The sequence below is a fragment of the Thermobia domestica genome, chromosome 17, assembly GCF_964235325.1.
Source record: "Thermobia domestica chromosome 17, izTheDome1.hap1.1, whole genome shotgun sequence".
Lineage (NCBI taxonomy): Eukaryota > Metazoa > Arthropoda > Insecta > Zygentoma > Lepismatidae > Thermobia > Thermobia domestica.
Genome location: NC_137470.1, coordinates 175,357,521 through 175,645,878, shown reverse-complemented (window position 1 = coordinate 175,645,878; position 288,358 = coordinate 175,357,521). Strand labels below are relative to the sequence as shown.

Here is a 288,358-nt window from a genome sequence, read left to right as displayed (position 1 = left end):
TGAATACCTATACGATTTCTTGAATATTTTGTTATACGAACAACATCATTTAAGAAAATCTATAATATTTGCACCGTGTATTTTTTTTCAATGAATAGTACTATACCAGACTTATGCCACTGAATTTTATCAGAACTTGTCAGCTGTTTTAATAATGCATCTGTTTTCTTACGAAATGTTTTGGGTACTGATTGTAAAATGTTTGATACAAATGGTAAAATAGAAGTATTGTTATATTTTAAGGCTTTTTATTCTTCTTGAATGACAGGTAAAGTAATAGGTTTATGTGAAAATGAAGTATACTGTAAATAACGATGCAAAGCTTTTTGATATAATTTCAAATTTTTTGTACACTAAGATAACGACGTTTTAAAATGTTATTCATTTCTTCATCTAAACATGACTCATGTGAATTTATGGATTTACGATTCGATTGAATTTCATGTTCAGCATTTTCACGAACTAAAATCATGTCACGTAATTCTGACATTCTTAACGATTAAAGATACTACTTTCTACTGCTGAAAGAAGTGGTCCCAAGATGAACGGTAGAAGCGCACCACCTTTTTGTAGTAGAAACTTCTACTTTTTCTTCAATGCAGTACGCTCCTGACATAGAGCACATAGGATCTTTTTATGTCTACGTAAACGTTGCTTCTGACGAGAATTCAAAGGGATGTTCCCTTTATTGTGTTTTAGCTACTTGAGAAATTGTTCTTATTCCCTGAAGCATTTTGTAAAATTTGTTTTCATTTTGTATTCTTGCATTTGCACAGAGCACGGGGCATGTTGTAGTGTTGTTTCGCATTCAACATCTGGATGCAGACTAATAAACATTTCCGTATGCATGTCTTTTACTTTAGCGTACACATACATTATTTCATTGGGAAATACATTCGTACGTATTACCAATGCATCATTTGTTTTCTGTATCAAGTCAAATAATAAATAAATGTGAGGCTCGCCTGTTACTTGTTCAAACACACTCACGATTTCCTTACTATACCGAGGCATAATCTGCCTTGCTAGATATTTTATTTGTAATATATCACGTGAATTTTAAATACTATAATATAATGTGCAGTTACAGTAATTTCACGTGCATGTTTTCCTTTTGGAAATAAATCTTGAATAATAAATATGACAGTCATCTTATTATGATGTGCATACTTTGTAAATAAATAAGCAACATCACCATTAGTTTAGCTAAATCATCAAATATTAATAATGAATTTTCTTTAATTAAAATTATTTGTTAGTTATTCCCTCTACAAAACGTATTTTTGCATTTACATCTAATTTTGGTTTTATTGCACCATAACACAATACATTATCATTAAACTTGATGCTAAACATTTGATCACGTTCATTAAGTAAACGATTTACATAACAAGATTTACCACCCCTTGAAGGACCAGCGATTAAAATAGTAGAGGGATGTTGAAACTTTAACATCTTGTACTCAAATGAATTAATACAATAAAGAATTTGCATTGTATACACACACTCTCACACTCATCGGGATATAAGGATATTAAATCTTGAATTTTTAAAGCTCTTGAGTTTGCTCAGCAACCGAAAATATAAGATGAGCTTCTACAAGAACCGTACCAACTAAAATTGCACAACAAACGATCCAATAAAAAAGAATTAATTAAAATTAAATTAAGAGTAAATTAACAATAAATAAATTAAATTTTAATATTTTCACAATAGACGATTATTCGACAGTTCACAGCAGGAAAAAGACATTCATACAAGTCACATTCACTCATTCGCGGGCCTATAACCATAAGTTACACTTGCACGTTTTCCTATAGCTTCATCGTCAGTCACGTCAAGTTCGTCAATACGTTTTCGTTTTTTGTTGAACTCACGATGTGTCTTTTTCTCTCTACAGCTATTTTGATTTTCTATTACTATGGACTCCAGATACTAACTTATAGAAACTCTCAAAATTAATTTCCTGAGAGGTCCTTTCATTTAGTGTTATCCCTCTAATTTTGAATATATGTCGAACATCTCCTTGGGTATTTGTTTGCCTCATTGCGTAATTTTTGGAGCCTAAACCGATAAAGGTTATAAATTCCGAACCTTCTGGAATTTCATTTGTCAGATCACCCAAATAGTTTCCGAGCAGTAGCAAGGGTTCCTCATCTTTTCCTCTAGGTACATGATGCTGTCAGTATCTTAGTTAGAGATGCAAGGGCTCGGAAAAAACGTTTTTTTGGGAAAAACTCGGTTATTTCTGCTTCGCATTTTTGCTTGGGAAATTTTTGGCCTTTTTCTAAATTCAGCTTTAAATTGATAAATCAGATTTTGTTTCGCTTCTCTATAACACAAAATGTCATTTAGTTAGTGGTTGATGCCTCGAAAATAAACCATAAAGCCTCGAAAATAAATCATGAATTTCGAAAATATATTTCAAACAATTTTACTTCTCAACATATTTACATTATGAATTCCAAAGGATTAACCAATGCATATAATAAGATTTTTTAACCTCCTATATACAAAACTAAGCAGGGTTGGGAAGAACCATGTTTTTTTTGAAAATGCAAAAGACTCGTTTTTTGGGGGGAAGTTTAAACTAGGCTTTTTTGGCTTAAACCAGGTTTTTTGGATTTAGATATTTTTCTTTATGTATTTATATTACATATTGACAGAAATAAGTTTCTTTCGCCTTGGTGTTGTTATGCAACAACGGGGTTATTCTGGAAGAGGTCACATAAGCTTAAAGAAGTCGGGTCAGTAAATTTCCTAAATTGTGAAACTCCGGCCCTAGCCATCGGGAAAATCCCGTCATTACTCTAAATGTAAAACAATAACGGAAAAATCCTGTTATTGGTTTGCATGTAAAATTTAAAGGTTAACGTATCATAATAAGTACGCTAAAACTGAGGTATTAAATTAGAAATTTAGTATCTAGATATAATTGAAAGTCCAATCCAAGCTAAGGTTGGAAGCTACGTAGGCAATCGATAAATTATGCCAATTTCTATCAATATATTTAGGCAACCTTGGCTTCTTTATAAAACAATAGGCATTCATTCAAGTAGAAATATACAATTTGGTTTCATTTCGTATTTTTAGACTTTAAAATCCTTATGAAATACCAAGGTTTTCACGGAGAGGACTATCGCTTAGAGGAACACCTCGAATCGCTACTTGGTTTACACTTGAAAGATGAGTTGTGGTTCGACCGAGAACTGAACACGTGATCCTTTGATTAAAAGATGAAAAGTAGATAAACGTAATGCGGATGGTATGATATGTGAAAACGTCACCATGAAATCTGGAGCGTCATTTCAGATTTTGAATGGGGGCAAAACCCCTTGATATAAGTAACATTTTGCGTATATCACCGATTTACTACTATTTTATTGATAAAATCTATAGAAATCTCAATCTCAGGGGGACAATTACCTCTCCTTGCCCCCCTAAATGACGCCGCTGCATGAAATTCACACGATTTAAAGCATTTTTCGTTCTTTTTTGTTGTTGTTTAAACAAGTTTTTTAAACAGCCGGTTTAAACCAGCCAACCCTGCTTCATATCATTACCCAACTCTCCCCACCCCACCATCACCAAAAAAGGACTACGGAATATATTTAAGTTAAGATAAATGCAACTGCACAACAAACATGACTGAGTGGGAATATTGCGCTTCTATCGGGAAGTTCGGGATTCAACCCAGCATGCGACCATTCTGACAAAGCTTTTCTTCATTCCATCTGTGAAGTAGAAGAAGTGCGTTTACTGTGAGTTGGCCGACTTCCTTTCTTATAGTTTTTAAATCGTTATTATTACTAATTACCAGCAGTGACGGTTTTGCGGAGGTTAGAGGGGCGGTCTTTCGGACTGAAGCCTGTTCCCCAAAATTACGAAATGTCTAAAACAAACGAAATATCTATTAGTTATGCCTTTACTCATAAACTTTAAGATCCCGTCAAACAAAAATTACGAATGTTTAGAAAAACTAAACATTAGTAAGAAAAACCCCTCCCAAAGTATTCTTCTAAATCCGCCACTGATTCTCAGTATAAAATGATTTTCAAGGTTGTATTCGGAAGATTATTGCTAAATATATAAACGAAACGAAATATTATGCCTGTACTCATAAACTTCAAGATCCTCCCAAATAAAATTAGGACATTTTAGAAAACAAAACAATCAGAGATACCCCTACCAAAGTACTTTTCACAATCCGCTGCTGATTGTTTGTGTAAAGTAGTATTCAAGATTGTATCCGGAAAATTATTGCTAAATCGTTGCACAGCTACAGTATAACAGAAATGTGGAAGTACTGTTTGACGGATATATTGAAAAACGTACTCTTTGACGGATATATAGAAAAACGTGTTTAACTTTTGCGCTAGAAGCTAGAGTACTAAGCTCTTAGAAATGAAACACGACTGACAAACTATAATAATCTAGGGAAGAAAAAAATGTCGATAACTCAAAAGTTAAATAGCCTCTAAAATTGCCCTCAAATACTACATTCTTCATGTTAGCTTTAATTCGTAAAACATGTGCTCCATCCATCTTGATAGTGAATTTCAGAGCGAAATATGGCATTTAAGTCACGCAATTCTTAACTAACTATAGAATATACCATAAGAAAGCTATTTAGATAAAAAAAATCATGAAAATGAAAAAATCCAAAATTTCCAAAATTTTCCTCTTTTCCCAAAAATCCGGCTTTTTATGTGAAAAAACCATCGGTTCAAAAAAGCCAACTTTTTTGCATCTCTATTCATAGTAGATTGCTCTGTTAGATACTACAGTCGTCAGTAGTTCGTAAAGTCTAAGTCTAGCCCACGAATGAATAAATGCAGCTAGTATCACATTGGAAAACTCTAAGGGGACATTTTCATTTTCTATGTCTCTGTATGTGAGAATGAGATGGTCATCATCAATTGGGATCACACTTTGAATTTCATATCTTGCCGTAGATAAATACCTAAGAAACGTGGACTCATCACTAACGATTACACTCTGACATATCTGTGCGTTGCACCCACTTTCCATACGATAAATTGAGGTATAGTTTCGAACATTACCTCAATCTCGGGTTCATCCTAATGTTATCGTAATTTAATCGTATGCTTTCATAGGCTTAATATTTATCGATATATTTCTGTTTGTCTTCTTCAGTGGTACAGCAAGCGGAAAAACCAGAGGCTTCCTGCTTCATCTGAAGGAAGGAATTCACATAAGTCTCAAGCAGCTCACCTGAATTCCCCTCTTGAGGATCTAAGAGCTCAAATTCCCATATCTCATGTATATCTTATTTTATAACCTTTTTGAAGAGAAAGGTGTAACTTTAGAGTACAAAATGTTACTGTGAGAGCACACTCAGTGTCAGTATGGGTTGAATTGTTAGTGTATTCTTCTTCCATGCATGTGCGGCAAAGTCGGAAAATAGAGGTCTTTTGGAGGCAAGATGGTGCATTTAACTACACCGTGAATACTTCCCATATCTGGAAAGTCAGGCCCCGTATGAATCTTAGGTGATTTAACCGGCATAGGTTTACGTGCCATCACCCATAGGTATAGGCTTGTTATATCGGCATAGGCAATTCGCTCATCACTCGCACAATTGACATAGGAACGAAAGATACCCGTGCGTCCAGCATTGTTACAGTTCTTAGGAACCAGAAAATTAGGCAGATTAAAACAACGTTCTTGAACAAACTTTTTTATTGCCTTATCCGTCTTTACCTTATTGTCCCAAGAATATTCCCATATTTCCTAGAGGTTTACACCTATACTTTTCAGGTACCTACGGCGCTGCATGTCGTTTCTCCATCGTATAGTACCAGTCTTGAGCGTCGTGCAGAACAGCGTCACGGTTAAAAGAGTAACATAGCCTACAGACATGGAAATAGCACCCTTAAAATTCGAAGGCAGCGTTGAGTCTTCGTGCCATCCATCGACCTTGTACCTAACAATATACTTTTCCCCACCTCTCCTAGCATTCTGGATTTCTATCCCTAATTGGTCTTCCATATACATAAGCCATTGCATAGCTTTAGTACTATACTTGGTCTTATGATAAAAACGCAACGCGGGAATAACAGGAATAATATTCTCCGGTAAGTGCAAGGTACGATATGTCTGCATCATAAGTCTTGCAATGGTGGATGAAGTGATGAAACATTGCAAACCCTCCGTTTTCTCTTCGATGATATCGCGAAATTTGACGACCGCTTCTGTTACAATTCTAACGTCATTCTCACAATAAGCCAGCAAATCCTTCCGCAGGTTAAACTCCTCGCCACTTACTGCACGTTCTTTGTGCCGGGCTTCCAGTTGCTTTCTATCTTCTCTCCTTCGAGCCTTACGATCATAGTATTCAAGCAGAGGGTAGAGACCATTATAATTTTGATTCTCTAAAGTATTAAAGAAATTTAGGAAATCTCTCTTCTTTAAATTTTGATTAAGGCCTAACGTTTTCGGTAATTTGGATAATTTCACGCCGAGGAAAATTAAAGGATCACGGAAGAAGATACGATTACCTATGTTGATATTAAAATCTTCTGACCTTGGATAAGAACACTTTGAACAATATGCTAATCTTCTATTAGAGTGCTACGGCAGAAGAGAACATCGTAGCGACTACCGTTATGGACAATCGCTACTATCTTCTGAAAGACAGGACGCTCTACTAACACATGGTTAATAAAATCCGTCATTGTCTTAAAACGAACGATTTCAATAATTACACCGCACGTTTTGCAAGGATCATTGAAACCTTCTTTTATACAGGTGTGACAAACGTGATAACAACACATCAGAACAACTTTGTTCCCTTTCACCGCGCTCATTCCCTTTCCCTTTCACCCACACGCCAAATGCATTTTATATCATGACCCATCATGTATTGCGCCACCACTACTACCAGTGACACCTAGTGGCAGAATTATAAATTAAGGTTAGTTGAGCAAAGAATGTTTGGTAGTGCACACGCATGTGTAATAATGCTCCGTATATTTCTATATATCTATTTCAAGGTGAGTATAGTATATGTGTATTATATGTCTTTAATGTGTAATAAAGAACTAGCACATATTCACTATTTCAATCTTAATGTCATACACTAGTAAATACTAACAGAAGCAAAATATGCGTTAAGTCTTCCATGCGTTAAGTTTGCTCTCACCCATTCGATTCAAACATTTTCAATAGTCCCAATACATATTTGTGTATGCTCTTGTGATATAAATATTCTGTTAAAGTATTGGGTCAGTACCTGAATAAATAAACTACATTAAGTTAGTCTATTGGGAAGAATAAGGGGACATAAAGCCAAGTCTTTCAGTAATGCAATGAGTATTTAGTTAGGGGGACCTACCCACTTCATTTGCGGTGAATATTTCCCTCTACCAGTATTGCTATAAACGTTAACTTTTAAATCCTAAGCAAAAGGACGGAGTAAATGGTTTTCGGTGAAGCAAAATCTAGGGGCTACTATCTAAAAAATAGGGGTACCTCTTTTCTCAGTGTAAAACAAAAAAGTGTTCGCTTTGGCGGAAACCAAGTATAAAACAAATAGCGTTCAGTGATGGAAAAGTCATGGGGAGAATAAACTCTTAAACACGGGCATAGTCCCCTGTTCTCAGTGCGTAAGAGGCCGTTTACTTTGGTGGAACCCATCTAGCAAATAAATAGCCTTCAGTAAAGGAAAAGTCTAGAGGAGAATACATTCTTAACCCTGGGAGTCCCAAATGGATCCAATGGACCCATATGAGTCTTCGTTTATTAATTACAGAGTAAGTTTTATGAGTGGTCGCTAATATTCCGTGACTTTCTCTTTATGGTGTTCCTCTCCCATGTTGTGTCTGAAATACTTTGTTCCTTTATGTCAGGTGCTATATATAAAAATTATAGCATTGTGTACTAGGTGGTTCCAGTGGACCCACTGTATACTTTAAATACGAATACTGGTTCAACTTTGGTTTTGATTTACATTGTGGATCATAGACGGCAGAATTAACGTCGGCGTGTTCTTTATTCTTTGTTATCAGTATTATGTTTAAAAGTGTTTTACTTATAAAGGAATTTTATGCAGTTTTAGTAAGTTGTTCTAACTAATTATTCCTTTTGTACGTAATATCTAGTGGTTTATGGTGTTTTCTCCCTGACTACTTCTCAGGGGCATATTATAAATTTCTACCCATAATATATTCTAAACCAGCCAGTGCACGTTTCACTTTACTCATTAGATTTAGTTTGTGAGGATAATGGCACTTGGCGGACTTTCCGATAACGATATACGCCTATGTCTGTTGGCAGAAGAGGTTTCCTGGTGATTCGACATAATGGAGAAGTGGACTGTGAATTCTGAGTTATCTGCAAGTGAGAGTGATTTTTCTTATGTTAGTGACAGTAACGTGCATGGCGAACCAATTTTCCGCTCAAAAAGTGGCTTAGAACATTGGAATTCAGCACGCTTCATTACCAGTCACGGGCGTCATTGGTGCTGCCAATATAACTAGAAAGGACCGTGGTCCTACACGGTGAGCTAACAGGGAATTGGATGATGAGAAATCTGCTTTTTGTCTATTTTTAGTAGGAACATTCTGGAAACAATTTGCAAGTGGACTAACAAAGAAGATATGATAAAATTTCCTCGTGTGTGGAAACCTGTTAGTGTTGAGGAACTTCAGAAATATATCGATGTGCTAATACTTATTGGGGTATACAAATCAAAAAATTAAGAAACTAGGCAGCTCTTGAGTAAGGAAAACTGTCGACCTATTTTCAATTCCATTATGAGCAGGAATCGTTTTCAACAAATCAATTCTGCTCTACGTTTTGATGATGCAGAGCTCAGGTGCCTGAGAAGACCTGATGATAAACCATTTCCAATTCGTGCAGTGTTTGAAGACTAGATTAAAACTCTACAGGACGCTTATATTTCCAGAGATAACATGAGGGTGGACGAACAGTTTTGATTTCGTGGACGTTGTACTTTTGGCAATACATGCCAAGTAAACCGGGTAAATATGGAATAAAATTCTGGGTTATTTGTGATACCACCACAACCTATGTGTGGAAGATGCAAATATAGCGGAAAACGTCCAGAACAAGGAAGAGAAGTCAATCAAGGGGAAAGAATCGTTCTTCCACTGAAAGAAGAAATTGCTGGAAGTAGTAGAAATATTACTGGGGATAACTTCTTTACAAGTCTTTCTCTTGCACGTAAATTGAAGGAACGAAAACTCACCTACGTCCGAACTATATGGAAGAGTAAGTCAGAACTCCCAACTTCATTTACCAACGCGGATAGAAGTAGTTTGTTGGGATTCCAACAGGATGGTATGATAGTTTCGTACTTTCCAAAGAAGTATAAAACTGTTACTCCTCTCAGTACAATGCATAACCAACCAGAAGTTGACACTTCTACAGCAGAGAAAAAGCCAGAAGTAATCCTTTACTATAACAAAAAGTCTGGCATGGACACTATGGACCAGATGACCCGCTGTTACAACACAAAGCGAACGACAAGGAGATGGCCTCTGGTAGTATTCTTCAACATGATTGATATAAGCGCACTCAACGCTTATATTATATTCTTGTCACTACAAAAGAAAGACAAGAGGCAGAGATTGAAACGCCGTAACTTTAGAAGACTTTCTACAGAAGAGAAGCCACACAGAAACTGATCAGCTCACGGAAAAAGAGTCATCTAAAAAGAAAGCTCGTTGCGGGATCTGCCGATCAAAACGGGATAGCAAGACAAGAACCTTCTGAACCAAATAAAGAAAAATGTGTGTTCTGAGCACAGCAGAGTTGTTTATCGAAAATGTTTCGTATACTAACCTTAACAAATGCAAAAGAAAAGGTCAAGGGATCGTAATTTTAAGTTTTTTTTGAAGCAAATATTTGCGACTTGTAATCTAATGTTGTTATAACTTGTATGTAAAAGGTTGACTATTCATTATGCTTAAAAATTAAAATTTCTATTTGAGTTCATGTAAAGAAATAGTAATACTGCTAAGTTACCACATTTCTAGTGTACGGTATAACTACGACAACTATGATGTGTATTTTATTAATTCGTCATAAATACATTGCAAAAATAACATTGTTTAGTATTTCATTGTTCATTTTCTCCCAAAAAGTTAATTAAATGGCCAGAGAGTCTCAATATATTACTGTGGGCCCATTGGACCCGACTGGTACACAGAAGTATAAAAATATGTCTGGAGTTCCAGGGTTAAACACGGGCATAGTCTCCTCGTCTCACTGCGAAAGGAACCTTCGCTTTGGGGAACCCATCTAGCAAAAAAAAACAGCGTTCAGTAATAGAAAATTCTAGGGGATTTACTCTTAAACACAGGGGTAAATTCTCCTTTCTCACTCGATGCATTGGGGATAATCATGCTCAAATCAGCTATTTAGTTGTACTCTTGTTTAGTAGACTCAGAATACCAAACACTGAACTTTCCTTAGTATAGAGCTAGTCAAGAGCAAGTCTATGACTAACCCGCGATTAACATAATCTCTACGAATACGGCCCCAAATGTTTATCCAAAGACAATCAAGCCATAAAACAATATCTATCATCAGTTTTTCTCTCACTAAATTGCACACCATTATTTCATACGTCTTGGAAAACATTAAGGTATTCATTACATTTTGCAAAACTCGCGATGGCTATGCTATTCTAACGCAAATTCGAAGGGGAAGTCTACCGTACAGCTCTATGATCAAAAATAAACGAACGTGGTTCTTTCTTTCAAGTCTAACTGTGGGAAAGTCCCACACATCTACAGGAAAGCCTGCACATCTACGTAAACGCAAACGCAACGCAAAATTTGCAATAATACAATCTTCCCGGGAAACTGCCCCACTGCAACTAAAAATTGTTTATATTCAAATTTAAACACTTAGTAAATCATATTTTTTTAAAAAAAATGCCCATTGAATAATTACGAAAAACAAACAAAACGATAATTATCATCCAGAGCAAAAATGTTACCAAACAAACTCAATTAAGAATTAAAAAGTAAAATATATGGACACTACGCAATTCTGTTTAATCTCGCTTTCAGTTAAAAAGATTCAGACAAATTTCACACTTGTTTCCTGCCGTAAACTATAAACTCCGTCATTGGCGGCTCTTACGGGACGTCACCAACCAATTTCAGTTTGCTGCTTAAGTTGTCCACGTGACGAGACTAAGACATAGTGTTCAAACAATATAAAATTTGAAATACCCATAAGACAATACGAAACTAAGACATACTGTTCAAACAATAGTTTAATTAAATGTGAAACAATTCAGGGGTAACGCTATGGGGGCGCTAGCACAGTCAACTATTCTTTTCAAAAGCAAATATATCTCGTTTGTGGGATCCCCTCTCGTTCAGGGCTGGTTTCCCGCGATTTAAAACATAATGGTTAACCCTAGAAAGGTAAACTACGTAAATTTTACGTGTACGAGTTGGAAATACTGATGTGACGTAGCAGGAACTGTGTGTAGAAATACAAACCTCTAGATATTCTATCGCGGGTTAGTTGGCGTGAAGTTCCGACGTTAATTACTTCGGTAGGTGTTATGTTGTCTGTACCAAACGATTGAGTGTGGAACCTTATACGTAAATTTGGCGTATGTTTACCTTTTAGCGTAAAATACTACACGTAAGTTTAGCGTGTGTTTACCTTTAGCGTTAGTTTTCTTACACGCATTTTTTACGTATGTTTACCATCAATGTATCATTATCATTCGTATATATTTAATTATTACTACAAAAATGGAGGAGTGTGGTGCAGTAAATTTAGAGGAAGCTATTTTACGGATATTAGAGGAACCTCAGATTGAGAAATGGAGGAAGATAACGCTGAACTTGATGTGAGATGAGAAGAAGAAGCAGACGACTCCGACAAAGATCCAGATTACTACGCAAGTGAAAATGATATTCAGCATTTTGTGTCAGCAATTTGAACTGTTCAATGTGAAACCTCAAAGGCAACCAAACACGTGCATAGTTTCCACATGTAGTAAAAACGGCATCAGTTTCGCCACGCATTCAAGAGAAGAATCTGGATAAAATTAGACAGAGAGGGAAGTATATTTTAGAGATGAGAAGACAAATGAACTTCCAGTTGACGAAAGGCAAGTGAAAGTTAGTGGTGTTACTGAATTCGTAGGAAAGAATGGTCCCTGGAACACAAATCCAATGACAGATTCAAGTGGTAAGATCCCAAGAAGGAACACTGTTATAACTGCAATAAGCCAGTATGTGGTGAACATCAGATCAAAATGTGTTATAACTGTGTGTGATTTGCGAACCAATCTGACATATAATGTGAAAGAACTATTCAATATGAATTCAACATTTCCTAGTAACAAAAATAATCAATGATATATCTAGGCTTTCTCAGAGGTTTGTTCTTAAGTGTTAGTAATCTTTATTTTGCTTTTTTTTTCTATGTACTTCTAAAAGATTTAGAATAATAGCAGCAGCGTAACTTAGGTTTTTTCTGAGGGGGAGCAAGCATTAATATGTGTATTTGGGCCCCCTAAAAAAGTTTTTTATAATTCTTGTACCCCGTCTTTTTCCATTTTCTCTTCCTCTTTATGGGCCCTGGAGCCTGTGGGCCTTCCCAACGGCAAGATCTGCGGGGCCGTTACTTGCGCCCCTGGGCCCGTTCCATACGTGACAAATTAATTAGGGGACAATATTGACAAATCTCAAAGCCATGCGAATAAATATTATTTCTAGGGCCACTAATAGTAAATATTTGTTTACTGAAATGAGCTCACGACTCATTTTTGTTTATTTACCTTTTGTGTGCTGTTTTGTTTATGTAATGTAGCGAACCTGTTTGATGCTTCATTTATAATTTCATGTTCGTACCGTATCTGAGGTTAGAAAATTTTGTCTTAAAATGGGGCCTCTCAAACGGCGGGGAGCATCCCTAGGTTGCAGTTGTCACCCCTGCCCCCATAAATTACGGCCCTGGATAATAGTTGTGCTGTAATACTATCTAAACAATAAAACTTCAATTTTGGAACCTTGAGCAAAGCAACAATAATAGTTGCTATATGAATCGTATATTTATAGATCATTATTTAGTGTGTACGTAAATATTACGTATGTTTACCTTTAATGGGTTGATAGTGAAGTTTGCCTTTCTAGGGTTAAGTGGTAGAGCGTATACCCGCCCTGGTGGTGAGAATTCTTGGTTCAGTCTTTGTGCAAATCAATTAGCATTCTCATGAGAAAACAAGTTTTTGATTTTTGAATGAACTGGAGTGGGCAGACACTGTGCCTGAGTTTTCTAGGGTGTTCGCGCTTAGATCCTTGTGCAAATAAGTTTGTGGCGGACAAACAAATGTATGTAAATTTCCTGGGGGCCCCTACCACTCTCAATACAAATATATATCAAAACAACAACAACAATAATTATTATAAAGTAAAAAATTTACTTGAATATAATATCTTCTTTTGATAGCACAGAAAAATATCCAAAAAGAAACACAAGCTTTGAAATTGCGAGAAACACCCACTAGTTAAACGTGTCGCAAGACCGAACTTAGTTTAGAATTGTCCCAGTGGGTTTATATAGTATATTTATTCATCAAAGATATGAGGGATAAATGGGAAATAAGGTAAATGAATTTTCCTTTGTAATACCGCTTGGGTTCAGCCTACAAGAAAGGAAACATTTTGTCGGATCAAAGAATACATTTCTTCTTTTCTATGGAGGTACCTGGTCATTAAATCTCAATTTCTTCAAAGTATTAATGGTTATCAGACTGTTCAATAAACTTTGTAATCGCCAAATTTTATTTTGTAGTCCCCCCAGTACGTCTGGAATCGTGGGTAGCATAGCAACCAACGGAAGACAGTTTGACGGAGTTTTAATAACATATGACGCGTCACCAAACAAGCGAGCTAAGTACAAAAGTAGTGAAAGGTCATTTAGCTTTAGTTGGCTCATGGAGGAAATTCTTGAGGCGGGTTCAACCAGCAATTTTCATAGAAATTTGATTTTAATGAGTTATACGTTTGAACGAAAAATGAAAACCGATGTCAGTTTTTATACTCTTGAAATATATGGCCTTCATTTCGAGGTATAACTTAATAAGTGTTGCATTCTTGCCACAAAGAATATAGCGACCATTGTTTTCTCTAAATACACAAAAGCAATAAACCATTCAACAAGGGATAATGTTGTCTGAGACACTGTTTATGAGCGCCAATTGGTCGCCCAACGGAATATTGGTATTGGAAGCAAACAAACGGTATTCAATAAATTCAACTTCCACCAGGGTTTCAGTTGTTTGCAAAGACAAAGCCAAGCACTCATTGGGTGCTGGGCTGAGTAACCTACAAATGCAGCTCGTCAACCACGGGAGAAGAGAGGGGGAAGAAATGAAATGCCGGCAGACCGAAAAGTGGTCAAAGAGTGGGGGAAAAAGCATTTATCCATTCGCGACAAGAAATGTGTGTTCACTCAGTGGTAAAGAAAGAGAGGGAAACAATATAGAAAAACAATCATCGCGAGGGAAGGTGTGAAGTTACCTGTGCAAACAAGAAACTATAAGCATTAACGGGCCAAAAAGGAGAGAAAAAATGAAATCTTCCGTTCGCTAACAACTGAAGGAAATGATTGACAGGTATGCATCTCCCCTGTTTCAAGCAATGAGAGGTGTAACTAAACAGGACTTGGCTTGCCAATGAGATTGCAAGGATAATTCTGTAGCGGAGGAGAGAGCTAAACAGCGGATAGATGTATCTTCGATTCTGTAGTGGACATAGTTGGGAAACAGCATGGGTAAAGAACGCATGGATGTAACATGATTGCTGCAGCGGAGGAGTCTCATTTCAGAGGGGTGCTAAAAGGAAAACGGAGTTCGCTTCGCAGCGAAAAATGAAAAATTAATATATAAATATGTATTCATTCTTTCCTTTCCCCGTTCCTACATTTCTATTTTTTATGTTCTGCTCTGTTAATATTTTCAGAAAAAAAAACAGTTTTCGAAGTTATCGTAGCTCATCTTAAGATTTTACGTAGTAAAACGAACCAAAAACAATCCATTAAAAATCACTTTTTAAATATTTTCGAAACATTTTCTTGCAGGGAGTTCTTAATACGTTCACATATATTAGTATTTTTTTCAGAGCTTATACAACCGATCCGTAAAAAGGAGGGAAATAATTTTAATGAAAACAAATTAAATTAAAATAAATGACATGGTTTTGATGGCTCAATTTAAACATTTTAGTAATATCATAATTAAATTAAAGGGAAAAAGCTTTTAGGAGCTAGGGATCGCGTTTCAAACCATATAGTGAAGTTCTAATGATCTGAAACATATTTTAATTCGAATTTGATTATAATTTTTAAAATTTCCATTAAGGAATCATGTAGGATCATGTTTCAACAGTAAAAGAGGTCATTCCACTTTCCAAACCCACCTCATCCCCTTCTATTGCTCAGATAATAAATCTTCCTCCCCAGGGACCTACACAGGTCCGGTGCGGCCCCACAGACAAATATGTCGTTAAGTACCGGTTCAAACAGACCCTCTGCTGTTCTATTGTCTACGACAAAGCGCTCCCATACTAGTAACGAATAATTTGAAAACGAAAATCGTCATATAACTGTTGTCGACTTGCATGACTGTTCTTAAAAGCATGGTATAGTCATGTCGTTGTATGAACTCTCATTCAATCTCATAGTATCACCGTCTGAAGTAGAAGATTACATTACTGTCGTTGGATGCTGATGACTTAGTGTACTTAAAAGCATTCAGCTTGTTGCCGTGTGTAGTAAACAAATTTGTACGCCGTAAGCTATAACTGATTGGAGTTCAGAGATGAGAGATAATTTGCAACATCCAAGTCAGCGGTTCTAAAGAAGTGGGTAGGACCAGGTCAAGTGTATATAAGTGACTCTGCGCACAATTATGTTTAATTTTGTCTATTTTGTGTAACAATTAGGTAAGTGGCTTGTTTGTTTATGGTTTGTTTGTTTATAATATTTTCCTCTCTGATTTCAGATTATTTGAAGACATTTTCCACTTTGCCTGTATATTGTAAAAAGCAGCCTGTAAGATCGTCTCATTTAAATATTTGGATCAGTTATCCTTCACAGGATACGAAGGATTATTGATCACTGTCAAGTGTTCAGTATTAGTCAGTAAGTATTTCAAGCAAACTAATATATATGGACATCTTTTGCCTATAATTTATATTGCTCGTTATAGGATGTGCATTAAACTTTTAAGTTCTTTTCTTATTATTCACAAACTACTTACCTCAGCAAGTTAATGCTTGTGTCACTTCTCAACGCAATCTCCCTTCAGGCGCACACATTTTCTCAAAGTTAACGCCAGGATTCCATGACCGTCAAGAACTCTTTTAATTGTTTTTAAGAGCGGCCTGACTGGAAAATGAACTTCCACGAAGAATGTGCTTCGCTATTCGAAATCAGAAGAGTTGACCTCTGGTCAGTACGGAAATGAAATACCACTTCACAGTTGTTACGAATAAAGTCCTGAATTAGGGATGCCAATAAGCAGGAGAACTGTCTTGAAAGAAAGATATATGAGAAACTTTCTCTGGTCAATTTTACTTGAATTACTGGAATGAGGCTAGTCTTTAAAATATTACAGTAAGACTCATTTATTACTATATAAGCACTGGTAATAACCAGAAATTTGGTAATAATGTCTTATTTCTTGTGACAATTGACGATAAGGTATCCGCGCATAATTGTGATCAACGGTCAGCATTCGGGAAACGCACCTTATATATATATATATATATATATATATATATATACTTGATCAAAAAGTTCCTAGAATTCACTCACAAAATTAAAAATACAAGTTTATTAATGAAAATTGAAGTTATCTTCTTCGAAGTAATCTTCGAAGTGAGCTTTAGTTGGCTCATGGAGGAAATTCTTGAGGCGGGTTCAACCAGCAATTTTCATAGAAATTTGATTTTAATGAGTTATACGTTTGAACGAAAAACGAAAACCGATGTCAGTTTTTATACTCTTGAAATATATGGCCTTCATTTCGAGGTATAACTTAATAAGTGTTGCATTCTTGCCACAAAGAATATAGCGACCATTGTTTTCTCTAAATACACAAAAGCAATAAACCATTCAACAAGGGATAATGTTGTCTGAGACACTGTTTATGAGCGCCAATTGGTCGCCCAACGGAATATTGGTATTGGAAGCAAACAAACGGTATTCAATAAATTCAACTTCCACCAGGGTATCAGTTGTTTGCAAAGACAAAGCCAAGCACTCATTGGGTGCTGGGCTGAGTAACCTACAAATGCAGCTCGTCAACCACGGGAGAAGAGAGGGGGAAGAAATGAAATGCCGGCAGACCGAAAAGTGGTCAAAGAGTGGGGGAAAAAGCATTTATCCATTCGCGACAAGAAATGTGTGTTCACTCAGTGGTAAAGAAAGAGAGGGAAACAATATAGAAAAACAATCATCGCGAGGGAAGGTGTGAAGTTACCTGTGCAAACAAGAAACTATAAGCATTAACGGGCCAAAAAGGAGAGAAAAAATGAAATCTTCCGTTCGCTAACAACTGAAGGAAATGATTGACAGGTATGCATCTCCCCTGTTTCAAGCAATGAGAGGTGTAACTAAACAGGACTTGGCTTGCCAATGAGATTGCAAGGATAATTCTGTAGCGGAGGAGAGAGCTAAACAGCGGATAGATGTATCTTCGATTCTGTAGTGGACATAGTTGGGAAACAGCATGGGTAAAGAACGCATGGATGTAACATGATTGCTGCAGCGGAGGAGTCTCATTTCAGAGGGGTGCTAAAAGGAAAACGGAGTTCGCTTCGCAGCGAAAAATGAAAAATTAATATATAAATATGTATTCATTCTTTCCTTTCCCCGTTCCTACATTTCTATTTTTTATGTTCTGCTCTGTTAATATTTTCAGAAAAAAAAACAGTTTTCGAAGTTATCGTAGCTCATCTTAAGATTTTACGTAGTAAAACGAACCAAAAACAATCCATTAAAAATCACTTTTTAAATATTTTCGAAACATTTTCTTGCAGGGAGTTCTTAATACGTTCACATATATTAGTATTTTTTTCAGAGCTTATACAACCGATCCGTAAAAAGGAGGGAAATAATTTTAATGAAAACAAATTAAATTAAAATAAATGACATGGTTTTGATGGCTCAATTTAAACATTTTAGTAATATCATAATTAAATTAAAGGGAAAGAGCTTTTAGGAGCTAGGGATCGCGTTTCAAACCATATAGTGAAGTTCTAATGATCTGAAACATATTTTAATTCGAATTTGATTATAATTTTTAAAATTTCCATTAAGGAATCATGTAGGATCATGTTTCAACAGTAAAAGAGGTCATTCCACTTTCCAAACCCACCTCATCCCCTTCTATTGCTCAGATAATAAATCTTCCTCCCCAGGGACCTACACAGGTCCGGTGCGGCCCCACAGACAAATATGTCGTTAAGTACCGGTTCAAACAGACCCTCTGCTGTTCTATTGTCTACGACAAAGCGCTCCCATACTAGTAACGAATAATTTGAAAACGAAAATCGTCATATAACTGTTGTCGACTTGCATGACTGTTCTTAAAAGCATGGTATAGTCATGTCGTTGTATGAACTCTCATTCAATCTCATAGTATCACCGTCTGAAGTAGAAGATTACATTACTGTCGTTGGATGCTGATGACTTAGTGTACTTAAAAGCATTCAGCTTGTTGCCGTGTGTAGTAAACAAATTTGTACGCCGTAAGCTATAACTGATTGGAGTTCAGAGATGAGAGATAATTTGCAACATCCAAGTCAGCGGTTCTAAAGAAGTGGGTAGGACCAGGTCAAGTGTATATAAGTGACTCTGCGCACAATTATGTTTAATTTTGTCTATTTTGTGTAACAATTAGGTAAGTGGCTTGTTTGTTTATGGTTTGTTTGTTTATAATATTTTCCTCTCTGATTTCAGATTATTTGAAGACATTTTCCACTTTGCCTGTATATTGTAAAAAGCAGCCTGTAAGATCGTCTCATTTAAATATTTGGATCAGTTATCCTTCACAGGATACGAAGGATTATTGATCACTGTCAAGTGTTCAGTATTAGTCAGTAAGTATTTCAAGCAAACTAATATATATGGACATCTTTTGCCTATAATTTATATTGCTCGTTATAGGATGTGCATTAAACTTTTAAGTTCTTTTCTTATTATTCACAAACTACTTACCTCAGCAAGTTAATGCTTGTGTCACTTCTCAACGCAATCTCCCTTCAGGCGCACACATTTTCTCAAAGTTAACGCCAGGATTCCATGACCGTCAAGAACTCTTTTAATTGTTTTTAAGAGCGGCCTGACTGGAAAATGAACTTCCACGAAGAATGTGCTTCGCTATTCGAAATCAGAAGAGTTGACCTCTGGTCAGTACGGAAATGAAATACCACTTCACAGTTGTTACGAATAAAGTCCTGAATTAGGGATGCCAATAAGCAGGAGAACTGTCTTGAAAGAAAGATATATGAGAAACTTTCTCTGGTCAATTTTACTTGAATTACTGGAATGAGGCTAGTCTTTAAAATATTACAGTAAGATTCATTTATTACTATATAAGCACTGGTAATAACCAGAAATTTGGTAATAATGTCTTATTTCTTGTGACAATTGACGATAAGGTATCCGCGCATAATTGTGATCAACGGTCAGGATTCGGGAAACGCACCTTATATATATATATATATATATATATATATATATATATATATATATATAGCCTTGATCAAAAAGTTCCTAGAATTCACTCACAAAATTAAAAATACAAGTTTATTAATGAAAATTGAAGTTATCTTCTTCGAAGTAATCTTCGAAGTGAGCTTTAGTTGGCTCATGGAGGAAATTCTTGAGGCGGGTTCAACCAGCAATTTTCATAGAAATTTGATTTTAATGAGTTATACGTTTGAACGAAAAACGAAAACCGATGTCAGTTTTTATACTCTTGAAATATATGGCCTTCATTTCGAGGTATAACTTAATAAGTGTTGCATTCTTGCCACAAAGAATATAGCGACCATTGTTTTCTCTAAATACACAAAAGCAATAAACCATTCAACAAGGGATAATGTTGTCTGAGACACTGTTTATGAGCGCCAATTGGTCGCCCAACGGAATATTGGTATTGGAAGCAAACAAACGGTATTCAATAAATTCAACTTCCACCAGGGTTTCAGTTGTTTGCAAAGACAAAGCCAAGCACTCATTGGGTGCTGGGCTGAGTAACCTACAAATGCAGCTCGTCAACCACGGGAGAAGAGAGGGGGAAGAAATGAAATGCCGGCAGACCGAAAAGTGGTCAAAGAGTGGGGGAAAAAGCATTTATCCATTCGCGACAAGAAATGTGTGTTCACTCAGTGGTAAAGAAAGAGAGGGAAACAATATAGAAAAACAATCATCGCGAGGGAAGGTGTGAAGTTACCTGTGCAAACAAGAAACTATAAGCATTAACGGGCCAAAAAGGAGAGAAAAAATGAAATCTTCCGTTCGCTAACAACTGAAGGAAATGATTGACAGGTATGCATCTCCCCTGTTTCAAGCAATGAGAGGTGTAACTAAACAGGACTTGGCTTGCCAATGAGATTGCAAGGATAATTCTGTAGCGGAGGAGAGAGCTAAACAGCGGATAGATGTATCTTCGATTCTGTAGTGGACATAGTTGGGAAACAGCATGGGTAAAGAACGCATGGATGTAACATGATTGCTGCAGCGGAGGAGTCTCATTTCAGAGGGGTGCTAAAAGGAAAACGGAGTTCGCTTCGCAGCGAAAAATGAAAAATTAATATATAAATATGTATTCATTCTTTCCTTTCCCCGTTCCTACATTTCTATTTTTTATGTTCTGCTCTGTTAATATTTTCAGAAAAAAAAAACAGTTTTCGAAGTTATCGTAGCTCATCTTAAGATTTTACGTAGTAAAACGAACCAAAAACAATCCATTAAAAATCACTTTTTAAATATTTTCGAAACATTTTCTTGCAGGGAGTTCTTAATACGTTCACATATATTAGTATTTTTTTCAGAGCTTATACAACCGATCCGTAAAAAGGAGGGAAATAATTTTAATAAAAAAAAAATTAAATTAAAATAAATGACATGGTTTTGATGGCTCAATTTAAACATTTTAGTAATATCATAATTAAATTAAAGGGAAAAAGCTTTTAGGAGCTAGGGATCGCGTTTCAAACCATATAGTGAAGTTCTAATGATCTGAAACATATTTTAATTCGAATTTGATTATAATTTTTAAAATTTCCATTAAGGAATCATGTAGGATCATGTTTCAACAGTAAAAGAGGTCATTCCACTTTCCAAACCCACCTCATCCCCTTCTATTGCTCAGATAATAAATCGTCCTCCCCAGGGACCTACACAGGTCCGGTGCGGCCCCACAGACAAATATGTCGTTAAGTACCGGTTCAAACAGACCCTCTGCTGTTCTATTGTCTACGACAAAGCGCTCCCATACTAGTAACGAATAATTTGAAAACGAAAATCGTCATATAACTGTTGTCGACTTGCATGACTGTTCTTAAAAGCATGGTATAGTCATGTCGTTGTATGAACTCTCATTCAATCTCATAGTATCACCGTCTGAAGTAGAAGATTACATTACTGTCGTTGGATGCTGATGACTTAGTGTACTTAAAAGCATTCAGCTTGTTGCCGTGTGTAGTAAACAAATTTGTACGCCGTAAGCTATAACTGATTGGAGTTCAGAGATGAGAGATAATTTGCAACATCCAAGTCAGCGGTTCTAAAGAAGTGGGTAGGACCAGGTCAAGTGTATATAAGTGACTCTGCGCACAATTATGTTTAATTTTGTCTATTTTGTGTAACAATTAGGTAAGTGGCTTGTTTGTTTATGGTTTGTTTGTTTATAATATTTTCCTCTCTGATTTCAGATTATTTGAAGACATTTTCCACTTTGCCTGTATATTGTAAAAAGCAGCCTGTAAGATCGTCTCATTTAAATATTTGGATCAGTTATCCTTCACAGGATACGAAGGATTATTGATCACTGTCAAGTGTTCAGTATTAGTCAGTAAGTATTTCAAGCAAACTAATATATATGGACATCTTTTGCCTATAATTTATATTGCTCGTTATAGGATGTGCATTAAACTTTTAAGTTCTTTTCTTATTATTCACAAACTACTTACCTCAGCAAGTTAATGCTTGTGTCACTTCTCAACGCAATCTCCCTTCAGGCGCACACATTTTCTCAAAGTTAACGCCAGGATTCCATGACCGTCAAGAACTCTTTTAATTGTTTTTAAGAGCGGCCTGACTGGAAAATGAACTTCCACGAAGAATGTGCTTCGCTATTCGAAATCAGAAGAGTTGACCTCTGGTCAGTACGGAAATGAAATACCACTTCACAGTTGTTACGAATAAAGTCCTGAATTAGGGATGCCAATAAGCAGGAGAACTGTCTTGAAAGAAAGATATATGAGAAACTTTCTCTGGTCGATTTTACTTGAATTACTGGAATGAGGCTAGTCTTTAAAATATTACAGTAAGATTCATTTATTACTATATAAGCACTGGTAATAACCAGAAATTTGGTAATAATGTCTTATTTCTTGTGACAATTGACGATAAGGTATCCGCGCATAATTGTGATCAACGGTCAGCATTCGGGAAACGCACCTTATATATATATATATATATATATATATATATATATATATAGCCTTGATCAAAAAGTTCCTAGAATTCACTCACAAAATTAAAAATACAAGTTTATTAATGAAAATTGAAGTTATCTTCTTCGAAGTAATCTTCGAAGTGAGCTTTAGTTGGCTCATGGAGGAAATTCTTGAGGCGGGTTCAACCAGCAATTTTCATAGAAATTTGATTTTAATGAGTTATACGTTTGAACGAAAAATGAAAACCGATGTCAGTTTTTATACTCTTGAAATATATGGCCTTCATTTCGAGGTATAACTTAATAAGTGTTGCATTCTTGCCACAAAGAATATAGCGACCATTGTTTTCTCTAAATACACAAAAGCAATAAACCATTCAACAAGGGATAATGTTGTTTGAGACACTGTTTATGAGCGCCAATTGGTCGCCCAACGGAATATTGGTATTGGAAGCAAACAAACGGTATTCAATAAATTCAACTTCCACCAGGGTTTCAGTTGTTTGCAAAGACAAAGCCAAGCACTCATTGGGTGCTGGGCTGAGTAACCTACAAATGCAGCTCGTCAACCACGGGAGAAGAGAGGGGGAAGAAATGAAATGCCGGCAGACCGAAAAGTGGTCAAAGAGTGGGGGAAAAAGCATTTATCCATTCGCGACAAGAAATGTGTGTTCACTCAGTGGTAAAGAAAGAGAGGGAAACAATATAGAAAAACAATCATCGCGAGGGAAGGTGTGAAGTTACCTGTGCAAACAAGAAACTATAAGCATTAACGGGCCAAAAAGGAGAGAAAAAATGAAATCTTCCGTTCGCTAACAACTGAAGGAAATGATTGACAGGTATGCATCTCCCCTGTTTCAAGCAATGAGAGGTGTAACTAAACAGGACTTGGCTTGCCAATGAGATTGCAAGGATAATTCTGTAGCGGAGGAGAGAGCTAAACAGCGGATAGATGTATCTTCGATTCTGTAGTGGACATAGTTGGGAAACAGCATGGGTAAAGAACGCATGGATGTAACATGATTGCTGCAGCGGAGGAGTCTCATTTCAGAGGGGTGCTAAAAGGAAAACGGAGTTCGCTTCGCAGCGAAAAATGAAAAATTAATATATAAATATGTATTCATTCCTTTCCTATCCCCGTTCCTACATTTCTATTTTTTATGTTCTGCTCTGTTAATATTTTCAGAAAAAAAAACAGTTTTCGAAGTTATCGTAGCTCATCTTAAGATTTTACGTAGTAAAACGAACCAAAAACAATCCATTAAAAATCACTTTTTAAATATTTTCGAAACATTTTCTTGCAGGGAGTTCTTAATACGTTCACATATATTAGTATTTTTTTCAGAGCTTATACAACCGATCCGTATAAAAGGAGGGAAATAATTTTAATGAAAACAAATTAAATTAAAATAAATGACATGGTTTTGATGGCTCAATTTAAACATTTTAGTAATATCATAATTAAATTAAAGGGAAAAAGCTTTTAGGAGCTAGGGATCGCGTTTCAAACCATATAGTGAAGTTCTAATGATCTGAAACATATTTTAATTCGAATTTGATTATAATTTTTAAAATTTCCATTAAGGAATCATGTAGGATCATGTTTCAACAGTAAAAGAGGTCATTCCACTTTCCAAACCCACCTCATCCCCTTCTATTGCTCAGATAATAAATCTTCCTCCCCAGGGACCTACACAGGTCCGGTGCGGCCCCACAGACAAATATGTCGTTAAGTACCGGTTCAAATAGACCCTCTGCTGTTCTATTGTCTACGATAAAGCGCTCCCATACTAGTAACGAATAATTTGAAAACGAAAATCGTCATATAACTGTTGTCGACTTGCATGACTGTTCTTAAAAGCATGGTATAGTCATGTCGTTGTATGAACTCTCATTCAATCTCATAGTATCACCGTCTGAAGTAGAAGATTACATTACTGTCGTTGGATGCTGATGACTTAGTGTACTTAAAAGCATTCAGCTTGTTGCCGTGTGTAGTAAACAAATTTGTACGCCGTAAGCTATAACTGATTGGAGTTCAGAGATGAGAGATAATTTGCAACATCCAAGTCAGCGGTTCTAAAGAAGTGGGTAGGACCAGGTCAAGTGTATATAAGTGACTCTGCGCACAATTATGTTTAATTTTGTCTATTTTGTGTAACAATTAGGTAAGTGGCTTGTTTGTTTATTGTTTGTTTGTTCATAATATTTTCCTCTCTGTTTTCAGATTATTTGAAGGCATTTTCTACTTTGCATCTATGTTTTAAAACGCACCTTGTAAGATCATCTCGTTTGTATCTGTGGATCAATTATCCTTCACAGGATACGAAGGATCAGTTATCACTGTCAAGTGTTAATTATTAGACAGTAAGTATTTCAAACAAACTAATATATATGGACATCTTTTGCCTATAATTTATATTGCTCGTTATAGGATGTGCGTTAAACTTTTAAGTTCTTTTTTTTATTATTGACAAACTACTTACCTCTGCAAATTAAAGCTTGTGTCACTTCTCAACGCAATCTCCCTTCAGGCGCGCACATTTTCTCAAAGTTAACGCCAGGATTCCATGACCGTCAAGAACTCTTTTAATTGTTTTTAAGAGCGGCCTGACTGAAAAATGAACGTCCACGAAGAATGTGCTTCGTTATTCGAAATCAGAAGAGTTGACCTCTGGTCAGTACGGAAATGAAATACCACTTCACAGTTGTTACGAATAAAGTCCTGAATTAGGGATGCTAATAAGGAGGAGGACTGTCTTGAAAGAAAGATATATGAGAAACTTTCTCTGGTCGTTTTGCTTGAATTGCTGGAATGAGGCCTAAAATATAACTGTAAGATTCATTTATTACTATATGAGCACTGGTGATAACCAGAAATTTGGTAATAATGTCTTATTTTTTGTGACAATTGACGATAAGGTATCCGCGCATAATTATGATCAACAGTCAGCATTTGGGAAACGCACCTTTTATATATATATATAGTCTTGATCAAAAAGTTCCTAGAATTCACTCACAAAATAAAAAAATACAAGTTTATTAATGAAAATTAATGTTATCCTCTTCGAAGTAATCTCCATAGACTGCAACACACTTATGCCAGCGCTTAATCCAGTTCTCAAAACGTTTCTTCTACTCCATTTTCAGTATGTTCATCAGAGCCGTCGTCGATTGTTGTATTATCTCCTCTCGGCTGCAGAAACGCGTTCCTGGTAGTGGTCTCTTGAGTCTATCAAACAGCAGAAAGCCGCACAACCTAAATCCGTTAGATTCGATGGCCGCTGACTGCTATTGGTTAGATTTTGGTCAGAAACTCGCGGATAATGATAGCATTGAGCGACACTGCGTTGTCATGGTGAAAAATCCAGGAGTTGCTTGCCCAGAAATCTTTTCTTTTTAGGCGAATTTCTTTATGCAAACGCTTCATAGCGCCCATATAATACTCCTTGTTGACTGTCTGACTGTCTGGCAGAAACTCATGATGTACAACACCGTTGCAATCCATGAAAACTGTGAGCATCAGCTTCTTTTTCGACTAAAACGACGTGGTTTCTTCGGTTTTGACTCATTGCGTACTCACCGCTCGTAAACCGCTTTTTTTTTTGTTTTTTTTTTTGAGCCGAAACACTTTTTTCAATATTTCACCCAAACAGTTGTACTCAGCACTGCGTCTTTTCACAAATGAAGAACTAGGATGTTCAAATTGAGAGAGAATATCGCTGACAGGTGTAGCAACCCAACAAAAAAAGAAAAAGTCAAATCAGGTGACAAAGCGTCACACGGGAACTTTTTGATCAAGGTAGTATATATATATATTGCATTTTCCTATCTTCATTTAGAATGATCTTGATAGATACTAAGGAAATGCTAAGTAGAAGCAATATCATTTACACTTAATTCCCGTTTCTCCATAAATACATCCTCTACTCGCTCAATTATTTCAGTCAGGCCTGTAAGGGTTATCACACAACGTTCGACATTTTCTAAAGTTCTCCACACACGCACGCATACTTTCCACTTCTATTATACCGTCAACACCTATTCCACTGAGTTATACATTAATCTATATATAGGTGTCATGCCATTAATACAGGGTTAGCCTAAAAGAAATAGACAACTTTGCTGGTCCCCCAAATGAAGAGTTTTAATGACATGGTGACATAACTTACGTGAGTTGTGGGGTACATCTGGAAGTTTTTGTGGTACAACTACAGATGTTCTATGTGTGATCCTTTGGTTACACGGGAAACATCTATTCTGTGGTCCGATTGTTCCCAAACACGAATCTAAGTCTGACTGTCCACCAATGTAATAGCAGCTCTGATTCGTTCTTTCAGTTGCGTCAGCCTCTGAGGGAGGGGGAGGAACATACACATTATCTTTTATGAAACCCCACAAAAGTAATCACACGGTGTGATGTCTGGACTTCGTTGTGGTCATTGAGTCATAGCCATGTTCCTATCAGTGGAACGGCCAATCCACCGCCTAGGAAGAACTTCGTAACCCCTTACATCGGAATGCCAGTGTGGGGGGGCTCCATCCTACACATGTCACTATTTTCTTCAAGTTGTGGCATCAACCAAAGTTGCAACATGTCCAGGTACTTTCTTCCAGTAACGGTTTCTTCTTGGAAGAAGAACGGTCCATACACCTTTTGGGCGATACAGCACAAAACACGTTAACCATTGTGGAGTCCCTAATCTGCTCCACAATCTCATGAGGGTTTTCACTTCCCCATATATGCACGATATGTTTGTTTGCGACACCACTAATGTGAAAGGTTGATTCGTCTCCAAATGCAAGTAGCTGAAGGAAGCCATCCTTTTCTTCACAAAGATTTTGTATGAACACACAAAACTTTAAACATTGTTGTTTGTCACTTTCACTGAGACTTTGCAGTAATTGCAATCGATATGGACAGAACTTGAGATGTTTGCTTAGAATGTTCCAGACAGTCTTTTGAGGGATACCAAGTTCCTCTCCTGCACGTGTCGTTGATTTCCTCGGGCTGCGAGCGTAGCTCGCATGAACGCGCCCAACTGTTTCATTTGACACTGGAGGTCTTCCCGTGGATTTGTTCTTACACAGACAACCTGTTTCTTCAATTTTATGCACCCAGTCATAAATGGACTGCCGTGTGGGTGGTTGTTTCCCATATTTTGGCCTAAAATGACGTTGCACTACAGTAACTGAATTTGTCTTGGCATATTCCAGAACACAGAACGCCTTCTCAACTTGACTCGCCATATTCCTCCAAGCCACGTCAAGGTCAAGTTTGAAGGCAATGCCGATTACCTCACACACCCGTCACTGAAACAAAGAAAGTCTGTCAGCCGCAAAACTTCAAGTATGCACGCATGTATAATACAACAGGTAAAATCGTTTTGCCAAAAATACGTAACATTTTATACATAGTACAACTTGTCTATTTCTTTTAGGCTAACACTATACATAGCTGTCATACAATAAGTAAGTGGTATAAATAATAAAAAAAAAAATATTGATCGCATGGTAGAAAAAGGCCGACGGAACTTGTAACCGCCAATGTTATCTTTGCCCCAACAACCTTGTTTGGAAACATATATAGCAAAGGTACTGAGAAATCGGCGCCACAGATTCACTACACGCGGTTCTTACACATTGAGCGTCGCGTTTTGTAGTTTCGGAAACGCTGCTCACTGCATATGCAGCTTCAGGAAGCACGAGAGCTGCACGTTGTCTTCTATATCATGAACTCACAGAGTGTCAGCTATTAAAAAATGAACTGTATCCTTCCGTCTGCTCACATTATCTTTAAATTATAATAATAAACTTAGAACTTGAATCATCGTCCAGAGTGAAATATATTTTATCCAAAATTGTCATTACATAACGAAACTATAAAAAAAATTGTGTGTAACTATGCGCATTAAATTCTGCGCGTATACTGTAGTTCACGACGTGTCACATTTACTAGATTTTTCTTTCCACCTTTTTTTGAAGTTGAGTGCTCAGCTGAAATGAGAAAAAGCATTCCTTGTATGAAAACGATCCCAAAAAATCTAATATAAGTAAAATAAAAAGTTTGTTTGTGTGTCTGTCTGTCTGTGTGTTTGTGTGCAGCCTGGGGACCAGACGAGTGAACCGAGAGTTACCAAATTTTGGTCATGGGTACCTCGGTCGGGGCTCCAGACCAAAACGAAGCGTTTTCTTTTCAAAATTCGAACCAGGGGGTCTCAGGGAGGGGGGCGTTTACTGGAACATGTAAAAGTAGTAGAAAACGACCGATATTAGCATCAAATTCATAGTTTTCGCGGTCGCTGAGATCAATGGTGAAACTCCGATCGCATTAACTTCCAGATTCACCCCATTCGGCTGTGCGCCGGGGTCAACGTTGATACCGAGACGTAAAAATAATCCAAAATGACCGATATTAGTGACAAATCCATAGTTTTCGCGGTCGCTATAATGAATGGTGATACTCTCACAGCCGCTGACTTCCAGACACAACCCATCGGCTAGGAGCCAGAGGTGTTTTTTTATTTTAATTCGAACCATAGGGTCTCAGGGGGCTTTCACCAGGATATGTAAAAGTAGAAAATGATCGATTTCTTTTCTTGTGTTGTTCAGTTTGTTTACATAGATATTTTATTTGATCCATGCAAAGAATGGGTATTTCAGTTAGTATATATATAAAAATAAAATTATAACCAGAAATATATATATTAAAAAATAGCTCAGTTAAGTGAATCTTGGCAATCGTGCTTTCGAGACAATTTTGTAGTATTGAAGGGAAATTCAGAATTTGTAGCAGAGGAGCTGCGCAAGTGTGGAAGAGATTGATAGAAGAAAGTAAAATATTGAATCTCTTATTTCAAACGCAGTGTTAGATTGTCTGGCAAACATATATTCAGTTATGTAATCAATAATATCGGTCGTTTCCAATCATTTTTAAATAACGCCCCTTTTTCACTTACCTCGGGGTGGCATGGGGATCTGTAAGCAATATGTGTATCAAGTTTGTATTCAACACTAAAATCGGCCGTTTTCGATCATTTTTATATGTCACACCCTCACCCTGCACTTTATGTATACTAAGAGACATTATTGCTACTGGAGACTTAAGTTGGAATTAAATGTATTTGAAACTATCACCAATCAACTTAGGAAGTTCGAAATCTGTAGATTCGACACTAATATAGGTAATTTTCCATCATTTTTTCGGTCACATTTTTCTCAGTCTTTTTAATGGCGGTATGGGGTCTATAAGTAATATGTGTATTAGGTTGGGTTAAAATTGCTCCAGGCGTTCCACAGTTATGCTAAAACACTTTTATGCGTGCATTTTCTTATCAAGACTAGCTAAAATACCCGTGCTTGAATGCACGGGGAGAATAGGTTCATAGTACGAGGAAGGATCAGAAACTAAGGTTACTGGAGTTTCGTCTGTTAGAGAGGAATGATGAGTGAGCAGTAATTTTAATACATATTGGAGTTGACAACTGTGCAGAGTTTCAGCCATCCTCCATCTACGGCACTAGTTGTAGGTAAACACAAATGGCGGTTCGTTTGGAAAACTGGTCTCGCGAAGAAGGCCGCTAAGTTATTCGATTTTTGTGGGCGAAACATGTAACCGCGGCTGAAATTTACCTGCAACTGGTAGAGGTTTACGGAGAGGCTGTAATAACTCGTCAGCATGTTGCAGAATGGTGTCGAAAGTTTGCGACTGCTAGAGAAAACGTCACCAATGAGGAGCGCATACAGTCCAGTAGACAACCTCGCTGTTAAAATTTGTTTCGTTGGGACTCCAAGCGACTTTCACCTATTCCCGTGCTTGAAGGAGCACCTAGGAGGCGGTGGCTTCGCTTCAGACGTGGAGGTGAAACACTTCGTGACAACGTCGCTGAACACGCAAACACAAGACTTTTACTATAAAGGAATCTTCAAACTCATCCCACGATGCGATAAGTTCTTCAGCCGATATGGAGACTGTCTAAAAATAACCTAATGTATGTACTGTCTGTTGCCTGTATTGGTTCTATGAAATAATATATCACGCTTCACTGCAGGCTTTGCAGCTTTACTTTCTGATCATCCCTCGTAAATATGTGAACTCAGTTCCTCTTAGAATTTTTAATTCAATAATAGTGTAACGATAACAATACACAAGACACTTTACTTTTAGCACAAATATTGAAACAACCTATGCCCACAAAATACGATTTTAAAATATTGGTATGATTAAAACCTCAGCTTGAGGTGCGTAGTAACTATCTTCAAAAAGTCATTTGAAACAGATCAACCGTTCTCCCGACCCCAAAAACTATGAATTAGACATAAATCTTAGTTATTTCTGAGATGGACAGAGATTGGACTTAAACAGCATTGGGAGTGTCACTATTCATTTCAGTGACCCCGAAAACTATGGATTGCACATTAACATCAGTCGTTTTGCATTATTTTTGCATGTTATTCCTTCCAACTCCACACTTTACTCGCACTGTTTTTTTTAAAAAAAAAAAGATTATAAGTAATATGTCTACCAACTTTGGTTAAAATTTCTCCGGACGTTCCGGAGTTACGGTAAGATACACACATACATGTAAATATATATATATAGATGTACGTTTCAATGGCGTTATCCCTGTAATTTCCTCTAATTTCCCAATCCGACTGGCATGCCCGTTCATGCCTAAACTTCATGTTAAATGTAATTTAATAGCTTAGCGTCCCCGAATACTCTGCATTCGACATTAATCTCGCTCATTTGAGTCATTTATATATATATATATATATATATATATATATATATATATATATATATATATATATATATATATATATATATATATATATATATATATATATATATATATTCTCACCCTTCATGGAAATAGAGGCTGAGCTTGGACTTTAATGCTATCGGGAATGTGACAATTAGCTTCAGCGACACCGAGAACTATGCATTAGACACTAACATAGGCCATTCTTTGATTATGCCCTAAGGCTGCTAATGAGGTGGTCTTCAACGGTATAGAAAGTGTCACTATTCATGTCAGTATCCCGCAAACTATGAATTACATACTAATGTAGGTCATTTTTTGTTATTTTTACACGTTCCTTACTTCCAACGCACCCTATGACGCTAGGAGATCTTACCCCTACTGGGAGTTGAATGTGAACTTAAATGGTATTGGAACTGACATAAATGAACTTATGACCCCGAAAACTATGGATTCGACTCTGATACCGGTCATTTTTCAATGATTGTTACATTTTAACTTTCCCCCTCAAGGTAAATAGTACTAATTTTTAACGGCATCGGAAGTGTCACTATTCATCTCAGTTAATACGAAAATTATGGATTGTACACTAATATCGGACGTTTTTGATCATTTTATATGTCATTTCGTCCCACTTCTCTCTCGCTATGCTAGTTATCTCCACATAGTAATGTATTGCCAAGTTTGATTAAAAATACGATGGGCATCTTAAGTTATGCACACATACATACACACACACACACACACACACACACACACACACACATTAATTGATAGATTGTTTTCTTTAAGTATATAATATGCGTAATTTTAAGTAATGTGAAGTAATTGTTTGTATTTATATTATTTGTTATAGAAATGAGTTTACCAGAAGAAATAGTAATATCTTCTGATGAAGATGAACTGAGCATAGTGTATGACTCACAGACAGTGGCAAGTGCTACAGACGAAGCCCGTCCTGGCACATCAGGGCAAAGCTTACTGATAAACCGAAGTGCATCATCTTCGTCCGATGATAATTCTTTCGATTATGATGAATACTTAAGGTTATCATATGGAGGTAGTGACGATGGAATTTGGGGTAACCTTAGATTCTATAATGAAAGAATGGAGGACTCAGAATCAAGTTCGGAAGAAGAGGTTGATGTTCCTGCAGCTAATGAAAGAATGGAGGACTCAGAATCAAGTTCGGAAGAAGAGGTTGATGTTCCTGCAGCAGAAGAGTCAACGATTCCGACATCACCAGTTTGCTGTGGATGTAAAAACAGCCTAAAGGTATTAGTGAAATCAGGAACAAAGATAATTTCTACCACTTGTGGACATGTCTATTGTGAGAGTTGTGTAAAAGAAATACTTGCAAGTTCAAGAAAGTGTATGTGTGGAAAAACAATCACTGAGAAGAAGACTCACAGGCTGTTTCTCTTCTGAAGGTAAGAAAACATTAAATAGTTGCGTTATTTACGCTACAAAATATCTGTAAATAGTTGTATGGATATTATGAATAACTGCAAATACATCTTTTGTAGATATTGTTTACCCTTAACCCTTGCACTACCTAGGTATTTTTTGTAACGCGGACTACCAGGGGGGGGAGAGGTCATTTGTGCTCAACTGTTAAGACTAAATATATCTTGCAAAATAAATAAGAAATTCTCACAAACATCTACAGGGACTAAAGTCAACAGCACACAGGATAAGAGTAACAGATTTTGTTATGCTGCCATCTAGGAGTTACATCTCTAAATGTCATTCACATGTCTTACCAACAGGGGTACTTTATGCCCACCAACTTAAAATAGCAAATTTATGAGACACACTAGCGTGAAACTCTCGAAATGAACAGTACACCGGATAAGACTAACCGCCATATTCAGAAAAGGCGGGATACAGCTATTTATTGTGCTGCCATCTAGGAGAGAGACTATTAAATGTCAGTAACATATCCTACCAATTGGCGGGGGATACTTTATGCCCACCAACTTAAAATAGCAAATTTATGAGACACACTAGCGTGAAACTCTCAAAATGAACAGTACACGGAATAAGACTAACCGCCATATTCAGAAAAGGCGGGATACAGCTATTTATTGTGCTGCCATTTAGGAGAGAGACTACTAAGTGTCAGTAACATCTCCAACCAACGGGCGGGGGATACTTTATGCCCACCAACTTAAAATAGCAAATTTATGAGACACACTAGCGTGAAACTCTCAAAATAAACAGTACACGGAATAAGACTAACGCCATATTCAGAAAAGGCGGGATAAAGCTATTTATTGTGTTGCCATCTAGGAGAGAGACTACTAAATGTCATTCACATGTCTTACCAACAGAGGTACTTTGTGTCCACCAACTTAAAATAGCAAATTTATGAGACACACTAGCGTGAAACTCTCAAAATGAACAGTACACCGGATAAGACTAACCGCCATATTCAGAAAAGGCGGGATACAGCTATTTATCGTGCTGCCATCTAGGAGAGAGACTACTAAATGTCATTCACATGTCTTACCAACGGGAGTACTTTGTGCCCACCAACTTAATTTATGAGACACACATACGTTCAATTCGAACGACCGTAAGTTATACGCTTTAGCGAAACATATTGAGCAATAACATATTTTCCTACAATTTTAAAGAAACGATTAGAAGAGTATACTGAGGTGGGCAAAAAGTACCAACCTCCCATTGGTAGTCCGAGGGTTAAAATTTGCAGAATTATAATTATTAATTCTTGAAACTACTTGTCTTCTGTAATTATTACATCTAAATTATGCACTGCTACAGTTTGTAAACTATACAATTTGCATGGGTGTACTCAGCCAATTTCGTTTGCATAACTTTTTCAAGGGAGCCAGACCTTTACATAATAAAAGCGAATCGAAAGTATTTTCTCAGGACGTTCAATCGTTAACCCCAGGAATCTCAATGTATTTTAGTTGAGTTGATTTTGAGTTGAATGTCCCTTTCAACAGCGAGGCTATATAAGACGGGACTTTCTGATTAACGTGGAATTCTAACCACATGAGCTCCCACCGAGAATCGAACCGGGCTCTCCCACGCCAAAAGGCGCGTATGCTAACCTCTCAGACACGAAGGAGCTCTCCAATGTATATTAGGTTACTGGTCATTCCAAGGGAGGGCTTCTCGAACCCACTAAACACTATACATATTAGGAAAAAAATGAAATGAAATCTTTCAGTTTTACGTCCCACGATTATGCCAGCTAGGCTAAAGGAGACGGTGATGATGAATAATGAATGAAATGGTGGAATGAAGAAAGTGGGAAGAAACGGGAGAACCCCGAGAAAACCCACGCACACGGTGTTTGTCCACCACAAAGTTCACTTGGCGGGGGTTGGGATAGAACCCGGGACCCCAAGCACCAGAGGTGAACGCTCTACCACTATACATATTAGGATTGATGATTTATAATGTCCAACCATGATAACGGAGAAACCACTATAGGAAGAAAAACGAGACTTTGAATTAAGCAAATATAAGGTGGAGGACATCTTTGCAAGTATTAAACAGAAATACATAATATACAGTGTTGCCAAACCAATATAAAATTACGTTTTTTTTAAAAAAAAAGTGGCAATACGTCACACTATTACATATTTTAAATCAACATGTCGAACAAAAATTTAAAATATTACATTTATTATTCAGTGTTGCAAATTTAAAGATGTTATTGTATCACAAATATCCAAAGTTTGGAAGCCTCTACCACACATACAGCACAACGAAGTTGGACAGGACAACGCACTTTGAAAGCACCTTAGCGTTGGATACCACGGTCATGGTATGAATTATTTCGAATAAATAGGAACGAAATTACAAGGGCTTGAAAATTTGTGGGCGATTACAGTTAATTTTTTCACATATAACGATGAAACTATGCACTTCTGACCACATGTCAATATGAACATTTTTTCTTATTTTGATGTGAGGAATTCTGTTCCCAAAACATTGTGACAAAATTTTTGTAACACCCTGTATAAGAATTTCAGTATTTATGCATGCCATAATTTAGAAATTTAATAACTTTTCCCTAACTGGCAACCTTGATCTCTTACAGTCAGAATTATTTACTATCCATTTCGTTTCTTCTCTTTGTTTCCTGGCGGTCCTATTTCTCAAACTTTTTCTCCTAACATTAAAGGAATGAGAGAGACAGAGTTTGAGCGAGAGAAAGAGAAAATGTCATCTTTGCAGGTTTTCGATTTATCTACCTCGGAGTTTCCCTAACGAAAACTCTTGCATTTCAATCTATCTGTGACGAAAAAAAAAAAAAAAAACTTCCAAAATAAAACTCGTACAAAAACTTGAGAATATCTATCTTTTGGCAATGACGTCACGGAGTCATCCATATCCCGAGTTCTCTCTTCCAACAGCACAACATAATGAACTTTGTTCTTTCTATTTTCTAAGAAAAGTTCTTCCACGTACCCCTTCAACCCGCCCCTGTTCATTCCATTTTCCTCTCTAATTCTCGGATTTATATATACTTTTTTTTTCATTCCATCTCTATTTCTTTTATGATTTTCTTCTGTTTCTTTTCGGAAACTTTTCATTTCCGACTGTTACATTTTATTTTTTTCTTTATATTCAAGATTCCTAGCTTCGCTTCATCTAGGCAGAAACAAAAGATAGACCAGTTCCTCCCTTTATTATTTTTCAATGCATAATAATATATTCCAGAATTGTCTCCAGATATTACTAGTATATATATATATATATATATATATATATATATATATATATATATATATATATCGGGTGTTCTAAAAATGGCGGAACACAGAGAACCATTCTAAGTCATAGTAAAGCAATATATATATACAGGGTGTTAATGAACAATACCTACAAACTTTAAGAGGTGATTCCTCACATCAAAATAAGATAAAAAGTTCATATGAACCTATGGCGAAAAGTGCATAGTTTCAAAGCTAGATCTGTCCAAAATCGTAAAAAAGTCAAATTTCAAGATCCCTTATTTCGAATTCGAAAGACTGTGGATGGTGGTCCTTATCACCTTAAAGGAAGTCACGCATACGCAATCCAGAAATGCATGTTTCATTAATGTTCAATGAGTGTACTGATTATTCCCAGCAGGGTGAAATTCCTAGACAGGCCATCAACCGAATTTTGAGATATGCTCTGACTTTATGATTGGTCCAAATTAGGAAAACGATAAGCCTTGATAGCAGTGAACACAGAATCCTTTGGCGCGAGGTGAGAAGGGTTTCTGAAAGTTTCCGAAAGTTTCGAGGGGTGGCTAAATCTTTCATAACTATATTATTTAAAATAAATATTTCTTGTTGAAAACAGACTTCATGATTGATGATGGTAGTTAAATTTACTAACAAGGGACATAACCCAAATGTCTGGCTCCGATTTCAATTTTTTTTTCTGATAGAGGATATGTACAGGTATGCATTATTTGTGATTAGAATTTTTTTGCCACGGTGCATGTTTTCTTTCTTAAAAAAAAAGAGTTGTGATGTGGTTATTAGAGATTACTGCAGAAGTCCCTTACTATCCTTTGTAGACGGAGTGTTAATGAAAGAACAACCATGTAGATACATATAAGGCGTAGGAGGAAGTCGTATGGTAGGTATGACCTTGACGACAGCCATCTCGAAATCCGCCGTTTTGAATTAAAGTGAAGTTTTGAAAAATGAAGACCATAGCATGTGACACCTCATTTTAATAGCAAATTCTCCAAAAAAAAAAAAAAAGCCAATGGTATGCTTATTTTTGTTGTATAGTTAACCAGTATGAATTTAGGACTGCTTCTAATATGCACCAAACGTCCATTATTCGATCTTTCAAATTAGCAACACTCCTAATTTTCACAGTATGTTTTAAGATTCCAAGTGGCACTTTGCAGTTGTTGCCATGGCTCATGTCTTCTAAATTTATTACATTTTCTTTTTTCTTTTTCTTTCTTTCTTTTTTTTTAGAGTTGCGATTTGTCAATTCATGAATAGTGTTGGGATAAGCATCCAGCAATCTTTCTGAATTTTGAAGACTTGCAATGTAGTATTTATTTCCTATACCTGCCCTGCAAAAACTCGTTTACTGACATGAATAGTCGCACAACGAAACAACTCCGACTTTGCATTCAGGTAAAACGAAGACGTAGCTTGTAATGGATAGTAGATGAGACGAGAAACCAAATGAAAATTCATTTCGTAAAGGAAAACAAAATATGAATGTTATGTAAATCAATGGTCTTTTGTTTTGTTGTATATTTATTTCTTTATTATTTATTTTCTATGGCAATTTTTTTAACTAGTCAGACAAAAATGTCATTCGTTTCCTAGCGATTGTTGTCGAAGGTTCATATTTGTAAGATTTATAATCAGTTTTGATCGGGAACTCGAAACCTCTTTATAAACATATTACCTGTTTTCATATTATGTTCATGGTACAAACAGTGTGCTGTGAACAGTCATATTATGCATCTTTGATATTTTCTATCATTCTATCTTTAAAGTTGTATTCATTAAAAAATATTTTATTGTTTGTAGTTTCCGCAATATGAAAATATGTATGCTACATTTCCTGATAATTTTGTGTTCATAAAACAACAATTAGTTATAATTTCATTTGCATATCTTTACATCACATAGGTCTATAGGTTTCTCATGTATTCTGGTTTGAAATAAATAATTACATTGCAAGTCTTCCAGAATTCAGAAAGATTGCTGGATTCTTATCCCAACACGATTCATGAACTAACATATCGCAACTCTCAAAAAATGTAATAAATTTAGAAAATACGAGTCATGGAAACAATTGCAAAGTGCCTGTTTGAATTTTGAAACATGCGGTGAAAATTAGGAGTGTTGCCAATTTGAAAGATCGAATAACGGACGTTTGGTGCACATTAGAAGTAGTCCTAAATTCATACTAGTTAACTATAGAAGAAAAATAAGCATACCATTGGCTTTTGGGGGAAATTTGCTATTAAAATGAGATGTCACATGCTATGGTTTTCATTTTTCAAAACCTTACTTTAATTCAAAATGGCGTATTTCAAGATGGCTGCCGTCAAGGTTACCCTTACTGTGCCACTTGCCTCTAGGCATAATATGTATTACCGAAGCTTTTACCCACTTATTTTCATTAACACGCGGAGGTAAGGAACTTACGCACATTGTAAATATAAACAATTAATATAACAGTAACTTTTCCCCAAATGTTCGTATCTTAAAACTAATTTCACCATTGTTTTTCTGATTAAATTCTAACCCAAAATTATGTATCATATTACCCTATTCCCATTTGAAAATTTTCAACTAAATTCAAAATGGCGGATTTTTAATATGGCTGCCGTCAAGGTCATACCTACCATACGACTTTCCCCTAGGTCTTATATATATCTACATGGTTGTTCTTACATTAACACCCCGTTTGCAAAGAGTACTAAGGGACATCTGCAGTAATCTCTACCCTTACAGCACAATCACATAGCAGGCATATGCTTATAATGTTCTCTCAGGTACATTGGAATGTGTCCAGTATGTATCTTATGTACCTATGAGAGAGAAATCACATGAATGGCAAGTGATAGTCACAGTCTATGTCCGCCCCTAGGCACACTCAAGTCCAAAATTATTGTCGCATGTCTATAAATGTGTTGTTGTATAAGGCATGCCAAATGAAAGTGGGACTGATACATTTAAGCAAATGTTTATTTAGTTTTAATGCATAGGTATATTATAAATTGAAAAGTGACACATAGGGGACAAGATTTGTGTAGCAATGCTCTCTATTCATAGGCCGTGTCCAAAAGATACAAGTGCACATTTGAAGTACGCTTATTTCCGGAAGTGACGTCACCTAGTGTGCGTCAAAAGGTCCAAGTTCACAAGTGTGCGAGTGCATAGTGCGTAGTGTGCGAGGATGTACACTACGTTAGTATACTTGTGTGCTTAATATGGCGATTTCTCGTAGAATGACCTAATAAAATTTTAATAGGCATATTCTTAATATTTTTGTTTAAGTAAATATATTTGTGGACTGATTTTATAATAATTTACTTGATAAACATACAAGTTAGTGATTTTACAAGTCGAATATAAAAATATTACGCAAATAACAAATGTATTTACGTTATGTTCTTTGAGTATGCAATAGAATTCAAAATAGTATAGGGAAAACAAATAAATAGTTTCTTTAATAATGCTATAAAGACATTTGTGCTTAAATATTACATGGTTTATGTAGCTTAATTGAAATAGTTGCACTATCGGTAATGCGGCTATTTGTACGTAAATGACAAATTTTAATGGTGTATGAATATATTAAGTTCTAGCATAGTATACATAGATTATTCATTTCTCTATAGCTACAGCTACAGCCGCAGCCGCAAATGTTAATTCATAGACACATAAGCCTAATTTTATAGTTTTGATTCTAAACGAATTCCTTTCAAGGATACCATATTTCCTTGCACTTGAGAGAGACTGTAATATACCAATTACCATACATTGTGTATTTTTGACAGGTACCGAAAAGTGAAATACAGATCAAAAATTCCTTTCTCCACATTTATCAAAGATTTCACAAATTACTCCTGGTAAGTCTTTACTATGGCCATTTCATTTCTTTTTATTCTTCGATTTAGCGATTTGATCTCTTGGTTTCGGTTTTAACAACTTGCCTCTTCACCCTATACTGTATATAAGGTAGTAGGTAGGTTGGTTCCTTTTTGTACCAAAGTATAATATTTAATTCACATAATATTGACGAGCGAGTGTTAGCGAGTGAAGGCTGGTTGGAACCCCGCAGAGCACTTTCTTTTCCGTCTTCGTTACGAATCGGTTCATTGAACGATTCATTGAAAGAAATGTCCAAAGTAAAGACTTGCCTTCCTCTTAATTCATATAATCCCATTACTGTACCCAGTATTAAAAGATTATGAACAATAATGTCTTCCGTATAGTTGAACAATGAGAGCCATTACAACACATACTGTATTTTTTCATAAAACCGTCTCTTAATTTTCATAAAATTCTTATTATATTTTTAGTAGTTTATTTTACGTTTATATTTGGACGAGGGGATTTGCTTCGTTACTGAATAACCATTTTCGCAGTGGGAAGCATGTAGGAGAGTATATTTCAAGAGAGATGTAGGGCGCCGAAAGCGTAGTAAAATGCACGTAAATGTTGAAGTGTATACAATATACAGAACTCCATTCAAGCAGGCTTATAAGATAGTAATCTCACTTTTTTTTTTGTTATTTTTACCATACTACTTTCATTAGGGTTATTCGCCTTGAGTATGCATTATCCTTATAAATTGGTATTTCATAGCGACATAATAGCTTTTTTCTGTAATTTTGGTCCTCATGTTGTTCAACTTTACCATTTCTTTCCTTGTCATCCTTCTATGTGTTAACTTTTGCTGTAGATTAAGAATACGGAGACACTATTTCGATGATTTCCAGGTAAAATCAATAAATTTACAGTGAAAGAATAACATCTAAGGAACTTCAATATTAGCGCAATATGGTAGAAAGAGTTTAATCAGTATGCCTGAACTCAAAGAATACAGTAGAACTACAACAATTATACTGTCATTGTTGTGAAATCTACCGTACAGGAAGCAATTATACTCAGTATCAACCCTCTCCCAAAGTTGTTTTGTGCCTCATTATTGTAAATACCGCTCCCCTCGGTGTCCTAACGCTCTTGCACGTTGCCTACTTTCAGTTGCAATAAAATTCCTAAACTAATTCGCAAAAGTGTCTTCAGCGCCCTAATCACCAGTGCTACTCTTCTTTCGGGAGATTATTAAATATTCCCTCCGCAAGCATGCCTAATAAAGTAGAATATCGCCAATAGTTTAGTGTTTTTTATGCTGTTACGAGTTTATTGTGCACATAAGACAATGCACACATATATTATATATGTATTGCATTTATGCTCCGCTCTTGTTAATCTGCGCGTGAAATACCCAAAATGACAAATATTTGCAGGCACGGCAAAGCTGAAGCTGTTGGCATACATGAAAAAAACTCTTAAATCATTTTATGGTTACCCCATATAGTCAATCTGTACGGCTTATTTATCTTTAATATAATTGGAAAGTCATTCATCTAAAGAAAAAAAAGCATGCTAATTTTTTCTAGTACGCGAAATTCTCCCTTCTTTTGTCATCAATGTTCCATATTCCACCACAACGAGGCGCTGTAAGCAAGTGCTGATCAAAAGCTAATTTTACGAAGTGTACACTATTTAGTGTGCACTCCATTTGTAGACTTCGAGTGTGCATCCTCGAAGTGTGCACTATGCACTTTTGGACACGGCCATAATTACCTAGGTGGTTGAGACAGGTGTCTCTTGGTCCACGAGACGATGGATACAGTCAGCGAAGAAAGTCATGGGTTGCGTTCGGAAGCATTCTTCAACTGTTTCTCGGACCTCATCGGTTCTCTTGCTCACAGACAGGTTGTCTTCAATCTTCCATGTGGTAATTCTACGATTCTCCCTTACAAGGGTGTCCACTGCAGCAATTGATTCATCCGTGATGAGCACATGTGCTTGACCTGGTCGTGGCATGTCCGTTGTATTCACACGTCCATGACAAAATTCACTACACCATTTGAACACTGCAGTACGTGACATACATTCAGTGCCATAGACATCCTTCATTCGACGGTAAATGCCAGTTCCACTAACACCTTCTCCCGACAAAAGTTGGATTACTGCGCGCTGAATCTGTTCGGAGGAATCCATGGCACGCTCGTTACCTGTTATCTCGCTTTTGTTGAAGTCAACAAGACAGAGACCCTATCCACTGTATGCCAAATTTCTCTTGACATACAGCGATATCTACCAGGGAAATCGCAAAGTTCTATCACTGGGAATAATGGTGCTCCAATCTCACTTCCTCTTTCAGTTGGGCATGCCTTATAGGAATATAATTTGATAACGAATTCGCCCGGTATTTCTTATAACGTTAGAATGTGTATAATCGGCAAAGACATGCATGTGGCAAATTTCATGTCAAAAGAGCAGTAAGTAAGAACAATAAAACGAAATTAAAACTTTCTTTTTCATTTAGCAACATTTTGTTTTACTTACTCTATTTTCCTATTTATAATTCTTTTCCTATGAAATTTACCACAAATATACATTTCCCGATTATACACATAGTATCAGTATTAAAAGTACCATACAAAATCGAGATTTAGTGTAGCATTTCACAACTTTGACAATTTTGCTCTCAAACTATAAAGGTTTTTTTTTTTTTTTTTTTTTTTTTTTTTTTTTTTAAGACCAGCTCTCAAATCCGGGACTTCATGAATTCAAAGTCTATCAGGTAGCAGTTTCAAAGGATTTCAATACTGGTTTATTGTCAAAATTATTATTATCTTGCATCTACTGTCTCATTCTTCAACGTTGTTTTTTTCTGTTTCTATTGTAGAAAGTACTTAATCCACATATACAGGGTGGACATAAAGTCTCTCCCTTGCAACAAACATTAATAACAAGGAAACTAAGAATGATAGAAGCATGCCGTTTGCGGCAAATAATAGGGAAATAATAGGAAATAATAGGGAAATAATAGGCAAATAATAGGAAAATCAAGAAGTTTTTTTTTACCTGATTTAAAGAATATACACATGTGCTCCATTAGTTGACCTCAAGACATCCATGCGAAACTTGCGCGTCAGGCACGGTCTTCTTCTCTTAACGCGTGAACAATCTGCACCTTATATGCGTATCACCCAAGGATGTTATAAAATAGAGGATCTGCCCATACAACAAAATCGTGAAGCCATACGTCACACCTTTGCCACACCTACTCTGCCCACTCCGCGCCACTAAGATCGCAATGTTTCGAGCCAGCAATCATGGCGAAAACGAGAGTAATCAATCAGACGTGCCGGCTCAGACGATGCTCAGTTGTTTTTTGGCTTCACTGAGCTCATATGATAAAGATACGTATGGGCAGATCTTCTATTTTATAACATCCTTGGTGTCACCAAGTGTCTGAAAAATTTTTAACACAGTTGACTTCGGGATGTCCAGTTCACGTGATGGGCAACGCAAGTATTTCCATGGGCTTCGGGTTAAAGCAACACGAACAACTTCCACACGTTTCTCACAACACTCAGTCTACCGCTTCTATCACGATCTAAAAGACTTCCTGTTACAATAAACTTGCTATATTATTCATGTTCTCTTCACATGTGGTGGCTGCAGTCCATACTATTTCCTGAATGATCGATGAACTGTGACGGGAGATTTTGTTTCATGATACCACAACATACATTTCGCTTTCTGCTGTGCTGACGCCATTTTTAAACAAATGACTGTCGCACTATGGTGAGGTGCAGTAGATGGCAGCACAGGCTATGGAAAAATTTTGAAATATCAAACAAGCGATGTTTTCAGACCGCATGCTTCTACTATTCTCTTTATTCTTGTTATTAATGTTTGTTATTAAGGAGAGGAGACTTTATGTCCACCCTGTGTATACGTAAACAATGAAAGCCTGAACCCATGCCTTCGAACCAAATTCTATATTCCAGGATACATGTTTCTTTCTTTGCGTGCATAAATGAACAAGAGTGTGCATGCTTTATTCGGAAAAGACAATGTTTTATTTGTTTCATAAGTAATGCATTTATATAATACTACAAAATACTCCTCAAATAACTGTAATATTCATATCCTATTAGCACAACTTGTAGTAACTCAAATTTTGAGTTAAGAAGGCATGGCGCGGCTTGAATTCAAATTACTTCTTCTTCTTCTTTTTTTTTTTGTTATGTTATACGTAAGATGTGAGTAGCTTTATTCCATAGAGATGACGACATTATTTTCTAATTTGTGCTCTGAGGTCTGAGAGAAAATAGATGCAAAATAATAATAATTAGTTGCATTGCTATGTATATACTCTATGACACCTATTTATAGAATGCATGGGGACGCCAGTAACAGGAACTTTTGTCAGGATATGAAGTTTTTTTTCGTAAGGAAAAACTGAATTGTCTTTAATTGCTGATAGTTTTTTATATGTTAACCTAGTAGAGTCTTGTTATTAGGTTTTTAAGCTAATCTTTTCTTTTATTTTCTGAAATGACAAGTTCAAATTGTCAGGCAAGCGTGTGAATTAAAAAAGAATGTCCAAGTAAGATGTTCCGTTCCTTTGTATCAGGGAACGTTCGTCGTAATCCATAGGGACATTGGAAGTAGTATCCCTATTTTACCACTTGCTAGTTATAACCTTCTGAGGAATATAGCATACATAACGATAACTTATATATCACTCAAGTGGAAGTGTACCAAGTGGAAATGACTATACGTAATACATGTTTATTTAACGAGAGGAAACAGTGCAGCTCTTATTCATCATAAGGGTATATATATATATATATATATATATATATATATATATATATATATATATATATATATATATATATATATATATATATATATATATATATATATATAGATTATTTCAAAACAACAACCGACAAATTTTGGGAGCTGATTCCTGACACCAAGATAAGACAAAAAATATAGACCAACCTGGGTGTAGAAATCCGTCATTTTGGAGTATTAGGCTGCCGAAAATATAAAAAAAAATTAACTTTAAAGTTCCATAGCTTCAAAACTGTGGGACCTACTGCAGTCGAATCCAGACTTCACTTAGAAACTAATATGTGCACTATCCAAAAGTGCATGTCTCTGAATCCTAAGGTACTAACGCAAGAATTTTCGGCTACCGGCATATAACTTGAAGTACTCACCAACTACCTCTATAAAATTTGTTCCAGAAGCACTGCAAGATTCTGAAACCTGGATATTTGGATAGCACACATATTAGTTCGTTAGTGAAGTCTTGATCCAACTACGGTAGGTCTTATAGCTTTGGAGCTATGTACCTTTAAAGTTCATTTTTTTTAATGCTTTTGACAGCTTATAACTCCGAAAGGAAGTATTTGTACACACAGGTTGGTCTATACTTTTCGTCTTATCTTGTCAGGAATTATTTCCCCCAAACGTTGTCAGTGTTGTTTTGAAACACCCTATATATATATATATATATATATATATATATATATATATATATATATATATATATATATATTGTAATATTGTACAAGATACCACTCTTACACTGTTTACTCTTCAACGGTGGTTTTGGCATTTAAAATTTTCAGTTAATTTTCTTAACCAAAGACAGACATTTTTACTGGAATTTATTGATGTTTCATTCCGATTCTTTCCAAAAAATTTGCCTTGTAAACACATATGATGCCCGTTACTTTTCCCATCATATGATACGTTAATTAAGAAACCGTTATTAAATTGAAAGACTAAGGCGGTCAAGATATATATACTTTGATATATTCGACTAGGGAAATATAAATTAGGATTCGGCTTTAAAATACAACACGAAACTTTCCGAATTATTGGTGAAATCATTAAACTCGAAACATTATTGTTTAAATTGACAAATTCAATATTAGACGCTGGTTGGTACGGACTTTATCATATCCTTGAATTTCGAATTTCAAAACGTAACGAATTCCGAGCCTTCATCGGTTTCAGAGTCTTTTCCAATAGCATTATAGAAATCTTACTGGTGTTCCCATAGATAGTACAATAAGTTTTGTAGTTGTCTTTTTATAAGATTAACTGAAGCAATATTTAATTGAAAATGGAGTAACGTGCAGTAGAATTAGCGTGGTACTATTAACTTTGACTGCCACAACGAACAGAGCAGAACTCTTTTAAATTTATTAATGGAAGCTTCACTTAATTATATTCAAATTTCTTGAGATAAGTATTTATGCACCCAATCTCTTAATAAATATGTATTTATCCGATATTTTACATTAGTACATTTTACTAGATACGTTACATTATGACATATTGTACATTATTACATATTTTACATACTACTATATCTTACAACACTTAATAGTTTCAAAATATAATTTTAGTGAATGATTTATTAAACAGTAGCTTTTGTGTATGTATAAATAGGTGTCATATAGATTAAAAGATAATTGTTACTTGTTGAATTTTCTGGCATATAAAGTACGAGGGTCAATCAAAAAGAGAGTTGCACTGCTTAAGAAAATAAAACAATTTTACAATAACTTTATTTGTATCGTAAAGTTCCATCCACAGTCTACTTTTCAACGTAATTACCTCCGCTATTTAAGCATTTGTCGAGGCGTAGTACGAAGTGTTCTATGTCCTCTGTAAATAAATCCCGTCCAATGCCCGATAACTACACTACCACGAGAAATGTCTAGTTCATTTGCAATTTTGCCTATTGTTATGCGTCTGTTTGCAAGGATTGCATTCATTCCCGCGAGCAACGATTTCTGGATTTTTCACAGTTGATGGTCTTCCCTCGCACTCAGTATCGTCTATATCTGTACGTCCGTTCTCAAACAAGATGCACCATTTCGCGATAGCTTGACGTGAGATTGCATTCTCACCATACACTTCATACAACTGCCAATAAATTTCAGTGCAGTACACTTTTTCACCCACGAAAAAACGAATCACTGCACGCTTTTCCAATTTGGACACCACTTGCAGCTGTCGAGACATGTTTACGACTGATTGTCAGCACTCCTCCACTTGCCTCGTGAAATACACTACGTCACATGATATAGCTACATGTCTGCAGTGTTGCCACACAGTTTCATCAAAGTAACATTTGACAGAAAATATTTACGAAGGAGTGCAACTAACATTCTGATTGACCCTCTTAATGTGTAATTTATTGTACCGTTGTGTTTTTAAAAGATACAAAGAAATCGATAAATAAGAATTGTCCCGAAGTTAATGTCCAGACTCAATTAGTATCATCAGACGTGTTTCTCTTAGTTTTGTTTCATAATGATTAATGTATGGTGTTATTTAAAATCCTATACATTCAACCATCTTCTGCATGAACTTTTGACACCGTTTGGAGGAACAATTTTGTTGGTGTTGTGTGTTGAAACACCATAGAGGCATCCCAAGCTAACGGAATGATATATATTGACACTGTCCGCAGTTGCTGATCGTTTGCTTATCGAAGCACGATAGACAGCAAAATATATTAATTGTTGGAGACGATAATTTAATTTAGAAATGTAACCAAAGCAATTCGGAGGAAGATGTATTATGTCCTTCTGGTACATTCTAGGAAGATGCTTTTATCTGAACTACGTTATTTCTCGGAATAAGTAAGTTTTTGTGTGAAAAAAAGTGTTTTATATATAAACCAATTTACCGACTGGGTACGGTAAAATTTTATGGAGTCCAGTAAGAAAAATATTACATATAGTAGTAGTGATGTTACCTATGATAAAATTAATGTGTATGTGGCATTTAGTTGTCGCAAAAGGAACAAGAACATAATTGCTGATTTGTTAATTAAGAACTTCCTTTTTGCTGTCAGCAGTATTTTAACTTTGCTAGATGTCCATGAGTATAACTAGAAAAAAATACAGTCTTTAACTTTCAGTTTTTGTGTGGAATCTGTAAACTTATGATGAAACGTTGTCAGGTCAACTTGTATGTATAAGAATATGCAAATATTGTCAAAAATGTGCTTTTGTTTCTTCGTAATACATTATAAATGTATAATCAATTGATTCACCAGATATTAAGACTGTTTAAGGTGTGATCGAAGTCTGTAAAAATTCAACAATGATTTTGGTGCTATTACTAAGAATCATTGAATGTATGATATGTGCGCAATTAAAATTTTATTATAAAATGAATTGTCTAATAATTGATTCTTTATGTATGCGTGATATATTAACAGTTTTTCTTTGTAGCATATGTATTACTTTGTAAAAAAATGCGCATGTACGATATTGTTTTAAAAGCAAAATTTTTTCTATTCAAAGTTAAAGAAAATAATAAAATCTATTTTCTCTGTTTCTTTGTGGTAGTTAGTGTAACTCGGAATAAATTCATCTAATGAATTTATAATTGTATAATCAATAATAAAATTGTTGTATACTCTATGAATGAAATGCCTTTTCACACCTTTTTTTTTTAAAAAAAATTCCAGTGTTTAATTTCCAGTTTGTAGTAATTCTTTAAGTTGTAACGTGCCTCGTTGGACGCCGTTCTGGGCCGCTGGATTTAATATCCAGGACAACTATATAAAGTATTTGAGGGGTTAGAGTTGTTAAACATATATTTTCTTTCTTTATCAAATATACTGGTATATTATCACTGATATAGAGCTAAAGAATATGGATCCGAAAAAATTTAGCATTAAATCTATATATACTAATAATGCTCTTACGAACTTCCCTAGTCTTATACAGTTTATAGGTTATACAATAGGAGGTTCTTTATAACGGAAAATTCAGTAATTATCTTTTCTATTTTATTTTGAAAAAACAAATATCAACTATCATAAATGTATCGAAAAAAAATGTTTAAATATTATAACTATTGAAGAATATTAACAAATTATGAAATATCTTTGAGTATATTCTCCTTTTATACAAGACAACACGTGTTCAAGTAGGTCAAAAAGGTACATTAACTGACTCTACTTAATTACTTCAATATTATAATAAATCGTTGAAAAACTAATTCCTTTTAGAATTCCTCCTTAATTTCATATAGATTTTAGAACAATTAAATATATCTCACAATGTTATATAATTTGAACAAATTACTAGTATTTAAATGAAAAAGTATAACACTCACCATTATACAAGGACAACATTATGCCCATTAAATACCAGCCAGGAAAACAATTTCTCGATATTGCCTCTGAATTTTCGAATATAATAACACACCAAATATATATATATTTAAATGATAATATATATGACACTATAACAACTTCGTGAGAACTTTTACACTTTTAACTATTACACCAATTAGATCATTCAAACTATAAGTGCAATAACGGTATTCCGATATATTTAATACTTGAAATAGAACCAGTATAAATTCGATGTGCCCAGTTCTACATTTCGTTCCGAATGGCCGCTTAGGTAACTTGCAGCTCATTCAAAACTCAGTAGTTCTTAAGTTTTCCTCTAGAGGCGCTGCATATGCCGCGTGTTCGGATGTTTAGCATAACCTATAGGATAACATGGTTTCTCTTTCTTTTTTTTCTAACCAAAATAAAGTGTGATAAAAGTTATCACACGCAACAAATATCACCCTCCCGGCATATAAAAAGTTGAGGCAACTTTTTATTTAATTAATTTAACCATATTTAGATATTCCATTTCAACCTTAATTATGAATAGATAGCATAAGTTATTCTTAGTAGGTTAAGCTTATAACTACTTTTACACAACACTACTAACTACTAATTCTAACTAACCATCACTGAAACTAAATTCACTACATACAAAATAAAAATTAAACGAAACTAAAGAAAAAAAAATTTCCCCCCAAAATTTCTAACACACTACTAACAACCTATCAACCACTCTAAGTTAGTTAAAATCTAATAGCTATTACTAAAGTTGTATATCTATTCATAAATTTTACCATATAACTCATAAGTTTTTTAAAAAATATTCATTAATACCTTATATTCTACTATGAAGTTCAGGAGGTTACAATATTCTATGTTTTCTTACATATACATTTACAAAAAAATTTATCATCCATTATACTCATCCAATATAGCACCATTATTTTCCATCAATCTTTGGAACAATCTTTGGAATTATGTTTGGAACAATGTTTTGGAAGCTTCCATATATCCGTTTTTCCTTGATTTCCATTAAAAACTCCATATTGGACATTGGACAATGACAATTTTTACAAACAATTCTCAATACATAAACATAAGGACATCCAGATCTGGAATACTGATAAAAAACATGCATTAGTAACACATTAAAAACCTTTTTTATGTAAATAAATAATTTTATATAGCATTACATTTGACTAAGTAGCTGACTAGATGGAATTATTTCGAATGAGATTTTAATAAACTGACTAGATTTTTTTTTGTTTTAGGCTGACTAGACCAATACCCATTTTCTATTTACCAATATTCACGATGCATTATTCCTGGGCTCTCGGTATTTTTTCGTTAAACTTACATGGCTTTTTCTCATGTCCCTTAGATTATTCACGTTTACAACTCTTATAGTATTTCTACCTAAGAAACTTTCGATTTGATATGGCCCAAGCCATTTTGCACATAATGATTTAGTTCTCTTTTCTTTCAACGAAGACAAAATTTGAGACTTAATTAATACTTTATCTCCTACCCTATAATCTGTTTCTATTCGTCTCCGATCATACAATTTCTTTTTACGTTTCCAGGCTTTATCTAGACTTTCCAAAGCTCTATTCCACAAATTCGGATCCTTTTTATTTAAATTCATAGTACTTATTTTCCATTTTACATCTAGAGGATTGCAAACGTTATAATCGAAAACTAAGTCCATGGGACTACATTTAGTTTCTTCGTGGACCGCATTATTAACGGAAAATTCTATTTCCCATAAACCTTTGTCCCAAGAACTCTGTTTATTACCAAAATAAATTCTCAAAGAATTCTTAATTGTAGCCACGTATCTTTCACTGGGATTAGATGCCGCGTGATATGGCGAGATACTAATATCTTTAATCCCGTTATCATATACAAAATCTTTAAACTTCGCAGAGGTAAAGATTGAATGATTGTCGTGACATATACTGAATATGAAACCATTTCTACACATTAATTTATACAGTTTGTTTATTACACTTTGTGTAGATAAGACCTTTATCGGTTCTAAGAATACTCTTTTTGAAAAAGAGTCTACTACAATTAGACAGTATCGTCCCGACTTACTCTCTACCAAAGGACCTAGCAAGTCTACAGCCCAGAGTCCGTTTACAATGTTCTCATACTGAGATATTAATTTAAAAGATTGTTTTCTGTTATCACTTTTGTTTAATTGACAATCTACACAAGTAGATACGTATTCTCTTATATCTTCTAGAATACCTCTCCAAGTAAATCTAGCACAGATCTTAGCTATTGTCTTATTAATGCTAGCATGAGAGCCTGGTAAAATTTGTGTATGGAAGAATTCAATAATGGTGGGAACTAACTCCTTCGGTAAGCAAACCATATATGGATTCCTAATTGCCTTGGTCTTTTTACAAAATATTCCTTGAATTATTTTATATCCTTCAACCTGTTTCCTAGCTCTTATATCTTTTATAATATTAGCTAACTCTGGATCTTTGAGTTGATGTTCTTTTATGGAAATATTAGCGTAAGGCATATTCCAGATGTTAATTAAGCAATAATTATTAACCTGTTCTGCATGGAATGGCTCGGTTTCCATTTCTTCAAAATTGTTTTGATCATATAATCTAGATATGAAATCGGCTGAAATATTCATATTTGAGGTTATAGATTTCACTTCAAAGTTAAGGGCAAAGAGTCTATACAATAGCGATCCATATCGCTTGACCCTCCTCATATTTCTCATAGCATATACTAAACCAGAATGATGCATCCTAAGTTCGAAAGGATTATGTAAATATGTACTGAAACGTTCCATTGTTTCTATACAGCTAACATTTCCAATAAATATATAGGTTTATTAAAGTCGTGTTTCTTTAAACGCCGACTGTAAAATGCAACGGGAACTAAGTTATTATTCTCGTCGTACTGTTGGAGGACCCCGCCTAAACTCTTAAGAGAGCTGTCAGTATTAACTATAAATTTCTTGCTTAAATCTGGAAGTTTTAACATAACATGGTTGGCAAATAACGCTTTTACATCATCTAGAGTTTTCTGCTGTTCTGCTCCCCATACAAATTCTGCTGAAGCCCCACGTAAACGTTCAATTGGTTCCATGACTTCATGGAATTGTGGTACAAACTTAGCATAATATTGTAAGAAACAACATAAAGATATTAAACCCTTTTTAGTTTTTGGTGCAGGTAGCTTCCTTATAACCTCTAATCTTGAAGGATCCATATACATTTTCCCATTTTCTATTATATAACCTAAATATGAAATCTTATTGGAAAAGAAAGTACATTTCTTAGTTGACAAGATTAATCCTTTTTCTTCAAGTAATCTTAACACTTTTTTCCAATAGTTTCTTATGGGATTCAACATCAGGACTTTTACATATGAGGTCATCTATGTACCATTGAACCCCTTCGTCTTTCAATGGATATAACAACTCAGTCAAAATTTTAGACAAGACATGGCTACCTGCAGCCAAACCAAAAGGTAAAACCTTAAATTCATACAATCCCCTATACGTGAGAAAGGCAGTAAGGTGTCTACTTTCATTTGCTAAAGGGATTGTTAAATAAGCCTTTAAAATATCTAAATGACTAAAGACTTTTCCATCTGATAACTCAGCCAATATATCTTCAATTCTAGGAGTGAACTGTGTGTTTAAATACAAATGACGATTCAGATCCGAATAATTAACAATTAACCTCTTGGATCCGTCATTATTGTTCACTAGGAAGCATGGAAAAGCATAGTCGCTATTACTAGGCTGAATTAAATCTGCCTCTAACATTTCATCCAAAATTTTATCCATTTCTCGTTGCGAACTCCGAGATAATGGATAAGCTTTCTTACGTATAGGAGTGTAGTCGTTAAGCTGTATTTTATACTCAAAATCTTTTATTTTTCCAACCTGCGATGCAAAAACTTTAGGATACTTATTATAAATCTCATCAACGTACCCTTGTAAGTCTGGGTTGGCCTCAAGTACATCTGGATCCACCCTCAGCGGACAAGACATTTGCTCCATATGGATATTGGAACTGCTATCATTAGAAGGAACAACTGCACTGGCAATACTGCAAATCCCATGAACTGGACCTTTGAGATGCCCCTCTCTCTCCGACACCATTGTCTGAATAGATGACTTTCCATCATTGTCTGACCCACGCAAGAATAGCTTGGAAGTGTTTCGGGCCGCTTCACTGCAAAATAAATCACACGCACGAGTTTATGTTTTCAAATCAGGGGAGGGTATGTTTAAAGTAAAGTTTAATGGTACATGTGCACCTTCCAACGGGAGAAACAACTTATTGTTCACTAAGTCGATGTTCGCTTTTAAAGTTTTAAGTTCATTTATACCCACTATGAACACTGGTTCTAAGTCACTCACTAAGAAAAACTTCATTCGATAAACACGGTGTTTGAACTTAATTGGAATGATCACACACTGATCTAACGTTAACTTTTGTTTATCAACCCCAATTCCTATAAATTTTTCATTAATTATCTTAATTGGGTATTTTAACTGTTTATTCCAATTAATAAACCTTCGCTTGTTAATTAGTGATGCCGTAGAACATGTGTCCAAACCACCTCTTATATTTTGTCCCAACACATAAGCATCCACCAATGCTGCAGTCAAAGTTCCACTGGAACTGGCATTTTCATTTTCTATTTTATTTTTATTATCACTATCTTTAGTTTCAGAATACGAAAATCTTCTATCTCCTATCTCTCCTTGTTGAGAATCACGACAAAATATATTTTCACTTCTTCTAAATAGCGATTTTTTACTATTATAGCTGTTCCCTCCAGAACCGCCACTGAAACCAAAGTCTCCGCGCTGTTGGTCACGCGTATTACTATCTTTCACTTTCGTATTAACTGGTATTGCTTTTGGAACCACTACTTGTTGTTCTAAAGGCACTCCATAATGTCCATCACTTCTACCTCCCCCAGGGGATCGAATCCCGGACCCCTTCATATGAGTCAACACTTCGTCATTTCTTTTTTTTTCTCGCACCACCTCAACTTCGACCGATTACCTGCAAAGCGTCTTTCATTATTATTTATTCTACAGGGTAATTGTTTATTGGAGGTACTAACACCATTAGAAAAACTCCGGATTTGATCTTCCGACCCACTCATCTGAGTAGTACCCTCTAACCGGTCACTAAGATCTGCAAAGCGTCCGTCCGAGTTTAAGTTCATATTCATTTTCACTAACTGCTTATTCACTAGAATTTGTTTATTAGCCCTACAGTTAGCAACACGATACTGTCCGCTACAAAAATAGCACTCAATTTTGTTTTTCCGGGTTTCACTCGTATCGGAGTTTCTCACCAGTGCATTATACGATTCTAAGTTCCGCTGATGTTTCTCATACTCAATAATTTCTCCCATAAGATCTTCCATAGACACTGGGTATCGGTACTTCTAAATATCGAACCTAATTTGCGGCTGCATTCCATCCATTATTAAACTAATTAATTCACTAGAGTTTTCCCCATTTACAGTACCATAACATATTTCATATACATCGCATATATTGTTTACAAAGTCTAGTATATTTTCTCTAGGCTTCTGTATTACTCTTACATAGCGATTTAAGAGCTCTCGCTTTCTTAAAGGTGTAACTAATTTAGTATACAGATAATTAGATATGATCCTCCAGTATAAACTTGATTGTGTAACTTAGAGTAGGTTACTCAGTAAGATTTTTATAATAAAATAATTAAATATAGAGTATGTACATACGTATATATATAGGCCTACAGATTGAGTATATATAAGAGAAGTGTATATATGTATAATATATTTGAGCTACTGTTGCTAAGAACATTACCTTACTGTACTTGAAAGCCAAATTGTGTAACTTTAACTGTTGCTTGAAACTCTCTTTGTCATTCGAAAACCTTTTATTGTACAGAAAGTGATAACAATGTACCGTTTTTCTTTAGTAACAACGTGAAAATAATAAGAGCTTCTATCATATTCTATGAATTTTATTGTTTTTTTTTCTTTTTACGAGGTGTGATCAAAAAGTAAGATTACAAAGTCTGCAGTGAAACATGTATATATTATTTCATACAACTAATACAGCCAACAGGTAGTAAATACATTAGGTTATTTTTCGACATAGTCACCATATCGGTTGAGGCACTTGTCGCATTGTGGCATGAGTTTGAAGATTCCTTTCTGGTAAAAATCATGTTCTTGTGTGTTCAGCCATGACGTCATGAACTGTTTCACCTCTTCGCCTGAAGTGAAGCGACAGCCTCCGAGGTGTTTCTTCCAGTGTGGAACACAGACTAGAATATACAGACCGCAAACTCAGCGAAAAACTGGAAACTTGGCGATAGTAGCGCCTCTAACACGCGACGACGGAACTAACCAGTCGAATTGACGTCATCTGCGTTGAAATTTCGAAAGTAACCGCCTTTCTGGCACGTGGTGAACAACGATAGCGTGGTGCGTGGCTCTAGTACTGTCGTGTCCTGTCCAAATTTAATTTTTGTTTCACACATTAATTTTGACAGGACAAGAAAAAGTGAACATTAGCTTATCTGATCTTTCTGCACTACATCTAACACTGAGATGCGAAGCAGACGAAAACAATCCGCCGGTTACTATGACAACTCATGACGTCACGTTCCAAGACGATGGCAGCGCCATCCACACAAGACGACACTGATCCCGCCCACCGAGAGCATTGATTGGTTCTTTCACTGTGCAGACGATCCAAACTGATTTCAATAGCGCATATAGGAAGTTGCTCGTCTGTATGTATTCTAGTCTGTGGTGTGGAATATTTTCAATTCTGCTTCAGATGCTGTAACGTGAACCTCCTGTTGTCCTGAATCTTTGTTGCCATGCTGGGTGGGCCACTGCGTTCCTCGTTGGTGACGTTTTCTCTACCAGTCGCAAACTGCGACATGCTGACAAGACATTACAGTCTTTCCGTAAACCTCTACCAGCTGCCGGTGAATTTCAGCCTCGGACACATGTTTCGCCCACAGAAATCGTATAACTGAGCGGACTCCTTCGAGTGACCAGTTTTTGAAACCAGTCGCCATTTGTGTTTACCTACAACTAACGACGTACGTGGTGGCTGGCTGAAACTCTACACAGTTGCCAACTCTATTTATTAAAATTACCACACGCTGCTCATTCCTCTGTAACAGACGAAACTCCAGAAATATTGGCCTTATAACCTTAGTTTCCGATTCTTCTTCTTATATGAATACTGTAAATTAGAACAGACTGCATAGTGACATTGACGGGGACAAGACGACCCCATCTTCAGGTGATTTCAAAGATCGTATATTTATTTTTAACCGTCACTTCCAGAGTAAAATTTTCTTAATTGTGCCTGTACCAGGGGCGGATCCAGGACGACTTCTGGGGGGGCTTTGAGTTGTCATACTGCTACTTTGAGCTACTTTTAAGAGCTTCAAACTCTGGGATGGGTTTTATTTATATATATAAAATAAGAGTTTCCTCTTCTGTGGTGGTGGGGGGCGATCGCCCCGATCGCCCCCTGGATGCGTCACTGGCCTATACAACTTATACTTAACCTAAATGGGCTCACGAGAAGAGCTGATTGATGTAATCGTCCTCATTTGTTTCATATTTTTTATAAATGGTAAAATTATCATATATTTGTTGACACAAGTCCCTGCAGAATGGGTATCAATAAGTTGCATGTGCAAATGTCGTCGGTCTATTTTAACCCTTAAAGGAGCAGTTCGAGTTAAAAACAAGTTTGGTGCAATAGAAAGAGAAACAAAAAATAAGAGACACGTATTTTTTATATCTTGATAGGCCGTCTCGTTCAGCTCCTACAGACATTTGTTTTTGATGAATCGTAAATGGTGACGTTACTGGTGGGAGCGAGAAACTCAATGTGAGTCAGCAACCACTCCCATGTACGCAGCTGATAAACCTTTAATAGTGCATTGGATTTAATAGATTGTGTTTTGGATTTGTTAGCATTCTTGTTCTGTGTTGAATTTTTGAGGGAAGTTTTTTTTAGTTGTTTTTCCTATAGCATTAGTATAAAAAAGAGTAGAGAGAGAGCAGTAATTACGTTTTTTGTGCGAAACAGTGTTTCTTCCAGACATGTTTTTAGGGTGGCACTGAGTCCCGGAGCTCTGAGAGATTCCCCCGGAGGAAACCAAATTAATACGTCTATAATGTAATAAATATAATAGTACTGTGTAAAAATAATGTGCCCCTCCGAATACTAAGTGTCCCTCCCCCCTGGATTTTTTTTCTGAAAGAAACACTAGTGTGAAGTAGAAAACACGTGTTAGTACAGCGCGTGCTGTGTCTGTGAAGTGAAGTAGAAATGCCTAACACCTACTGTGTTTTCGGTTGTAATTCTTGTGCAATTGAAGCTGAGGACTAAAGTATCTTTTCTTAATTTTCTAAGTCGTGAGAAATCACCAGATCGATATAAATTATGGCCCAAGAAAATCAATGGGAAAAAAATGTACCAAATAAAATCACTCGTGTTCCAAACATCTTGAAGAGCCTGCCTTCGAGAAGTCAAGTTTACTGAAAGAAAAGTTACTGCCAGTGGCGGATCTAGGCTGGGGCCGGGGGCCTAGGCCCCCCAGTTTTTGAGTGACAAAATTGATTTAAGCTATTATTTAGATATTTTTGAAAGTTTTTAGTAAACATGATATACATATCATAGTCTGGGTTCTGACTCCCCCCCCCCTGAGTTTTTACCGTCTAGATCCACTTTTGGCTAATGCCAGGAGAATTATTTACACGCAAACAGAGAAAGAATGCTGCAAACTGAGAAAGAATGCTAAGTATATTATTGAAAGGTTTAAAATCCAAGCCATTGAACAAGCACCAGTCTATGTCCAGTTACCAGCGTACAAATATCGTACAAGACGCAATTGATGGTTGTAGTCAGGAGAGGCATTAGAGGGTAATAGACACGATGTCACTCATGATCCTGAAGATACTGCTTTAGAAATAAGCTATACAATGTGAATTAGAGAGTGAAATATACCGGCTTGTAGAAGGAATCAGTGACGATGAGTGTTCCTCAAGACATTGATCCATCGTTTAATTTCTCTGTATCATGTGACAATGATGATGAAACGGGTGATGCGAGTTGTTTCGCGGACAGCTATGAGAATAAAAGAAATTTAACCGGTGAAGTGTTTTTCGTATTCTTGCAAACTTTACAGATGTTATTTCATTTTTGCCTGATATGTTACGCTCCTGTACATACCTTGAAGCACAAAATTACAGGGTCAGCGTTAAAAATTGCAACAAAACGTGAAAATGAACATACTTATGTTTGGGAATCGGAAGAATGATTAAAGAAAAGGTACTTAGGTGTTGCAGCAATCTCGTCCGCCATCTATTTACATATTGGTTTCGATTTTTTTTTTGAAACGCTGAACTCATGCTTTATAGGATACGTTTTATAATATAAAAACGTTTGTACAGCACACCATCAGATATAATTTTCTACATGCAGATATTTGTAAGTCTTTGCAATCAGTTCTGGAAAAGGAAACCGCACTTAGAACGTGCCACCGCACCTCTCACAAACGAAACGCTTGGCACTGTGTAGTATGTAAGCCTGCTCTCGCTCCTTGCCCACCTATGACGTCATCACAAAATCTTTCTTCCTCTGTTACTCGCTAACGACTGAACGTATCGCGATCAAACAAACACCATTCCTTTTAGAATTTTCAACTCTACAAATGGAAATAAATTGTAAAAAATGCATTTCTAAGTCGAACTGCTCCTTTAAGAGAAAATGGCATTTTTAATATCTTTTACGGGAAATGTGTGTCTGTGAAACACGGAAAAACCGTAATAAAGCAGACTGCCTTTACAAATTACGTATCTAATGAACAATCATTTTACGAATGATCGAAAAATGGATCGAAAGATTGCGATCCTGGCCAAGGATTTTTAGGAATGATCGAAAACAATGCATCAAAATATGGCAATCTTGGCCAATAACTAGTTTTTGGATTAGGGTCCACAAAATTTTTGAGCGGCTCCTAGATCGAGTTTTCGTTTTTTTTTTTTAAATGTAATATGCACATCATACTGAATTAAGTGATAATTTGGGTTTGGCTACACCATATGTATTTCTACATATATAAGGCGTAAAAGAAAATTTTTGATTGAAATATATTGGATCTTATGATGCATCTTTGGATCAGAGGGCCACAAAATTTTTGAACGGCCCTTAAATCGAGTTTTTGCAATGTTTACGGAATAATCACATCACACTGAGCTAAATGATAGTTCGAGTTTGGCTACACTATGTGCAGTTTCCCAAATATAAGACCAACACACAGAGGTGGACTGGGCCGTTCAGATATTTGGAAATTTCCGGGTGGGCCCTGCCCTCTGCCAAATCACTTAACATATTGTTCGATTAGTTATAACTAATTCAAAACTCCGTTCTTGTTCATAATAACCAGTGGCGTAACTAACGGGCCAGCAGTGCTAGCGAAGGAAGGGGAGGCACTGGAGAAAGGGGATTCCTGTCCAACTCGTAGCCTTGTTTGTTCAAAAATCAATATCTCGATAAGAATAAATCTCAAAAATATCTAAAAAAAATACTTGTAAGTTATTAACTCGAAAATGTAATCTTGTCCATAACTTATATATTCAATAATGTGATGTCAGAAAACGGGCCCGAAGCAACAAAAATCTGTCCCCAAAATTTCGAGTTTGGGTCCCTTCCAGAGATGGAGTGGGTCAGTGGGTCAAGCGGATCAAGTTTTCTGAGTGGGTCAGTGGGTCGTGGGTCAACAGCATGTAACCCACCACCCACCGTGACCCACTGCGACCCATCACACACCATGACCCACTGTGACCCACCACCCACCGTGACTCACTGCGACCCACCACCCACCATGACCCACTGCGACTCACCGACTCAGTATGATCTACCGACCCACTCTGTTCACTGCATTGTAGACAGTATCTTCTGAAGACTGGTAAATTTGTCTGCGTTTTACTTTCAAGACCTTCATTTCCCTTCCTTTTCCATTTGTTTCCGTCTACTTACCTGAGGTGAGTAGGCTATATCTAAATGAAAAAAGAACTTCAGGCACTTTTTGATATTGATATTTTTAATTGTAATAATAGCAATAGGACTTATACTACTACTTGGCTTTCGAGGCCTGTCAGTTTTTAGAGAAGCTAACTACTGGAAAAATACATTTTTGAATCACAGTAATGTATAAATTACTATTTTAAAAAAATGAATGTAACTATGTGTGCCTGATCATAACGGCCAAATTGCAAAGTCAAATGAAATGAGTTTCGGTATATAGTTAGGCTTTAATCCAAACTGGGATGTTATATTGCTTTCCTTATAATAAATAATATCCTAAGGAGGTAGTGAGGATCCGAATTTTTGCGAAAAAAAATGATTATCTCGCAAGCCGTTAAACTTACAGGGCTAAAATGCAGTGTATTAACTCTAATTGAAAATAAACAGAATGTGTCCTAACATTTTTTTAAATTCTCCTTTATGGGGGGGGGGGCACTTTCTATATATAGAAAATTGGTAGTGAGTTGGGTTGTAAAAATGATCGAAAACGATCGATGTTATTTTTTTAAAAACAAAAATCAGAAACAAAAAATACAGTGCTTGGTTTCATATATCCACTGCTTTCTACTATAATAATTGCTGAAGCTTATGTTTATTATATGGAGCGCTTACAGCACAGGGCAATCAACCCATAAAGTTGTGAGAAAAATAGGCATAAAATTTGTACTGTAAGCTTAATTACACGGAAATTTTAAGTTTGGATTGTACGCATAATTATATGGAAAATTTTACACTTCTTCCCTTTACGTTGGTCTACTTACCTTGATTTGGAACTTTCAAATTTCATCCTTTTTTCCACTGAAAAGTATTGATAATTCAACAAGGATATAATTATATTATGATAATTTAATTGAAATTCATCGTAATTTGGCACATGGCAAACAGCAATGTGGTAATTGAAGGGGGAGGAGGAGGGTAATTCCCATTCACCTCTGAACACTTTCCAGGAACCTCGTTCCCTTTCGCTTTCTAGAGGGGGAAGGGAACTTGTTAATGGTATCAAACCTTAATGTGTAATTACCAAAGTTAAATTTATTAACAAATAAGAAATCATCAGTTTATCAGGCTTTAATTGATAATTTATTCACAAGATTCCCTATCGAAGGCGTGGTAGATGAAGTTTCCGTTCTCCATGAGTCGACATTGCCAACTGACATGGTTGATATGGAAAAGATGTTGTATGGTGCTAGAGAGATGATACTTCTTGCTGAGTATTTCAAAACTGATCAAGAAAATTGTTATCAGACTTAAGTCTAAAAAGCAGATTGTCGATGAGGAGTTGCAGAAATTGGAGAAAAATATTATCAAGTTCCACGACAGAGTGCGAACGGAGATTTCCCCTTATGAATTTACAGATGACTGATATTAGAAATAGACTAAGTGCTCAAACATTGTCTAACTTGTTATTTACCAATGTTAATAGCCCACCGCTAGACAAGCTCAAGGTAGACGAGCTAGTTATTTGTTGGCTGAAGGATGGACATCATTCCCTCCGGATGATTTACCACGAAAAGTTACCAACAGGAAATAAATCTGATTTCAGATTTGTTTTAAGGTGGAAAATTACGAGTTATTGAAAATGTATTACTAATGGCTTATTTGTGTTATTTAACTTTGTACCTAATTTTTAGCAAGTCCCTTCTTTGCTTTAGATAAAATACTCTGAGTAAATATTCATAATAATTGCAATTATGCATAGTTGTAACTTAAATTTAACGTGGTATTTTAGTGATTACACAGATTACAATTATGAGCATACTTTATGGAGATGCTCTCACATAGGGTACCCGAGCATCTTTATACGCTATGAAGAGTTGATTTTTCAAGTCTTTTGTGAGAACAATACTATGAACTGAGAAATCATAACCTTTTCCATATTGTACAGGGGTATTTTCCTGCGAATAGAAGTTTCTTTTGGAATGCGTTCAGAAATTAACACTTGCAAGAATACTCTCTTAGTACAAGTATATTTTAGGCACATACTAATTTCCCTCGCCTCGAAGTACTTCAATTTCCTCACTGATAAATACTTTACCATTTGATATTGTAAAGGTCAGATTCAACGTTATTGTAACAGAGTGGTGCTTGAGCGATTAACTAGAATTCAAACTCCGATTAGTGACAATTTCACAGTCTTGTTTTATTACAAGTGTAAACACTTTAGTAAGTACAGAAGGGGCCGTGGATCGTGTTCAGAGTTGATGACGATGGATTTTGGTGAGTCAGAGTAGGTCACAGTGGATGAGAGTGGTTCATGGTGGGTGGTGGGTCACGGTGGGTGCTGGGTCACGGTGGGTGTTGGGTCACAGTGGGTCATGGTGGATGGTGGGTCAGAGTGGGTCACGGTGGGTGGTGGGTCACAGCGGGTCATGGTGGATGGTGGGTCAGAGTGGGTCACGGTGGGTGTTGGGTCACAGTGGGTCATGGTGGATGGTGTGTCAGAGTGGGTCACCGTGGGTCATGGTGGGTAGTGGGTCATGGTGGGTGGTGGGTCAGTGGGTCGTGGGTCACGGTGGGTGGTGGGCCAATGGGTCGTGGGTCAAGTTTTTATTGACCCACGCCAACTCTGGTCCCTTCTATTCACCAATGAAATATGTAGTTATTGGACGTGGGAGGTCGCAATAGAAAGGTCGTGGTCCCCTAAGCACAGCAGTGATGTCACAAATCGGGGTCTGGGCTGAGAGTTACCAAATTTTGGTGACGGGTATCTTGGTCCAGGCCTCAAACCAAAACGAAGCGTTTTTTTAAAAAAAAATCGAACCACGGGGTTCTCAGGGAGGAGTTTACCGAAACATGAAAAAGTAGTAGAAAATGACCGATATTAGTGTCGAATTCATAGTTTTCGCGATCGCTGAGATCAACGATGAAACTCCGTTCGCATTAAATTCTAAATTCACCCTATTCGGCTGCGGGCCGGGGTTCACCAGGAGTTGAGAATACCGTGACATGTAAAAATAATCCTAAATGACCGATATTAGTGCCAACTCCATAGTTTTCGCGGTCGATGAGACGAATGGTAATATTCCCATAGCCGTTGACTTTCAAATACAGCCCCCATCGGCTGGGGGCCAGAGGTTGTTTTTTTTTTAATTCGAACCAGGGATTCTCAGGGGGCGTTTACCGGGATATATATAAGCAGTAGAAAATGACCGATATTTTTTTCGTTGTTCAGTTTGTTTACATAGATATTTTATCTGACCCATGCGAAGAATTGGTATATTCAGCTAGTATCCAATAGAAGCAAAACATCTATAAAATTAATGTTGACATTCACAACAAGTCGTTGTGTTCTTTTTAATATAATTGTTAATAGGATGTGTAATTTCAGCAATTTAGACGTTTCAGCATCGTTAATACCAAAGTACTTTAAGGAAGGCGTCAACTGGGGGAATTTTAGAAACAGTTAAATAGAGCAATTAAGCGTAAACAAAAGAGTCTATTGTGTTGAAACATTTAAGGCTGGACGTTGAACATTCTGTCTTCCTATTCATGCTGTATTTCACACTGCATCTAAATAGCCGCTGGCAAATAAGGCACGTTCCATTTGCTTCTCCTTTTGACAGCACTTCAATCTGTAGAAACTGCAAGAACACCATCTGGTGTGTTTCTCGAAAACAACAAAAAAAAAAAGCACGTTCATCTTTAAAATGTTTTCCACATCTCATTTTGTAGAAATCAACAAACCTTAAGGGCTGTGTAATTCTACTTGGAAGAACGTATACCTTACTGGATTACCAAGCCGTTATTATAACAATATATAATATCTAGTCTATATATTAAAATGCTATGTTTGTATATTTATCTCCAAAGAAAAGTTTATATGTTTGTCTCAAATTCTTTAAACAATGACATCTCGAAAACCACAAGTGCTAGAAACATGCCCTTTTCGCTGATCGATTCCAAATTTTGTGTAGATTGTCGAGTTCTAATTGAACGTTTAAAAACGTGGCCGTTATTTCTTTATTACACTTTTAGGGGTACACTGTTAGTGTTGAAATTATAAAATAAAACATCCTATGAATTATACACCCCAACACAACATAAGTATACAGGGGTTGCATATTTATCAGGCGTTTAATTCAGAGCGAAATGAAAATGAAAAACGAAGTATAACCATTTCTTCAGGCTAAGATGAATCTTTAATGTTTGGAGTGTTTTTCTCAATGAACACCATGTATCACTGACATTATAATTAACTCTGTATGCAATGTATTAGTTCATTGCGTACTGCATTCAAGAAGAAAGAAAACACTGATCATACGTGAATTAGAAACTCCAACCGGAAGTAGACTGAATCTTGCAAACGGTGAGGGATATTGGAAAAAGTAATCGAAGATTTCTCCCCTTTATGGTAACCCTTGCCAATTTTTATCAAGATGTTTTTCATTTGTGTCTGTAAAGGGATACGTATAGATGGATTTTCTCGTCATTTGGCTTAATTCCCATTTCGCCTAACACTTTATCAGCTATTAATCACAGATAAAAATCACTTACGTCATTTTAGGTAAAATACAAATTCCCATTTGCCCTAATTCCCATTACGCCTAACGATCATCAAATGTTCTCGATCTCGATCTCGATCAAATGTTCAACATATATGAGATTCAGGCCTCGGAAAATTTTTTATCATTTCACTTTGACGGTGCAACTTGGAGATAGAGGTCTGCCCGCGGGCCAGACTCGAGCCTACAAAGGACATATTAGTTCGGGCTCGAACCAGACTCGGGCCCTAAACTTTTAAATATACAACCATATTTTCGGGCTTTTAGGGTCGAACTTTGTAAATACACTGTACAACGATATTTATTAGACCGTTCTTTCTGGAGAACTTTGAAAGCACAACTGAAAATTAAACCTGTAATTGCTGTAAATAAAAATAATAAAAATCAAAGTAAGGTAAAAATATTGAGTCCTTAATAATTTTGCGTTAATGATTAAGTTTATGTACTTCGGGCTTATTTCGGGCTCATTTGATTATCACACAAGCTCGGGCCGGACTCAAGCCTAAATGCTAAAACATACTTCGGGCTCGGTTTGGGCATCAGAGTATGAAGTACTCGTAGTTACCTCAGCCCCCCTCATGGGGAATTTTTCTTATCAGCATAATGTTGTCTTTTATGTCCCGTCCCTGGTTCAAACCCTGCTCCCACCACGTGAACTTTGTGGTGGACAAACACAGTATGCGTGGATTTTCTTGCGGTTCTCTCGTTTCCTCCCACTTTCTTCATTCTACCATTTCATTCATTCCCATCATCACCGTCTCCTTTAGCCTAACTGGCATAACCGTGGGACGTAAAACTAAAAGATTTCATTTCGTTGTTTTTCTTTTATATCCCTTTAAGGTTACAAAAGCTTTCATGCTTCGATTTCTTCAGGAGACGGGCCTTAGTGTTATGCCTGGAACGTACTTCGACAGTATTTACGGATAGCTGCCATGTTGGATAGGGACACGCTAGCGACATGTAGTTTCCAAAACTGGTCTCTACGCTTTATTATCTTTCAAACGAGATAGCATACGGTGGAGGTTGCTATTTAAAATTTTGTAGTTACCACCCGTAACTCCATTAGGCGCCCTTTTTGGGGGATTCTCCTTATCAGAATAATGTATTTTATGTTCCTTGAAGGTTACAAAATATTTCATGTCTCTATCTACCTTGGTATGTTCAGGACACGGGCCTTAGTGTAATTCTTGGAACGCACTGTATAGGCGGAAATGATCCCACATACAGATGAACGTATATAACATACAGCTGACATGTGTAACATACGAATATATATGTAATATACTTAAGAGTGTTAAATGTCGATACCCTGCAGCGGCATGATGTAACATCTTAGCGAGAAAAAGACAGTACATACGTAGTATATGAATAACGTATTCTCCACATAATTTCCGTAGTAAACATATATATCCCGTATATTTGTACAATATACCGCTGTCTGGATAACGGATTTTTCTCAATGTAGCAGCAAATGAAGTAAGCGGAAGTGATACTACACCAACTAAAAGGAAGTGGCAACCATTATGGCTATCTTAGTTACCGCCAATCGGTGTTGTTGAGTGCTTTAAATATTTGCTTACTAACCAGAAAGCTATATGTTAAATTTTTGACACTTTTCTGGACTTGTGACTTTAATAACATTGTGGTCTGGGACTTGTTTTAGGCAGACGTTTCAATATGAGTGATATTTGCGGTCTTATAGGGGAAAGTCGGATAAAACCGCGACCTGGGTTTTCTGGCTGCATTAGTGTCACTATCTGTCGGCCAACACATGGAATTAGTTGTAAACAGTCTCCATGTCATTCTTAGTTTACGAGAAAGTGAGTAAGTGGCTGATTTGTCGTTGGCGATGTGTTGAAGAATGTGTGTAGAAAAGTTTTGATTTGTCTCCCATCGATAATATTCTGCGGTTCCTAACCATTGGAAGATTGACTTATGTAAGTGTACAACATATAATAATAACTATTCCTGCTGTTATTTCATGTCTTGAATCAGGATTTTTGTGCTCTTTGAGAGGTGCTGGGCCTGTAGCTCTGAATAATGACGTAGTAGGATAAAACCGGGACATCAAAAGTCGGACAAAACCGGATAGTAAAGTATAAATATGAGAAGGTTAGATACAATGTCTTAACTGTGAAGGGTGGGCACACAATGCTTGTAGCAATGTGCACGAATATGATGAAACTTTTATTTGTGACTTTTGTTCTTAGATTTAACAAAATCGTTACCTAAAGTTATTTTTTCTATGTTATTGGTCTAATATAGTCTAGCCTTCTATATTTTCCCCACTTTTTAAGCTCACATATTTTTTTCAGTTGTATTGATTCCTAATGTACTAGTTTTTAGAGTAATTACACATTTTTCTTGTAAGAGAAAAAAAATATAATTATTTTATAAGTACCCGGTTTTGTCCGACCTGGTCGGACAAAACCGGGTTTTCGCCTTTCGCATGGGAGACCCAGGTTCGACTCCCGGCGGGAGCTCATGTGGTTTGGATTCCACGTTAATCAGTAGGTCCACGTCTCATATAGCCTCGCTGCTGAAAGGGACGCTAAACTAAAATCAAATCAAAATTTAAAAAAAAAAAACGTTTTTTTGCATACCCTTTAAAAAGGGTTTTTGCTCTCGAAATTTACCAGCGTTTTCCACTGAAATAAACATTCTTGTGTCAGTAACAAATCTATTAAGCACTTCAAAACTAATTCAAGCTACACTATCCATATTGATGCTGAGGAACAAACAAACAAAAAAAATTGTGTCCCGGTTTTGTCCGACTTTCCCCTAAATTATGTAGTAAGTGTTGGTGTTTTTTAAAATGAATATATTATATTTCAAATTTGAACCTATTTTTGCTAAAGTACATGGAAAATTTAAAAGTTTTATTTTTTACATTATACGAGGGATGATCGAAAAAGGGTTTACAAAGCATAAAAATTTTCTGTTATTCACTGTAACTTAACGAAAATGTATTTGTATATTAATAACAGGTTTGCCTTGATTCAGGTTTGAAGACCTTGGATTCTGATCATGTATACCCGAGAAGTGGACTTTAAAAATGGTGACTCTTCTGGAAAATTGGTGAAGAGTAGAAGTGGTGCGGTTCCAGTGAACCAGAAATAATGCACTTGATGATATTGGTAGACAGATTGTGAAGGTGTATCGGAAGGACTAAATTTCAAAGGAACATGTAGGGAATGGTTGTGGTGTCTTCAAAGAAAGCTGAACCAATATCGTTAATGACAACCCTGGACCAAGTTGTGGACACAGTACTTCAACCACTGAAGTCTACGCTTGGAACGACTATAACACCCCTTCTATAGCCCTGACTTTGCCCCAGTCACTTTCACCTTTTTCCTGTTCTAAAGCAAAAAATGGCTGGCCACCATTATCTGGCATGAAATTATGCCAAAACCACTGTCTCATGGTGCAAATGGTATGGTAAACTTTATCTACCGTCGTGATAAGTGATTGAATAAAAATTGTAGTTACGTAGAGGACTATTGTTGAATGCCTTCTATCATTAGGCGTGTTGATAATTTAGCAATGTTTTACACATATGCCAAAATAATTCTTTGTAATTTCTTTCCTATCACTCCTCGTTAGACTTACTGACAACATGTGGACATGAATTTATTAAGCTCTGAAAGGCGCTACAGATAGAGATCTTAAATATAAAAAATGTTCAAAACGATGAAGCGTGTACCTGACTCCTCTGTTCACTGAACTCACGAGATATATAGTGTAGATTTTCCACAACACTAATTAAAAAAAAAAAGCTGAACGAGTTCACCGTTGTGGGGGAATGTTAACGCACAATGAAAACCTCCACACAAACAATATTCATGCAATGAATGTTAGATACGAAAATTCTTGATTGACCGGTTCTCGATATTGATTAAATATTGACACATGGAGAGGGGTAGGTACTAGTTTTAATCACTCTCCGCAATTAATTTCCACAAACAGTAATTTCTCTTCGTTTCGTTTAGTTTATCAAACATTCTGGGTTTGTTGTTAATTGTACCTACATGCTTCATTATAGCATAATTTCTCGTAGGTGCATGTTTCGTCTACCTGTATTTTTCCTAAATTAAAAAAAAAACTTACAAGGGAAATATATGGACTGTAACAGAAGTGTCATAATGAAATTTTGCTAGAAATTTCTGGCTATTGAGTAGAAAAATAAATTATATGAAAAATATATTTCTAATTCTAAATATTTTGTTTTAAAACTGCCCTAAAACCTTAAATATCTGGCATAAAGGCGTGGGATCCGCTTTTTTTTTTTTGCGTCTTTCCTAAGTCAAATCTAGTTTCATGTCTTAAAGTTAGCTTTCTTTTTGCCATCCACCACTTTATAAAGGCGTTGTGAATTTTAAAAAGTAAATATCTTTTAATTGCTAAGACCATTTTTGAATTAAAGCAATATGATTTTGAAAATGAAATGAAATCTTTCAGTTTAAAGTCCCACTTTATCCCTGTTAGGCTAAGGGATATGGATGATTAAGGCAAGTAAATGATGATGGAAGAATTGGGGGATGAGAATGTGAGAGGAAACAGGAGTATTAAGAGGAAACACAAGATATGTTGTACACTACAAATTTATTGAGGTAACATTAGCTCAGTCTTACAGCACTTACCTCTGATATGTGGGGTCACTGGTTCAATCCCCAGACAAGTAAGTTTTGCGCTGATACGGTTCGTAGGCAGTCATGATCCTCGTGACTGTGCCTCTTGATATACCAAACATTCCCGCTACTTTCGTCACGAAAGCTCTCACCATACGTGCACCCACAATTTGCCCTCTTTAAACTCTGTCAGCTCAGACATGATTCACGATAACCTTCATGGACCGGTTGCTGAACTGTACATGGACCATCTCTTTGATTGACAGGTTGTATACCTCACAGAATGTGCTGGTGACCACAGCGACATCTACCATTGAGACGCAAATATATATACCCACAACTCCGTATCTCATAGGTTAAGTACAATTGAAATACGATGTTTTAATTTCTAGTGGCATCGACTTAAACGGCATCGGAAAGGTCACTGTTCATGTCAGCGATCTCAAAAACTATGGATAGACACTAATATCGGCCACTTTCGATCAGTTTTTAAATATATGTTGCAGGGCACGGCATCAGAAGTATCACGATTCATCTCAGCGACTCCGAAAACTGTGGATTCAACACTAATACGGGCTATTTTTGAGCAGTTTTATGTATTTCCTTCTTCACCTTCCCCAGGTTGCCGTGCTCAATTTGGATGTAAATGGTATTGGAAGTGTCACTGTTCATCTCAGAGACCCCGGAAACCATCGGTTCGACAATGATATTGGTCATTTTCGATAATTTTTATATATCTCCTTCATCCCTCCGCCAAGTTAAAGTGCCGAACTTGGATTTAATCATCATCAGAAGTGTCACTGTGTATCTCAGAAAACTAAGATTCGAGACTAATATCGGTCATTTTCGATTATTTATAAATATTCCTTCCCTCCTTCCTCCCCTAAGTTGCACCGTCAAAGTAATATGACAAAACCATCTCAGATCTGAACCTCATCTATGATGAAAATTTTATCGATATCGTACGTGTGGTTGAAGAGTGATGAAGTCACGAAGACGGTCACTTTCATTTTAATTTCTTTTTATATATATAGATCCCTCCACCTCCTCCCCTAAGTTGCACCGTCAAAGTAAAATGATAAAAGTCATCTCAGGCCCGAACATCATCAATGTTGAAAGTTTAATCGAGATCGGTTGGGTGTTTCAAGAGTTATTATGTTTTATTTATTTTTAAGTGTTTACTTCCCCTTTTCCTTCCCCGCTCCTAGGTTCTGCCGTCAAACAGAAATATATTTAGAAAGCTTTCCGGTCCTGGATCTCATCTATGTTGAAAATTTGATCGAGATCGATCTGGTGATTCAAGAGTTATTAGGTTTTATTTATTTTTATTTAGCTCAAGAACAGCGATGGAAGTAGCAATATCCTGCTTATATGCCTGTTAATTTGAATTTGCTGACCAGCTTAAACTTTTTGAATCTTCGTGGACGGGAGTTATAGTTTTGCTTATTATTTTGACACTATATATTGCTTAGTCTGCTTCAACCAATAACCTTCACATCGCAGGCAACTCTATAACATTGTAAGCTCTGGTATTAACATATAAGCGAATGTTCCAGGAAGAGCTAGGCAACCGATCTGAATGCCTGTGCAAGCTCACTAGAACAATGTATACCTCTGGTGCTGTCATACCTATTCGAAGTCTAAGTCAAGTGTTCGACCAAACGGATTGCCAGTGTAAGTGACAGTTGGTCATATACGTAGTTTAAGGTTAATATTTCCTGAACCAAAGTATCCAGGAACAGATAGACGACTAATCAGATTACACATGTATGCTGACTGGAGCAGTGTTTATCTATGGAAAATGTAATTTGAAATAATGTCCTATGGAGCATGTGTCCAGGCAACAGGTATATGACCAATTAGATACTCCATGCCTGCTTGGAGCATAGGTTGTCTATGGAAAATGTAAATAATTTGGAATAACACTCTTTGAACCAAATGCTCAGTAAACACAAAGACGACGAATCAGGTAGGTCATGCATGTAGAATATGTAGTTTAAGGTCAATAATCTGTGAGCTAAGCGTCCAGGAAAGAGGTAGACTAACCAGGTTGCTCGTGCGTGTTGCTCTGGTGACGTAGTTTGATGTCAACACCACATGAGTTATAAAGGTAGCCAAGAAAGTTCTGTAGCTTTTTCACTCACTACCTTCGAACATCGATATGTCACCTAAATCGTACCTGGAAAATGAAAAATACTAACCATCAGCATTGACGACCTTCTGCCAACGTTCTGGATGACCATGGATTCCATGATAGTAGAACTAGGTGGGCCGTGACGCGAAGAAGGTATCAAGTGCATTTTGTACCTCTAGTAGGGATTTGAACTAACGTCCTCTAAGGTGATTGTCCAAGGAATGGAACAGGTGATAATCGTACGATGAAATGTCCGAGGAGTATGACGGATGCAATATGTGAGCGTGTGTCCTCCCTCACTCCCATTCCGTTCGTTTAAATTCCCCACTCAACTCCATCTGAAGTGGAATAAGGCTCTATACACTACACGTTGACGCAAACCTTATATTATGGTCTTGTCTTTTTCAACGTGTTGGCAACGCTTTGCAGTAGTGACTTGCATTACGTGCTCAGAAGACAATGAGCTGTGAAGTGGCTGTGATTCTTTAAAAAACTAGTTCAGTGAAAGTAAATGTCATCGATGTTTATTTTTAGTTTTTAATATTTTAATTGCTCTATTTAAACGATAAGTAGGTATAAAACTCAATAATACACATATTAACTATAAGTAAATGTTTTCCAATAACATTGTAATACTACGCACTATCATGAATAGGCGTAGGAACATGAACATTGTGTGTGGAAGGCGCGAAAGATGGAACAAGGGAAGCCAACACGAACTCAACGAACGACTAGGCAAATCGAATGCGACGGAAATCTACGACGAAATTGGAAATCTCTTGTAGTGTTGCGGAATTAATATATAAAAGGTTTCAAGAGTAAACGTAGTTTCAAGACATAAATGGTTTAGTGAAAATTAGTGAACAAATGCCAAATTTATGCAAATTATCTAAAATGAGGTGAACGCACGTTGTAAAAACCGGTTACATTCATGTTTGATCAATAAGAAAATTTAATCTTCGCAGTTGCTTACGGCAATATTCATCGTAAGATGGTATAAGTTATCTGAAAGAAACAATCCATTTGTTGTACCATCAATTTATCGAATATTTAGTGATTTTACCATAAACTTCCAAATGGGAAGATTCAAGCAAAAGTAACCAGGATAGAGCCTTGAGATCGTCGTCAGAATAAGAAGACGAAATTAGATTCCTTTTCAATGGAATAACACCAAAATCTCCGCCCCTAAATCCTCTGTAATTAAAGTGTAGTGTAGAGAAGTGTTTAGTGAACCAACGTGTGCTAAGTGGTCATGTTCCGTCAAGCTCAAAATAAGCCGGCAATAATGATATAGTACCATCTTTAAATTAATCCTTCGTCCTTTTTTAAATTTTTTTGGTATATAATAAAATGGGCTAAAAGGTTTTGAAAGTATATCGAAACAAGTTTACCAATAGAAATATATTTAAAAACGGGGCACGTAAGTAAATATAATATGTGAATTACTTTTGATCAAATAAAATTTGTCTTATGTATTTGTTTTGTTTTCAGTTGTCTTTTCTTCGTCTCTTGCATGAATCGCTACAGGAGTTGTTAGTATTATGTGCAGATATTTGTGTACACCCTGTAAATATAAAGCGGGCGTACCAAGGATGGTGGGTACGCGCAAGCGCAACCTCAGCTTGAGTCTATATTGGTTTGTGATTTGATTTGGAGGCTTGCATGATTTTTACTCTAACCACTAGCAGCTCCAGAGTGAAATACTTGTTCTTTCTAATCACTAAATCCGCCTTAAATATAAAAATAACAGCCCGAACATGGAAAACCGAACCCGGACGGTCATAAATAATGTTTCCTACCCAAGGCGTAGTATGGTGCCCCGCGTCATCCTAGCAACATGGAGCTTAGCGTTGTCCTGTAACAGAAGAACCACATTGTGATTCAGAAGTGGTGACTCCAAAGATTTGAGTTTTTCTTGAACACGGCTCAACTGCTGACAGTACATAGTTGTATTGATGTTCTGATCAGCTGGTAGCAGTTCCCGATGCACGATGCTGCGGACAGTCCACCAAACACACACGGGGACCTTCTTCTGGTGCAGTACTAGTTTGGGCTGTTTTCGAACCGGTTCATGGGATGCTAACCAAAGATGACATCGCCGTGGAGCTTTGTAGAGGAGTCACTTCTGATCAAATGTCAACATCCTGTCCGTAAATTACTCCTTCCTCAGAAGAGACATCAAAGAAACACAGGTGTCTGCTCGCGTTGCCTTCTGGCACGGAGTAAAATCATGTGGGACCCAACAACCAAACTTGTAGAGCTTCCCATGTTGATGGAGGTGCTGCAGAATGGTTTCTCCACTCACACTGAATTGTAGTCCAAGTTCCTTACATGACTGGCCACTGTTCACCTCAATTGCTGCATGTTTTGTACATGTTTTGGTCTTCCGGCATGTAGTGCGTCTTCGAGTGTTTCGTCACCGTCCTTAAACTTGCTAAACCACCGCTGCATTGTCCGCATAGTCACCACACCCTCACAAAGCCTTGGTATATCTTCCGCCCACCTTGGTATATCTGTTTGAACTCATACAGCATACACACACTTATGACGCTCTGTGGAGGTCGCATGTTCACTCTGTTCTTACGCAAATTTACGATGTAACTGAACTGCCATAACCAGGTAGTAAGTTGGATATACCCACACCAACAAATGACCTTCGAGTTATCTCGGTTCGCATTTTACTCACGGTGACTGCCAATTGAACACATACCTCTGCAAAAAGCGACATAACTTTCTTGGTTACCTTCATTAAGTGTCCAGAGAACGAGTAAGTAACCAATCAGATCGTCAATGCATGTCGCAGTGAGGGACGTAGTTTGAGGTGGAGACTCTGTGAGCCAAGTGTCCAGGGAACAGGTAGGCGACAAAGCATGTTGCCCTTACGTGCTGCGCTGGTGTAATACAGTATTTATCGCTGACGTCAACGTTCTGTGACAAAAGGACGTTGTTTATTTTGTAGCGAGATGAGGTAATAAGATGTATATTCTTTCCATAACAAAACAAATCCAAGAAACTGTAACCGTTATATTAATAAATCCGATTTAATTGTGACATGTATGGATTAATGAAACGTCCTAAGCAGAGGAAGGAAGACTAGAAATTAAACTACAAAATAAAATCAATATAGAGATGTTGATACAAATAAATTGACAAACGAGTTTTTCTCGTTTGTTTTTTTATTGTTATTTTGTTAATGAAGTTCCTCGCTACAAAATAACTACCACCATTTGTCCCCTCATTTCTTTGTACCTTCAATACAACACTTCTTGAACCAAGGACCAAGAACTGCGTCATAATTACCGTTGGTCCAATTAGTCATGTCAATATTTCATGAGGACCACTCCTTGGAGTGGCTCTTGAAAATAACAGAAATGAAAATTCTGTAATGAATGTTTGAAAAATATTTACTCTAACGATTGTTGGTTGAAAACCCTTGAAACCTCCTCGTGAAGAGCACTTGATACAACTTTTACAAGTAATGTGTTTGTGCTTTTAGTGAGAGAATGTAAGCACAAAATTAAAAGCGAAAATCGAAGTAGAACCAAAACTCGACCATGCATGTCTTTTGTTCTATCAATTGTACAATGTATTTGTTATTATTTTAATGATTTGCTATCAACACTATCGTTTTATTATATTGCTTCGTAGTTAAGTATTAGTTTATCTGCGTACCATTTACCTCTTTTGTTTAGACGTTTTGAACATTACATTTCTATAGTAAAGTCTTCGGCTTAAACTAATCCTTCTTTTTAATGCGATTCATTAACTGAAATCTTTTTCCCTGTTCCTATTTTTCCTTCTTCCTTATTCTCAATGCCAATTATTTGGTATTTATGATAATCTTGTAAGCCAAGTGTACGCTTAAAGTTACAGTATAGGTGTATCTAATACGCAGAATTTTATGGCGATTTCATGCCTTTTCTAAGTTATTGTTGTTAACAAATAAAAGGTTTATTTGATCACTAAGGATCAGTACAATTATTGATATTATAATGTAATTGGTTGCATTCATTATGCTATCTGGGATGTTGCTAACAACACATTGTACAATGTATAGAAAGACCAGCATGGAGCTATTCCTAATTCCGCGTTACCTCCTTCATTCGTCTAGTTCTGTAACATCTCTGTGATGTTATATCCACGCCGGTCAACACCACATCTGTGCCAAAGTGATAACATAAGGCTCAGGTTAACCTTAACACTGAACTCTAAGTATTGAAAAAACACTTAGAATCATGTGAATAAGTAAAGGAAAACTTCAAAATTAAAAACATTTTCCAACTTATCCTCCATAGGAGCGAAATTTTCGAAAACTTTGAAACAAGCATTGTTTTATTTTTATTTAAGAGCATATATGCATTACTTTTCATTTTCAACTTAAGAAAATCCTCACAATGGCACTATCTCAATAAAAAATGAAAATTTGAATATTATAGATATGATCCAAGTTTTCCTTTAGGTGTGGAATTCTCAGAAACATTGAAATACGTGTTTCTTTACTTGTAACTAGCTTTCTGGTAATTGAGGACTTTGCCCTCAAACACCCTCACTTGTTCGGCCTACGTCCTCGCACTTCTCATATCCCCAATATATTTATGTTATTAAGGGATTTTAAGATATGACCATCTTATTAAAACAATTACAACCTCACCCTTTTTTCTTCCCTTCTAAGGGCAACATTAAAAACGCTGAAAAAAATGTTTCTTTAACACGTCTCTACTCATTTAAGAGTTCCAGATATTAGGTATGAGCATGAGTCAAGACATGTCTCGAATCTCGACTCGACTCGACCCCAATTCGAGTCGAGACACACTTTGTAAAATTCGACACGAGTTGAGACAAACATTTTCTTCGACTCGAATTTTCGAGTCGAGAGACGAGTCAAGTCGAGACCGCTGGCAAAAATCTCGACTCAAATGTCTCGAAAATCATTCTATAATTTTTAATATTATTTTGAAGAAAGTATTCAGTCACAAACAGCCTTGAAACCAATTCCAGTATTTATTACTTTAGGAGGGTACAGAACGCATAAACTTAATAGTTAACCCTTCGAGATCAAGATTTGCACATGCTCTCCAGCGACCTACCAAGGAATCATTGCGTCCATTCCAAGACGCATTGTTCTTGTTATCGGTGCCAAAGGTGGACATGCTGACAAGGTAGGTAGGTAGTCATAATGTTCTGGCTGATGTGTGCGTATATTTTAACTCGTATATTTTGTCTCGTCTTGAATTTCGAAACGTCTTGTCTCGAATTCGAGTCGAGTCGAGACAGAAACTGTCGAGTCAAGACAACATTTTCTCGAGACATGCTTAAAATTGGACTCGACTCGACTTGTGTGCATCCCTACCAGATATGGCTATTTTAAAATAACAACCTTCTAAGGAAAACATTGAATAACGCTTAATGATTAAATACATCTTTAATTATTGTAAATGGAAAGTCTAAATACCAAATTTCATGTTTCTAACCTTAACTTATTTTGAGATATAGCCATTTTATTTTAACAATTGCAACCCCCACTTTCTGTTTCTGCCCGCTTTCTTTCTTCCGAGGAAAAATCAAAATAATCTGAAACACGTCCTTAATTATTTCAAATTCAAAATCCAAATACCGAATTTCATGTCTATACACTGTAAAAAATGGTTGTGTTATTTCAACGACATGCCTATGTGTTAACACGATTGTGTTAAAATATAACACAAACAAGTGTTTAGAACAACTCACTCTCTATTTGGAGTTGTGTGTCAAATGCCGGTAGTTGAAATGACACACAACCTGTGTGTTAAATTAACACAAGTGTAGAATCTTCAGTGTTGTTTTCTGCGTGATTGCCAAATATGTTGAGCATCTAATTATAAAGACTTATGAATTGAAGATACAGACAAACGCAGTAGAAAGAAAGACTTAAACAAATCCAGATATACGCAAAATTTCATCTCCCACATTTGATGCATTTATTGCTTCTTTTTCTAAGCGATTGTGTACTAGGAGCAACAAACGCATCAACTTTATTAGATGGCAACTTTCGCCGATCATTTGAAAGTGAATATGGAAGAATTATAAAATAAAGTAAATAGACAGTCATCATTTTGTTATAAAATTACATGGCGAGCAGATTTTATATTATCGTCGGCGGCTTAAAGCAGCACTCTGATTAGCCAAATTCAAAAGACCTCAATAATTTATCCCTTTACCAGCGATGTTTTCTTCATCGCCTCTGTGGTCAAGTTGGAAGAGCACGCGGCTAGTAATCGAAAGGTTGGTGGTTCGTGCCCTCCACTGGAGTATTTTTTTACTTGTTAAAAGTGTTTTTTTAGACTCAGCATAATGTAAACACATTACACATATAGTTGATTTAACATATTTTGAGGGAGTAATCTTGTGGTTCATTAACTCTTACGGCACGGCACAACACCGGTTGTGAGTTAAAGACGTAACACACCCCTTTGTTAAAGACGTAACACACCGCGGGGTCTGTGTTGAACTAACACCGCATAGTGGTAGTCACGCTGGAACCACTGGCTTGTGTTAAAATTGAGTTGAATTAACACAACCATTTTATACTGTGTAACATTAAGAAATTCCGAGATATAGACATGTTATTATAATGATTATAATTCCCACTTCTTTCCCTTCTCACTCCTTTTCTTCTGGGTCAAATATCAAAGAAATGCCCAAAGATGTGTCTCGATATTTTAAATGAAAATTGCTTGTAGTGCATTTTATGCATTTAACATTCAGAGATTTCAAGATGTGGGCATTTTAAGATAATCATTGTCACCTCTGTATCCACTCTTTCACGTCAAATTTCCGAAAATTCTTCTTTAGTGGCACCTTACTACCAGTGGTGGCTATTGAGGGAGTCTCATATTTAAACTTGGAATGTTATCATTGCAAGGGAAGGTAAGAAAGATTTCCTAACTCTCATAGTTTTCTACAGCTGTATGAAGCTTCCTTCCCGTATTTTGTAGCGACAAAATTTAAATTCTTACCAATGTGACTTTCCTCAAGAGCCGCCTTTGAAGACAAATACGTATAGATTACAGTAGTCAACACAAATAGACATAAATTTATAGTGTAGCACCTGATTGTTCCAAACTGGTGTTAACTAGAGATCAATGGTTTGTCTGAGGTAAAAAGTTTTCACTATATTCATTATCTTCATCATAGGTATTCTGGTATCAGGGACGTACGCAGGGGATGGGTTCTGGGAGTCCGCCCACGAAATTTCGACTTTTGTGTAAATTTAGCCTAATTTTAGGGGCAATTTTAGGAATTGTGATATAAAATACCCCTATTTTGAGTTTGGACCCACCATGAAATAAATTTCTGCGTACGCTACTGTCTCGTATTATTGGCAGGTCACTTGCTGCAACTGGGAAGCTTCCATGCTCCATGGTCTTCCGCGAACATCTTCGTCTTCTTGTACGATTTTTCCGCTTTGATATCGTCTATCAAGTGTAGTCTCCTTCGGCCTGTCCCTCTCTTTCCTGCCACCATACCCTCTAGCACGTCCCTTAAGGTACAGTTCTTTCTTACCCAGCGTCCCAACCAGTTTTCTTTCTCTTCGTAATAATACCCATTTCTAATACCGTCCCATTCGTTTTCCGTTCGACCCAGATAATTCTCTCCATTCTTCTCCACACTCACATTTCGAGAACTTTCAGTCGTTCTTTTATTATTATTATTGCGTAACATCTATATTTCTGCCCCATGCAGCACAATACTCTACATGAAGCACATTCTGGGTCTTTTTCTGAACTCTTTATTCCAGGTCCCACAAAATAGACTTTTCTTCCTCCTAAATATTCCATTCTTCACCATTCCTATTCTTGCTTTAATTTCACGTTCACATTTCATATTACTAGCAATACTACCCAGGTATACTTTTCTTCCCTCCTACTTCTATGTTTAATACCGACCGCTTCATTCTAATCACCATGACTTTTGTCTTTCTAACATTTATTTTTATCCCATATCCTTCACAGTCCTTCCTTAAGTTTTCTAACATTTTATTGATTTTATCTTCAGGTTCTTCAACAAGCGCCATATTCACTATAGTCAACTACGTTTACTTCACAAAAAAAGGCCGCTTGAGCAAAACTTTTCCAGTACAGTTGGGATCATTTAGGCCATGCTTACGAACTGTACCAAAGTTGTTTTAGAACACATTTAATTTCACTGTAATAAAAAGAATAGATTTGTGGAATTTCGAGGGATCTCAAGAGAAACCAGTTGAGAATGCTCCAAAAGCATTGCTAGAACGAACTTAAAAAGAATGGAGAGATGAAGCGGAAAGGATAACTCTGATTGTTCCTACTTGTAAAAGTAAATCTTATTGTCTGCAACTCGTTCTGTTTCTCGCAAAAATTAGCAAAATATCATCTCTCTATGACTTTCAGTTCCCGAGATATGGCTCCATAAATCTCCCGAAATTCGAACTTTTTTGGTGAATGCCTGGGGAACGGTGGCCAGTTGGCCAGTAGCGAGTTAATCAGTGGCCAATGGTTACTATTTTGTACCAAAATGTTCACCATTCTCTTAGGTAATGATCAACATTAATATGATTTCTCTGTGACTTACGGTTCCTGAGATATGGATCCTTAAATCTCCCGAAATTGGAACTATTTTTTGGCCAATATCACGGGAATGGTAAGTCGTAGACAGAATATGTTGGTGTTAATGAATATCTAAGAGGATGGTAAATATTTTGGTACCGATATTAATTGGTGGCTGCTGGCCAAACTAGTGACCAGTTGGACAGTGGTCACTGGTTACTATTTTGTACCAAAATATTTATCATCCATCGTCTTAGGTATTGATCAACACTAATATGACTTCTTTATGACTACGGTTCCCGAGATATGGCTCCTTAAATCTCAGGAAATCGGCCATTTTTTTGGCCAGTATCTCGAGAACGGTAAGAGTGACGCGAAAAATTAAATGACTTTCTCAGATAGTCTTTGGATGCTCTATAGAATGCATTGTTCAAAATTGAAAAAAAAAGTCGCAAATAACAGACAGACACACAGACACAGAAAATTTAGTAATGAACTTTTAAGTTCCTTGAAAAGTGTGCAGATGGTCCTCCTTGAATAACATAGAATACCGACGTGACCGAAGATTCTCACACCCGGTAAGAACCAATATTTATGGTATTTACCCCAATTATCATTTGAAAGGTAAGACGTTACTGTACCCAAATTATTCATTTCGAAATCTTATAGTCAAAAACTTAATTTCTGCTCCAGAAGTAGCTCCAAAACTAGCCAACGTTTTTGGGGAATCAGGTAAGAACAATCCTGACTTAATTTGTTTTAAAGAGGATATGATACAGTTATAGTATTAAGTTTCTCCAGCAATGAACCCCTCTGTTTTCTTAAATACATAGTTTATTATTTATTCGTAGCGTTATTTTGTAACTGTTTTCAGGTCTTTAAAGGACACGACACTATTATTAAAATATTTACTATAGTATGCCTGAAAACACGCATATGGTAGCGGCTGCCCTTCGGTTTTCTTCTTTTTTTTCTGTTGTGTAGGGATGTAAATATGAATTAATAGTGCACCTTTTGCTCGAGCACCTGGCGTCGGAAGGCCAGCCGCTCTTCAAATTAAAAAGAAGAAAAAGAAAAAAAGAGAAAAAATCAAGGCAAAACAGCTGATTTTGCTTTCGTAAAAGTACTGCTTATGTTTCCTCGCAAAACAGGGTGAGAAACCGGAAGAATGAAAGCACTCGTGTGCAATACAGAAGCTTCTACCAGCTGATCAGAGAAACCTTTCGTGATGCTTCCGGCCAATATCACAGTTGCCAGCCCCCTACGCTGAAAACTTCGAACCCCACGAAACGACAAAATAACAGCTGTTGAATATTTCCGTATGTTTCTTGGTTTCATGTGACCAAAAGTCAGAACACGCCTATACCAGATGAATATCAAGGAACAGCTTGAGTAGAATGCATATATGTGTAACAAAGGTACGTACACGGTAGTATTTCTAATTATTATTATTATTATTATTATTATTATTATTATTATTATTATTATTATTATTATTATATCTTGGTCTATACCGGTTTCTGCTCAGTAACCTGACGGCCGTCTCTCTCAAGTGCAGATTATTTGAAGAGTTCTTCTTCTCCAAAGAACTTTCTGACCATATGACAGGTGTCTAGTATTACTGATTTTTGCAGATTTGTTAGGAGATGTTTTGCGTTTATCTGTTCATGTTGTGTCACAGTACTTTTAGAGACAATTGCTGTAGTTGAGGTAATAATTAGTCTTATTATATATACCCTAGGTTTTTTATTTCGTCTGTCAGGTTTTTGTATTTGCAAATTTTCGTACTGAATGTTGTATGTTTGTTATGAGTCAACGGTACTGTTACATCTCAGGCCCCTGTCCAGCCCCAAAATGAAGGGGGTCGGTAGAGCCTAGGGGGGCTCGATCCAATCATATTATAGTTCATTTGAAAGCCTACCATGAAAACTCTAGGGAGCAGTAAAAATTTACGGGGGCCCGGCCCCCAATTGCCCCGTGGATACGGGCCTGCTATACCTATGAGGATTACTTCTTGGTCTACTTTATTGATGATAGTAATGACGGATCTGTTTGCAGGTACTGTCACATTTCTTCTGATTTCTCGATAGTAGAATTTGTATTTATCATTTTCAAGTACTGGGCTTGGCTGGTATTTGTAGTATGGCTTGGTATCGGTGATTAGTTCCATGTTATGTGCCAAGAACTGGTCAATGCTTTCTATAACATTGTTGTATCTTTAAATATATTCCGTGGGAGTCATTATACGGCACGAGCTTGTGATTTGTTCATTTGTTTTAGATGTGTCTCCGCATTTTCTGCACTTTTCGTCCGATATTTCTCGTTTCAACATGTATTTACGGTTTATTATTATTATTATTATTATTATTATTATTATTATTATTATTATTATTATTATTATTATTATTATTATTATTATAACTTTCTTTTTCAATTGCTATCCTGCCAAGTAAATGGGCTAAAACCTATATCCGAGTAAAGGATAATCTAAAATAGCATTGTAAGTGATTATTATTATTTCTTTTAGAATTAAAGATAACCTTATGAAACATCCCTTGAATAAATTGGCTTTGTATGGGCTGACAACCGAAATAATTGGCCTGACGAAAGTGAGGCCAAACTTAATTTGGCCTCAGTTAGGAAAAGGATTAGGAATTAGATTTCAGGGCTTTCGGCATCTATGGCTATGTTAACCCGTCACTAGGATTAGAATTAGGAATTAGATTTCTGGGCTTTCGACATCTATGGCCATGTTAGCCCGTCACTAGGATTAGGATTAGAAATTAGATTTCTGGGCTTTCGGCATCTATGGCCATGTTAGCTCGTCACTAGGATTAGGATTAGGAATTATATTTCTGGGCTTTCGACATCTATGGCCATGTTAGCCCGTCACTAGGATGAGGATTAGGAATTAGATTTCTGGGCTTTCGGCATCTATGGCCATGTTAGCCCGTCACTAGGATTAGGATTAGAAATTAGATTTCTGGGCTTTCGGCATCTATGGCCATGTTAGCTCGTCACTAGGATTAGGATTAGGAATTATATTTCTGGGCTTTCGACATCTATGGCCATGTTAGCCCGTCACTAGGATTAGGATTAGGAATTATATTTCTGGGCTTCGACATCTATGGCCATGTTAGCCCGTCACTAAGATTAGGATTAGGAATTATATTTCTGGGCTTTCGGCATCTATGGCCATTTAGCCCGTCACGTTTGAGGGATGACGTCCATCGACGATCACACTATCTGAGGAAAGGGAAGGAAGGAAGCGGCCTAGGACGGGTATGTTAAGTACCACCCCAGCATTCGCCTGGTAAGAATGAGGAAAACCCACGAAAACCTCATTCAGGATGGTTGGCCTGAAAAAGCTTTTACATTTTCGGACCGAGTGTTCCCTCAAGGAATCGAACCCGGGACCGCTAGCGCCGAATACGTGCGTTAGCGTCCACGCTACACGTGTGATTTGGAGTTCGAGTCCGTCAGTAGTAGTACGGGTGGAATTTTATCTGTTCTCTATGCTTCTGTGTTGATGTCCTTGTCGAATACAGTTCAGGAAATAAGGGTCAAGAAAGTTTTTTTTTTTTTTTTTTTTACGCGTAAATGATAGAGCGCTCAATCCAATTCCAAGTGAGGTTGTGATGCACAACATCGTTTTGATGGGATTTTTTCGGAATCCTCCCGTTTTTTCCACATTCTCATTCCACCAACCCCTTCGCAGGTCAATTACTTTTATTAATCATCCATCTGCCCTAAAGGAGATAGAGGCTAAGGTGGCTCAGTGGTAGAACGCTTACCTCTGATACGTGGGGCCCCTGGTTCGATCTCCTCCCAAGTAAGTTTGTGGTGGACAACATCGTATAACTAGGTTTTCTCCAGATTTTTATTCCACAAATTCTTCCATCTAATCATCATTCACTTGCCTTAATCACCGTCACCCTAACCCTAAAGGAGACAATTGTGTAACGTTAAACTAAAAAAAAAAAAAAAATAATAATAATAATATCATTTCGTAAAGGACATGAGCAACAAAGAATATAAAGGAAATAACAGTATACTTTTTTAAATTTAAGTTTCATTTCTAGAATCCGCTCTGTCAAATAATAGCATAAGACAAAGTCAAATTAAAATAGATACATGCCTATCTCTTCATTTACGATTTTGTTTCTGGGGAAGGGGACTTCACTAACTTTAGTCTTTAAAATGTGAAAATTCTGCAAGATATTTCATTTACTTCAATATAGTAAATAAAAATTCGGGTGGGGCTTAAGCCCGAAAGCTCCCCCCATAAATACGCCACTGATCTATTCGTTTAGTGCCCCACTTTGCAATTTATAGAGGACCACAGTTTCTCACTGGTACAGCATTTACTTCTGGTACATATTCACACGGTTCAGCCCCAGCTCTTGTCAGCTAGACATTTGGTAGACAAACGCCGTGTGTGTTTTTTTAGTTTCCTTCTACTTTCTCATTCCACCATTTCATTCATTATCATCATCAGCGTACGTTAGCCTTGGAGCGTAATCGTGAGACGTTACATAGAAACTAATGAATAGAAAGATTACTAGATTCTTTGACTCGAATATCACTCAGACAAGCCAAAATTAATAACTAGATCGGTTGATTGAGTTTTAATGTGGAAAAAAATAATTGGAAAATAATTAAGAATATAAAATTAATGAAGATTGATATATTAGTATTGTTATTGAAATTCGTAAGGGAAGGGCTAAGGGAATGGGTTTTATATGGTTCGCCTCAGACTCACCGGGCTAACGTTGGATGTTGCATTAACGTTAGCCAAGTTCCCTCCTAAAATTCTATTCCTTGTTATTACGTCCCACAGTTATGCCGGCTAGGTTAAGGGAGACGGCGATGATGAGAAATGAATGAAATGGTGGAATAAACAAAGTGAGAGGAAACGGGAGAATCCCGAGAAAACTACGCACAAGGTGTTTGTCCACCACAAAGTTCACTTGGCGGGAGCAGGGTTTGAACCCGAGACCCCATACACCAGAGGTGAACGCTATCTCCTTGTTAATATTGTATCCTCCTTCTTGTTATCTTTCCTAGAAAAAAATCACTTTGTTCATACGTAAGGAAACAAATAATGCGCATTTCATGTTAACAATGAAGAATACGGAAGAAATTAAAATATAATTTCAAATGACAAAATAAAAATGAAATCTTTGAGTTTTACGACCCAGGTTTATATCGTGTGGGCTAAAGAAGATGGTGATGATGAGAAATGAATGAAATGGTGAAATGAAGAAAGTAGGAGGAAACGGGATAATTCTGGAAAAACCCACGCACGCGGTGTTTGTCCACCACAAAGTCCACTTGGCGGATCTGGGATAAAATCAGAGAACTCACACAGTAGAGGTGAACGCTCTACCACTGAGCCATCGCTAAATTCTGAAGTCCAAAAGTGTGTTAGGTTCTTTTTTCACTCAGATATACTCATCTCAGTTACGGTAAGTAGACAAAAACAAATGAAAAAGGAAGACAAAATGGAGGCCTTGAAAGTAAAACGCAGACAAATTCACCAGTGTTCAAAATATGCTGTCTACAATGCTGAGCAGAGTGGGTCGATGGTCGTAATAGGTCAGAAAATGTCACAATGGCTAGTGGGTCGCAGTGGGTCACGTCACCTTGACCTACGACCCGCTTACAAATTTTGACCCACGACCCACTTCATCTCTGTTTCATTTGATTTTGATTTGATTTAGTTTAGCGCCCATTTCAGCAGCGAGACTATATGAGACGTGGACTTACTGATTAACGTGGAATCCGAACCACATGAGCTCCCGCCGACAATCGAACTCGGGTCTTCTACGCCAAAGACGCGTGCGCTATCCGCTTAACCAGGAGCTTGAGATTTAATGTTTGGGTGATATAATGTTACCGACAAGACTCGTTAAATTTCTTGTTTCGTCTCAAAAACAATTTTGCAATTACGATGTTTCACGTCTCATTTTAAATCTAAAAATGCATTTCTGGTCTCGTTTTGGAGATGAGAAGAGGTATTTGTTGTCTGGTGGGCAACACTGTTCAATGATCAAAAATCGCGAGTTCCAACGAAAGTATTGAACAGTTGGCAATCCTGTCGTTAACCATGTCAATGAACACCAGCCCCTCTCCTCTGACTGCGTCTTTCCTACCGTCTGTAAAAGAAAACTATGCTATAATATGCATCCCCTACAGAACCGGGCACCGTCTTCCCATCCACGCATGAATACGATCGTGTGCCTTCCCTATACATTCCACTTTAGAGCACGTGTCCTTTCGCTCCGCTGGTTGTTCTGTGTATACCTTGTTACGCAAGAATACATTTTCGGCAAGGTTGCCATATTTACCTCATTTCCGCCACAAGAATTTGAAAATCAAATGATTATTATTAATTTTCTCTTGTAGCAGCAAAGACAAGTTCTGCATGGGTTAACGAATTAGCATATCTTTGATTCAATCTTGTAGGGTATAACAGTCTTTTTTTTTCTTTTTTCTTTTTTTTGTAATGTAACTGGTGAGATCGCTTAGCACAAACATTCCCACCAGACTGTTGCGTGATCGGTGTGTCACAGCCTCTCACAGCTCAACCCCATTATCTGAAGTACAGGGTCAGAGGATCGATCCCAGGTTGTTCATTATCCTAGATGCAACTGTATACTGTTGGGGCTATATTGTATCACGTACCCTCCACAAACATGTAATTAATCACAGAAACTTTAAGCCGTCTGAGAGGGTCGAACAGCCTGAGGCAGCGTTTCTCAGACTATGGTTCGTGAACCATAAGTGGTTCTCGAGGAACATTATATTACTGACCTTAGATTAAACATTAGTGAAAAAAAAAAACAAAAATAAACTGAATTGTGTATCACACTACAGTCGATAATCTCAAACCAGTATAGAAACTTGGTATAGAATAATTTTAAATTTGGAGCGAATTGATCGACTTTTATTGATTATTCCCGTTTTTCGGCGATTATTCCTCAATAGTATGTCCAATCGGGACATGCGACGGACCTATTATGACACTCAGCGGCAGTGGAGGATCCAGGAGGGGGACGATCGGGGCGATCCCTCCCAGAAGAGGAAACTTTCTTATTTTATATATATAAATAAAACCCATCCCAGAGTTTAGAGCTCTTAAAAGTAACTCTAAGTAGCAGTATTATAACCCACCGCCCAACCCCCAGAAGACCGTCCTGGATGCGCCCCTGCTCAGCGGGCGCTCTCGAATAGCTACGTCGAATTTGGTTAACAACGGTTCAGATATCTCAGAGGAGTGTCCGGTCAAACGAATATCTTTAAGTCAATTAAAGAGGAGCTTTGTTTTAAAAATTTTTGTTCCTAGAACAAAGTGAAAAGAGGTTTACCCTATTTCTAATGCTGAAAATTCTATTTTTCATTGTTTACAATGAGAGTTAGAGCGCCAAATGCTTTTCCAATGTTAAGTTTATGCTCTTCTTGTTTTCCGGTGATTATTCCTCAATGATATCGATTATTCGGTGATTATTCCTCCGATCGAGACATGCAACCCTTACGACATTCAGCGTGTGCTCTTCAATAATCATATCAAATTTGGTTAAAAAACGGTTCAGGTATCACTAGAGATGCGCACGAGACAAGATTTGTGGCTGTCTCGTCTCGAAAATGTGTTGTAAATGTGATGTCTCGACTCGAAAAAAATGTATATTCCACTATTGGAAGAACCGTGTCTCGACTCGAATTTTGTCAGGATCATCCCTACGTATCACGGAGGAGTACCCAAATAACCGAACGCCTAAGTCTAGTAAATAGGAGCTTCGCTTCAATTATATATTTTACAGCTTTATACAAATTCTAATAGCTTATGTGGATTGATTGGTTGGTTCAAAACTTAACGTATCTTTTCAGCACTAAGGCTGTCAAAAATCCAACGTAGTTAGAAGGAAAAAAATCGTAGATGCCTGCTACAGGTGGCCTTATTGGTGCTGCTCTGGCCACAGCAGGAGAACTGCAACGTGTGTTGTGGTGCAAATTTTCCGTACTGTGTTGAAGCCAAGCTAATCTAGATGATGCATGCGTACTCTCTACCTTTATATATATATGTTTCGTACAGACTCTCTAGACCTTGTTACATACTCAATTCTTATCCCCGTAGATTACGTACAGATTTTCTGGGCTCTGATTTACTCATTAGTTATTTCGGCCCAGAAGAAAAAAATAGACAGCACAGAATTGAAACGTGCATAACCAGATGACATTTATCGAAGAATATAACCATATTTTTCTGTATCTTGTACGTGTAGACTGATATTTATCAAAGAACATAACCATGATTTTCTGCATCCTGCACGTGCATACGGATATTTATCAGAGAACATAACCATGACTTTCTGCATTCTGCACGTGCATACGGATATTTATCAAAGAACATAACCATGACTTTCTGCATCCTGAAAGTGCATACGGATATTTATCAAAGAACGTAACCATGACTTTCTGCATCCTGCACGTGCATACGGATATTTATCAAAGAACGTAACCATGGCTTTCTGCATCCTGCACGTGCATACGGATATTTATCAAAGAACGTAACCATGACGTTCTGCATCCTGCACGTGCATACGGATATTTATCAAAGAATATAACCATGACTTTCTGCATCCTGCACGTGCATACGGATATTTATCAAAGAATGTAACCATGACTTTCTGTATTCTGCACGTGTAGAAGGAAAACACACGATTTCCGTACATCTGTGGTGTCCAGATTGGTTCTGAGTAAGCAACAGACCTTCGTGACACAGAATCCTACTAAATTTCACCTCTGTATTTTCCGGACTAAAAAACGCATTTTTCTCACAGTGTGGTTCTTAGCTTATTGTGGGATGCGAATCACGTGAGTTCCCACCGTGAATCGAATGCTGGTGATTATAAAGATCAATCATAACATATTGTTGATTTCTTTCAATTTATTTACTGTCTATGGAATCTGAAACTGATTTGTAGCCCTTTTCACAAAGAATATATTATTCTGACAAGTATTTCGGTAAACAAATCCAGTACTAGAAAGATTAATCATTAACACACAAACATACACGTATATATATTTATGACGGATGGTGAATAATCCAATTCAAATACACATTTTTATATATTTTGGGAGATTTTTTTAAGTTTTTAGCAGTCAGCGTATCATTTTACGCAGAAGATAGTAAAATATGGTAAATAAAATTGCAAGAATTTTCTCTACAGTTTTGAGTTCATTTTAAAATTATTTACAACGCTCTGTTTCAGAGGGACACAACATTAAAAAAAATAAATAAATAAACTAATAATAATAATAATAATAATAATAATAATAATAATAATAATAATAATAACTTTATTTTCAGTGCCGTGAACAGCTCATTGGCAAAAATACAGCACTGTGTTAAGACTATTATACAATCATTTAAAACAGACCAGAAAATTTGTGATATAGAATGAATATTAGTAGGTTAAGACCCTTGTCAGAAGTTTAATATATTCACATTACAAGATTAAAGCTGATTATAAAATAAGATTAAAATAGATACAGTTAATATCATAAAATACTATTAACAGAACTATGTAAATTAAAGTTTCATTTAACTATCGTTAAAATAATGAGTCAACTTTGCTTAAAATTTAATATCTTCTATGTAAGAGATCCTGGTTACCTATTGTCACATTTCCACATAAAATATTGGTTCTTTGAATAAAATGTTATAAAAAAGATATTCTGATAATAATAAAATGAAGGCCCTTGTCGTGAAGTTAAAACAGATTAATCTTTGGAAAAAAATATAATTAAATAAAATAATTGCTCTATTGTTTCTCCCAACATATGTTCATTTTAAACTGTTATAAGACATTGTCACTCTTTTCAATATTTCGCGTTTTGAATTTAGTGCTACCAATGTTGACTGACTTCTTACACTATAACACGGCACTCTTATTCCTATATTTTCCAAGCTGTAAACGCTACTATATTTATTATCCAATACCATTTGAATAAAGTATTTATCCATAAAATTTCTTCTTTCTGCTAGAGATTGAAGTCCCCAAAAAGTTAACCAATATTCATACTCGTGTGAATAGTAGTCCTTTTTCATTTTATAACATAGTAGTCGTATAAAACATTTCTGTACTGCTTCAAGTTTGTTAATAAGTATATTAGACAAGCTGTGTATAATAATAATAATAATAATAATAATAATAATAATAATAATAATAATAATAATAATAATAATAATAATAATAATAATAATAATAATAATTCAGCCATTTCTAGCCACTCCTGGCTACAGATCTTGGTGTGCTAGCACAATCTCAAAACATTTTTAAAGAAATACTGTTTGAGTTTAACGTCTCACGATTATGTCCTTTAGGCTAAGGGAGGTGGTCGATGATGGAGGAATGAGAATGTGGGAGGAAACGGGTGTATTCCGAGAAAAACCACGGACACGATGTTGTCCACCTCAAACTTACTTGGCAGGTGGTCGAGCCATTGACCGAACCATTTTTAAACAAGAAGTTCTGTTTACGTTGTGTCACAAAGTAATCTTCTTAGTTAATGTTGAGATTAGATTTTGTAGTAGATATTTACCAATTTCGTTTTCAATACACAGATTAAAGTGGTGATAGGGATGTTTAACTGATTGCAGAAAACCGTTTTTCACTATCTATCACCGTTTTTACCCGATCAACGTTAAAACGGGAACTGGTTGATTTATGACACAGTCAGCTTGAATAGATGGTGAAGAGAAGATTGTATATTTTCTTAAAACGTTAAATTGATTCCAAAGAAATGCTGGTAACTACTTCGCATCATTTTTGCTCTATTTAGCCTAAATCAACATTGAAACCGGAAGTTCGGGTGGATTTTTATAATTTCCGGTTTTAGGAAAGAGTTAAGGTTGGACAGCAATTGTATTACGTGTTTGGGACGCTTATTCGATAAGGAGGAAATAGCCTTTCCTTAATGTATTACCGTTTCTGTTCTGTCCAATGTTCATGAGATATTCAATTTTTCACAAACATTCGCACCCCACTACCACTTTAGGATATGTATTCTGTTGAAACTGATATGATAACATCTCAGCTAGGATTGGGGTCTAACTATATACCAAAAGTAATTTTATTTGGCTTTGTCATTTGGCCGTGATGATCGCGCACACATTGTTGCATTCATTTTTTATATAATAATTTATATAATATATTAGAGGTAATTAAAAAAATCAGTAGTCAGCTCTCAAAAAAAAAAAAAAAAAAAAAAGATTTTGTCTCGAAAGCCAAGTATTAAATCCTATTGCTATTATTACAATTACAAATATCAATATCCAATAGTACCTGAAGTTCTTTTTTCACTTAAATATACTCATCTCAGGTAAGTAAATAGAAACAAATACTAAAAAAGGAAGAAAATTGGAGACCTTGAAAGTGAAAACTAGACAAATTGACAAGTGTTCAGAAGATACTGTCTACAATGCACTGAGAAGAATTGGTTGGTGGGTTAGAGTGAGTTACTGTGAGTGGTGAGTTGCAGTGGGTCACGTCCTGTTGACCCATGACCCACTGACCTATTCCATCTCTGATCTCCAGAACTATTTGATGCATCACCATCAATTTTGGGCAGGAATCATGTCCACTGATGAATGTGATACTAAAACCGGATGTGGTAGATATAAACCATTTCCGTTATGAAGGTTAATCGCTATATAGGAGAAACGGTAATAGATAGCGATAAATAGTTTTCTGCTATAAATTTGGTTTCCCAAGTACTATATTCCATATCCGTTGTAATCTAATCTCCCTACTAAAACCGGAAATGGTATAAATCTACTACCACTTCCGGTTTCAATATTAATTGAGAAAATATCACTCCATAGAAAACCAAACTCTTTTACGTAGTGTACTTGTGACACTGCTATTTGATGATTACTTACTCGAAAAGGTATCTCTTTATTCACCATGTTTTCAGTACTGATAAAGCATTGTCTCTAGTTCTGAGAGAGTGTACAGTCAGCAACAAAAATTCTTTCCGTTTCGTAAAATTTATTTTGGGAATAACGCTATTATGGCTGGTATTTTGGAAATAACGGTGGTGGTAAGGTACAGACAATTACATTTCTTTTAATTTACTGAAAACTGTAGTCAAATTGTCTTTTCAGTCTGAAGTTATTTACGAAACTAATTTCATGAAACAGAAATAACTTTTGTCGCTGACTGTACAGGTAAAGAAGTTGCTGTGAAAGATTGCATGAGAAGCTAAATGAGATAATCTAAAATACGTCGAAGCGTTTTCATCCGAATCACATACATCAAAGGCAAACATGGAAAGACTACAATGATTATTTGAAAACGTAACATCTCTTTTGGGCTCACAGGTAGTGCATGCGGTCTCTAGTTCGATCTCAGCTCGCGCCAAGTGGGCTTTGTGATGGACAAATATCGTATTCGTAAGTTTTCTCGGAGTTCTCCCGTTTCCTCCCACTTCATTCATTTCACCATTGCATTCATTCCACATCATCACCGACTCTAGCTTAGTCGGTATAACCGTGGAACGTAAAACTTAGACTAAATATTTCATTTATTTTTCATTTTTATCGCCCCTAATCTGAACTAAGACTAACTAAGTTAAAAGGGAATAATGGGATCTTAAAAATAAAAATAAAAATTGAAAATTAAAATTTTCAGTTTAACAGTAGGGAAGCGCACGAGACGAGACGAGATAGGATTTTTCTGACAAAATTCGAGTCGAGAGACGGCTCTTCCAATAGAAGAATATACATTTTTCGAGTCCAGACATCACTTTTACAGCTCATTTTGGAGACGAGACAGCCACAAATCTTGTCTCGTGCGTATCCCTAATACCACGATTATGTCCTTTAAGCTAAGGGAGACGATGATTAAAGTACGTGAATGATGATGGAAGAATTGCTAGAATGAAAAGGTGGGAGGAAAAAGAGTACCCCAGAAAACCGATGGACACGTTTTTATTCACAACAAACTTACTTAATCGGTGATTGAACCAGGGACCACACACACCAGAGATACGCACTCTATTAAAACCCATCGTGCACCAAAAAGAGATACTAGTCAGTATTCGGGTTTGTAACAGAAGTAACGGCTCCTATTGAGAATCCAGCATCTAACCACGTGCCTAGGAATGACAAATATTAACTACTTGGCCCCAAGCGGGCCGCGGTGGCTCAGTGGTAGAGCGTTCACCTTTGGTGCTTGGGGTTCCGGGTTCAAACTCTGCTCCCACCAAGTGAACTTTGTGGTGGACAAACACCGTGTGTGTGGGTTTTCTCGGGGTTCTCCCGTTTCCTCCCACTTTCTTCATTCTACCATTTTATTCATCTCTCATCATCACCGTCTCCTTTAGCCTAGCCGGCATAACCGTGGGACGTAAAACTCAAAAATTTCATTTCATTTTACTCGGCCCCAAAGACCGAAATATTTCTACTGGATGCTTGTTGAACGAGGGAATCATGGACTTTGCAACGTTTACAAAAGGACAGGGAAGCATGAAAGAAGTTAAGCACTTTTTATTATACAGTGAAACATATCTCCCATCTTTTCTTTCCAGACGATCAGTGACGAAGCCAGTTTTAATTTCTTGGGGGAAGCAGAGGGATTGAGGCATTTCTGAGTGGTCAGCATTTTTTTTTTTTAGGTTGAAAATTAGAACTTTATATTATTTGACCTACATTATAACACATTACATATGTCTGGGAAGAGTCTGGGGGAAGTTGACACCGGGGAGATTTTCCCCCTCTCCTCCCATCTAGCGATGTCACTACAGATAATATGCAATCAATTTACTGAAAAGGAAAAACTAATAAGTTTCGGTGTACCGTAAGGTATTTGTTTTTGCTTCACTAGTCGTATCACTAGTATCATCCTGCCTACTTACCAGAGAGCACGGTAGCTTAGTAGTAGAGCTTTTACTCCCGGTGTATGGAATCCCTGGTTCAATCCCCGCCGAAGTAAGTTTGCTGTGGACAACATCGTCTCCGTGAGTTTTCTCGTGCTACTGCCGTTTCCTCCCATATTCACATTCCACCATTTATTCCATCATCATTCACTTGCCTTAATCATCCGTCTCCCTTAGCCTAAAGAGCATATACGTGGGACGTTAAACTGAAAAATTTTCTTTACTTGCCAGTGTCACAAAAACTACTTAAAATTTTTCCATAATTCTCCTAATCTACTCCGCGAGTATTTTCAAGTTTCTACAATTCTTACCATTTTCATTATTGGCTTTGTAAACATATTGTAGAATTGCTAAGCAGTGGCGGACCTAGAAGTTAAAATTGGGGAGCAATCAGAAGGCAGACTATATTAGAAATATCATGAATTTACTATAAATTTTCAAATGTATATAAATAATTATTTCAGTCACTGAGAAACCTGGGGAGTCTAGGACCCCGGCCCCGAGCTAAATCCGCCACTTTTGCTAACCATTAATTTGATGAAAAAAAAAAAAAAAAGAATCAGAGTAATTTGTACAGATGTAAATTATTGATTTTTCCCCCCTTTTTAGCTTATACATACATTGCGTCATAATGATCAACGTCCGAAAGAAACAATGTTAAAATTGTAGAAAAGGAAAATGAAATGAAATATTTAGTTTTACGTCCCACGGTTATGCCGGTTAGGGTAAAGGAGACGGTGATTATGAGAAATGAATGAAATGGTGAGACGTTAACCTGAAAGATTTCATTTCATTTTCTAAATCAGATTCTAAAGAAAATAGTTGATCTGTTATTGTTCTTGCTTTGGGATTTGGGTGTATACCTAATGCGAACCTTGCAACTGATTACTTTATCAGATTTTTCAGGTTTTATTACTCAGTAACATCAGGCAAATGATAAGACTGTAACGTTCTAAAAACAAACTTTAACCGTCTTATTTCGGAATATAATTCCAATGATTTCATTTCTTTTCCTTCTTTCCTGGTGTAAAATGCAAAATTGTCTTATCTCGTCTCGTTGGCAGTGGTGGATCTAGCCTGGGGCCTGGGAGCCTAGCGACCCCCGCCTTTTGAGTAACAAAAATAATTTAAGTTATTATTTATATATATATTTTTAAAGTTTATGTAAACTCATGATATACTCTATCACAGTCTGGGTTCTGGGTGGCTCCCCAAATTTTTACCTTCTGGATTCGCCACTGTTTGTTGGCAATACTTCCTGCCAAATTTTAGTCACGGCACAGCAATGTTTGGATAATGAAACTTGTTACATTCTTAAGTTCATAGTTATTAAAGGTTTACTTATGATTATGTAAAATGTATTTCTAATATAACCTTCTAAATATTTGGCCAAATGTGAGTATAATGTTTTCTTCACTTAAAATGTCTTCAAGTTGAACTTATATTTGGAATGGAGGTTTCAGACTTTCTTCTAAGGTCAGTTCACGTTGCTTATTCTAAAATCTTAGCAATGAATACTACTTACACATATGAAACTATATTTTATATTTTTCACGTATAAAGCCTTGTGTATACAACATTGAGAATACATTTTGGTATCCTCTGTGTTTGGGATGACACGCTTTCCTTCGATTTCGTACTCAAAACAGATCCTGCTCCACTTTCGTTTGATAATCTACAGATGAAAACTTTTCAGTTGTTAGATACGAAGCAAAAAGTTTCAGGAGAAGATTGTTCCGCACGCGAGAAGGCGGTGCTCGTGTCAGCCCCTTCCTCTGAGTGGGCGGAGTTAGAAGGGGATTAGTAGGCGGAGTCATGGGATGGCACTGCAGTTTTTAAACCCTACTTAATATTTCGGTGGCCCACCCCTACATCCCTCCCTTCAGTCTGCCCCTGTCGAAAGGGGTCCGTTTTTTCGTACTTGGTTCTCTCAACTGTTTTTGGCAATCCCGTTCGCAGCGCTGTTTCTCTGTGAAATCGATGTGGGAGAGTTTTGAGTGAAGTGGTGCTGTCTGTTGTGCGCATGCGCAAGTTTTCGTGAAAGGACGGGCAAAGAGTTTTCAGCAGCGAGGGGCAAAAGGACAAGGGGGTGGTAGAGCGAGAGAAGGAGAGAGTGGTCCAGCCCCCTGGTTAGTAGCCGTTCGAATATAAAAGGCAACCACAGTTTGAGGGCGGGCAAAACTGGAAATTCGGGTTGGGGGTTCTCACCACACTCATCCACCAGGGTCTGGTCTGTCAGTGTATTGGGGTTACTCGGTGTGTGAGGGTAAAAGTTTCCTTTTGTCTGCCTGCTGTCGGTGGAGTGAAACACGTGTGGTGTCTGTTTGTGCGTGTGTGCTTGTTTGTTTTGGGACTTCGCCTCTCCGCTCGTTTTCATTCCCGCAGTGACACACACATACATGTAAGTTTGCCCTGTGCGGTCGCAATTCTTGCTATTACTTTCACAAGAAGAAGAGAAAAAACACAACAAAACTTTGGTTTGACTTTAGTCCCCATAGTGAATACGGGAATGCTCATAACTTCCAGAATTTGCAAAACTTTTCTAGTCTGCTTCTCAAATTCGAAATCTAAGCTGATGTGATCAACATTGGGATCTAACTTATGTCAGAATATTTTAACAGCATTGGAACTTCTTTAGACACCATAAAGAGGTCTGAAGCAGCATTCGATGGCGTTACGAGCCTAATTAATTAGCTAATGAGGACCGAGAACCACTACATCTTGTCCTCATCACTGAAATTCATCCATTGCCTTCCTCAATATCTCTTAGACGGATGACGAATCTACTGTTAGTGTCTGCTTCATTAACTATTCCAAAGATACACCCTTCTTTCCATTCACCCACATTATTACCCTCACTTCTGCAATCAGGCTCCACTTCTAAGACAACCTCAATTTTGCAACAACAACTTTTATTGTTATTACTTCTATTTCAAGAAAACAATCCTGTATTTATCTGGTGGTGTCGAATTGCTGAAGCCTCGACAAGACCCTCAACAGTCAACCTGAGGAACAAACGCAGAAAGAAGACATTTTGGAGTTTGTTCTCGGGGGTGTTCAATCCCCGACTAATAAAAGCAAGCACGTGATATAACACACTACAAAAGCAGTGATAATCCAAAACACACACACCACAATAGACCGTCCGTTATATATTCTATTGTTAACCTAGACACTATTGAGTTTCTTTGTGTATGGTCATCTGTGCTTCTAGCTTGCATCTTCAAGAAGTTGAGGTCAAACAAGTGTGATCATCTTCCCGAGGAATAACCAACAGAAGTTTATTTACAAGAGACAGGAAAAAGTCAATCGAAGAAAAAAAATCTCTTCTTGATAAAGTGGTAAACGATAGCCCGTCCGTTATCACGAAGCATCTTTGTTTTGCTGTAATATGCCTTTGTGTCTGTCAAATGCAACACAGCGCATCGAGTGAGTGAGTTAAATAGGAAGCAATTGATTATTTTTTAAGAAGCACGAAAATTAAAGAAAACAAGGACTTCATTTATATTTTTTAAGAGGAGTTAAAAGAATTATTGAGAACTGAGATCACAGAAAGTAACACGTGATTCTATATCTGAGTTATCAAGTTAAGAAGAACTAAAAGTCACACTGTGTTTTTTGAAGAATTTTGTTTTTACAAGCTGAAATCAAAAACACAAGAATCACGTGCGAGATAGTGAGCGCTCGTATAGGTGTGTGTGTGTGTGTGTCGCAGTCGAATAGGTGTCTTTCCCTTCCCCTTTCTGATCCAAGATGCCGCGATGTCTAATGGCCAAAAAATGGAAATACCCCTGGGAGAAAGAGAAGTCTGCGCGGGGAGATGCCGTAGAGAGCTCCGAAGATCATGAAAGTCCCCGCACACCTTCCCCGAGACCCTGGGGACCGTCCAGTCCAACAGCGGGGGCCACAGCCCCAAGTCCACCACCGAATGCTCCTGGGACCCCAGATCGTGTGGCAGTTCTTTACAACGGTGAGTGTAAAACGTTTTATTTTCTTTGTTAGCTAGAAGAGAAGTGCCTTAGTGACAATATCACTAAATCAGATTTATTTGAGACGTACAGATATGCTGACATTCAGTGGCAATTTTGAAAATAAATCTTCTTTCGTAGCTGAAGGGATTCAAGACAACTACCCCCTAATTCCTAGTTATGATTGCATATATTTATTTCTTTCACAAAAGTTTACAACTCTTCGGCGTCAGTGTCGTAAAATATAAGTATAGTAAGCATCCCTTTTAGGCTGAAACAAATACAGAATACTTACGAGGGTAATAAAACGTCAATAACTTTTCATGCCCTAGTGTATAACAAGTACTAAACCAAAATAATATCTTATCTCAAAAGAGCCCACGCTAAAGAACAACAAAACATGTAATCGCATACAATTATTAGCTTATTATCTTCTAGTAGAACGATAAAATTGAAGTAGCCTTAATGAAGTCAGTGAACATTATGAGTCTGTGTGAATATGTTGTGTGCATGTGTGGAAACATGTGTGCGTGTGTGAAATTACATATTTACCTAGAGCAAAAGCTATATGACTGATCGTATGCCTTGATTATGCGCAGGAAAGTCGTAAGATGGCTGTAGCAATGCACGACTTCCTGTGTCCAATTATTTAGGTCTTTTTTCTTTATTTTTCTACATGTCTTTCGAGTTCCTGAAGTAAGACGAGGACATGTTGTAAAACAGTAGTTTTCTTTCTATATATTCTCTGCTCGCTTTGTAACCAAATATACAATATCCTGAACGATAACGTGATAACGTTGAAGTTTTGATTCATATATCATGAAAAGGTGATACCACAGAACCAAGAAAAGGTTGATTTGCTTTGTTTGATGTTTATCGCAAAATACAAGTTTGAGATATGAAATATAACCAAGTTTGTTCACTGCTTGCACTGAAAATGGTATGTACTGAAACCTGTTTTTTGTGATAAACATCAAAGTAATTCAACCTTTCTTGATTTAGTGGTACCACAGAATCAAGAAAAAGTTGATTCGCTTTGTTTCATTTTTTTTCACAAAATACAGGTTTGAGTATGAAAGATATCCAAGTTTGCCCACTGTTTTGCACTGAAAATGGTATGTACTGAAACCTGTATTTTGTGACAAACATATAACAAAGTTACTCATTTTTTTCTTGATTCTGTAGTGCCACCTTTTCATGATATACAAATCAATTTTAGGGTTGATTTGACTTTTTAATGAAGTCCATAGGTTATCAATCTAAAACTTCCTTTCTATATCAAATTTTAGATCTAAATCAAAGTTTGTAGCCTTAATTCGTCACTTTACGTGGGCTCTTACTAGGATCATCTCACAATTATCTGTTAAATACTGCTAATAATTAAAATATGATGTTAATTCAATCTTTCCTACAAATCAACGCAATAAATTAAGTTTAAAAAGTGGCATCCAGAGTGAGGCACCTGATAAGTTGGAAATCGAATAGATCCAGTGTTAACGTAGATACCGTATGAAGTATTCTCTAAGAGATGACGAAACTATTATATACTATGCAGTTTTTAGATTACGTCTCAAGTAATTTATGGTATCGCACACATTTTCATAATTATCGCAAAACAATATTTGGCCCACTCTAATCCTCAGACAAACAGGTTTGAAGAATATATTCAAACGAACTGAACTTTCCGACATATTCTTGTTCTACTTCTAATTAGATTACAAACAACATGCATTCAGTTGGAGCTCGTTTAGGGTCTTCGACATTGTTTTATGCGGATTCCAAATTACAGAATAACAATTCTCATATATAATTAAAGTAGGGTTATTCATATGTGCTCAGTTAACTAAAATAATGATAACATTATGATAATAAACCAAAGTCAAGCGAAACTACTATATTTCAAAGTAGAGTTAGTTTGATTAGCTTCAGTTAATTTGATTTTAACTGTTATGTAAAATTGACTTGCAGCCGTGTAAGAAAATTGTTTTAGCCCATATTTTGGGCGTGCGTGACACCAGATCCATAGCGAGAACACGTACACTCATGTCCAAAATTATTGTCGCACGTCTATAAATATGTTGTTGTAGGAATATAATTTGATAACGAACTCGCCCGGTATTTCTTATAATGTTAGTATGTGTACAATCAGCAAAGACATGTATGTGGAAAATTTCATGTCAAGAGAGCAGTAAATAAGAACAAGAAAACGAAAATAAATTTTTCTTGTCCATTTAGCAACATTTGGTTTTAATCATTCTAACTTTCGTATTCATAATTCTTTTCCTATGAAATTTACTACAAATATACATTTCTCGATTATACACATAGTTTCAGTATTAAAAGTACCCTGCAAAATCATTACCAAATTATATTCTTACAAGAAGACACTTATAGATATGCGACAATCATTTTGGACATGAGTGTATATTATAGATGTTGACACAGTCTTTGTAAAGTAATTTGGGGGCTACCTGAATCAATACGGAGCGGAATTCCGTTTAGAAAATCTCAAACTTTGATGCTGGAAGTCAACTGTCCTGACCACACATATTCTAGTTGAGCTTGCGTCATCTGTCCGTCACAGCTCTTCGTTTGTTTGTATTGCTAGTAGAGATGCAAGAACTCGAACAAAGAACGGCATTTTTAAAGAACAAACACTAAGTTTTTCTGCTGCTTTTTTGCCTAAGAAATGTTAGGTTTCCTTGAACATTCAACTTTAGTGAGGACATAATATAACGTCTATCTTTATTTTCGCATTATAACACTGTAATATAACAGAAATTATTTAATAAGGGTAAAATATATTTTATTAACTAATGATCTTAATACTTTGTAAATTTTTCATATTTTAAATGAAAATAATATTCAGTTTTCAATCTGGTGCTGATCGGTGTTCACATCTTCAAAATAATCAAATAAGTCTTATAGCAACTTAAAACTATGTTCAAATTAAAACATTTGGACAGAAAATGTAACTTATGTTACGTAGCAATGTGTCAACTCAATAATAAACACTTCCTACTTCAAATAATAAAGAAATTATTGTGAATAAGGAAAAGTAAGCAGAAAAAAATAACGCAAAAAAAGGAAAAGAAGGTAGCTACACAAAAATAGTAGTAAACTCAAGAGAATTTTAAGAGGCCTTATCACTGCGAAATTAAAATACCGCTAATTTTTTTAGTAATTATGTGATATCTTCAAATAGATAAAAGATAACTGAAATGCGGAACAACAGCGCCCTAGACAATATTATTTTGCATGAGGTACCGTTATCACGAGTCACCTAGTAGCTTTCCGTTTGTAACTATTTAGAAACGCGAAAATAAATGCCGGTGTTCTAAATGAATGAAAATCGAAAACAGATAAGTGAGTTATGATAACGGTATCTAATGTAAAATAATATTGTCTAGAGAGCTCTTGTTCCACTTTTCGTTTATATTTTATCTATTTGAAGATACCACATAACTACTGTAAAATTAGCGGCATTTTCATTTCGCCGTGATAGGTCCTCTTAAAGTAACCACAAGGGTGTTAAATTGATCCTCGTCGTCCTCTGCGATTAATTTTGGTAAGTACATGCTAGTTACAAATCAATAACACACTGCTATTATTCAACTTAATTATCAATCCCACTTATATAAAAAATTCTACTTCTATTTCAATATAGATAAATGTTATTATCAACTTTCTCATAAGGCCACAGCACCAGTTTTAAGTAATTATCTAAATCTAATATCTCTAATTTTATTTATTCAATTAAAACATTGCCATCTCAACAAAAATTACATGATTAAATTTGTTATAAAATTACACTCTAATTACCCCCCATGCTAACATAGTTGTTATTGTCTAAGCGAAATGTAAATATAAGCATGTATGTTAACATGCAAATTTCAATCCAATAAATTGGCATACGTTATGGTGGAGTAAGCGACGAGAAAAAAATTAGCAAATGCATTCTGATGAAAGACAATCATAAGAAATTTAATAATCTAAGATGGTCAGTAACTTGATGAGAAAGAAAACTGACAAATTTGGAGGACGTAATGGTTTTTCTAGTTCGAACGAATTGTTTGTAGAGCTACTAGAGGAATGTTCTACGACAAAAAATGTTTTTGTAAAAATTTAATAATATAAGCCATAACTGTTCTGAAAATGTAGTAATTAGATTTTGCGGAACAAAATCATCGCTTAGAATGTATGCTTAAACTAAAATTTCTGTTAGTAACGTTCTTTGAGCTAAAGACATGCAGAACAAGATATATATAAATTTGAGCGTGAAAAGGATATTACACCAAAGTTTCAATTTCGAATATATCGATATAAATAAATAAATAAAGAATAAATTACGTAAATAATATATTTTTTACCATAGTTATACTAACATAATTTCTAAAGTGTCCGTTAATGACTTTAATTTTGTAAACTGCAATAATCTTAGGTTTAAATAGAATACCACGAAGAAATTAAATGTCGATCGAAATAAGGGAATTCATCTTATTATTCAGGTCAAAATGTTTTGTCTTCGCAAATTCTGTAGAGGAATTTCAATCTTAAAATATATAAAAAGATGATCTTGTATGGTTGTATGGTTGCGAAATATGGTTACTTACTCTGAGCGAAGAACGTAGATTGAAAGTATTTGAGAACAAGATCTTAAGACGAATATTCAGACCCAAGAAGAGCAGTAATAGGGAATGGCGGAAACTTCATAATGAGGAACTGAATAAATTATATCATTTACCAAACATTGTTCGGATCATCAAGTCTAGGAAACTCAGATGGGCAAGTCATGCAGCCAGAATGGAATAAAAGTAGGAACGCTTTCAAAGTTTTAACTGAAAGTCCAATCGGGAAACGATCATTAGGAAGACCTAGGCGCAGATAGGAGGACAACATTAAGATGAACTAACAGAAATAAGAACACAAAGTAGAAACTGGATCCAATTGGCTAAGAGCATAAGTCAATGGAGAGCTTTTCTGAATGCGGCATTGAACCTAAGGGTTCCAACGGCCATAGAGTTAGTTTAGTTAAATAAAATATTTGAAGCTCACAGTAAATGTTTCCCGAACGGGTAATGAGATGCAAGCCAAACTCGATAAAAAAAAAAAATGTTCACATTTGAAGACTCGCTGTAGGAAACAATGTAAGTGCGACCTTGAAATTGTTTCACTTATTTTGTTATTACGTTTATGCCTTAGATTTTCATAGATAGTTTCAGTTCGTTATACGCTAGGTTGTATTTCTAAGCAATAGTATTTTCCATTTTTGTGACGCTTGAGCACAATTTACTATTTTTTTCTCTAGTATTACAGTAACTAATGTTTTTGTCACATACATTGCTTTCTACAGCGAGTCTTCAATTGTTTCTTGCTTTGTGACCTAGTTTTTTGTCTGTCAGTTTGAGTTTAATAAAACAGTAAAACTCATATCAAGATGTATAACTTTAAGGCACTTTGTAATGTGGATCCGCAACCAAAACGACATTTAAGATATGGTGGTTGCATAACTTGCACTTGCTGAACACCAATGAAATGCCAATTCAAAAATCAATAAAGATAGCCAGCCCTGAACTGAATATAGAACTCATAAGATATGCATATTGTAAAAACACTTTTAAACTATAGAATCCACCACAGAGGAATGAAAGAGACATTTGAATAAGAAAGCAAAAGTTTCATATTTTTTTTTTAAAAAAAGCCTTCTTTTTATGAAAAAAATGTTCCGTTCCAAAATAAAAAAGTCAGTTTACTTGCATCTCTAATTGCTAGTGAGTTCAGGTGACATCAAGCCCTTTATATTAGTTTCCTGGTTTGGATAAAATTAATACTCATTAATGTATTCTAAGGACACGACTTTTTGATCTAAAGGCAAAATGCTCACTTTTACACCACAATTTTGTGTTTAATCCATTAGTTAGTAATGTAATTAGAGAAAAAAAAAATAAATGATACGAATAACAAATTGTAACGATCGGTGGTATAAATAGTAACTGGTTTACTAAAGCTACACCTGTCATCTAAAGTGATGTAATAGATATCGGACTTTTATGCAAATGCATATTTTGTTTGGTTATATGCGTCTCTGTTAGATTTGGTAGTGATTTCTATCAGCAATAATACAGCTCGAATTTGAAGTTATATAGTGCAAGTACATGCATATTTCGAAAGTTAAAGCATATATTAATGCTTAAGAGCATATTCAGCATGTTCTATCTATTATTTCATTGTTTTCAGTTATTATCTTATTATTAACAAGTTTTTATTTGAGCTGTATGCTTATAGCAAGGAATAAATCCAGTTTTGGTTTGTATTTTCAAAGCATTTACATGTCAATGGGACAGAACGGCTTTTTTGTGTGGAAAGATTGAAGAATACCTAGTTTATGATGGACCAATAATGTTACCAACCGAATAGCAGAGTAAAGACCCTTACAATTCCGAAGACGTTAAGAGAAATCTAATAATGATAAAGACATTGCAAAATTGTGTCTACATCAATTCAGAAACAAGAGACGAGAAGAATGCTGCTCAGCATATGCTTAGTTTTAGTTGATAAAGCTCAGAATGAGCTCCAGCCAGTTCTTAGTAAATTTGGGTGCTGTGTTGAAAAGGAATTGTTGGGCATTGTTGCCAGAAACATGGATTACTAAACAATTCAAGCCATGGGAAAATATATTCAAGGGTTAAATTTCAACTTGCCAGAAAATATAGATACTAATTTTGCTCCTGTCTATAAATATTGTCCAGTAACATCTATCGATGTTAACAGGTCATTTTTTGGCTACAAATGTCAGCATTGGCACGAAAAATGTAGAGAAGCATTTTGTGGTATACTGTAAAGCTAATTACAGTAAGAAATAAATTCTTTTAAAATTTTTTCTTGCAGTGGGAACGTGTCAAAAAGTGAGTCTCGTATTATTCCGTGTAAACGAAATGCACTCCAAAATACTAACGTGAAGAAAACTAGAGATCATATTTTCATATCGCTATATTAATTTAATTCCAGAATTTAAATGTTTTTCAAAACGTTAGGAGTATATAAACTGTAACTGTCTTAAAAATAAATTCTAAAGAGAACTTCATGAAAGGTAAAGTACACTTTCAAAGTTATATTTTACCCACAAAACTTTGTCACACCTTTGGTGCATGTTTCAAAATGCTCTCTTTTACTACTTTGTTAAAGCATATTAATTGCATATTTTAACACATTTAACTGCATTGTTGTATGCACATTTAATGAATTTCAAGTGCATAAAAATCCGATGTCTACTTATGGATAAAAGCATTGCAAGACAACAAACACTCAAGGATAATATGAAGTAAATAGAACTAAACGTAAGCAAGTTTATATTAAATGCAGTAAAATGTTGAACACGAAAACTAAAAATTGAAATCTTGATTAGTTGAGTGTACGAAATGGTGAAATGAGTCCTTTTCTGGATATCAAAAGAAATTAGGGATGCACCTAGGCCAAAATTTTGGTATTTTTTATAATTCATAGGAACAACTAACTAACTCTATGGCCTATGGAACCCGAAAGTTCAATGCTTCGTTCACAAAAGTTCTCCACTGACTTCTATCCTTAGTCTACTCGATCCATTTTCTACTTTCTGTTCCTAATTCTGCGAGAACCATCTTAATATCGTTCTCCCATCTGCTCCTAGGTCTTCCTAATGGTTGTTTTCCGATTGGATTTCCAGTTAAAACTTTGAAAGCGTTTCTACTTTCTTCCATTCTGGCTACATGATCTGTCCACCTGAGCCTCCTAGATTTGATGACCCTAACAATGTTTGGTAAACTGTATAAATTATGTAGTTCCTCGTTATGAAATTTCCACCATTCCTCATTCCCTTTCTTCTTGGATCTGAATATTCGTCTCAGGATCTTGTTTTCAAATACATTCAGTCTACGTTCTTCTCTCAGAGAAAGCGACTATCTTTCGCAACCATGCAGAAAAACAGGCATGATTATCGTTTTATATATTTTAAGCTTCAAATTCCCCGACAGAATTCGCGACTACAAGGAATTTTGAACTGAATAATAACACGAATTTCCCGCTTTATTCAACATTTAATTTCTTCGTAAATATGGTTTTGGTCTGTTAGTATTGATCGTATATATTTGAAAGTGTCCATTCTCTATTAAAAGTATTATTTCATATTTTAACGCATCCATCATTTGTCGTATTACGATCCCGACGAACTTCCAAATATTTAGTTTTCTCTGCATTTACTTCTAAACCCATGTCCCTGCAAGCGTTTAATAAGACTCATAGGAATACGGTTCAAATATCATTATTCTAGTTGCACATTAGATTTAATCTGTACATTTCTTACATATGGTATATTATTTTTCAATTCACTTTTGGAATTCTTTTTCTCGAACATTAACACTTTCGATCCTAGGGATATTTTAATTGAGAAACTTCTGTGCCTGTAGAAAATAAGGATTATTTTTTTTATTTTTAAAAAGTCATATTTTCTTAAGTTTGTATTTCTAATACTAAACATCTGAAACTTTCAGAAATAAAATAAATGGTACCAATCTGCAAGAAAAGAGGGTTTCCGCACAACATATACGATGAATAATCACGGAAAACAATAACTGTATTTCTTGCAAAGTAATAATGCCTGAGTGTTGTGAATAATAATAACACAACTTCTTAGTTCCCTTTCTGCGATGACCGACAGGCATTCTTGGATCAGGTTTGCCAGTAGATAATTCAAAAAGCACTCATTAGAATATTACTTTCTTAAATAAAAGAGTATACAAAAATAATTTTTGATTTGTATTTTGAATTTTAATTAACCGTGTCGTTTTTGAACGACAGTCGGATTTAACATAAGTTTACAGCCTGGTGTTGCGTAACTACAGTAGGATTGACAGTATTAAAGTCATGTTGTACAAATAAATGAATAAAACAAATAAAATAGCAAATAAATAAACATAACTCGAAAATAGGATGGTGAAACAAAAATATGGAACAAATCTTGTTATCCAGGGTTAGTGAAGATTTCATCATGATTTCGGGTCTAATATACACGACGAATTCATAATTTTACAGTGCAGAATCCATAATTCACTAATGTTAGGAAACATGCAGTTTAGGTGTAGTGTTAAATTTTCGAAACACTATATATTTTACAAGTATCTCTGAATTTGAAAGTTTATGGAAATTACTTCTGCACAGAAAAGTCTGTGGTTGACCAGAAGGTATGTTAGTTGAAAGATATATGGTCAGCACATCGGGCCACAACTTTTTTCTTTTTCTTTTTTTCTTTCTTTTCTTTTTCTTTCTTTCTTTCTTTCTTTTGCTTAACCCACATTTCACTAATTCTTAACGCAAATAGTTTCCCAAAGTTCCCGTGTAATAATTAGTCAAAAGTGCAAAATGTATCCTCGCCATTAAGGATATGAGAAACCACTCTTACTAAATTAAACCGTGTTAACTATTTTGTGACACATAAGCAGAATACTGAGCCAAAATACATTTAACACTTTAGCTACCACAGCAAAATCAGGTAAAATGCTCCGTCTGACCAATTTTTTAATTCCCCAGTACCTTGTTTTCGGAAGCTTTAAGGAGCCGGAAATCAAGAATACTAAGGAACTTTCTGAGGCCACAGAAATATACTTCATATGAACCTGTGATTGTGTAGCACCCTTGATTCACACGGCTTCGAATTATACAAAACCTGTGAATCACATTTGATGCACATGGCTCCGCAAAGTAGGGCTACTGTAAATCACCGGTGATGCACATGGCTGTGAAAATGTTATCACATTAGTAAAATTATTGGTTGCTTGATTCATTAGAATTTAGGTGCTAATGAGACGCTCAGGAGCAAGGCTATATGAGACGTGAACTACAACTTAACACGGGGTCGGAACCACATGACCTTCCGCCGAGAACTTAGTAATAATATTAATTGATCTGACTACAATTTAAATACAATGGTGTAGAAAAAATAACTCCTTGCACAAATTAGCTTATTAGTGCAAATATATTTATTTAACGGTGGCGTAAAATGAACACCATGTTTAAGAGGCCTAATTACTGCGAAATTAAAATACCACTAATTTTACAGTAATTATATCTTCAAATAGATAACATATAATCAAAATGTGGAACAAGAGCGCGCTAGACAATATACTATTATTTTGCATGAGGTACCGTTACAACGAGTCACCTAGCAGCTTTCCGTTTGCAGCCATTTATAAACACGAAAATAAATGCCGATTTTCTAAATGGCTGGAAACCGAAAGGAGATAAGTGAATCACGATAACGGTATCTCATGTAAAATAATATTGTCTAACGAGTTCTTGTTCCACTTTCCGATTATCTTCTATCTGTTTGAAGATATCACATAACTACTGTAAAATAAGTCCTATTTTAATTTTGCCGTGATGGGACATTTTCAAGAAATAGAAAACGACAAATAACAATTGAGCCCATTAACTAGGAATATTTAGCATTCTGAACTGTCAGGAACGTTCTTCCGTTATGACAATTAGATATCTGCTACTTTAAATACCGAACTGATTTCTTTGTTTTGACTATAATGAACATGTTATAACGATACAACATTAATACATGGTGCGTAATTATTTATTTAAGGTTTACTACATTCGTTCACCAATGAATTTCTTTCGTGAGAAGCAATATTTACAATTCAAATTACATTGCTTTTTAATCACTTTTATATATTACGAAAGTAACTATTTGATGTATCTAAATAGTAATTACTATTAAACTAAAGTTACCAAGTTTTTTTTTTTTAATTCGCATAGTTTTCATTTTGTAACTTCCTACCTCTGGTTAATTTTACTAACTGGATCCTTACTAGCAAATTTTGTAAAAGTCGTTCATTCATGATAATTAAAAAAAAGAAACTCTTTCTTAATATTATAATAAAATACATACTCTTTTTATTATTTGGAAATAAAACAGCCCCACAAAAATAAAAGTTCTGTGTAGCGTATCCCAGGGCATGGATTCGGTGTATTTTGTTACACAGAATCCAACTTTTGAAACATGTGTAACAAAATACTCAAATTTCCCTGGGGTGTACTGCACAGAACATTTTTTTTTCTGTGTAGCTGTATTACGTGTATCCTTTCTATTCAAAATTGCTAAAGTTTTTGCCCATAACAAAAAAATGATATGACCAATCATTCTGGGGTTTCGAAACTTGAATTTTGCGTAACAAAATACATCGAATCCGTACCCTGGAATTCGCTACTCAGAACTTTTTTTTATTTATTTATAGCCTATTACGTGTATCCTTCCTTATCCAAGATCATCCAAGTTTTTCGCCCGTAACAAAAAAATCGACATGACCAATCGATCCGGGGTTTCGAAACTTGGACTTTGTGTAGCAAAATATATCGAATACATACCCTGAAGTTCGCTTCTCAGAACTTATGTTGTTTTGCAAGATGTAGCGTATTACATATATCCCCGTCAGAGCCTTGCAAACCCAGGCCCAAAGACGGCCCGGCCCGGACCGGATGGATCTGTATTCTCTGCCCGGCTCGACCCGGCCTGAATCTCTAGCCATGCGGAGAACGGGCCGAGATCTAACCGGGCCAGGCTCTAAACGGACCGGGCACAAACGACGGGACATAGGGATCAGGGATTGATCCGACAACCTCTAGCACCAGATGTGAGTGCTTTACCTACTGAGCCACCGTTGTCCCTCGTAGATCAAGCATCGGTTCACATTCTACGCAGACCGGCCATAATAACTAACATTTCTCCGTTTTTTCTGTACTTAGAAGGTAAATTCGGTACCACCAGACATGTCAACTCTGACGCGAAGTAGTAATAGTAGTAGTATTACAGTACTTTGCAGTCTTGAATAAAGAGTCAGTTTCCTAAACACATTATGATTAACATATGCTGACAGCATTAGTTTCCGATCCGTCTTCCAGTGTCCGGGACGAACTGGGCGCGCCCGGCCCGTGCAGGACTCTGATCCCCGTATTCAAAATTGCTCAAGTTTTTTGCCCATAAAAAGGAATTGACACGGTGAATCGTCCTGTGGTTTTGGAATTTGGATTCTGTGTAAGGAATTACATCGAACCCGTATCCTGGGGCTCGGTGCACAGAACCTTTATGCTTTTGTATGTGTGTGTGTGGCACAGCATAGTTGCATGCATAATTGTTATAGTGCCAAGAAGGCTGTGTAATCTACCTTCTTGGCACTATTACAATTGAGAGTTTCTTATATATCTTTGATATATTAAGTGACGTATACACAAGTTAGTGTCTCTGACGAAACATTAGTAATTCGCTTATATGAGTAGTATATTTGCTAATTTAGTCCCAGTGAACACTCCTTTAGCTTCGACAGGTGGAATAAAACCAGTTTTAGTCTTGAACCCTCAAATAAGAGAAGATAACAGTTCAAGATAACAGCGTAGCGCAAAGCCTTGTTATGATTTCTGGTAGAATATGTTGTCAGACGGTTATGGTTTTCGAAATTTAATATTAGTTTTTTTGACCACAGCAGCTTAACAAGATAGAATGATAATCTTTAAATTTTGGTTTCTAAGCTCAAATTTTAGTTGCTTATGTAGCTAAGTTTTGTAGCGGATAATCATCGTGTGTCTTGGTTCTCACAATGCATCTTTACCCCAATTAATCGATCGTAATTCATCATTGGAGTAGGTAGAAATGTAACTTCTAAAACAGTTTTAACATTTATTTATTTATTTATTTATTTATTTATTCCTTTGAGTTGAATAATATTACCTATTTCTTGTGACTTAAGAGTATCTAAAATAGATTTATATATTTGTCAAGTTTGAACATGATAGGAGTTTCGTTGATCACGTTCGACTTATATTAATCTTGTGTTTGCTTTGTTTTCTTCTTTTCTTCTAACAAAAATCAAACAAGCACGATAAACTTAGAAATACGGGTGAAAGGTGTTATAAAATGATGCGATTCTAGATAATTAAAAAAAAAGTTTATTGAATTCTCATATTTATTTTATTTTTTCATTAGATTAAAACATGCGAGATAGTTTGATGCGATTAGAACAAGTTAGATCAGTACCTGACCGTAATATACTCGAAACTGATTAAGAACATTGGTAATAATATTTTAGTTATTTTACAATTATTTAAAAATACTGTTATGGTATTTTGAGTCAAAGGAATCTTAGAAAAAAAGGCGACATTATTTAAATTTGAGACCTCCTTTTGAGTGTCATCGCCGAGTGAAGTAAATTTACAACATCAAGCCCTGAGATCCAATATTGCACTAAGTGTTTTGGCATCTTCTTCATCCATTTTGCAGATACGAATGCCGTATAGTGTCATTTATCCGCATTAAGGTGGATTACCACCCAGAAGTCACGACATATTTTAGTTCGTTCCCTTAACTACTGCTCAATGAAACGTTGCATATTATAAATATTGTATTATAAGACAGAGTTATGTTTTAGCTACAACACAAGACACTGACCAATTTGGCTTGTCGTCCGATATCGAAAAAGGTAAGAAATAAAAGAAAATATTTGATTCATTTTACAAGAAGTACACAAGATGGCACTTACTGTTAGATCTTACGAGAACTGCACAGTTTTATGAAATGTTTATTTGTATGTGTAAAGAATTTTAAAGTAACCATCTTATTACAATATAGATAAATTATTTGGCCGTTTTTCGTATTATGTTACACATTTTATTTAGATAATAATTTACATTTAAGGAAAAAGATTTTGGGAAGAAATTTGCGCAGAACTCCATAATGCGTTGTTGCCAAATTTGTACGTTTACTGTGGTAGTCACAATAAGAAAATTCCTGGATTCCAGCGTTGCAGTTCGAGAAGCAGAATTTATCTGTGAATTGTAGTAAGAGTCGAAAAGTAATTTCACCAGTAAGTATCTAGGCAGAATCCCATGATTACTTATTTTGTTATCTGGTATCAGTAAATACTCGACACTGTCTGGCAACGCCGCACTATTCAAGCAGCGTTTAGCATAGCACCGAGAAGACCTAGTGATCCACCTTAAATGGGACCGAAGTTTGAACGGATAATTAAACATGTGTTTATTTAATTAACAAAGAAAACCATGCACAGAACAAATTTATTCTTCTTACAGCATACTGTAATTTATATAAATAATACAACTCCTCAGTTATTCGCACAAAGGAACACTTAAAAAAAAAGATACAAAAATGTAGCAAGTATTGTACTGCTAGTTTCTGATAAGTACGTTAGATTGAAGAATTCAAAAATGATTGGCAGTTGTTCTCACCAGTTTAACTTAATATTTGATGAGTCCGTTACTCAAATTTTCTTCACAGGATTGCCAATCCATTAAAAGAAGCTAAAACACATTTAGATTGAAATTATAATTGAAAAAATTCCTTAAATTAGTTCAAAACTGAATTAAATCTATATGCATAAATACGTACTTAAATTCTTTTCAGTCTACGGATAACTGACGTTGCACACAATTGACATGCGGATAAATGGCCTTCTACTCTATACATAACTATTTTGAGCTCTACATTATTTCTTTTAAAATACGTTTTCTACTATTCTTCTTCACTGACAATGTAATAATCTATTATATAAAAGAGAACGCACAAATCCTTTGTTAGCTCATCACGCCAAATTTGTACGGCTGAACCAATTTCTTTCATTTTTGGGGGGTTATTAGGATTTGGACCCTAGATGGTTTTTATCATATCACTTTAATTTTTAATTACCAGTGTCTTGAGATAATTGACCATTCAAGTGTCCATAACGTACAAATCCTTTCTTAGTTCATCATAGGTATAAAAATAAACGTATTTATATGCAACCCGCATGACCGTGTCACTCGGCGGGTTAACATAAATGACAGGCGATATAATGTTAACATTTACTGCAAGCATATTTCACGGGTATTAAACACATGAGATATGGAGTTGTGCATTTAAATTTTCATTTCAACCCAGCGAAGCGGGTAATATATGCTAGTTTGCACATAATTAAATTTAACCAACAATTTTATGAATTATGTTGGTTAATATGCTGTATAATAACACGAGTAACCTATGTAAATAAAACTAAAAGTCACTATGTTTGTGACTTAACATCTCCTGAACCACTTGACCGATCTTGATCAAATTTTCAGTTTAGATGAGGTTCAGGCCTGAGATGTTTTCTATATTTACTTTCACTATTTCTGTTTCACTTTGACGGTGCAATTTAGGAGAGAGGAGGAGAATATATATATATATATATATATATATATATATATATATATATATATATATATATATATATATATATATATATATATATATATATAAATGATCAAAAATGACCGATATTAGTGCCGAATACATAGTTCAAGTTTCTTTTCCTATTTCAGCTATCTAAGATATAAAATTTTGTATCACAAGAGAACATTTATTTAGATAACATGGGAATTACTTCACACCATCTTTAGACCCCCTAAGAAACTAAAAATATTCACTCTGGAATTGTTTGTGTCGGTTAGTACCGGAAGGCTACAATCGTGCCAAATATCATCTTTCTAATCCTGACGGAAGTGCCTAAACATTTTGGGGTGTAGAAGATGTCCCATATACATAACATCGGAAAGATTTTTCAGTTCCCCATAAAACCACTCTAAAGTTGGAAATATTTATTTTTACTGATTTACTCCGGTACTGCTAACGAAAACGTAGAAGCATACCGAATTTCAAGTTTTTATTCCAATTCCAAGTACCTAAAAAAAGTGAGATTATATATCTAAAAAAAAAATTAAATAACATGCGGAATTTCTTCATCGCCCTTTTAGACTACCTAAGAATTAAACAAAATATTCACTTTTGGCAATTTTCCTGTCAGTTAGTTCCGGAAAGCTACAATCATGCCAAATTCCAACTTTTCACGTCAACCGGAAGCACCCCTTTATTTTATGTCAGCCAGTTAATGTAGTTCTATACATATATAGTTAGAATTAGGATTAAGATAGATTGCATTGTATTTCATACTGTTCTATATTTCTTCGCAATTTTAACTCCTGTTTGTACCTTCGAAGTTATGTGGATCTAGCTTGACGTGGGATCCATACCATATGTTTGACTATCAGCAATCGCAGCCGAGTGTTTAACGTTGAAGGCGTGAATGCGAAGCATTTAGCCTCGAGGGACAACCCAATGGTCATACATTGGGAAGATGTACATGAAGTATAAAATTATTAAACCAAACTACACTGGAATAAAAAAAAAGATAAAAAATTTCTAGTATAAAAATTTCACAATAGTATAAGCAATTAACGAAAAAAAACTGTACAAAAATTTAACTTATACTAGTGAACAGAACGCTTCGACCAGAATAAAATGAAGGCATCATCATCATAATCATCATAGGTATTCTGCCATTATTGGATGATCACTTGCTGCAATCTTCCGCTAACCTCTTCGTTTTTACGTACGATTTTTCTGTTTTGATATCGTCCATTAATTGTAGTATCCTTCGTCCCCACCCTCTCTTTCCTGCCACTATACCTTCTAGCACGTTCCTCATGATATAATCCCTTGCTGGGTGTAAATCATAATGTGTATTTTCTGGAAAAAAAATCGTAAAACTTAAAGCTGATGCTCTAGATAACCACACCAAATCTAATATAAATAAAATAAAGAGTTTGTTTGTGTGTTTGTCTGTCTGTGTGCTGCTTGGGAACCAGTCGAGTGGATCGAGAGTTATCAAATTTTGGTCACGGGTACCTTGGTCCAGGCCCCAGATCAAGGCGAAACATTTTCTTTTTCAAATTTCGAACCAGGGGGCCTCAAGGGGGTGTTTACTGGAACCGGCCTGGGGACCAGACAAGTTGACCAAGTGTTACCAAACTTTGGCCACGAATACCTTCTTCCACGCCCCAGACCAAAACGAAGCATTTTTTTAAAATTCGAACCAGAGGGTGTCAGAAGGCGTTCACCTGGACATGTAAAAGTAGTAGAAAATGGCCGATATTAGTGTCGAATTCATAGTTTTTGCGGTCGCTGAGATCAATGGTGACACTTCCATTAGTGATGACGTGAAAATTCAGCTATCATTGTATGCAGGCTGGGAGTCAGTGGGGGCGGACATACCGAGACATGTAAAAATAGCCCAAAGTGATATATATTAGTGTCAAATCCATAGTTTTCGCGATCGCTGAAGTGAATGGCGATACTCCCATAGGCGTTGAGTTCCAAATACAACCCCATGCAAAGAATGGGTATATTTAGCTAGTATTAAAATAAAACTGATACAGAGTTATACACTAATTCAACTTTACACGATGGCAATATACAAAGGCGTTAGAAATTATGTTGGGGGCAAGGTAGTTCAGTGGTAAACCACTTACCTCTGGCGTGTGGGGTCCCTAATTCGTTTCCCTGCCAAGTAGGTTTGTGGTGGATAGCATCGTGTGCGTGGATTTTCTTGGCGCACTCCCATTTTCTCCCAATCCCGGGTTCGATCCCAGCTCCCGCTAAGTGAACTTTGTGGTGGACAAACACCGTGTACGTGGATTTCCTCGGGTTTCTCCCGTTTCCTCCTACTTTCTTCATTCCAGCATTTCATTCATTTCTCATCATCACCGTCTCCTTTATCCTAGCCGGCATAATCGTGGGACGTAAAACTCAAAGATTTCATTTAATTTCATTTCCGTTTTCTCCTACATCCTCGTTCCACCAATGATTCCATCATCACATAGTTGACTTAGTCATCCGTCTCTCTCAGACTAAAAAGGCATAAACACGGGACGTTAAACTGTAAGATTTATGGAACTTTTCGGTCTTCATTCCGTTCTTAAGACTGACGACTGTATTGCAATTCGAATCCAAGTATACACTACCTCAAGTTTCGATAATCAATCCCCAGACTTTCGCAGTCTATCGTAGTTTTGCGATGCATAACGAAACTCATGTTTTTTTTTCTTCTTTCTTTTCTGATACAACCTCTAATATACCAAAGCCTCAAATTTCAGGAAAAATCCATAAGATTATTCACGAGTCATTAATTCTTTAGGAACAGTTAATATACTCATGAAATTTAAATGAAAGAAGGGACTACCCAATTTACTTTATTTTACATATTAAATTCGTTTTTATGCGGGTCTTTATCTAAGTTTTTTTTTTCTAAAGAGAAATATAATTAGGCGTTAATTCAAGAATATAATGATGAATATATCTTCTATAATTAATTAAAATTTTATAATGTCAGGTTATCTTTAGCAAGGAAAGCTTGAAGGAAGAAATATAATATCACGAAACGTTACTAATACTGTTCTTTGAAGCAACACAAATTGTTAGTTTGACAACTTAGAATCTGATAAACAAATGCTATTTTCAAAAAGAAAAACATTTCGAAATAGAGAGAAGAATTGTTATGTATAGGGTTGACACAAATTTGCTTTCCCCCAAATTTGCTTTCCCACGCACACGATGCTGTAAATAATCTTTCACATGTGCATGGTCTATTCAACAAATAACCGGAAAAGTTGTATATATACGAGGGCTATCCAGAAAGTAGATTACGTTTTCGTCTGTGTCCGCTAGGGGCGGGGCTAGCGCGGCCATCTTGGGGTCAGAGCGTTGCGCAGCTCAGTCGGCATCTAGCCGTGCTAGTGAGAGGTTCGTGCTGTGCTCCGTTAAGATACTGTGACGGTTTGAAATGTCTGCGTTAATTGAAAATCCCGCGAGCTGCGAGGTGCGTGCAGTAATAAGGTTTCTGACAGCAAAAAACTGTAAACCGATAGAAATCTATCGGCAGCTGTGTGAAGTGTATGGGGACAACATTATCACTGAAGGTGGAGTGCGACAGTGGGTCATAAGATTTAAAAATGGCCGAACCAATGTTCACGACGAAGATCGAAGTGGGAGACCCAGCAAAGTGACTGCCGAACTTGTCGAAAAAGTCGATGTTAAAGTCCGTGAAAATCGAAAGTTCACAATAACGGAACTTTCTTTGAGTTTTCCACAAATTTCGCGAAGTTTGTTGCACGAAATCATCAGCGAAAAGCTTGGTTACCACAAGTTTTGTGCAAGATGGATTCCAAAAATCTTGACAGAGGACCACAAAAATCAGCGAATGGCTGCAGCGTTGCACTTTTTGGACGCCTACAATAAGGATGGTGACTCTTTACTCGATCGCATCGTTACTGGTGACGAAACATGGGTGAAACACGTGAACTGTGAAACGAAATTGCAATCAATGCAGTGGGGGCACACAGGTTCTCCCCAAAAACCCAAGAAATGCATGCAAACAATGTCGGCAAGGAAGATGATGGCGACTGTTTTTTGGGACAGAAAAGGTGTGATTTTGGTGGACTTCCTGGAAAGAGGCACTACAATAAACGCTCAAAGGTATTGCCAAACTCTGCAAAACCTCAGAAGAGCAATTCAAAACAAGCGCAGAGGAATGTTGAGCTCTAAGATCTTGTTGATTCACGACAACGCCCGGCCCCACACGGCAAATGTCACGCGTGAAGTTCTTGAATCTTTTCAGTGGGAGTTGTTTCCTCATCCGCCGTACAGTCCCGACCTGGCACCGAGCGACTTCCACCTATTCCCAGCAATGAAGAAGTGGCTGGCTATGCAGCGTTTTGATGACGACGAACAGCTGCAAGAAGAGGTAACGAAGTGGTTGAAGTCGCAGGCGGCCGAATTTTTCGACGAAGGAATTTCCAAGCTCGTACATCGCTACGATAAATGCCTTAATTTGAATGGTGACTATGTCGAAAAGTAGTATTTGTGTGTGGCTTTCATCTGTATATAATAAAATTTGTTTCCTATACTTTGTTGATTTTTTATTCCAAAACGTAATCTACTTTCTGGATAGCCCTCGTATATATATATATATATATATATATATATATATATATATATATATATATATATTCAAAACTTGGACAAAGTTTGTGCTTCTTTGTTATATTTTGGTTTTATTTTAGAACTATTATCAGATGGGCCTGGCACGCTTGCCTCGCGAACAGGATGCTGGGAGTCAGTGAAACAAGATGGCGGCTCCCTTGCAGGTTTGCACCAACGTGGAGCAGCGTTGTGTTATTAGATTTCTGTTACTTGAAGGGTTGAAACCAATCAAAATTAACCGTCGGATGACAGTGCAATATGGTAAAGGTTGTTTCAGTCGAACACAAGTGTAGGAGTGGGCCTATAAGTTCAAACGTGGTGTAACAAGTGCTGAAGATTTGCCACGCCCAGAACGCTCTATCTTTGCAGTCACAGAGAACAACATTGCGAGTGTTGATGAGTTGATACGGGGAAACAGGCATATTATGGTGAGTGATGTTGTGGCAAAGATGTACATCATATTGTTCATGACGTACTGATGTTCAAGAAAGTGTGTGCGACGTGGTTTCCAATAAAACTCCGTTCTACGTTGGTGCAAACCTGCAAGGGTGTCGCCATCTTGTTTCACTGATTCCCAGCATCCCGTTCGTGAGGCAGACGTTCCAGGCCCATTTGATAATAGTTCTGGGACACCACCAAAAAATAACAAAGAAGCACAAATTTTGTCGAAGTTTTATAGTTTCTATACACCTTTTCCGGTTATGTATTGATTAATATTTAGCGTCCTTTTTCATTATCGAGGCCGTATGAGAAGTTGACCTACAGCTTAACGTGGGATCTGAATCATATGAGCGCTCGCTGGGAATCGAATCGAGGTCTCTCGCGCCGAAATCGTGTACGCTAACCACATAGACACGAAGCAACTCATATCTCAACTCAAATTTCCACGTATAAAGATGAAAGTCCATTCACCGGAAGGGGAATAATCTTTCTCAGGTTGGAGTAATAGCGGAAATATAGAATTTAAAAAGGAGTTAAAAGGGAAAAGTTTTGTGCGCTCCATCCATGTGCAACGTAGAAGATTGTAGAGATGCTAAGAAAAAAATCAATACCACGTATCAACTAAAATTTTGTGGGAATAGGTCAATCTTATTACACTAATCTACGACGTGGATATTGGAAGATCAGTATTGTGAAATACACACTGTAGTCGGCAGAAACGTGAACTACTTAGCCAAGATGGTGCATATTTTAAAGTCGTTTCCTTGTGAAGAGAAGATAGGTGTAAAACATCTTTCAATTTAACGTCCCACAATTATGCCCGTTAAGCTGAAGGAGGGAGAGTGAATGAAGATGGAAGAATTGATGGAATGTAAATATGAGATGAAATGAGTGAACCACGAGAAAACCCACGGACGCGATGTTGTCCACCACAAGCTTAATAGTTGGAGATCGAGCCAGAGACCCCACGCACCAGGGGTGAGCGCTCTACCACTAAATCCTTACTTTCAAAAGACTCACCTCTATGAAAAAGGTATTGAAACTTCTGCCATGATGGGAGATGCGTCTTTAGAGACTTGATATTGAAAAGTAGCTTGAAAAATAATAGACTGCGTTGAAAAAATAACTTTAATGTGAGACTTTACTTTGTATACATTCCTGCTGCATTACCTTGTTACACTTTAATCTACTTAAATTATTGTGTGTTACTTATTGCTTCACTCTTATATTTTAAGTAAAGTCAATACTTTTTAACAAAGATACTTTGTTTCCACTAGGAGAAGTTGGTCATACGAAACGATACTCTATAAGTTTATTTATGTCACTAAATATGATGTAACAGTATCAAGAAAGTAGTATAGTAATTTTATGTGATATGAATTGTATCACTTCGAAACTGCGTTTAGATACTTAATCTGTTTCCGTCTTTTTCTTTGTAGTGGCCAATTCTCAAACCAGAAGTCGTAGATTTTCGGCACTTCCGGTTTGACTAGAGATATAACCGGTTTGACTAGAGATATAACCGGTTTGACTAGAGATATAACCGGTTTGACTAGAGATACAACTAGTTTGACTAGAGATACAACTGGTTTGACTAGAGATATAACCGGTTTGACTAGAGATACAACTAGTTTGACTAGAGATACAACTGGTTTGACTAGAGATATAACCGGTTTGACTAGATATAACCGGTTTGACTAGAGATACAACTGGTTTGACTAGAGGGAAGACATGAAACCTGTTCTTGGGACTTTGAGTTTAAATATGCATACATTCATGTATACATACATATAGAGGATGTTTCAGAATAACACTGACAACGTTTGGGAGGTGATCCCTCACACCAAGATAAAGCCAAAAGGTATTGACCAACCTGGGTGCACAAATGCTTTCTTTTGGAGTTATAGGCTGCCGGAAACATAAAAAAAAAAGAATTTTAAAGGTCCATAGTACCAAAATTATGGGACCTACCGTAGTCGGGTCAAGACCACTTACGAACTAATATGTGCGCTATCCAAAAATACGTGTTTCAGAATCTGCGGTACTCACTCAACAATTTTAATAGAGGGAGTTTGGCTACGGTGATATAATTTGAAGTACTCACCAACTACCTCCATAAAGATTGTTAGGGAAGTGCCTTAGGATTGTAAAACTTGGATATTTGGATAGGACACGTACTAGTCCCTAAGTGACTACGTTAGATCCCATAGTTTTGAAACTGTGGACCTTTAAAATTCTTTTTTTTTTTTCATGTTTCTGGCAGCGTGTAACTCCAAAGGAAAGCATTTGTGCACCCAGGTTGTATTATATTTTCTTTTGTCTTACCTTGGTGTCAGGAATCACCTCCCAAACGTTATCAGTGCTATTTTGAAACACCCTGTATATAAACGTTCCTTGCTATCTAATTCAATTTTTGCTCTGATATCTATAGATATCAGTAGGCCTATATGATAGTTCCCTCCCAGTATTTATTCATAACGAGTTTGGAAGTCTAAAATTCATTAAATATCGTTACATTAGATCTCTGAGTAACTTTAGCAAATTTCTGTGGCAAAATTCTGATCTGCATTTTATTTTTTTAAAGAATGACGTGCCCATGTATGTTTTTATGGATGGTTACCCTGTTTTGCGGCAAGGGGAGAAACTGCTTTGGGTGGGATAATGTTGAAGGTCCGAACCTGCCCTCTGACCACAGTGTCGATCATTCAACTACATTGTGCTAATATCGCCCTTAGGGGATCGTGCTTTTTTTCTCTCTCTTTTATTTTCCCCCGTCTTTTCTGCTGACCATGCACGAGATCGTACCGCACGCACAACTCCCCTTACACACATGTGAAATCACACACATTCACGCACACACATAAGCAAAATCACACACTGCCAAATTCTCTCTCTACGTTTTTTTTCCACGTTTCACTTAAACGTTTAAATGTACCAAAAAGCATGAACCCTCTCTCTCCAGTATGAAAGAACGGGAATGTTTGCATTCAACTATGCCCATTGTTATGTGAACATACACACATACCAAACGCATGTATATCCGTGTGTGTGTGTGTTGTGCTTCTGATTACTTGACTGCACTTTTGCTTGTTTTCAATCAATACAATGCAAACCAGAACAAAAAACAAACTAGCTTTATTGTGCGAGATTTTTTTTTTTTGGAACCACGTATTTTCCTTCTGTATCAATGTTTACATATGCTCTCTGATGCTTTTTCCTAGCCTAGTGGACTGTATTTCTTTTATTAATTGCATTCCTGGAATTAACCGCTCCCTAAAGGTACAGTGTGTTAAAAAAAATGAATGACAGTATTCTTATTGATTTCGCATGTCGTATAGAGAAAAAATGTACGAAATATTTGTTCCTTGAAGGTCCCACCTCAGTGGCGGATCCAGGATATGATCAAGGGAGGGGCCATATTTTGCCATTTTATCCAGTGTAAAGCAGGATTGAAGCCCATTTTATCCAGTGTATACCTGAGCGTCAAGGGGGGGGGCTATAGCCCCTATAGCCCTCCCCTTGGATCCGCCACTGTCCCATCTTAACATTTACTTGACAGTAGCGAAACCCTATTTTAACCCTCGCACTACCTGGGTATTTTTTGTAACATATACTATCAAGGGGGAGGGGGTGGTCATTTTGTAGCCACCTGTTAAGATTAAATATACCTCGCAAAGGAAACAAATTAGAATGAAGAGCGGCACATATATCTATATCTATATCTATATCTATATCTATATCTATATCTATATCTATATTTATATCTATATCTATATCTATTTCTATATCTATATTTATATCTATATTTATATTTATATCTATATCTATATCTATATTTATATCTATATTTATATCTATTTCTATATCTATATCTATATTTATATCTATATTTATATTTATATCTATATCTATATCTATTTCTATATATATATTTATATCTATATCTATTTCTATATCTATATTTATATCTATATCTATTTCTATTTCTATATATATATTTATATCTATATTTATATTTATATCTATTTCTATATCTACATTTATATCTATATTTATATCTATATATATTTCTATATCTATATTTATCTATAGGATCTATCTATCTACATAAAATTTTAAAGAAACGGCTAGAAGAGTAATTACAGAAAACATACTGTAGTAGACACAAAGTATGCACCCGTTGGTAGTGGGAGGGTTACTCAAGATAATAGAACTGATCAGAGTTGAATGGCGCCAATATAATTTTACCATATACAGTAGGCTATGATATTTACACTTTTTAATGAAAAACTTTAAAACAAACATTCGAAAAAAAATAAGAATGTCAGCATTTATGCACGTTCTCTATCATTTTTTTTTTTTTTTTTTGACTTGTGGCTGGCTCGTGAATGATCTTAGTCATTTCATTTCGCGGCTATTTCAACATGATTTAGGAGATATTAACTTTTCAAACTGCTAACAAGAATTTTAAGGGGGAAAAAAGATTGCGATCTTGGCCAATAATTAGGTTTTAGATCAGGGGTCACAAAATTTTTGAAGGGCCCCTAAATCGAGTTTTTGTATTTTTTAAGGAATAAGCACATCATACTGAGTTAAGTGATAGTTTGGGTTTGGCTACACTATATGCAGTTCTCCAAATATAAGATGTACAAAAAATTTTTGATTCAAATATGTGGGAGTTTTTGGACCAAGGTCCACAGAATTTTTGAACGGCAACTAAATCGAGTTTTATTACTTTTTTTAACGGAATAACCACATCATGCTGAGTTAAGTGATGGTTTGAGTTTCGCTACAAGAACTACAATAACGTTTTTGCCTGAAGTATATTGGATCTTTTAATTCAATAAGATGTAATTATAACACACTGTAAATGGTCATGTTTAATTGGCAACGCTAAAATGAAACTGGGAAATGACAGCCGATAAGTGTTCAATGTTAACTTCACCCGTTACTTGGCACTTATGAGGCCTCATCCCGGCGAAATTAAAATACCGTTAATTTTACAGTAATTATAAGATATCTTCAAATAGATAAAGGATAATTGAAATGTGGAACAGAAGCGCCCTAGACAACATTATTTTGCATAAGGTACCGTTATCACAAATCACCTAGTGGCTTTCCGTTTCCAGCCGTTTAGAAACTCGACAATAAATGACGATTTTCCAAATGGCTCGAAATCGAAAGCAGATAAGTGAGTCGTGATGACGATATCTCATGTAAAATGATATTGTCTAGGGCGGTCTTGTTCCACATTTCGATTATCTTTTATCTATTTGAATATATTACATAATTACTGTAAAATTAGCGGTATTTTAATTTCGCCGGGACGAGGCCTCTTATCAATCTGATCAAACTCCAGCCGGTTTCAGCAGGCTCATACCAATGGTTTGCACTGTAGCGCGAATACAATCTTGCAGCTCATAAAAGCTATTGAGGAGATAACTCAGTGGTAAAACGCTTACCTCTGGTGCGTGGGGTCTCTGGTTCCATTCCCGGCGAAGTAAAGTTGTGGTGAACAACATCGTGTCCGCAGGTTTTCTCGGGGCCACTTCTGTTTCTACCCGCTTTCTCATTTCACAAATTCTTCCATAATCATTCACTTGCTTTATTGATAGTCTCCCTTAGCCTAAAGGGAATATTTGTGGATCGTATAACTAAAAGGTTTCATTTCATTTCATAAAAAAACATTATATTTTAGATTTGCCAAAAATATTTTGCATGGAGAAAAGCAAGTGTTGTGAGGTTGCAACACTTTTATTTCGAAACTCACCGTCAAGACAAGTAAACATACACGACAAAAACAACTATTTTGTCTTGTGTGACACATAAAGAGAGAAACAAACTGAAATTAACGCCAGTTTTCTTGATTAATTAATGATAAAGTGTATTTTTCATTATTATTATTATTATTATTATTATTATTATTATTATTATTATTATTATTATTATTATTATTATTATTATTATTATTATTATTATTATTTTACTTCTTTGTTAAGTGGAAGCAACTAACTTTCGTTGTAGCGAACATTCTGTGTTGCTGACCAAGACAGTGTTCTTCTATTTCCCAACAAATATAATATTGCTGCAATTGTAAGTGTACAATCAACGTACACACAACTTCGAAAAATGAAATGAAATCTTTGAGTTTTACGTCCCACGATTATGCCGGTTAGGCTAAAGGAGACGGTGATTATGAGAAGTGAATGAGATGGTGGAATGAAAAAAGTGGGAGGAAACGGGAGAACCCCGAGAAAACCCACGCACACGGTGTTTGTCCACCACAAAGTTCACTTGGCGCGAGCAGGGTTTGAACCCGGAACCACAAGCACCAGTGGTGAACGCTTTACCACTGAGCCACCGCGGCCCCCACGCAATATATTAACATATTAAATATTAAATTCCTTTTAGATATTCCATACCACAATAGCAAAGTTATCAGTAATTCGACGTAGTTATACTGAGAAAGCTTAGATCCTAAATGTACTCTGAGAAAAATCCATTATCCGGACAACGGTATATTGTACGAATATACGGAATCCATATGCTTACTACGGAAATCTGTACGGAGCATATGTTATCCATATACTACATACGTACTGTCCATTTCCCGTTTAGATGTTACATCATATCGCTGCAGGATGTATGACATCAAATATTCTACCGTATATTACATACGTATGCGTATGCTATACACGTAAGCTACATGTTATATACGTCCATCTGTATTGCGAGCATTTATACGGAAAGTATTATAAAACATACGTTTTCAGTTATGCGTTTGCTGCAGGATTAGGGATGCGCACGAGACGAGTCGAGACAGGATTTTCCTGACAAAATTCGAGTCGAGACACGGCTATTCCAATAGAGAAATATACATTTTTCGAATCGAGACATCACTTTTACAGCACATTTTCGAGACGAGACAGCCACAAATCTTGTCTCGTGCGCATTCCTTTGCAGGATGTTATATATATAGTCGTAAGTAAAGTCCAAAAACCTACAGGATTTATGTATGTAACCTACGTACTATATATGCCACATACATTTTTTCTCTGTGTACATAACTCCTACTACTTACTAATTTAACGTTTTGTTTTCAATGGTCGTAAATAAAAGCAAACCTATTTTACAATAGTACTCTAAAACTTTGCTTAGTTACTGTCAAATTTACTTTACACTGTTCAAGTATTAAGTTGAATTTTTAAAATTAATTACTAACTAGAACAATGTAACATTCTATTCTGCTTCTTTGTTAATATTCACAACAACTTTATTTAATGTATGGATATATGTGTGGGGAGACAGAGAACTATTGACACACATAGTAAAAACCAACAAAAATGAATTTCAAATTTCTGAATATTTGCCTTTTTTAAATGCTTAAATACAAACAAACAAAGAATAAACTAAAATAGGAGGGGAAAAAACTAATGTTCAGACTGAGCTGTGTGTGGCCGGCTGCATGTATGTACACTTCCATGCTTCGAATCGTACAAAGCGAAATTTTAAGTCACAGGCTAGTAGCTTTCTGAGTTTTTCATTTGTGATGCTTCATTCATTGAATGAAAAACTAGATACAGAAAGTGCAATTTTTTTTTCATATGTATACCAATACGTTTTTTTTAAGTTGTTGATGACTGCACGTTTGTTTTATTAGGTCAAGCTTAGGATTTCTCTGGAAATATGCATATATATATTAGCGAGAGAATTTTTGCTGATATATATTTACCACATAACAAAAATTTTGAACGTAAGCGTTTCATTTATTTAAAAAGTGATATGTTACCATCGTTGTTATACAGATTTTACAGCGATAAAATATTTAACGGATAAAATACTTAGCTAAAAGGCTTATCCGGTTGCAAAGATGAGAGCAGGGTATGGGAGAGATGGTTGAAATTCTGCTTAAGTATAGAAGAGACTATGTAGATTCTGCATTCGGAAAAGAAAATATACTAAAATGGGTGGAACATAGTCAAATATCGCGAAACATGTACAATAAAGTGAATGAAAAATCAATTTAAAAAAAAAAAAAACGTCCTCATATGCAAAGGCTATTGCAAAGGCATAATGAAGAACAAGCACGTAAGGTAAATATGGTTTGAACATTGTCAAAAATTAAATTGTTTGAATGAAAGCAATAATAATGATAAAGTATATGCATCTTCTGAAAATTACCCGGGGCGCCCCACGCGAAAGTGAGAGGCAAGCCACCCATCCTCGGTGTCACGCAAGGGGAGGTACTGCTACTTTATATACATCTGGTGCTATTATCGACAGTATTAAGAATACGATGGATAGGTGCAAATGACGTGCTAATGAATGTAGGTGATCAGGGACGTACGCAGGGGGTGGGACCTGGGGGTCCGGATCCCACAAAAATTTCGACTTTTATGTAAATTTAGCCTAATTTTAGGGGTATTTTTTTAGGAATTTTAATATAAAATACCCTCATATTGAGTTTGGACCCCTCCCGAAATAAATTCCTGTGTACGCTACTGTAGGTGGTTATGGATCTTCAATGTCATTCTCCACTTCTTGTTCAGATGAATCGGAATAATGAGCAAGGAATTACATCTGGATTTGGAATCACCAGACTCGATTTAGCACGTAAAGTGACTTTTGACCTGATCATGTGACACAGACTGGTCCTTATGACAAACCGAATAGGCCCATTTCGTCGTATGAAAACTAGAGGAACGTAACTCCAAGAATGGAATTTTTGTTTGCTTGCATTATGAGCATAATTCTGAAAGCCTTACATCGTGTTATTTGAGTGTTATTGAAGTTGACTTTGACATTGACTTGTCTACTATGCAATAATGAGTTTACCATCTTCTTAAAACAACATTTGTTTGAAAAAGTCAACTTTTTCCCCACTCTCCTGTAAACCTACGAAAATGGAGTTCCGTAAACCTTTGGTTCTCATACGAAAATTTGATAGATTATCTTTCCAATAATAAGGTTTGAATAATTAGGCACAGTTCGAGTTTCGGCTTATTTCCCTTCTGTTATGAAGGACGAAACCACTAATAGAGTTTGCATCGGAAAAGTGGTATAGTCTGTCGATTTTAAGGATCAACCTCTAGTGTCACAGATACTCCAATAACACTGCTACTCGAATGATAACACGCACACGAGTGTCTACAGAACATGGACTCAAGCAATCAGATTACCCGTATATGCTGCGTTCGGGGAAGACTTTTCCCTGGCATTTGTAGCTTGAAGTCAACCTGCCGTTTCCAGGTATTCGGAGTAAAGTTAAGTGAACACTTAGATTATTCCTGCATGATGCACTGGGGAAGTATTTATCCGCGACATATGAAACTTAACGCTTCTTAAGCTAAGTGTCAAGGGAAAAGATATACGTCCTGCCTGTGCATATTTCGTTGGGGGATGGCTTTCTCTGGTATTAGAGCCTTTCTGTTTCAAGTGTTCCCTCGGAAAATATGTGAAACATACTTCAACTCTACCAGCACCGCCCTGTTAGGGTGGAAATCTTCCCTTTGCTTTGGGGAAAGAAATAAATGACTTCGGCTGTGTTGCCAATTTGTTATTTAGTCGCTTGGTCTGGGCGAGTGAAGATCGTAGGATACCTAGAATGGCAAGACAGTGTATAGCGAAGCACGTCAATGTGGCAACCCTGTCCACATTCAACTACTGAAAGATCTCGGCCAAAGCAACTTGTACCTCCTCTTTCGAGAGAGGTGCGGGAAAACACACATCGACAGTCAGCGCCAGAAGGGGTACACTTGAAAAAAAAAAAAGGCTCTGGTAGTTTTAAGTCAACGCTCCGTAAACCAACAGGACACGCAAGACACAAAGATTGTCTTAGTTTACATTACTAGACTGTCTAGCATAGAAATGGACAGACTATGCTCCCAGCAGAGAGAGATAAAGTTACGAGATTGAAAGAAAGCCCCAGTTGAGTGTTGTGGTCTAGGATTTTATATCTTGTTAAGCCAAAGTTCGAAGTAATTTTGAAAAGTAGTTTATAGCATTGTTTCTGTACGCTCATGCGATTTATTCAAAGTTTCAACAGCAAAATATCAAAACATGTAAATAAGAAAACTTAGGGAAAAAATAATGTTGGATTTTTTTTTTCTTCAGAGAACTCTGGCTCCTGTTACCAACCTAGTCCCTTCCATAAATATGCAAATTGTCTTTTAGCCTGTTAATGCATCTGGGATAAATTTACGTGCAAGTGAGGGGAAGGAGATAAAGGGATGATAGCAGACCTTTTTGAAGATAAAAGAAGATCCAGGAGGGAAGAGAAAAGATAGACTATCTTCGGGAATTTTCTTTTTTGGAAGGGGCGTCTTCCCATTCTTTTCTTCTCTGTATGTAAGAAAGAGCAAACCTCATCTCGTAGCAGCGACTCTGGCCATAAACGTCCTCTGCTTTATGGTCCATCTTTCGTTTCTTCCTCCTCTTTTAGTCTATTCTCCTCCTTTTCGACTTCCTGTTATCCATCTCGCTTTTTAAAGATTTCGTTCTTTCTAAAGTTCGTTCATCAGTGACTGTGATTTTCAAGTCTTGAACGTGATTTTGTGCTTTGACTAGGTCATTTAAACACGTTCATGCACTCTTCATACAGATTTTCAACGAACTTAAAAAGTTCGTTACTGAATTCTCTATGTCTGTGTATCTGTCTGCCTGTTGTTTGTGATTTTTCAATTGTAAGCCCTTCATTCGAGAGAGAGCGTCAAAAACTACCTGAGAAAGTCATGGAATTTTTCGCGTCAGTCTTACCGTTCCCAAGATATTGGACAAAATATGACCAATCTCCTGAGATTAAAAAAGCCATATCTCGGGAACCGTAAGTTATAGAGAGATCGTATTGCTGTTGATCAATAGGATGGTGAACATTTTGGTACCAAACAGCAACCGGTGGTCACAGGTTTGGCCAGTGCCCAGTTGGGCAGTGGCCACCAGTAAATATCCGTACCAAAATGTTTACCATCCTCTCAGGTATTGATCAATATCAACATAATCTCTCTATGACTTACCGTTCCGGACATATTGGCTAAAAAATAGTTCCGATTTCGGGTGATTTAGTGAGTCATATCTCGGAAACCGTAAGTCATAGAGAGATCGTATTGCTGTTGATCAATACCTAAGAGGATGGTGAACATTTTCGTGCCAAATAGTAAGCAGTGGCCACTGGTCAACTGGCTACTGGCCAGCTGGCCAGCGTTCTCTAGATATTGGCCAAAAATGTTCAAATTTCGGGAGATTTAAGGAGCCATATCTCGAGAACCGTAAGTCATAGGGAGATGATAGTTTGCGAATTTTTGCGAGAAAGAGAAGAAGGTGCGGATAAAAAGATCTACTTTTACATCTCGGAACAAATACAGTTATCCTTCCCGCTCCATCTCTCCATTCTTTTTAAGTTGGTTCTGGTAGTGCTCTTGGAGCATTCTCAACTGACTTTTATTCTCATTTGTTATTGATCATCTTTTCATTCTTATTGATAAATTGGATACTCTTGAAAATAACTAAAGTTAAAACGGTTAACCCTAATTCCCTAATTACATGTAAGCGTGGGTTGCATAAATTAGGGCGGTCACAAGAATTTTTTTTTCGATTTGCTTGGAAGTTATTGCTACGTAATGTTTTCTATGACGTCATTCATTGAATTAAGTTAATGAAAAATTTTGTGCTCGGTTCAAATGGTTTCGTTAGAGATCAAATTCCAACACCTTAATAATACCTTTGTTATAATATGTGTATTCAACCTCGGATTAATATCAACAATTTGAGTTCAAAGTGTGGCCTTAAATCAGATAACCATACGTGCATGCAAGATATATATATTGTTTATATTAACGCGTTCCTGATAACAAAATGCAGTCACTTGAGTGAAATGGAAACTTGGCTGCATCTTTTAAATACATTTATATATTCTTAAACCAATTATTCTAACTTTATTTTTCTTTTCTTGGGCTTGGGTTGGTCTCAATGTGTCTGCATATATATATATATATATATATATATATATATATATATATATAAGAGCGGATCCAAGGGGTGGCTATAGGGGCTATAGCCCCCCCTTGACCTTCAGGTATACACTGGATAAAATGGATTTCAATCCTGTTTTACAGTGGATAAAGCGGTTTAGCCCCTTCCTTGATCATATCCTGGATCCGCCACTGTTTCAATTTCAGATACCACTCAAATGTGCAGCCAAGATCCTAACAGTCCTGGGTTCGATTCCTAGTGGGGACAGTCGTTCGAATAAAAGTGTAAAACTTTTCCAGGCCAGCCATCTGAACGAGGGTTTTCTGGCTTTCCTCATTCACAACAAACAAATGCCGGTATGGTACCTAACACACAGGTCCCAGGCCACTTCCTTTCTTCCCTTTCCTCGGATAGTGTGACCGCCGACGGCGGCATCCTTCAGACGTGACGAGCTAACATGGCCAGAGACGCCGAAAACCCAGAAGTCTAATTCCTAATGCTAATCCCAAACTTTTAAGAACAAATGTGTTATATTCTTTGTTGAGTTGGTTGAAAATTTTCTGTGTATTATTAAAAAAATCTGTTTGTTTATTTAAACGTTTTAAATTTCAGAGTTTTACGCACAGAAATTGATTTAAAAGGCTAAAGAGTAACTCTTTTTACTCTGGTTTGACTATTTCAGCGTGTACTTATTAAAATATGCTATTCGATATCATCATTAGTATGAAAAAGAAAAAAAGAAACTGAATTTAGTTTTTTGTATCACAGTTACAACTTATAACGGTGATGAGGGATAAATGATACTTATTACAATATTAGTGTTGATATAATGCTAAGAAAGTGAGTGTAAATTGAGAAAAGGCATGGATAGGAAATCGTCCTCCACGATTTTGCAAGGTTCGGGATCAATCGAAATACCCTTTCAGCCAAAAGTTTACACTCTAGAAATGAGTTATAGTGTTTTCTCTTTATATGGAAGTTTCATTTCAATGACTCATTTTCAATTTCGTACAAGTATCCTCAAAGCAGGTAACCCAATTTCTACTTAAGACAATTGGGTTGCCTATATTAAGGCGTTTTCTGCATATTCCTTTCTAACTCGCTTCAAAATGCAAATTAAAACATTCGCACATTTATCATATGGAAACCATCGGACAGATAATCTATTTTCTCCAGAGATTAAAGTTATATTTTTCCGCAGCTACATTCAAGGATAGTCTCGGAATTTACAGAGAGGAGAAACTCTTTCAGCCTGCAGCAAGTGCTTTGAATCGACTCCGTGAAAATAACCGGAACATATAAATCACAAGTCTCTGTTCTTTTATGCTTCTCCATCCCTCTCTGAAACGTCGCCCCTTACACTACGCCTTTATATCGCGCTGCATCCCCGAGAAGAATCATGTGTTTAATTTATGAGTGGCAGTTACATTCCATAGGGATCAAATAAACTTCAACGTTTCCCACTCCACCCAGTCGGAAGACCCACCATTTTAAGCTCTTCTGTGCCCTTGTCTAACTGCAATGTTACCCCTTCTATCCAAAACATCAAGAGTTCAACTGCAGCAGAAAATATCCCTTCCTTCCTGGCCAGCACACACTACCCCTGCTGTCATTACCACACAACCTGTATAATACGAATGACGTCACAGCCACGGCAGAATTAGCAAAAATGACAACGAGGGGATATTTTACGTTCCAATAAAGTTGGAGCTTTATTCCTACTAGTGCCAATTATATGCACATGGTGCTAAAAAGAAAACATGTGGGAACTAGGAAAAAAAGAGGAAAAACGTGCTCTAGATGCGTCAGTCATAAAGAAATGAAAGAGAACGTGCTAAAGTACCCATCATTAAAGGCATGTTTAGCTACAGAAACAAGAAGTGTCCCAAATATAACCCTTATACTATTTTTGTATTTCACATTTTCATAAGAATACGATATTCTGAAAGTAAATAGTTGAGGTTTCCTTTAGGATTCGTTTTATAGCGAGATCTCTGATCCTTAAATAACTAAAATTTGTAACGTTGTAGCACCAGATCTGAGTTCAACTCTCAGTGGAGATACACTTTCCTTCATATTTCACGTTATACTTAGATCCACTTCTAATATACTATCGGTGCTGAAAGGGGTATTAAGTGAAAGTTCTATAGCTAACTTGTCTAATAGGTACACGTAGTTTGATTTGGAGATTGAAATTTGTCCTTTTTTAATAGCGAGGATATAGGATTCAAACCGCAGAAAATGCATTTATTTATAAAACAAATTTTTAGACCCATACCAAAAATCTTATAGTGACTGCCTTCTTTTGTCCAGATAGAAAACACTAAATATTTTCTTTTATACAACATGTTATAAGGAGGAATAGTGCCTGGCCAAGTTAAGTTTGTGGTGCACAACATCGTGTCCGTGGGTGCTCTCGGGTACTCTCGTTTCCTCATACACTTCATTTCTCCAGTTCGCTCATCATCACTCAATTACTTTAATAATTCGTCTCCCTTAGTCTAAAGGGCATAATCGTGGGACGTTAAAGATTTCATTTCATTTTTACAACATATTATGAAATAAGGTAGAACAAGATTTTACAGACCAGTGGGGACACTCGGTCGAAAAGGTGTAACACCTTCGGGACAGTCTTTCTGAATAAGTTTTTTCTGTATTTTCCTCATTCACACCAGACTAATGCTAGAAACGATACTTAATATACAAGTCTCGGACTGTTTTCTTCCTCATTTCGCCTTCCACGGATAATGTGCTCGTCAATATTGGCATCATTCCTTATACATGACATTCTTAACCCTTTCACGTCCAAGAGACATGTTTGTCCCATTTCTTTAAACAGTTCAAAATTTGTACCAGACTATTTAAAATGTTCCAAATTCCGTGTGTTAGATGCTAAAGCTTCAGGAATTACGTAAATGAGATTGAATATAGATCTAAATGAATAAAAATACTGTTCTATAGTAGTTTGAAAATCATCTTCTGGTCTTGTAGTTACTAAACATTATAATTGCTAACACCTTACACAGGGTGGCACCGAGCTGACACATTTGAAACTTGACAAGTGGGAGGAAACAGGACAACCCGGAGAAAACTCAAGTACACGGTGTTGGTCCACCACAAACTTCATTTGACGCGAGTTGGGATCGAACCAAGGACCACATGCACCAGAGGTGAACGCTCTACCATTGAGCCGCCGCGGTTCCTTCATACGTTAAACTGTATGTCTACGTGTCATATAGGCCTAGGCTAAGTACCTGAAACGGACAATTTTCAATTCTATCAATAAACGGATCAAATAATCATTTAGTTTTGTTCGTTTGAGATTAACTTCTTGTGGTTCGTATTCTTATGTAACACCAAGGTTATGAAAGACGGACTCTACTATTAACGTGATATTGAAACATGAGCGAGCTTTGAATCCGGTGCATTTGGTGAGTACACAGGTCATCATGTAAGATCAACACACGTAGTATAGGTCGTTTCTCATCACACAATCTCGCCTACAAGAGAATTGAGTTGGGCAACCACTCTACCTGTCCCAGCTAGCTCCGTTGAAGTTCATCACCTCTTTCAAAGCAGAGGTTATATGAGACGCAAATTTACAACATGAGTTTTGAATCACAAGATATACCACCATTATTCCAAACCGGGTTTCCTGTTTGCTTTCATCAGAGATGGAGTGAGTCACTAGGTCGTGAGTCAAATGGATCAAGTGGGTCAAGATTTGTAAGTGGGTCGTGGGTCAATAGGCTGCGACCCGCTGCGACCAACCAACCACTTTCACCCACTCTGACCCAACATGACTCATACTGACCCATCGACCCACTCTGCTCAGTGCATTGTAGACAACATCTTCTGAACACTGGTGAATTTGTCTACGTTTTACTTTCAATGCTTCCATTTTTCTTCTTTTTTCATTTGTTTCTAGTTACTTACCTGAGATGAGTATATCTAAGTGAAAAAAAAAAAAGAACTTCAGGCACTTTTTGATATAGATATTTGTAATTGTAATAATAGGCATAGGACTTACTACTTGGGTTTCGAGACACAGTCAAATTTTAAACGTTTTCTCCATTGTGTTGATCTACTTTACGTTGATTTGAACCTTCCAAATTTCATCCTATTTTTTTTACGGAAAAGTATCTGTAATTGAACGACAAAATAATTATATGTGCTAAATTAATTTAAAATTCATTGTAATATGATCCATGATAAATACTTTAGCATTTTATATCGTAAAAGACATATCGACCGGTATTGGAACAGAGTGGTGCTTGAGCAATTGACCGTAGAAATTCAAACTTCGATTAGTGATAATTTCACAGCCTTGTTTTATTACAAGTGTAAAGTCTTTAGTCAGCGGAGAAGAGGGCGTGGGTCATGGGTCAAAGTTGATGACGATGGGTTTTAGTGTGTAATGGGTCATGGTGGGTCAGATGGGTCACGTTGTTTGGTGGGTCAGTGGTCGTGGGTTATGTTTCCATTGACCCACGCCCACTCTGGCTTTAATGATATTTAAGTCTAAGAATGGTCTTTCGAGTGTATCGGAAATACAAATAAAAATTAAATAAATAAATAAATAGGTTACTCCTACTAAGTTATTGGCAAGAGAGAAACATGAGAGAAACATATCTCTGCTAGCTGCTGTACCTAAGCCACTCATATCGTAGTTATTAGGGACAATGGTGAAGCTACTAACAACAGTATCGACTTTGTAACCCTCATCTACTGTTGCATCTCGCGAATTTTCATTGACTTTCTCATTTCAGCTATCATCAGGTGACGTAGCTTATGACGTTAGCATTCCTAGGGGATCAACTAAAATGTAACACTCCCTTCGTCTCCACGCTCGCTTTACATGGTCCTGTCCCTTACAGTTACGAGAGTTCAAGGGAGAAAATAAAAAATTCTACAGCTCTGTAATGTCAGTGCCAGGCGTTCGTTACGTCAGAACAATACAACCGAGTTAAGAGCAAAGTTGATTTTTTTTTAGTTCACGCTTCATGGCTCTTTACTTAACCAACTACAACAGTGTGTAGAATATAGTACCTATTGGATTTCCTGTATCCAGTTTCATAACTTTTCCCCCTTAACAGCAAATTAAAATAAATATCTAATAGTTAAAAAAAGTGAGTTTCATTTTGTAATACGAACCTATGATAGACTATCGAACTCTGCGGTTGAAGCCGAAAGTGGTAGGCGTAATATTTCTTATTTTGATGGAATGAATGGGAATAGTACCTATCTTGGGACGCTGAGTCGGTATTTAGGAAATTCTATCTTTTGTAGCTTTTGCTATAAGAGGATGTAATGTTAAAACTAAAAGTATTTGTGTATCTAACACTTCTGAAAACAAACCCCATTTGACGTGACAGCCCTTTGTGAGCCTGAACCCCCCAATGCCATCTGCTAGCGACGTTCAGCCTAAAGAAGAAAACGTAGTTAGCGCATTGCGTTGGTCTATCTCTAACAGGCGTATCAAGAGCTCCCTTGACCTAGTGACCTTCACGTCTTTTATTCACGTGACTCTCCAATTTGCCCTCGAGGATGGGTGGATGCCGAAAATTGGAAAGCTTGGGCCGGGAATTGAACCAGAGACCACGCGGACGTCAGTCCAACGTTGTAACCACTAGACTATTGTGTTTCTCTCTAACACTTCTTCCAATAAGAGAAGGGCGAAGACACGGTGGCTTAGTGGTAAAGCGCTTACCTCTGGTGCGTGGTGTCCCTGCTTCGATCCCCAATCAAGTAAGTTTGTGGTGGACAACATCATGTCGTGGGTTTTCTCTGGGTACTCCAGTTTCCTCTCACTTTCTCATTCCATCATTTCATCCATCATCATTCACTGGCTTTAGTCATCGTCTCAGTTAGCCTAACTAGCATAATCATGGGTTTTAAACTGAAATATTTCATTTATTTTAATCTTCATTTCAAGAGAAGAAGAACGTAGATGGAATTCATTCTTGAGACGTTGATTCCATATACAAACAGTTCTCGCTACCGCATACCATTTTCTCTGCATGAGCATCCAATATTAAAATCAAAAGTGCACAAATCTATCTCTTCTGACTTCAATAGACAGATAGTGGAGATATAACCTACTATTTCAGCACTGATTCGATACCAAAAACTTTTTTCTTACTATCCCTGACTTGTTTGTTTTATGAGGATACAATATTAAAACCGAAAGTGGTCAAACCAACATCTTCTGGTTTAAATAGAGATATGAACGCGGAGATAGAACCTACTCTTTCAGCACTGATTCCATATCAAAACCAGTTGAGAATGCTCCAACAGCATTGCCAGAACAAACTTAAAAAGAACGGAGAGTAAAAGTAAATCTTTTTATCAGCACCTTCTTTTCTTTCTCGCAATAATTAGCAAAATGTCATCTCTCTATGACTTACAGTTCTCGAGATATGTCTGCTTAAATATCTAGAAATTCGAAAATTTTTGGCCAATATCTGGGAAACGATGACCAGTTGGCCACTAGACAGTTAATCAGCGGGCACCGGTTACTATTTGATATCAAAATGTTCACCATCCTCTTAGGAATTGATCAACATCAATATCATTTCTGTGTGACTTACGGTTCCCAAGATTTGTCCCCGATGTCGGAACTATTTTTGGCCAATATCACGGGGACGGTAAGTCATAGAGAGATGATATTGGTGTTAACCAATACCTAAGAGCATGGCAAACATTGTGGTACCGATAATGATTGGTGGCCACTGGCCAAACAGCGGCCAGTTGGACAGTGGCCACCGGTTACTATTTGGTATCAAAATATTTACCATCATTTCAGATATTGATCAACATCAATATCATCTCTTTACAACTTAAGGTTCCAGAGCTATGGATCATTCAATATCTAGAAATTGGCCAGTTTTGTCCAATATCACGGGAACGGTAAGTCATAGAGAGATTATATTGGTGTTAATCAATACCTAAGGAGATAGCAAGCATTTTGGTAACGATAATAATTGGTTTCCACTGAACTGGCCATTGGCCAAACCAGTGGCCATTTGGACAGCGGCCACCGGTTACTATTTGTTACCAAATATTTACCATCGTTTTTAGATATTGATCAACACCAATATGATCTCTCTATGACTTACGGTTCGCGAGATATGGCTCCATAAATCTATGAAAATCAGTAATTTTTTTTTGGCCAATATCTCTGGAACGATAAGAGTGACACGAAAAATTTAATCATTTTCTCTGATAGTTTTTTATGCTCTATCGAATGCAGTGTTCAAAGCTAAAAAATTGGCAAATAACAGACAGACAGACAGACACACACAGACATATATAATTCAGTAACAAACTTTTTAAGTTCGTTGAAAAATTTTTTCACTATATCTGACATTTGTCTGTTCTATGAGAATACAACACTGAAAATTAGTGTTAGAGCCCCGAGCGCAGCATGTACTGATTTTACGATTGATCGCCTACCGTTTCCTGAACACTTGTGCCCGTGTTATTCCCAAATATATTATTATAACTTCACTTATCTAGTTGACTTGCGAAGCGTGAGGTAAATGTATTTCAAAGATGACATATTCCAGTAATAGCATACACTGGCAAACAGATTGGCCGCCTACCTGTCACCTGGACTCTTGACCCTTGGCTGTAATGGCGTATTCACCGTAAACTACCTATATCAGATGCAAGCACAACCCAGTGCAGCATTCAGAAGGAATACTATTGGTCGCCTACCTGTTTCGTGGACACTTGTCGCGTATTACTACCAGAGGCAGTTATTAGTTTGCAAAATGATTAGAACATATATACTGTATAGCATTTACCGTAGTAGCGGGGAACTGAGAGTTAGAAATCTATTCTATAAAGTGGTTTCTACGATAGTACATAGTAATGTTAGGTACATAACAAATGGAACGTTCTGTGTCATTACCTTAATATTAATGGATTAGTTGACTTACGTTAATATTGTAATATATACAGGTGGTCACCAATGGGGTACAGAAGAACACTTAAGAGAAGTGTCCGTTGTTCTAAATGTACTGTTTAAAGTTTTCTCAAGGACTTGAAAATATAAAACTTGATCTATCCAGCGGCCTAGTACTTAAAGAATTCTACGATACACTTTATTTCTGTCTTTTATATCATGAAAAACCTTAGTCGCTTAGTATGTCGTGAATACCAGAAATGAGCTTCGATATTTATACACGGAGCTAAATGAGAAAAGAACTGACATTTAGTGGAGGACGCGTTACCCTGCTTCCACGCCGTGAGATTCTACTTAGGTGTCCACTGTAGCTACCCTCTCTAACGAATTAGTAAATCGTGATATAGAATCGATGGCTTGTGCGTTAAGCAAATGAAATGAAGGCTGTAATGGCGTCGTTGTCATGTAACAAAGGAGTGTGGCTAAGCAATTATACTACAGTACGAGCAAGTGAGCAAATGACAGAAGACGTGGCAACATCGCAGCCTTCTCATTTGGTAACAGCGTTTGAAGGAAACTCGTAGCTCCGCCTTCAAACACAATAAACGCTGTCTACCAGCATAGTTATAACTGATGCATCAAGGGAATACTCACGATGTGATAACGAGGTAGCACGTTCTCATCTAAATCTGAATTATTTTCTTATTGCTCTGAGTGTAATAAATATTTCGTACATTCCATGTGCGATGTTTATAACTAAAGAAAAATACTTCGTACATATCGCATGTGATCATAATTTAATAAATATTTCGTGCATACCAAGTGTGATCTTTATAAGAGTTAATAAATACTGCGAGCTTATCTGAACGACTATTCTTATTTAATAAATATTGCATGCATGCAAGCTACGAAATGCATCCATTAGTAACAATTTCTTTCGTAAAATAGACGACTTCGGACTTCTCAACCATGCTATTGACGACTTTTACTGTTTAATTTGTTCTTGCCTTGTATAGCTTGATAATTTCAACGATTTAGATAGAAATTTTGCTACCTATTTGCTCAAAAATGCTGTTTCTTATTTACAAGAAAAAAACATAATTAAGGTAGTACTTTAATTTAAAATTACTAATCTTAAAGAGCAATAGAAGTTGTAAATTTGTACGAGAAAAAGAAACGTAAAGTAAATAATATTTTGGATATTTAAAACGCTAAAATAATTAGATGGATTATTAGACAAGAATTTTAGGAATGATCAAAAATGGACAAAAAGATTGCGATCTTTGCTAATAATTAGTTTTTGGATCAAGGCCCACAAAATTTTTGAACGGCCTCTAAATCGAATTTTCGTATTTTCTACGGAATAAACACATCACACTGAGTTAAGTGATAGTTTTGGTTTGGCTACAATACATGTAGTTCTCCAGATGTAAGGCGTACAAGAAATTGTTTGATTGAAATATATTTGATCTTTCGATCCAAAAAGTCACCCATTTGATTCAATGATATGCAGAAATGTTTAAAACTAAAATACATATTAGGAGCACTTCATTCTTTTAGCTGGACAGGGTAAAGCTATTTTTTTTTAATTTTAATTTTATTATTTGCAAAAGTTCTAATGTATATTTTATTTTACCTTCAGAATAACGATCTTTGTGTACGTAAACTTAATACAAAAGTACAGTAGCTAAAATAGAATAAATCGATATTTTTTATTTCTTCTTTATATTCGTATTAGTAACAATATGAATTATTGGTATACTTTTTTTTATGCTACTTGCTCGAGAATTCAATGCAAACATTATTCGTGAGCTATAAATGATCCATTTTCTACCAATATGTTAAGAGGTTACTAGTAAACTAGAGCAGAAAAGCTATATATATATATATATATATATATATATATATATATATATATATATATATATATATATATATATATATGAATTTTAGTCTTTTACTTGTTGTAAAGTATTTAAAAGTCAAACATTATATTGAAAAGTAAGAAAGAGCAAAAGTGGGAGACCTATATATTTGTGAAAAAAAAATCTTTTATACAAGTGCATGTAATCGCGAGGCAATCTATTATTTCTGTGATGTTCTGTTCATGTGAGACCTTGGTCACTGAAATTCTCCATCCACCTTATGCGCCTATTTACCTCCTTTTCTCTCTTGTTCTCTCTCTCCGGTTTTCTCTGCTGGTTCATTCTCAGGGCAGGAAAACTACCACCCATCTTTCTGACACGTGACCAATACACGCAATGGTCCAATTCGTTTTTTTTTCTTTCTTTTCTTTTCCCTCCCTTTTTCTCTTATTTTTTTTCTTTCAGTGCTGGAGCTCTGGGCGTTCATTACAGTTTCCATCCACAGGTGTCATAAAAAAGAGTCTCACTCCCTCTCTTTGAACCCCGGTGCCTCCGTCTTCAGACGCTAATCCTTGAAAGGGGAATCACGAAATTGTAAATCACACACACGAAACGAAAACTTAACTGCTGCAAGATAACGTTCCTCCCCATCTAATAAAGTAAATTGCAGATATCCATTGAAAAAGTAAGAAAAAAAGAGAATAGAATAGATACAGTTACATATATAGAAACTTATTTTCTAGGCCAATATATATATAAAGAAAGTATTACACAACTTTTCAGCCCTATTGTCGGTCTATAAAAAATAAAAATAAAAATACTTTCACATGTTGAATGTAAAGGAAGCTGAGAGTACGTTATTCAATACCCGGTCTATACATGAACTAAATAAAAATATTCATATAAGATATACTATTGAACATGCATGCATTGGCCCAGGAGTTGTAAAATTAATGTAGGGAACAACAAAGGGCAGAAGATTTTAAATCGAACATTTCTATACTTTCTCTTTCTTGTCTACACCTACACACGAACTTCAGGCTATATAGATGTTAAAGTACGGTAATAATAATAATAATAATAATAATAATAATAATAATAATAATAATAATAATAATAATAATAATAATAATAATAATAATAACTTACTCTTTGACCTAAAGTTCAATGCCGCGTTCACAAAAGCTCTGGATCCAGTTCCTAGTCAACTGTATCCACGTTCTACTTTGTATTCCTATTTCTGCGAGACCCATCTTAATACTGTTCTCCCATCTGTGTTTAGGTCTTCCAAATGGTTGTTTTCCGATTAGACTTCTAGTTGAAACTTTGGAAATGTTCCTACTTTCTTCCATTCTAGCTACATGACCTGTCCACCCTGAGCTTGCTAGATTTGATGACCCTAACAATGTTGGGTAAACCGTATAAATTATGCAGTTCCCCGTTATGAAGTTTCCACCATTCCCCATTCCCGTTTCTCTTGGGTCTGAATATTCTTCTCAGGATCTTATTCTCAAATACTTTCAGTCTATGTTCTTCTCACAAGTAAGTGACCATGTTTCGCAACCATACAACACAACATGCGTGATTGTCTTTTTACATATTTTAAGCTTCAAATTCCTCGACAGTAGCGACAACAAAAGGTTTTGAACTGAATAATAACAAAAATTTCATGTTTTCAGTGGACATTTAATTTCTTCGTGAAAACGGTTTTGGTCTATTAATATTGATTTTAAATATTTGGAAGTATTCACTTTATCGAAAGTATATTTAATTATATTATAACGCATCCATAATTTGCAGTATTACGATCCCCATGAACTTCCATATATTTAGTTTTTACTGCATTTTCTTCTAAACCCATATCCCTGCAAGCGTTTAGTAAGGCCTTTGCATTTCTTTCTATTGTTCTTCTATCATCCCCTATTCTATTTATATCATCGGTTTATGCCATAACCTGGCAAATACCACTACTACTACTACTACTGCTACTACTGCTACTACTACTACTACTACTACTACTACTACTACTACTACTACTACTACTACTACTACTACTACTACTACTACTACTACTACTACTAATAATAATAATAATAATAATAATAAGTTTCAGGGAGTGAAACCACAGTAGACTTCTAAACTATGCGAAAGTTGAAGAATACACCAACAAAGTTTTCAAACTTAGGAAACATGACGAAGTAGCAAAAAAAAAAAAAAAAAAAAAAAAAGCACTTAAAGTACTGTAACACAAACACTAACAATTATTCGAAAAAATGAAATCTAAGTTTTACGTCCCACGGTTATGCCGGTTAGACTAAAGGAGACGGTGAAGATGAGAAATGAATGAAATGGTGGAATGAAGAAAGTGGGAGGAAAAGGGAGAACCCCGAGAAAACCCACGCACACGGTGTTTGTCCATCACAAAGTCCACACGGCGCGAGCTGGGATCGAGGCAGGGGCCCCAAGCACCGGAGGTGAACGCTCTACCACTGAGCCACCGTGCCCCCAAACAATTATTCGAAATAAACGGAATAACAATAATAGCAAAAGTATAAAAAATGACAACAACAATAATATGAAACTTAGGGCTAATTGACAACATGTGCCCTCAGAAGATGCTCTCCGTATAGCGCTTGAGATGACACTGGGAAAATTTCATTGGTGGAGGTTGATGACCGGAACACACCCTCCCGTTCCATTGGGTGGTGAAATTGATAAATCTAAGTCAAGCTTCGCGACTCCTCGCGATCACTATGACAAAAGAAAAAAATGTGTCTTCGTTGGTAGAAGTCGATGTACAAAATGTTTCGTTTACGATAAGATGCATTGGCAGCAAAATGAGAAACATATGCAATATATATAGTGACATTCTACATATGTAAATAATTCATATGATCGGTATTTGCAATATGAACTGAACAAAAAAAAAGTTATTGAGAAAACGTCCAATGCTACATTCCGTGTTATTCCCGCTTTGTGAGTGCAGTTATTGAAACAGACGAGCGAACAAAAACGAGAATCAATATATCCGAAACCATCATTCTATGATGGAGTTGAAGGGCACTTTCCATAATTAACAACGCCTGTACTATATTTCCATAATGAACAGTTACAACAAAAATCTCTGCTTTTCCAATGATCAATACAAACAGATACCTACCAATATTGTTGTACTTCTAACAACTACAAACACAGCAGGAAATTTTGGTTTTAATTTGAGAAATTACATGATAATCAAAATTGAGAGGTATTTGTATAAAGACACTATATATAAAAAGAATATTGGCCACGAAAGTAAACTGTTTTAAACTCACATTTCTAAAATTAAATTATGTCATACTAGAGTTACCACTGAAACTTTTATTTATGATATAGTAGCGTCTATTACCCTCTTCGCTGGGTTAAAATAAAAAAGAAAAAGTATTGTAATATGTTACGTTAGACAATCACTTTTTACTACTACTGAAGCGCTCTCTGGTAGACGATGTATTTGTCTTGCGTTCTTCAACCAGAACAGATATATTTTCAGGATTTCTAACTCGGGACGTTGACACAAAAAGTTCACCCTGTGAGAAGCAAGGGATTCTCTCTCTTTCCTCGTCTCCCAAGTTGTGGAGATGAATTGAGATTTAAACGGCATCGGAAGTGTCACTGTTCATCTCAGTGACTCCGAAAACTATGAATTCGGCACTAATACTGGTCATTTTCGATAATTTCATATATATTCTCTTCCCCCTCCTCGCTCTCTTAAGTTAAACCTTCAAAGTGAAATTATAAAAAAAAACATTCCAGGCCCGAATCTCATCTATGTTGAAAATTTGATAGAAATCGGTGGAGTGGTCCAAGAGTTACTAAGTCACAAACCTTCTTACTTTCGTTTCTATTTATGTATAGATAGACGAAAAAATTGTGGTAGATGTTCCTGGAAAATTTCATCAAAATTCTCCTCCAAAAGTAAATTTTTGTTGTTGACTTCTTCCCCTGAGAAATGACTCGTTCCATCGATTTAGTAATAATCTATAAAATATGAATCAAATCGAATGGGTCGTTTTTGAGAAATTAATTTTTGAAATTGGTCATGAAATCCGTGAAATTAATCTCTCATCCAAGACTAAACTACTTCATGCGGATCTTTCCATGAGAAATCATTTATACCATACTGTACGGGTGCTAAGGAAGCAGTTATTTATAAAATCCTAGCTGAATATACCCATTCTTCGCATGGGGGCCTATTTGGAAGTCAACGCCTGTGGTAGTATCACCATTCCTTCAGCGTCTGCGGAAACTATGGATTTGACACTAATATCGGACATTTGGGATTATTCTTACATGCATTGGTGACTGCCCTCGGACCCCCGGCCCGGAGCCGAATGAGGTGAATTCAGAAGTTAATGTGATTGGAGTTTCGCCATTGATCTCAGCGACCGCGAAAACTATAGATTTGACATTAATATTGGTCATTTTCTCCTACTTTTACATATCCCGGTAAACACCCCCTGACACCCCTTGTTTCGAATTATGACAAAAACTCTTCGTCTTGGTCTGGGGCCTGGACCAAGGTATCCGTGACCAAAATTTGGTAACTCTCGGTCAAATTTCTTTGTCCCCAGGCCGGTTCCCATAAACGCCCCCCCCCCGTGAGACCCCCTGGTTCGAAATTTAAAAAAAAGCTTCGTCTCGATCTTGAGCCTGGACAAAAGTCTCCCTGACCAAAATTTGGTAACTCTCGGTCTAATCGTCTGGTACCCGGGCCGCACAAACACAGACAGACAGACAGATGAACAAACGCACAAACAAACTCTTTATTTTATTTATATTAGATAAACAAAATCAGATGAATTGTTTTTGATAAAATTGTCCGAAAACAATTTATCTCCAAGTGTAAATTACTCTTTCTGGACTTTAATTAAACACATACTATCAGTATTAAAAGTACCCTGCAAAATGATTATCAAATTATATTCTCACAAGAACGCAGTTATAGATATGAGACAATCATTTTGGACATGAGTGTACCTATGTATAATGTGCCCGTTTTCAGCGTTAATCACCAACTCACTTTGCGATAGGGACCGTGATAAACTACACATCACAAACGCACAGTGCACTTGGTTCACGTAGAACTGATCTTAGAGTATGTCACAGATGAACATTTCCCTAGCGCAGAATGCATGAGCAATCTAATTGGTCGCCTACCTGTTCCCCGAATACTGGGCTAATGGAGCGTTGCCCTCAAACTACGTTTGTCAAAGATAAGGGTTCCCTACTGCTGTATGCACTGAAGATCTGTTTGGGCGCCTATATATTCTCTGGAAATCCATCTATGTGTTATTGCCAAAGATGTATTGTTGCCGGCTTATCTCTCATGTCAGGGAGTAATGTTTAAAACAGACTTATTATAAATATGTCAGATATTCTTTGCAATTCAGAATAAGTTAAAATATTAATTCGTGCAGGTCCACCGAGGCATTGTACGTTTCACCATAGTGATTTCTACTGCTATGTCTGTAATGTCAATAGTTCATAAAAGTACAGTGTACCCACAGGAACACTCATTAATTTAGAGTGACTATAAAACAAAATTTATTAGAATATGTTTTTACTTTTGTTGTGGTTACAATTTCATCAACTCATCAAGTTTTATGTCGTATCACTTCGTTACAGACACTCGATGTGCATCCCAAGTGTTACCCGGCAAACATCGATGCGATGATCGAGCTCAGACTACATTTTATGAAACATATTCACCATGATTGAACACAGGTCACACTCTCTGAAGTATATCGAGCGTGATTGAGCTTATATCACACTCTCTGGAGCATATCCAGCGTGATTGAACTCAGATCACTCTCTGAAGCATATCCAGCGTGATTGAGCTCATATCACACTCTCTGGAGCATATCCAGCGTGATTGAACTCAGATCACTCTCTGAAGCATATCCAGCGTGATTGAGCTCATATCACACTCTCTGAAGCATATTTAGCTTCATTGAGCTCAAATCACACTCTCTGAAGCATATCCAGCGTGATTAAGCTCAGATAAAACGCTCTGAAGCATATTCTGCGTGATCGAGCTTAGTTCTCACTTTCTGAACCGTATCCAGCGTGATCGAGCTTCAGTGATGCGTTCCTGGAGATTAGCCATAGTTTGTTGTGATGGAAGCAAGTATACTCGGACTTTTAATATTACCCGAAAGGAAAAAGTCACAAACAGTAATATCCGGTGATCGCAGAAGTCTCTTGAGGAACACTTTGTGATTTGGCCCAGGGCGACCAATTCATCTCTTCGGAAGACTGTTATTGAGAAATTTACAGACACCGCAATGCTAGTGAGGTGGTGCCCAATCTTGTTGAATAACGTAGTCATTTATCTTATCAACCAGCGTTGACATCAACAGGTCACGTAACATATCCAAGCAGCTTTGGTTAGTCACTGTCATCATCAAAAATAAACGAACCACAGACTTTCCGCTCTAAATGACACAAAACGCGCTTCATTACGGACAGTCATGTTCAGCTTTCATTGTAGTATAGTGATTTTTAATCCCACATGTTCGCAGTCTGTCCTTGTTCATTTTCTCATTTACGTCATATCGGCTCATGACTAAAAAATGCATTTTCAAAACAAGTTATCTTCGTTACTCATTCATTACTGGAGGTCAATGCAGTATTGAAGATTCTTTGCATTGTCGACCGGTTTCCTTCGGCACTAGTTGTAGCTTTTAAGGTTGAAAGTGCAAGTAATTGCTTAAGAATTTGCTAAGCGTGCTTTTTGGAATTTGTAGTTGTCGCTTAAGTTTGCGTGTTGACTTGGACGAGCTTCTGAAGAAGGTTTGTCTGAGAACCAACAACTCGATTTGAGACTGGTGATCGGCCAGAATGTCCTTTTCTCGGGTGGCAGATGCAAAACACTTAAAAAAATAAACATTGTAACACTTCAAAATTGACTTGTTTGTAGATGAGCTCACTTTAAATTTGCACTTGAAAGCACACTACATCAGCACGACTCTCTTTGTTGAATGAAATTCTAACACACAAGTTGTTTTGTTTCCGGGTAAGTGCCATCTTAAAATTGATTTAATTGCCCTCTAGTGTTAGAAAGATTCCTCAAATAAACAAAAGAAAATGTTTTCAGTCAATGTGTTTACTGATACATTAAATTTAAACGTATTTTAGTAAGTTCTGATTTTATAACAACATCAAATCAAAACGGTTATTGATGGCACATTGTATTGTTGGCACCTCTAAAAATATTTTCTGAAAATAGTTAAGGTGTGTTTACATAAATTATGTATTGTTGTTTTTAAATATGTATTTTGATCATTAGTTGTATGTCTAAAGTCGAATAGTAAAGTGTCAATTGAAATAGAATATCTCTATTCATTTATATATCTATCAGAAATATTATGTTAGCTTACTTCCATATGATAACTTTATATTTTCTTTTTCAGGTGAGTAACATTGATTGCCTTCCACTTGTAAGAAATAGGCTTTTACCATTGAAAGGTAAGAAAAAAATGGAATAGATAAATAGTTTTAATAACAAAATAGGTCATTTTTTTCAAATAAAAAGAAAGAGAATCATGTTTGTTTATAATGATGAAACAGTAAGAAATTATTCTTACTAAAGTATACAAATGATAATTTCTGATTCGTATAACAGAAAATGATTAATAACGCTTTTGGAAGAGTTACGAAACAGTATCATCGATCGTTTTATTGGGTGTTCCAAAATGAATATCGAGATTTTAAGACTCCGTAGTATTTATTTCAATTAACTTACAATTATTGATGATAAATAAAATGAAAGAGAAACTCAAGTATTTTTGTACGCACGCATGCGCATGCGCTGTTCCCTCTGACTGCCGCTAGAAAGCGCTAGTAGCAAAGATGGCGACTAGTGAGCGGAAAGCATTTTGTGTTTTACAATTTTTGCAAACACTGAATCTGTAGTTACATTACAACTGTCGGTGTGGAGAATTTTAAGAAGACGCTTACTACTACATCCTTATCATTTGCAGTTGCTACAAACTCTAAAGCATACATACCATGGTTTACGTTCCAACTTTACAAATGAAATGCTGCTGCATGACGATGAAGATTTTTCAGGATCATGTCGTCTCCAGTGATGAATCAACATTTCACCTAAATGGCGATGTGAACACTTATAATGTTTGCATTTGGGCGTCAGAAAATCCCCACGAGATGGCACAGTTGCAACGACACTCCCCTAAATTGAATGTGTGGAAAAGTTTATAGGCCTTTCTGCCTATCGACTCGTGTGCCGTGTGACGAACGGTGTTCAACTTGAACACTTGTAGCAAAAACTGTTTGAGTTGCTCTTTCATTTTATGTATTATTTATAATTGTACGTCATATGTAATAAATACCATAAAGCCTTAAACCCCCTAAATTCATTTTGAAACAATTGCAAAGTATTATTTTTGCTATTGAGAAATTAATAATTATCGATATCACTTATCTCTGATGAAGATATATAAAACTATATGTACGTGCAAAACGTCCCCTTTGTCATCAAAAAAAGTAGCTTACTTCAGGATATGTAGTAATTTTGGCCCTGGAGTATCCACTAGGGAAGGGTCTAGAAAGACATTCTAGTGTCCGTACGTTTAGGCCTAGTCCTTTCCTACGCTATAACCATGGAAACAGCGATCGGTCCGAAAATCCCGATTTATTGCGTAGATAGTAAGAAACTACGGTCATGATGAATATTTTTCGTAGGTAATTGATTATTATCCGTAACTAATTAAATATATCAACCCGATTTCCATTTTTTTTGACAAGATTTTGTAGTTTTGTTGGATGATTCACACACAAAAAAGTCATCTTTATTTCAATGTTCTACCCTTATGTCCTTTAAGCTAATGGAGACGGATGATTATTTTTTTAAAGAATGAAGTATTAGAGTTTTACGTCCCACGCTTATGCCGACTAGGTTAAATGAGACGGTGATGAGGAGAAAAGAATGAAATGCTGGAATAAAGAAAGTGAAAGGAAACGGGGAAAACTCCGAGAAAACCTACGCACTCGGTGTTTGTTCACCACAAAGCTCATTTGGTCCAAACTGGGATCGAACCAAGGACCCCATGCACCAGAGGTAAACATTCTACCAGTAAGACACCACGGCTCCGGATGATTAATTAAAGTGAAACATAATTAGTGAAACGAGAATATAGAAGGAAACGATAGAGCACATCTGATCTGGGATAGAATCGTGGACCCTTATCAATACTTTTACCTTTTTTAGATGAGCGCTTTACCACTTTTTTAAAAAAATTAAGCTGATTTACCAAATGTACTTCAGTAACTTGATAACTACTATTAACTGAATTTAATTATCTCGTAAAGCATTTTCGTATATCATGCTTATAGCAGTTTCACGTAGGACTCCCTCGCTTCTATGTAGTCAGTGTATGTGTCGTAAGCTCAGAAGACCCGAGTTTGATTCTCAGTGTGAGTTCATATGGGTTGAATCCCACGTTTAACTGTAGGTCTATATCTTATAAAGTTTTGGTGCTCGAAAGGAACGCGAAACTTAAAATAACTTACACAGACATTAACTTTCGACTCACGTACTAGCTAGGTAAATAGCTAACTTACTTGCTTGTCAGTTAGCTAACTCACTAACTGGAAAGCTAACTAACTCAACCAGTAGAAAACTAACTAACTCACAGACTAACTAACAAACAAAGTAAGTCATTTATTTACTTACCAACATGCTTATTAAATTACTTAGTAACTAGAAATTATAATAAAAAAACTCACTTAGATATATAATTATCAATCTCACTTACTTACTAACTAAAAAAAAGTGACCAACTTTCTCACTAAGTCACTACATTCAGAAAAATAACGTATCCGGCGTACTTTAAAACGTAGGACACATCCGTAAATCCTGTAGTTTCTGCACTTAGAGCCTGTCTTGCTAAAAATAATACAAAATTTAGCATTTTTCTTTTGCTTGTTTATTCATAAGTGAAAGGAAGTAATGAAATACAACTTACCACAATCATAAATAATGTTATTCTACAACAGAAAATATGAACCTGAAGGATTTTCAGTGGTGCCATCCACAGAAATTACAGTGTTGCCAGAAAAAAAAAACAACGCCCCTAAAATCTAAGTTAAGACAGCGACTAGAGGAACGATCGCAACTGCATTTGGTTGCATCGCATGTTGTTTTCGTTTCTTGTGAACTACTTTTTAAATAGCAATATTATTTGGTTTTAATAACTGTATGTTAAAACTGTTTTGTTTATTACAAACTAAATACTACTATTATTTCAAAAGTAGTTCACAGGAAACCGAGACAATATGATACGTAACCAAATGCAGTTGAGCTCGTTTTTCTACTCGCTGCCTTAACTTAGGTTTTTAGGACGTTGTTTTTCTGGCAACACTGTAATTTCTATGAATGGCAACACTGAACATTCTTCAGGTTCATATTTTCTGTTGTAGAATAACGTTATCTATGATTATGGTAAGTTGTATTTCATTATCTCCTTTCACTTATGAAAAACAAGCAAAATAAAAACATTAAATGATGTGTCATTTTTAGTAAGGCAGGCTCTTAACGTACGGCTAGATATAGCATCTGTCATCAGACGTATAACTGATAACGTATGTTTTTATACGGTTTCTTCATATACCATCTAGCTCTATACATACTTTCCGTATGAAAGAAAAAAATGTATATAGGCAGTTAGGATCTCACATCTAGATAGGCGTATATAAAATATAACTGACGTATGTAACATACATATATTTATGTAAAGCCTGTGACAAACATCTTGGCATTTCAGCTAAACGAATAAAACGCAAGCTCTGCCGCGACGTTGTCAAGTGGTAAAGGGGTGTGGCTATGGCTATACCGACAAACTATAGCGCCATCAGGTGACAGGGGATAGACGTGGATGTGTACAAAATAAACGTGGCAATACCGCTGGCCTCTCATTTACTAGTAGCATTTAAAGGGAACTTGGAGCGCCGCCTTCAAATGCCAAGATGTTTGTCACGCCGTTTAATATACAAAAGGCTGTTAGATGTCAGACACCCACAGCGCCATGGTGTAATATCTAAACGTGAAAAGGTCTGAACTAGAGACCGGATGTTAGGCAAAATGCCTATTCTTTAATATTAAATACATGATCAAAAATGACGTTTTAAAGTTTATATAGGGGGTTATAGTTTCGATTTAAGCCAATTTTATTTTGCCTATTTTGCCTATTTCGACCTTTACTGCCTAAATAATTGCTTTAGTGCCTAATGTTGCCTATTCTATGCATTTTCTTCAAAATAAGCCTTCATTGGGAAAATATATAATTTATATAACATAAATAATACATACATATATACGTATATTAGGCTTGTGTTTACAAACACGTGGTACGTTACAATATATACACAAGGTGAACTTCAAAGATGTGCACATACTTCCGAGGTGATTAATGATATGAAAAGAAGACAAAAAGTTCTCTAGTAGTTTGTCGAGTTCCGTGTCGTGTGCGAGTGATAATGATGCCAACTTGGAATCGAAAATCGAATCTTGACAATTGGAATGGAACAGATAGATGTGCACATACTTTGGGAGGTGATTCGTGACATGAAAAGAAGACAAAAAGTCCTCTTGAATGTCACGAATCACCTCCCAGAATATGTGCACAGTTTTATGTCTCGCTCCAATTGTCAGGATTCGATTTTCAATTCCAAGTTGGCCCGTCTGTCACTCGTATACGACGCGGAATTCCACAAGATGCAAGACGAGTTTTTGTATTCTTTTGATGTCACGAATCACCTCCCGAAGTATGTGCACATCTTTCAGGTTCACCCAGTATATATGGAATACATTACAAGTTTCTTTTTATATATACAATAAAAGAAGATATTGACAAAGAAGTATGTTTCTATATTTTTTGACCATTATTTAAGACTTGAATCTATTTTTTAATGGTATTGAGTATTTATCTTCATTATTTCGAGCTACATTTTAGTGCCTATTTTACTGCCTATTTTTTAAATTTTTAGTGCCTATTTGCCTGCCTATTTTCTAGGTTTTTAGTGCCTAAACATCCGGTCTCTAGTCTGAACACATGTACCACAAAGACAATGTATGTTCCTTACAGTTTTCCGTAGTAAACATGAGGAACCCGTATATTTATAAGTGGGCCGAAGTGAATGAAATTGTGCATAGATATTGTAGATGTAAAATGAATGAATAGACCTATGTGTTTCGTATTTTCCTGGGAAAAACGGTTTGGTGGGACACTGACCTCTTCAAACATAATACCAAAAATTCTTATAACAGTACGAAGCCTAATGAACATGAAGAATTAGAACGAAACTATGTGTAGGGACAATACGCAAAAAATAAACGAATATGTTTTTTTTATTATTTTCTGCGGAAAAAACGGTTTAAGGGGCAAAAGTACGCATTCATGATTTTGAAAGTGGACGCCCGAAAAGCAAGAAACAGTGGACCAAAGTGAATTAAATTGTGCACAGTTATTGTAGACGTAAGATGAGGGAATATGTGTTCCGTATTTTCCTTAAAAAAGAAAAAAAGAGAATAACGGTTAAGTGAATTGAAGCATTGGGTGGTGGAAGGAGCGATGTAAAATAAGGCCTTTCGTGTTTCACAAATGTTCCCATCCGATTTCTTCAAATTTGGCACATTAACAGTAAGCACAAATAATATAGCGTATTTTATAGTATTTCTGGAGTCGCCTTTAATTCTTACAATGTTTTCCCGCATAATCAAAAACAAGTGACGATTTATTTCCTAAGCAAATCAGATGAGGACATTTAGGAAACACGAAAGGAATTATTTTACATATACAATATCTACACTCAATTTCATTTGCTTCGGTCCACTCTTTCTTGTGCTACTGCGGTAATATTTACTTTTTTCCGGAGAAGACCTTGGCCCCAACACTGTTTTTCCGCACAAACTTGTAGCACGTGTTTGTTTATTTTATTTTATTTTATTTTATTTATTTATTTATTTATTTATTTATTTATTTTTTATTTTTTTTTTTTTTGGGAATTGTCCCTAAACAAAGTTTCGTTGCAATTCTTCATGTCCTTAGGTACTTCTGACATACTGTTATTAGCACTTTTGATATTTCATGATCAAAGGTTTGGAGGACGCGGTGCGTCACCCAACTTTTTTTTTTTTTTTTTTTTTTTTTTCAGGAAAATATGAAACAGGTATTCCCCATCTTACGTTTACAATATCTGTGGACAATTTCTTTCACTTAGGTCCACTTCTTCTTGCCTTTTGGACGTCAACTTTCAAAATTTTGGATGGAGGCTTTTGTCCCTAAAACCGTTTTTCCGCTGTTTCTTTCTTCCTTTTCTTTTTCTTTCTTTCTTTCTTTTTTTGCGATTGTCACTACACAAAGTTTCGTTGGAACTCGTCATGGCCTTTAAGCTCTTTTGACATCTGCTATCAGCACTTCTGATACTTAGTGATCAAAGGTTTGGAGGGTTCCGTGCCCCAACCAACCGTTTTTTTTTTTCAGTAAAATGCGGAACACTTTTTCCCTAATTTTACATCTACAATTTCCGTACACAATTTCATTCACTTCGGTCCACTTCTTCTTGCCTTTCGCGCATCAACTTACAAAATTTTGGATGGGGGCTTTTGCCCCTAAGACCGTTCTTTTCCGCAGAAAGTAAAAAAAAAACACACATTCGTTTATTTTATGTGTAGTATATACCTGCCAAATTTCATCAAAATCGGAGTATTGCACTTGGGAAGTGTTACATGTAAGTAACTAACTGAATGACTAACTGACAAACTAAATAACTAATTAACTAAATCGTTTACTAAGTAACTCACTAACTAACAAACTAAATAACTCACTATCAATATGTGTGTATTCACGATTTTTATTGTGTGTTTTCAACGAACAGAAAAATCTTTTCCATGTTATTTATATGAGACTTTACACTCTAAAATTTTTAAAGACTTCTGGCAGGATTAGAACAATGAAATTTAGTATGATTGTAACCTTTCGGGACTAACCCACTGGAAAATTGCGTAAACTAAATCTTTTTTAGTTTTTAGGGTTCTAAAATGGAAATGGAAAACAAATTCCGGGTTCTTTAAAGGGCGTTTTCTTGGCATTAAAAAATCTTATCTTTTAATTAGTTGAAATAGGAAAATAAAATTGAAATTTGATAGAATTTTGGGTTTAAGAGATGCAAGGCCGTAGACTGAGCTACAGTGAGAAAAATGTATGTGGCGTACGTAAAATCGCATGTCACATTTGTAAATTCTGTAGTTTTTGGACTTAACATACAGCAAACTTATAACGGAAAGCGCATGTTTTATAACATTTTCTGTATAAGTGTTCCATCTTCACGTACTTTCCGTAGGAAACAATATAGGAGGTCAGGATCTCACATACAGATGGACATATGTAACCTATAGCTGACGAAGTTAACATGCATACAGTGTACGTATGTAATATCAGGAAGACTGTTAGATATCAGACATCCTACAACGGCATGATGTAACATCTAAGGGCAGTACCTATGTAGCATACGGATAGCGTATGTTCCGTACGGATTTCTGCAGTTAGCAAGAGGATACCGTATATTTGTACATTTTCTGCTGTCCGGAGAACGGATTTTTCTCAGTGTGAAACAGGTATAACTGAACGTGTTTATTACAGTTTGTTATGTGTCGTCACAATATTGTTAATCTGTACGGTTATTGTTATCATACGTTATCATTATGGCAGTTACTGTTATACGTGAGATGCAAGGCCGTAAGCCGAGCAAACGCGGGTGTGGAGGCGAAGTCCATAGCTAACCAAAGGCTAGCTTTATATATAGAGGTACAATTACAAAATTTACCTGGTGTGACTAAACTACTAGTCATTATAGCTAGTAAGGAGATTCGATCTCACAATATACAGATGAAAAAAAAAAAAAAACAAACGCAAATATTTTTCCTACGGCCCCTTACCTTACTTACATTAGGAAGGGTAGCACAATCATATAGGTACGTATTTGTCAATTAATGAGGACTTATCTAAAAGGGAGTTTAATTTAAGGAAAATAAAAGCTATATTTTTTCATCGTGCAAGTATTTACCTACTTTCGGTTTGTTTTCATTTTCTCGTGCGCGAGCCAAATTAACGATAGAGCGTGTTTTATTATTGCATGATTGAGTTGGCTTGTTATTAGAGCTTTGGCACTCGATAAACATATCTGATCATTGTTGCGTTGTGTTAACAGCCAGTATATTCGACCAGCATTAACAAGCTCACTCATATATATATATGTATATGTGTTGATAAAACGTCTCATAACTCCTAATTGGGCTGCATAAGCTCTGTCAATAAACACGGCAAAGATAATAAGGGTTGTTAGACTGCCAATAACAATGAGTTATTCTGCAATATTAACAGCTTCAGTGCCTGCAAATAAAGCTGGAAGCTTTGTGTACAAAAATGTTCATGGAAATTTAGTATTATCTTTTTAAATCCACTCTTCTCCCACACTACAACCATTTTCATTAAATAAAAGAATGTGTTGATTTTATATTGCTTTGGCTGGTTTCACAAAATCACAAAGGATAGTTAAAAAGATGAAATTTATTGAAAATACAATACCACAAGACACACAGGATTCTTAGTAATTAGTACTAACACATAACTTATTATCCTAAATGCTAGACAGCCGAAACGTTTCAGAAGTATTTTGGGTTGCAGAAGTGTCAGGGTAATATGATTAGATTTTCAAAAGCTATTTGTAGCTTATAGGTTTTTTGGTCTGTAACTGGACAAAATAGGACGTTAGCTATAATATTATGATTTTAAATTTTACTCTATCTAATTGACTAAATTCAATTATTAATTTCGTAAGCCTAGAGCATTTCCTTCCACAGCTACTAGAGAAAACTGTCACAGATCATTCGATTGGGAGTAATTGAATTAAACTCTCATCCCAGGAGGTACCTTAACATTTGTTATACACTTAAAAACACAAACTAGCAGTGACGTAACTAAGGCGGCAAACGGGACTTGTGCCCCGGGAACCGTATTAAGGGGCGCCAAACTGGGCAAACATTTATTTTCACTATAAGGCAAGGAAATGAGTTTTAGCAAACTAAAGATCATTAAAAGTTACCTCAGAAACTTAACAGGACAACAACGACTCACCAACCTTAGGATCATATCCATACAGGATTAGTCAGCTTCCAAGCTATCTCTTGAGGACATTGTAAAGCACTTTGCAGCCAAAAAAGCCCGCAAAGTTAAATTTAATTCCAGCTTTTAGTGTTTTCATTTAACTTACATCGATTTAAGAGATTCGTAAAATGTCCGAATATAATGCTCAATAAAACAGCTTGATTTTTTGTCGTGATCAAATATTCTATTGTAATGCAGCAGATTGTTGATTCATTCGTCACATATGCACATCCCGTTATAATTCCAAAAAACATTATGATTTGCAGTTATTATGATAAGACTATAAGGATATGTCAAACAAGCTACTCTCAGATTATTTAGCAATCTAATATTATTTAGTTTGGTGTTTTATCTTGTACTAAAAATTAAATTAAGTGCTGCAATTTTGAAATCAAGCTTTATCCCTAGAAGGAGAAATGAAATAGAATTGCTCTGTGATGCCAATATCAGATGTAGTCAGGGAGTGTTTTGGTTTGATTGGTCAAGGAGGGGGAAGGCGGTAAGGTGAGTGCTTGGCATGGACGACAACAAGCTTAACTGCGTCGCTGCAAGCTAGCAATAAGGATAAAGTTTTCAAACTCAGTTTTTACGGAAGATGTCTGTCTGTCTTATGTTTAAATGGTAAAACATCTGCTTTCTGAGCAAAAGATCCTGACTCGATTTCCGGTTAGAACTAGGGATGAGCAAAACCGATCTTTGTAAAAACCGGAAACCGGTTTCTAGAAAAATCGAAACTCGAAAACCGACATTCCGTTTTTCTTCAAAACTGGTTCGGTTTTCACCGAAACCGGTTTCAGTTTTCTCCAAAAACCGGTTTGGTTTTTCGCTCAAACCGGTTTCGTTTTTCTCCAAAACCAGTTCGGTTTTTCACTGAAACTGGTTTCGGTGAAAACTTTCGGAAAACACATAAAAAAATTTTCTGTGGAAACGGATTAAGTTTCCGGAGAACAACGAAACACTATTCTGGTCAGAAATAGAACAAATTAAAAAAAAACGGAATCCGTTTTGAAGAAAACCGAAACCGAATCCGGTGAAAACCCGATAATCGGTTTCGGTGAAAATCAAACCGGTTTTGGAGAAAACCGAAACCGGTTTTGGAGAAAAGCAAAACCGTTTTTTCAATTTTCAAAATAACCGGTTTCGTTTTTTCTAAAAACCGAAAAACCTTTTTCTGTGCCCATTACTAGTTAGAACTCATATGGTTTGGATCACAGGGTATGGTTTAACCCAAATAATAATAATAATAATAATAATAATAATAATAATAATAATAATAATAATAATAATAATAATAATAATAATAATAATAATAATAATAATAATAATAATAATAATCTGCTGTTTGGATAGTGATGTGAAAACGTCAATTATTTTACAGAATTACCAACAGGAGCAACTAGCGTAGCGGCAACTGTAAAACAATTCAAACTGCAATCAACCATTTTGGGGTTAAAACTGAAAAATTATATTTATGGTGGAAAATTTAATTTTCCTAGTTGGATTATAATATCTGAAATTCTAATATATATTAGAATAATTTTGCTCGAGAAGTATGAGAAAAATTTCGATTTTAATTCCTAAAATTATTACGATGAGTCTGAACACTAAGAAAGCTCCGAGTAAAAGAATTTTCTAAAATTAATTTTAAAATGCTACAATATTATTAGAATTAAAGGGGAAAAAAGGAGGCAATGTGTCTCAATGTGTGTGTGACGTGGAGTCTCTGGTTCGAACCCCAGCCAAGTAAATATGTGGTGAAGAGCATCGTGTCCGTGTATTTTGTCGGAGCAATACAATTTCCTTCCGCATTCTCATTCCACCAATTCTTTCATAATCATTCACTTGTCTTAATCATCTTAGCTTAAAGGGTGTAATAGTAGGACGTTAAAAAGAAAGATTTCATTTCATTTCTAAACGAGAAAATCGCTCAACAATGACACACCTACCAGCCACTAAATATCACTGAATAGAACGAAATCTTCGGGTGTTGTTTCTGAAAATTAAAAAAAAAAATAGCTGTATATTGTAAACAACAAAAATAGATGTTGTACTATTAAGATGTAAGTATACATTAATCAAATGAAAGTGAAATGAAATCTTTCAGTTCCACTATTATGCCCGTTAGGCTAAGGGAGACGGATGTTTAATGCAAGTTAATGATGATGGAAGAATCCGGTGTAATGATAATGTGGGAGGAAACGGGAGTAGCCACCGAGGAAACCCACGGACACGTGTTTTTCACCACAATCTTTCTCGACCGGAGATCGAACCAGGTACCCCACGCACCAGAGGTAAGTGCTCTACTACTGAGCTACCGTGTTCCCCTTACATCAATCAAGTTCTATTTTTTTATCATGACATTGACAACAACAGTACATAACATTGGACAAAGCATCGGACACAGTCAATGACGCGTTTACTAGGCGAATCAAACGAAGCCTGTACCGCGATGTTGCCGTGGGGTAAAAGGGTGTGGCCACGGTAAACAAAAAACGTGGCAACACCGCAGCCTTATCATTTGCTAACAGCGTTTAGAGGGAACTATGAGCACCGCCTTCGAATGCCATAAACACTAACCCTTAGCATATACAGAGAAAAATCCGTTCTCCGGACAGCGGTATATTGTACAAATACATGGTATCCTCTTGCTTACTATAGAAATCAGTACGGAGCATACGTTATCCGTATGCTACATAGACACTGCCCTTAGATGTTACATCATGCCGTTGCAGGATGTCTGACATATAACAGTTTTCCGTATATCACATGCATATACTTATGTTACCATCGTCAGTTATATGTTATTTACGTCCATTTGCATGTGAGATTCTGACCGCCTACATTGTTTCATACAGAAAGTACGTATAGATGGAACACTTATACATAAAGTATATAAATCATGCGTTTTCAGTTATACGTCTGCTGTACGTTAAGTCCAAACACTACAGGAATTACGCATGTAACCTATCTTTTTAAGTACGCAACCTACATTTTTTCTCAGTGTAGTACCACTGTATGGCATTCTATCAAATACTTGAATTCTGTGTTTCACTGTCCAAATATTAGTGTTTGTTTTGTATTATCTATGATTCTATAGATACATAGTAGTATTATATAGCCTTAGTGTTCATAAAGGACGGTTAATCTATTCAGTCAATAGAAATTTCTCCAAAGAGAAAGATGATTCTTGAAGAATGACAAATTGGCTTTGAAAAATACATTCTAAAATGTTCCCAACTGAAATGCAACTGCATAAAAAAACATTACGCACTTAATTAAAAGTTCTCTTATTTGCTCAAATAATTAAATGGTTTTAAGAGACCGGGTTGCCAGAGATAACACATATCACGGATTGCCAAGGAATCTGAGCCAGTTTGTATATGACTTTTGACGGGGTCTTTCATCTCAGACCCAGTTTGACCCAGTGACCCAGATTGAGCCGCTCGGTCAAACAGACCCAGTCGAACGGAAGTCATTAAATTTCTAGTATATTATTACAGAATTTTATGTTGAATTAATGATGCCGATCTAAAATATTCGTGTATTTAATTTCCGATGTAACATTATTTCCTAAGCAACATATCAAGTTTTTGGATATTTTCAAAAATCACCTTCATTCTTCCCACTCAAAAAAAAAAAAAAAAAAAATGGTTTTTGAGCATAGACTATACAATAAATTTTGAGACCACATTGTTTGGCCTCAGTGGCGTTTTATTGACTATTGTTGACTGTTGGCGCTTGTGAAGACTATTGAGGGAAGATTCTATATGTAATCATGTTTTCAGAAGAATGGAAATGCTGAGCATTACTCAAAAGAACGGAAAAGCCATGTATATGAAAGTTGACGATAGGATACAGTCAATACTTCATAATTTGAGAGAACATGTTGACCTGAGAAAATGTCTCAGTCGCTTGAGCTTTGTATGTACATAACCTTTAACAATTTCCTATGGGGACGCGGTGGCTCAGTGGTAGAGCGTTCACCTCCGGTGCTTGGGGTCCCTGGTTCGATCCCAGCTCGCACCGTGTGGACCTTGTGGTGGACAAACACCGTGCTCGTGGGTTTTCTCGGGGTTCTCCCGTTTCCTCATTTCATAGCGTTGCACCATTTCATCCATTATTTTGCTCATCAGCTTCTCCCTTAGTTACGCAGCCCCATTCGAGGTCCCTCGTGACTATATGTTTAGCGTATGCGTTTTCGGTTCGGGAGACCGGGTTCGATTCCAGCCTGGAGCTTAAGTGGTTTGTATCTCATGTTATGCTGAGTTCACGTCTCTATAGCTGAGTAGGACGCTAAACTAAAACCAATATCCTCATCATCATCGGAACACATTTGCAAGGTATCATAAGGGACGTGCTAGAGGGTATGGTGGCAGGAAAGACAGGGACAGAACGAATGAGCCTACAATTGATGGACGATATCAAAACAGAGAAATCGTACACGAAAACGAAGGAGTTAGCGGAAGATCGTGGAGAATGGAAGCTTCTCAGTTGTTGCAAGTGACCTATCAATAACGGCAGAATACCTATGATAATAATAATGATGAAGATGTTTACTCAGTTTATTATCCTGTGAACACACATGTAATGTTACGTAAACTAGACTGTCTAATGATTATAAAAAAAAATATTACTCTAAAAAGTTGCAGATTAGCCCAGTTTCAAGTCTACAGAGTGTTGATCCCATGAACTGAGCCATAACGACAAATCTTGACATCTAAGACGTTTCCCTTATAACCACACGATCTGTGGCGTCTCCAGAAGAGCATAATCAACGTAACAAACGCTATGGATCTTAACATACTGAAAACAATTGAAATAAACGTTGTGAAGCATTATGGTGGTATAAGTGTTTCGAATTGAGAATATATGTATAGTTCTCCTCCACAACCTCGTTTTGAAAGTCAGAATGCTTTTCTGGCATTGCTTATCCAAAATCTCCGAGATGACTGAGGATGTCTTTGCTTTGCAGTCATCTAGATCTTTTGATTATTCTGCGTATGCATTTTCATCTTGACATATCACCAAAGCCAAAAGTAACACGAAGTCAGGTCAGGTAAAATGACAGACCACGATATGTCATATGTTGCCAATTCTCTCTTCGAATTCCAGCCTGCTATTGTGATCTTTTTCAATCCTCAGGCTGCAAAACTTTGCTGAATTTGATTCCTAAGTATCCTAAATATCGTACCTTGAGGCATACGCAACTTCAAAGACCCCCGCGGTTCGATTTTGTTCCACTTCTCGGAATACTGTCCCTCACGCGATAAAGCGTCTCTTCGTTTGTCCATGTCAGACAACTTCGAGGTAAATTCGCGACAGTTCCTGTCTCGACTTTTCATGTCCATTCTTGAAAGTTCCTTCTCTTAAATTAGGGATGCGCGAGACAAGATTTGAGGTCTTGAAAATGTGCTGTAAAAGTGATGTCTCGACTCGAAAAATGTATTATTCTCTATTGGAAGAGCTGTGTCTCGACTCGAATTTTGTCAGGAAAATTCTGTCTCGACTCGTCTCGTGCGCATCCCTATCTTTAATCCTATGTATACAAAGGCGGATTAAAAATTGTCCACACTTTTACTAGAATAAGAATTTATATGGGTGTTTCTTTAGTATCATGTCATAACTCAGGTTTCGTGGCAGAAATAATATACATTTTATTTTCTGTCATTCAATACATTTAATTTCTAGAAAATAACATTTTTTTAGTTTTCGTGGTGAGCATAAAATACTCTCCCTTGATGTAACATGTTACCATAATTTGCATGACGTTATTTTCAGTTAAAGTTGAAGATTCTGATACTAGGCGTCACTACGGGTACACCTGACGCAAAGCGTAGTATACCTAAACGGAAAAGACCTGCTAGTTTCACAGTGATTATATTAAGAGGCCTCATCCCGGCAAAATCAAAATACCGCTAATTTTACAGTAATTATGTGATATCTTCAAATAGATAAAAGGTAATCGAAATGTGGAACAAGAGCGCCCTAGACAATATCATTTTACATGAGATACCGTTATCACAACTCACTTATCTGCTTTCGATTTCGAGCCATTTTGAAAACCGGCATTTATTTTCGCGTTTCTAAACAGCTGAAAACGGAAAGTCACTATGTGACTTGTGATAACGGTGCCTTACGCAAAATAATATTGTCTAGGGCGCTCTTGTTCCACATTTCAATTATCTTTTATCTACTTGAAGATATCACATAATTACTGTAAAATTAGCGGTATTTTAATTTCGCCGGGATGAGGCCCCTTAAAAGTCGAAATCCTACGTACACCAAGCAGTTACGCGTAACGCCGCACTCCAAGCAACAGTTAAAAATGTCCTTCGCGTAAATTATTATTTTGTACTAACTATAAACTAAGACAACTGAGGGCACAAAATAGACAAGAATATTATATTTTCTGGTACAGAAAATAAGTAATGTGGTGGACATTTTTAACCCTCCCTTGGAATGCGGCGTTATGCGTAATTCCTTCGTGTACGTAGGGTTAATCTGGGAACTTCTGATACACGCTGCTTTCGACGCACTAAAATGCACGATTTCGAATCTGTATACCGCAGCACTCACTATATTTTCTTGTGAATGGAGAGACAATCTTATAACTACACGATTCTTTGCAGTCACGTGATTTTGCTGTGAGCAATTGTCTGGTAAAGCTGTCAAAGATTGATATGATGAATAAACTTTGTTTTACTTATCGCTGTTCGTGAAGAAGTTACAGGAAATTGAATTTTGTAAAGAACTTCTGAAAAATTGCGCATTTTACATCAAATTTTTGCGTTGGGTAATTTTTTGTATCCAGCCAGATGAGTAGTAATCGTTCTCGTTTTTTGAAGGGGGAGGTAAAAATATTTTACACATTGCATCTATACCCTTCTCTTAAAGATCGTAAACAAAATGGGAGTGACCATAATAAAATCTTTCCAAACTATGCATATGTGCCATTTTTATGGGTTACTACAGAAATAGATAATCCAATGCTTACAATAGTGTTTAGTGCTATAAATATGTTTAAGAACAGTCCATTTAAATTCAAAATTTGTCAAGGTAACTCAGCTTAGAGGCCATGTTCCCCAACCACAAATAGTCAATTTGTAATTCTTTGGCTTAAAACAAAGATCGTACTTGGTCAAATAACAGACCCGCCATCGTTTAGTTTATTTTCACCTACACTAGATAAGAATAGAGGACAGTTTAAAAAGAAGTGAGTGCTCAGATATCTTTGAACAAGACTGTATATTATGAAACAATTTCAGCACTAAAATATCATATAAACATACTCTTAATTGTTAAATACGATTCGTCAGGACGCTCAGTAATTAATTATCACATTAGTAAAGATCTAGGTTTTAATTGTGCTACAGTATTTTCACGAGAAGCAATTGACAATAAACTGAACTATTGGAACTCGGCCAGGGGCTAGGGCCGGCTGTACCATATGTCAACACGCTCATTTGCACGGGACGGAAAGTTTGGAGTGGCGGGAAAATTGTAATAACAGACTTCATGATGATGGTAGTTAAATTTACTAAGCTGACTTTATATTTGAATATTATATTCATAAATCATGTTTAGGTCGCATTAGTTTAAGGTCACCTGGACACTGCTAAAGCAAATGGTCAAACAAATCCCGGCATGACTTGCTTGATTGTTGCTAAATACAAGAACTCAATTCTCGAACAATAGAGAACACATGTTCCATTTAGTTATAAGTTTTGGTATGAAAACTAGTCTTGTCTTTGTCACAAACAAGTTCCTTATAGTTGAAGGTGGAAACCAGTTCTCTTTTTTTTTTTAAAAAAAAAAAGATGTAGAAGGAAAATCAAGAAATAAAAGTAATAGAGCTAGTTGCAGTGGAATTACAAACTGATATATTGAGATTGAAGCTCGATATTGAATTCTATAAAAAGGATTATCATCTTTCCTCTGCAGGTGTGTTTGTTTGTCTTTCACTAGCATAATATATCACTATTTAAAGAAAAAATACACACATCGAGATCATATTTATAATGTTTATGCCTGTCTGAGTGCGAGTACTATTTCCCTCTCCTTCGTTGTTCATGATGGAGTAGCACACTTAATATCCTTTCTTTTAAGATTTGTTATTTGTGGAGAAAGGAGGAGACAAATGATGACATTGTATGGGGCGGCAAATTCCCTAGGGCCGGCCATGTCAGGAAGCATATATTAGCGTAGGAATTGATGTTACACGTTTTAGTTAAAGTGCGAGAGACTCAAACATGAAATTTCTCGAATAGGAAGCAGGAACAATAAGAAAACGGTTATATCCGCATTATTTTACATCACACAGAAGTAAACCGATTCAAATTTACTATTTTCTTTATAATTGGACTCCTATAGAAGTTTGTTCGTTTATTCCTTCTTCTATAGATCATACGGCGAAAATATGGTATCCAAAGACCTTTTTTTTTAAAAAAAAAGCCGCAAACATAAACTAATTTATCAGAAAATACTACTTCAAGTAACGTCTTCGAAAGTATTACCATTCTAGATTGTATGCATTCTGGAAAGTCACCTTTTCATTATCTTTCAGCAACATCAATTTGGTGTAAATACTTTAGCTGAAGAGGTGAAAATGTAATCATATTTTAAATTATTATTAATTTATAGAAGAAGCAATGTATTTATTACGTGAAAACTATTGTTTCAGGTTCAATTTTCCTTGTAGGGAACAAAAATTGTAAAAGTATGCCGGTGTCTTCGAAGTGACCTACATTTGAAAGTACGTTTGTCCTATTTTTCCTTTGTAACTATATGATGAATATATACATGAATGGTTCCTAGATGGAATTGAATGTTGTTGTAACTAATCAGAAACCTGCCAACATCATAGAGTTTCTAACGATCGTGTCCCAGCTGGGGCGCCATCTTGTCGGGTGAAATTCCGATGCGCACATTTGGCCCGGGGTGTCTGCCGAAGGGGGAAGGGTGGTAGCAGGGGATGAGATGAGTCTGTTCGAACTAACTCTGCAGACTGACGTCATTGCCAAAAGATAAAACGTTTTTTGGAGTCAGCGAAGGGGGGAGGGCGGAGTTCGAGAAAGTATTATAGAACTCTCGCGAACACGCCCATTTTTAGCCACGCCTCCTTTTCGGTCCTCCTAGCTGTGACGTCACAGCTTTGGCTCCAGCCCACAGGTCTGGAGAAAACTCTTCTCCAGAATCTCCAGAGAACCCAACTAGTGGTGTTGTGGTCCAATTTCGGCAGGACGCGTGCCCCTCTAAGGGTAAGCAATCTATTGTGTTTCTTCTAATTAAAAATTTTATATTATTTTAATCAATTTTTGATACCGAGGAACATTGTAAAGAAAACTTATTTGCAAACTAAGGTGAACTCTTTAACCTGCTACAGAGTTGGACCCGTATACCTGTTGAACGATTCTTCCGTAATCAATAGTACTGGGTTCGATTCAAGGGCAGAGTTTGCACTTCCAATTTTATTTAAGGTTTCTTTTAACAATTTAAGATGTTTCTAAATATGTTTTCTTCCATATTGCTTTTCAAAGGTAGTCACCATCTTAACTTTGTACAATGTCTTTAATTACGTAAATATGGCGCCATTTTTGAATCATCATTTTGCTTGCTTTGTCTTCTTTGTCTTAGAAACCAACTTTAAGTTATCTAATTTCACAATTTTGTTCATCGTAATAAATGTATGTTAGTTTCTAATTATTTTATGTCCATTTATGATCTTTTATGTAATTATCAATCACTTTGGTAGCATGTTTACTGTATCCTGGATAGGGGGGGCGGTGGCTCAGTGGTAGAGTGTTCACTTCCGGTGCTTGGGGTCCCTGGTTCGATTCCAGCTCGTGCCGTGTGGACTTTGTGGTGGACAAACACCGTGCTCGTGGGTTTTCTCGGGGGTCTCTCGTATCCTCCCACTTTCTTCATTTCACTCATTTCTCATCATCATCGTCTCCTTTAGCCTAACCGGCATAACCGTGGGACGTTAAACTTAAAGATTTCATTTCATTTTTTTGTATCCATGAATTTCTGGCTAATTTTGTTAATGTACTGTCTTGATATTCAGTGACTTGATTAAGGGCCACGGCGGCTAAGTAGTATAGTGCTTTCCTTTGACGTGTAGGGTTTCTGGTTCGATCCCAGCTCCAGCCAAGTGAGTTTTGTGGTGAACAAACACCGTAAGAGTGAGTTCTCTGTTTTCTCCCATTTCCTGTTATTTTCGTCATTCCACCATTAGGGGCACAGTGGGTTCAGTGGCAGAGTGCTTACCGCTAGCGCGTACAGTCCCTGGTTTGATTCTCGTCCAAGTAAGTTTGTGGTGGACAACACCGTGTCCGTGGGTTTTCTCCCACATTACCATTCCACCAATTCTTCCATCATCATTCACTTGCCTTAATCATCGCTTCTCTTAGCTTAACGTTCTAATTGTGGGACGTTAAACTAAATAAGTGATTTAATAAATGAGAGTCACTAACCATCAAACCACAAATCATCTGGGTATTAAAAAAAGTTCGTATCTGTATTCCATTATCCTCACTGTCTCAAATAAAGTGTATTAAGTATTAATGTGATGCTAGAGACATGGTAGTTCAGTGATAGAGCACTTGCTTCTGGTGCATTGGGTCCGTAGTTCGATCCTCGACCAAGTAAGTTTATGGTGGACAACATCGTGTCCTTGGACTTTCTAGGAGTTTTCATTTGTCCTCCTACATTATCATTCCACTATTTCTTCCATCATTTTTCACTTGCCTTAATTATTCGTTTCCCTTAGCCTAAACAACATAACCGTGGGACGTTAAACTGAAAGATATCATTTCATTTTGTTTGGTTGCGAAGAACTTTGAAAAAGATAGTTTGTAATATAGTAGAGTTAGTTTCTTTCAACCCGTTTTGCTCAGCGCTCTACCACTGAGTCACTATGCCCAATCCCCTCGAGAGCCATAAGAAAATAGAGAACAGTTATTTCCAGCTGGTGGATATATTGATGCGGTGTTGAAGCACGTTTTTACGCTCGGAGCACCGACAGAGAGAAACAGGTGGAGCAAAGGAAAGGAGTTGGGAAATGATGTAGAGAAGTGTTGCCAGTGTAAGTCAGAATCAATATTAAGCATAGGTTAGAACGATCATTTCTTATACCTCGAACCTATAATTAATATTGTTTCTGACTGTACAAGTAATAACAGAACCATGAGTAATGTGCTTACAAAACAATCGACTTTGTCACTGACTTTTTGCTTGCCTCTAACCACAACATTTGTTAGTGTTGTTCATAAGGCGTTTCCTCTTCTTTTCTCGCAAGTTTTGTTAAAACTCTCGTCTCCTCTAGATGCTCGAAGAACTATGTCCCGTCTCATCCAGTTTCTCGAAAAGATTTTGTCTCTTCTTGATTTTTTCTTGTCCTGTTGTGTAAATTTATGTGCAAAAGTTAGGTCCTTTCTTTTAAATTTTTATTTTACTTTCGAGTATTTCGTCACTCGAAATTAGAAGGTATGACGGCCTTTAAAAAAATCGAATTCGAAATTTCAAGGGATTTACACGTTTTCTGGCTCATAGATACCGAAAAAATGATTTTTCGACATAAAACCGTCTATTCGTTCATTTGTCCTGATGTACACTCGCCTAGTGGCCATGCTGTTCAACGTATCTAAACCAAATTTTAAACTAAACTTTTTTATGTGGTTCTCCAGGTTTACTTTTCTAATTTTCGCCCCACTTCGAAACAGAAGGATATTTTACTGAAGTGTAAAAATTATATATATATGGATCTTCTCAAAAAAGCTTCAGACGATTTTGTTCATATTTCCTAAATAAATACCTGATTAATATTCCTATAATGTTGTGTGTAAAGATGCACGACGGGTAGTTTACTCATAAGAATAAGTTTTTTTTTTTTGACACACTTTTGAAATACGCTTCATACAATATTTCGTTAAAACTTTTAAGAGCAATAGCACATGACATAAGTCGTATCTTATAGAAATATCCACAAGGTGTGGCTTACTTTTGGAGTTGAATTTCCTTTGGACAAAGTTTCCTGGAAACGCCTTCTAATTTTGTTCGTATTTTACAAGAAAATGGTTCATTAATAACTGCAGCACAACATGATTTAGTTTAAGGTATTGGAGTGAGAAAGTTTAGTGTGGTGGCTCGCATCTTCTATTAAATATCATTTAGAAGTTATCATAACCCTTCCGCGTCACGAGTGGAGCATGAAGAGGGGCGATATAGCAACATTTAAACAATATTTATTATCGGAGAATATTACGTAATGATATTTAAAGGTTGATAAATGTTCTTCAGTATGTTTATGCGTGTATGTACATCTTTTATAGTATGAATCATGTAACGCTAAGCCAGTGTTTGAGATCTAAAATTGTAGGTGAACTAATGTTGTCCAGGACATTCTAGAAATTTTCCTTCTCTCAAATTCGAAAATTGAACTCCTCTTCTCGTTCAATCACTGCTACCGTTTGGCAACCTAGGACATCACATCATCGAGTTGCAAGTGACAGAAACAATGAAATACCATTTACTGTGTCCAAATGAATGTGCGGTTTTAATCTATAATTATTCAGTTCTTTCACAGTGCCCAGTTTTAATAATACCTCACGTTCCGTTTCCCCCCACATTAACATTCCACCAATTCTTCCGTCATCATTCATTTGCATTAATAACTGTCTCATTGAGCCTAAAGGGGATATTATTGTGGGACGTTAAACTAAAAGATTTCATTTCATATTTACAATAGAGGACAGTCATGGTAATGACGAGATCTTCGGTGTATCCGAATGTATGATCTGTCAGGAAAGTAAATGTACACCTATTTTTCGAGTCTGGCATTCCTGTGCTCCATCCGTGGAGAGTATGAGAATTAAATCAATCAAATGTTTACTGAGGGGCAAAAAGAAAAGCTTAATCTGAATAAGACATTGCAGAGGGGCACAAGCTGTGAATACGAATAGTGCATTGTGTAAATAAAGGACGACACCGAAAGAGAAAGCCAGAAACAGCTGTTAAACTTACAAAAAAGAGTAAAAATTGTCGAAGTGGGAACATAAAACACAAATACAACAAATACGCCGACAACTAAACGGTCACCATGCCATGATCTTGGTGTAGTGGTTAAGGTGCTGGCTTACAAATGCAAAAGACGCAAGTTCGAATTCTCGGCATGGACATTTTTAAAATTTTTGTTAATAATACATACAACTCATGAGAGATGGTAAAAGAGATCGTATTTAGTTTTTCGTAGCAATTATTGTTGGTAATGTTTAGTACTGATAATACTTTTTGTCTTTGCGTATTGCTTTTGTTCTTGTCTTCATTTCCAAAGAGAAGAATATCCGAACAAATGCCACCAAAATTCCTCATATTTTGAATGTAAACGCCATTTGCAATTAGTAAAGAATAAAAATTGAACGTTCCGAAGTAGCTGCAAAAAGTAAAAGGAAAAACATGGAAGTCGACCATACTCATGGTTACTAAAAATACAATTTCTACATGCCTTACACCTCCCGACCACGTTTCTACGTTAGCAAGTAAGAGGTTTGTGTTTAGGTTAGGTTGGTCAATACGTTTTGCAAAGGGGCCCGGTTTAGCTCTGACGCACCACAGGTGCGAGAAGGGAGAAAAACACTTTTTCTCTCTCCCTCTGTGTGTCTACTTATCTATCTATTTGTATATATATAACGCTATTTGTGAATGCCATAACCACCCTAATTTTCAGCGGATTGAGACGAAACTTGGCACAAACATTAATTGTTGAAATATCTTGATGAGTTCGTTAACCAGAATAATCAGATGAAAATGTTCAAAATGGTGGCCCTTCAAACTCTTAAAAAGTTCCAAGGGAACCAAATTTCGCCCATAAATAGGTATTCAGAAAGTTTGAATAAATTTTCCTCTTTTACTGAAATATTTGTGTGCAGAAACTTATTGAAATATTGGACCCGATTAATCGCCTAAAGAAGGTTCACGCCCTTTCGCTACGGTCAGTTTCTTTTTTTTTTTTTTTTGCAGGAGGGGGTTATCTTCCTATTGGAACAAGATGATTGTTACTGATGATATGAAATTACACATTGAAAGTGAAGTAACTTGTGTAACGTGTTATTTGAAAGAATAATATAATAAATGTGCATTCCTCTAACACAGAGAACTCATGTATTTCGAGTTCGGGAGCCTGAATGGCGAGGAGTGTTATTTGATTTGCTTTTTAGTAACACATTGCATTGCAAATAAAGGTAGGCAACATTAGTGGTAAGTAAAACAATAATAATAATAATAATAATAATAATAATAATAATAATAATAATAATAATAATAGGTGTTGTTTGTGGCAAGGCAATATCTTCCTCAGTTCTTCTTCAAACGTAATGATTGTAACGCCATATCTCCCTTACAAACAAAATATTAGCAATTTATATCGAGAGAACGGGAAACTGTAGAGCGATGGGACCAACGTTGGACAGTATGCACTCATAGTACTCAGAAAAGTAAGCGATTTCAATGCAAAATGAATGAAGAGTCATTGTCATGGGTACTCATGGGGCCACGGCAGAGCCCTCTTTAGGAAAAATGTCGATAGCTTATATCGAGAAAACAGGAGGTGATACTGGGATGGGACCAACTTTGGACACCGTGGACCCATAAGGCGCATCGAAAAAATTAGGGAGGCGGGCGCCAGCCAGCCTTACTTATTTCCACATAATAATATAAAATTATATTGTTGAAATACACACACGAGTTAGCTACTAATATTTCATATTATTATTATTATTATTATTATTATTATTATTATTATTATTATTATTATTATTATTATTATTATTATCTACAGCGTCTTTTCATTACGTGAGCATATTTGACATGAAACCAAAGAGAAAATCCATCCTGTAGCGAAAGGAAACAATACTTTCTCTCAAATGGATAAAATATCAAGCTGAGATTGATTCGAACTCGCATGGACGGCGCGAAAAGCCAGTGCTTTGTCCACTATTTTTTTAACTGACTCACCGAACGCGTTTCAGTAACTTACTTATTGCTAATTTTACTTGCTTCACTCGTTTAACTGGATTTTTCTAATAACTTATAACGACAGGGACACGAACACAGAAACATCGAGAACAGTTAAAAATGATAGATGCTCTCCCGCCGAGAATCGAACCCGAGACTCCATACACCCAAGGCTCACGTGCTAGCCTCTAGACCAGCGGCGATGGCACCACTCACTTCCTGTGTCGTTAGGGATTACGACCACTGTATTGCCAGCTATCACTTCTGTGGGTTGTATACTATGATCACATGTTTCTTCTTTGCTGGAAGAGTAAAACCTACATTATATGTAATACATGAGTTATTTAGACCTACATGCTCTTCATATAATGTAATAAAAGGGTCATGGTGTCGGACTTTAATACATGACGTATTGCAGTATACAACATGCTTTACATTACTTGTTTGTTTGTAGACAGCTACTAGCTTAGTGTTCTGAAAGGTTGTGTATAAACTAGGGATAGCCCGTTCCGGAATTATTAGTTTTCGGACTCCCGAAAGTAAAGCCGGACAAATTCCGGAATTCAGAAAATTCCAATTTTGTAATAATTTCGGAATTCGGAAAAATCCGGAATTTAGAAATTTCTGATTTCGTTAACATTCCGGAATTCGGAAAATCCGGATTTTTTCGAAAGTCTGAGTTTTTCTCAATTCCGGAATTTTCTAAATTCCGGATTCTTTCCGAGTTCCGAATTTCTTCTGAATTCCGGAGTATAACTGAATTCCATAATTTTTCGAAATCCGGAAAGTGAAAGTTCCGCTTCCGAAAATGAATTTATTTTGGTTAATATGAATCGTGGCGGAAATAAGTCTTTGACCAGGTAATGGCGACTGCTTTGAAAGAAATGGGGAGTATGAGAATTCAATATGTCATATTTGTAGTTTCGTGTGGAGAAAGAACGAACTTGTGAACCAGTGGTTTAAGAAAAACTCAAGTTATTAATATAAACTTTGCCGACTTCATAAAAGAAATACGAAAGACATTTTGAATCGAAAAATATAACATACAAGTTTGCAAGCGGAGACAAAGAAACCTAACGTAACCAGACTAAAGACGGATCGTTTACCGCGTAGCGATCGCGGTTCAGTGGTCAAGGTGCTTCTGCGAATGCACGTTGCAATTTTTTTTCTTACTTTAGAATTTTTGATGGCGATTGATCAGCGATAACATACGTTTTATTATATTCAGATATTTGAATACTCGGATGTTTCAATACTTGAACTATCAAATCTTCAGGAATAATAATAGTAATAATAATAATTATTATTATCTCGTAGAAGATTAAAAGCTAGAAGCTAAATTATCGCTCAGGTCATACCATTACAAGGAGAAACGTGACATTTGGAAAGAATATTTCGGTTTGGTTTAATGTTGCTCACGAGAAGAGGAGTTTCTCATCTCGTTTCTAAAACAAATAAAATAACATGAGAATTAACATTTTACATTCGAGACAGGTCAGGGCTAAATCAAAATTTTCGTCTCTCTTTGGAGATGAGAATCGAGACGAGACGAAAAGTATCGTAAACATTTCCCGTCTTGTCTCGATTCTCGAAATAGTGTATGTCCATTCTTTAAGTAACAATTGCTCTGTAGACTGAATCTCATAGGCTATTTCGTTACATTATATTTCAGAGCTCATTGAATTATGCTCTGTGTAGGTATTTTTGTAGCAAAGCTTTTATATTTACCTCTGCATATTCTAAAAATTAGTTTATTATATGCCTTACTGTCGCGTGATATTCAGTTATATTTATTACAGTTATTTTCCTCAAAACATACTTTCTACATGAAACTTCAATGAAAGGTTCTAGTTTAAAATGTTGGTAGTTGCAGAGGTGTGTCTTGAAGGTACGGAACCCTTTCCCCGAAATCTCTACTTTTAAGTAAGTTTTGTCAAATTTCAGGGCAAGTTTAAAACTATTATTATTATTATTATTATTATTATTATTATTATTATTATTATTATTATTATTATTATTATTATTATTATTATTATTATTATATCAACTCCATGTATAATCTTTAAAAGATATACGGTTTGTATCTGAATAGTAAAAGCTAATTGACTGTCGATCTCGGTCGTCTGGAAGTCTTCAGGAGGCAAGGACATCGGTCACGTTCTGGGTTTGAATTCCGAAGGGGCAAGTATTCGGGCTCGAGCCAAAAATTGTTAAAAGTTATAGGCTTCAGCCAAACATATTCAAAACAGCTGGGACCGGGTTTGGGCTTCTCAACGGCTCGAGCGGCTCGGCTTACAGCTCATTCAATATCGAACCGAATCGAGAAGTGAGCCGAGCCAACAGCTCACCACACCGAGCCGATTTGAGCCATCGGCTTAGTTGAGCTGAGTCGAAACGTGCTGATGAACTAGTTTCAACTTAGCTGGCTCGAACCGGTTCACATGAGCCGAGTAGGTGACCCATCCCAACCGAGAAAGCTCGAGCCATCGGCTCAATTGAGCTGAGTCGATAGCTTGTTCCAACTAAGCCGGCTCGGGTCATCGGCTCATCCCAACCGAGCCGACTCGAGCTGTTCGCTCAGTTGATACGAGCCGAGCCGGTTGATATCACTACCCGAGTTGGTCTTCTGCTTGGGCTCAAGAATTCGACCGTGCACATCTCAGCCTTGATTTTAAGAACTACAGTATATACTTATATTGGTGATTACGACATTTGAGGCTGTCTCGTAATAATAATAATAATAATAATAAACTCTTGTCTTCTCGTTATCTAGACGAGACGAGATACACTAAAATTGCCCCACGAGATGCACTAAAATTACGAGATGAGACGCACCTCTGTCGTGAGCAACACTAAAAGTATTCCACATTACTGCTTACATTTCTCATGGCTTTTGCTTTCCAGTCTGATCAGGCCAATATTTCAAAACGAGTTAAAACGAGCTGAACGAGCGAGAGAGCCATTATCAAACTCAACTCAACTCGAAACTAGACCTCGAAAACAGCGACTTGGCTCGGAACTCAATTCAAGAAAATTACCTTTGACTCGACTCAAATTGTACTCGAGTTGAATTGAATTTTGGCTCGACTTGTGCTCATCCCTATTCGTGTTTGTATTTTATGTTTCCACTTCAACAATGTCTACTCTTTTTTCTCCTTTTACCTGCTGTTTCTGGATTTCTCTTTCGGTGTCGTCCTTTATTTACACCCTTGCACTATTCTTATTCCCAGCTTGTGACCCGCTTCAATGTCTTATTCAGTTTAGGCTTTTCTTCTTACATTGACTTCACATGTGATTGATTTAATTCTCACTTTCCGCGCACGACCGATGAAAATGTTTTATTATTATTATTATTATTATTATTATTATTATTATTATACTATTGAACTTGCACGGTGAAATTACTGTATAATACGATATCATTTCTGTAATTTTACTCCATTGTATGTTATTTAGTTTATTAATGGGCACTAAATTGTCTCCAGATCAACGAATAAATTAACTACGGCATGCACTTTGGTGGAAATATCATTGCAATAAGATTATTGGTTCGTTCCAAACATGTTCAATAAGTTTCTGCACACAAATATTTCAGTAAAAGAGGAAAATTTATTCAAACTTTCTGAATACCTATTTATGGGCGAAATTTGGTTCCCTTGGAACTTTTTAAGAGTTTGAAGGGCCACCATTTTGAACATTTTCATCTGTTTATTCTGGTTAACGAACTCATCAAGATATTTCAACAATTAATGTTTGTGCCAAGTTTCGTCTCAATCCGCTGAAAATTAGGGTGGTTATGGCATTCACAAATAGCGTTATATATATACAAATAGATAGATAAGTAGACACACAGAGGGAGAGAGAAAAAGTGTTTTTCTCCCTTCTCGCACCTGTGGTGCGTCAGAGCTAAACCGGGCCCCTTTGCAAAACGTATTGACCAACCTAACCTAAACACAAACCTCTTACTTGCTAACGTAGAAACGTGGTCGGGAGGTGTAAGGCATGTAGAAATTGTATTTTTAATAACCATGAGTATGGTCGACTTCCATGTTTTTCTTTTTACTTTTTGCAGCTACATCGGAACGTTCAATTTTTATTCTTCACTAATTGCAAATGGCGTTTACATTCAAAATATGAGGAATTTTGGTGGCATTTGTTCGGATATTCTTCTCTTTGGAAATGAAGAAAAGAATAAAAGCAATACGCAAAGACAAGAAGTATTATCAGTACTAAACATTACCAATAATAATTGCTACGAAAAACTAAATACGACCTCTTTTACCATCTCTCATGAGTTGTATGTATTATTAACAAAAATTTTTAAAATGTCCTCGCTTAAGATTCGAACTTGTGTCCTTTGCATTTGTAAGCCAGCACCTTAACCACTACACCAAGATCATGGCATGGTGACCGTTTAGTTGTCGGCGTATTTGTTGTATTTGTGTTTTATGTTCCCACTTCGACAATTTTTACTCTTTTTTTGTAAGTTTAACAGCTGTTTCTGGCTTTCTCTTTCGGTGTCGTCCTTTATTTACACAATGCACTATTCGTATTCACAGCTTGTGCCCCTCTGCAATGTCTTATTCAGATTAAGCTTTTCTTTTTGCCCCTCAGTAAACATTTGATTGATTTAATTCTCATACTCTCCACGGATGGAGCACAGGAATGCCAGACTCGAAAAATAGGTGTACATTTACTTTCCTGACAGATCATACCTTTCAGAGTTTATCTATCATGTTACATCGGTAATTTCACAACATATTCATTAGAGCAATCACATTATTATTTTTTGTACGTACCATTCACTTTGAACTACCCTATATTTAAACTTTTTATCTTATCTTTATTTTTTTAAAAAAAAGTCATGTATACCAATATGTAAATTAATTGTCTGCCCTTAATCGATTATAAATTGAATGTTAAGAATTCCTCGGCTGAAATTGACAAGCAAAGAAACCACTTGTGTAACCTTATTTTCGAGTCCCTTCCCTCGCCATCTAAAAGATACAATATTCAAATGAACTTCCCGTGTGGGGTTATTGCATGATTTATATTCGCCATCTTCGATTTTTCTTTCCCTGTACTTTCAACAATTCGGCTGTTGTACTTCGGAATTTCTATTCAGCACAACAAAGTAGAAAAAAATAAAACTTTTAAAAAAGCTTCACTCTTTTGACCTATATACTATATCAATTTTATTTTATTTGTGCTCTAGTGGTAAAAGATAGCGTGATCGAAGGTCAGCGCTGCATACCGCAATGTATACATTTTGCGAATTGAGCACTTGTTTGCCCCCGTGAATTATTTCCGAACAGAAAGAAAAATAAATAAAATTTCGACATCCGTTGCACAGACCTGATTTATGTTGTGTGCTCTGTTAGAAAAAAAAAGTTTTGAAAAAGAATAAATGAACAAAACTTTTTTTAAAAAAAAAAAACATATACATACTATATATTTTAAAATTGTTTTCCCCTAGATTTCTGCCTCCGCAGCTCACGTAAATTGAAAGTAAAACCATACAAGGTAAACAAATTTACGGACGCGGTACTTTATATCAAATAAAACCAGAAAATATACCTACATGTGCACTCACAAACGAAATTAAAACCTATGAAAAGTGTACATGTTATTTATTTCATAGATATTTAGTATACCGGAAACTGTAGGAAGGAGTATAGCCTCTACGAGAAATAATAATGATAATAATAATAATGCAAATTATTATTATTAGTGAAACACAGGTATAATTCTTTTGTATCCTAATTTTTTGGAAAACTATTTGACTGGAAGACTATTGACCGACATTTTGGAAAACTATTGACCAAACTAAAAATAGGAATGTCTTGTCACATTCATCTATTAGGATCTCAGCAATGGAGTTCCTCAAGGTTCTCTTTTGGGTACATTACTTTTTTTTTGAATTTTTATTAATGACTTGCTAACAGTTTTAAACCATTCCAATATTTTACTTTACGCTGATCACATTAAGCTTTTCAGAATAGTAAACAATATTGAAAACAACATTTGGTTAAAGAAGATTTTAGCAGAATCATTAAACGACATAAAGATAATGGTATGGACATCAATTGTTTAAAAAACGAAGTGCATGATCTACAGTACTAATCCCAATATTATGAGAATTAATACAAAATACAAGGTACTACAATAAAAAAGGTTTACATAATGAAAGATTTAGGTGTAACATTTGGCAGGTCATTACGCTTTTGTGATCATATACAGAATATATGTAACGAAGAAAAGAAAATAATTTGGTACATATTTAATCAATGCCTGCTTTTTATCAGTCAGGCACTATATACACTTATATCAGCTTCTACTAAGGTCAAAATTTGAATATGTATCGGTGATTTGGAACAGCCTAACAAAGACTCTCCTAAACAAACTTGAAATGGTAAAAGAGTATTTTATTAGAATATTTTATTTTAAGACCCGATTGTTGTTGGAAAATACGTCTGAACACTAGAAAACTTATTTTAAATTGGAACCACTCACTCACAGGAGAATATTGGATGACTCTGCATTTGTAGAAAATATATTACAGAACCGAAAGAACTCACACTATATATTTTCAATAATGTGGATTTTAAGTTCCAATATATGTACAATGGCTAAAATTATATTGCAACCAATTAATATGACACATATTTTAATCTCTAGGCTTTCAACAACCCATAATAATTATATATCTTAGAATATGACTTTAGAATTTATAATACAACTTAGTAATTGTTTTTATCTTTACTTTTAATTTTTAAGTCTAAGTATTTTAGGAATTGAAATAGAGTTTAAAAAGCTAATCATTGTTCATCTCTTTTTCTAGACTATATTATAGTGTTAAAATTATATTGAAGAATATGACAAAGTGCTATATTTTTGCCGCATTTCTGCGCCCAACACTTCGCAGCACATAAATAAAGATTAATAATAATAATAATAATAATAATAATAATAATAATAATAATAATAATAATAATAATAATTAAAAAACTCTATAGCCTATGGAACCCGGAGGTTCAATGCCACGTTCACAAAAGCTCTCCATTGACTTCTATCCTTAGCTTACTGCATCCAGTTTCTACTTTGTATTCCAATCTCTGCGAGATCCATCTTAATATTGTCCTCCCATCTGCGCCTAGGTCTTCCTAATGGTCGTTTTCCGGATGGTCTTCCAGTCAAGACTTTGAAAACGTTTCTACTTTCTTCCATTCTGGCTACACGACCTGCTCACCTGAGCGTCCTAGACTTGATGGCCCTAACAATGTTTGGTAAACGGTATAAACTATGCATTTCCTCGTTATGCAGTTTCCGCCATTCCCCATTCTTGTTCCTCTTGGGTCCGAATATTCGTCTCAGGATCCTGTTCTCAAATACTTTCAGTTTACGTTCTTTCCTCAGAGTAAGCGACCATGTTTCGTAACCATAGAGAACAACGTTCATGATTATTGTTTTATATATTTTAAGCTTCAAATTCCTCGACAGAATTCGCGACGACAAAAGGTTTTGAACTGAATAATAACACGAATTCCCTGTTTTTAGTCGAATAATAATAATAATAATAATAATAATAATAATAATAATAATAATAATAATAATAATAATAATAATAATAATAATAATAATAATAATAATAATAATATATTCTGTGCCACGAACAACCTAATGGCAAAAGGTCAGTACCTTATGAGACAAAAAAAAAAACAACATATATTGCATACAATCTAACCTATCTACTAAAACAACAAAAAAATGATAAAATAAAATAGTATCAGAATAAACAACAATTTCTTGTGGAATTAATCCCAAATACATTTTAGTCTCAAAACGGATACATCGTCAAAAAATAATACAAATAATATTTGTCGAATTTTAAAATTTATGCTGTTGTACCGATTGAAATGGATGTTTCAAATTGCGTTAAGATAATTGATCATTTTTCCTAAAAATTACAAATTTTGGATTTAAAAGAAACTAATGTTGATCCATTTCTCATATTATATATTGGCACCCTTATACCTATATTACATAAGCAGTATTCAGTATTGTATATATTGCCTAGTATTTTCTGAATAAAGTATCTTTAAATAAGTTTTCGCCTGTCACTTAATGCCTGTTATTCTCAAAATTGAGTTGAGTTGAGTTTATTTTGAGTTTAACGTCCCGTTCAGCAGCGAGGTTATATGAGACGTGGACCTAATGATTAACGTGGAATCCGAACCATATGAGCTCCCGCCGGGAATCGAACCCGGGCCTCCCAAAATTGATTCCAGTATTCATAACTACGTGAGTAGGAATCTCTATTCATTTTTCGACATATTAGCTGAATAAAATGTTTTTGGACTGACTCAATTTTGTTTGCCAATGTTGTATATATTGTATGCTAATCCAAACAACTATAGCGAACTCGAGTCTTGGATTTTGCAAGCTGTAACGTAACTAAGTACCCGGCTACTTGATGCGATCGCAAAGCGTATTTATTTCTCATGCGTACGCTTGGAATACGCTGACCATGTATTTAAATGTAGGTGGCTCAAACGCGAAAGCAATAAAAACGCGGATAAAACGTCAGCTCGAGTGTATTTGGTGCGTTTCGGAACAATAGACCGCCTGTTGTTTAAAATATTTCAAAAGGAAGGACAAAAAGGAAAGACGTGTTGCCAGGCAAGGGGATTGTAGCTAGAAACAGCTGGTTGGAAGATGGTTTGCGCAGAGTATTGGAACTCTGCAAGCATAGACCTAGACCTGGCAAAAAGACCCGGAAACCCTGATTGGCTCACAGTATGATTTACAACTCTGGCAAAAGTAAAATTACTGAATAGCCACCTTGGCCGTGTTCGCTACAGGGGGTAACGTATCAAAAACGCTTTCTCAAATAGCCATTCTGTAAGAAGGTACAAACAGGGTTTTTCCACGGGCTCCTGATTGCGGAGCGCAAATTTGGGCAAATATTTATTTTTACTATTAAGGCAAGGAAAGAAGTTATAGCAAACTAAAGATTATTTTAAAAAAATACCTCAGAAAATTAACAGGACAAGAACTACTAACCAACCTTAAGATCATATCCATGGAGCATAAGGTAGCTTCAAAGCTATCTTTGGAGGCCATTGTAAGAAAATTTGCAGCCAAAAGAGCCCGCAAAATTAAATTTTTGTTCCAGCATTTTTGTGTTTCCATTTAACTTACATCGATTTAAGAGATTTGCAAAATGTCCAGGTATGATACTCGAGGCAACAGCTTGACTGTTTGTCATAATTAAATATTCTATTCTACAGCAACAGACTGTTGATTCATTCTATACATATGCTCATCCCGATATAATTCGAAAAATATTGTGATTTGCAGTTATTATGATAAGACTATAATGATATGTCAAACAACCTACTCTCAGATTATTTAGGAATCAAATACTAATTAGTTTGGTGTTTTATTTTGTACTAAAAATTAAACTATGCACTGCACTTTTGAATCAAACTTTATCACTTGAAGAAAAAATGGAATAGGAGAATTATTGTGTGAAAGGAATATCAAGCATATTCGGTGAGTGTTTTGGTTTGGTTGCTCAGGAGGGAGCGAAAAGGAGAGTTCTTGCCTCGGGCGACAACCAAGGGCGCCCATGTTGTGGTTTCCAAGGGGGAGCAAGTGTAAGCGACGTTTCAAATATAGTTTCAAATTTTGCTGTATCTATTCTAAAAACTCTAATGGGTTTTCAATATTCCCAAGTTCAATTTCCTTTTAGGGGGGGGGGGCGAGCGCACCACCTTGCTCCCCCCTGACGGTCGCCGTTCTCGACAACTAGCCTTGTTGCGTAGCTGCTTGTAAGTATCTTGTGTAAATATGCATATGAACTGGCATTTTTAAACTCCGGCCATTGATTGAAACTAACCACTAATATTCTTCGGACTGTATCGTTAATATGAAAGCTAAATTTCATATTTCTGCCTAACATTATACCTAAACCTTTAATCTATGTGGCTTTATGGAATGTTATTTTCTCACGTAGTATTGACATTTGTTAGTATATGATATATATTTAGTTTTTTCACAGTTTATTTTTAATAAGGTATCTTTACACCATGTACTAACGATACCTATTTTTTTCTGTAGTAAATAGCTATCATACTCACTATTTGCTATTCTAAATAATTTTTATTCATCACCATATAATAAAATATATGTGTATTAAATGTTTGCAGGCAAATCATTAATAAATAGGGATCTAATAATATCCCTATGTGTATTATTATTCCTAATAAATAGTTAATAATAATAATAATAATAATAATAATAATAATAATAATAATAATAATAATAATAATAATAATAATAATAATAATAATAATAGAAAGTGTCTCGTATTTAGAATTCAAAACGTGACGCCCTCTCCCTTAAACGAAACCGATATGGGTGGTGGACTATAAAATGCTCGAGGGCTTTTAAAAAAATCATTAATGTTTGGTCAACAAAATTCTTTTAATTAGAGGGGTATTTAATTAATGCTTGACCACCAGGACTTTTTTAAAAAAATGAATGAATGAAAACTGTGGTCTAATTTGCTAACATTTTTCTTTTTAGAAAAAAAATGAAAGGCTTCATATTCATATGTCATTTTTAGTGTAGACTTCCTTAAGGCAAAAACGTGGTGTTTTGTATACACGTATCATAACCTGAATATTTTTGAACCCAGAAGGCAAAGAAATACGCAAAACCACACACAAAGCACACACATACAAGGTAAAAAAAAAGTTGCGTGGTCAGCATTCTTTTTTCTATCAGCAGCGTCAAAGTGCAGCACAATCACGTCAACATTAGAGGAAAAAAAAAGTCAATTGACCAAGATAAAATAGACTTTTCTGTGATGCTATTTGATTCTGCAGAAAAGTTATAATACAAAAAGGAAAAAAAAAAGTTTATAGGGTCGAGATTCAGAATATTACGAGGGTAAATTCAGAACAGGGTAAAAAAAAATCTATATATATAAAATGAATGTGTCGACAGCCGCCGTGTTCCTTTAATTAAATATGTCTAACGAACGTCAGCTGTGGATAGACAAGTTAGGTTGTCTTTTTTTTCGTATCCAGAACGTAGTACCCTTCTTAGATTATATATGAGGAGGGGAAGATCGGATTTAATAAGACTGCGTTTTCTTTTTTTCAGCATGATGGGGTGAGATCTCATATTGCGTGACCGCTGTTACATTTGGTGACTGCTTAAACTCGCCCCCCTCCCCCTCATCGTCACTATGAGACGCCCATCGATTTGGTCACTTTTGCTTGCGTTGATGGCTACTATGTTGTTCTTTTTTTTCCCATTTCTCTTTCAAGCTTCCATCTTGATGTAATCAGGGCTTATAATGAAAAGCTTGTTTAATTATCGAGGCGGAAAAACGCAGGTTTGTTTCTTCTTTTTTTATTTTTCCGCCTATCTCTCTTCTTTCAAGTTCTTTCAGTTTTTGGTATCCTACTCTTTTATTAGTATTCCGTTTTGCGAACGGGATACGTTTAAGCTTTCTCAGAATCCACAGGTCATAATTTTTCTTTTTAGTACAAAAAAATATCTGAGAGTGCGAAATCAAAACAAATAGCTCCGAGGAATTATTTTTGATTTTATTTATTTTATATACTTTTACGAACCAATATTAAGGGTTTCCATTTATTGTATCTTACTAGCTGAAATACCCATTTTTCGCATTGGTCAGATAAAATATCTATGTAAACAAACTGAACAATGAAAGGAAAAATATTGGCAATTTTCTACTACTTTTACATATCCCAGTAAACGTTCCCTGAGACTCCCTGATTCGAATTTTAAAAATAAAAAAACGCCTCTTGTCCCCAGTCGATGGGGACTGTATTTGGAAGTCAACGCCTGTGGAAGTATCACCATTCATCTTAGCGACCGCAAAAACTATGGGTTTGATACTAATATCGGTCATTTTCTATTACTTTTACATGTTCCGGTAAACGCACCCCACCTGAGACCCCTGGTTCGAATTAGAAAAAAATCGCTTCGTCTTGGTCTTGGGCCTGGACCAAGGTGTCCGTGACCAAAATTTGGTAACTCTCGGTCCGTCTGCAGGCATAGTAATCCATAGTAAGATGGATATATTAATGTTTGTAAATAGAAGCACATATTGGGTGTTTGTATTTTTGAAAACAGTCGACCTTGAAGCTACGAAAATTCTAGCTATACATTGCTGCTCTTAATTGAAAGGAGCGCTAATCTCCTAATCAATTAAATCAACCTTAAATCAAACGAGTAATTCATTCGACAATTCGTTTTGGTACCATGTCGTAGACCTACTGTTTAATATAGAAAGAAAACCTGATATTCTATGCTGAATATGCAGTTGTTAACTATACAGGGTGTCTCAAAATTCCCCTGACATTGAGTAATTCTGTTATTGTCAGAGTTACAACAAAATGTGAGAGATGAAATCATCTCCAAATATCATATTTTTAATCTAAAGTGAAGGAATTTTTTAAATCGGACGAGCCTTTTGGGCTGTACTGTCTTTATGCGCCCAATGTTAAATGAAAATGCAACATTGCCATTTACCTGGACCCACAACATAAATGAATGATGTTACTGCCTTTTACGCTAACGTGTCGATTACCAGCTCTCATGTCAAACATAAACTTTATTCACTTATATTGTGGGTTCAGGTAAATGGCAACATTGCACTTTCATTTAACATTGGGCGCATAAAGACAGTACAGCCCAAAACGGCTCGTCCGTTAAAAAAAAAATCATTCACTTTAGATTCAAAACATGATATTTGGAGACGATTTCCCCTCTTACATTTTGTTGTAACTCTGATAATAACAGACTCACTCCATGTCATGGCACTTTTGAGACAACCTGTATATCTAAGTTAGCACACTTTCTACTCACGCCACTGTGAACAAGGATATATTTCAATGTTCATCGTTTCCCACGCTTCATATAGTTTATTAAGTGTATATCTGGCTTCACGTGAGTTGGATAGTAACATTGTGGTGGACAACATCGTGTACATGGGTTTTCTTCGGGTTCTCCCGTTTCCTCCCAATTTCTCACTCTACCAATTCTTCCACCATCATTTACTTGCTTTAATTATCGTCTCCTTTAGCCTAACAGGTATAATCGTGGGACGTTAAACTCAAAGATTTCATTTTTTATTTTTCCTATATACCGAAACAAGCATTTTTTTTTTTTTTTTTTTTTACGGAAATCCAGATTTTTCCGAAATTCGAATTTTCTTCATAATCCATAAAGTAGTGAACCTCCTGTATTTCCAAATGTAACGTTTCTGGATTCGGGATTATTTTCCCCATCTCTCCTTTGTATCATGTGATGAGCAACTTAAAGATTTTGACAGCGTATCCCATTGCGATTTGTTAATGGTAATTGTGATAAACTTAAACTATATTAAATTGTAGCGGTCTACACAATCATACAGTGATGGACCTAACTCTAGGTCGGAGGGCCTAGTCCCCCCAGTTTTTTGAGTAACAAAAATAATTGAAGCTATTATTTATATCTTTTTGAAATTTTAAAGTGTCTTGGCCTTTTATTCTTTATTGAAAAATTTTTGAAACATTTGGAATAGTTTCAGTTGAAGTTTGTCTGTTATGCAATGTGTAAAACAATACACTAGACTCTCGCTAATCCGGCAATTCCTAGCACATATGTGTGTCGGATTAGCGGAAGTGCCGGACTATTGAGATCTGTAAAGAATGCTACAATTTCGAATACGTACAGTATATAAAGCATTGTTTAACTAAGCAACTAAGCATTGTTGCGCATGTGCACGATAATTCATTTATGCGCGTGTTTTTGGTTGGATGTGCGCCGGATTACTGAGAGGCCGGACTACTGAGGGCCGGATTAGCGAGAGTCTAGTGTATTTGAAATCCACAATGTCAACGTTCAACCTAGCCATAATATCAGGGATGAAAAATGAACCGCTCTGTTGTTCCAGAACCGGTTCTGAACCGGTTCATGAACTAAGAACCTATGATAAAGTTTAGGACCAGTTCCGAAATTGGTGTCATTGTTTTGTTGAATTTAAGAACCGCTCTCTGAACCGGTTCTGTTGTTTTGTTAACTTTAGAAACCGCTCCCAAAACCGGTTCCATTGGTTTCTGAACTTTAAGAACCGCTCCCAGAACCGGCTTGACCTTTTTCCTAAGATCTCAGAACCGGTTCTTCATTTAGTTGATGTCTCAAAACCGGTTCAACAATCGTTCCTCTGTGCCCTCCACATCTCACGACCTGTTAGAAAACCATTTCTGAATAACAACCCAGAACCGGTTCAGGAACCGGTCCGGAGCGTTTTCACAAGAACCGGTTCAATTCCATCTCTGCATAATATTCATCAGGAGAAAAGTAAGTTTGAAACTTCTGCAGTACTTGTGAAAAATTATAAACTAACGATATACCTATTATAGTCTGGGGTCGTGCTACCTCAGCTTTCACTCTCTAGATACGCCACTGCAATCACATTGAGTATACTTACATTGTGATTTTGTTTAGCGATTCAAGGCTCTTATACAGTGGAGCTAGCGCGGCGATTCTTTGAATGTATTATAGAAGTAAAACCCACTTAACTCACCCATAACGACGATACAAAGATACTCTAGCGTTGTTGAGGGCTGCTTCCTTCTTTGAATTGCTATCATAGCCAATAACACTGTTACAAGCAGAAAACTTCCATGAGAATCTTTTCATCCCACACAAAAAACAAATTGGATCGGTTCCAACGTTATATAAAGCGAGCTAGTAAAAAAGAAATAACAAAAAAAGAAAAAAAACACCCCTTCTAACGCACGTCAATAACAGTGACTCTCATAAATTTTCGAAGGTCAAGAATCAATACTGTGCTGTAACAACGGACACAGTTAAACATTGATTTTTGTACTCAATATCTACACCTCATAATCATTGAATTCACAAATTGCTGTCAAATAACACCGGGAAAAGCAAAATAAAGTAATTCTCCACTAATTGAATTATTATTAAAGTACACCTGTTATAACAATACAAATAAAATATTAATAAAATACATTTTGAACAAAACAAAACACGAACGATACGAACGATACGATACGATACGAAGAGAAAAATACGAACGATAAATTTGAAGGAATTAAAAAATAAGTTTCTTGATCCAGGATTTACTTTCAAACTGATCTTGAATAACCAAATTTATTCCATTTTTTTTTGTTTCATGGTGAAGCACAGGTGTTGCTTAGAGCAGTAATTCTTAACATATGGGCCGCGACTCATTGACAGTGTTTTGGGGACAGGGTGGCAAAGAGGTAGCGAGATTACTTCTGGTGCGTGGGTCCCTGGTTTGGTTGCCGGCCAGGTTAGTTTATAGTGAACAACATTGTGTGCGTTGGTTTTCCCGGGGTACTTCCCGTTTCCTCCCACTTTCTCATTCCACCAAATCTTCTATCATCGTTCACTTGCCTTAATTATCGTCCCCTTTAGCCTAATGGGCATAATCCTGGGACGTTAAACTCAAAGATTTCATTTCATTGACAGGTTTTGAGTGAATGTTTGATGGGTTGCAAAGTTCTTAAGTATTTTTTAATGTTTTATGTCCTTCAGCGACATCTAGGTTATGACAGACATGCACTAAGAAAAATCCGTTATCAAGACAGCGGTATATTATACAAATATACGACATCCATATATTTACTACGGAAATCTGTACGGAGCATACATTATTCATATGCTGTATACGTACTACCCTTTCACAGACAAAGATAGCCTTTTCACATTATAGGCTGTCCCTCAATATACTATTTTGCCTCTAAGAAAGTTTGATATCAGAACCATGCTATCGGTACTAGCATACGAAGTTACTTTATGAGACTGCCAATAACATACAATACAACTTAACTTTTTTTGGCAGGGGATTATAATTAAAAAAAATAACTATCTTGAAAATTTTGGTGACGTATCATACTCTTCGTATCATTTTACACAATTGGTAAAACAAGGTAATGTTTTTTGATTCAAGCAAAAACATGGACTTCCATGTTGGCACTGTTGGAATCAACTGTTATAATAAAAGCAATTTGTAGTGACAGTTTGAAGTAAAACCATATCCACGAAGAAATTAATGTCGACTAAAAGCAGGGAATTCATGTTACTATTCAGTTCAAAATCTTTCGTCGTCGTGAATTCTGTCGAGGAATTTTAAGCTTAAAATTTATAAAACAATAATAATGACTGTTGTCCTGTATGGTTTGCGAAATACTGTCGCTTACTCTGAGGGAAGAGGGCAAAACTGAAAGTATTTTAGAACAAAATCCTGAGACGAATATTCAGACCCAAGAGAAACGGGAATCTGGAAATGCGGAAACTTCATAACGAGAAACTGCTTAATTTGTACCATTTACCAAACATAATTTGGGTCATCAACTCTAGGAGGCTCAGGTGGGTAGGTGATGGAGCCAGAATGGGAGAAAGTAGTAAAATTTTGACTGGAAACTCAATCCGAAGACGACCATTAGGAAAATGTAGGCCCAGATGCAAGGACAATATTAAGATAGATCTCGCAGAAATAGGTTTGCAAAGTAGAAACTAGATCCAGTTCGCTAAGGACATCAACGGAGAGCTTTAGTTTATACGGCATTAAACCTCCGGGTTCCATAGTTGGTTAGTTAGTTATTTTTGCATAAAGTCGTTCAGTGTTTAGAAATCAGGAACGGATAGAATAATGCTTTTATGAGACGAGAAATATCTTGTCTCGTCTCGAATGTTGTATCAAAAACAAGAAGGGGCAAGGCGGCTCAGTGGTACAGTGCTTACCTCTGGCCCCATCTCTGGACAAGTAAGTTTGTTGTGTACAACATCGTGTCCGTGGGTTTTCTCGAGGGTTTTCCCGTTTCCTCCTAAAGCAAGTGAATGATTCACTTGCTTTAACCATCGTTTTTCTTAGCCAAATGAGCATAATCGTGGGTGGTTGAACGGAAAGATTTCATTTTAGAAAAACAGTTGAGAATGCTCCAAGGGCATTGCCAGAACGAACTTAAAAAAAATGGAGAGATGGGGCGGAAAGGATAACTGTGATTATTCCTAGATGTAAAAGTAAATCTTTTTTATCTATACGTTCTTCTCTTTCTCGCAAAAATTCGCAAAATATCATCTCTCTATGACTTACGGTTCCCGAGATATGGCTCCTTAAATTTCCCGAAATTCGAACTTTTTTGGCCCATATCTGGAGATCAGTGGCCAGTTGGTCAGTGGCAAGTTGATCAGTGGCCACTAGTTACTGTTTGATACAAAACGTTCACTATTCTCTTAGGTATTGACCAACACCAATATGATCTCTCTGTGACTTACGGTTCTCGAGATATAGCTCCTCAAATCTCCTCAATCGTAACCATTTTTTTTTAGCTAATATCACGGAAACGATAAGTCATAGAGAGATGATATTGGTGTTAATCAATACCTAAGACGCTAGTTAATATTTTGGTGGCCACTGGCCAAACCAGTGACCAGTTAGACAGTGGTCACTAGTTACTATTTTGTACCAAAATATTTACCATCGTGTTAGGTATTGATCAACACTAATATGATTTATCTATGACTTACGGTTTCCGAGATATGGATCCTTAAATCTCTGGAAATCGGCCATTTTTTGGCCAATATCTAGGGAACGGTAAGAGTGACGCGAAAAATATAATCACTTTCTCTGATTAGTAGTGTTCACCTCTGGTGCATGGGGTCCCGGGTTCAAACCCTGCTCCCACCAAGCGAACTTTGTCGTGGAGAAACACCATGTGCGTGGGTTTTCTCGGGGTTCTCCCGTTTCCTCCCACTTTCTTCATTCCACCATTTCATTCATTGCTCATCATCACCGTCTCCTTTAGCGTAACTGGCATAATCGTGGGACGTAAAACTCAGAAATGTAATTTATTTTCATCATAACATATTCTGCCTTCGTTACTTGTATTGAGACGGTCAAGTCAGCCTCTTAACCTTTATCTCGGACACGTACATATCTGGTATTGCCTGGATAGCGGAGGCGGAATCTTTCCGGGTGCTAAGTTTTCTCCCTGGAAAGAAGAAACACAATTTCCCTACAAAGTTCGTTATCTCGTTCATAACGGAGAAAGGAGAGAAACAAAGTACTGTTATACGAAGTCCGAGAAGAAGAAGACGAAGCGTGGGAGGGCGAAGAGCTAATTCAGAAGTCCTTATTCCGGTTCAGTTCTCTCCTTGCATTGTAACTTTGACTCGTAAGAAAAGATTCCCCCGAGACTCGTCAGCAAACAACTCTCCAAAAAGGGAAGAGTGGGGAGTTGGTAAAGGGCATGAAGCGTATTTGCACAGAAAATTCGCTTTCTCCTTTCGTAGTATTTGGACAAGAACCAAGAAGAAGGGTATAAAGAACACTGAAAATCTTCACCCAAGTTCCTCCCATTCCTTTTTTTTAACTATCTTCTATTTTCTTCTCGTCCTCCGATTCCTTCAAGAAACCTTCTTCGCTTCCTTATTTTTATTCCACTCTTCTTTCTACCGCTATAGACAAGACAGGCGCCGTCTTCTCTCTTTTTTTTATCTTTTATATTTCGGTACAATTTTTTTTTTTTTTTTTTTGTTCTTCTTCAGAAACTCCGTCGGTTACCCTGCCGAAAAATAATGTCGAAATTGCGATTCTTGTGAAGAAGAAATTGCCGCGGATGAATGAATGGAAGAACGGAAAGGCGATCGGGCTTGAAGAAGAACGTAAGAAAAGACACATAGATGAATAGACGAAGTAGAAAAGGAAAAAAACGAGGTTCTCAAAGAACGTGATTTGGATTTTCTTGTATAAATTTCACCTTTCTTTGCACACATTTATTCCCTCCAAACGTTTGCTCGATTTCATTCCATAATCTCAATCTTTCAAGACCTTCGCATATCTTCTAAAATTTTAGAAGCGCTGAACTTCGAATTAAATTCTTGACGTAATTACGCGGGGGCATAATGCTTGAGTGTTCACCTCTGCTGCCTGAGCTCCCAGCTCGCGCCAAATGAGGTTTTTGGTGGACAAATATCGTGTGCATGGGTTTTCCTCGGGGTTCTTCCGTTTCCTCCCAATTTCTTCATTCCAACACGTCATTCATTTCTCATCATCACCTTCTCCTTTAACCTAGCCGACATAACGATGGGACGTAAAACTTAAAGATTTCACTATTCTTTCTTTTTTATCGAAATTATTTTGTGGCTAGGTTGCAAATATGAGTGTTTTATGTGAGCGTGATTCCCGATAGAAATGTTTGCCTCGGGAATTAAATTCAAGTTGCGTCTTTCACGTCTTTATACAACACCAAGGTTATGAGGAACACAACCTACATGGTGGATCAGAATTATGTATAGGATGTTTCAAAGACTGCGGTAAAGGAACTAGGAACATAACTTGAACATAAACGTGAACATTACTCTGTAATCTTTCGTTACAAGAATTTTAGTCTCTGTTCTCCATGGCATGGTGATCATCAATGTCCAAATCGATATGCCTGGAGATGAAGTGCAACATTGTTACAAGCGACTTGACAGACCCGTTCTCCTGTGGAACTATTCTGTGATAGCTTCCCGTAGTCCGGCCAAATTGCGTATTTGATGTTGATACACTTTGTCCTTTAAGACACACCACAAGAAAAAGAAGTCAGATGGTGTTAAATCGGGAGATCAAGCTTGACAGTCCACACACTCACGTCGACCGATCCAACGGTTCGTGAATGTTCCGTTCAGCCAATCTCGCAGTGGTATGGCATAGTATAGCTATGCTCCGTCTTTATCGTTATCCCTACTCTCACGAGAAATACGATAGTCAGTCAAATATCATATACTAACCTGATACTACCCCCGCCCCCGTTAGTACTAACGTGAGCTACAACCAAGGCTTGAATGCAATACAGATTTTGGGTGCTCAGACATCATGCACAATCAAGTCTGACATTATAGGCCGGTTCTCACTACAGTATTTCGCTTCTAAGATAGTAGGATTATAGAATCATACCACCGACCTCGACAGATAAAAATACGAGTAGTGGTTCGAATTGTAGGTTAAGCAATATGTCTTTCCTTACACGAAATGTCGGCTAAAGGCAGGGAATTCGTGTAATTATTCACCTCAGAATCTTTTGTCTTCGCGAATTCTTTCGAGAAATTTGTAGCTGAAGTATATATAAAAGGAAAATTACGACTATGGTCCTGTATAGTTGCGAAACATTGTCTCTGACACTGACAGAAGAATATAGACTAAAGGCATTCGAGAACAATATCTTGAGACGAATATTCGGACCCAAGAGAAACGGGAATTTGAAATCGCCGAAACTTCATAAATAGGAACTACATAACTTATACCGTTTACCAAACATTCTTAGGGTCATTAAGTCTAGGAGGCTCAGGTGGGCAGGTCATGTAGTTAGAATGGAAGAAAGTAGGTAGACTTTCAAAATTTTAACTGGAGATGCAATCGGAAAACGACCATTAGGAAGACCTAGACGCAGATGGGAGGATAATATTAAAATGGATCTCACAAAAATCGAAATACAAACTAGAAACTGGATCCAGTTGTCTATGGACAGAAGTCAATGGAGAGCTTTTGTGAACGCGCGTGTTCCATAGGACAGAGTTTGTTAGTTGCATAGCCTGAATGTTAAAGCTGGGCCCTTATAAATCAATCAAGAAAATTACTTACTTCTTATATATATATATATATATATATATATATATATATATATATATATATATATATATATATATATATATATATGTATATATAAAAGTTATCACTCTTTTACAAATAAATAAATTATATATAATTCTATTGTGTTCCCCGAATCTAAACGGGATACGTACTCAAATTTAACAGGTAAATATCCAATTCTTAATCCTAGTGGAAGTGCATTTATTTTTGATCCCACATTAATATATAAATCACATCTCATACACGTTTGGTGCTAAAAGAAGTGCTATGTTACACATCAAACTAACAAGCTAGATTTTAGTCCGGCTCCTTTGAAGGCAATAAAGTGTAGCGAGTAACGGCCTATGCTGTGAGTGTTGATCTTGTATGGTGCTCTGTGTCCATGGCAACTGTCATGGATTGAAGCCTAAGTTGAGGTTTGAAGCTTAAGCTAATATTACAGAAGGTTTTATTTTTCATTACATAACCTGTGAGTTCCTTGAGAGACCCCATAACGGCGAAATTAAAATACCGCTAATTTTGCAGTAACTATGTGATATCTCTAAGTAAAAGATAATCGAAATAGGGAACAAGAGCTCCCTAGACAATATTATTTTACATGAGATACCATTATCACGACACACTTATCTGCTTTCGATTTCGAGCCATTTAGAAAATCGGCATTTATTTTCGCGTTTTTAAATGGTTGCAAACGGAAAGCTACTAGGTGACTCGTGATAACGCTACCTCATGCAAAATAATATTGTCTAAGTTTCTCTTGTTCCACATTTCGATTATCTTTTATCTATTTGAAAATATCACATAATTTCTGTAAAATTATTTTCCTTTGTAATATTGTTAATTGTAAAATAATTGAGCACTGATTTCTAACTTTGGTTAGTGTTGTATAGTTACAAGCGGAGCAGCGAAGATTTCTGTTAGCTAAAGGGTCGAAACCAATCAAAATTCACCGTCGGATGACAGTGCAATATGGTGAAAAGTTTATTGAGTCGAACATAAGTGTACGAGTTAGCAGACAATAAAAGCGGGTTTCGATGGATTGGCGACATTTTTCATATCCAAAACCGAAGAAGGTGCGAACTGAGAGAAGTGCTGGTAAGGCTGACATCAGTCCACGCCGCTTTCTCAAAATTGTTGGTTTCAAATTTTCAAGCGTAATATTTATGTACGCCGCAGTGTTTACATCTTAACCTTTCGGCATGTAATGTTAGAGAATTGCTCCCCTATGGTCCCAAAAGAAGTCAATATGACCTTACAAGAGTGATTCAAACGTGTAAGGGTACCAACTTGTTTCACTGATTCTCAGCATTTCGTTCGCGAGGCATATGTGCCAGGCCCATCATATTAAATTCTAGGAAACCACAAATATAATAATAATAATAACAACAACAAAGAAACACAAACTTTGTAGAAATTTTGTATTTTATATACAATTTTTCTTGTTATTTACTGAATGGACCCTCTACATGCCAGTAAATGAAATTAGTTATTGCATTTCTTTTGAATAACTTATTTTGGTGTTTTAAGCGTCACTTTAAAGTTTCTTATTCTGTAGTAGTTGGTTTTGGAAGTGTACTTGCGGGTACTCGAACATGCATCAGCTAAAGATGGATACTGTTGTTATTTGCGTGAAATTTAGATACTGACGACGCTATTGTCTCCGTCCCAGACGTTACAGTTATGCCGCCCAGAAGATCCGTAGCATTTGCTAAGGAAATATATGGTTAGCATATCATCCACATATCATTACTATTTTCACTTTCCAGAGCAGAATTCGTTAGCGCCTCTTACGTGATCTTAGACTTACGAGCACCAAACGCACGTGCATAAACTATTGATTACACTACATGAAAACACAATTCAAGAACTGTGTTTGTCTGCGTTGTGCCGAGGGATTGAACCCACAAGTTTGTGCACGAAAACAGTTTTCAGTACTTTAAAGAGAGCACTTGTTCACAATGGCTAAAGTGTTCAGTGTACACGTTCTCAGCACTGGGATATTTTCTGCAGACTCTGCAAAAATCCTTCCTGAGATTATCAAATACTTCTTATGTTCTGTAGAAGTTTGTTCCTCTTCTGAAAAGTGTTTGAATAGCGAGTCCCAAAGGAATCGTTCGCTGCTTTCTCTGCCCTTTAAGACAAAGTAACGAATGAGTGCTAGTGAAGTGAACCTGAATGTGGGATTCTGAATTAGATTGCTCCCCCTTTTCCTGGAGTCAGCGACTTTTCTTGTGAGTGTGTGCTTTCTGTGTGTATTCTTAGTTGAAAAGATGTAATGGGTATTTTAAGTATACTTTACTGCCTTGTTACAACGCTTCAGTTTATACGGTTCAAGTACTTCCTGTAGAATAACTTTTAGACACTTTTTTCAGCCTATTAAACGTCCACTAATTTCATCACACGTCTTAACAACTACTTTCTGCTTCAGCATTGCTGGTTTATTCATTGTTTTCTACTCACAAAATAAAGGGTGAAGTAAGAAAACGAAATGGGAGCCGCTAATAATAATAACAAAAAAAAATGTTTCCAAGCATTGCTCTCTTTTTCATGGACTTGGAACCTGTCGAGAATGACATTGATTCAGAATTGTCTACTAATCTATTCATAGCTTGTAATAGTGGAGTTCCAACTTGAAATGTATTGGTTTCAATGTTACCTTTGTAAAAATAGTTTTGCTAGTCAAGTTTAGAGGTAGGGGATTTACGGTCACATTAGAAAACTTCATGGTCTACATGTCTCCTTGTATTATTTATAAAAAATCAAAATTTCATGTCTAGATCTACATGCTCTTCAGACAGTCACCTTGCGATCACCAAAAAACGTATCCAAAATACAGGATTTCGAACATAATATATATTTCAGTTTGCGAAGCTAGAAGGTAAAAACTGAGGTCAGCCAGAAACCAGATATATCATAAGTTTACTATAAACTTTCAAAAAACATATAAATAATAGTTTAGATTATTTTTGCCACTCAAGAAACTGGGAGGCTAGCCCCCTGGCCCCCGGCTAGATCCGCCATTGATGGATTTGTTGTTTGGTTCCATGAAGAGTTGTTTATAAAGAGTGCACATGACACATAAATACTCCTATTAAGTGATTGTGCTGTGTTTATTGGCAACATGATTCAACTGAGACATATATTAACGTTCATTTATAATAGATTAATTGGGCTTTGGTATAATACGTATTTTCTCTGTGTTAAGCCACTCTATATTTATATAGAGAAAATGAAGTTTCTTGTAGATCGTTTGCTGTGGAGAATAATTAGGACTCTGAAATTCTATTTATGAAATGTTCTGCATGCACTTTCTGTAAGAGTAATTCTAAGAAAAGAATTTCCTTTTATCTTTTCAGGGTACGTCCAGGACTTATCCTCATTTCAACTTACCGCCTATCTTCCACGGGTTCATCAGGATCCTGAGAAAAATGACACACCAGGGTTTCAGGCCACAAGGTATCCACCATCAGCCTTTCCAAATGCTTCCAGTTCTCCTCAACCCACAGTAGAAACGCTACCCACTCAACAGAGATACGAAGAACTAGGGAGACGATGGGGAGAAGATCATCATCCTCATCACCATCTTTTACAGCTTACGTCCATGACAGCCCAAGCACCTCCTCCTCAACAGCATCAAGGAATCCACTTGCCGCAGCAGCACCATCAATCCGTCAACGAACATGCTACCCAGCAATCAGCCACATCAAGTACCACAACCACTACTTCAACTCCCCCAAGAAAATCGTTATCTATGTGTTTTACAAGCACCGGTGCCGCCCTTTCTTTGCCGCCCAAGAAGAAGGACATTTACAGGCCATATTCTTTAGATGATCCGCCCGCTGTACCGCTCAGTGACCCGCAAAGAAGAATAGCCGAGTCCGTCGTTGATACTACCACACAACACCAAAAAGACTTGAGTGCGGCGCACGCAATTTTGGATCTTAGTGCCTCTACTTCAATGGGTTACAACACCCTCACAACAGTCCATCCTCCACCAGAACCTGTTCAAGAACTTCAGTCACAATCGCCATCGCATTTCCATCATTTACCACAAACAGAATGCACCCAGCAACCGCAGCAATCGCAGCCAACGCCAGCAGTTTTTCACATCAATAACGGGAAGACAGTCGCGTATACGTACGAAGCTTTCTTTGTGAGTGATGGACGCTCGAAAAGAAAAATTCCCACCGGTGAACCCACAGAAACGGACAAACCACGATATACATGTCCGGAATGCGGTAAAAAATATGCAACGTCATCGAATTTGTCACGTCACAAACAAACACATCGAAGTTTGGACTCTCAGTCGGCTAAAAAATGTCCAACATGTGGGAAGGCGTATGTGAGTATGCCAGCGTTGGCAATGCATATTTTGACACACAACCTTAGCCATAAGTGTGCTATATGTGGGAAAGCGTTCTCACGACCTTGGTTACTTCAAGGTCATCTACGTTCCCATACGGGAGAGAAACCATACGGATGCGCGCACTGTGGCAAAGCATTTGCTGACCGTTCCAATTTGCGCGCGCACATGCAAACGCACTCTGCTGCTAAGAATTTTCGCTGTAAGCGATGCAACAAATCGTTTGCTCTCAAGTCTTACCTAAACAAGCATTACGAATCGGCCTGTTTCAAAGATGGTGCTCCTCATCCTCCAAGTATCCCTCCACCCCCACTAGTGGGTTCTCAAACATGTATTGTTGAATGTTCAGTGGACATCGAAAACTCTATGTCACCTGGTCTGCCATGTCCATCATCGTCTCCATCATCGCAAGTTACGAATAGTGCCATATATCATCCGGAAGACAACATCAGCACGTGTGATTCATATATTGTACACAACGAACTGTAAACTGTCAGTAGGTATGCCTTTTAATCACATAACACATGCACTTTTAAACTTGAATGCCATTTGCACTGCTCAATATACTAATTTGGAAGGAATTATTTGAAAGGAAACAAATATTCTGATTAATAATTGACATTTTTAAAAATCGAAGCCTTGAATTACTCAAAGTATATTCCCGATAGATATAGAAATGCTAGATTATAGATCGCCAATGTAACCGCAAACCTTTGAGGTAAGAAGTGTTGATTCTTACAACTTCCTTTAGTACAACCACCGCCCTCAGTGAAGCTTAAGTGTACAAAATCCAGCATTTGCATTCGTGTAGTAGGATTTAAAAAAAAATAATTATATTAAAGAAAAGGACAGAAACTATATTTTCACATTATATATAAGAAAGATAGTTTGTCACACTAATTTTCGTGAGGACAATGAGGTTTTATTATTTTACCATTTCATGTGTGAGAGAGGTCATCAAGGAGATTTATTAATACCTCCAAATACTTTAATCAATCGTATTATTATTCTTTCTAAGAGTTGAATTTGAGTCTTGTGAAGTAATGCACTAGGTAATCGCCCAGACATCATTATAAAATTACTAGTCATTTATTACCAATATAAGTAAAATAATAGTATTTTTTTTTTATCAAACCGAACTAACAAAATGACAAAACATTAATACTACATATTTCAAGTTTTAAAATAAAGTATGAATGTTAATGTTCTGAGCACACATTTAATCTACATTTTTTTACATTTTTAATGAAAAATGATTAATTAATTTTTAATTGTCGTTCTTTAGCAAACTATCAAATCCAATGTCATTACAAATTTGGAAACAGTTTTTTTCTTCAAGTGTCAGCAGTACATGATAATTTAGCTATTACACAATATTTGGTTATATTGTGAATTTGCTTGTTTGAATACTTTTAAGCCATGTTTAATACAATTCTATCTATGCGGAGAAAAATCCTAGAAGTTTATTGAAAAAAGTTCAATATGATGATGGAAACTTGGTAAGAATTCTTAGAAAAAAATAATAATACATGTTGAAATTCATGATATAAATGAGTTCATCATTGTTGTAACTTCATTTCAAATATCTTGTCGTATACTTGAAGAAGAATGAAAAGAAAAAAAACTGTCAAAAAAAAAAGTCATTGAATTCATGTACGAGTGACAAGCATTATGTGGCACTGTCCGCTACATAACAAGGTTTTCACATCATAGCTAATTCCCTCGATAACATGTAACATGTTACCAAATGTACCGTTGAGTTTTACTAATTATGTTCAACAGTTTTGCAAACTGGTGCAAAGTGTTTCGCAAACAACGAATATATAAATAGTGAATAAATATACATATAGATACATTATATACAACAAGTATATATGTAAATGTGTATGATTTAAATATATTATAGTTTGTACTTTAGTGAAAAAGAGCTAGTCAGTAGATGAGATAGGATGCACAAGTGCAAATATATATATATACATACATCTAGTGATAGTTTTGCGTACACATTCCAAGAATTGCTTTTTTAGCAGTACGAAAATTTAATATATTATTAACATTATTATTAATTTATATGATGATAATTAAGAAAATATCAAATAGCTTAGAATTTGTTAATAATTAACTTTTATTGTGATGTGTGCATTTTTGATAATTATAATTTTCTTCCCACAAGAGAACATACTATACGAGGGATGACCCAAAAGAAACCGGATATTTGTTCTAAACGATGAATTTATTAAGTATTCTTCAAAATCCTTTGAGGCTCCTTCAGAGAGCTCTCCCTTAGATACTATGCATTTACAGAGCCTTCTTTTTCGCTGCTTGAAGCTTCTCTGGAAATCTTCAACTTTGATATCGTCCAGTGCTCTCTGCGAAGCTCTGTCTGCAGCCTCCACATCATCAAGACGCTTTCCTTTTAGATTTTATTTCATTATCGGGAACACAAAAAAAATACCCGGAGCTAGGTATGGCTAATATGGAGGGTAAGGAATGAGAGCCCAAATTGGAGTTCACAGACAAGGCTGAGTATGAACAGATGAGGACATCTCATTTTCAAATCCTGTCAAACTCCAGTGGCACCAGCTCTAACTTACTGCTGGCTGTTCTAAAATTTAGTCAGTCGTAAAACGAGGATACTCGTTGAATTTTTGGGAGATTGTTTTAATGTTTTCATCTTTTGAGATGATGCAGGGCACCCAGAACGATCATGATCACCAACATTCAGCTCACCATGCTTAAAGCGCCCCAAACCACTCAAAAACTTGTGTGCGGCTCATAGCATTCTTCTTTAAAGGGTTCTGAAGCATTTGGTAAGTTTCCGTTGCCAATGTCTCAAGCAGGAAGCAAAATTTCAAACACACTCTTTGTTCCTTTAAATTTGCGTAACGATTTTGCAGACAGCAAAGGAGAACAATTGCGAAAATAAACACCACGATCAAACGTTAACTCCTTCATAGACGCCGCTTGGACAACTGATTTGGAAATGTCTCTACTAGACCCATCTAGCGGGAGAACTCTGTACTACACCTAGAAACAACCGCGTGCTTTCAATCCGGTTTCTTATGGGTCCCCCTTCATACTTCAAATTCTCATTTCTTGACATTATTTTGGACTCTTCTGAGCAATTTAAACACGCAAATAATTTGCGAGCAATTAGGGTTACTAGGATTCTGTTTACCTTTCATGTAAGAGGCACATGAACAATATACTATGTTGTTCTTTTAAACTGTAATTATGCTATATTTCGGCATCATCATAGAGTCTTATAATCCAAATATATTATTTTCTGAAATTATACTATTATCTGCTACATTTTAGCTACATCTCACGAATGGAGAAATATATATTTATTAATTAACGAGTCCAATTTAACAAGTCTTGAGTGTGAGCTGTAGCTGATTATTGCCTGCAACACGGGAAGCTATCATATTATACGTATGTTTCTCTTTAATTTGTACAAGTCTTATTTTCCTCTGATACTCTGTATTTTTGTTACGGGTTTTATATAATTTAATATTTAAAGTATATGCACTCACATTCTAAGTTAAATATAACATTTTATTTCAGTTTTTTTTCTGTGATAGTTCTGAACATTAGTGATATTACTTTTATAAGGTTTTTATACCTAGATAAAAAAAATAATTTTAATAAGCCTAACTCTACTCAAAACTACACACATGCTTAGTTAGTTAACAAATCCTTTAATACAAGGTTTGTCCGAAAAGTAGTAGGACTGATTTCTTTCAAGCAATTTATTCACAATTTTGACAAATCGAATTAATAGTTTTCAAAATATACCCCTTCTGCATCAGCACAGCGTTTCCACCTACTCTTCTAATCACTGAAGGCTATCTGGAACGCAGAAACTGGAATGCACTTCAGCTCTCTCGTTACAGCCTCTTGAATGGCCTGGACTGAGCCGTGGTCCCCTCCTTTCATGATCATTTTCTGTCGGGGGAAGAGGAAGAAGTCTGAACGAGCTACATTTGGGATATAGGGTGGCTGGAAGAGCTGTGTGATGCCATGTTTGGTCAGGAAGCCCATGCTAGTAAGAGCAGTGTGGCTCGGCGCATTGTCATGATGAAGTTTCCATGATCCAGTGATTGCTGGACGGATGCTATCGACTTGTTTTCTAAGTCTTTTATATACTTCCACGCAGAATGCAGTATTCACAGTCTGACCAGGCCAGGCGAGACAAACTCTCTGTGAACCACTCCTTTGTGGAGATTACAAGGCATCTTGAAATGGTTCACATTAAACTCGATCCGTGAAGGCTTGGAGATAACTGGTGTGCTGGTAGCTAAGACCCACCACCACCCAACCAGGGCAGTAACATCCCCCTCCTTCACCAAATTTTGGAAGGAAGAAGACAGTCCTACTACTTCCCAAACAAACCCTGAAGAAACGCGTTACAATATATTTTACGAACTTTAAACATGAGCATTATGTTAGAATGCGCAGAAATTTGTGCACGTCACACTAAAAGATAAACTATGTACAGTACTTTCCTACGATACATTTTAGCATTATAACTTATTTTGAGATATTGTTAGCGCGAGAAAGTAGAATAGAGACATTTATAGGAAATCCAAAGAAATATAAAAGTGAGGGCGCAAAATTCGCCTGCATAAATACACACGCATATAAATATATATATAATACACTCCACTTCATAACATTCCAATGTAGAAATTTAGGGTGAGCAAATATGATCTCAGTATAGGTTAGTTGTTATTGTTCCATTGGTAACAATTATATATAAGACACAAAGAGAATTTAAAAAAAAAGATTTTGGAGAAGATAACGCGAAACTTGATTGACTATGCAATATTTTTGCAAAATTATTATTATTACTATTATTATAATTATTATACATATATACTGTAGACATACGTATATAGATTTGTACATACCTAAACACTTGTAGGTAGAGATATTTATTAGATGCTTAGACTCTAGATTAGGGATATAGTGCAATATTTTACATTACAATGTGTAAATACAAACGATTTTTTTTAAAGTGAGTGTTCCAAAATTGTCAGTTCATATCATAGGACTTTATATGGACATTGTTGATACAACGTTATTTTAATGTGCAGTGTTTGTTACATGCTTCCGAAAAATGCAACTTACACCTCACTAGCTTGTAAAAAGTATGAAGAAAGTAAGTGTTAAGCGGTCAGATACTATACACAACGGGTTAAATGTTTGGTTATTGTTTACAATAAGGGAGATATATGAATATTCCTTTAATTGACATCTGAATACAAGAAACTTTTAACTTCGCTGTTAGATGTGATATTTCGTTATAGTAAGTAAAATGAAATGGTGAGCTAGCGAAATGACTATCGTTTTGTTAAGATAATACAAAATGTTTCCCTTGACTTTTAAGTTCAAATGAATTATTTAATGAAATTGTGAGCTTGGATACAAATTTGCAATGGGTTTAACATTCTAATTGCTTTTGATTACTGTGAATTAAAATACAGGATTTTTCTTGTTGGCTAAAAAAAAAGTGCTTACTAAATTGATAGCTTGTCTATGCTGGAGATTCTTAATTCAATAAAAAAAAAATTGATAACATGAATAAAATTCACGTGAGAAATCTCGGGTATGGTACTAGGACATGGAGATGTATCCATACATGTGGAGTTACGTACAAGGCTAACTTCATAGTCTGCAACGTGGTCTGGGGTTTGGTTCCCGGTGGGAGAGAGGAACACACAATCTAATTATTCAATCATTCACTTTTGTTAATTATCCCTCTCCTTTGGCCTACCAGTATTTCACCTTCATTTTTATAGCCTATACTGTATATTTGAGAGACACGTTAGTTATGCTAAGGGACAGTGTTTATGGCGTTTTGAAGGCGGCGCTTCTTGTTCTCTTTAAGCACTGTTTACAAATGAGATAGCTGCTGCGTTGCCAAGTCTCAACCTTCGTTTCATTCATCTAGGCCACACTCCATCGATTTTATCCCGCATTTTAGTAAAATGATCATTATATGAAGCAATCTGGGTATTACGCGTACATAACCGTCGGTATACTGTATATCAAGTGACACGTTACTTATGCTAAGGGGCAGCGTTTATGGAGTTTTGAAGGCGGCGCTTCTTGTTCTCTTTAAACACTGTTTGCAAATGAAAAAAGCTGCCTTGTTGCCACGTCTCAACCTTCATTTCCTTCACCTAGCTCACACTCCATCGATTTTATTCCGTATTTTAGTCAAAATGATCATTATATGAAACAGTCTGAGTATTACGCGTATACAACCATCGGTAAACTTTTTAGATTGTATGCATGTTCATTCACCCACCATCTAACTGAATGCTTCAGGAGTTAATTGATACCTAAACATCTTCTAAATCAAATAGTAGGTTTGGAATGTTTATGCTCTTTACCCTATTTGATGAAATTAAATATATTAATATTCTTGTTTATGTAAATCAGTTACGTAATATTTTTATTTATGCAATGTTATTAAATTAATTCATGACAATGGAAATTTCGTAGATATGAGAAACGTACACCTAAATGATATGCCATAGAAAATGAATATATAACAGTATACAAATTTTTACTTGGTCCAAAATATCATAACATATAGCCGTTGGTTTGGGATTCAAGTAGCATTTCAATTTAATCTTTACAGCCTATAGTTTAACATTGGAGCTAAACCACATGAAATCTTAAAATATCCTAGAATATGCAACATGGACGAAGATGCGGCTATCAGTCCAGACTTTTTTGTAATGCTATATATAGTCACACAAAATATACAGATAGTTAGCTATATTTATTCATGCAATACCTAATCTAATATTTCACTTTTCCATATATTAACCTTTATTTACACTTAAGCCCCTCGTCAATTCTGTTCTTAGTCCAAAATGCATGTTCGTATTTCAAACTTGATGAGTATTAGTCTTGAAAACGTGTGTTTGTTCAAACTTTTTGTGTTTGTTTTCAATGTTACATGTTTGTGAGTGTTGTGTATTACTTGACAAATAAGACTGTGTTCTTGTGTGTTTCTTGACAAATAATTCTGTGTTCTTGTGTGTTTCTTTGCAAATAAGCCTGTGTTCTTGTGCATTTCTTGACATATAAGCTTGTGTTCTTGTGTGATTTTTGACAAATAAGCCTGCATTCTTGTGTGTTTCTTGACAAATAGCCTGCGTTCTTGTGTGTTTCTTGACAAATAAGCTTGAGTATTTGTGTATTTCTTGACAAATAAGCCTGCGTTCTTGTGCATTTCTTGACAAATATGTCTGTCTTCTTGTGTTCTTCTTGACAAGTAATTCTATGTTCTGGTTATGTGTAACGTGATAGTATTCCTTCCTTGTCCTGCGTATATCTGGGAAATATCACTTGTGTTTCTCTTAAAAACCCGTCCTTGACTTATGTGTCTTCTAGAATGCTGTCTTTGGGATACTGTAATACATTTGCCAATCATTTTCTTTTATCTACTCTCTTTTTTTTCACACTGTTATCAAATCTGGTTTGCTTACCCATTTAGTGTTCGTTTCTTTCCTGTGTATAATCAGAAGCAGATTTATCATATTCATACACGTTCTTAGACTGGCTAAACAGATCAACTCAAATCAGATTTCTTAGACGTAAGGGGAAAATGCATAATTCAATGTTGTCATCAGAATGTTTTCCCAAATGGGTCTCTCTATACTCAAGTTTTGACCGAAGAATGCGAATGGAGTGGGTGCACATTTTTGCTTGTTAGTAGGCACCTGAATTTCCAACTGGCTGTTATGTGACAGCAATTTGCGGGTCTCATTCTCAGTTATACACACGGATAGAACAAGGAGCAGACAGGGAACATGAGTTAATAAAAACCAGTGGGGACAAGCTAGAAGAACATCGATGGTGTTGTCAATAGTTTAGCTGATAAGCTATCCGTGTGCCTATGATTATTCGTCGACTGTCAACGTGTGTTTAATTCATCTCTTTACCTCATGTCCTACCCTCCCTTCTTCTATTTATTCTCAATGCCGTTTCTACAAAAATAAATCTATGCTCCTACGTCATATATAGGCCAGTTGGAAAGAAATAGTATGCACTGATAATAATTGAATTTGTTTCCTTTACTTTTATCCAACGTCTCACTTTATTATCTTATTTCTTTCTTTCAATTTTCTTTTCTCTTTCTCTCTATTTTTTTCGTTTTCTTTTTTCTTTATCTTCTCTCTTTTCTGTCTTTCTTCTTTTTCTCTGTCGCTTTTCTATCCTTATGTGATTATCTGTGTGTTTATTTGTCTGTACAATCTTGTCATAGTTGTTTGTGAATAATATGTCTATGCTTTTCCATCATAATCTCTGTTTCGCTTCAATCCTTTGCCCATCTTGAACAAAATACATATATTGTGTTTGTCTAGAAGTATGGTATCATAGACTTAGCTATTTCTCACTGTGTTCATGTCCTTCCCATTGCTAGTCCCTCCTAAATGTCCCACCATCTTACCGTAACTTTCTCAGCACAATATTGTACGTATCAGATAGTTTGAGGAACGTATATTACAGATTGTCTTATCTATTCATACCAAGACATTTGTTATTTTTTTATTTACATCTATTGTAACCGTCATATCTATCTATCTATCTGACTCTCTGTCTAACCATTACTACTTCCCATTTAAGAAAGTTGCGCATTATTTAGTACCATTGACATGAATAAGCATTTTTACCTTTCTAATCAGTTTCTGTGTCCACCAAATATATAATCATTATTTGTTATATATTCAAAATATTAGTAACACTGGCAGCTTCTGAGGGAAGTCATATCTCTCAGAATTATCATTTTATTTCTGCAAGCTAAGGAAAGACTGATTGGCTGATGTGGCTTTTCAAACCTTTGTAGCTATAAAGGTTTGAGTGACTTCTCTCAAGACCTATCAATCTAGATTTATCTTACGAACGTGATTAACGATATATGGAGAAAAAGATCAATAAACGGAATTATAAAAATCGCAGCATGAAGATTAAAATAATTATTAATTATCCCTTTACATCCTTAATTTAGGTTTTAGGTCGACTTATATTAAAAGTAGCAAATGCAGAGTAATCTCCCATTACAAATGTAATTTCTTACCACATATGCTACAAATAGGAGCGCTATATGCAAGATTAATATTGACCAAAATCTAAATCAAATATTATGAATAATATAAATAAACACGAGATTATCGTTTTAAACAAAATATTGAAGTTAATATCCAAAAGAAACTAGATTAACTGAAATCTGAATCATTTAAAAAAAATCGATATACTATCTAATTTTAAGAACGAACAATTAACTTAAAGGAATAAAAAGAAGCTAAGTCCTGTTTTAGAAAACGCGTTCTCCAATGTGTTCTGTGTAAAGTCTATAAAATGGGAAAGTATTTTAGAAACATGGAAAATGAAAATATTTTGAATCTTCTGCAACCAGCAAAGAGGAACGATATTGAAAAAATGAAGAAAGAATATTTGAAAGTAAAGGATCGTGAAGGCCTTTTCTCTCTACGATGTTATTTTAACAATATTTTCATTTCTTCTCAGAGGGCTTCGATTTCTTCCCCCCTTTTCTTTGTCTTTTATATGACCACAAGGATCCCTACGAAAAGAAGTGAAGTGTTTACTAAAGTCAGTTGGTTGAGATATCGGTCCCCTCTTTCAAGGAACCTAGACCTGAGTACTTCAGTTATATAACATTTTCGGTACCTATATTGTACACTTTCTTCAAATTTAAAATTATGTTGTTGTTTTTTTCTAACTTCGACAATACCGTAAATTGTATAATATTGATAAAACCATCACTCTATATAAAATATATGCATTTTCCAGCAAATCTCTGGTGAGGCAATTTCAACCAAAGTCGACACAGATATAATTTATCTGAAAAAAAAAATGCTGTGGTAGTAAGACTTCCCTAGAAGTTCGAGTGATAAGGAGTTATGTTTAGCAACCGCCCCTAACAGATTAGGCAACACTTCGTAACTTATAACAATGTGGGTTACCTACACAACAGGGAAAACTCTGTCAAAAGATGTACAGATGCAATAGATAAGATAATCTACCTACCGACTGAACACGTGCGATATGGTCCCAGGTGGAACTGGAATTATATTCTTCTTCTATCCATTTTCCAATGTTGTTTAGGAGGTAACCCAGCCTCTGTAAAATGAGTACCTTAAGAAACCTGGAATGTAAAAATGGTTGAAGTATAATGCTGTCTATTTCACTTCCTAAATACATCGAAATATAGTCCAATGCGGAGATTTGTATCCGCCTAGCCCTTGACCATTCGATGACCTATCCAAAACGGGGAACAACTTTAATTTTTTTTGTTAAAGTCTTTAAGAATACTCTCTTATGCTACGAGACAGCGTTTATTCTGTTTTGAAGGCGCAGCTCAAAGTTCCCTTTAAACGCTATTTGCAAATGAGAGAGTTGTGATGTTGTCACATGTTGTCTATCTTGTTGAAGGCGAATGGCATACATCATTTGACTTGTTCACTTATCGTGCTGTAGTGCATCTGCTTAGCCACAACCCTTTACCACACTGCAAATTTGCGTCAATGCCTTTATCCCATTTGCTTAGTCCACATGTCATCGATCGCATCCTACCCTTTATTTATTTATTTATTTATTTATTTATTTATTTATTTATTTATTTCGGAGTAAATGCATCATTGTAAGCTAAATATAACAGCAAAAAACACAGCCTGTACATTTTTCTTTCCTTTAAAAATTTCACTAATACTATTATGCAGACAAAATCGGTGATGTAATAGTGCAACATAGCTCTCAGGAAAGGGAGGAATGAATTATATCATCAAGTTTGACCTTCCATAATTGTATGTGGATCTACCAACTCCCAGTCATAGTTCAAAGTCCACATTAATAGCAAATCCTGTGCTTTTTGACCTTGCAGTTGCAAAAGGTCATAAAACGCTCAAAACTCAAGTTATTATTTTGTAAACTTAGTAATATCTTGTTGTAGGTACCCTTAAGTAGAAGGGTTATACAGAAATCATAATACAAATGTATCTCAGTTACTTCAGATGCAGTTCACAATGTGAGCAATACTAATGCTTTAATGCTGAACGTTGGATGATATAATTACTAGTGTTGTAATATGTCGTGCGAATATTCACATTTCACAATTAAAGGAAGAGACTGTAGTAATACGGGATTTGTCAAGCTCTAATAGTATCAATATGATCAAATTAATTTTCTTCGGACGAATATTTTGAGTCCCTACCCAATTAATCTTATAACTTAGTTTTCTTGGCTGCATAACATCTCTGCTAATAATATTGAAAATTAGCAAGCTAATAAAAGTCATATATTTCTCTTTTTGAACTAAAAAAAAAAATAAACTTATGTACGTGGTTTCCAGATTGTGGTAATCACACAGAATCAGGCCGGTAATTTGAGACATTGGTGAGACCTCCAAGCTTACAGGCGAAATATTCCACGAAAATATTTCTCTCTAAGCTTGTAGGAGATGGGTGAGGTGTAAGTTGAATGTGTCAATAAATTTATTTTCTTCCAGACGTCCTAAAGAACTGACAAGGAACAAAGAGTTTATCTAGTCAAAAGGCATACATTCCTGGGTCTCAAGTCATTTTTATAGTGTATGTATATAAATAGCTAGTTATCTATATGTGTTTGTGTTAAACGTTCCTTGCTTGTATAATATCTACTTATGTGTAGCTGCTAAGACTGACCAAAGGTTAGAAGTAACATTCCAAGTTTTAGTAACTATATCAACCTGTTCAACTGCAATTATGATACTTTCTTAAGAGGATAATATTTTGATATATTTTACATTTATTTATTTATTTATTTATTTATTTATTGAATTTGATCAAGTGTTAGTATATTTACCAGACGTATGGTTAATGTTTATTATATTTCTGTTATGTTCAAACCAAAGTTTTGAAATATTAGAAACAGTAAAAATGCTTGAAAGATAACGAATGTTGGTCTACAAGAAATGGAACATTTTTTTTCTAGCCTGTAAGTTACTATAGGAACGGTGTAAAACTTAAAAACTATTTTCCTTCATTTCCATCTTCTTTCTGTCTCTATTTTCCAGTTCTTCTTCTTCCCTTTTGCTATATTTTTCTCTTTTCTTTCTTCTCCACACTTTTATTTATGTTATATGAGTCTACAATTTTGGCTCTTTAAATGAATTTGTTTGTTGGAATCTTAATTCGGATATATTTTATAATTACCTGCTGCTTGCTTAGATGACTGGTTTTCTTAACTTGTTTCTGCTAAAAGTTTTATATTCATTTTATTTTCATGCTCACCTTCTTTCTCTCTTTCCTCCTTTGTTTCATTTCCAGTTTATTCATATTTGTACGTATACAATTCATCATTAGATAAGAGCAGCTTGAAGGAATTTTTCCTGCATATTAAAAGTGTAATCTCTGATATTATTTTTAAGTGCAGATTGGTTAAATTTATATTTCAAACTTTTACGTAATCTGTTTTTCTATTGTACAAATCTATATTTCTTCTCTTTTTTTCTTTCTTTCTTTCTATCATTCTGTCTCTGTTAGTTTTCTCTCTATGTATGTATACCTTCATGTATAAATCTTTATTTCTTCATATTTCTATCTTTCTGTTCTATTTCTTTCTAACACCCTGCCTCTATTCGTTTATCTCTGTTCCTCCACGTATGCGTGCCTTCATGCGTCAATTTTTATCTCTTCATATAATTATCTTGTTCTCCTTCTTTCTATCTGTCCCTCTGTCTCTATTACTTTATCTCTGTCCCTCCATGCATGTATGCATTGGTGTCTCAATCTCTATCTCTCAATATTTCTATCTTTCTGTTATCTTTGTTTCTATTATTCTTTCTCTATTAGTTTATTCCTGTGCCTTCTTGTATGTATACTTTCATGTGTCAACCTCTGTTTCTTTGTAGTTCTATCGTCCTGTTCTCTTTCTTATTCTCTATCATTCTGTCTCTATTACTTTATCTCTGTCTTTTCGTATGTGTATACCTTCATGTATTGATCTCTATCTCTTCATATTTCTATCTTTCTGTTCTCTTTCTTTCTTTCTTTTTTCTATCAACCTGTATCTATCCTGTCTCTATTAGTTTATCTATTTCCCTCCATGTATGAATACCTTCATCTGTCATCTCTATTTCTTTATATTCTATTTTTCTGTTCTCTTTCTTTCTTTTTCTATCCTTCTGTCTCTAAAAGTTTATCTCTGTCCTTCCCTGTACGTATAGCTTCATGTACCGGTCTTTGTCTCTTCATGTTTCTATCATTCTGTTCTCGTTCTTTCTATCACCCTGTATCTATTCGTTTATCTCTGTCTCTCTATGCTTGTATTCTTCATGTATCAATCTCTGTCTCTTTATACTTGTATCTTTCTGTTCTCTTTCTTTCTTTCTAATGTTCTGTCTCCATTAATTTGTCTCTAACCCTCCATGTATGTATATTTTAATGTGTAAATCTTTTTTCTTTATATTTCTATCTTTCTGTCATATTCTTTCCATCTATCACTCTGTCTCTATTAGTTTATATCTGTCCCTCCATCTGTGTATACCTTCATGTGCCAATCTCTGTCTCTATATTTCTATATTTTTTCTCTTTCTTTCCAATATTCTGTCTTCATTAATTTTGCTCTATCTCTCCATGTATATATATTCATGTCTCAATCTCTATCTATTTATATTTCTGTCTTTCTTTTCTCTTTCTTTCTATCATTCTACCTCTATTAATTTATCTCTGTCTCTTCATGTATGTATACCTTCATGTGTCAATCTCTATCTCTTAATATTTCTATCTTTCCCTTCTCTTTCTTCCTTTCTATCACCCTGTCTCCTTAATTTGTCTCTATCCCTCCATGTATGTATACCTTCATGTGTCTATCTCTTCACGTTCTTTTCTATTCTCTCTCTTCCTTTCTATCACCCTGTCTCCTTAATTTGTCTCTACCCCTCCATGTATGTATACCTTCATGTGTCTATCTCTTCACGTTCTTTTCTATTCTATTTCTTTCTATCTATCATTCTGTCTCTATTAGTTTATCTCTGTCCCTTCATGTGTGCATACTTTCATTTGCCAATCTGCATCTCTTTATATTTCTATCTTTCCCTTCTCTTTCTTCCTTTCTATCACTCTGTATCCTTTATTTGTCTCTATCCCTCCATGTATGTATACTTTCATGTGTCTATCTCTTCACATTCATTTCTGCTATATTTCTTTCTATCTATCATTCTGTCTCTATTAGTTTATCTCTGTCCTTCCATGTATGTATATCTTCATGTGTCAACCTCTGTTCATTTTATGTGTATCTTTCTGTTCTTTCTTTCTTTCTCTCATTCTCTCTCTATTAATTTGTTTTGTCTTCCTCTGTTTCTCTACTTAAGGATGCCTTAATGAGCCACTACTTGTATATTTGCATATCTCTTTCTCTCTGCACAATTTCATGCTATGACTTACATCAGAGTTAATTTAATTCTCCGAAACAAATAACGTTTTAAGTCACAACATTCATTTCTTTCCAAGTTCATGGATTTATTAAAGTAATGTTGTTTTTATTTTGTGCAAAATATCCAAATTAACGTAAACAAATTGCTCACAACAAAAAAATGAAACTCTAAATTTGGTAATTTTGAAAACTAAACTTAAGAAAGGTACTTATTCGAAACCAAGTTTTATGTTTTACACAGTGAATTACAGAACACATTTGCGTTACGTTTAGAAAAACAAATATATTACGTAACAAAATATATATTATGAAATGCCTATTAAATAATTATATTGTAGATCAACATTTATGCAAATAAAAAGATTCCAAAGCACGTTGCATTAATTGTCGCTGTCAGTGCGTGAATTAGTACTGAATGCAATGTAGCCTAAATAGAACTGTTTTGTATCTCAAAACTCAGTTTGACTCATTTTATGAAGCTGAATTGTAAATGAAGCACCAGAAAACTTGCTCAGCACGAACACATCCTGACGCTAAGTTTATTTTTTTTTTTTAATCTCGAAAATGGACCTAGCAAGTTTCGGTAATACACTCATTCATTTTGTTCACGAAATGAAAGCAATAATGATCAAGCAAATGTCGGTAATACACTCTTTTATTACATTCTAGAAATTAAAACAATAAATGACCAAGCAAGTTTCGACAGTAAACTCTTTGATTACATTCTAGAAATTAAAGCAATAAATGACTACGCAAGTTTCGGTAATAAACTCTTTGATTACAATTTAGAAATTAAAGCAATAAGTGACCACGCCAGTTTCGGTAATAAACTCTTTGATTACATTCTAGAAATTAAAGCAGTAAATCACCAAGCAAGTTCAGGTAATAAACCCTTTGATTACGTTCTTGAAATTAAAGCAATAAATGACCAAGTAAGTTTCGGTAATAAACTCTTTGATTACATTTTTAAAATTAAAGCAATATATGACCAAGCAATGAACAACGAAAATTAAGAAAGTTCATAAGAAACATTACTTTATTAAATATAGCAATAATATTTAGAGAAAATTAATATTGAAAGATGTAAGTAATAATTACTTTACAATCAGACATCGCTTAAAGCAAAGCAATATTTGCTCACGCGTTTATAATTAGTTTATTATTAGAAAGCTTAAAGCAATGCAAACTATGTTTGGTCTAATTATAGTGTTGTTCTAAAATAGTATTCATTATAGTTAAGTAAATTTATTTATTTCGTATTTAACCAAATTACTAAAATCAAGAGTTGATATAAAGTACATTATTTACACAATTTATGCAGCAGTAAATGAGTTAATATTTTGTAACAAGATTTTATAAAATTTTGAAAGTACAAAGCAACAACATAGTATGTAAAGTTTGGTTATTAATTATCTATTCATTAACAACGAATTTTCTTGTTTAGTAATTAGCAATAATCACTCAATCTAACCATGATGGTATCAGTAATTAAAAGGATCGGCTGTCAATTAACAGCAATAATTAAAAACTTGACTAATTACAACGAATGCAGCAATAACAACAGCAATAACTTTATAAGTACGCTGTTATAATTTTTAACAATTTTTTTTAACTTGATAATATTCATTGCTACTAATCTTAATTATTTACACATTGAGCCTGGTCAATTATGTATGTATTTTCTACGAACTTCAGCTGAAGATGCAAAAACTACGTATTTTGTTTCAATACCAAACCTAAACATTACGTAAAAACATATTATTTAAGTCAAAAAATTTAACATTTCATTAAAACTTGCATTATTCAATTTTCCTACACGAATATGCCTATGCCCATACGTAATATTTTGATCATCTTAAATATGCATGTATTTGCTTCTGATAAAATTAGTTTAATCGTGCATTTTTACATCGAATCATATTTCTGTAAAAGTCGGATCAACTTAGAAGAAATATTATTTATTGTTCTCTTCTTGAAGTTACAAGGAATTCAAAGATGTTAATAATGGATTAATTATATTCTTTGAAATAGCCTTGCATCAGAAAAAAAAAACAGTCCATTTCTAGAAGAGACAATATTAGTTGTATTTTTTGTTCTCAGTCGCTTAAATACTGTCATTGTTATCATTGTAGAATGCATGTTGTATAATGTAAATAAATATATGTAAGATCAGTTGCGACGAAACCTTTTCCTAAACTCTGTCGCCGAAATAAGGATTACGATAGTCCATTACAAATGTTCATTAAATTTTGAGTAATAATAGTACTCCAAAACTTGGTATCATTTCACTGTCACAACAAATCTATAGCATCAAAAGGATTGTACAGGAAATCAATGTGTGACCACACGTCACATAGTTCATACAAATAAAAACTATCTGATGAACCGTAGTGCTTCTTGAGCACTAATCGATGGAATTTGTTTATGTTTGTTTGTTTGTTACTGTTTTGGTAGTGTAAAATTTTGTTGTTGTTACGAAAATTGATGAATAATTAGTACATTTAATATTAAATTACAGATATACCATACATATAATGTAATAATTACTTTGTGTGATTAATACTATCATTGTGTATCATTAGCACTCAAAGAATTTAAATTACTTGTATGTAATGTATATTAATATATTGGAATACGTTAATATGCGTTACTATTTTTAAAATATAACTGAATGTTGTATTAATGTAATATTAATATAAAATCTTTTAAAATAGTGACATGTTTGAGCGATATGATGAAGTATGGAAGTTCTTATGACATACTTTTTGTACTTTTAGAAAATTGTCACAAAAATTAGATCTACAATACATGGTAGTTTGTTTAACACCTGCAATTTTTTCACATATGTTTTAAATTGTTTTCGCAAGCAAAATGTACTTTTTTAAAAAGCAATTTCGAATTGTTACTAAATATATTTTTTTTTTTAATTTACTCATTTCATAAACTTTTGTTAATCAGATGAACAATATGTTAATATATGATTGTAAGTTCGGCGATAGAGTTTCAGTGCAACTGATATCACATATAATAATACTCGCTAAGTATTTTCTTGGTTCGAATCTACAGTTTCGAACCAAAAAAACGAGTTCTTCCCTAGCTGTAAAAAGGTAATATTTGTAAAGTTAATATTTTGAAGCAATATATGCTTTTACTAAAAGCTGAGTGTAAGTATTAATTATAGAATCGAGAGCCCAGGAAAGTGCCGGGTATTCATAAGCAATAATAAAAGTAGAAAGGGCCCCAAATTGAGGATAATTCCTTGTAAAATATAAAAGAAAAATCCCTCTATGCAAAGGGGCCCAGATTTAGAGCAATATATACATATATATATCTATACATATATAACTCCCTATATACATATATATACATAGTTAAAAATAGAATTTAAGGGTATTGAAGACGCGTAGTAGTATTTAATACTTTAGTAAGAAAAGCTTTAGAAAAGGATAAAAAACAGTTTTTTAATAGTAAATAAAAAGAGTAATGCTAGTCACAAACAATGTAGGTAAAGAATGTTTTGTTTTAAAAATAATCGTATGATTGCAGAGTGTACTTATATTTAAAAAAAAAAAGACACTGTTTAAAGTCTTAATGTGTGGGAAGTTCAATATTTCATTATTACAATTTGAATATATATATATCAAGTATAACTATTTTCTAAGGATGTGTTGATGTTTACCATTGCAAAATACACAAAGTTGTACTTCCAAAGAAATGTAAAAATTCATAAATAAAATTGTACATGTTTCATCAAACATATTAATTGACGATCACTGTGTGGTAATTCGTATTAATGGGAAATATTTCAAGACAAAAACATTTTTTTCCTCTTATACTGCGTTTGTTACTTTTGTTCCAAGTTTCAGAGACAATATGTGATACATTTTTATATTATCTTTAGTTCCGATATGTTAGATTTTCAAAATTTAATTTATTTTTGCAATTTGAATTTTTTTTTAAATATTATAAAACCATCATAATATTGGGTAATGTATTTGTATTTCATGTAATAATTAGAGGCAGTGGTCAATCAATAATTAAGAAAAAAAACTGTTATGCTTGATTATATGATATAAACATTAATTTTGAAATCACAAAGGAGCATATTAAATAATACTTGATACTTTTGCTCTAAAAAAAACTCAGTTGTTGTATATAGCGTTGAATACAAAGCCAAACATTTTACCAAAGAAGCCTAACTTTAGGAAATGAAATATCTACGACTTGAAACAATTGAAGGCTTATTTAAAGGAAAATAATCTACAGAGAAAATTTAAAAGGATAATTAGTGATATTAACTACAAATTCTAGTCTTATATCTAGATCAATAGTAACTATGTATAATAACGGTGTATGTTAAATGTGAATTCAACGAAAAGACATACCTTTCAAATTTTACGAAGCAATTCATATATAAAATTAATTGTGATAATTCGTACGTGAAAACTGTATGATGAACACTTTTTTTTTTAAAAAAAAAAACAGAATGAATATAAGTTAATTGAATGACGGAATTACAACTCATGTGTTTCAGTGACTTGACATTAGTGTCATGTTCATACTTGTAAATAAATCAATAATTCCGAATGTGTGTGAATATTGCATATACGTATTTCCTTTCTTTACGTTCTGTAAGAATTCTGTGAAGAAAAGACATTTGTCACCTTGCAAATATCAACTACAAAGAACCAGAGTTCTATATCGAATATGGAACACTGAGTCATTTAGAACACAATTTCATAATTTTTTAATGTGTTCAAATTGTAAAAGGAATAATTTATCATATGACATCCATAGATTAAATAAACAGTTCGAAGAATAGAGGTGAATAAGGATGCTTTGTCTGGTTTTAGTAAGAGTAGTCAAATAATCAATTTGTATTTAATTAATTAATTATATAAATCTTATTATCTAATTGCTTACATTTTAAACCAAAATACCGGCATCATCAGTAAGAAAATACTATCTAGAGTAAACTTGATTATTGATTTTGGAAAATTTTTGCCATGTACCCAACATAAATTTGTAATGCAAAACTCAATTTTTATCAAATGCATAAGGAAGTTACATTAAAACATCACGTCTTAAAAATATTATAATAAAAATCTATATCGGCGTTAGAATTCTCATTAAACTAAAGGTGTTAAAATTACTCTAATCAAGATCACAAACCTTAAAAGATTTTTGTTCGTATAAGCAGACAATAATATGAATAGAAGTACATTGGACTTAAATTATTTTCTGTACTTAGATCATTGAATGAATTGATATTATATTTGGGACAGAAATGAGTTTCGTATAACAATCTAAGGTTTATGTTTTCTAAATATCTTAAAGATGTATGTTTAATAAATTTAAGCAAGCTTCCAGTAATATATTGATTGTTGATGAAGTTTATATTGAATTACGTTACTACAGGGTCACCACAAAGTTTCGTTACCCCTGAAAATAAGTAACATAAACCACTAAACGTTCTTAAATAACTACACGGAAAGAACTGAATGACAAACAACAACGCTTTCGAGAAAAATTAAATGAAATGAAATCTTTGAGTTTTACGTCCCACGTATTCTCCGGTTAGGCTAAAGGAGGCGGTGATTATAAGAAATGAACGAAATGGTGGAACGAAAGCGGGAAAAAACGAGAAAACCCTGAGAAAACCCACGCATCCTGTGTTTGTTCATCACAGAGTTCAATTGACGCGAGCTGGGGTAGAACCAGGGACTCCATGCGCCAGGCGTGAACGCTTTATCACTGATCCACCGCGGAACCTGCTTTTGAAAAATTTTATTGAAATAGGAAACACTGAGTGTCCAACGAATCAGTCTGACGATCGTCATTCTCATGAGAAAGAATAATACGCCGAAATTTTGCGGCGGTTCTGTGTGACATTTTCCGGGAAATTACAGGTGTAACTTGATTGAAAGGTTATTTGACATTTTCTGTCTCTTCGGCAGTGGCATCGTAACGGATTTATGTAACGATGTTCTTTATGAACCTCCATAGCACATTAACACAGGTGGTGAGGTCTGGGCTTTATGATGGCCAGGCAAGTGGTGCGGGCAGATTCGGACTATCACGATTGGGAGTATCAGCCATCGTTCACACAATCTGAAACAATGGAAATCTTTACATTAGCATTTTTAAAGGGGTAACGAGAAAACTTTCATTAGCATTATCAAGAGGTAAGGGGAAAACTTTCATCAGCACTTATCAAGGGGTAAGGGGAAAACTTACATTAGAACTTATCGAGGAGTAACTGGGCTTTGTGACCATCTTGTAGATAACAATTTAATACTGCGTCAACACGGAAGTTCTTTCTAATAACCTCTAAAAATTAGAGGGTTTTTTTATTTACAAACTAGGCTATATGGAAAAGTTCTCTATGCCCTCATGTTATACAACACATTCAAATATACAAATAATTTGGATAATTTAAATACTTCTACTTATATACAAAATACAGTCTGGAATGAAGAACGAACAGAATTAAAAATAATAACATTCTATAAAGAAAAAACAGTTTAACAATATTTAAGACCAGGGAACATGAATCGTCATTTTTCGAAAAATAAAATACTTCTCAAACTTTCTATTGAACAGATGTAGCCAGAGCGCATAAATACTGTTGATGTTACTGGCCAACATCTCTTCCAGATTAAAACCCGTAAAGCATCCTTAAATTTTTAAAAATGGAAATGAGCAAGTTGTTGCAAGTTCTCTTTGTATATATATATAAAAGAATGAACACCAACTATTCATAACCTGTTTACCTCATTGTGTCATAAAAAATAGTTCTAATAAATACATGGATGTACATTGGTTTTGTAAAAGAAATAAGTGATTTTCGTGAAGTACACTTGTGTTTTTTTAAAAAAGTTAAATGTTTGAATCGTTCTTGTTAATAATGGAGATGATGTAATGAATTTTCCACACATGGTAACGAATATTTATTACAATGAAAAGGAATTCAGGAGTAGAGATTGCTCAAAAATAGTTATGTATTATATATAAATAAAAATATCCACCCTCGAATTTCCATATATATAAATATATATATATACATAATATATATTATATATAATAAAGTAAATATATATATACATACCCTTTATCATGCAGACCACAATGTAATTTATTGAACACAATGTGAAATAGGAAAACAAAATTTTTGTATTTATATTTTCATAATAAATAGTGTAGAAAAGGGTAAATTCTAGTTTTCTTCTATTTTAATATATTGACCCACTTTTTTTGACACCTTGACATTGTGATATGAGGGACACTAGGAACGTTTTGAGATGTTGACAACTGGAACTCAAGAAGTGAACAACTTTCCGTCATAAACAATCGACACAATTCAACAAAATATTGTCTTGCAAACACGTTTTTCGCTTCTCCTGTGAAATTTATATTTTATGACGTATACTACTTTAATTCTCAGCCCCAGTAATAATAGTCTATAACGTAGAGCAAAGTAGCAAATGATTCTGACTCTATTTTATTGTATCCTGTAGATATAGGCCTTCCATAAAGCAGTCTCAGAAATAGCTATTAACGAAAAGATCGTGTGTTTGGATCCTCCTATAGCTTTATCTGTTAAATTTATCACGAGCTTTTACACTACTTTACAATAGGCACAAAGAATCGTACTGTAGGTTACAGTGAAGTGAAAGCTAACTTGTGTTGGAGTAATGTTGTTTTCAAAAGAAGTAAGTCTCAGTGGAATTACACACCCGTATGAAAAAAAAAATAAGCGTTTAAAATACACGTGAGACCAAGATATACAATTGTGCATTCCTATTGCAATGCATATATTTCTGCAAGACAATACTCATTCACATCTTTCATCACAAATTAGTGCCATAAGAGAAGAAAAATATGAGAACTCAATTTCGGCCTAAAAGTGACTTGGCATAGTTTACCTCTCAGCTACAGATTAGACGTACGGGTGAGATACTAAGGTTATGTATAGAGACTTGGAAACAGTAAATAACAGTATTAATTTCTAATTGGTATAAACAAAGAAAAAAATTACTACAAGAAGAGTGAAGATTAAGGAGTAGAATTTGACAGTGGGTAAGAAAATTCGGAAGGGAAATCTGATACCTGATATATGTAGAATGCATACATAGAATTCATATAGCATCTTCGCCTGCTAGTTGGTGGCTTTGCATACTAAGGCCATTAGGTCGGAGTAAGTCTTCTACTCCTGTGGTTATGTGAATAATGTACGCATCTTTGGAGCGGGAGACCTGGGTTAGATTCCCGGTTTGATCCTACGTTATGCTATAGGTCCATATCTAAAATAGCCTCGCTGCTTAAAGGGTCGTTAAACTCAAATCATTAAAAATCAGGAAACGTCTTCCACCCCTGGTTTAGACCGTCAATTGGCTCAGTCGAAACTGCGTATGTTATGGTTTCTGGTTCAGGTCCCTAAGTAAATTAGCAGGAACTCAGAGTCAAGCTGCTACGCTTAAGACTAGTCGTATATTTGCTAGAGAACAGGACAGCCAAGCCGAGACACAGTACAGGCAAGGATCTGTAAACAATGGAACAAACTATCGTACCACACACTCACTCAAGCACATGCTGGACAAGGACTATCCAACATTGTGATGCCACACGGTCAACGCACTCGGTCATATATATAATACAGAGGGGGGCAAGATAAGGATATATATATATCCTTATCTTGCCTCCCTCTGTATTAGCATGGCTAGCCTATCCTCACGTAGCAGGAGTACGTTCTTTAAGCATTATATACAAGGAATAGCTCATGAGAATTCTCCTTTTATGATGTGAATCATCTTGCGAAGGACTGGGGATTGGTGAGAAAAACTCCGTCGTTTATCAGAGCAAAAACAACCTAAACCGAGACATTGATCTTTTGACCTAAGTATTTAAACCTAAATTCCGTCGTGTGATTCCGTGGACCTCTTTCTCTTCTTCTTCCTCTTCCAGAGTAGTTGTGCATCAGAATAAGGTGTTGAGAAATGGGGAAATAGAGAAGATTAGAAATTGTCAAGAGTTTCTGAAATTTTAAGCAATCTGAAAAAATAGAAAGTAATGAGTGATGTAGAAACGAAAATAAGAGAAAAAAATGTTTAGTTTCACGCTAGAAAACAATTATGTGGAAAACTCATTAATAGTGCAAAAGATAGTTTCTGCGTATTTTATTACAATTGCTTCTTAATTACATTTGAGCAAATTTCCATACTGAATGGTAATTAAAGAAAACAAGAAAATTCTTCTACCTTTTTGTTGTCTTCTCTGTGAGAGGTTTTAGTCTTCTCTGTGAAAGGAAAAGGAGCTGTCAGCAGAAATGGCGAAGGTCAATGGAAACTTGACCCATTACCCACTAACCCACCACCCATCCTGAACCACAACCCACTGAGCCCACGACCCACCGTGATCCACCGTGACTCAACACTCATTATGACCTACCACTCACTCTGACCCACTCCGACTTATCACCTCCCATGATAGACTCTGGCCCACCACCCACCAAAACCCATCATCATCAACTTTGACCCATAATCCAAGCCCTCCTCTCCATTGACTAAATATTTTACACTTATAACAAAACAAGGCTGTGAAATTATCACTAATCAGAGATTGAATTTCTACGATCAATCACTCAAACACCAGTGGATGTGACCTTTAAGATATGAAACGGTAAAGTATTTGTCATGGGAAATATTACGGTAAATTTCAATTTAATTATCATATAAAATTATTTCCTTGTTAAATTTCAGATACTTTACAGTAGAAAATAGTATGAAATTTAAAACTCTCAAATCAAAGTAGGCGAACGAAAAGAAAAAAATGTAAAATTCGACTATGTCTCGAAACCGAAGTAGGAGGTCCTATTGCTATTATTACAATTTCAAATATCAATATCCAAAAGTGCCTGAAGTTCTTTTCTTCACTTAGATATACTCATCTGACGTAAGTAACTAGAAATAAATGAAAAAGGAAGAAAAATGAAAACCTTGAAACTCAAACCTAAACAGCTCTACCAGTGTTCAGAAGACGATATCTACAATACTCTGAGCATAGTGGTTCGTCTGTGGGTCAGAATATGTCACGGTGGGTCATCTCCTGTTGTCCATGACCCACTGACCCACTCCAGATCTATATACGTCACGTTCTTGAGAATCGATAGCTAAAAAAGAATCTCACATAGCATTTGGTTTCAACAAAACTATTTCAGGTAAAGTAGTCGAACGTTGGAAGTTGACAGGAATTATAATACAGATTGTTTAAAACCAAAATGGTTATGAACGATCGACACTTTGAGAAATTCTTATCTTACGTTTGAGTCAAACATACAACGAGGTTCTGAAGTGGACGTACCCCTAATTGGTGTTTTCTGAGGATTTTAGGTTTTACCCATATTTGTTTGGTAACATTGCTTGGCATTGTCTTTCAACATTGCTGTCCATATTCATTTTGTTTTCTGCTTGGTAACAGTTATTTGCAGTGAAGTTGGTGTAATCAACAATGTGTGATCAAAGTCCATATAGCATTGAACAAAGATTAGTTGTTGCGGTTTGGCTTCATTAAAGGCTTTACACAGGTGACTGCATAGAAAGTGTTAAAGCGAAATTTGCAGTCCGCTTTGGTATTAATCCACCAAGAAAAGCAATAATTTTGAGATGGTAAAAACGTGACTCCGGAGATGTCCGCAAAGCATATGCGAGAACTTGGCGCAGAATTCAGCTGTGTTACAACATGGATGGTGATCATACCGATGTTTACGACTCTTAAGACTCTCAAGAATCCAAGGTAACTGTACAGACATTCTACCATAATTAACGTTATACTGTTGAAACTAAAAGGGAGTACGCTCACTTCCGGACCACCCTGTATAGCTATATAATTTTCAGATGAGCTTGTTCTTGGCTCAATAGATTACGCTTTCGTCTTAGATACGGGAGACAAAGTTAGTAGAAGCGACTTTAGATCGAATCCAGATTTAGTTGTACATATCTAAGATAATAACTGTGAATCATGATTCCACAACATTGTCGTAACAATGGAACTTCTAAGCCTAATAGGAAAAAAAAATGTGGTTGATACTAACTGATATTAAATTAAATTTCAGAGCTAATAAATATCAATCATTAATTAAACTGGGGCACAAACAAAAACAAGCTTCGGACTTCAACCAACCCAAAGAAATGAAGGACAACCTACATACTCTCTACCGCCTGATACTTATGGCTTTGTGTTGAAACGGAAAAATTTCAACGAAAATGATTTGGCTCAAACATGAAGGAGCTGAAATCTGTATTGTTTTCTTATCTCCTGTCCACAAAATACGCCTTTAATCAAATTGATATGGTTTAGAAAACTGCTTGAAGTCGGTACTATCTTTCTTCCAAAATTCACTCTAAACGGGTGAAACGTTTTTCCAGCTCGAAGAACTAAATCATTTTTGACATTATATTTTTCACTCCATCCGCCGTCTGGCGATGGAGATTAGTCTAGACTCTAGTAGCATTTGAAGCGTCCATATTCATTTCAGTGACTCGGAAAAATTATAGATTTTATACTAATAACAGTCTTTTTACATTATTTTTACATGTCCATCTTTCCAATTCTCACCACATGGGGTGTCTTACTTCCACAGTACTTTTTCTAGATTGATATCTACCAAGTTTGGTTAAAATTGCTAGACACGTTACGGAGTTACACTGGAACATACATTCATACTTATATGTCCAAATATATATAACTATTCGAGCAACACTTTCGACGTTGCCGCTGTAAATTCCCAATCCAGCTCACATGCTCGTTCATGCCCTCTGAAGAAAATAAGCTAGATGACCTTCAGAAATAAGATTTTTTTTACTCAAAAAATGGCTAGATTTTTAACTGCTAATCTATAACCCACATAATAGATTTTAAAACAGTTTTTTTGTGTAGGATTATAAGTGAGTTATAGTAAAATTTGAATTTTATTCGCTGAAGACAAACAAGCAACATAAGTGATTTTAAATTACAATAAAATTCATCAACAACTCATCTGATTTGCGAAAGTCAACAGTCATATCGTTAGTTGATTTGAAATAAATCATCATCGATGACGTCGTAGCTAGCTAAGGCGCTGAAACTGAATGCACCATAGTTGGATTGTGGATTGGTTGTGTTTGTGTAGACTGCCATTGTCCCAATTTTCAGTAGTACTTCTTTTGAGAGGTCGTATTCCTTACAAACCTTCTTATTTCTCCGTACACACACATTAATCATCACGATTGCATGGAGAGTTTTCAAGCTAATTAGATATCCTATTTGTTTCCTTTAATAAACAAAAACAATCTCCGTGGCTTGAAGAACCGAACAGTTTACTAAATTTGTATTAGAAAAAATTCATTATTGCAATAAAATGCAAAAAAAAAAAAAAATAAATAAATAAAATAAAATAAAATAAAATAAAATAATTAAAAACTTGCAAACGGGGCCGTTACGGGAGCAACGTAAATCTGTGGGTGAGCAGAGAGAAGAAAAATTTTTAAAAAAATGTTTGTTGCGTAATAAAACACCCTCTGTCTAGAGAAAGCAATTAATGCGATAATATGCAGCCTAATGACAAATAGGCTATTTAAAAAATAGACTTTATTTTCAAAGAAAAAGTATTTTTAGAATCAATTTAATGCCTAATAAAAAGGCTAAAAATAGCAGAAGAGTTTCATAAAACAAGATATATTTAAGGCTACAAGTATTTCTTAGATTTGTGTGGCTAAATGCCTCTCCAACTAGGCTTCATTTAGCCAAAAAATAGACTAAATTGGCATCACTGTTCATGTTTAAACTTGGGATTAAATGTTATTATTATTGTAATCTAATAGGCTCAAATAACCAAACTTTGAATTCGACACTAATCCAATCATTTGACACATTTTATTTTTCACTTCTTGTCATCCACCAAGGCTGCACTTGGACTTATCACTACCTGGAGTATAATTATTAATTCCAATGTTCTATGGATTTGACACTAATATCGGTTGTTTTCGATTACTTTTTTCATTCAACAGCTTCCCACCGTCCTAGAGGTGCAAATAGGGGTTAAACATAGACTTCAATAGTATATGAAGTATCGCTAATCAACTTAGAGACCCCGGAAATCATGGATTCGATACTAACATCGGTCGTTTCTTTTCATGTTACTATTCCCCCAGGGGTACTAATGGTGCCTGAATTTTGGCGATTCAACACCGATATCGGACGTTCTGGGTCATTTTAATGTGTCAGTCCTTCTACTCTCCTCAGGTATGCTAAACTTGTCACCTTACACTATGTCAAAGTTTTATGTGTCAGGTGTATACATACTCTCACTAGGGGGCTGCATTTGGACTTAAAAGAGCATCGGAGCTGTCAGCAATCAGTTCATGGACCTCGAAAACTATGGAATTGACATTAATATCGGTCGTTTTATATCGTGTTTACATGTCACCATTCCACTCCTCCTCTCAGAAGTGTAAATAGAGGTGAATTCGGATTTAAACGTCATTGGTAGTGTCACTATTCATCTGAGTCTCCTTGAAAACTGCCTATTCGACACAAATATCGACCGATTTCGATCATTTTTATATTTCGCCTTACTTCTCCTAGGTGTGCTAGGTGTCTTACACTCACTGGGGGTTGAACTTGGACTTAAATTGCATCGGAAGGGACACCAATCAGCTCGTGGAGCCTGAAAACAATGGAGACACTAAGCTTGGTCCTTTTCGATCATTGTTATATGTCTCACTTACCCCAACAGTACTGTTGTCCAGTATATAAATAATATGTGTATCAATCTTGGTTAAAGTTGCTCCGTGTGTTTCAGAGTTATGCTGGAACACATATATATACACACACCCAAATATTGGTACTTATGAAAAACTCTCTGTTAACTGATCACCACGGACCCTTACCCTAAATTATCACACAAGCATTCAAGCTGTATTCTACTATTTTTTGTGTGTGTGTCTTTTATTGTTTGCAACACGGAGCGCAAGTTTATAGCGATTTTTTTCTTTATTTCATGAAAAAGGATGGTTAAACCGACCGGAGCGGTTAAAGAAAGAGTGGTTAACACTCCTGTTATTAAATTTTACAACGCCTTCACTGTAGCAAGCGGAAAATTGTGACTACCCCAGCACAATTTTGAGAATTTGTTTTGGGTTGTGTTATTATTTAATGAACAGCTTAACCCACAAACACTCAAACTTTGTTCAAGTAAGAATTTTTGAACAAGACTTTCATGGTTTACTAATTGAGGGTCTTAGATAACAGAAATGTCCAATAAAATGTTTTTGAATGAATTGGAAACCCAATGTGACATCTGTGACTCAGCGAGAAACAGACGTAGTTTCCAACTTTAATTTAGTACATGAACAATTATTACTTTACCAGAATTGAAAGGCGCTCGAGAATTCCATGAGCCACATGCAGCTACTAACAAGAAAAGTTGAATAAAATTGCTAAAACCTGAAGAAAAGAAACGAAACAAACTTACTACAAAGGTTTATGTGTGGCTTGTAAAGTGCAATGGGTATTTGTGTAAAACGTTTGAAACTAACTTTATAAGTCGACAGGAAATCAATGTGACACCTGTGATACACTGGGGATTTGTGGGTTAATTTGGTATTAAAATATCATCATCATCATCATAGGTATTCTGTCACTATTGACACTTGTCGCAACTGAGAAGCTTCAGTGCTCCACGATCTTCCAGTAACCTCTTCCGCTTCACGTACGATTTTTCTGTTTCGATATCGTCCATCAATTCTAGCCCCATTCACCCCTCGCTTTCTTTCCTGCCCACCATACCCTTTAGCACGTCCCTTCTTAACCAATGTCCCAACCAGTTTCTCTTCTTCTTCTCAATAATACATACAATTGTTCTTCTCTCGCCATTTCTAATACCCTCCCATTCGTTTCCCACTTGACCCAACTAATTTTCTCCATTCTTCTTCACACCCACATTCCGAAAGTTTCCAGTCTTTTTTAAATCATTTTTACGTAATGTTCATATTTCTACTTCATACAGTACACTACTACACACGAAGCCTTTCACAATTCTTGAAATTATTAGAACTGAATGTACGTTCAAATAATGTCATGTCATTTACAAGAGAAATTAAATACTGGGAAACTTCTAAGTTAAAATAAAAGTTATTTGATTCTTGTTGTCGTAAAGTAATTCTTGACACCAAAATAGGAAATAACACTTTGAAATGTTCATTCAGGTACAGTTTTGCATAACATGTGACGACAATAAGACCAGTGAAAGAATTCGTTAAAAAAATCTTCATTTTTTGGATCAAAAGATCCAATATATTTCAGGCAAAAAAAATGTAGGATTTATATCTGGAGAACTCTATGTAGTGTAGCCAAACCCAAGCTATCAGTTAACTCAGTACAATTGGCTTATTCCGTAAAAAAAAAAAAAAAAATGATTTAGGAACCGTTCAAAAATGTTATGACCCCTGATCCCAAAACTAATTATTGGCCATGATCGCAATCTTTTGATCCATTTTTTGTTAACAAATCCTAAATCCTAAAATTTTTGTTAACAAATAAGAAAACAAGACATGCTGTATCAAATTGGGATAGTTTCAACACCATCAATATATGACCAATAATAATAAGAAGAATAAAAAAAATAAGGCCAGTTATAAGAGTATATACAATATCAGTCATTTTACAAAGAAAAAATATCATGAAGCCATAAGTATGGAATTCTTAAAGTAAAATGATTATAGAGAGAAGACGAATGTGCGTAAGTTCAATACATCACATGGTGATGCGAGGGTCAAGATAGAATCCAGTATATATCTATACCTAATATAAATAAAATAAAGAGTTTGTTTGTGTGTCTGTGTGCGGTCTGGGGACCAGACGAGTGGACCGAGAATTACCAAATTTTGGTTACGGATACTTTAGTCTATGCCCGCAGACAAAGACGAAGCGTTCTTTTTTTCCAAAATTCAAACCAGGGGAGTCTCAGGGGAGGTGTTTAAAGGGACATGTAAAAGTAGTAGAAAATGACCGATATTAGTGTCAAATTCGTAGATTTGCGGTCACTGAGATCAATGGTGAACCTCAGATTGCATTAACTCTCAAACTCAACCCATTCGGCTGCGGGACGGGGTTCACCGGGGAGGGGGGGATACCGAGACATGTAAAATTATCCAATATGACCGATATTAGTAGCAAATCCATAGTTTTTGGGGTCGCTGAAATCATTAGCACTTCCATTAGCGATGAATTTCAAATTCAGCTACCATTGTATGCAGGCTCTGGGGTCACCTGCGGAGGGGGTTACCGAGACATGTAAAAGTAGTAGAAAGTGACCGATATTTCTTTTTTTTTAGTTGCTCATTTTCTTTTCATATATGTTTTATCTGACCCGTGCGAAGAATGGGTATTTCAGCTAGTCTATATATTTAAAAATGAAAGTCACTATGTTTGTGACTTCATGCCTCTGAAACTGTCCGATCGATCTCAACTAAATCTTCATCATAGATGCGGTTCGGGCCTGGAATGCTTTTTGTTACTTCACTTTGACGGCACAGCTTAGGAGAGGGGATGGGGAAGATATATAAAGATAAGTAACAGGTAATAACTCTTGAACCACGAGACCGACCTCGAGCAAATTTGCCACATAGATGAGGTTCGGACCTGGAATGTTTTTTTGTCATTTCACTCAGGGGACGTGGAAAACGGAGATATTTAAAAATTGATTGAAAATGATCAATATTAATGTCGCATCCATAGTTTTCGGGGTCACTGAGATGAACAGAAATACTCCAAATTCGGTTTACATAAAAATGTAGCAATTTATGTCCAAACTAAAACGTATTCTTCCGTATGAAGAACGGGTATTCTGCTAGTGTAGTGGAAAACAAACTAAGGAAATAATGATGACTGTAACTTTAAATGCTATCTTAACAGTTTGGTTTGGGTTGATACAAGCGAATAACTGTTGTCATACATACAAACTGCCTGAGACGAATATTCAAGCTCAAGATGAACGGGAATGGGGAATCGTGGAAACTTCATAATGAGGAATTACATAATTTAAATCGTTTACCAAACATTGTTAGGATCATTAAATCTAGAAGCCACAGTGGACAGGCCATGTAGCCAGAATAGAAGAAAGTAGGAATGCTTTCAAAGTTCCAACTGGAAGTCCAATCTGGAAATGACCATTAGGAAGACCTAAGTGCAGATGAGAGGATAATATTAAGATGGATCTCACATAAATAGGAATACAAAGTAGAAACTGAATTCAGTTGGCTAAGGATAGGAGTCAATGGAGAGCCGTTGTGAATGAAACATTGAACCTCTGGGTTCCATAGGCCATAGAGTTAGTAAGAGTTAGTTATATAGGTATTCGTCAATGGAGTCACCCGACATAGGGTACCTCGAAGATGTCGGCTTTGAGGTCATTTTCCTCGTGACATCATGGACGGATAAGTTTCAAAATAATATCTTTTGTTTCCACATTCTATAATTAATACAAACAATGCAGTTAGATATTTATCTAAAAGTGAACACATTTTACTAGTGTCATGATCGGATGTTCTTTGAATTTTCATCTCTTGAATTAAGGTAAATTATTTTGAACATTACCGCCCCCTACAAAATGCATAGATAAGATAAGAGTTGATTTTAACGTCTCGTTCAGCAACGAGGCTATATGAGACGCGGAACTACTAATTAACGTGGAATCCGAACCACATGAGCTCCCGCCGGGAATAGGACCCGGGTCTCCAACGCCAAACGCGCGTATGCTAACCGCTTAGCCACGAAGCAGCTCATAGATAAGATAGAGTCTACCATCTACTGGTGATACACATGACTTTACGTTCATCTACAATAAATTGAAAATTCGATTTGTTTTTGTATTGGTTTAGAAAATTTAGTTACCAAAAAAGAAATTTTGATCTACAATTTTTATAAACCGAAAAACTTAGTAAGCTTCTAAATACATGGGGCGGTTTTCAGAGAGAATTCGCTAATCAAACGTTAGCCACGTGATTAATCAGTGTCGTATTAGTTCTGTACTAAGGAGGGTGCACATTTTGGTATTCAGAGTCTCCTTGGAGTTCAGTTAATAAGTTGTTTTGGGCAAGATTAACTAAGATAACCCCAATATATCGGGTGAGAAAATTACGGAAATCAAGACGTGCACATGCGTAGTCTGTAAAAATGAAAATGTATGAAATACGAAATTCGAAATGTTTTCTTTGTCGTTTGACATCACAACTTACAAATAATTACAATATCGGGTTATAATTAATTTTGTTGACTTCTGAGGGATGTATTTATGACATGAATAAGTAGAAGCCAATTATTATTAGCGACGATAGAAGGATTATGTTGTAATTATAAGGGAAGATACTTTATCGATCAGTTGTATGTATCCCTAAGAAAACTGGATATTTAATACACAACTCTCACTGTTTACTTTAAGAAATAATTCTGCTATTGTAGAGGATTCGCCGCTTAATAGTTAATTCACCCGATGAAGTGAAAAAAGAAAAAGACAGGAAATTAATGGTCTTTGTATTCCCATAAGGTAAGTTCATTGTGGCTAAACCGTGGCTAAATCAGGATAATTAGTCACATGTGATTAACTTAGTCAATTACTACGTGCTAATCAGAGATTCTGTTGCACTTCTGATAACCATACTCTAGTCAAACCCTTAGTATGACACTAATCATACGTCTAAACGACTCTGCATAAGGCCCATAATATGTATCAAATGATAGCGCGATGGTTTTCATTGATTATGGTCCAGGGTTTGATTCCGCTTGAGAGTACAAGACCTTCCGTATTAATCTACCATCGTGAGATTAGAAACAGAAAATTCACGAAAGTAGAATATATAATAAAATTAGATACCGCAGTGGAAAATGGTGTTGACAAAGACTATAAAGTTTAAAATAACTGCAGTTGATTTCTGGGCAAAAAAATACAAGAAGTTTCAGAACTTTCTTAAACAAGAAAGGCAACATTACTAAAATAAGAACGTAAACTCACTAAAGTACCGTTTCCTAAAGATTATTCATTGCATCGTCTTGACCTTGAAGATTTGAAGCCACCTCTTTCATCAGGCGCCACCAATCGTGGGTAGCTTCATATTTCAATGTTGCCAGTTGGTGAGTTATTTGAATTAAGATACTTAATTCAGTTTAGAAATCTAGAAGCAAGGAATATGCTAATCATAGATTATCCAACTGAAACTGTCTGGCCAATTGTGTCCCTTCTCGGTCTCTAACGCCAAGAAATTTAGTTTTTGGTCTTCTTTAGTATTGAATTTAGAAACAAAAAAGAAATATAATTCCACATCTTGAAACATGCCAGCAGACGATGTTAATAATAGAATGTCTGGTGGAAGGCGGGGATTTTAGTCGGTTGTAGATTTTGGAAAATGAACTCCAGAACGGGTGAAAGAGACGCAGAGTAGTGGGGGTGCAGAGGGCGTCTGTACTGCAGTTTAGTTGCCTTCAGAAACACCAGGCGCCTGTAGCGACCCCTGGTTGGGAAACGAACTTCCTCCATCCACTATATTAATTAATTAATTACTTTTTCATTCCATGCAAATGCTTTAAGGGTTATAGCGAAAGGGGTCGTTATATAAGGCTGGTGGGGGAAAAAGCAAGCACAAACTTCTAGAAACAGCCAGTTAATGGAACAGGGGGCTAGCAACGAAAGAAGAAAAAAATAAAATAAGAATATTTGAATAGTCTAAAGTTGGAACAAAGTTTCTGTCTCGAGTTTTAAAGCATGACATTTTAAACAAGTTTCCCCTGAATAACTATGCTCAGAAAAGAAACATGAAACTTTCTTTCATTTTTTTATTAAGATGAAAGGAAAAAAAAAACTTTAGGCTCTTGTTGAACTGCCAGACGCAACACAAAATTTAACATTAAAAAAAAAGTAACACCAGTTCCTTTCCCCTACTTGTAGGTTTCAGTGTCTCTCACGAGGAAAACAGAACAAAAGTGAAGAATTTCAGAAAGACCGTCGTGCGAAATTCCTTAAAGTGTGTGTGTGTGTGTGTGTGAGGGAGAGAGAGATTTTAAAGCAAGCTATTAAGAATTATTAGCAAAGGCAGAAAATATATATGACTTATATCGGACTGGGAAGGCTGGAAACTAATTCAAGGAAGTAAAATGCATAATAAAATTAGGTATTGCGATACGATATATACGATGGATGAAGATTATAAAGCATAAAATGGCTGCAGTTAATTTCTGAAAAGGAGTACGAGATGCGTCGAAATACTCTCTCTTGAACAAGAAGAAAGATTGCTTTACTAAATTTTATCCTTAAAATGAAAATAAGAACGTAAATTTGCTAAAGTATCGTTTTCTCAAAGATTATTGGCGGCCCCGCCTTGACCTTGAATGTTTGACGCTATCTCTTTCATCAGGCACCAATCGTGGGTGGCTTTAACATACAACGTTGCCAGTTTTCACGCTTGTATTTACGATCGCATATCTTGTACACCACATTCACTATTATAAACATTTTTGATAGTACTACGACTAGTTCAATAGTCTTACTCTCAGTAGATGGAGAAATTGTGTATTTTCTCATATTCGTTTATAATGCAAATTTAATATTTATTTTCAGCAATGCAGTAAGTTATATTTCTAATTCTACACAAGCACATTTTAACTGTTGCAGATTTTTATTGTCAGTATACACGATGTGTCATTCTATTTTTATTTTTTTTTTCTGATATACTGCATTAAGTCCCGAAAACTCGGCCTAATGTAGGCCGAAGGGTAGCCGAATTTGTGAAAATGAGGAGTTATCGGGAATAGGGTAAAAAAAAAAAAGAATAAGTATGAGTGTTTCCTCAGAAAATACAGTACTGTACTTAAATGTATTGGTTGCTTGAAAATACAGCAAAGAATAAACTGTCCAAGTATCCCTAAACCAAGGAAAAGCATGTACTTTATGAAAACATAGAGCCTTCAGTATACACGAAAATGAAAATTAATGGATACACGCTGTACAGTAATTTACAGTGCTGGAAGAGGGGACACATGCACGCTGGCAATGATCTTGAACGGGTCTGCTCGCTGGTCTGTTTTTCATCCTGCCAGGCTGTGGCCAAGTTATCCGGACCGCCAGGTTTTCGAGTGCCAAGACTTACAGGGCGGCTATTTGAAGCGATCGTAAGGCGTTTTTGTTGCTCATGCGTACGCTTGGAATACGCTGACCATGTATTAAAATGTGGATGGCTAATCATAAACGCGAAAGCAATAAAACGCGGAGAAAACGTCAGCTCGAGCGTATTTGGGGTGAGTTTCGGAACAATAGACCACCTGCTGTTTAAAAGATGTCAAAAGGAAGGAAAAAAGGAAACATGTGTTGCCAGGCAAGGGGATTTTAGCAAGAAACAGCTGCTTTGAAGATGCTTTATGCAGAGTACTGGAACTCTGCTATTATCGACCGTGACTTGGCAAGAAAGACCTGGAAACCCTGACTGACTCACAGTATAATTTATAACTCTGGCAAAAGTAAAGCTACCAAATAGCCACCTTGGTCGCGTTCACTCTAGAGGGTGATGCTACGAAAACACATTCTCAAATAGCCACAGACTTAGGGACCCTACTGTATTAAATCTTATCACCTGGTGGAATAGCTGCAACAATTATGTTGTTTTGGTCAATGTAGCCCATAAGACGAGGAATAAGCATTTGTCGTCTTGATCTCGTAAATTTAGCACAAATTTCGTCTCATCTCGATTCTCAAAAAAATAATTTTGGTCTGGTCTCTATTCTCCAAAAGCTATCCTAATTTTATCTCGATATAATTTTTATTTTTTATTTTGGAAAGGTATGTACAAAAGGTATGCCCTGATTTTTGTCTTAATTTCGTGTAGAATCTATCATAATCCTTTCACATAGCGAGAGGTCTACGAAATAACAACATTCAAATCATATTAATTATTGGACTAATTATATAATAATATGTTTATCTTAAAACGTTGACAAGTGCTCTTCATAATGTTCCTTCAATTATTTTATCAATATATATATAACAATGAATCAAGAAACACTAACGCAGTGTTTGAGATATAAGATTTGGGTGAACTAGTGTTATCCACGAGGGTTGAGAAATTTATCATCTCATTTCGAATTTGAAAATGCACTTTTCGTCTCCTCTCGTGGACAACACTAAATTTTGAGTGAAGTTACAAGCAGCAAGATGTGAACAGCAAGATGTAAAATACGGAATAGTTCATGCGAAGTAGGCACTTGAAGAGAAACAATGAATATAGACACGATATTGACACAGAACTAAGTAAAATTATAATGGATGCCCATGTATGAAGTGCGAAGTTGAAGGGATATGATACATGGACTCTAGAATAGGACTAGTGTAATATTCCGCACATGGATTTGCTCACAAACAACACATGTTTGTACATATAAAAAAAAAACATCATGTGCGTCCTGCTATAAACTACTACATTGGCAGACGACAGGAAAACCAACAACACCACTAATCGTATGACGAAGAAGGACCACCACCGACACCGTCACACTGGAGCAGTTATAAGACCCGGAGGACTTCCACATTTGAAATCAGTTAAGGGCTGCTCACCTCCACTCCCGTAGCTTGCTTGGAGCTCTGGAGGTACCAAACCCAAAAGCGTCTAGCTTGCTCTGAAAAGCTCTAGGCCTCCTATCCTGCCCATTTAGTTTGCTTACAACATTCTGGAATTCCTAACTTCATCCACCAAGCTTGCGTGGAGTATTTGGGATTCTAAATCAAACCAATTTAGCTTGCTCGGAGCTCTGTAGAGATCCTTCCTTAGGCTGCTCAGAACTTGGAATACCTTTCTTCACCCAGTTATTAGAGCATTTATATTAGAGCAATTTTGTATCATACTGTTTAGTGTTACCACAGGACGAGATAAAACCATTTGAGACAAGACACGTGACGAGAAGAGACATGTCGTCTCGTCTCGTGTCTCGAAAATACAAACACTTTTAAATTTGTTTAAAAATTCATTAACTCTGAATAAGTTAATTTATCTTTGAAATGTATACCAGAATTTATTATTTCAAATCAGTACTATCATACAAAGAACAATGAATACCTAAAGTTATTTTTTTTAAATCATTCTTACAAACAGCTTCCATTTCCATTTTTCAATCGATTCAAGTTTAATTATTTTGTGATAGTGTTCCAGATTCAAGTACAATCTTAAAGCATTCATGGAGATAAGTGTTTCAGAAGATTTCATTCCGCGGCCTGGTGGAGATATCTGTGTATAAAAATCCTGTTATAGAACAAGTTCTCTTAATGGCAGTTTTGTCAGTAACTAACCATTGTTTCATGATCTTTCTCGTTCCAAACTAAGACAGTCTTTTTCAGTACTGAGTTTTGAAAGCATGCTGGTTTGACAGTAAAATTTATATTTTTTTTATTGTTTCATGATATTATTCGAACCTAAGCCATTTTCGAAATCGGAAAGTCACACTCGCCTCCTTGTTTGTTGAAGTGGCGCCAGAGGTTCGATATAAAGGATTTCAGAATAATTGGAGAAGGCTTGCCTTTCGACTGTACTGATGATACTGACAAATATTCTTGTCGTAGTAATTCATTATAGGTTCACTCAAAACTAAGCAGTCGTTTTTCGAAGATTGTAGACGTGTTGTATGTTGTGCTCTGTTAATCAAACCAAACTTGGTTAAAATTTGTAACTTTAACAACTTGGAATAACAGCTCATTTTTTGTGGGCCTCAGCCGCTGTAGTGTTGCCAGGACACGAGACAGAACCATTCGAGACGAGACATGAGCCGAGATAAGCACATCTTTTCGAGAAGAGACACGAGACGAGACATGTTTTGTATGAGAAGAGACGAGAATAGACATGCTTTGTATGAGACGAGACGAGACTTCAGGTTGTCTCGTTTCGACTCGTCTCCTGGCAACACTAATACCGTTTATAACACGAATATTTTTATATTAAAATTTGGCAGTGAAAGAAAACGTTCCAGTGTATAATTTGCTCTACCTATGATCTACCCAGCAGTACTTTGCACTAGGATAGCTATGAATGCTTTTATACTGTTGCAATAGTCATATATGGAAAATATACTCTTTATAGTACTGCGAGATATCCATTGTCTTTGTATATATTTATTTTTGTCAATATGTTTATTTTCACGTTTAAGTGTAATAAATATGATAACGTATGAACTATCTACATTGTACTACCTGAAATACTCATTATTCTCATGGAGATGATAAGGTTTATGAAATATATCATTTGAAGCTGAAGAAACGACGTTGCTCTCCCAATATGAGAGTAAAAATAAATACCGAAGAGCAATACTTTTGAAATTGGTCCTGTCAGTTCCTGTACCAGCTTCTACGTCCCTTCTAGCTTACAATTGGGATCAAATAGCATCAGGAGTTTCACCAATCAGCTTAGCTTTCCTGAAAACTATGGAGTCGACACTAATATCGGTCAGAGCTCCTTCGTGGCTAAGCAGTTAGCGTGCGCAACTTTGGTGTGGGAGACCCGGATTCGATTCTCGGATGGAGCTCAGCTGGTTCGGACTCCACGTTAATAAGTAAGTCCTGTCTCATGTAGCCTTGCCGCTGAAAGAAACGTTAAACTCAAAATCAACTCAACCTTCTAATATCGATCATTTTAGACATGGTATTTTTCCAGCCTCATGGCGATGGGAGTTAAAGTTCGACTTTAGCGGTATGGGCAGTGTTACTACTCATCTCAGCGACCCAAAACACTATGAATTTGACCCGAAACCCCGTGACGATGGAGGCTAAAGTTGGACTAGAAAGCTGTTGGAAGTGTCACTATTCATGTCAGTGACCCCAAAAACTATGAATTAGACACTAACTTATTCTCAAATAATTCGTCTGCATTCTTTCCTTTAAGTAAGCGACCATGTTTCGCAACCATACAGCACAATAAGCATGATTATCATTTTATATATGTTAAACATCAAATTCCTCGACAAAATTCGCGATGACAAATTATTATTATTATTATTATTATTATTATTATTATTATTATTATTATTATTATTATTATTATTATTATTATTATTATTATTATTATTATTATTATTAAGCTTCACGGTGGCTTAGCGGTACGATGGTCCATTATGGAACGAAGAGTTCTGGGTTCGATTCTTGGCTACGCGGATTTTGGTGGACAATATCTTGTTTATTGATTTGCACGGAATTCCTCTGGTTTCTCCTACATTCTCATTCTATTCATTATTTCATAATGATTTATAGTTTCCTTAATCATTCGCTTTCTTTAGCCTAAACGAGATAATCGTGGGACATTAAACTAGATTTTTATTTCTATAATAACAACGCGGAACAAATAGTTATAAATCTAGGACCTTTCTTGAGCTGTAAAGCAAGAGAAATTTATTACTTCATTTTATTATTAATTATTATGATGCAAATCTAACCACGAAGTCTAAAATATCTCTTCTCTGCATAATATACTGAACTCTGCCTTGTCATAATCTGTTCCTGTTAAGAGAGACTGGTAAACTGTCCGAATCTCACCTCAGACATTTCACTCACAAAACAAGTCTTCTCATCTGCTCATCCTACCTTTTTCTTTCTTTTTTTTAATTTCCCTTTTCTATCTGGAATTCTCACCACCCGCATCGCCACATGGCCAAGAGCTTTTCTGTCCCTTTTAGTTATATCCTAGCGTTTCCTTTCACTCGCCATCCCCCCCGGGCGGTCAGCTGCACTTGTGGTCCACAACAGATGCCGCCTTATTTCCATACGTGATGAGAGAGCAAGCAGGAGGAATTGGAAGGGGGAGATCCTGTACTGCACAAACTTAGCTCTCGACTCACACACACTCACACATCGACACACACACAGTAGGCTTATTAAGGCCAATTAGAGATGCTGCAGCTCCCTCTTACGTCTCTCCCGTCAACCGAACAGAGTGGATTAAAGGTTGGGCACTGCCTGTGCAGAAATGGGGGTAAAAGGTATATAGAGAGGAACCAACCTCTGGGCAGAATTGCAGGGTGCACATTTGTCATTGTAGCCATCCTATGAATAAGATTACTAAATGAACGTTTCATAACACCTATTTAATAGCTTCTCAGCACCACTGAACTTTTCAACTTGGTTTCCTTTCTAAATACTTTATTAATCATTGTTATTATTATTATTATTATTATTATTATTATTATTATTATTATTATTATTATTATTATTATTATTATTATTATTATTATTATTATTATTATAGAGCTCTCTCCTGGTTAACCGGTTACCGTACGCTCCTTTAGCATGGGAGTCACGCGTTCGACTCCGGACGAGAATTCGTGTGGTTCGGATTCCACGTCTCATACAGCCTTTCCTGAAAGTGACGCCAAACTAGAAATAAATTTTATTATTATTATTATTATTATTATTATTATTATTATTATTATTATTATTATTATTATTATTGAGCTCCCTCTTGGGTAAGCGGTTAGAAAATGAAATGAAATTTTTGAGTTTTACGTCCCACGGTTTTGCCGGTTAGGCTAGGACACGGTGATGATGAGAGATGAATGAAATGGTGGAATGAAGAAAGTGGGAGGAAACGGGAGAACCCCGAGAAAACCCACTCACACGGTGTTTGTTCACCACAAAGCGGGAGCAAGGTTTGAACTAGGGATGGGCAAAACCGGTTTTTATAAAAACCGAAAACCGGTTTCTATAAAAACCGAAACCCGAAAAACCGACATTTCGGTTTTCTCCAAAACCGGTTCGGTTTATCACCGAAACCGGTTTCGGTTTTCTCCAAAACCGGTTCGGTTTTCTCCAAACCGGTTCGTTTTTCACCGGAACCGGTTTCGGTGAAAACTTTTCGAAAACACACAAAACTATTTCTGTGGAAATGGATTCGGTTTCCGGAGAACAACGAAACACGATTCCGGTCAGAAAAAAAATTTTAAAAAAAAACGGAATCGGTTTTGAAGAAAACCGGAATCGGTTTTGAAGAAAACCGAAACCGGACCAGGTAAAAAACCGAACCGGTTTTGGAGAAAACCGATAACCGGTTTCGGTGAAAAACCGAAAACCGAAAAAACTGTTTTTGTGCCCACCACTAGTTTGAACCCGGGGCCCCAAGCACCAGAGGTGAACGCTCTACCACTGAGCCACCGCGTCTCCCATGTAAGCGGTTAAAATATGCGCCTTTGGAAAGGAAGTCTCCTGGCGAGAGTCCATGTAGTTCGGATTCCACGTCAAGCTGTAGGCCGACGCCTCATATAGCCTCGCTGCTGAAACGGACGCTAAACTAAAAGTCAAATCAAATTTATTATTATTATTATTATTATTATTATTATTATTATTATTATTATTATTATTATTATTATTATTATTATTATTATTATTATTATTATTGTTGCATGTCTGCATTTAGTAAGTTGTTTTCAGCGGAGCCAAACTTAAGAACTTATTTTTTTTAGATAAAATACTTCGGAATTTTGTATTTTCTGTATTAATATTTCAAACTTTGTACTTTTGAGTCAATCACTAATTTTCCATAGAAATCAAATTAATTTAATTTGATTTTATTTTAGCGTTTCTTTCAGCAACGAGGCTCTGAGGAACTGGACCTACTACAGCTTAACGTGAATCCGAACCACATGAGCTCCCGCCACTAACCGAACCCGGGTCTCAAAAGCCAAAGGCGCTTACCAGGGTCGGTTTAGCATTTTGGCGCCCCCAGGCCCAATATTTTTTCCGCCCCTAAGTCTGGTTAAAGTTACTTTACTAAAAACCTTTATTAAAAAATTATATCAGGCCTATATGTTAATTGCTTAAACACCACTCCACGATGCAATTTTATCATTGCAAGTTTTTTGAGGAAGCTACTTGGTTCTGGGCTTAACAAAATACCGTTAATGTATTAACAAAAGATTGGTGAATAACTTTGGTTTTGTTCAATTTAGCCATTTGGACAAATCAATATCAATGTTGGGCAATCAATGTTGTAACGAAATTGATGCATAATGTTGAAAAATAGTTTAACTTTACCAACAATTATTTGTTCCAATGAACTTCAAAATCAGAATGCTTTATTAGCCTGATTTTTTTTTTAAAAAATCAATTCAAAAAATATGTTAAGTTATAGCTATTTATTTGTATTTCTAGATATTTTTAATGTTTTTTCTCTCGGCAGTGCTCCCCCTGGGAGCTTGCGCCCATAGGCCCGGGCCTACCGGGCCTATTGGGAAATCCGGCCCTGGCTCTTACGATAACCATTTAGCAACAAAGAAGATCTCCCTTAAAATGTAGAGGACACAGTGTATATTGGTACGATTTTAACCGAAATTATTTGGTGCATATCACGTTGTGCAGACTTTCTGCTTCCGAGTTATGGGCCAAGCCAGGCTTTCGAAAACAGAAAAATATACCCATTGGAGCGGGATCAAACTTAAGAGTCTTCATCCCGGCGAAATTAAAATACCGCTAATTTTACAGTAATTATGTGATATCTTCAAATAGATAAAATATAATTGAAATATGGAACAAGAGCGCCCTAGACAATATTATTTTGCATGATGTACCGTTACCATAAGTCACCTAGTAGCTTTCCGTTTTCAGCCGTTTAGAAACGCGAAAATAAATGCCGATTTTCAAAATGGCTAGAAATCGAAAGCAGATAAGTGAGCCGTGATAACGGTTTCTCATGTAAAATGATATTGTCTAGGGAGCTCTTGTTCCCCATTTCGATTATCTTTTATCTATTTGAAGATATCACATAATTAATGTAAAATTAGCGGTATTTTAATTTCGCCGGCATGAAGACTCTTAATACGGTGATAGACCTTGACTTGCTATATAATCATTTTAACTATTATGTTGTACAGGCTTCTGGTACCTAAGATTGCGAGAACTTTTTTTCTGCAATTGATTAAGCGTCCTAAGAATATATTCCATCTCCACTCTAGTACTTGTATTAAGACCGGAAGTGAAAGAATTTTATCCACTTCCGGTTTTGGTGGAGATTGTTATAGAGTAAAAATGGTAAGATATAACGAAATTTGGTTTCCTGCCATCGATTAAGTTTTCCAAGACTATATTCTATCTCCACTCTAATATCTCTATTAAGACCGGAAGTAGTAGAAAATTAACCATTTCCGGTTTTAAGTTGATTGTTATAGGGTAAAAACGGTAACAGATAGCGAGAAGCGGTTTTCTACAGTCGATTAATTGTCTCAATATTATATTCCACCTCCACTATAATACTTCTGTTAAGACCGGAAGTGGCATGAAACAAACTACTTCCGGTTTTGACGGTGATTGTTATAGGGTAAAAACGGTAACAAATAGCGAAAAATTGTTTTTCTAATGTACACTCATGTCCAAAATTATTGTCGCATGTCTATAAATATCTTGTTGTAGGAATATAATTTGATAACGAATTCGCCCGGTATTTCTTATAATGTTAGTATGTGTATAATCGGCAAAGACATGTATGTGCCAAATTTCATGTCAAAAGAGCAGTAAATAAGAACAACAAAACGAAAATAAAACTTTCTTGTCCATTTAGCAACATTTTGTTGTATTCATTCTAATTTTCGTATTTATAATTCTTTTCCTATGAAATTTACCACAAATAGCCTATACATTTCCCGATTATACACATAGTATCAGTATTAAAAGTACCCTGCAAAATCATTATCAAATTATATTCTTACAAGAAAACAGTCATATATATGCGACAATCATTTTGGTCATAACTGTACATTAAGAATCTCATGTGTGGGTTCCCTCTGACAACTTGTTCGCTTATTGAAACCAGATTTTTTCTTTATCTATGGTGTCTATTAAGAATATTTGAGTCCTATAATTTTGAAGTCTATCATCACTTCTTTCAGCTTAGTTATTGAATCTTTCTGGAATTTTGTAGCAATATTTCTGTACTTGGTTTTGGCAACACTGCTCATAAACCGGAAGGACTGAAGATGTGAAAGCGTAATTACAGTCAATGTGTATAACTCGTTGGCAGTCTTTGCCACTTTCTATTTCATAACATTGACACAAAGTGTCGCTCTAAGCGACGTTGGACAGCTAACTACATCCAGGGCAGAGTCCTTTATATTGTCTCGCACTCGAGGCCCTTCTCATATGCTGTCAGCACGGATTATGTTGAATACACAAACTCCCTTTCTACACACACAAAGAGTGACACATGTAAACCACGTGACATGTATGTTTGCAAAAGAGGAACGGTTCTACAGTGCAAGAGTACTTCGGACACAAATTCAAAACATTTTAACTTTTAAAAATTGTTGGTGAAGAGGCATCACAAGAATACGGTATATACCTAACTTAGATTCACGGATATGGAAAGCAGTCGAACATATTTAGGGGGATCCGTAACATGATATATAATTTTTTTTTTCCCTTTGCTATGTATTATGAAGCGGTATGTCTTCTTTCGGATCTCGAGCAGAGATGTCGTGGATCAATGAATACTTGATCCAAGACCACTGACCCACCACCTACCGTGACTCACGATCTACTTGATCCACGATCCACCGTAACCCACTTAGACCCACCACCCACCCTGACCCACTCTCGAGATACTCATTTTTTTAGCAAAAATTCGGCCACTCACTATCCCTTAGGATATCGAAAGCGATATGACAAAATTCTAGTTGGGGTTGGGGGATACCTATTTACCAAAGGTCATTTCATTTAGCTTGACATTTGGTGATGACCACACACACATAGTTACATTCAATCTTTTATGTAATAATCCATATATTAGTGGTGATTGAAAAATATATTTTATCTAGTAGTGAGCTTCACAAAGACCGCACAAGCTGTCTCGAAAGCCAAGTAGTAAGTCCTATTCATATTAATATAATTACAAATGCCAATATCCAAAAGAGACTCGGGGCGACGGTGGCTCAGTGGTAGAGCGTTCACCTCTGGTGCTTGGGGCCCCGAGTTCGATCCCAGTCCCCGCCAAGTGAACTTTGTGGTGGCCAAACACCGTGTGCGTGGGTTTTCTCGGGGTTCTCCTGTTTCCTCCCACTTTATCCATTCCACCATTTCATTCATTACTTACAACCACCGTCTCTTTTAGCCTAACCGGCATACCCGTGGGACGTAAAACTCAAAGATTTCATTTCATTTTTTATAAAAGTGCCTAAGTTCTTTTCTCACTTAGATATACTCATCTCAGGTAAGTAAATAGAAACAAAAGAAAAAGGAAGAAAAAGGGATTCCTTGAAAGTAAAACGCAGACAAATTCACCAGTGTTTACAAGAAGCTATCTACAAGACACTGAGCAGAGTAAGTCGGAGTATCTATAACTCAGCAATCGTACACAGTAGGAAGACAGTTTTTGCTAAGTTACATGTAGTTAAACCTTTCCGCAATTTGGCACACTTTGGTGCTTATTGTTAGTATAGTGGCGATGCAGTGGCGTCACAATTCTGAAGAAAAAAAGCCTATTTAAAAATGCAATTTAATAATTCGCTATGAACAAAATGGTGACCTCAATTTTCGCCTATTCAAGATTCGCCTAATAACCCCAGGCAATGGAATTTACAGATGCTAACTCAAGAGACTGTGTAGGGGAATCTTGAATTCAAGATTCGCCTTTCAAGATTTGCCTAATGCGAAATTATGTTGGTAGTACTGTCAAGGAATGACTTAAAAATTTGTATATAAATTTAAAAAAATGTACATTTAAAAGGCACATATTTAAAGAGTATAAGCACAATTATAGCATATGACTAGACTATGACAATATATGACTGATATTTTTGACATCGAAATATGAAAGTGTTAGATGAAGTTACAGAATTACTACAGAAAACTTAAGCACAATTACGGTATATGAATAGATAGTATGTGTACGCTTGACATCGAGCTGTGATAATGTTACACGAAGTTACAAAATGTCTTACAGAAAACAAAACATAAAATGAAGTGATAGAAATTATACGAAAGTTTGCATAAATCATAAAATAAACAAAGCACCAAGAATCTCTAGTCACACATAAATGAAATGTAGTGAGACACTGCTGTATTATGACTATTTCTTGGGTTCCAACCCTTCTTTTGAATTCCACAATACATCGATAAAGGCGTCACCACTTTATTTTCTTTGATTTAGCGACGTGTCCCATCTGGAGTTGATACATTGTCATTTCATTTTCTGCTTGCTCCTGTTTCAAAAGATCTACAAATCTGTATATATTCAAGCCACCGCCGTTTATAGAACAATCATGTTTTCCTTGATTTCTTACCTTAGGTTCAATTATACGTTCTTCGAGCTTATAACAAAATATTTTGTAAACAAAATTTCCTTTGTTTCATGTATGTCATCTCTGTAGGTTAGGTAGATATAAAATTACAAATGATAGGCTTGTGCCGTTTAATCTTCTAATTTGTTTCTTTCAAGTGTATTTTTCCGATTGCTTTAACTGATTCACAAAGAAGGCAAATTTCATCAACCAGCCAAAATGTTTAAATACATGAAACTACATGGGGAAATATGGATGATGCGACACTGTTTTACATGATTTTTTTTTATGGAAGAGACATGACTTTGTCTGCTCCAAAAAGGGAAGAAAACTTTTTAGAAACTATTCCAGAGACAGACTGTTAATTGGACAGCGTTATGCATCAATTAACCAAGCGCCAAAACACGGTTCTGACAAGGGAAGAGAGGGAGATTATATATTGAAGTAGAAGATGGCTTATACACCAATCGAAAGCACTAATGACGCCTATTACGAAACTGTAATAAAAATTCTCCGAATTCATTGTTTGAATTATATGAATATACAGGGTGTCCAGAAAATCCGTTTCCCCTCCTAGAAATCGCAAACGGTGAACCAGATGCCAAAACAAGTAAACACGTTTTGATAATTTTAAAATTACAAGGTATCAAAGCAAAAAGTGTGGTCCTAGGGCCACCCGCAAGGTCCCGGGCGGGGTTAACTCAAAAATTGCAAATGGCAAGGGGGTCTAGAAGCATATCGTGGAAAATGAAAGAAGATGGAACAAGCCTCGACTCTCTAGAATTATCCGGTGCAAAATGGCCACGGTCAAAGAGTCAGTAAAAACGTCGTTGTAAAGTCTATGGCAACCTAAAAAAAGAAAAAAGAAATGGTGAGACAGATGTCAAAAGAGGAAAACACATGTGTTATCATTTCAAAAGTACAGTGATTGAAATTAAAAATATTTGTCCAATGGTCCTCCACAGGGTCCCAGATGGGTCCTACTCAAAATTTTCAAATGGCAATTGACGGCAAGTAGCGTGGGGGCAAGGGGGCAAGGGAGCAAGGGGGCAAATGGCAAGTGGGTCTAAAAGCATATCGTTGGAAACCTGTTGGAAAATGAAAGAAGATGGAACAAGTCTTGACTCTCTAAAACTACCTTGCGCAAAATGGTGGCCGGTCAAAATGTACATCATCATTTCGATTCTCCAAGCACATTCGCTTTCCATTTAACAACCGGTACTTGTTGTCATTGTTACACGGTTGCACGTATTCGCTGTTCCTGGTGCAAGAATTTTTTTTTTGTTTGAATCATTTTATACTTGATAATCCAGACAACAAGCATAAGTATCGCTATTGTACATTATATGTTAGCTAGTCAGTTCTATACTCAAATAATTCAAATGTTATTTCTTTTCTTTTCTCTATTTCTTAATTTTCTTTTCTTTTATTTACTTATTTAGATATTACTGGGCTCAAAGAGCAGAATCTCACAGTAGGGGCATTTCCTTTCTTTCCGTTGAATAGCAATTGAAGTGAAAACAAACTAAAACCCGACTACAGTAAGAAGAACTAAAATGCAAGATGCTTGCATAGTATTATTGTAGAGCGCCCACACTTGTTCCATCTGCTTTCATTTAGCAACAGCATTCAAACGGTATCCTTCTTGAGCCCCCTCGCCATTTGAAAATTTTGAGTAGAACCCCGTCTGAGACCCTATAGAGGACCAATATTTTTACTTTCAATCATTGTATTTTGAAATTATTATGCATGTGTTTCCCTGTTTTGACATCATTCTCACTATTTCAGTTTTTTTGTTTCTTTTTAAGGTGGCCATAGACATTACAATGACGTTTTGGCTGACATTTTTACCAGCGGCCATTTTGCACAGGATAATTCTAGAGAGCCGAGACTGACTCCGTCTTCTTTCGTTTCGTTTATCAACAGGTTTCCAACGATATGCTACTTGGCCCCCTCACCATTTGCAATTTTTGAGTTGGACTCCACCTGGGACCTTGCAGGTGGCCCTGTGACAACATTTTTTGCTTTGATACGTTGTACTATTAAAATAATCAAACACGTGTTTTCCTATTTTGGCATCTGGTTCACTGTTTGCGATTTCTAAGGATGGAAACGGCTTTCTGGACACCCTGTATATTCATATAACTCGCACAGTATATGCATTCGGAAAATTTTTATTACAATTTCGTAATAGGCGCCATTAGTATTTTCGATTGGTGTACAAGCCATCTCCCACTTCGATATATAATCTCCCTCTCTTCCCTTGTGAGATATTGAAGGAAATAGAAACGTTCCCATTACGATCCAGTACTTGGCGCTTCGTCGAATAGCTTTTCCTGAACATTTAAACAAATATGTAGGGGTTTCAAACATTTTTTTTACATTATTTACATTGTTTCCTACTCACTGATGTAAAAATCTCGAAAATCGCAAAATGGCGCTTGGTCAATTGATGCATCTACTATGAATCCTGAAGAACTCGTAAAAGTGGGATAATTTTTCCAATTACACCTTTATGCATCACATAATAGTGAGGCACTGGCATTCTGTATTTCACATACAGAAGACTTATTTCACACCAGCCACTCATCCCTCAGTTTTACCCAAAAAAGCGTGCGAGCAGACGACACGCATTGAAGGTGTACTATCAGAAGCAAACTCGGCTGGGGTAAGATATTCCAGCAATCGATTGGGGATCGGAGGAGAAAATGAAGAATGCTACCCAATTCCTTGTTTGGACATACCGCAGTATCAAATTCTTTTCTGAAGCTCGTGGCTAGGCGGTTAACGTACGCGCCTTTGGCGTGGGAGACCCGGGTTCGATTCCCGGCTGGAGCTCATGTGGTTCGGATTCCACGTTAATCAGTAGGTCCACGTCTCATATAGCCTCGCTGCTGAACGGGACGTTAAACCCAAAATCAACTTAGCTCAACTCTTTTCTGAAGCTGGAGTATTGTAAATGTAAAACCCTCATGCCTTTAGTTCAACTGTTCTTGTTCGAGATCGTTTTACTCAGACATGTGCATTGATTGTAGGGAAGTCACATTCTGGGAATCAAATGACAAGATGAAGGTGACATGTTGGCGTTATCTTAGTGTTGAACTACCCTCGAATTATACATAACTTTTTCTTACGAATCTTTCGAATTTCCTTCTTTCTTATTCTTTTTAGTTTTTCAGTGTAATAGGTACCTTTCCTGTTCTGAAAGAAGCAGAGTTTATTATATGAAACCTAAAATATAAAAGCTCTCCTTAAAACTGATTGTTTCAATGACCTTTTTCATCTGAAGCAGCAGTGGGTCTGATCCAACCGAACCGTATCGTTCATGCCCCAATAGTGCACAGTGTCAAAGATTGGTTATTTTTTGTGTTTTTATATACTATGAATGAGGTGCAGGACAATGCAAGCTAAACCAAGGTTTAAGAAAAATTCAACTTTCGCCTAATAAGAAAATTAGCTCTGGGTCATCGTTTTGATTGACATTTGCATAGCTAGGAGGTATCAGGCGAATCTTGGGTAGGCGAATCTTCAATAGGGGAATCTTCAATAGGCGAAACTTGAAGCCCAGGAACAAAATATTTAATCGAATTGGACCAAACTGAAAGAATTAAATGGAGCATATATTTACTTTCCCGTTGGTAAAATGTAAACGTTACAAAAGGATGTAGTGAGAATCTCCTAGATCAAGGTTTCTTAACCAGGGTCGTGACCCCTAGGAATGTCACGAGAGGGTTTCATGGGGGTCGCGCAGATAAGCAGAATATATAAATATAATTATAATGTAATACCCGAAAATATCTTTTAAAATTATTTTGAATATTTTTCTGATAGTTTTATTTTTATACATACTGTAAAAACAATAAAAAAAAAATAAGTCTACTAAACATTTTGAACAGGTGCAGAGTTGTTTAAAACACAATTTAAATAAAAGAAGTACGATATAAAACTAATGAGAATTTATTAGTTTTTCACTGCTGTGATATTGAAGTAATCACAGAGCCAAACACTAACCCACAATAGTTCTGTTGTGTTTGTTGATAAATCAACAATGGACAAAATATTCTGTTTGCAATAAAAGGGATTGCTTTTGTTTAGGATCCTTTGTTTTCTTGCAGAATTTTACAAGTATGTGTGTGAGCGAATAGTCTTTTATTTTTTTTATTATTTTTTTTTTAGCAAGCTGGCCACAATTGAAGGTAGATTTTTGATGTGGGATTTGATTTGTTTCCTAAATTTGAAATCTAAACAAATTGCTTTTAACAATTTTTGGTGATACTGAACACATACACAACAATGTACAAGATTCACAACAATATGAGGTAACTTAAAGTGACGGTCTCTCAAAAATTAAAATACTCAATATCTTTTTTAAACCAACTGTCCAAAGTTTTTTTTTTCAATCAAATTTAGAAATTATTTTATTTTTGTATCATTATGTTCATTCTAATGAAGATTAAATTTCTCTAATACTCGGATCTGAGAATGTGTAGAAAAGAAGCCCTTCGTTTCCATGTGATTTATCCCATTCTTAAATTTTCTAAAAGACTTTGCATCAGTTATCCAGGTCCTGACCTATTCCCTGAATAGTGTAACGCATCTATACAGAACACATTTATATAAGAATACTAACCAAACATTTCTTTGTCAGTCTAGGTGATGTTCAGGAAAAAGGTATTCGTCTTAAATTGGCAACGATCTTTACTTAAGATCGCGAAAGGAAGTAAAATCAAACCAAATTCTCACCTACTTTGAGAGATAGGTTTCTATAAACTAACTATCTATAAATCTGTAAACAGGTATATGTCAGAGAATGTCGAACCCAATCTCTTTGGATTCAATCTTAAAAATCTCTACCTACCCGTGGTGCTAACATTTCACGTTTTGTTAACACAGTGAAAATTAATCCTAAAATTTATCTAAGTAATTATTCGGTACTTGGAAAATACCATTTAGTGGGAAGGTTTGTGTTGTCGATATATTCGACACACTAAACGAACGAGTCTTCAATTAAACTATGATCTTATTGCCTTCAATGACGAACTACAAAAGAAAGAATAACATTTAAAAATCATTGGTTACTTTAGCAACTAAAGTAATCGCGAGGAGTCGTGAAGCTTGACCTAGATCTACCAATTTCAAAATCCAATAGAACGCGAGACTGTGCCCGGTTGTCAACTTCCACCCATGAAATTTTGCAGGTGTTGTCTTCGCGCTGTACAAAGAACATTTCCCGAGGGTACAGTGTTGTCAGATTGACGCTAAGTGTCGTTTTATTGTTGTTTTTGTTGTCGTTATTTTATAGTTTTGCTATTATTATACGAATAATACGAATAGTTGTTATCGTTCGTTTTATAGTTCATTATGTGCTGTTTTCTTTTTCGCTCCTTCGCCATATCCTTTAAGTTTGGCAACGTTGTTGTTGCACTTCTACTGTTACACTTTTTCTCAAGTGGGCGTTCGGAAGGCAGCTCCACGAATTGTACCGAATTCTTCCGATGCACCACACGTGAGGAAAACTTGTTCTATGATTCGTGTATAGCCCAGTCTTTACGAGTTGTCACGCTTACTTCAGTATTTCGTGTTCTCTAGAGAATTACGTAAAGAAACAATAATAATATTCTTCCATTTTTGAATTTCTTTCGGAAAATAAAAAGGAAATGAGACTGGAGATTGTGTAAAGTTAGAATACGTAAGAAATAAGTTGTTACAAAGACGCTAGTATCAAATTATTTAATGCAAAAAAGTTCTATGCGTGTACACTCATGACCAAAATTATTGTCGCATGTCTATATATATGTTGTTGTAGGAATATAATTTGATAACGAATTTTCCCGGTATTTCTTATAATGTTAGTATGTGTATAATCGGCTAAGACATGTATGTGGCAAATTACATATCAAAAGAGCAGTAAATGAGAACAATAAAACGAAAATAAAACTTCCTTGTCCATTTAGCAATATTTTGTTTTACTCATTCTAATTTTCGTATTTATAATTCTTTTCCTATGAAATTTATCACAAATATACATTTCCCGATTATACACATAGTATTTGTATTAAAATTACCCTGGAAAATCATCATCAAATTATATTCTTACAAGAAGACACTTTATAGGTATGTGACAATGATTTTGGACATGACTATGCTTATTACGTAACGAATAGCTGTTGCCTGCTTTTACATACAGAACCTAATCAATAGGCGCATTCTTGGTGTATTAGCATATATACATTAGATACTGATACAGAGTGTCATCGTGGGTATATGGTTAGCACATGACCCGCGTTCGATTCCCGGTGTTAGTTCATGTGGAACGCATTTCACGTTATGCTCTAAGTTCACACAGCATCGGTGCTGACAGGGACGCCAAAACCAACGGACTAGTAGATCTCCACACATGAATATCCCATTTCAAGCCGATTTGCATATTATACCTTGCGAGACTATATACCATTAATGAACATTGAGTCTTATCAAGGGTTCATTCGGACGCTAATGTTCATTTCGTTAATATTTGAAATAATTATAATAACAGCACCCAAACATGGTTTAATATGCATTTATCTTATACAATATCCCGTGCGTCACTACTTCTACACTATACATAAATGTATGCAGGCCTATGTGTGTGTGTGTCTGTGTGTATGTTCTACTAGAACTCTTCTTCATGAAGATTTAATTTCATTTAGGTATTATCTAGCCTTTTAAGGTAATAAATGCTGGTAAACTATTGGTTTCAGGACAGATAGATGTGTTTTGAGTGAATAATTCTTTCAAATAGTTTTAAAAGTTTCTTTTATTTTTTTCAGATATTACAGACGACCCATTTTAGACATTTCATGAACCATCCCGTGTCTCGTCTCCAATTCTGGATAGCACATGTCGTCTCGTTTCTAAGACGAAAGCTTCTCTCGTAGAGATCCCTAGAAATACTGTTTCTATCCGAAGAACCTCGTTAGAGTCAGGGAAGGAAAAGTTCACTCCGAAGGAAGGAATCGATCCAGAGCCCCATGATTCATTGGACTCATCCATCTTTGATTCATTGGATTCATTCATCTTTGATTCATTGGATTCATTCATCTTTGATTCATTGGAAAATCTTTCAGTTTAACATCGCATCATTATGTCCTTTAGGATAAGAGAGACAAATGATAAGGTAAACGAATGACGATGGGAGAATTGGTGGAATGAGAATGCAGAGGGAATGGGAGTACCCTGAAAAAACCCACGGGCACCACGTTGTCCACCATAAACTTACTTGTCCGAGAATCTAACCATAAACCCCTCGTACCAGAAATAAACACTCTATCCCTGAGTCAGTATGACCCCCTCAATTCATGGGATAAATTTGTATGGACCTATATATCGTATTTGACGCACACAACTCTTACGATCTTTTGAAACTTGGCGTGGAAATAGACGTTGTTTTGCTGAGTGTTTTCTATTGTGGACTTTCTATTATTGAGCTATGGCCCATCAAAGTTGGAATCTGGACTTCGAGTGTATATTGTGTGCGATATACAGAGGTCATGATTCTTTATCCAGCATTAAATACATAGTGACTGCAATGACTCCTTAAGTGGCCTCGTCCCGGTGAAATTAAAATACCGCTAATTTTACAATAATCGAAATAATCGAAATGTGGAACAAGACCGCCCTAGACAATATCATTTTACATGAGATATCGTCATCACGACTCACTTATCTGCTTTCGATTTCGATCCAAATTTTTTTTTTTTTAGCGTTTCTAAACGGCTGGAAACGGAAAACCACTAGGTGACTTGTGATAACGGTACCTTATGCAAAATAATATTGTCTAGGGCGCTTCTGTTCCACATTTCGATAACCTTTTATCTATTTGAAGATATCTCATAATTACTGTAAAATTAACGGTGTTTTAATTTCGCCGGGATGAGGCTTCTTAAGTCTGGACTGTAAACGAATCAGAGAACAGCTTTGCCTCACGTGTGATACATCGGAAGAGTTCGGTACGATTCGTGGAGCTGCCTTCCGAACGCACACTTGCGAAAAAGTGAAAAAGAAGAAGTGCACCAAGAACATTCCCAAACTTAAAAGACATGGCGAACTTGAGCCAATAATAATTTATAATAATAATAGTAATAATAATAATAATAATAATAATAATAATAATAATAATAATAATAATAATAATAATAATAATAATAATAATAATAATAATTTCAAGATCCATAACACGAACACTAGCAATTATTGGAATTAAATGGTGAAAAAATATAGATAAACGACTACCACAGTAACCACAGTAAGTTAAGAAGATTGAGGCAAAATAACTATTATTACGTTCTTTTATCCGACCTTTGTGGGACATTTTATACTCGAGTTATGACTGTTGTTATATCGCATTTATGTGCCTGACTTGATCTTTATATATATATATATATATATCATAGGATCCAGGATATGATCAAGGGAATGGCTAAACCATAGTTTGCCGCATTATCCAGTGTATAGAAACTACAATTGAAGCCCATTTTATCCATTGTATACCTGAGCGTCAAGCGGGGGGCTATATCCCCTATAGCACTCCGCTTGGATCCGCGCCTGTACACACACACACACACACACACACACACACACACACACACATACATACATACATACATACATACATACATACATATATATATTCGTGGTTGTTTTTATTTTCCAAAGCATGTTGGGTGTTGTTTCCGAACGCCTTGTATATATACCCACCTCGAGAAACAAATCGATCGAGAATATAGGACCAAATCAACCTTCGCATAAAATTGTTTTGCTTAGTTGTTGTGTACACAATGTCACTACTTTATCTATATTTTACTCGTCAACAATGTTGGAAATGTTTTTGTGTTTTAGGTATTCTATTTTTTTTCTCTTTTCTTTCTTCCATTTTTATACCATATCGCCTAATGACATGAATCAGACATCATAAGCGTCGTACAGAGCGACGCGATTTTTTTCTCTTTTTGGAAGCGGAGATAGGAATGATTGCAGATGTGCGGTCGTGCTTTATCAAGAAGCATCCCTTTAGCTTCCTAAAAGGAAAAAAAAAAAAACTTTTAATGTTTTGGCACGTGATTTATCGTTTAAACTTTTCTCCCTTCCCTCAATTATCTTTTATCTCTGCTTCCATTTTCATTTCTTATGCTCTGTGTTTTCCCCTCGCACCCCTCAAACCATTCCCCCCCTCTTCTCTCAATTCTCCAAGTACCTCGTCAACAAATTTGAAGTGAACTTTCTGTTAGCAGAGGAAGAAAGCAGGGGAATTTCTTGGCCTCAGCTCTCCTAAACAAACTTAAAGCAGCAATTAAGAAGGCTGAAGAGATGTATGGAAGCAGAAATTCTCTCAAGACGAAATACGATGCTTGTGCTCGGAGAAGAAGTTCTGTAACAAACAACCATTTGCAAAATTATAATCCAGCACGATGTTTTTGTAGTAATATATATATATATATATATATATATATATATATATATATATATATATATATATATATATATATATATATATATATATGAGAAAATGGATTAATCACAGAAAAATTGCTCACAGACGCCCCGTTAATTTGCAGATACAAAAAATCTTCATAGTAACATGTTTTGCAATGCAACTTTATCAACCTATATACAGGGTGTCTCAAAACAACACCGACAATATTTAGGAGGTGATTCCTGACACCAAGGTAAGATAAAAAAGTATAGACTAATCTAGGTGCACAAATGCTTCCTTTCGGAGTTCAAGCCTGCCGAAAACACGAAATATTAACTTTAAAGATCCATAGCTCCAATACTATGTGACTTACCGAAGTCTGGTTAGGACTTCACTTAGGAAATAATATGTTGCGCTGTCCAAAAAATACATTTTTTAAGTTTCCTAAAGCACTCTCTCAACAATTTTTATAGAGGGAGTTTGGATACGGGTGTACAATTTGAAGTGTTCACCAACTACTCTTCACTACAGCAATTCACTTGACCTCCAATATTGAGCCTGCTAGTTAAGAGTAATGTTTTTTTGTTGAATGCTTCTTTAGCTATGGCAATTCTTGACCTGATCTCTTTGGTGCAGTAAGCATCTCTCGTCAAAATACTTCCCAGATACTTGAAATTATCGACCTCTTCAAGTTCTCTTTGTTCTACTCTGATCCGTAAGGGCGTGTTTCCACGGGATATTCTCGTGAATTTCGATTTTTTTTTTTTTTTTTTTGATGGCGATTTCCATTCCATATATTTTCCCAGTATCAACTCTTTGTTTACCTGTAGCAATAAAACAAACAATATTTTCGAACAAAATTTATGATAGAGACATAGTACTTTCTATGTAGTATGGACAATCCAATATAAAAATTAACTAAAAGCAAATTTATTTGGATTTTTTGGTCCGAAAACAGGACGTAGTCCATTTATCAGACGAATTGTGTTATTAACGAAAGCGAGCGTCTGAGAGATATCTTCAGATACTGAAAACAAAACGAAGCAGAGGGTTGTTTGCCAATCATTGCAGTATTTTTTTATGCTGTTTCCAGGCAAGCAAGGTGTTGCCTTAAGTTGAATGTTGAATCTTCTGTCAAATAGGCTATTCCTAGTATTACTTATTTTTGTTATTTGGAAATCGCACGTTACAAATCGTACTGTTATATCATTACGGTTACAGGATTTTGAACTTTTAAGAAGCCTGATCACTGCGAAATTAAAATACCACTAATTTTACAGTAATTATGTGATATCTTCAAGTAGATAAAAGATAATCGAAAAGTGGAACAAGATCTCGCTAGACAATATTATTTTGCGTGAGATACCGTTACTGCGAGTCATTTATCTGCTTTCGATTTCCAGCCTTTTAGAAAATCGGCATTTATTTTCGCGTTTCTAAATAACTGTAAACGGAAAGCTACTAGGTGACTCGCAATAACGGTACCTCATGCAAAACAATATCGTCTAGGGAGATCTTGATTCACTTTTCGATTATGTCGTATCTATTTGAAGATATCATATAACTACTGTAAAATTAGAGGTATTTTAATTTCGCAGTGATAGGGACTCTTAAACGTTTTAACTTCGTCGACAGATTTGTTGTCTCTGTTGTTGCAAAACAGGTGTCCCCAACTATCAGGCGTCAGCTTTCCTTAATTGCAGAATACTTAGGAAGAGCCACTTAGGCAACAGATCAGATGTAAAGTTGCCGGTTTTTACTTCAGAATTAGAGGGCTCAAGAGGTAGAGAAGATTTTCAACATCCAACCTAAGGATATCAGGCTTACTATAATCTATAATTTTTGATACAAACCTATCCTGAAGGGAAACTTAAAATAATTTGAATATTTAATCACAATAAGTATAGTAATTTTAACACATCTCCTGCCGTTTGATCATTTGCCGTCAAGTTCATTACACCCTACTTGTACGCAAACACATATGTAGTTTTGAAAAGCAAGCTGAAAACTACTCATATTTTACCCTAGTTCTCCAAATTTGCAGCTGGTCTGGCTGATGTGAAGGATGCCACCTGCGATTTCCCCCCTCTTTTATAACCACGAAAAAAAAAAAGATCATAAGTTCACTCCCTAAACCTGTTTTTACACCCTTAACCTTCTTTGATTCTAATCCAACTAACTGACGTTCAGGTGATCCATCTTTTTATATGCTTTTCACAAGGATACGCGTTGGCAAATGATCTACTCTTTAATTTAAGATCATTAACACCTTTACGTTCACAAGAAGGGATCGATTTACTTAAAATACAGCAACTAAATACATATAATTTTCGAAATATTTCATTTTATACTTGAAATACGTATTGATTGAGTACACGAACAGGCTCAGAGTTTTAGACTTCCAAGGTACATACGTAAATATCGAGATTCATACTTCCATCTTCCTGTCTGTCAACAGCTCGTATCAGACCGAAAACGTCACCATGAAACGAGAAATGATTTCTCAATATGAATTCACCGCCCGAAGAATACGTTTCATCACAACCCTTAACCTCCCCTTTTGCAACTTAAGTGCACTTCCAATTTCAATTTTGGGCCGTAGTAGAACGAAAATATCAAGTGGTACCAAGAAATGTTTCTTTTCGTATGGTTCCACTGACCCCATAAGAGGTTTCCATGACTGACTTTATTCCGCTATTAAAGCCGGAAGTGGTAAATTTAAGAACTTCCTGTCTCAATATTGATTCATTGTAGAGCTAAAACTGTAAAGGGTGGAGAAAAATGAATTTTATTTAGGTGTCTTCCACATGAAATAAGGCAGGAGGGGGGATTTGGTCTTGCGTTTCGAAGTATGACAACTGGGAGGAGGGAGTTCACGTCTTCGTTATGTAACGCATTTTTTTTCTTTTTTGCTGTAATTTTTAGTTTTATTCTCAGGTTTATATGCAATCTTTTCGTAGAGGTAATTGGTGAGTACTTCTAATTGTATGCTCGCAAACTCCTATAAAAATTGTTCGGTGAGCACCGCAGGATTCTGAAACATGGACTTTCGGATAGCACACATATTAGTTCCTGATTGAAGTCTTAACCCGACTGCGTTAGGTCCAATATTTTTGGAGCTATGAAACTTTAAAGTTCATTTTTTTTTTATTTTTTTCGTAGCATATAGCTCCGAAACGAAGCATTTGTGCACCCAGGTTGGTCTATACTTTTTGCTTTATCTTGGTGTGAGGAATCACCTCCCAAATGTTGTCGCTGTTGTTTTGAAACACCTCGTATATAAAACTACATGTCACAAACTCAGTTACTGACCAAATAACAAGTACTTCCGGTTGACATGGAAAGTTGAAATTCGGCATGATTGTAGCTTTTTGGAAGCAGCCAACAGAAAAATTGTCAAGACTGAATATTTTTAATTTTTAGGGTGTCTAAATTCGCTACGAAGAAATTCCTCACGCTTTTTACATAAACTTTTTCCCCCTATAGTCTCATATTTTAGGTACTTGGAATTGCAATAAAAAAAACTTGAAATTCGGTAGACTTGTACGTTTTCGTTAGCGCTACCTAAGTAAATCACCAAAAATAAAACATTCTAACTGTAGAGTGGCCTTATAGGGAACTGGAAAATCTTTCAGATGTTACTTACATGGGTCATCTTCTACGCCCCAAAATGTTTAGGCACTTCCGGCAGGATCAAAATGATGAAATTTGGCATGATCGTTGCCTTCCGGGACTAATCCACATTAAAATTGCCAAAACTGAATATTTTTTAGATTTTAAGGGGTCTAATAGGGATATGAAGAAATTCCCATGTTATTTAACATGGGCTTTTTTTGGGATGCAAAATCTTATCTTTCAGATAGTTGAAATAGGAAAAGAAAATTGAAAGTCGGTAGAATTGTGGGTTTAAGAAGTGTAAGCTTGTAGGCCGAGCAAACTCGGGGATCTGTGAGCGGAGCTCCCAGCTACCGAAAGGCTAGTCTTATATAGCATCAAATCTGAATGAGACGCTAAACTACAAACCAACCATCTAACTAGCCAAACCACATGACTACCACTGAGAATCGAACCCGAATCTTCCGCATCAAAAGCGAATGCACTAACCATATACCCAGAAGAGAGGTCATGCCCTGTTAACTGCAGAAAAATATGATATGGTTAAAAAAAAAAAAAAAAAAAAAACTTATGCACACAATCCTGATTGAAAAAGCTGCTCTGGTATCAGTGAACTTAGTATCAAGTAATATTTAAGCATAGGACACCGAGAGGTGAACGAAACTGCTCTACACGTGGCTGAGCGCTACAACTTTCATCATTTCTCTTCAACAATAGGAAGTGCATCTGTAGTGAACTGGTTTGAGGGACGAGTCCATTGTAGGGACTGTATACGTAATCGGATATTGGGGTTAGCGGTGGGATGATTGTTTACTACGGACGTTCCACGAGACGGGGGGAGGGGAATTCAGAAGTACATCTGACATCCTTCTAAACTCCACAGCCTGCTATCGTCCGACGGCTGGCCGGTGGCGAAGATTTTTTTTTCTTTCTTTCTTCATGGTTGGACGCAAAAACTTCTGAATTATTTAATCTGCCATCTGTTGAGTTCGTGTATTATGAATGTATTCACCTGCAGTGTTGCTAACCAAGTTATCAGATTGATTTTCTTTCGTCGAATGAAGAGGAAATAAAAGAGCACAGCTGATCTGTTGTAGTCATAATAGTGCGCTCGCCAGTAGGCAAAATGAGTAGCAAGCTTAACGTAGGTATTTGAGGTCGGTCTCGAATACGACATCCAATGACGAATCTCTGTCCAGTAAATAAATCTTTGGTGCACGAAATCTTGGGCTTTTATTCCCGATTGAAAATCATCAAAGGTACAAAAACATTCAGATTCCACTTTCAACGGCAAGTGTGGTCTCAAACAATTTGGAGCCCAGTGCAATGGTATCATTTGCCGCCCCCATTCTCCAGAAAGAACAAATCTTAAATGCCAAGATTTTAAGGATGCTACCTCATCATCAACAACAAAGGGGAAGGAAAGTGCACTAGCACTCAGAAAGGCCTAAACACTACAAATACAATCTAATTGCGTCTGTTTTCCTTTAAATAATAATCTATTATGTTAGAGAAAGATAAAGCAAACACATCTGCAGCGGAAAGGGGGTAATACTTTTAATAGAATTGAATATGGAGCTTCAATCTCAATATATCAGTTTGCAATTCCAGCGCCACTTGCTCTTTTATCTCTATTTTTTGATTTTCCTTCTACATCTTTCAACAAAAATTAAAAAAAAAAAAACTTGTTTCCACTTTCAATGATGAGGAACTTGTTAATAATAAAGACAAAACTACTTTTCATATCAAAACTGTGATAACTAACTAAATGGAACAGGTGTTCGCTACTACTGTTCGAGATGCTGGAATTTGACCATTTGCTTTAGCACTGTCCATGTGACCTTAAACTAATAGAAAAAATGAAATGAAATCTTTGAGTTTTACGTCCCACGCATATGCCAGCAAGGCTAAAGGAGACGGTGATGATGAGAAATTAATCAAATGGTAGGGTGAATAAAGTGGGAGGAAACGGAAGAATCCCCGAAAAAACCCACACACACGGTGTTTCTCCATCACAGAGTTTACTTGGCGTGAGCTGGGATCAAATCAGGGACCCCATGCACCGGAAGTGAACGCTCTACTACTGAGCCACCGAGGCCCCAATAATGAACGGAATGGTGAAATCATTAAAATGTTAGGGGAAAACCTGAGAAAACCCATACACACATGGTGTTTGCTCACGACGAAGTCCGCTTGGCATAAGCTGAGGTTAAACCTGAGACCTCATGCACCACAAGTGAGAGTGCTTTACTAGTGAGCTACCATGAATGCCAAGAAATACTTCTGTCTTGATAATTATAATTATATAAAAACAATTAAAAAAATAGTCACAAATGACAGAAAAAAGGCAACTGACGAAGCCAGCATTTGGTTATGTTTCTAAGTGGTATAAGAGAGGAACGTGCTAGTGATAATAAACAGCTCAACGTTTGGTGTAGAGACATCCTATGTGTAGTTGGAAACACTTCATTTATTCTGGTACATGTGATCATTGCAGCCGCCTCTGGACAAAGGTTTCTACTCTTCATATTTGTCCCTAAAAACCACCTTCACCCCCTCCCCTCTCCCTTTCTGCATGTTTTTCGAATGAGATGAAAAAAACATGCGTGTGCTATATATCCCCAGCTTGTACAGAATATGTGTTGATTTCACATCTGTTGATTCGCATGACAATTTGGACAGACCGTGTTGGTACTGCTCGCTTCACCCCACACTCCACTATGTATGGATGGCATACACGAAAGGACACACCTCCATTCAAAAACATACTCACATGTCAAATGCATATCACAATATGCAGCAGAAAACATGTATTGCTGATGTATCTTGCTGCGTTTTATTTCTTTTTTCTTTCGTTTTTTTTCCTTGTTCGTTTCAAAGCAGAAATAATATTTTTGAATGATACGTGATATTAGGAACGTTATTTGCTTAGGAATAAAATATTAATAAACATCAGATTTTAAGACTTTAATGATTTCTTTTTAATGAAATGAAATCTTTCAGTTTTTACGTCCTACCTTATGCCCGTTAGGTTAAGGGAGACGATGAGTAAAGCAAGTGAATGATGATGAAATAAATTGTGGAATGGGAATGTGGGAGGAAAGAGGAATGCCTCGAGATGACCCACGGGCACTATGTTGTCCATCATAAACTAACTTGTCCGGGTATTGAACCAGGGACCCCATGCGCCAGAAGTAAGCACTCTGCCACTAAGTCATCGTGTTTCCGATTACTTTTTAAGGCACAGTTTTAACTATGTGTAACACTCAATATCATTGCATGTAAAATTCGTTTTACTGGTTCAGCAAAATAACTTAAAAAAACAAATTGTGACCAGTTAAGAATGCACCAAGATCATTGCCAGAACGAGCTTAACCTTTAAACTACGGGATATTTTGTTTTCAAAATACCCTGTTCCTTGTCTTAACTACGGATATTTCGATTTCGAAATGGTACTACAATAACTTTTGTAACACGTTTTGTTTCATGTGTCTTCGATGAATAGGATGAAGAAATGGACTTCTTCGTAAACCCTTACGAAAACGCTTTAAATGTAGGTTAAAGGTAAATTACCTCCGTAGTTTAAAGGTTAAAGATTTACCTCCGTAGTTTAAGGGTAGAACTGTTTGTTGTCCACTGCAAATTGTTTTTATGTAAAAAAAAAAAGAAAGAAAAAGAAAAAAGAAAGAAAGATTGAAGGTGATTTGTCTTTTATAACTAGGGAAAGAATGATTGCATATGGGAAGCTGGAATGCTTGAAAAAAGCGAGTTACTGGAGCCATGAACCTTGATATTGAAAGAGTAAGATATTGAATTGAACGATTTGAAGGAGAAGGGGAACAGACATTGCCAACTAAAGCAACACTGAGTAGACCGCAAGTGACAACAGAAGACGAAAATATTTCGATGTTGAAGCTAACGCAACAAAACCGTTCGCTGCTGCAACAAACCTGAAAATAACTTAGGTCTAAAATGCAGTGCACAGACATGTAACTGTACTCATATTATTTGTTCTGCTTTGCAGGTCAAACTAACAGATGCACATATAGATGCTCGCTTCGAGTTCGCAAGGACGCACATCAACAAGTCACAAGATTTCTGAAACCGTGTAATCGGGAGTGATGAGAATGTGTTAAGTTTATTCGCAGGATGAAACCTGTTAAAAGGTTCTATGATTTTTTTTTTTTACGAAGACATATGCTCAAAATAGATGACTCTAAATTAAAAAAAAATCGCACAATATCATCTCTCTATGACTTACGGTTCCCGAGATATGACTTAAAATCTCCCGAAATCGGACATTTATGGTCAACATCTCGGGAACGGTAAGAGTGACAAGAAATATTCCATCACTTTCTGAAATAATTTTTGATGCTCTATCGAGTAGAGGGGTCAAAATTTAAAAAATCGCAAATAACACACCACACACACACACACACACACACACACACAGAGAGAGAGAGAGAGAGAGAGAGACATAGAGAATTCAGTAACCAAGGTTTGAAGCTCGTTGCAAATTATGACAATTTCAAACTAAAAGTAAAACTTACCCGACATAACTGTTAAACACATTTTTTTTTTTCGGTTATATAAGTCACATAAAATTATTTTACAACTAGTGTATGTGTGTTACTACTACATGCATGTGTGTGTCACTGTTAGGAATATTGTGCCAGTTTAGAAGAATCTTGTCACTGTTTGGTACAATCAAATAAAAATAGAAACACCCTCATACATAATAGTATAAAGTCTATGTGCGTGCGTTCCGGCATAACTCTCGGATGCCTGGTGGTAGCAGGAAAGAGAGGGAGGAGACGAAGGACGCTATAACCGATGAACAATATCAAGGCAGAAAAATCATACGTGAAGACGAAGAGGTTAGCCGTAAGACCGTGAAGCATGTAAGCTTCCTAGAATCGGTTACATTAGCGAAGGTTTAATTATAACCACCCTGTATATAAAAGGATAGATTATTACAACGGGAATAGTTATTAATATCGAGGTTTACTCATTAAATATGCAATTTCCAATGAGAGTCGGTAATTAGACAAATATTAACCTCAAACATACTGATGTCAATAGTCAAACAATTCAAGTTTCCCCCAATAGCAATATGCAATACACATGCACATAATATATGGTACGATGTTTGTAGGTGCATCATACTTAACGAATAGAGGATCTCTCACTCTATACCAGAGAAAAGAAGTTTTTGAGTTATCGAACTTATCAATTTTAAACAGTAGCGACACATAGGGGAAATGGGTGTAGTTGTTCCTTCACTTTCTCCAAGCTTCTGCGATGTTTAGCGTTATTTACAAAAAGAAAGTGGTATTCTCTTTTAATCCTTCGTTAAATTTCATCAATAAATTTGTAATACAGGGTTAGCATAAATGAATCATCCATTATGAAAAGGCTATAGATTCTAAACTATTACACGCACACAAATAAAAAAAAAATATATGAAAAGAGCCAGAGACTCACCCAATTTATACATAATATACAAATGTTCAATATGTGTCCTTTTGGTGACACAACACACGTTCAGACGATACTCAAACTTATTCCATACATTTTGTAGCATAGTCCTGTCTATTCTCTGCACTCCAGCACTGATGCGTTCTTTGAGCTCGACTAAGGATTGCGGTAGTAGGGGTACGTAAACAAGGTCCTTAACTTACTTCCACAGGAAGAAGTAGCAGGGCGTTATATCAGGAGATCTGGGAGGCCAAGGAAACAAAGCTATGTCATTCTCACCAATACAGTACGTCCAATCCAGCGATGCGGAAGTTCTTCGTTTAGGTAATTACTAACTGGAATGTGCCAATGAGGGGTTGCCCTGCCCTATAATACAAAGAGTTTGCGATTCTTTTCATATATCTTTCATGTTTGCGTGTACTACTTTTGAAAATATAGCCGTTTCGAAACGAATTAATCATTTATGCTAACCCTGTCTTAAAGAAATTAGTTTCGTTTAACAGTGTGGAATCACGATAGACTTTAAAAAAAATGTGTAAATTCAATATTCAAACTTGAATTGAAGTAGTGCATTTATAACTACAGGTTTTATCAGAGGAAAGATCAAAGATAAGATAAGACAAACCTGTACCTCGGGCACTGAGTCCATATCAAAGAGCCATTACTCGTAATCGATTACTGTTTTTGATTGAAACCGGAAGTGCTAATGTATGCATATTACTTCGAACAGAGTACTAGGAAATAAAATTCTGGGTTATCCGAATTTATGGCCATTATAGACCGTCACATACAAGGAATGACATCCCTCGGCGATCACAATACCCAGAAAATCGGGAGTAAAGAAAGAAATGGGGAAGAAAGGAAGCGATCTGGGACTAATATGTTAATTACCCTTACGTCATTTGTTTGATGTGAATGAGGAGAACCCAGAAAACCCTCATTTAGAATGGCTGGAGTAAAAAGGCTCACCATAGGCAAGAACGTTAGTGACTACGCTAACCGGAACCACGAATAGAGGCGTAAAATCAGATATGAAACATATTCTAGTAGTACTGAATCCATATACAAGAAAACAACTTGACGTTATTTACTCCCGCTTTATCCATTATAAACATTAATGTTCTAACTGAAAAATCGCAGATTTTAGCCATTTTCGGTTTGAACAGGTAAATAAAAGTCAGGACAAAACTCGTTCTTGGAACACTGAATCTCTGTAAAAGAAATAATACTTTACGAAATTTCTTATCGTTTTCGCTCTACGGAAATAAATATCGAAACCGGAAGTAGTAGTAAAAGTTTCAAGAACTTCCGGTTTTAGTAGAAATTTGCGAGTGGTGATGATATGCACTCTTAAGAGGCCTCATCACTGCGAAATTAAAATACCGCTAATTTTACAGTAATTATGTGGTATCTTCAAACAGATAAAAGATAATCGAAATGTGGAACAAGAGCATCCTAGGCAATATTATTTTACATGAGATACCGTTCTCAGAACTTACTTACCTGCTTTCTGTTGGCAGTCATTTACAAAATCGGCATTTATTTTGGCGTTTCTAAATGGCTGCAAACGGAAGGCTACTAGGCGACTCATGATAATAATATGCCTTATACAAAATACCTTATGCAAAATAATATTGTCTAAGGCGCTCTTGTTCCACATTTCTATGGTCTTTTATCCATTTGAAGATATTACGCAATTACTGTAAAATTATCGGTATTTTAATTCCCCTGTAATTAGGCCTCTTAAGACGGTGGATTTATTGTAAATAACTAGTTCTCGCTGTATGTTATCCCGTTCTGGTTCTATGGTGATAAACGTTGAAACCGGTTCTACAAATTCCTGTTTTAATGGACGGTCAACGAAGGAAATGAAACGTGCTCTTCGAACACTGAGCCGATTGCAAGAAACCACTTTTCAATGTGTTTTACCTTGTTTGCTTTGTGGGATCAACTTTGAAAACGGAAATGATTAATTTATACCACTTCCGGTTTAATTAAAGGGTTAACGGAAGAGATGGTATATATCCTTCGGACGTTGAATTGACTGCGGGAAACCGTTTCTCGCTATATGTTACCGTTTTAGTTCTATGACAATAAACGTTAAACCGAAAATTATCAATTTCATCCACTTCCGGTTTGAATAGGTTAATATAGGAGATGGAACATGTTATTGGAAAGCTGAATTGCTTCCAAAATCTGCTTTTAGATATATCTTAGTCTTTTTGTTCTGGTACCTGTCCGTAGATGGACGGGCGAAAGGACGGACAAATTCGTTCTATAAGACTTCCGACACTTATCCATAGCATAGTTTGAAATTCTAGTAATAATTGTTATTTAAAACTTAACTCTAGTGCAGGACGGGTGTATCGGTAGTAGAGTGTCCACCTCTGCCGCGTCATGTGCATGGTTTGATACCGGACCATGCGAGTTTGTAGCTGACAACATCGTGCCTGTGGGTTTTCTTGGTTACCTCCCCTTTTCTCTCACTTTCCCATTCTACCTATTATTTCACGAACATTCAGTTCATTTATCATATCTCTCTTTTGGCGTAAAGCTCATAATCGTGGTACCAGGGCCGACCCTACGCAATTTGCCGGCCAGTGCAATGACATCATTTGTTGGCCTTATGCTCCAGAAAGAATAAATCTTAAAAGCAATGATTTAAAGTATGATACTCTATCATGAACAACGGAAGGGAAAAAGTACTCGCACTCAGAAAGACCTAAACACTACAAATACAATCTCGTTGTGCATGTGTTTTTCTTTAAATAATACTCTATTATATTAGTAAAAGATAAAGCAAACACACCTGCAGAGAAAAGATGGTAATCCTTTTTACAGAATTCAATATAGAGCTTCAAACTGAATATATTAGTTTCCAATTCCAGTGCAACTAGCTCTTTTAACTTTGTTTCTTGATTTTTCTTCTACACTTGTTAAAAAAAAAAAAAAACTTGTTTCCACTTCAATGGTAAGGAATTTTGTTACTGACAAAGACAATACTAATTTTCATATCAAAACTGTGAGAAGTAACTAAATGGAACAGGTGTTTGCTACTGTTCTAGAATTGTGTTTTTTGTATTTGACAACAATCAAGCAATTTCTGCTGGGATTTCTTTGACCATTTGCTTTAGTACTGTTCATGTGATGTTAAGTTATTGCGACCTAAACATGATTTATGAATGTAGTATTCAAATAGAAGGTCAGCTTAGTAAATTTAACAGCCATAATCATGAAATTTGTATCCAACAATAAATATTTATTTTAAATGACACAGTTATGATATATTTTGCCGCCCCTCGAAATTTGCCGCCCCGTGCAAATGAAAGTGTTGCATTTATAGTAGAGCTCGTCCTGCGTGGTACTTAAAACTGGAATTATACATTAATTTCAAACCTACCTTGGACGTCAGAAGTACGTGGCCAAGGGACTATGGTGCGCGATCGCTGTGCGTTTGAATCCTACTTTGTTCCCGAATGAGGAGTTTGTCCGTTGAAATGTAAACTTTCCGGAAATTTTGAATTTACTAAAATTAAACAATTTTCCGGTTCCATTCCGTAGATATGTCTTTTATTATTATTATTATTATTATTATTATTATTATTATTATTATTATTATTATTATTATTATTATTATTATTATTATTATTATTATTATTATTATTATTATCATTATAAATTTTATTTGTGTTTGTTAGTGTTTAATCATACATATGTGTGTCTGCATGTGCGTACGTTCCAACATAACTCTCGAACGCATAGAAGAATTATAACAAAACTTAGAACACATATTACTTACAGTGCAGAAAAGCATATTGTCGGGACGAGACCTCCCCTAGTACACCTACAAAGGAGGAGAAATATACAATTATCAAAAATGGCCGATATTTGTTTCAAATCCATAGTTTTCGGGCTCGCTTAGATGTACAGTGACACTTCCGATGCAGTTTCAACCCGAATTCAGCCCTTTGTGTGCCAAAATCAAACGTGTTCTCAACGTGTGAAGAACTGATATTCTGCTATTGTATTTATAAGTACATAGAATATACTGCTCTACATTATAATTACTTATATACAATTAATTAGTCTGACAAGGTCTCAGCTGTTACTCAGCAAACACCATAAAAGAAAGAAAAAAAAAACAGCATAAGCTAAGCAGGTGTTGTGGTTAGTTCATCTCATTTCCAGAGCTAACAAACCTCCCTTTACTTTTCGGAGATGTTGTAAAGCATGGTTGATTTTCCCGCTCTTCATTGGCTTGTCGTACAGGGCGGTCATTGTATAGCGTGATACTGTCAGCTGTTGCTTCACAGTGGACAATAATTCACAAAAGAAAACCGGATTGCTTGCACCGGCTAAGCAGCCCTACGTGCATCAATAAGAGTGTAAATGGTGCAATTAAATGAAAAGATTAAAAAAAAAAAAAAAAAAAAACTATGAAGATTAAACATGGTTGGATGCTTTTCCAACGAAATTATCGTCTTTAATGTAAATACTGAGAAAGATGGACCTAGAGTTGATACTATCGCTTCGACATCAAATGAAGCATCTTAAGATTCCATGGTCATATTCCATAATTGGTTTTAGCTTTGCTTCATCTTAGTAACATTAGTATCATGATCGTGCACTCATGTCAAAAATGATTGTCGCATATCTATAACTGTCTACTTGTAAGAATATAATTTGATAATGATTTTGTAGGGTACTTTGAATACAGAAACTATGTGTATAGTCGCGAAATGTATATTTGTGGTAAATTTCATAGGAAAAGAATTATAAATACGAAAATTAGAATGAGTAAAACAAAATGTTGCTAAATGGACAAGAAAGTTTTATTTCCTTTTATTGTTCTTATTTACTGCTTTTTTGACATGAAATTTGCCACATACATGTTTTTGCTGATTATACACATACTAACATTAGAAGAAATACCGGGCGAAATCGTTATCAAATTATCTTCCTATAACGACATATTTATAGACATGCGACAATAATTTTGGACATGAGTGTACATTAAATAGCATACGCTCACAAAATTACTTCTAACAATTCCTATCTGTTTCATTGTCGCTTATCATTTTGGATCAAAAGATCCAATATATTTCAATCAAAAATTTTCTTGTAGGCCTTATATCTGGAGAACTACATATAGTGTAGCCAAACCCAAACTTATCACTTAACTCAGTATGGTGTGCTTATTCCGTAGAAAATACGAAAACTAATTTGGGGTCCGCTCAGAAACTTTGTGGCCCCTGATCCAAAAACTAATTATTGGCCAAAATTACAATCTTTGGATTCATTTTTGGCTTTCCTAAAATTCTTGCTATGTTTATTCGATACTAAAACTATAGATGTGATGCGAAAATCGGTTGTTTTTGATTATTTTTTCACATCATCATTTTCCTCCTCAGGGATACTAATAGGGACTGGAGTTGGATTTAAACGACATCGAAATTGTTGTTATTCATCTAAACGGTTCCAAAAAACTATGGACTTTAATATCGGTCCTTTTTTTTATCATTTTATATGTTACCCCATTACACTCTCTCTAGGTGCGCTAGAAGGATTTTACTACTACAGTACTCTTTTGCAGGCAGCAAGTAATACGTGTACCAAGTTTGCTTAAAATTGCTCATTATTTATGCCTTATATTGAATGTTTAAATCACTATTGGACTACACAGTTATTCAAAAAGTTTGGCACAGAACTAAAGCGTTTTGTACTGAAACGACATATTAAAGCAAAATTGGTCAAAATGAAGAAAAGAAAGTTTTAAGTTTTATAGTTAGTGCTTGTAACTTTTCGTCAAATCCGCTAAAGGCGCTAGTTGATGTGTAAATAACTAAGAAAGCGAATTGTGTCCACGGAGGTAGAGCATGCGTATTGAAATGATATGAAATCTTTGAGTTTTACGTCCCACTGTTATGTCGGCTAGGCTAAAGGAGACGGTGATAATGAGAGATGGATGAAATGGTGGAGTGAAGAAAGTAGGAGGAAACGGAGAAACCTCGAGGAAACCCACGCACACGGTGTTTGTCCACCACAAAGTTCACTTGGGTTGCTGGGGTTGAACCCGGGGCCCCATGCACGCTCTGCCACTGAGCCACCGTGCCCCTAGAAAATTCGTATTGTGTGATGGCATTTGGACCAACAAAACATGTCGTTACAAGGAGGTTTGTGAAGGATTCTTTGTGCGTTCCTCACTGCCACAAGAGCTGGGAAATTAGAGGTAACACATCTATAGTGCAGCGAAGCAGACGACTGTGGATGCATTGGGATACGTCTGAGGAAAAAATCTTTGAGTTTTACGTCCCACGATTATGCCGGCTGACACGTCTTGGGAAAACTGGATTATAGATTTGACGTCTGCCGTGTTACCCAGAGTGCTCATAACGCCCGCAAAAACATACAACGCTCCTTTCTTTTCCCTACAATTTTGATTTTTATATGCTGTTTCAGTACAAAATAAATGCGCTTTACTTTCGCATCATTATTTTGAATAGTCCTGCATTTATGTTAAAGCATTACTCTATTTATTCAAGAGAAGAAAGGCATCGACATTTTCCGTGGACCACAATACGTAGGATTATGTGTGTGACATATTTCCTGTGTAGGCCTTAGTTTCCAGAATTATTGTCCATCAAAGCTGAATTTTGGACTTAGTCAATTTTCGAAATAATAATAATACGAGGTGTGATCAAAAATATGTTGTATAATTCTATTAGAAGCAAAGTAATAAGCTTACATGAAATTTGATTTAATTTCATTCAAAGTGTCGCTAGCATTGCACTTAACAAAACGTTCTTGGCTTTTTTTGGAAGGTCCTTCAGCTGCTCTGTCGTGGCCATCTGAATGTCAGGAATGGTGTCCAAACGATTTCGTTTAAGTACTGTTTTAATTTTTCTGTTCACCTGAGCCGAGAAGAACCGAGCCAATTGCTCATTGCAATTGAGTCGGTTCGGGCTGTTGGCTCAGTTAAACTGAGCCAAGCCGGAGTTCGAACTAAGCCGCTGGCTCGTGATTCGAGCCGAGCCGGTTGACATCACTAATTGGATGACACATAGAACAATTAATTCCTCGTTTCCAGTCTCCCCACCTTTCCCAGTCAGTCTTACATGGAATTATGGAAAACAAGGGAAACTGGAAAACTCGATATAACTTCGGAATGAAATAGAACCGAGTAAAATTGATAATAGTTCTGAGTAGGACATAAAGAGCTGTGCCGGATGGTACCTAGAACGTTTCATTTTCTTATCCTAATTGTGGCTACCTTTTCTGATTAAATAGGAAAATTTGGTTAAACTTTCGAAGTATGAATATATATATATATTTAAACTATGAATCACTTCATTCGCATGAGGTTCCAGTCTCCTTTAGAAAACATAACCAAATAAAAATAAAGAGCTCTATATCATCACTGTTTCCAACTCTGTATCACAATTGTTAAATATCAAACCGCGAGAGCCCCCAAATGTTGATTACTTGAATCAATCCTGCATGGTAGGGAGAAGAGAAGAGACTCAAACTGGTTGTGACTGAACAAACAATTGAAAATCGTGACACCTGTCCATTCTGGTCCCTGCAGTTTCCCTTTGTTGCGATCAGCTTTTATAGTTACCTCTCCCAGTTTTTCACTTTTTTTTATTTGTTGAATTAGGAGGGTTGCGCGTGTTATGTTGTACTGTTCTTTGTCTAAACTTTCGATAGTTCGAAACAGGAGAGCTGCTACTGTGAATTTAGCAAGATGGGGGCAGTAATATAGAAGAGGGGTCCCGTACAAAGGATTAGGGTTACCTGTTGCATACTCTTTTGTTCAATTAACATTTAAAGGCATATTTACTTGGCGTTTATATGTGCTTCTCGCGCAATATAATCGAAAATACGGAGAAAATATAGCTCAATAAGCCACCTGCCTTTCAAGTAATTTTCAGTGCATAGTAGCTCATGTTACTAAGCTAACTGGTTTTATCATCCCTCAAAGAGGTTTAGGCAGCCAGTATGCTTATGGTCGAATGATTCGTATTCAGCATATTGGTCTAGGACTGCCCAATGTCCGAATTTGGGCATCAAAAATCGACCGATATTTCTCTATAAATATAAAGGAGGAAGTCTTGAAAAACTGTTTTGATTAATGCTCAGCCCAAACTGCTTAAGCCAAAAGCTTCAAATTTGGAAGGTATATAGAATTTATCACTTGAGATACCAGTAAGGACGATTTATTTTTGGAAATTTGAGGAAAAGGGGGAACGGGGGAACATTATTACATAAATGTGTCTATATCTCGGAATCTATGAAGGTTAGAAGCTTGAAATTTGATATATGTATTCCTTATCTATATATATAAATGAAAGTGGCTATGTTTGTGACTTAATAATTCTTGAACCAATCGATCTCGATCAAATTTTCAACATAGATGAGATTCGAAAGTGGGATTTTCTTTCTTTTTTTTTTTTTTTTTGTCATTTCACTCTGATGGTGCAACTTAAAGGAGGGGGAGATATTTAAAACTGACCGAAAATGACCGATATTGGTGCCAATCCATACTTTTAGGGATCGCAGAGACAAACAGTGACACTTCTGATGCCGTTTAAATCCAAATTCATCCCTTTATGATCCAAATGAAACATATTCTTCCCGTGAGAGGAACATGTATTCTGCTAGCTTAAAATAATAATACTGTACGAACTTTTCAGCTTTTCGTTTTTCATATTTGACCTAGAAGTGAAGAATATGGGGTAGGTAGGGACAAAGGAGGTGGGATTGCTATTATCACACCAAGATGTTCATATCTTGGAATCCTTTAAGGTTAGAGACATGCGATTTTGTCTTTTGATCTAATAAATAAATAAATAAATAAATATGTGATTCAGTGTTTTTAGATATTTGATCTATAGTGGAACAAAAGGGGTAGGGATGCTTCTCTAAGATCTCTATTCGGATTATACCATTCCGAACTGTGTACAAGAAAGTTTGGTTTAGTTTATATAATTTTATTGGAATTTCTAAGTGTGATAATGACTGGGACACTAATCTTCAAAGTGAGCCAGATTTAACGCTGACTTTTAAAGTTCTTAGGAGTTAATTCAGTGTCGTGAATGCAAATGCGGAACTGGAGTAGAGCTCCTAAGTATTTGATAAAAGTAATTGAGGGAAATGACTCTAAAGTCATTTTTTCGAATCTCAAATTCAATATGAATCAGTCATTGAGTTGCGCAAAACTTAATCAAAGAATCTTAGGAAACGCTTTATATATATTGTACTTCACTAATAAATGTTTTAGTATAACTGCAGAATAACGTAATTAAGTTTACGAAATTAGAGCGAGAGTATAGTGTGTCAATTAAAGAATAACTTGAATTCTGAAATAGCGAAATTAAGTTTAAGATGTCATATGTACGAGTGTTGATAGGTATAAGTAAAAGCTAAGCCTAAGCAAGAAATACTAGAATTAGAAATGTAATACTTCTACGCCATATTGATTGAACCTTCCTATGATTTCATATCAAATATGTTGTTAATATCAAATTTTATTCTGTTGTTACAGGGCCAGAAAAACAGAAGAGTGAGCGAAGTGTGATCAAATAGAGAAATTGAAGGTCAGAGGTGTTATTGAGTATCTCTACAAGAAAGGTTTAAAGCCACAAGAGATCCACGCTGACATAGTTGCTACTTTAGGACCTCGTCCCACCTCAGTCTGGATAATGGATTTTTCTCAGTACATGCCCGCCATAACCTAGATATTGGTGAAGGACGTAAAACTTGAAACAATACTCAAGAACTTTGCAACCCATCAAAAATTCACTCAAAACCTGTTAATGAAATGAAATCTTTGAGTTTAACGTCCCAGGATTATGCCCTTTAGGCTAAAAAAAGACGATAATTAAGGCAAGTGAATGATGATAGAAGATTTGGTGGAATGAGAAAGTGGGGGGAGACGGGAAGCACCTCAAGAAAACCTAAGGACCTGATGTTGTCTACCACAAACTTACTTGAGCGGGGATCGAACCAGGGACCCTATGGACCAGAGGTAAGCGCTCTACCACTGAGCCACCGTGCGTTTCGAGTTTCTGGTATCGTCTCCAGTTTAAAAATGTACTTCTCATATCGTGGTCAATAGTACTTACGTTGATGTTCACGACTTATTATAGAATCGTTAATTGAACACCGTATCTCTGGGATCGAATTTTTCTTTCCAATCTGGCCACATCTTCGGGAGGAGGGTTACAAACAAATCCACTTGTGGAAAATACAAGTTGATAGTGACTTCACTGTTATTACGGGGGATTGCTAACTATGGAAAAAGAGTAGGCAAAACTGGGAAAGCAGATTTTGTCACCGGAGGGAGAGTGCAGACAAAACGTACCCTACCAGCAAAGCCTATTTGCCTCATATATATATTTGGCGTATAGTGTAACTCAGGCTTAGAGAGAGCAGGGCCGCGGTATCCAAATGGGATCTGCGAAGCATTACAAACACAATTAAGGCCAAATTAATGTTTCATATGCGCGCTAGATGGCTTTCTCTTCGTTTCGCTGTACCCGCAGCCTTTACCGCCCCCCGTTCAGCTTTCCGCTACTGCTTCGTACACATATCGTTTCGACATTCTCTGGTTTCATACAGAAACGTACTCACACACACACACACACACACACACACACACATATATATATATATATATATATTATATATATATATATATATATATATATATATATATATATATATATATATATATATATATATATATATATTCATACAGTAGCACTGCTGAAAGTTGACAATATAAATTGCATAGGACGATGCTGGATCCTGTATCTCCAAAACGATTTTTTCCCCTTTCATACTATACATGAAATTTTCTAGTATGCATAGGGCGCGATGAATTATGCACATAGTTGCTATCCAAAGCATTGTATTCTTTTACATATACATACTTGTTCTAGGTCTGAGGCACACGTATGTATAAACACTGGTAACGTGTGTGACTTTAATAATTACAAGTTTTCTTTTTCTCAGAAATATTCAAAATAATACTGCAAGCAAATATGTACTACACCACTCTGTTGGAAACCATATATTGTATATTTTTTTCTTTTAATGTCTCAAGTTTTGCTGAGTGATAATACGAGATAATGGAACAGTAAATACACTCGTGCTATCATTTTCTTCTATGCTCAAAAGTTAAGCACCACAGAAGGAATAGCCTTCCAGATGATCTTGTCCAAGCAACAAATTTAGCCTGGGTTGTACTAAAATCTGTATCAGATGTTCCCAACATTATTTACCTAGCACCTCCCTTCCATAACTTTGCATACTTCAGGAACCTCTATTTTCTGAAATAAAACAAAATTTTTCAGTTTTACGTCCTACACTTATGCCAGCTAGGCTAAAGGAGACGGTGATGATGAGAAATGAACAAAATGATGGAATGAATAAAGTGGGAGGAAACGGGAGAACCCCGAGAAATCCCATGTACGCGGTGTTTGTCCACTACAAAGTTCACTTGACGTGAGCTGAGATCGAACCAGGGACCCATGCACCAGACGTGAAGGATCTACCACTGAGATACAGAGAGCCCTTCTCTCCTTTCTGGCTATTGGTCATACATGTTCTTTGCCTGACGATTTCTGCAATTTTAGATACTTAGATACAACGTTAAATTCTCGAATTTTCGATAATAATAATAATAATAATAATAATAATAATAATAATAATAATAATAATAATAATAATAATAATAATAATATTTTTACCTTGATAAGTTTTTGAAATATGTATTGCACTCATTTTTGAAAAGAGAGCATCTGTGGCTAAAGGATTAGCGTACGGGCCTTTGGTGTGGGAGATCCGGGTTCGATGATACAATTTCCCGTGAGAGCTCATATTGTTCGTATCCCATAAGTTGTAGATCGATGTCTCATATAGCCTCGTTGCTGAAAAGGACTCTAATCTCAAAAATAAAATCAAAATCACTTTTGGTACGTTTGTAATGAATTTTCAATAATGTCATTCAGTATTACTTCAAAATTAAAATCATGTCAGTAATAATTCGATACATATAATAAGTCGAATCGGCAAGTTTTGATAAGGAGTCTTGGCTCAGGGGTACATAATTTCCAGAAAAAACAAACTAGGGAGTCCAAGGTTTTATCTTTACCGATGGACCAAGACAGACCTCCGAAAAATTGAACTTGACGTTTGATCTGTCAAAATTAGAGAGGTTCGAGGATGTAAATCTCCCAAAAATTCTACCCTGATCTTCGACCTGTGAAAATTAGGGGGATTGAGCTTTAGCCTTACAGTGGAAAAATACTCCTTCTAAAACTTGACACTCACATTGACCTTTGGCCATAAATTTGAGAGCAATTAGGTATTCCTACAGGTGATTAAAAAGTCGAACTTATCCCTGTCCAAGGCAAATTAAGCTCAAGAACCCCAGAGAGTACAATTTCAAATTGATAACATGAGGTCAGGTGAAAGTGGGCACCTCTGACGTGAGAACGTGTGAATATGATACCAGACTGTTAAGGCGAATGTGAGGTCGAATGAGGTGATATCGGATTGATGGCATAAGCTTGAGGTTGAGTGAGGTTAGGCAAAAGTGGACACCTCTGATTAAGACATATTTCAACAATACCAATATTTTTCAGTTAATCAACGAAGCCAGCTGACAACAGTTATATTTTGTATATTGTGTTTGAGATCGCAGTATTATTAGGAATGCGCACGAGGTGAGTCAAGACAGGATTTTCTCGACAAAATTAAAGTCAAGACACGGCTCTTCCAATAGAAAAATATATATTTTTCCAGTCGAGACATCACTTTTACAGCACATTTTCGAGTCGAGACAGCCACAAATCTTGCCTCGTGTGCATCCCTAAGTATCATAGAAGAAATCTTCCAAATTATTCTTTCTGAAACAGTTGATGGGGAAGATGCAATGTGTATAGCATTTACTACACAAGTATAGAAAAAACAAAACAAAACAAAACAAAAAAAAAAAAAAAAAAAAAAAAACTAGATTGCTACCGTGCATAAAATTTACGTGCAGCCCTTATGCTCACTCTTTCTCTCTATATTGTTTCTAGTTTGCAGCCATAATTAATTAAATTCATTGTACGAAAATTAAATTATGTCAGCAAATAACAGAATCTATTGGAAGAGGATTGTGTGCAAAAACATGACTGCTGTTCGTAAACTTTACACAGGGATATTGATGTAGGATCAATGCAAAAAAATCTCTTTTGTGTTATCAGAAGAAAATATTTCAATTAAGCGACCACGATTATGACTTTTATTCTAAGGAAGGCGGGTGCCTAAAGTATGTGAATGATGATGTAAGAACTGGTGAAATGAAAAAGTGAGAGGAAACGGAATTACGCCGAGAAAATCCACCGACACGGTGTTGTCCACCACAAAATTACTTGACCGAGGACCACTTCCGGATTTAATGTTGATTTCCATGGAGTGAATTTAAAAAAAAAAAGCTATGAAAAACTTCGTGCTATGGATTAAGCTTCCCAACTAGCTGATAACAGTGATACAGAGGAATAAGAAGAACTAGCTTTTACGCTTGAAACAGTGTTACAGAGGAATAAGAACTAGCTTTTACGTTTGAAACAGTGTTACAGAGGAATAAGAACTAGCTTTTACGTTTGAAACAGCGTTACAGAGGAATAAGAACTAGTTTTTACGTTTGAAACAGTGTTACAGAGGAATAAGAACTAGCTTTTACGTTTGAAACAGCGTTACAGAAGAATCAGAACTAGCTTTCACGTTTGAAACAGTGTTACAGATGAATAGAAAGGAACTTTGTTAAATACTGAAAACAGTAGTAAAAGAGAATAGAACGATCTAGGTTTTATAATTGGAACAGCGATACACATGTGTAGGAAGAGCTAGGTGTTACACTCGGAGCAGTGATACAGATGAAAAGGAAGAGCTAGACGTTATGCTGGAAGCAGTCAGTAATACTGATGAATAGGAAAGAAGTTTTATGTTCGGAGGAGTGATAGAAAGGAATAGGGAGAACTTGGTTTTACGCTAGAAACAGTGTTAAAGACGAATAGAAAGAGTTTTGTTTAACGGTGAGAATAGTGATACACGAGAATACGGAGAGCTAAGTTTTATGATGAGAACAGCGATACAGATGAATAGGAGGAACTAAAGTCTGTTCCAGACAACCTGATAGGAAACTCCCCTACCTACCATCACTTACCACTGCAGAAGGGGAAAGCAAGTCGTTGGCCTTCACAGGAAGGGAAGCTTTTCTAATAAACAGAATCGTGTAAACTCTAAATCCGTACGTCAATTCGCTCGCACCTGATGTTGAGAAAGCACTGCTGTTCCTTTTAGCTATCAACTCCGAGTAACAAACAATTAGGCCCTTTTTTTAAGTTTTGTCTTGTAGAAAAGTATTGTATATTATGTATGTACTAAGGTTTACCCTATGGTAAAACATTTTATTGTCTTAACAAATATCGAAAACATAAAAATCAATAGGAGCTCAATCTGTCCAATTTTGTATGAGTGTGGAAGTTGATCCCTAACACGAATATAAGAGGGGCCGCAGTGGCTCAGTGGTAGAGCGTTCACCTCTGGTGCTTAGGGTCCCGGGTTCGATCCCAGCCCCCGCCAAGTGAACTTTGTGGTGGACAAACACCATGTGCGTGGGTTTTCTCGGGGTTCTCCCGTTTCCTCAAACTTTCTTCATTCCACCATTTCTCATAATCACCGTCTCCTTTAGCCTAACCGGCATAACCGTGGGACGTAAAACTCAAAGATTTCATTTCATTTCACGAATATAAGAACGGGAACTGCAGGGTTTCGAAAATAAAATGTTGATAAACATATTTGGAGCAAAAGAAGCATACATTCAGGTTAATTAAACGCTGTACAAGCTTTTATTTCACAACAACTACAGGTCACCGAGCATTATAGAAATGGTAAAGTTAATACGTATAAGATAAGCATGACACATTGTTTGTATGGAAAATACGCACCAAGTCATTAAGTCCTATTCAAAAAGCCTAGGAAAAGAAGACTATTAGCTGGGAGAAAGAGAAAGCTTCCGGACAATACAAAGCACAATCTTTGAATGATGGTTGATAAAAAAAACATGGTACATTGACTTTTCACAGGTTAAAATCCAATGGAAAAGTTTGTTTCTGCTAAGATGAGTCTTTGAGCTCTTTAAGCCAATGAGCAAACTCGCATTTATTGTTACTTTTTCTTTCTTACTCAACCCTTTCTTCAATTACAACATTAGACTATCCTGTACGCCTGAGGCCGCGGTGGCTTAGTGATAGAGCTTTCACCTGTGGTGCGTGATGTCCCTGGTTCGATCCCAGCTCACGCTAAGTGAACAGCTCAGAACAGAGACAAAAAAGAAAAGGGAGAACTAGATTTTACGCTTGAAACAGCAATGCAGAAAAATAGCAAGTCCCATCGAGTGAAGGGGAAGAGGAGGGAGAAGAGGTACACAAATGTTGGCAGTGCACGATTACTAATGTATTTATATCTAAGAATAGCTGATCAGCAAAACCTCTGACTTCAGCATCGATGTTTTTATGTGCCTATAACCACTGCCTTTATCAAATATTAATTGTCTGCTCCGGTCTCTCTTTCTATGGGCCGCGGTGGCTCAGTGGTAGAGCGTTCACCTCTGGTGCTTGGGGTCCCGTGTTCGATCCCAGCCCCCGCCAAGTGAACTTTGTGGTGGACAAACACCGTGTGCGTGGGTTTTCTCGGGGTTCTCCCGTTTCCTCCCACTTTCTTCATTCCACCATTTCATTCATTACTCATCATCACCGTCTCCTTTAGTCTAACCGGCATAACCGTGGGACGTAAAACTCAAAGATTTTTTTTTTCTCTTTCTATGGTTTACTGAGGATGGAAGAAGAATGCAGGGATATCATAGAGCAAACAGACTGTCCTAAATAAAGCTGATCAATCTCTACTACAGAAAAAAATTATCCTATTGTTCAGCGTTTCTAGTGCATAATGCGAGTAAATTATTCAATAACCAATATAAATGATTGATTTATATTATAATTGTTTTGCTCATATGCTGCAAATTAATAATTACGTTGCCTTGATTAGTTCATTTGTTTCCCCAATATCGGTTCCACAAATCAACTTGATTTTCCCATATTTATTATGACGTTTACTGGCGAAAGTGTTGATTTTATTATTTTTTATTGTTTTCAGTTTTATGATTACTTAATAATAGGCTTAACATCACACTGGCTATGTCCAATATTAGATTACTCGTTAATGGAAACTAGGTGTTATTTGTTGATACTAATGGATATTGTTTTAAACCAATATATGCATATTTGTTAATATGTTGTCCAATTGGATATTTGTAGCTATCAATATACATTAGTAATGCTTTTCGCTTAGGTTTGGCAGAACAAACAAAGCTTGTATGCAGTGACTTTGCATTTCGTTATTCATTTCTAGCTAAAGAACTACTGTACTCAAAATCAGCATTTTTTCCTTATATAATAATTAGCTGAACCTGTGCTCTCTATACAGCACATCATTCACATATAAGCATGAATCTCCTTGTAATTCCTCACAACATCTGTACATGTCCCTTTACAGACACAAGTGAAATACGTCTTGATAAAAATCGACAAGAGGTACCATAAAGAGGAGATTTCTCGATATTTTTGTTTATCTCGCACCGTTAGCAAGATTTAAGCCTACTTCCGGTTGGAGTTTCTAATTCATGTATGATCAGTGTTTTCTTTCTTTTTGCATGCAGTATGTAATAAGCAAATGCATTGCATACACCATTAATTATAATGTCAGTGATAAATTGTGTTCATTGGGCAAAACATTCCAAACAATAAAGATTCATCTTAGACTGGAGAAATGGTTATCCTTCGTTTTCTATTACCATTTGGTCATAAAACTAACGCCCGAGAGGCATGCGACCCCTATATACAACTGTATGGTGTTGGAATGTATAACCCGTAGGAACACTTCCAGTGTTCCCCCCCCCCCAAAAAAAAGTAATAGGGAAATGTTCTTTTAAAACTATTCAATTAGAACTGAACAATGCACACAAAGTTGGAATCAACCAGTGAAAACTGCACGTTTCTAGCACTTGCGGTTTTCGAGATCTCATTGTCGAAAGAATTGGAGACAAACATATAAACTTTTCTTTGGAGACAAACATATAAACCTAGCATTTTAATATATAGATAGTGGTTATCCGTAGATAGATTTTAAAATAATTAATTGGCGATCAGTAGACTTCGGACCAATGTAAATTAACCACTTTAAGATATGTATGCCACCATCATGATAGGTATTCTGCCATTATTGGCACATCACTTGCTGCAACTGAGAAGCTTCCATGCTCCACGGTCTTCCGCTAACATCTTCGTCTTCATGTATGATTTTTATGTTTTGATATCTTCCATTAATTGTAGTCTCCTTCACCCTCTCCATCTTTTTCCTGCCACCATACCCTCTAGCACGTTCCTCGCGATATAGTTCGTTTTGACAGTTCCAATGTCTCAACCAATTTCTCTTCCTTTGTTAATAATATCTAAAAGTGTTCTTTCTCCCACAATTTTTATAACACCCTCTCATTCATTTTCTGTTCTACCCAGCTAATTTTCTCCACTCTTCTTCACACCAACATTTCGAAAGCTTCAATCGTTTCTCATCATTTTTGTGTAATGTCCATGTATCTGACTCATAGAGTACACATGAAGCACTTTATGAGTATTTTCTCAACTCTTTATCCAAGGTAACACAAAATAGCATTTTCTTTATCCTAAAGGCTTTTCTCGCAATACCTATCCTTGTTTTTATTTCACGTTCACATTTCACGTCATGTATGCAATTATGCAATAAAATTGCAAAACATATACACTAAAAATTCAGTGAAGAGGTAAATGTTCACTAGAATATGAAGCAAAGTGTTAATCATCCAATAATACTATTTCGCATTTTATTCAGGAAGTTTATTAATGGGTCAATCCATAAGATATGGTCCAGAGCAGGTTGATCCACCATCTCCGAAATTTATAAAAATTGGAGTGTGATAAACCTTCTGTAAGAGAAGGTCAATAACACTATTCGTGTTGTCGTATGTACAAGTGTTCCTGAATGGCGGTCACCTTTGTTGTCGGTGGGGTGCCAATTTTTTGCATTTCCAAGCGTGTAAGAAAACTGCGATTGCTCAGGACGTACGAATCAGATAAACACCAAAGAGAAAAGAATGTTTAGAGGAGAGACTGAGGTACACGGAGAATATATATTCTTGCTTCTGAAATCATGTGGTAGTACGAAACCAGCAGAAAAAAGTACAGAAAATTACACTTTTAAAGGGGCTGTATGTTTGGAATGGCATAAAGTGGAGGGTTCATAAGTTTTGTGCTGAATACTATTGTATGTAAAGAGTCTGCGGAAATATCCACAGCTATGATACTACTGGCATCGTAGATTTATGGGGGTCCGAACGTTGAAGTTTGTGCTTTTGGTGGCATTTTTGGGACGTAATATCTCAGGAGGGCAAAGTGCTTAAAATTGCTGCTCAGGCCACAAAGAAATTCTGTATGTGAATAAACTATTGCGAAAAAAAAAGGACTGATATCATATGGAGAAAAAAGTGAGGACATGGTAAAAACGCGAAGAAAGCCCGTGCTTGACGATTGTATTAGCCCGGAAAAAAATTTAATGTTTGGATATTTTTCATGCTAGATCTCAGAAACTACAAGTGGTTCAGCAATTAGGCCCGCTCTAGTTTAGATTCAATTGTGCAAAATCTTGAGCGTTGTGTTTGTTCCATCTTAAGTTAACGTGTTCACAAGGTTGCTTTACATCTATATATTCTGTATAACGCAACCTTGTGAACACATTAACTTCCGTAACTGGGATTGGATTTCAATGATACTTTGCTGATACATTGAGTGTCTTAATACCGCAGTCCAGTTAGACAATGGGTGTTATGGGTGCAAGGAGGAGCTAACTCCCTCTCCCATATAGACGTGGCAATGATCATGGAGCTAGAGAGACGGTGGACACAATGTCGTTTTCCCTAAAACAAGTAACCTTTTCATATATATATATATATATATATATATATATATATATATATATGGTAATGTCCTTTAGTTAAGGGAGACGTGTGATCAAGGCAAGTGAATGATGATATAATTGATGGCATGAGAATATGAGGGAAAACGGGAGCTCCCATCAAAAAAGCTCACGGACACAATGTTGTCCACCACAAACTTCCTTGGGCCGGGAACGAACCTGGGACCCCATGCACCAGAGATAAGCACTTTACCACTGAGCTACCGTTCTCCCCTAATAAATATGGAATGGGGTCAATTTCTAATTTACGAATATAAGAATTTGGTATATAAACTATATAAGATTAGGTATATAAACTATTCATCCCAAATAAGCAAACTCTTACTGAAGCGTTTTGGAAAACAGTTTTAGAAATGAAAAATGGGAGGAATTCGTGTAATATTCAAATTTCCTGTTTATATTCATTAAACAATAATCCTTCTGTGAAAGAGACGGGCACCTCTCCTAGAAAAGTTACTGAATTTCGGAATATACAATGTATTACAGACGCGTCTTTGATAGGAGTAGTTCAGATTGTTTCAGCGATTATTGTGAGTTCCATCTCTTTCATATTGCTCATTTATTGATGCACTTTCACATATCAACGTCCTCGTTTGTAGATCAAAGGGTACTAAGGAAGGAGAAGCCTGAATGATGATGTTGTAATTGAAGATTTTCAAGAAATTAAAAAAAAAAAAAAAAGAAAAAGAAACTGAAGTTTCTCTATATATTCTTGAAAGAAACCGGGCACACTCTATTCAACAACTCAATTCTTCCCCTACTGGCTATGATAAATTCGCGTCTTTTGGAAGAATTTTCAATGGCTGGAAACGGCCAACTGTTTCAGTTAACCTACAAGAAGACGGCACTCGACAGAAATTAAACGATCCTTCGTTTGAGGGAAAGCTACCATCACTCACGACCTCTAACCTCACCCTTGCTGTACGTTTCCCTCTCGTAGAGCTTAAGAGAAGATGAGGGTTTCGTCGTTGAGATTGGGGAAGCCTTTCTTATTGCCTCATTCTCTGCTACCGAGTGGAATTGGGAAAGGAGATAAAAAGACCAATGCATTGAACCGGCGTTTTACTAGAGTTCTCTTCAAAGTTGGAAAACTTTCAAACTTTTGTAGAGATTTTGAGGCACAATCACAACGGATAAGTAACACAGCGTTGTGTTGTGCTATCCACTAGTTTAAGATAATTCTCTGTACTTTTGCTGGAACATAAATTTTACAACAAATTTATGCCGTTTACGTGAAATTGGAAAACAAAACTGTGCTTGTTGCAGGAAAATCATTCCATAACACACATATTGTTCTCTTATATTCATGATTATGGGTTACCAGATTTACGAGTAGAAAAGCTTGGATATGATTCTCCTAACACAGTCAGAGAATACACGAGAAACTACACTAAGTTTTATCGCATATATATATACCCTTTTCTGGAACTTGGATTGAAGGATGGTTCCAATGTGTTATATGATTACCTTCCAATATATGTCCCTACTTACATAACTGTAAGGTGACCATGTGGTGTAAGATAGTGAATCGAACTTCGTGTGGATTGTAGTTGTTTGAAGAGCGCAAGTTGCGTTTGAAGCTCCAGAAAGTTACTTACGTGATATAGCCATTTTTCAGTCATGCAACATCTGTTGAGAGGAACATTAATACAAAATATCATTGGAAACTTAACATTCGAATCAGTAATAGAAGCAATTCGAAGACGTTGTCAATGAAAAGATCTACAAAATGTGCATTCTTGAATAACCCACAAAGCTAAGGTTATTAGAATAAATAGCTTTAAAACCATAACAATTTAAATACGGCTCTCAACTTCAAGTTTCAACTTAGATTCATTTGTCCAAAATCAGCAGTGATCATGAAATTATTAAAGACTAACTCTTAGATTAAGTTTGGCCAGTCAATGTCATTCATATGGATATAGGGAGTTTCCCCGTGGCTACATGGATAGCATACAACCTTTGGCGTGGAAGATCCATTCCTGTTGGGCGTTCATGCGATTTGGTTCCGATGTTAAGCTGTAAGTCCATGTCTCATATAGCTTCGCTGTAGAACGAGACGATAATCTTAGCTCCAATCCAATTATATTGATATTTAGAAAATCTTTCGACTGTCCGTCATGAAGCATTATACTTCAAGTTAAATTATTATAATTTCCATTTGCCCTAAACAAAATTTTTACGTTATATGAAGGAAGTATCAATAATTCTGAAAAGACATAAAACAAAGTGAATATATTGCAGTTTCAGGAATTCCGCAGGGCCTTAACCTGTGTCCTTTACCTCAATTATTATTATTTGTTAATGAAAGATCTTGACCAAATAATTATCTGTAGCAAAATGTTTGAGGGTAAAGTGAAGGTAATCGACATCTACAATTATGTTTTTTTTTTTAAAAAAAAACTTTGATAGTATTGTTTCCACATTTCCAAATTTGAGTGGTTTTACTGGGAACTGAAAAATCTTTCCAATGTAACTTATATGGGACATCTTCTACACTTCAAATGTTTAGACACTTCCGGCAGGATCAGAACAATGAAACTTGGCATGATTGTAGCCTTCCGAAACTAACCCACAGGAAAATTGCCAAAAGTGAATACTTTTAGTTTCTAAGGGGTCTAAAGGGAGATGAAGAAATTTCCATGTATTTAAATAGGCTTTATCTTGGGATACAAAATATTATATTTTAGATGGTTGAAATAGGAATATGTATGTATTAAGAGTCAATGCACGAAATTCTCTCTTGATAGGAAGGCTGTAAGAGATGCGATTCCATAGGCCAAGCAAACGTGGGGTCTGGGGACGGAGCCCCGAACTAGCCAAAGGATAGTCTCATTATAAATATTTTCAGCAATTTCAAAGAGAAATATCAAAACTTCTCATACGCCAAGTGTGTAAAATAACTAGAATTAGTCCCTGTTCCGAAAATTATAAGACGCAAGTAGGTAGACTAATCTTAGTACTCTTACTCTATTCCAGAGATGCACTATTATATATTTGCTATTCCTTCAAAACTAACCCAAAATAAATTGGATTTTAAACCTATATAAGGACATTAATAAAACTTTCATTTTCCGTCACCTAAAATGTGTATTGATAATCGTGTCTAATGTTGCAGATAAAATTAAGACAAACTTTCTGTTTATTCCACGATCCACGATTGTATTATTACAAAAAAAGTAATGAAATTATTTAAAAATAAATTTTAATATATTGAAAAGAAAAAAACTATTGTAAAAATTACTTGTAACACGTTAGTAGGCTTCTACTTGTTGTGTTGAGAAATAAATAAACATTTTGGAACTCATTTTCTAAGAGATTCATTCCACACAGAACTGCAATTTGCGTTTCAAATAATATTGTCACAAATAAATAAAAAAAACATTCTTTTTGCTATATATGAGGGGATATCGGAAAGTTCGACTAGTATGTAATTACCTAGAAGTAATCCACTCTTTAGAACTCTGACATCATGATGGTATTCGTCCTTCTCTATGTAGTCCCGTGCCTAGTGACATATTTTTTGCAAGCGGTTCATCGCCTTCCATAACCCTGTTTTTGAAAAGTCTAGAGTTTGGCTTTGAAACCACAGTTGAATTTCAGAAATTGTCATTTCTATTTTGATAATGACATCCTGGGAAGATAAAGAAATCATTTGGTCTGCTACGTTCGGTGAGTATGGGATGGGGCAATATTTCATATTCTAATTTCACTGCATTCATCACGGATGCATGGGCGGAATAAACTGGTGCATTGTCTGCCAACAGCAGCACCTCTTTGTGACCAATTCACGATGTTTCTATTTTGGTCTCTCTGGTAACTTAGTCAGGAGATTTGAATAGTAGGTACTAGTAATAGTTTGTGCCTGTGGTGGGTAACCTGTCATGATAACCACTTCACAGCCTTAGAAAACCGAAAGCATCACTTTGGCGGCAGACTTCTAGGCTCGTGCCATTTTGGAGACAGGAAGTAGAAGTGTTTCTTATTGTTTGCTCATTTCATTTGTTTCTGAGTACTAAAGATAAATTCAACTTTCATCTCTTGTCACTAGCCTTCCGAAAGAGTTCTCTTCATCCACCTCACAGCGGTACAGCATTTCTCTGGCAGCGTCTTCGCGGTTTTTCTTCTGGAAAAGTAGGTAGTCGTGACACCCACAGTGCTGACACTTTCTGAATAAGCAACTTGTTGTGGATGATATTCCAGGCAAACCCATGCTCATACCTATTACATATGTAATACTTTCAACGATTATCCTCCTATCTTCCATTATGATATTCTCAACTTTTTTCCATTAAGGAGGCATCATAAGTGACAGGTGCTCTTCCAGAACTAGAGGTGTCCGAGGTGGTCATGTCCAGTTTGGAATTGACGTTTCCACTTAGATACTATGTCATACGATGTGCTTTTGTCCTCATAGACTTCTTTCATTTCTTCGAGGGTCTGCTCTGCTGATTTAGCCTAACGATGGAGGAACTCAATGACACTCCTCGTCTCAAGCTTGTCCATCATCGCACTTTTAGTGATTTATTTGCAAAAAATGAAAGGCGAAAGTAGTTTTAACTGTTTCAGAATATATGTTCATCTACATTGCAGTATTTTTGCCAACATTACAAGAAGTTGTTACCGACAGGTAAAACAATTTATCCTAACGTTTGAGTCACTGTTGAACACGCAATTTACAGGGTTTGTTCGGAAAGTAGTAGAACTGATTTTTTTAAAAAAATGTATTATCAATTTTGACATATTGACTTAATAGTTTTCAAAATACGCTCCTTCTTCATCAACATAGCATTTCCAGTGACTCTGCCACACTGAAGGCTCCCTGTAACGCAGAAACTGGAATGCTCTTCAGCTCCCTCGTTACAGCTTTTGAATGGCCTGGAACGAGCCGTGGTGTCGTCCTCTCATGTGCCTTTTCACTCGGTGGAAGAGGATGAAGTCTGCAGGAGCAACATCTGGGCTGTAGGATTTTTGGGAAAGCTGTGTGATGCCATGTTTGGTCAGGAAGTCCATGACAGCAAAGATAGTGTGGCTCGGCGCATGTATGTGATGAAGCTTCCATGACCCCGTGATTCTTGGACCCATTTTCGGAGTATTTCTAGTATTTCCACGTAGAATGCAGCATTTGCAGTTTGACCAGGCACTTTCACTCTTGCAGTGAGTTTTCGTCACATTTTGGAGTTAAGGGGCGTCCTGACAGTTGCTCATCTTCAACTTGATCTCTTCTCTCCAGAAACAATTTGTGTCCCTTGAAGACACTTGATCGACCCATGGAATCACTCCCATAAGTAGTCTTGATAATGCCATGTGGCTCAGTCTCAGTTTTATCCAATTTGACGCAAAACTTCAGCACGTAACGCTGCTCTAACAAACTATTCGTTGTGGAGATGATAAGGCACCTTGAAAGGGGTTCACCTTAAACTCGATCTATAGTACGTGAAGGCTTGGAGACGACTGGCCACTGATGCGTTGTTAGCTAAGACCCGCTCCATCCAACCAGTGCAGTAACATCCCCCTCCTTAACCACGTTTTGGTGGTCTAAAAATCAGTCCTAATATTTCCCGGACAAAGCTTGTATATTTATCTCTTTCAAAGAACATGCCGACTAAACTTTTCTTTAGCTCGTTTATATACTTGAGTTTTGAAGGTTTCTTCTTCGAAGACTAATTTTGGAAAAATTCCGTACAAATTTTGATTTTACAAATGCTATATTTGAAAAGATTAGGCTATAGTACATAATATACGTAGATAGCAGTAGTATGTGTGTGTCTTTCGTTGCTCACACTAATTGCTATTTTTATTTTATTTCAGGTGCTCCTAACAAAGATAAAGATGACATAATATTATCAGTAGTTTCATTACTATGTTATTTGAGATGCCCTTTCATATCGTTTATATTAAGAGATTTGCGTAATGCAGTAAACCGTCTTTACTACTCATATGCCTTATATCATCTAACACATGTATGTTCTTAAATAATAACTATCTTAAATAATAACTAACATGACTTCTATAAGAATAAACAATGCCTAAGCTATCCAAATATGAATGTCTAACGTTGTTGTTATCACAATCTTAATGTAAAGGTGTCCAGTGGTAGAGCGTTCACCTGTTACGTGTGGGGTCTCTGATTCGATTCACGCTCACGCTAAGTGAACTTTGTGGTAGACAAACACTGTGTGCGTCGGTTTTCTCGGGATTCTCCCGTTTCCTTCCACTTTCTTCATTCCACAATTTCATTCGTTTCTCATCATCGCCGTCTTCTTAAGCCTAGCCAGCATAAACGTGGGACGTAAAACTAAGAGATTTCATTTCCAAAGATTTCATTAACGTAAAAGTAAAACACTAAATTTTTACTGAAATCAAATCTCATCATCCCTCGTATATCATAGAAGGCTCACTTGTTACAAAGTTTGAACAATTCGGATTACATTTCTGCTATTCTCGGGTTTAATGTTAAGGTATGGATTCATATCTCATATCTCCGAATGCTAGAAATTTGAATTTACACTCCGAATAAGAAACTAGTATCATCAACTAGGAAACTTAATGATTTTTTTAAAAACTTTTTGATTGGCTTTAAATGCAAATAAACTCTTTCAATATCAAGAGTAGCGAGGTATTTATACAACGATAGTTCTAAATTCACACTGCAAGAAATTTAATATTATTAAAAGTAAAGTTTTTGTATGGCAATTTTTAATTTAAAATTTAGTAAGTGCCCCACGCTGGGCGCCACACAGGGTACAAAAAAAGATACATTTGTTAGACAGGTGGAAACACTGTTTACACCTACCTTACCACTTAAATCTTTACCTACTACTCCCTCTACTACTACAACCCTGTTTTCCCTGCCCTCAACTTAAAGCCAAAACAGCTTTTATTATACTTGAAGGAATTACACCAGCGCTTCTAGCAGAAACGCTTCTCATATTAATGTCAGACCATTAATGTTTCAAAACAGCCAGAGATGAGTTTAAAAAGAAATGAAAAAAGAAGAGAAAAGCAGGCCGATAAAAAGGGAGAGAAAAATTAAGGTGAAGCAAGGAAACGAAAAAAAAAAGCTTTGATAACGGTTATCCATGAAAGTTTAAAAAAATTGGGGGCGGTTGTGTAATGTTGTCAGATAATGGGAGCGAAAGCGGATTGTGGGGGGAAGAGAAGAAAGGGTAATGTGAAGGAAAGAGTATGGGGTGGTGAGGTATTCAGAGAGGAATTGTTGGAAACGATATAAGAAGGAAGAATTTTGTAATGAAATTTTTTTTATCTAACAGCATCTTCCAATTTGCGTTAGTAACTTTGTGTTCCCATTAGATATAGGAATGCATTTTTTAAAAGGTGCTAGGGCGGATGGATGGGGTGGATGGAAACTGTGTATATAAGAAGCTTATGCTGAGTATAAGCAGGTCTTTTTCTTTTTACTTCCTTTTACCAGTGCGAGTTCGGCGTCGTTATGCTGTAAGAAACAGGATAGCTTAAAATGATGAGAATCGTTAGTTA

At 36.0% G+C, this 288,358-nt stretch overlaps 1 protein-coding gene across 1 annotated transcript; it reads left to right on the top strand.

Annotated features, from left to right (window-relative positions):
• Window positions 1-96,297: 96,297 nt before the first annotated feature.
• LOC145674510 (uncharacterized) lies at window positions 96,298-215,026 on the top strand. Its single transcript, XM_081744666.1, has 2 exons — window positions 96,298-98,067; window positions 195,425-215,026. Exons 1-2 carry the CDS (start codon window positions 97,851-97,853, stop codon window positions 196,918-196,920), a joined length of 1,713 nt encoding a protein of 570 aa, XP_081600792.1. The 5' UTR covers window positions 96,298-97,850; the 3' UTR covers window positions 196,921-215,026.
• Window positions 215,027-288,358: the final 73,332 nt, after the last annotated feature.

Bases quoted from the DNA above. Each gene is read 5' to 3' on its own strand.
- LOC145674510 (XM_081744666.1), top strand. From the start codon at position 97,851: ATGCCGCGATGTCTAATGGCCAAAAAATGGAAATACCCCTGGGAGAAA. The intron at 98,068-195,424 runs GTGAGTGTAAAA...TTATCTTTTCAG, and splicing joins TGTGGCAGTTCTTTACAACG to GGTACGTCCAGGACTTATCC.